This window comes from Excalfactoria chinensis, chromosome 1 (assembly GCF_039878825.1).
Source record: "Excalfactoria chinensis isolate bCotChi1 chromosome 1, bCotChi1.hap2, whole genome shotgun sequence".
In the NCBI taxonomy this organism is placed as follows: domain Eukaryota; kingdom Metazoa; phylum Chordata; class Aves; order Galliformes; family Phasianidae; genus Excalfactoria; species Excalfactoria chinensis.
Window position 1 is genome coordinate 169,020,225 of NC_092825.1, and position 203,333 is coordinate 169,223,557.

Here is a 203,333-nt window from a genome sequence, read left to right on the forward strand (position 1 = left end):
GTGGTTTCTTTTCTATGTTCTCAGGTTTGGACTCTATCTTCTTATGGCAGGTGATATTAACTGCCTACTACTAGCTAGATACGACTACCAGCTATAGGAATAATGTCTCACTGTGGTGCTGTTTCCTTTTTTTCCATTCCCTGTTCCCTTCCCTTCCTTTCTCTTCCATCACCCCTCTGAGACAAACACCCTGGTGTGCTTTCACAGCTCCCAGGATGCAGCCAGCAGGCCCTAGGCTCACAGCCTCCCTCACTGCCCGACCGTCCAGCCCTGTGCCAGGTACACAGAGTCATAGAATGGCCTAGGGTGGAGGCAACCTTAAGGATTCACCTTAAACCATAAAAGTTAAAAAAACCCAATGCCTTAAACCTTAAAGTTCCAACCCTCTGCTGCTTGATCAGGCAGCTCAGGGCATCATCCAACCTGGCCTTGAGCACCTCCAGGGATTGGGGCATCCACAGCTTCTCTGCAAATCAGCAGCAGAGAGATTTTGGCTACCAGCTCCTAAGCTTGTTTGCAGAGCCCCAAGCTGTGCAGGTCAGGAAGGGCTGACATTTGGGTGTCCTCAGGGTCATCCTTCTCACTCCCTGCACTACAGGCCTCCAACCTGCTTACTATAGGCAGCGCAACAAGGAAAACCTGCTGAGTTTTTCAGCCTAACCACCTTTCTGCCAAAACTTCTTATCAGTTTCCTCTCTGCTGGGCACAGGAAGCTCATCTGGCCCTCAAAGCCTGCATACAGAAAGCTATTCTCCTCTGCCTGTGCCCTGACCCTGCTCCACCACCTGTAAGCAGATACCAGTTAAAAAACCAAGATGGATCATATTTCTCATTTCTATGCATTCTCCTTCAACTACAGCTTCTACAGTCAGTCTCTCTCACGTATTTCTCTGCTACATTACAGACTGTTTTTCTCTGAACAAACGTGGGGCTGATTTTTTCTTTGCTCCCTTAGCACCTTGCGTTTGTGGGTGGAAGTCTGCCAGTTGAGACATACATTCTGGAGACTGCATCTGTTGCAGCAAGAAATGTTGTTGATGTGGCAAAGGCCAGAACAGCTCTGCCCTGAAGATGCTGCTGCCGCAGGGACCTGCAGCCCCAGGGTTCATCCTGCACCTGCCTTCCCCAGCTGCAGTGCTGCCTAGCAGCATGTTTTAAGCTTTAACACTAGGAATAGTGTGGCCGCAGTAATCTATATGGCTGAGACTTTGACTCTTGCTGCTGACATAAGATTTACAGAAGGTTAAGCCCCAAAGCCTCTCCATAGCTTCAGCCAGTCCTGGCTGGACAGGGGACTGCTGTGAGAGCAAGTTTCAGAGCACAGCCCTTAATCCCCTAGCAGCTTTCAGTTATCTTCTAGGAGAATTCATTACTGCAAGGTCTGGTGGTAAGCATCACAGGGCAAGTTGTTTTTAATGCTTTACTTTAAAGCCCCGTGAAAGACAAATGCTGTGTCCCAGAACACATATCTGTTCAGAACAAGCCAGATATAAAGTACAAACATTTTGGCTAAGCTTTCTGCATTATTTAACCTCTGATATTCAACCTCTTAAATGCTGTTCTCTGTCCTGAGTGCCCTTGAGATAACCGTGTACTGCTATTGCAAGTGAACCGATGTTTTCTTCACTCATGATCTGACATTTGAGAAAGTCTGAAGACACACAAATATTAAAGACAGAAACTGAGGTCTCCCTCTCTTTCCACCTTCTTGTTTGTGGTGTCTTTAAAGGAATCTGAGGTTGTCTTCTTTCCCCATTGCACTCTTCTCTGGGACAGAATCACTGACCCGGGCTACCTGTGCTACCCAGGGGGATTGTATTCTGAGTCACAGTACTGCAGTTTTTGCCCACTGGAAACACTGGATAAAAATAACCAAGGAGAATTTTTCGTCTCAGGACTGAATGTGAAAAGAAGCCTAGAAATAACAAAGCTAAAAATGAAAACGATAAGCCTAATAAAATATAATAACAAGTCTAAAAATAAATGAAATCTGGCAGAGAACAAGGATCTGGCAACAATTATAAATGTTTATGGGTCTTGGGGCAGTCTTCTATGATGCATTTTATTTTCCTTATTATCTTGGATTTTCTGCTCATATTCATCTCATGTAACTGTGGAGACACAACAGCTAAAAACTTTCCAGAGCACTGTAAGTGTCTATTTTATGCAAAATAAATTGCCCTCTAGAGTACTGTTTCTCCCCTCTGACTGTAGCGTGATATTTCAACTTAGAAGAGATGAATCCCACTCACCAGACACAAAAAATAGTGATACTTTCCTGTTGTGTTCCTGCTGAGGATAAGCCTTGCTAGCAAGTCAGCGTGAAGTGAAGCTCAATGTGAATGAATGAATGTGAAAGCATAGTGATGGAATCTGGAAATTTTATGAACATTTTCAGTGATTTTTAGTAGGACAGGAGTGGTGAGAAACAAACATTAGCAACATGGGGCAATTCTACTCTACATGTCCAACATATAAAAGGTGAAGATCCTCATAGTACTGCTATCTTATTCTGGAGATGCTGCTGCACTATGTACAAGACAGAGCCCCTGTGGCTTTGCCTTGTAGCTATGGCAATGTTTTGCACACCTGCCCTGAGGAAGAAGAGAATTAGATCCAGCTCTATTCCTCCCACCTGCACCTATCGCTTTAGCAAATGGCAGCCCAATTTGCTGTGCTTTGGGCAAATGGCACCAGTGACACCTGAGGAGTAGTTCAAAACCTCTAGATTAATGGAGAGGCTGAGGGAGGTGCAAGTGTAGGTGGGATCACTGGGCAGGGACACGATGTACAGTTGGCTTAGGAATATGTAAAGTTCTATTCTTCTCATTGAGGAAGGAGCTCAACATTGCCAATACATTTAGCTTTCAAATAGAAGACTAAAAGTCTTAATGCAAAGAGAAGGCTAAACCCACTTGTGCCTAAGCAAACCAAGTTCTCTCTGCAGCCCCAGCCACCTGGCTCACAAAGAATGAGCATTTCAGACTTGCTTTGGCAAGTCACTTACTGTGTGTACAAATAAAACATGCTGCTGCAAACGTAGCTTCATGCAGACTGAGGGATCAATGTTTTAAGTGGGTCTTCTAAGAACGTACAATTACATTAGAGAGTAAGTGATGATTTAAAAAATGAACTCATTAGTAGCAGATTAAAATATGTATCTACTCTAATTATGTAAGAATGGCTTCAAAAGATTATGTGCTGCTTGATTATTAGGTTAGAAAGAACTTGAGATAGTCACAGCAACTTTAAATATAGACTAGAGCCTGAAGTTGAGTATGTGAGGCATGAGGAGGCAGCTTTGGCATAGGGCATGTGAAAGCTGAGAACACCCAGATCTGTCAGAAAAAGAAAGAAAAATAAAAGTGTCAACAAGAAAAACATTCAGCATGGTATTTGGGGGTAGCATTTAAAGTAGATCTATTGAGTCCCTTCTCCTCTTTTCCTTCTTTCTGTTTTCGTCATCATTATATCCCCTACCTGAATAAATAGTCCTTTTGAGACACAGTCTTTAAAGCCTCTGGAGTCTTTGATCATAAACATTAGGCATATGATGTGGGAGATGGTTCAGAAATTTCTGCCTCTGTCAACTCTAATCCAGGGCATACTGGAGGCAGACATTCCAGGCAGCAGTTGTGTTGGCAGTCAATGTACAGGCATGGTCCAGAGCTCAGGTGTGTTTATTGGCAACTTCTGTTCAGTGATCTGACTTTGTGAAATACATATGCATGTATATGTGTATACACTATTAATATCTGCATGTAGAGGTATATATATGTATATATACATATATATATATGTATATAGGAATGTCCTGTTTGATGGTATCAAAAGTATGTGTAACATAGCAGTCTGGCTCTTCTAAAGTTACTTGGGACTAGCTTTCTTCATCAGAAAGTGTTTCTTAGCTAGGAAGAGCTCAATTCTAGCTGTTTTCATGATGCTGGTATGTTGAGGAAAGTTAATTTCTCTGCTATATAGAGTATTGCATCTTGCCATTTCTTTTTTGTACATTGAAAAGTATGTGGGATGTTGTGCAGAGAAGCCCAACTATGAACATTTTTTCTGGTCTGAGAAGATTTCCTGGTTAGCTATAACAGAGGCAGGAACTTTTGACCCTTGTGTTGAAGGGACATGCTGACACTGTGAGCAGTGAGAGGGCCTTAAGCACAACCCTATCTTTAGAGCCAGTCTGGTAGTCCCAGTAGGCTGTATCCCCAAAATGGGAAAATATTCCAGCAAAGACCACTTTACATTTGCTCTGTTTTTATCTGCTTTCTCCAGTTTTCACTACCAGGCATTTTGCTTGGTTAGATGAACCTTTGTTCTGGTCTGCTGATAAATTCCTGTGATCCTACATGATCCTCTGGGTTCTCCTGTGAGATTGCAGCCCATCAAATCTACATCCATAGAGAAAAAGAAAGGGTATGCAGGAGTCAGGGTGTTCACTGGCTGTGCTGGTTAATGATACTGGTGGGTTGGCTTCCTTCTTCCAAGAAGGGAAGGTTTTCTAGCTGTCATGGACAAGGTCCAAGAGGAAGGAGTTGTGCTGGGAGACCATGTGGGGAAGAGAAGGATTTGAGGGAGGATCAAGGCAGCTATATGTCTTGTTGCCCTCAGTCTGGGGGCAGAATTTTGAATCCGGATTTCACAAATCCTCTGTAAGTATGGGACTCCAGCAAAAGGGGGGCACCGGCTTTGCACAAGTTTTCCCTAAGAAGTCAGGCACTGATTAAGCCTTTACTCTCTCCTTGGTATCCTTCAGCAAAGGACACCACCCACCGATGTTGGCATTCATGACCCTGGAGGGCAGGAGAAAGACAGGCAGGCCAACAAAAGGGATGACTTCTATGATCCACCCCTTGCCCCCCGGTGATAACTAGGGATGCTATTTATGGAGCTCACCCAGCAAAGCCAGTCAGCCCCTGCCCGCCTCCCTGGTAACCTGCAGCTATTTGTTGTGGTTTGTTTTCCCTTGGGCTGGTTTCCACCAGCCGGTCTCCCACACTGTGCATGGCAGTGACATCTGAGAGTGCCAGAGGATGGATGAGCCTGGGGAGGGGGTGTCACAGCCTGCCCCAATACACCTGAGGATGAATGTATCAAAGGCATAAGAATCAGCCGATAACCTCCATCCTGTGTGCCAGGGGCAGCAGTGAGGGTGGGGGCCTGATCTGTGGCCAGCTTTGCACACTTAGGCATGACCAAGACCGTCCTGCTTGGCGGCATCACAAACTGGTCCCTCTATTGAGATACTTGAGCAAAAGCTCCAAGTACCCAGCCTAGGGGCAGCACAAAGTCAGCTCCAAGCTCAGCCTAAGTCACCCTGCTGAGACGTCAAATGGCCATTTCCTGCCATTTCCTTTCATTCACTTCTATAGCATGTTCTAGCTGTGCTGTGGGCAAAGTTAAGGTTAAGGGTTAAGCTACCTAGGCTGCAGAGCAGAGTGCTTTCTGGGAGGAGACACTGCAGGGCTGCAGAAACATTTCTGTACATGTGCTGCCATGGGAGCACTGACAGCAACACGGAAAATCACTGAGGGAAGAGCATGCAGGTAGTCTAGGGCTCTTCAACTCCAAACCTCCTCTCAGAGTTTTTTACCTGGAGGATGCTCCTGGATTTTGTTCGGCTCTGTTTAAACACAATAAATATTTTGTTCCTCTTAGCGTTCTTTTAAAAACATATGAACATGAAACCAGAAGGATGGCATAGAGATGCAAGCAGGAGACCAACAACCATGCTGTATTGAAGAAGTTAACTGTGCGGCAGCTGGAAATGATCTTCAGAGCTGCTGAAATCAGCACATGAGCTTCTGCACGTGGCTCTTCCTTGCCTTTTCTTTTCTCCACGCTGGCTGAGAAGACCCCAGGGGACATAAGGAATGCCCTGTAAGATCCCATTGCATCCCAGCACAGCATGCTGAGAGGAGGACTGATGTGAGTAAACTAGCTCATAGACTCTGCAGCTTAAGCAGCCTTAACCAAACCCTGCAGCCCAGCTTAGCCCTTTTAAAATATTTTGGGGCTGATGTCAGCACCTGAGCAGCCAACACACTTGTTGCTCTCCTCCCTCAGACTACTTCAGTTCCCACAGTGAGACGGGGCACCAGACTGAGTGGGAGATAGGCAGCAGCTGAGAGAGAAATTGTATCTGCATTGCCCCAGAGCCCCAGAGGCAGAACCACTGGGTCCCGTTCACCTTCATAAGGTAAAAAAAAAAAACTTGGCTTACTTATTAGGTCAGATTTTCTCTTGCCCAGGGATACGGGAGGCTGGCAGAACAGCTTGGGAATGGAGGAATTTATGAACTGCATGCAGTAGGCTTTTAATATTTAATCTGCAAACTCAAGCAGTTTCTATTTAAACCCTCTGCCTTCACTCTGGTATGGTCCCAATGCTTCTCCTTTTTGCACCATAGGTACAACAGCCCAATCTAGCTTCTCTTCTCTTTGAAGATTTTGGTTGCATGCTGAAATCCTTTGTTTGTCTAGAGCTTATGCCTCATTTGTCTAAAGGGTTTATTTTATTCACATGGCATGCAGATGGGATTGGTGCGTGACATTCCTGATAAAGCATCCTCATTTCTCTGTACGAACTTATGAACATGCAGAATTCAAAACTTGCAGTGATAAAGTAAATAAAACCAATAACCAACAGAATAGCTTTTGAATATAACTTGAATGGGATTGCTAGAGACCTGGAGAGGCTTGAAAGCACAGGGAAGTCAGAAGTTTCTTGTGAAAATCCCATTTCACCCACAGGATTAACTCACAATGTTTATGAAGTTCTTCAGAAAGGAAAATGCCTAACCTTAAGTTAGTTAATTTCTCCTTGCACTTGTATTGGTACCATCAATAATTCATTGCTTTCTCCTCTAACTTATATAGGAGAAGTTGAAATTCAATTTTTATTTATTTATTTATTTATTTTCCCAGCTGTAGTATTTCTGTGCAAAATTTTATTTGTAGAGAAGATTATTTAAGGAATGCTGGGTGAGTGTCTGGGATAAAGGTCTGAGAGATTTCTTAGCTTTATTAGCTTTAACAAATCCTAGGGATGTATTAGCTTTCCTTTATAGGAGAATGCTCTGCAACTCTCTTCTTTGAAATATGAAATATGCAAACAAACATCAGAGTCTAGAGAATGCTGAACAGAAGTATGTTTATGGTGTACATCAGCTCAAAGTCACACATGGGTTTGGGTTTTATTTATTTGAAATGCAAAATTCCAGGGGCTGCTCCTCCTTGGGAGAAATGTTTTGGGGTGATGCTGAGATCGTTTCTTGTCAAATGCTGGCAATCCAAGAAGGCGATAAGCTGCTTGAGATGGCCGCTGCTTTGTAGCACCCGTGGTGCTGACTAACTTCTAGGCACAAAACCCAACGTTTATTCATGCTGATATAGATAGCTCTGTCAGACTTGCCTTCCTGTATCTGTTCCTCATGTATTTTCCTTTTTCCTTACAAGAGCTTGTGACCTGAAGGCTGAGCTCAAGGACGCTCCCTGCTAAGCCCCCGCCGGCTTCCCCTTGCTCTGCCTGCTGACCTCTGCTCGCCCCGAACATCCCCCAAAATGGAGCGATCCACACAAGAACTTTTCCTCAACTTCATGATTGTCCTCATCACTGTGCTGCTCATGTGGCTCCTGGTGAAGTCCTATCAGGAGTAAAGGACGGTCAGAAACTCTTGGAGCTGGTCTGGGTCTCTGTGGGCAGACGCCAGTAACACCACCACACCTCTCTGTTATGAGCTTTTGGTCAATTCGGGATGCCATGATCTTTTTTACTCTCTAGTCTCTGTTGCCTGTGTTCATGTTTGTAATGGGTCTGTGATGGTGTAATTATTTTATTCTGCACTGATCCAGCTGTAAAATGTGAGATCCTTAGGAAATGTCCTATGTGGCTGTAAGTGCTGTGCTCCCCTGCCCATGCACCTGCTTCTTTGGTATCAGGGCAGGGTATAACCCCTGCAGCATGCAGTGGGTCTGTCTGTTAGCCAGCATAAAAGGTACAGACTTGCTTAGCAGAAAGAAATGTGAAACTCCTGCGTTCGCTTGATCTTGTTTCACCTCAATAAAGAACATGTAAAACCATTTTTTGTAGCCTTTCTGAGTGCTGTTCACTGTGAGACCCACTGATAGCTGCAGCATGGTGTGTCACACAGCTCCGGTGTTTTGGTTGCCTCTCTCACCCAGAGTTTTATTTGCACTTTATAAAGAATTCCTGCTGTGATCCTGCAGGTTAGGTGATGCTCAGACACACAGGATGAGCAGATTCCAGCAACTTTTATGTCCAGTGTGAGTTACGCCACCTGTGCTGTGGAGGTGGACTTCAAAGAGAGCCTCTATCTCACAGATAACTGCATTTTCTGAAGCTGGACTTTGAATGAGGATTCCCAGAGTCTATTTAGGACTGAGCTGGGCTTGTTGGATCTTTGCCTGTGGAGAGGAGCTGATGCTGTGCTGCAAGGGAGTGGAGAGCTGAACAATATTTAAGGTCCCTTCCAACTCAGGCCATTCTATGATTCTATGAACTTTGTAGGTCTCTTTCATCTGCATTACTCTACTCTACTCTACTCTACTCTACTCTACTCTACTCTACTCTATGCTGTTCTGTTCTAAAAACACAGCTTTCCACAAGGAGGCAGCTGTAGGTGTGCCGTGCTGCTGATACAGATCTCTTTGCTCTACAGGATCCTGTACAAGGTGGGAAAAACTGTGGGGCTGTTTAGAGCTACTGCAGTCTGCTCCCTGGGTTTTTTAGATAGAGCAGTAACTGCTGGAACAGCCTTAAGGAAAAAGACAAAATGATGTGTGATAGCACTGTTTGTTAGTTGTGCCTGGTGCTAAGAGACTGCTGGGGACTGCCCCCATTGTCCTGTGTTGTTTTGTCTATTGTGGTGTCTTCCCACCATTCCAAGAAACCTTGGTGCAATGAGAAAAGTCAACTCCAGGCTGACCTGGAGGCAGCCTCCTCTCAGGAAACACTGAGAAAGCTGAAACACGGAAATGAATTTGTAGTCTGTCTCTGCTGGAGACACCTCACACCAGTGCTGCTGTAATTTAACTAATTTACACAGTCTGTTTGTGTTTGTAGGCTGTGACACACAGGAGTGGCTGGCAAAGGGCACGGAAAGATCTATTTTTAAATATTGTGAATACTTGATAATTCAGCATGAAAGACTCTCATCTTTCATAAGCTGTGACTCCTTATCCCTGCTGAACACAGTCTCTAGCCAGCATCGTCAGACCTTCCTTGAAGATCAAAAATAGATCTTTGGGTTCTCCCACGCATCACAGCTTTCACCGGGGACATCGCTGCCACGTGGGAGGGCTGAGGCTTTTAAGCCAGTGCCAGAACATGAGAGCATTTCCCAAACAGAGAGATGTTACGAGCAAACAGTACACATTTGGTCTCGTCACAAGCTAGCAATGAAAGAATGGAGGTGTGGGTTTCCCAGCTGAGACAGCAGTGGTGGGAACAGCCACAATTCAGGGAGCTTTCAGATGGGAAGAAAGTCTTTGAGAGTTTGGGGCACCCATAGCTTTCAACCATCAGCCTTTTCTGGAGTATTCATGCATCTGTCTTCAGCAATGAGTAGGAGTAGACACCTTGAACTCAGTGTTAGAATGAGAATGCTGTCCAAGTTATTTTCTTTTCAGGCAGATTCCAAATAATAGGTTATTTGCCTACATTGAATTACACCATTGGCCTAAAACTGACAGAAAAAATTAATTCAGCCAACAGAACTAGATGTTCTGATGTGACATGACTGCATTGGTCTGTAGGCGCATGAGCAACAAAGGACATCATCTGAATCACAGAGTCATAGAATCATTAAGGTTGGAAAAGACCACTAAGATCATCTAATCTTAGTACTCCCCACCACCATGCCCTCTAAATCATGTCCCTAAAGACACTGTTCTTGAACACCCCCAGGGATGATGCCTCCACCACCTCCCTGGGCAACCTGTGCCAGTTCCTCACCAAAACTTCTCTTCTTCTTCTCTCTTTTGGAGAAGTTTTTCCTAAAATCCAACCTACATCTCCCCTAGCATTACTTAAGACCATTTCCTCTTGTCCTATAAATGCACACATGCAGGCAAATTCCATTGTTTGAGGGGCCCAAATGCAAATGTTTGATGTGACACTGGAGTCTCAAACCCTCTCTGGTACCTTTCTGTTTGCCAAAGACACCCTGGAGGAGGGATGGCTCTCTGCGTTTACTAGTTTTTGTCACCAGCACTTTGAAGTATAAGGGAGATTGAGAGCATCAGAGCAATTCTGCACTAAGGGTGATTTGCACTTTGTTTCTTGGAATAATTCTTTTAGGCAAAACATACATTTAAATTGTTCCTAAAAGCTGCACTCTGAGCAGTCTATTCCAGTACTCATCCACCCCGACCATTAAAAGGTGTTCTCCTATGCTCAGATGCAATAGCAGGGGGGCAGTCTGACAAAATGATGGCTGATGTAGAAATGTGTATGAAGCAAAGGTGTAACAATGAATTCCTCCATGCAGAAAAATTGGCACCCACTGACATTATCACACAATGTTAACAATGTTATTGTGCTCTTTGTAGCTGTTGTAGTTTCCATTGAAGTAAACAGGAGGCATCGCCTTTGGAGTAAACTACATAGATACTGATAGAATACTCCTCATAGGAGTAGATAGAATACTCCTCACTGATAGAATACTCCTCAAGCTTCCTCATTTCCAGATTGAGGTGTTGCAGGTCTCCCAGCCTCTTCTTCTACAGCAGCTACTCTAAGCCCTGATCACCTTCATCGTCCTTTCTGCTGCTCTCTCTCCAGTATGGAGTTCTTGTATTGGGAAACACAGCACTGGGAACAGCACTCTGGGTGCAAGGGCTCACTAATTGCTCATGGTCAGACTGGTGTCCATCAGCACACCCAGGGCCTTCTCTGCAGAGCTGCTTTCCAGCTGGGTTGCCCCAGCTTGTCCTCATACAGGGGGTTACCCCTCCATGGTACATGGCATTTTCCTGTAGTGAGCTTCAAGTGGCTCCTGCCAGCCCATTTCTCCACTTGGTCCAAATCTCTGTGAATGACAGCACACCCATCTGGTGTGTCAGCAACTCCTCTCAGTTTTGTATAATTACTTCATGTCTTTTTGTACATAAATTATTTACTTACATACATTCATATACTATAAATCATTTTAGTGAACCCGTAAGTATTTGAAGCTGAAGACTTCCTTCTCTTCTTTATGGCCTTTCACAATTTAGAATTACGCACCATGAAAAGTACTTATTATGCAAGTTCTCATTTACATCTGCAAGCTTTTGGGGTGTATATATAACATATATACATAGATATAAGGATTTGACCTGCTCTAAGATTTACATCATGCATAGGCATGAACTCAGGACTGTACCTCCTCGAGGAGAGCTCTGAGAAAGCATCACTGTACTCAACCTGTTTTCCCTCCTACCCCACCTTTGTTAGAAGGCACTTCAGGAACTACCAAATTCAAGCAAAGCTGTTCCTGCTTTTGAACCTGAACAAGGTACATTTTTTCTGGTATCTAAGTACAAATTAATTAAGCTTGTCCAGAACCAGTGTAGCGGCCATCCTATTCACTTTACTGGGCTTTGGACCAGACCTTAGCTATCTAATTTTAGATGTTCAGACTGCAGAAACTTGGCCAAGGGCCTGGTAATTCAGAATTGCTAAGCACTCAGCACTTCACACTGCAGAAATCAAAAAACACGGCATGTGCAATGGGAAAAATCAGACTGCTGGGGTGGGTGCCTGGATCACAACCTAAGAACCAAATATTAGGCACCAAGGTTTACAATTTTGCCAAGATATTTAAAGATTGTTCAATGGGATTTACGAAAATGCTTCTAGCAAAAAATGATTTCAGTCAAAACGGTTTTCTGTTTATTTTATTTTATTTTATTTTATTTTATTTTATTTTATTTTATTTTATTTTATTTTATTTTATTTTATTTTATTATTCCTCCCCCCCTTTTTAAGAACAGTGTTTTTGTCAAGGATAGTTAAAATTCCAGAAAAGAAAATATGGAAAGTTCGGCTGTTGTTCTCTGTCAGTGAAACCAGTTGGCATTTTTATGATTCTGAAACCACTCCATGACTCTGGAGTACATCACATTCTACTGCCTTTGCTGTACAAGTTGTAAAGAGGAATTTCATTGCCCAGATTCTCATTGTAAAGAATGCTAGTTTCAAGCAGTGCTGTGCTGTAAACCAGTGGTGTTCATTTTGCTTCTGGACTATGCCATGGCTGCTGTAGAGTGAGTGACTCATGCCCACTTTCCCCTCCGTCGCCCATTCGCCCATACTCCGAGTCAGGGAATGTCTATCGTGGGAGCGATAACCAGCAGCTCTCACAGAGCAGCCACCACCTCTGAGCCACAGGGCAGGAAGCTTTTCTGCAATGAGAGGAGAGAATGGGAAAAAATACCAGTTGACACTGAGGAACCACAGGTGCCTCATTTCTAAGTGGACTGACTGTAAACCACTGTTTTCTTCCTGATACTTTTAGTTTGCACATTCACTCAAAATTCAGTTATCTGTGGGAAAAAAAATCACACTGTGTGTGTGTGTGTAGTGTGGTCAGTAGATGACAGAAAACAAGGGATGGAGAAAGAAAGGCAAAAAGAAGATTCTCAGCTATGTCAAGATGCCATTCCTTTGTATACATGGAATTTTTCTCTGGACCAAACCAAGAAAATATTACGCATAAATAACTTCCTTGCTACACAGCAAGTCCAGCACTGCTCTATTTATACAACTGCATTTGGCAGTGTCCCAGAGGCAATAGGCGCCTTTGCAATTCAAGAAGAACTTTGCACAGCAATTATCTATATTTTACTGGTGCAGTGAGCTAGGAAGGATCAAGAAAACTGACAGCTGATCACACTTCGGGATTCCATCACCAGGGCTCCTAAATCATTCTTCACCTACACAGCTGAGCTAACCTCCCCCTTGTGCGTAGGGCTTACCTCTCATGGGGCAGAGCTGGAAAAGCCTTTGGCATCCTTCCCAGGGCTGTATACAGCTGCAGCTCAAGCCAATCAACTCTGACCTCTTAGCTTAACAGTTCAGCTGTCAGCTTCTAAAGAGAGATGACAGTATTTTCAAGCAGGCTCCATTGTGCTTATCAGCTAATGCTAATCTCTGCTTGCACTTGGCTGTTTGGTGAGGGAGTGTAAGGAAGCATACACTTAGGCAGAATGAACGGTGACAGTCAGTTTGTGTTGATGTGCTTTCTGTATTGCACCAATATTCTGCCAGCTCTTGCAATGGGTGGGTGAGGGTGATGATTAATAATAATTATTTGCTTTTGGCAGCCACTGTTAGCTAAATCACAGAATTGTAGAGTCACCAAGGTTGGAAAAGACCTTCAAGATCATCCAGTCCAACCATCCACCTATCAATCACCAGTCCCTCAGTACAACATCTAAACATTTCTTGAACACCTCCAGGGATGGTGACTCCACCATCTCCCTGGGCAGCCAGTTCCAGTGCCTGACCACTCTTCTGGAGAATAAATTTTTCCTAACATCCAACCTGAACCTCCTCTGGTACAACTTGAGGCCATTTCCTCCAACCCTATCTCTAGTTATGCATGTATGAATTTATGTCCCGTTGTCATGGTTTTGCCATGACACCCATTCCTTGTACCTCAGTGTCCTGAAGGTCCTAAAGGGCAGAGATGTGACTTTATAGAATCACAGACTCATTTTGGCTGAAAATGCCCCTAAGGTCATCAAGACCAGCCGTCACCTAACACTGCAAATCAACCACTAGGCTACGTCTCTTAGTGCCACATCCACATATCATTTAAATGTCTCCAGAGATAGTGACACCACCACCTCCCTGGGCATCCAGTTCTAATTCCTGGCCACGCTTTCCATGAAGAAATTCTTAATATCCATCCTAAATCTCTGCTAGTTCAACCTGAGACTGTTCATCCATTGGCTTTGTATGTGTGCCTCTTTGTGTCCCCAGGAGAGCAGACAAAGCTCTGTGTCTCTCCTCCAAATGACCATTTTATTCATCTCTAAAGTACTTCTCCCTGCCCAGAATCCAGGCAGTGGCTTTTATCTTTGGGCCTCATGGCAGTGGCACACAGTTTTGGTGCACTGCTGTGAATAGGTGAATGCTAAAAGGTATTTGATGGGAGCAACATAATTTTTTAGTCAGAACTATGGAACAAGCTGAGCAATAAATAATCTAGAATGGATTTTGCATGCACCTCTTTTCCCTGCAGTATTCTGCCATTTTGCTGTTCAGCTTCTTGCCCACAGAAATCTGCTTGTGTATCTGAAAGCAGAAGACATCATCTTAAAAGTATTTGCAGCATAGCTTTGCTGTTGGCTGCCATTTACAGCAAGACTAGTCCAAGTTTGTCAGGTAGGATAGGTAAGGCCAGCTCCCTCCTGCTGCTGGCCATTTTCCTGGTGGACTTTTGTGGATCTGAGTCTGCTTACATCAGATGTCCTTGGAGACATTCAAGATTAAGCTGGACCAGACTCTGGACAACCTGATTGAGCTGTAGTTGTCCCTGTTCACTGCAGGGGGATTGGACTAGATGGCCGTTGTCAGTCCCTTTCAACTCAAATGAGTCTGTGATTCTAACTTCAAATGTAGTCCAATATTTTTTTGAATGCGTTTCTGTTACTTAATGGTATAAAACAAAGTGAAATCAGAAGCTAACAAGCACTGAAAACTCTAAGCCTTAGGTTTTTCAGCCTAGGATTGTTCCCTCCTGAACTACCAATAAAAGACAACAGAAAGAGAAAAGCTGCCACAGAGACTGCAGGGTCTACAAAGAGTAGGTAAAGGAGTGCTCAGATAACACTGGTTTTCTCCAGGAATGGTATATTAATTATCTGCAGCAGTGCTCACTGTGGAGAGGCTTAGGAGGTTTTCCACGCTAGAACTTATCTGCAGATGATGAGTTGGAGAAGTGGTCTCAGCTGATGAATCAGAAGTCAATAGACTGAACTATCATATATCACAAGGAGCAGATGATGTTCAGTCAGTGATTTTTGAGGAACTCAGATATGAAATTGCCTGTCTAGTTTATGTGGAGTGTAATTTATTGCTTGTGTGAGACTGGTACCAGAGGAATAGAAGGTGACATACTCAAGATCAGTTTTTAAGAGGACTGCAAAGGAAAGCTGGAGACTTACAGTCCAGCAAGTTTCATTTCCATATTGGCCAACCAACCAACCAACCAACCAAAAAACAGACGGACAAAAAAACCTAAACCCTCATGCAGAGAATGTATAGAATTCATAGGTATATGAGTGAAAAAAAAGAGCAAGGCTTCACCAGAGGGAAACTGTACTTTCTGTGAACATGTCAGTGGAAGTGAACTGATCAATACACTTAAGAAAACCCAAACTTTCCTGACACAGAAGGAAAAGTTCTCCCTTTAACTGTCTGCAAGACAGAAAGGAAGTGGGAATGAACCATGAAATTGCCTAGCGGAGGGAGATCCAGATGAGACCGCATTGTTTAGCATATTTACATGAACAGGAGATAAATAGGAAGACTGCAATATTTGCTGGTGGCACAAATGTCGTATAAAAGAGTTACAGTGTTGTCTCAATGGCAAATGATAAGTAAGAAAATGGTGGATAGCATTCAAGATTGACAAAGGTGAAATAGGCCACATAAGGAGAAAATGCCTTCAACACACAAAGTAATGAGCATGGCAGATAGAGGTACAGAGGAAGGACACAGGTCTTAATTCAAAGAGCTCCCTGATCACAGCAACTCCATTCTCAGTGTTGGAAAAATTGCAGAAAGGAAAAATAGTAACAATGAAATACATTGTGACAACTTTTCTCTGAGAATAAATGAAGCAGATGAGGTCTTCTCAGCTAGGAAACAAAGATGACTGAAGGAAGGATAAGAATAGTAACGAATAAGGCCGTTTGGGCTGGCTATTCATGCTTTCTCTGTCCCTCAAATAAATATAAATAAAGAAAGGCATTCCAATGAGCAAAACTAAACTGTAAAATTCATAAGTACAAGATGTTCTGAAAGAAAACAGTACAGATATATTTTAAAATGTTTAGACAAATCTGTGGAAGAAAAAAATTCTATCAAGAGCTGTTAAATATGAGATAGGCTTGTTGGCTCCACGGGACTGTTAAGCAACAGACTGTAAGCACTGAAAAGGTATTCTGAAGATTTATTGCTTGTAGTTTACCTGTCATCAGAGCACTATGGAACTGGCTGAAGGAACTGGGCTTGTTCAGCCTGGAAAAGAGAAGGCTGCAGGAAGATGTCATTGCAGCCTTACAATATTTAAAGAGAGTTTATAAGCAGGAGGGAAACCAACATTTTTCAAGGTGAGATAGTGATAGGTCAATGGGGAATAGTTTTAAACTAAAGGAAGGGATATTTAGATTGGATGTTGGGAAGATTTTTACTGAGATAGTGGGTGAAGTGCTGGAATGGATTGCCCAGAGAAGCCAAGAATGCCCCATCCCTGGAGGCTTTTAAGGCTGGATTGGATGGGGCCCTGAGCAACTTGATCCAGTACTTGATCTAGCAGTTGACAACCCTGCAGGGAAATTGGAACTTGATGATCCTTGAGGTCCCTTCCTACCCAAGCCATTCTACAATTCTATGATTCTATGGAGGCTCCTTAACCCAGCAGGGCAGGGCTTGGAAGCTGGGGCTCTTCCCACCACCTGATCCAAGGAGCAGAGCATGTCAGGGACAGCCAATGGAAGCCTCAGCACAGGGCAGTGGAAACGTCAATGGGGATGGGACCAGGCCAAATGAAAGTAAATTATTAAAAGATATAACAGCCTTTAAATACACATAACATAGCAGCAAAGGAGAAAGCAATAAAATCTTCTCCATGCAAAACAAACAAACAAACAATGGGTTTGAACATTAGCAAAGAAATTTTCCATGTGGTTTTCTTGAAGCCTGACAGATACAGGATGGGATACAGTTGAAAACTATGTTATACTGTTGAGAGATGTGAAACTACCAATATCAAAATATGCTGTCAAAGTTTTGAAGAACTGGTTGGTCAAACCAGAGTAGAAACCCTAACCTAGAAAGAGATACCACCTCTCGTGCCACTACAGCAAGTAACAAAAGCTCCCCCTCATACAGTTCTTAGAAGGTTGCAGCCCCCAGACAGCTCAAAGAATAGGAATATATTTTAAAATGGAGAAGAATGCTGATAGAAAGTTGCTGCAGTTTGCCTCCATGAGATAACAATGTGGAGGTGAATAGGTCGGTCTGCATTTTTCTCAGTGGAATTCAGGAAGTGTTTCTGTGACTTGGAGCAGTGTTTGTCTGCATGGAAAATGTCTGTCTCAGGTAAGGCAGATGCTACGGAACTTTCATTCCCTCCAGGCTGATGCAACCTATTTGGACCTCCTGAGGCCTTGAAGCATGGGAGTCTTTCTCCACGGTGGGGAGAACATGAATGAATGAAAATCTCCCAATATCGTAACAAACACCTGAAGGGGCACAGCCTCGGTGTGATTGCCATAGTCTGTTTTTCACTAGAAACTCAAGCATAAATAGTGATTTGTATTGTCACAACAATCAGTTAGCAGGAAGAGTCTGAAACAAGAGCGTAGACAGGAGAAAGACGGGCTGCTGGCAGGGGAGGTGATTCCTTGCGCTGCTCGCCGGAGCCGACAGCGCTGAGCAGCAGCGCCGCCCTCCGCCGCGGCCGCTGGCGCTGTCCAGGGTGCTGAAACGACGCTCCTCTAGCCTACGCGGTAGTGCGGCCTTGGATGGATGGAGCAGGTAAGGACGTGGGTCAAAGAAACAAGTAAAAAGACAAAATTCTTTGAAGGCTTCTGCAAGATGGTTAGCTCATTGTCGTTAGAAAATGAGAAACGTACCAGATATTGAACAGAGGAAGCTGTGCCCTCTGCCTGGAGGGTCTAAATTCTTACTTCGATGCATTGTTTAATGTTCAGATTTCAAATATTGCAGAATGATGACATAACAGCATTAAGCGTCGCAAGGCAGTGTTTTCCATGTGTTATGTGTACTGAGTAACACAAACTTCAGCTATGACAGAGGTGTGGCTGTTAGAGTTGATAAATTAAGATCCTAGAAAATCCTTCCCAAAAGTTTTACTCACCAACTACAAAACACGGTACTTGGCTCTAAAAGAAGTCCCAGTTGCTTGTTGTTGTTTTGAAATGGATCTCTAAGGGCTGAAACAGAGAAGGAGAAACTGAGGATTCAGCGCTCTCCCACGTTCTAATGGAATAACACTCACTGCTTTTGTCATGATTTTGTAATTTTTGCTATTGGTATTCCACATCATAACATCATGTGGAGCACAAAGAAGAACTACACGTCCCAGAGGACCTCATGGTCAGAAAGAGAAACATGTCATGGAAGTGACGCTTGCTCTCTCACTCACTGCTTGGCAGAAGGTGTGGGTGTGCTTCCAAGCCATGGTGCCTTCAGTTTCAAGGTAGGCTTCTTGGTCTTCAGAAACCTCTTTCTCTCTCTATCTCTCTCTTATTTCACTTAATTTATTAGCCTCAATTTCAAATAGATTTTATTATACTGTGATGTAGAAGTCCCAATGCACATGCAGGTAACACATCACTCCTAGTTTCTGTGTGCCTATGGGTATTTCACATTCTCCTTTTTTTAGTTGAGAACATGATCTTGTAAAAAAAGAAATAAAGAAAGAAAGAAAGAAAAAAGTTACATTCTCATCAGTCTCTCTAAATTTTAGGCATTTGAGATTATTTTTATAGTGTTGTTTGAATTTTCAGTAGCATCACAGATGACCTAATTCAAATGATGTTTGCTGAACTGCCTCCTACAATTCTCTGACCAAAAGACAGTTCTTTTCTGTGAGGGAGGGGGTCTCTAACTCCCATCACTCAAACGTCTATGAGCTGTCGCTGCTATACTTGAAAAATAATGGAATAGTACTGTGGTGTAGAAGTTAATTATCATTATGCATGAGGCTCATAGACAGTGATTATACACATCTAAAATAAATATAAGAGTATCACAAAAGATACTGCTGATAGTCAGAGTTGTTTAATTTTCATGTGTAAGTGCAAATTAAGAATATAGAATAAAACACTGAAGTGCCAGTATTCATCTCTATCATTTGCTGTTCAGGCAGCTCCAAAATGATTTGAATTGCTGCGGGTTTCCAAATGACCTCACTGTCGCTTTTGGATCTTTACTGGAATTAGAAAAGAGTTTAGTACTCCAGAAGTGCTGGTATTTATTTCTACATGCTGACAGAGTCACTGCCTGGTTTTTCAAATAGTCTTCCAGGATACGAACACCTAGGGTAGTTTTTAACATAAGGGCACTCACATCACTGATCAAGGGAGACTTTCTGACCCACTCAGTAGGTAGTTGATGTTCACAGCTCCCTCAGACCTGCCTTTTCATCCAGCAGATGAAAGGAGAACACTAGGACTATAACTCTGCTGAGAGCCAGGGTGCCCTATTCTTTGCTTTTGCTGATTTTACTGTTTCTGGCCAAATCTGTAAATTTACATTGCACAGCAGGCAGGTACAACTTTAACTGAGGCTGACCTCAGTCATGAAACAAAATAATACAGATAAGATCCATTCCTTGAGTCAGGAGAGGCTGATTCTCCATGGAAAGAGCCTGTTGAGAGTCAGACTGTGCTTTAGGGGCAGAACATTCCTGTGTAGTAGAGCTACTAGTACTAGTAGCAGAGCTGGAGAAGGCCTGCTTTCCTAATACATCCATACACTCATGCCTCTTCTCTACAGCCTTTGTGTAAGAAGTGAAACAGTTGGAGGCAGCAGCCTTGAGATGGCCAAACTAAGAGCAACCTTCCTGTCCCCAGTGTCACAGCAGCACCCTGTGAGCTGGGGCAGGGCAGAATGCAAGGAGGAGGCTTTACTAAATGGGATGGTGCCTGTACAGACCTCTGCTCCCTAAGTTCTTTTCCTACTCCTTTTTGGCCCCAGAGGTAGAGGGAGGAACACTCGTATCTTCCACAAAATGGCTGTCTGCCAAAAGTATGCAACAGAGGGTGAAAGGAAGAGAAGTTGAAGGGTCAGTGGGCCAGACAGATGAAAACCAAAGAGAAGTGTATGTGCACTGGCTTAAATTAAAACTAATAAACCAATGTGAATGGTTAAATGAGAGAAAGTGAAGAGGCAAATGATGGATGGATGATCGCAACTGTCCAAAGAAACGTGTGAGACTATTCAGAACCAAATCAGCATCATAAAAATCCCTGACAGAGAGAGGCTGATAACTACATCCTTCTACTTGGCATTCTCCTCTGCCATGTCAAAGTAGGGGAAGCTCCACCCAGGAAAAGCAGACAAATTCCATGGGCTGCCTCAGGCTGAGAGGTCTGTGGCAGAAGGTGCAGAACACATGCCGTTCTCATTGGTTAGGTTAGGCTCACATCCTATTGACACAATAGGATGTGAAGTATAAAGAACTATCAGAATGTCCTCTCTGCTCTAAACTTTTAACCTTAATACAGTTCCAAGTTGCTCAGCTTCCTTACTCCACTCTCTACAAATTTTTACATTTGGCTGTGCCTACAGTTTGTTAATAGTTTGTGGCTGGTCTCTCTTAAGAAGCACAGCCTTTCCTATTCATCTCTAGCAGTAAAACTTGCCCCAAGTTATTCTCAATTTCTCAGCCCCTGAGAAAAATACAAGCAGTACTGTCATGTTCAGATCTATTCAGGACGCTGGCACATAGCCCTTACAGTGCTCTCTGTGTCAGCCTGACCATTCCTAGTTCACAGAATCATAGAATCATCAGAGAATGGCTTGGGCTGGAAGGGACCTCAAGGATCATCAAGCTCCAACCCCTGACAAACTCCACATTTAATACTAGACCAGGCTGCCCAGGGCCCCATCCAACCTGGCCTTGAACACTTCCAGGGACAGGGTGCTCACAGTCTCTCTGGGCAGCCCGTGTCAGCATCTCACCACTCTCATAGTAAAGAACTTCCCCAAACCAACATAAATCTTCCCTCCTTCAACTTAAAATCATTTCCCCTTGTCCTGTTATTACCTACCTTTTGAAAGAGTTGGCTCCACTCCTGTTTGTAGGTTCCCTTTGGTTACTGTAAGGCTGCAATGAGGTCAATCCACAGCCTTCTCCAGGCTGATCAAGCCGAGCTCCCTAGCTCCCTCACCCTGTCTTTGTAGGGGAGGTGCACCAGCCCTCTGATAATCTTCGTGGCCCTCCTCCAGACCCTCCCCAGGGGCCCCAGATCTGGACACAGGTGAGAAATATTAGAGACTTGGCTGTCAGTGAAGGCTGAGGTGAAGAACTCATTCAGTACTTCAGCTTTCTCCTCATCTACTGAAGCCAGCTCTCCTTTTACATTTACCAAAGGATGTACACTCACTTTGTCCTATCTCTTCTGGCCACTGTCCCTGTAGAATGCCTTCATATTGTTTTTAACTTCCTTTACAAAGTTCAGTTCTGCCTGTGCTGTGGCTTTCCTGATCCCACATCTGCAAGTCTGGACCCACTCCTTTATGAATTCTTCCTTCAACATATACATTGCATTTTCTTTCAAGGACCTTCCCAGATATGTTGTATCCACCAGGGATATATCTGTCCTAATTTATAGCATGTTACAAAACCGTGCTCTGTTGTCCATTGGTTTGGTATTTCACAGTCATCTCTATGTGCTGTCTTCATGTTTGCCTCTGCAATTGGGAAAAGGAGTCCATAAGCACACAGCTGTGTCCCATTCTCCAGCTCCTTTTGTTTCACTCTGGTCTGCAGAGTTGGCAGCTGTGCTCATAGGTGCTAACCCAATGCTCTCGTCTTGCTCACCTTTGTTTCACACCATAAGCGTTTTGGGGCACAGAACTCTTCTAGTTACATGGTTTTACAGTCCTTCGGTGCAATAGAGCACAGGTCTAAGAACACAACACCACAGAAAATAAATCCTCTGCCATTCCCCATAGTTCATTATGATCTAAGCTGCTGTACTCGGTTCTTGCTCAGAGGCTTTATAGCTAAATCTCCTTGTCTAATTATAGCTCTACATAGAGAACAGTTTCCTTTACTAGAATAAGTAATGACCTGATTTCTCTGTGTGCTGTTCACAGGGGAACGTGCAAAGCCAATTCTGCTATATTTCTACATGATCTTGTTGGAAGACTCCTGTCTAATCTTTGGCAAGTCTCATAGAAAACCTGCACTGCTGCAAACCAAGGAAAACAATGAATAATTCATTTTCTTATCTTTTTTCAGGATTGTTTTCTGCAAAACATCTATTTTAATAATTCATGTGATTTTTAGCTGCACCACGTTATCAGTGCAAATGTACAGAGAAGAGACATTTTGTTTTTCTCAGCGTGGCCTGGAAGATCCATTAGTGCAAAATTTTGGACAAAAATCCGGGTGAGGAGTGAAAGTCAAGCTGGTTGCAGGCTACAGAGAAAACAGGGCAGTTACCTGGAAATCAAAGATCATGAGAGCCATTCTCAGAGAACTACAGTGCTCAGATGGTCATATGTTGATCACATCAAGAGCCAACTGTAGGGCAGAGAGAAGTATACAGAGAGATCTCATATATCCCCAAAGCATCTGCCAAACAGGTGAAGTTAGCACTGATAAAACTGCATGGGATTACAGTTACAGCCTGTAACTGACTCCTACCTCAGTCAGTCTGTCCAGGTGGCAAAGCTGCAGGCTGAAGTTCCCTCTAGAGTTCACACAGGAGCAACTCCAATTGGCAATACCCTGCTCATGGAATAACTGCTTACCGCACATGTGCACAGATTGAAACCTCAGGTCAAATTATGACAGAAATGAACAGGTCAGCAAACAGGATGCTAAAAGCTAACCAGAGTCCATGAAGAGCTGAAATAAGAAGGAACTGATGATACAACTGTATAAAGGAGACCTTCACTATGCTCCCACCAATTGTTTGGCTCAATAGCAGCAGACCTCTTTCATTTACCCAAGCATCAGCACTATGTTCATGTATCTTCTGATCCAACTAGAAGCACTTATTTCAACTAGAACTGTGCCAACAATTCTCTACTTGCAGCAGTGAGCCTCAGCCAGCAGTGCCACGTAGAGCACACAGCACAGGCCATAAAGTGGGTACAGAAGTTTGTAAATATTACTATTCTATTAATGAAGACTAATTGCCTTTACACCACAGCAAAGTTTCCAGTCCATCGTCAGGAGACAGACAGGAGAAACATTTATCCAAGAATAATTGCATGAATGGACTTTCTTAGGTGCTATAAATAGCATATAGATACACACTGCCACCAGCACTTGAACAAATACCTTCCAAACGAGATGGTAAGAACCTGGGCAAAAATGGTTCTTCTTTCTACAGAGGAAAAAAAAGCTACAAGCCAAAAAGCCAAAGGAAGGCAGAACAGCACTTGCTCTCCTCCCCACTGTGACCATGAGTCCCATGAACAGCCCCTACCTGAGGTGACAGCCCAGCTCCAGGGGCTGGAGGAACTCAGAGCTTACCGACCACGAGTTGGTGCCCACCTACCTTATCCAAGGAGCTCTGGCAAGAAGGTAAACTCACATTTGGTAGAATAAGGCAATGGGATAAACCATACACAATGTGGTGTCACCGGTGATGCTATTTTCATATGGCCACCCAAAGCAAGGCATGTTCTGCATAATATTGGTACATTATCTCATCTTGTTATTAAGTGAATGAGCAGCTTAGACTTCCCATCATTTTAAGCCATTTTGCTTGGTGCAAACTTGATTGCAGTCTCATGGTGCATAGGCAGGCAGGTCAGACAGCTTTGGTCAGTGCTGATAATAATTACAATGTGGCTCTGCCTTTTTAATGCGCTCGTGCTGCATGACAAGGCCAATGTAAACAATTTGCCTGGTAAAACTGCCTGAGAAACTTGTTCAGATTACTCAGTGTAAATCTTTCCTGTTCTGAATTAAACCCTCCAATTCTGTTCCCTGCAGTAAGTGCAAATACTTTGTGCTTTCTTGAAACAACCTTTTACACCTTCGTTTCTTTACCATTTCTTCCAATATTCTCTCTCTAGCAAAAGCAGTAACCAGTTCCTCACAGGTCACAATTTGGAGATGTTCCAATGGTAGAATAAATGATAACTTCTAAAATAAACATTTATGTTTCCACTGTAGGTTTTAAGTTTCATCCTGGGGCACTGCCACATTGTCAGTCACCAGGGACACTTAACCCCAGGTCTGACGAGGGCATGGAGAGCCAGGATGTCACAGCTGACGTAAGAATAGGCAGTAAAATAAGCTCCATAGGCACAAGCATGCAGGGGCTCAACGGGAGAAGGAACTTCACACATAGCTTCATTAAACCCATCTCACTGCAAGACAGGGAAGAAATCACCCACAGCAGCTACATTATAGTGACACAATCTGACATGGGGCCAGATGACATTTGCTGATTTTATTTGAAGTTGACACTTTGGGACAACTTGGGACAGGGCACGGCAATTGAGAAGATCACAGCAGTGAGAAGATGGCAGGGACCTTCATGCCAGCTCCATTAACTCCCATGCAGAAGATTAAAAATAAACCAGTGCAGACTAATTAATGTATTGAAGAAGGAGAGTATGAGAGCCATGGAAGGAAAGAAGGTGAGAGGCTAAGATTTGAAAGAATGAAAACTGTTGCAAGAAAACATTAGAGGCTCCAAAAGCTATAAAAAAGTCATCAATATTTGATGCGTTGCTATCATAGATTATTTACAAGTTCAACACATTTTTTATTCATTGTATTTTCATTCAAAATATGCAATAGCTATAATTTCCAGCGCTGTATTTCTGAAGTCATCAGAGAACACTACTTATTGCAACACCTATACGATTCTGTTATGTCTGCAAAGAATGCAGCTTCTTAGCCCTGCAGAAAAGTCCTGATTCCCACCTCACATTTGAGCTAAGAAATGAGAGCTTAAGTCCAAAGCTTATTTATTTTGTGATGACACCATAACTTGAAATGCTAAAACAAACGGAATCCTTCACACCGTAACTAGAACTGCTGTAACAAACCTGATCCAGGTAAATTTACATCACTCTTCAGACTAAGAAAATACCACAGAGGTGTCATAACCCTTCTATCTATTACTCCATGTCTGCAAAATGAAACCCACAGTGCTTCCATTTAGAATGACATATGATTTATTCATATAACTCACAAGTAGTTGGACACTACTCCAAGTTTAATCTCCATATGCAAGTGATTTACACAAACATATAGTACTAAAATTGCTTGCTTAGAAGGTAAAAAATACCATGGGTATGAAATGCCATGGTAGATGCTGTTCAATATGCTACACATTCTTAGTGTCAGACACTTTCACTCATTTCTGATTTTAGAAAAAAATGCAGTTTGCCATTTCTTGTTTTTTAAGTAGTCTGGGAAACTCGGGTGGGTTTTCTCTAAACCTTCCAGTCAATTATTTTTCCCAGTCCTTATGAACTGAACTGACAACCAAAGCTACAGTTTGAGTAGTTCAAAAAAATATATTGATTTCTGCTCCTCTGAATTCACCAAGCGCAACGTAATCAAATCACATCGCCGCCTTCCAACATGCGACACAGAATACCAAACCCTGTACAGCCAAAGAAAGGTGCAGGAATTTAAACTGTGCTTCAGCATGGTGGTGTTGGTGCCGACAACCTGACAGTGCAATTTTTGGCCCCTACCAGTATTCAGTAGTTGTGAGTGACTGCACTTCCCTGGGAATATGTGAGCATCACCAGATCATTTGGTATTCATGCAGCTGTGGAGCCTGATTGTAATTCTGCATAAACTTCTTACTGAAACTTGTATCTAGTAAGCCTCATTATCTCTGCATTAAGCATATATGGCTGCATGGAGAAAATTGGACTTTAATGTGTTTGTCTACATCAGATTAAGTTACACATATTATCTCCTAGACGAGGTCCGAACATATATTTCGCTTGAAATGCCAGTAGTTATCTTTAAACATACCAAGAAGTTAAAAAGCTCTCACAATACAAGATCCAGCCACATATTCCACATATACAAAACACAGCTAGAGAAATACAATTCAATTTTTCGATGCTGAATTATGAGAAAAGTCTAAAAAAATAGAAAAACTCTGATACCCAGACATCAATTCAGAATGTAACACCGCATAATGCCGCAATATGAGCACCCATTTAAAATGAGAAATCCCCCAAGAGAAGCATAAGGGGATCTAGTACTTGTGACAAAAATAGATGAATACTGCACCAAAAACATGCATACAATTGCCATGGTCATTCAGTATGCTAGTGATGGTCTAAACAGTGATCTAACACAGGAGTGAAAGAGTGTTTCCAAATAAAATCACGTGAATAACTACATATTGATTAAGCTTTCTGATGCAGCAAAGTGAGGGCACAGAGCCATCTCGGGGTTCTGGAGCTGTTTCAAGATTCGCTTGTGAAATTTCTCTCTGACGCGATTGAACTCCATTATATCCAGTGGATCCTCTTCAATCCAGAATTTGTGGAATTCATGCATTAAGTAGCCTACAGAAGAACAATTAACAATCATTATAAGAGAAATGCAGCGTTTAAAATCATATGAAACCAAAAAAGAACTGGCAGTTCATAATTATGACGTGCACAAAGAATTCTGATCACCAAAGTCTGGCACCTCACAGAACTATGCAGGGATAAGTCTATGTCTACCTTTAAGACTGCTGCAGCATAAGGCATGTACATGACTTATGTCTTGTCAAACTAAAGGAACTGGCAGAGTTTGCTGCCATGGCATTGGCATTGCACATGCTGGATACTTAATGTGAATATTCCTCCTTAATTTCAAGAAGGGTTTTTAGAAAGCTGACTTAGAAGCAAGCTCAAGGTTCGATGAACATCAGCAGAACTTCCAGTAGTTAAAAGAACTCATTAAGCATCCTGACATATATATGGATGATGAGCTGTTAACTTCATTCAACTATGTTAAATCAACTAAAACATAAAACTAATGAGCAGGGAAGATGATACTGATTACATTCTTGGTTCTATGATTATATGAGCCATCGAGGATATGTAACCTCTCGTTGCAATACAGTGAAACATGCAGGTTATGTGTGTCCAGAAAGTGATGCTGTTTGTTGTACAAGAGGCTTAGCTGGTTTTACCCAGTTCCCTCTACTTCATTATAGTCAGCCACAAATACACATGCATATTTCTAACTTAAATTTCACTGTATGTTTGCAAAGTTTCTCATTATGAATTTGAGAAACTCCATTCAAAAGGCACCTTAAACACATAGAATCATAAAGCTGGAAAAAACCTCTAAGATCACCTAGACCAATTGACAACTCATTACCACCATGCCCACATCTTTGGATCTATATACTCCAGCAGCCAGAGGCTGTTTCATTCCAAGAGGTGGTTCTTTCAAAGAAAGCTCAGTTAAAAACCCTTAAAAATCACTAAATAAAATGTAAGACATTAGATCTTCATCTCCAAAACTCTCAGTTTCCAAAAGACTTTAGCTGACCATGCCACTGAATTATCATAAATAGGAAAATCAGCCCATCTTGTCTTCTTGATATTCGTTCCTTGATTGCACTTTGAAAACCATTAGAAATGTGGTGCTTGCTGTTGTACCCTTCTGGCAAAGATGCACATCAGGTCTGTGCTATAGAAGGAATGCTTGAATATAGCCGAGAGGGCTGGATAAAAACAAGTCTACTGAGGGATGCAGGGAAACATTTGTATTTAAATGAAGATATCTAAGATGGATTTATGGGAGAAGTATCTTTAGAGGCTCTTTAGAAGCTTAAGCTCTTTCTTTTTATTACTTAAAATCAATTTAAGCAGGTAGGAAGGTCAACAGTTCAAGCACTTTTGTTTTTTGTGCTTTGTTTCACTCCCTGGTTCGGTGGTATCAAGCGTTGCAACTAAGTACTGGGTCACAAATATAGGACAGCAAGACCAGCATGACAGTATCTGTACTGTGTCAGCAGATTTGCTATAATCTGCTATCTGCAAGGGTAGACAAAATAAGAGTAATAGGAACATGGATCAAGTCACCTTCCCATCTCCCCACTTACAGAAGGTCTGCTGAAAGTGAGTGAGCGTCGGTGCCTCTGGAGCAACGTTGTAGAAATGGGTCTTCAGAGCTCCGCTCACAAGCAGGTTATATGCAAGGTCTGTTATGTTAATGCCCACAATAGCAAATGAGTAGCTGTAAAAACAAGTAAGTATTTGTTGAGAGCTTGTTTTCTTTCCACAGGCTGTAAGAAACTCTGACACTGACTCTGCAGATGGTGCGATACTGAAGTGTATTAATTCTCTCCCTCAGCAGCTTCCAGAGGGGGTGAAAAACTGGAAAAACATTTATCCTATCTATTTTGTACCCTCTAATGGCAGTGCCTCCCTAGCAAAACATATAGACATGGTGAAAACAGGAGTTACATCACTGTGCCAGCATTTTCAGTGGAGCAGCACATGTTAATTCCTGTGGAACAAATAAATAACCCAGGAGTCCGTGATCTTGCTTCTCACATGAAATAAACACTCCACATGGTGGCTGTGCCTTCAAGGTGACCTGATATTCACTACTTTAACCTTTTGGCCCAACTGAAAACCCACAATTGGGAACATCAGGGTCAGACAATTATTTCCATAATGACGCTCATAAGGCTAAAAAGCCCATGAGAGAAACCCAGCTGAGTCATTTCCAGCTTCTTGTCAGCAGAGGACTAGATACACAGGCAAAAACCTAAATCAGAGCATGCTGGGAAGAGAATTAAAATATCTGACCTATGAAGCAAAATTCTGTCCTGCAAAGAGATCAACAAGGAAAATACATTTACAATTAGAAGTCTTTCCATTTGTAAACCTGCTGTCTAAAGAACTGAATATTTCTGGCAATGACCATTTCCCAAAATAAGAAAGCAAAGGAAACATATTTAGTTTTATATGTCCCAGGAGTAAAAAAAGTAAATCTGTAAATTAGCTGCAATGTAAGGCCTAATGGCAAATTCCACAAAGCAGTGAAATACAAGCATTAAAATAAGGTATTATAGATTCTCAGATACACTCGTAATTATACTTTCTTGAAAGCAGATTAAAACCTGTCTCTGACAGAGAGGAGACATGACCATTTATATACTAGGAAGAATTAAACAGTCAGTTATAACTGCACTATTCATAGCACACAGAAAAAGCTTTTTCTTTGCTGCAAGATTTTGCCCACTCCTAATTTGTACTTCAAAGTAAGTTTATCTGGTAATCTTTGATTAAAATCAAGATGTGGTTAAGACAACGCATATTAGCATGTGTGCTGGAAATTCCTTAAAGAAATAGCCTAGACCACTCCCTGTTTCCTTCAAATACACACCATAAGAGTTAAGTTTAAAGTTGCCACAGACACACAAGACTTTTAAACTTACCCAATTGCCTTATCAAACTTTTTCTTCTCCCATTCAACTTTGCTGAACTGGCTGGAAAAAAAATAAAATAAAACCCAGATATTACCAGGAAGTGCTAGAAGACAAATATTTCCTTTCCATTTATTTGCTACTGTAACATTAAACAAACACAGACTGTATTCTATTCCTATAGATACTGCTAATTTAACTCCATTTCTGACTGAATGGGTTGGTACAGGGACACACTGAAATGGGTAGCTTGCCTTGTGGTATCACTGATATCCTTTGTCATCATTACAAAGTATGTGACAGCATCACCTCTCTTAGTAAATTATTTTCTATGCTAACCACAAAGATGACCCACACCAACTAAGTCTGAGCTATGCAAGAATAATAAAAATATATATATATAAAGAAGAAAATGAGTTGATTTAGCTTTACATATGCTCAAAGGTGTACAAGATGATCATCGTGGGAGAAGTGATCTGCTTGGAGGCAAACAAAACCTTTCTATAAGAAGAATGTTTGTCATGTCCAATCAAGCCAGAAGCCACTCAACAGCCAAAAGCAAGGGACCATGTTTTTTGTTATTTAATTTAATAGTTAGGGAAGCCCCTTTTAATTAAATTTATTTCAAACAAAGCTATACAATGCAGCGACCAAGAGCTGACATTTAACTGACCAGGCTTTACCTGTATCTATATAGTAACTGAAACTTGTGCATTTATCACCAGCTACAAGCAGATGAGGGTCTGACCCTCACCAGCAGATTAAGATTTAGAGTCTGGGGGGAGTCTAGGCATAGTAAAGTAACACAGACCTTTCAGGCTTTAGACTGCACATCATAGATAACTATGTGAATGTGCCTTTCCTAGACTATACTTGAACTACAGTGAGTTTATATTACACTAAAAACAGTGCCCCGGACTTCACTCAAGTATAGCGTTTAAGAGATATTTCCTTTAAGTATTAAAGATTCAGAGAGGTTCACACCCATCCTAATCTGTTACCACGTTATGTAAGTGGGAACAAAACTTTGCATCCTAAGTGGCTTGGTGCGTAAGTACACACCAATGTATACTTATTCTCAACAAATGCAGTCATTTTGTAGGTTATGGCATAACATCAGTGAGAAACCCCAAGCAAACGTTTAACAAAGGCAGCACACTTAGGATGTGCACAAGCAATGTAGTTCAACAAAAATAGAAACTACATTGATCATTATCAGGTCAGAAATCAGCACTGCTGCTAAGCAACCACACCAGGAAAACACCACAGGCACCATGAGCAGCATCCATCTTGTAGTGAATGCTCTTTCAAGGGATAAAAATTGCACATGCTCACGCAGCACTGCAAGACTTGGTAATCACACATGGAAATGGAGAACACAGGATTCCCAGCCCAGCACTGAACACTCATCACTTGTGCAGCATTGTTCTATTTCCAATGTAAGTCCTGGGCTCAGTTAAACAAAAATTTGTCTATTTTTTTTTTTTAAGCTTCATGACAATCCCTGTTCATCGGCATACATTAACAAAGCATCCATGCACAGCACAATACATAAAGGGCAGACCAAATCTGGGGGGTGCTTATAGTGAGAGAGTGAATGCCAATATATAAAAAGAAGCCTCAGACAAATTGAATGTGAGGATTTAAATCAAAGCTCAGAGTCTATTGTGCTTCCATTCCGTCTGACCCTACAAGTGCTTTTTGTCACAGAATTACCATTAGGGACTTCACTACAAAATAATGAGATGAAAAGCTTTACAAGATTCACACGTGCACCTGCTATAGTGGTATCTAACACTACTGGTTACAGGTAGAAGGAAAAAAAATATTTTGAGACAACTGATTTCTGTTGCACTGGCTCAGAGGCATCCATTCCCCTAGTCCTTATTGAATAGATCTTACAGACTGTACAATTGTTTTGGCACCTGATATCTCAGAAGTCAGGACATTGAACTAGGCAGCTTAGACCAGTCACTACCTAAGGTAGTCAAAGTATGTGAATATAAGTAAAAGGAGAACATAGTGAGTTTTTTTCAGCTGTGCTACCCAGTGCTTGGCATAGGCTACTTTTGATTACCAGTTCAGTCACAGTTGGTATGAGCATATTTGGACTGCCTACTATTTCCTACCCCTACTTAAAATTCACCTAAAATCTGTTGATTAAATTTGGTACTCAGTATGTTTGAAACAGAGTTCTCCAGGTACAGCAAGCAAAGTTGGTTTCATTCTTTATATATTAGCATGCTCAGAGGGTCCCAGTGCAGGACAGTCATATAAATGAGTTAACACCATGGTGTTTGGAGAAAGGGAATGGGGTTCTCTTGGTTTTGTAAGAAAGGTTTTCAGTTTATAACACTCCACAGTGCAGTATGGTTTGATCTTATTTACATGTAGTCTCATAAAACTAAGAGAAAAGAAAAAAAAAATAATACCTTATTTCCTTCTTAGTGACTTCCCTTCATTATGAAAAGACAAAAAACAAACAAAAAATAAACAACACAAAGGTAAACAAAAGTATGAAATCACTTGAAATTATAAATTAAGTGAAAACATTTAACAGTAGGTTTCACTTTTTCGAAGATTTCAGTATATAAGTGTGCCTCTTGAATTTGATCAGCTTTCAGGATCAGCACTTGAAAACAGACAGAGCACATGCCAATACCCCACCAAGAGAACACGCAGCACCCTTCCCAGTCCAATAGCCAGCACAATATTCTCTCAAGTTACTCTTCGCTTGCCTCATGCATTACCTGTATTTAGGATGAAGAGAATCAGAAAGAACTTGTTGGGCTACCTCAGTGTCCCATTCAGCGAAATACCTGCAGATGTATATGTTTAGGGTAAAATGTTAACAAAAACAGCAAAAGAAATGTTAAGAATCTAGCTATCCACACACACCAGCCCCAGCCCTTTTAAGTGTCACTACATGCATTATACAGTATGAGTAGCATATAACATCTGGAATTCTTTAAACTCAGATCCACAAAAAGAAAGATAAAAGCAGGCTCAAATGACAAGTGCAATTCCATGAGCTGCTGTTGAGCATGGGTTAGCAGACTCCTCTTTATGCCTGCCCTACATAAGATCTGTTGCTTACTGCTAGCATACGTTGGCTGCTGAGCTCAAGATGGAGCAGATCAGACTTCTTGATCTGGTAGATTCATTAAGTGAGGTAAAAGTAATCACAGGAGACGGTGAAATTAAATATGTGGGCGGGATTCCTATCCAGTGGGAGTTCAAATCCAGGTTCAAGAGTTCATGTCCTTCACTGATCTTGGATACAGAATGACATAACAGTGATTTTTTTCTCTCTCACTGTGTAAGAGCAGAAAGTATTTTTCTTCCTTCTCATAGGGAGGGGGTTAAAACATCTGCTAAAATTGTTACGTAACTACCTTCAGTAGATACACTGGCTGAAGGAAATAGCAGAACCTGATTGATTCTTAAATTTCCAGCCCCAGATGTTAGCAAACATCTGGCCTGTACAAGGCAGAAGGGAATAGTTGTGTAAATTTGTTGCGTAATTTTGAGTACAGAAATAAATTTAAGAAGTATTTCAACTACAGAAGTCTGCCATCAGTGGCTGCATTTCAAGTGTTTAGCCTAAGAATTCAGCATGGAATTCCAAAACAAGAAAGATGAGCAGTAACATAACCCTCTTATCCACCCACTTCCAGGTCATTTTGCCTAAAGAGATGTAGATACTGTTGAAAACATACTTTACAGTTACTCTCTCGTGGGAAGAGAGTGTTAACTTACTGTTTCACAGATAAATTAAAAAGGGTTATATATACACACACATCTTGGCAAATGGTGTAACCCTGTTGAATGATGAATACTGTAAGAAGGAGAACCATTCAAGAAGAGAAACCCCTCTCCCTAAAAGCTGAGACAGAAGATATTCTTTCAAGTTTTTGGTATGGAATCCCTAATGCTTTTAGAAGTTATTTCTTCAGACTTGCTAGAAAGTCAGCACATAATGCTACTTGTCACAGCTTCTGACACACAAATATATCTATAAAGAAGCATACTTACACCAAGTTATATAAGCCCAGGAGACCCATCCCTCTAAAGTCTGTTTTAGGATCATCACCTTGGAAACCAATTTCACACCACTGCTTCGAAATCCGAGCTTTCAGTGGCGAATTGGGCTTCAAGCATTTCCATAACTAGAAAGATCACAGGTAGAATATAATTACACCTCCACACATAAGTATGACTTTTTCTACTCTTAAAAGCAAGGTAAGTTTTCACATTATTTTACTTCCATTCCAGCAACCAGAGCATAAGAACAAATGAAATTCCTGGGTGTGAGGAGAGCCAGGGGAAAAAAAAAAGATAAATAAAATATAAATAATAAAATAAAATAAATAAAATAAATAAAATCTCCAACAGCTCTCAAATACTGTATCTGTTTCAGTCCTACAAAGACCTTCCAACCTGAACATCTCAACACAAGGACGTGTTTTGTTCATGCTCTGTGCCTCAAACTAGAGCCTGCCTCCTAAGCACCGAGATGGGAATGAGCTGGAACTTGGCTGTAAATCAGAGGCAGTGAGGCAAGCAATCAGTCCTCAGGCCCCTGAGGCTCTGCAGCAATCTTATCCCCAGTGTCTTTTGCAAGTCTCCAGAAGGGTTATAAATCAAGAGTGCTGACTTGGCTACCACAGAGTTAAAGAGCAGATCAGAAAACATAAAAACAAAAATCCATATAAGAATAGCACATTCCACCTCTATATTTAACTGAGGGGTGAATCATTCATTGATATCACATAAAAATTAAATTAAAAAAAAAGCAAGAAAATGATTTAAGAAGTCAGATCCTCAGCTGGAATAAATCCACTTAGCTGCACTGGCCCAGCCACTTTATTGCTTAAATATCATGTTGCTAGGCACCTAAAAGCAGACTAAATAGACTTGCCTGACAAATGCATAACTTTCTGCACATCTTATGTGCTGTATCACAAATCCATGCTTTCTAAAGTGTATTGAGAATCAAGCATTCCCCATAAACCATAGCTGGTGAGTAGGGCCTCAAGACACAGTTACACGAAGCCTCCCCAAGGAAAAGAGCAGTATGCACATTTCCAAATAATCCACTCTGAATCTGTATTAATTTTAGCAATTCAAACCGAATTTTAAATTAAGTACCTTTAGGAGGTTAAAACTTCTAATGATTTTAGTTTGCAATGACTATATAAAGCATCACGTGTTGTTTAAATCATGTTTGGCGTCTTCCTTGTTCACTCCCTGACACTTCATTCACTGACACTAAATGCAGTATTATTTATTAGTTCAATCACATTAACTTAATTTTCCTCTCATTCATAAATTGCCCTCTTGGTAAGCATGAATAAATAATAGACATTAGGATCTCAAATTACCCACTGCAGAGATCACTCAGCAGAATACCTAGAAGCAATGAAAGCCAACTGACTTATTCTCCTCCAGTGTGAGCTGGAAGCTGAATTAAACCCTTGGACATGTTTTTGTTTGACAAGACAATTCACAAAAGCAAAAGCCTGCTGTAAACAAGTGCTATTGCAGAGGTACACCGGGGATGTGGAGTTACTGATACTTTTTTCAACACCTCCACCACCAACTACTCAGGTTCCACTATGGTTTTATTCTGTTTTTAATGCTTTGTGACTACATATCACAGCTGCCATTTTCATAAACATCTAAGAACCCCAAAGACCAGGTGACCTGGAATAACGAATGGGTTCCCAGTGCTCCTCACCTGTGATCCCCTCACATCCTACTTCTTACTCTCCAAGCAGTGTAGATGCACAACAAATTTAAGAATGCTTTCCTGGAGCCAAAGATGTTCACATTAGACCTGTAGCCAGGAACCTGGTATTATCAACGACCAAGATGGTAGGTTGGCACCAGGATCTCCAACCTCCCATACATGAACTTTCTCACTGATAAGTCTGTGTGGCCTTCCAGTCAAAGACCTCTCCACCTCCAGAAAATTACACTTTTGATTGCACAGCAGCAGAATTCTATCTGCCCTATTCTGACTTGTAGATAGAAGAGGTTCTAGATAGACTCTTTTCAGGCCAGGCTCCCACCTCCCAGCACAGAGCTAACCCTTAAAAATAGCTTTTCAGACACCTACAGGAATTCTATGACCATTTGAGTCATATGTAGGATGCCCAATGGGATTTTCTAAAAGTATATGGAAGTCCAATTCAGTACAGTGACATTTCCAGAAGTTTTCACTATAACTTGTATAAGCTACTGGGTGACAAACTGTAGTGTGGAAGACAACAGCATCATCACATGCTGCTAAAAACAAAATAAATCCAAAGTTGAGTGGGAGCAGAACCACGAGTAACTTGTCTCAAGTCTTCAGTATTTTTGTTTAAATAACAAACCCATGCTACCTTATGTCTTTTTTTCTTTTTTTCTTTTTTTAAACCTTTGAAAATTCTCTTCTCTGTTGCTTTGCAGTCAAAGAGGTCTATAGCTGTCTCACTGCTTACAGTTTCAAGATCACCTTCCTCAAAACGTATTTATTTTCATGCAGTGTTTTCTATAAATCCTCAAAACTCAGTTGAGATGGCTTTCATAATTGTTCATGTATTATTCTGAAGAATGGTCTATTTTCTACTTCTATTGATAAACAGAAATTTACCAATATATTTGGTTTCTCCAATATTCAAGTGTTACCTTCCAAAATTCAAGAAGCTGAGGAGAAGAAGCGTTTATTCTGGTTATGAGAGGTAAAAATACCCTTCTCCTCTTGAAGAAAGTTGTGTGTAAGTAGGGCATACTGCTGTGCTTCTAGATCTCGCAGCACAGAGCTATTATCTGCAGTAAGAGCTGCATATTCAGTACTTTGATATAGTCCAGTCAACTGACACCTGTTCCTCAACAAGGAACAAGCTGCTCACTTGGAAGGTGCTATACCCAGACTATGCTTTGTATCTATAGGTGTTACATGCAGAATGTGCTACACCCAGTATGCTTTGTAGACTAATCTTGAAGCAGGTACACAAGGGAGGGAGGTGATAAAACATCAAGAGGTATTAAGAGGCTTAAAGACCAGCCCTTAGTAGGTGGGATGAATAACGCATGCTCTATCAGCATCTCTTAACTACCTACCTTCAAAAGCATTTCCTCATGTTGCAGATTCTCTGAATCATAAGGCTCTCGGCGCAGCTTTTCAACTTCTACAATCAGATTTCTGTACCCAACAATCTGCAGCAGACAGGCCTGAAGAGATACTCCCAGCCTGAGGGTGGAAGGAGACACAATTCAATTCACTCATGTCACAGCACTACAGCATACATATCTGTTAAATACATGCGTAATATTACATAAAGAAATTAATACTCCAATGCTTTAATTAGTACGGGAGATTTTCAAGAGATGGATATTACATTAAAGTAGGTTTTATGAGATGCATAGTCTTATTTATCATACTGCTTTGATTAAAAAATAACAATTGGCTTTTAAACTGAAATGGTGAATTTTCACATACAAAAGCCCCATTATAACAATACACAGCAGCATCCAACATCTGTTATAAGCACATCACTGAATCTTTTCCCTCATTCAAATGGCAGCTTCCCAAACAATGCCCTGAGATCAGAGAAATGAATTTAAAAAGGACAGGGGGGAAACTCAGCAAAAAGCTAAAAATAAGCATTTTATTTCCATGTCACAAGAGCCCACAAAAAGAAGCTAAAAACGTGAAGTAACACAGTTGAAAGATCTGCCCGTAGGCAGATGCTTTTTTTTTCTTTTTGTCTCTTGTTAAAAGCCACAATAATGGCTCTTTTTATCTGTTTTTATAATGCTGATCAACTTGATGCATCATAAAAATTAAAAAAGAAAGAAGACAACACGACTCTTAGGGTTTTAAATTGCAGTTCATCTAGTTTTTGGTTAAGCTTACTGTAGAATACAAGTTATGTAGTTTACCACAGCTGTGGTTATAAGGATATTTGATGACGTACAGAAATAAGGCGTTAATTTTATTTTATTTTTTAGTGGAACTGGGTTGCACTGATGATAGATACATATTAAACTGTACAGGTTCCTCACTTGTCCTGTTTGGTGCACTGAAACATTCTGTTTATTCCTTAATACTGCTCAGATTTCTGAGCAGAAGGATTTTCACTGCTTATCTTTTAAGATTAATACACAGAATAAGGGATGTCATCATTAGGCCATTTCTCCTGCTGCAACTGCATGCTATTTGTGTCTGTAACCCTTTTGGAATAATCTAAGCGGCATTTCCACCCTTTGATGTTTGTTTTTCACATGCTTCACTTGCTATACCCTACCGTTTTGTAGAAAGGTTGCATTTCAAAGAAAGATAAAAAGCCTGACAGAATTGCCAGAGTGCATCACAGAGTGCACCACAGCCACCGCGTTGTTAACTACAAAATAACCCAACAGCACAGACTGACACCTGGTTACTCAGCTTACTTGTCCCCACCACTGAATATACACACTTATTTCAAAGGAACTGTTAAATGGGACCACCTCCTTTTCAGATCACAGACACTCATGGCCTTTAAGAGCAGCTCGGTCCAAATATTCCTGGGATGGTAGCTCTGCTCTGCAAAGATGCTATGTGAACAAAAATGTCTGCACACAGATTGTAGAAGCACACATAATATGTCACATGTCCCCTCGTCCTTACCCGGGGAGATGTTATGTCTCTGCCATGCAAAGGAAGGTCAGAGCTTCTGAACAAGACAGTTTGGATGCAGGTTCTGTGATGTTTGAGAACAGGCAAACCAATGCATTTGCCTTTATCCTGCCTAAAGACATACCTGACCTGCTTCTGCTGAAGCCTCTCCAAAAGCGTTTAATACAACCTAAGTGTGTCACACATGAAAGTTCACTCCAGATTATTAAAATTTAGCTAAACTTCAATTAATGAACATTAAGGAGCAATTTAGTGGCAGGGTTTGCTTCTGTGTATGTGGCACCACCTTACACATCCCAGACCCACATTCCTCACTGCTGGGAAAAGGTCTCAGCAAATTAAAGGAGGATGCCGGGGAAGGGGAGCTGGGTATGAAAGACAGCCCTATACAAGGCTGAGTGCACATTTTCTAGCCTAAAAGCAATTCAGCATTTGTTCTATGCTAAGCACATGAACAATACCTGGATTCAATTAGAAATATTAAGGTTTTCTTAATATTTCTTAATTTCCCCTTGTATGAGGACCAAATCATTCAAATGTAAACAGGGGCCTGAACAAGTACAAGCCACTTAAACCCTTCCTCTCCTTCTATTCTAGAAGACAACTACCCAGATGGTGTTACATGAAATACTATTTTAATTAACTCCATGTTTCTTCTTGGCATGATTCCACCCTATTACTCAAGGGTACAACAATGGAAAGTGAATACTTCAATTAGCCCAACTGCTAATGCTATGGTTAGTAAAGTCCACAGGTCAGGCTCTGAGCTGTGCATATTGGCATTTACACATAGGCTCTCCTTGTGTGTTACCATCATTAATTTTTCACTGTTGTTTTATTTTTGATTTTTCCTGAATTTCAGCTATCATCGGTGTTCTGTGCTGTGGCACCCACCTCGCTTTCCCACTTAAACATAGAGTATTTGTGACAATATCCCTACTTTGTAAGCCAAGCTCTGGAATTACCAGATGCACAAAATCCCAAAGGCTTGGACAGGTGGTGATCAACTCCCTAAAATACTGTGAAATAGAAGTGGAAGTTTCAGCAGCCAATCTGGGACAGCAACGGTTAGCAAGACATTAATAGTTCAAACCAACAGCATTAAAAAAAGCGCACTGTTAAAGATTGTATTTGCATAACTCAAAGCAGTTTTAAAAATACAGAAATGATATACTGGCTCACTGGTTATGACAGACCACTTTCTTCCCTACAGCCTTGCTAAGAAGCCATCACTGTCATTTCCACGACCTCCTGCCTTGGCAGTATGTTATCCCTGGGCAAGTAGACCCCATAAATCAAAATATACTGAGACAATATGATTCAGGAAGCAGATACTCAGGACTTTCCTATTACAGTCTCCATAAAAGAGTATTCATTTCTTCATTGTTTGTTTTTTTGACAGCAAAGCTTTACACCAAAAAACAAGATTTATCTTCAAGTTGTGTACCAAAATAGCTAAGAAGAACTAGTTCTCTATGGACCTGGGTACTGAAAAGAAATCAATAATTCCCATTTGTTTCATAATGAAGTCATGAACTTACTGTGGATTTATATCCGGATTAATCTTTTTCAGCTCCATGATGTCATCTATAGTTTTTTCAATAGCATCAGGGTGAACACTTACCGAAGTTTGCAGCCGCTAAAAAGAAGTTTTAAGGTTATATAGTGAACAATAGCTTCCACAGGAATCAATAAGTTAACAGTGATAAACCTGATACCCAACAACTTCTAGATTAACAGCCCAGAAGGGTCAATTCTACACACACACACACACACAGCTTCAGACTGCTGAGTTAATTTTATACACATACAGACGCTTTGTTTCAGATTAGTGAGAAGCACAACCACTGCTACAGTGGAAGGATAAAGTGAGAGTCTTTCCCATTAGTATATTTAAAAAGAAAGTTTTCTTGATTACCTTGGTCACTAGCCTTCAACTTCTCTTACTTCTGCTTTAAAGGCTAAGAAACTGAGGCATAAAGCATGTAAGTAACTGACTGCAGATTATATAAACTCTAGGACAGGATGAGCTTATAAGAAGGACCGATTTTTACATGGGACAGATAGTGATAAGACATAAGGAAATGACTTTAAACTAAAAGAGGGGAAATTTAGGTTAGATGTCAGGAAGAAACTCTTTACTCAGAGGGTGGTGAGGCACTGACACAGCTGTCCAGAGAGCTGTGGGTGCCCCATCCCTGGAGGCATTCAAGGCCAGGTTGGATGGGGGTCCTGGGGAGCCTCAGCTGGTGGGTGGCAACCCTGCCCAAGGCAGGGGGCTGGAACTGCAGGATCTTTAAGGTCCCTTCCAACCTGAGCCATTCTGTGATTTCTATGATTCTATGATGAGGAACCCATCTAAGAAACCCTCAATTATAGAACACCACCCTTGTCTCCACCAGTGCCACACTGTGACTGTCCTTACAGCATAGGACACAGTCCTGCTTTGTAAGGCCACCTGCTACGGTGGTCACAGCTCTCTCCTCAGTAGGAGATGCCTTTCGTGTGAGATTATATAAAAACCTATATAGTGATTCTTATATGGTGAGCAAACAGCCAACTGAACAAAACGTCACAGGACACAACAGGAAAGGTGAATTATTGGATCTTTCACTCACCTTACTTTTTGAACCTTTCAGTGATGCCTCTGTAAGAGAACAAGATTTGAAAGCATTGTGTCAGACAATTTAAAATGAATCCAGTATAAACATAGCTTACTATTATTTTTTAAACAAAGTCGTACTATTTTCAGCACATACAGGAAGGTACAAAAGCTTGGAGAATTAATGGATTCAGTTACCTATTTTCATAGTTCTGGCAGCTCCAGGCTTGGTATTATAACAGATCCTTTGCAATTCACATCGCCCTGTTAGTTTCCTGACCACAAACTTCAGGCAGCGCCACAAGCACTTGCAGTAGAAGTACAGGCATACCTGGATAAACATTCTGTCAGGGGAAAAAAAACAAATGTCTGAAAATAAGCCTAGAGCAGAGCCAGCACTGTTTAAATAAGGTCACCACAGAGATTGAATGGCTTTCTTCACCCCCAAAATGCCCATTGCCTAAGAGCAGCTTTAAACCAAAACCCTTATTGACACCATGAACATTTATCCTGATGACTGTTAAAGGACAAGAGATCTCCTGAGGCTCCTTATGGTCTGAATTAGCCTGTGATCCTATGAAAGTCAGGACATAAACAAATACATGAGAAACAATCTATTTTCAAGTTGTGTGTGTGTGTGTTATTTTTTTTTCAGCATTGCAGCTGCTATCATGCCCACAGGCTATTCCAGTTACATAATCCCATCCCAAAAACAGATTTTGTAGGCTACAACTGGTGGGCAAAATTTGGCTTTCTTATTTCTACAGCTATGAAAGTCTAGTCCCTGCCACGTTACCTAAGTGTCTAACCCCCCCGAAAGCACCATGACATGAGATGTGGCACAAATCACTCAGTACCCTTGAGGTCAAAAGCATATGTCAGAAAAGGCAAATTGCCAATACTTGACAATGGAAACACTGGCATCTGGACTGGCCTTGGACATCCCCCTCTAAGTAGCTCATGCTTGAACAAAGTGTTGGACAAGGTCTCCAGAGGTCCCTTCCAATTGCAATCATTCTGTAACTATATTCTGTGAAAGCATCCATACAACTTTAGTAAGCTAGCTTGCTGTTATATGATCAGAAATTATTTGATCCTTTATGTTGTAAGTCTGTGTGCATTCATCATGAGCCTATCATCTCTTCCACATACTTTTGACATTTTCAAAGGAAATTTGTTAAAAGACTCCTTACTATCCTTTACAGCGGAGTAGTTGGTTATCCTGAAAACACTAAATTCCAGATACTTAAATCAGCATAGCTTTAATAAAGCTGGAAGAGCTCCATCGTTTCACAACACATCCTGAAGGGCATGTTGCAGAAGGACATTCAGGAAAGGGGAGATAAGTTAACTCATGTTAAAGTCCACACAGGAGTTTAATCTGCTTTATGCTCACTTTAGCTTAATCTCCTTTGAAGAGGGATTAAACTAAAGGGAACTAAAGCTATTTTATGTCTAAATGGAAGGCATTCACACAAGTATTTAGCATGCTTTAAAAGCATCACTTTATCTTCACACTTTTAGTTAATTCACTTAACACTCCTAAACACCGGTGTATAGGAAAACCCCTTGTCTTTATGCAGCAGAGGCTTCCTGTTGCATAATGATAGGAAGTGAAACCCAAAGAAAGAAGAAAGACTCCCACACTGGAATCAAGTTCTTCCAGTAGATGTTTGGTATCAACCATCAAAGAGTTGACTTAACAGCCTATCCTCCTGCACCAAGAATCAAAACAGAACACGAATAGCCATCCCTCAGCCTTCTCAGCATGACCCAGCTCTGTGCTCAGGCTAAAGGTCCAGAAAAATGCATGCAATAATTAACATTGAACCAGAAGATGAAGAGTGTCAAATAAAGTCCTGGGTTTTCATCAAAAGTTTGTAGCAGAAGTTAAACCAATTCTCTTTTTGGTCTGCTTTGCTTTCAGTTCATTACCCAGAGAGCTCATTTATAGAAAGAAAGGAGGGAAGGTTTGCTTAGCTTCGTGTAGCAGCCCACATGAGATTTCCTTCTAATGAAGGAAATGAATCCTATTAGAAAAACAAATCTAAACTAAACAAAAACTTCTGGAAGAAAGTGCATGTCTTCACTTAATTACCTCTAGGGCTGAAACATCACAACCAACTTTATTGCTCAAAACTTTCTTATCATACTGTGTGATGTGGGTAAATTCCCAATAGAAAGAAAAATGGAATGTGTTAGGTGCATTTGAATTTCACTTTTGATTATATGTTGCTTCCTTTATATTCAATGGCAGATTAATAAATCAAAGGAAAAATTCTAAATGGGATGAGCTGTGATATTTCATGGTTGCAATCACATTTGTAACTGAAATATTGCTTTGGCTGTGGTCTGAACTAAAATTAGCTATGTAAAATTGTATCTACTATAGAAAGCCACTAAAACACACTAACACTACACGTGACTCACTAAAACATGCTTAGCAGCTATAGCAAATAAAGCAGACAAACACTAGTTTTGACTAGGTTACTTATAGAAAAAGTTTGCCTTTGAAGATATCTTCAATTCTCTATTATTCATCCATCTCAAGATTACAACAGCTGAAATCTTCTGTTTATAACATGAACAGCATAAAAAGTAACACAAACTTGTTTTCAAGGAGTCATTCTTTACAAAAACGACTCTAGCTGGCAGAAATCCTGTAATAAAGCACACTTGTGAGTAAGTCAGTTTTATTTTAGCTGCTTTGGTAAAGCAGAAGCACTGGTCGCTATAATAGAAGACACAGAATACTGTTAAGAACCCTCATAGAAGTCTTGCTTTAACCATGTGTCTGGCTACTGTGGTAGCATTAACTTGTTTTAGATAAACACCAAACCTTCACTTCACTGAATCTCAGTGTTTTTTGGCTTTCTTTCCTACTTGGTCTTGGAAGTTTTCTTGGCATTGCAATGCAGTGTGCTTTCCTACCAGTCTATGTAGTTATTCACACAGGTTGCACAGGAAAAGCAGCCAGGAGGGTTATGAGTATCTCCAGGGAAGGAGACTCCACAACCTCTCTGGGCAGGCTGTTCCAGTGCTCCGTCACCCTCACAGTAAAGTTCTTCCTCTCGTTCAGACTTCCATTCTCAGCTTGCTCCCCTTGTACCTTGTTCTGTCACTGGGCATAACACCAGACCCTGTTTTAGGTCCTATGGATAGGACCTTTGCAATTATTTTTCCTGGAAAACAGCTCAGTGAAGAAAGTGTTGCACAACAGGATGAAGTCTTGGGAAGGTGAAGACAAACTGTCTAGCTGTGCATGGACAAGATAACCAAATAAGTGATTAAGCAAGTGATACTACGCTGTGAGAATTTAATGAACTTGACCATCTTTGGCTTATTTGTGCAAACGAAACTGTGTACAGAAGCTCAACCAAGGAGTAATCACCAGTCATCGTTTCCGCCATGCACAAGAGTGCTATTAACTACAAGAAATTTTTGTTCTGTACTTTTTTAGATTTGACAACTGAAACTCATCTCTCCATTTAGAGATGAAAGCAAATCACCATAGGAACAAGAGAACATATAAACATAGTTTTTAACAGCAGCTTTCCACACTCTCTTCTCTTGCTTTCTACTGGCTTTATTTTCATTTCATCTGAAGCAACGCCAATAAGACAGAACTTGTGCTTTAAATTGCTGATGCTCACTGACTCTTTTGCCACCAGAAGCTTTTAGGATTTACTGACAGAAGCTAAAATGTCTGCCACAGGTGCTTCTCCAAGTTGAGAGTGTTACAGAATTTTAGTGTAAGTTTCAACCAAGGTGGAAGTGTCCAAGTGTCAGAGGGACTCCTCAAAACTCTCTACCCCCCCGCCCCCCAAAAAAAAAACAACAACAAAACAAACATGGAAGGATTAAACATTTAACTGAGGAAAAGTTCAATTATTTAATAAATAATATTTTAAACTCCAGGGATAATTCAGATAAAAGCAAACTGCAAAAGAAAAGAAATGTAGAACAGCTGCTTTCATTTAGACGTAGCCTTGGACTAGAGGTACAAACACTGTCAGTAAGATAAGAATCCTGCAGATTATTGATGAATGCCCCTGGGTTTAGAGTTATTCCAGTTACTGGAGTGTTGATGTAAAAAAAGTTTTCCCACTGGAAAGCAGCAGCTGTTGAAAAACAGTAAATGAAGAGGCAGAGAAACTGCAGGTACATTAAACACACTGATGTCTAAAAATGACAATCTTATAAAATACTCGTATAATATCCAGACGTCAAAGTAATTACCACTTGCATAAATAAGAACATCCCCTTCTTGGCTATGAAGATGTGCAATACAGTTCTGTGACAGGCAGGAACGTAGGAAGCATTTCAGATTGAGAAATTAGAACGCATAAGCAACAGAGTCAATTTATGACTCATTTTGAGTTTTTTGCATTTTAATTGTTCAAGCGCCTTAGGACTTCAGTTTAACAAAGACAGTCTTTTATAATGACTGGTCTTTTTACATGGCACCAGAGCACACATTTCCCTTACATCTTTTTTAATTAATGCCTCATTCAGTGTCTGAATTTGGAGTTCATGGATTATGAGCAATGTTTCTAAGATACTTTTGCACCATCATTTTACTTTTCAGTTTAAGCAGTGATGGTGACTGACAGAGAAGATAAGTAACTTCATATTCAAGCCATTTTGGACTAGGTAAAGGCTACCTTTGAGAGGATATCTTAAAAGAAAACAAAGAAAATCAAAATGCACAGAACACAACACAATCAATGATCCCCCCAAAAACAAAGCCCTAAACTATCCAACCCACATCTTGAGTAAATATGTGCATCAGAAGCAGTAAAACAATATGCCACACTTTTTAAAGTGGATGTTGTATATTTATCTGACATTCTAAATATCAGCAGGAAAAGATTTATTATCTTCATGTAAAACAGTTTACCTGTGTCAAAAGCATAAAGCAAACAATTTCTTACTGTCTTCCTTTAAATATGAGGTGTGTTATTTGTACATACTAAGCAACTGCAATCTTGGTAGTGTAGCCAACACTGTTTTACATTTTCCCTCTCCTTTCATGTGAGGCCCTTACGGCTTCATACACTTGTGGATCATACATAACGAAGGGATCCTTTTCTCTGCTCCGCCTTGATGAGACATCTGGAGGACTGTATTCACAGCTGTACTTGCCATACAAGAGACACAAATAAGTCCAAGTAGGTAAAATGAAGTTTCATAAACTGTAACTGCCATCAGCATCAACTAGTCCAGTTCTTGCTCTATGTTGTGCACCAGGAAATGTACTGTAACATTGAGCAGTCCTCACCAGCAGCACACTGCATTTGATCTTAATAAGCAGTTCAGGACAAATTGACCTGCAGTAGTAGCCAGGGAGCTTGCTAATAGACAAAAGCTAACAAATACCAAACAATATATTTTAACTTCTTTACTTCCCAGCTTTACTCATTATCACAGAAGCCTGCAAATGCAACAGCAATGTGTAACAGAACTTGCTGTTGCCAGTAAGCACTTTTCTTGGAGAATAACCATAGTTTATTGCTTAACGTCCTCGTATCTTTTTAATACGTAAGAATTTTGAGCAGTATAATACTCATATCAGTCTCACGTTAAAAGGATTAACCTCAAATATGAAAAATTCAGATTCTTGAAAGAACACAGAATAGTTTTCCCATTTCAATAGTGTTTTCTTGTTTGAGGTGCTGTGTTCTATCACATGCCACCCTCCCCCTTAACCTCACCTTCTTTTCGTAAACACTAGACTTTTCGTAATTAAGTCCTATAACAATTAAACAAGAAATTGCTTTTCATGGCCTATGCCATGGCTAATGAAGAGAAGATAACAACATAAAGACTTCTCAAAACTTCTAGAATTCACTTCAGAAATGCCATGTAAAAAAGGAGTTGGTTTCTTCAGAAGCATCAGAGGAACAAAAGTAATCAAAACAGCATGAGTTTTCCTATGTGGAAAAACCACTGTGAGGTCAGGAAAACCAAAAGAGAGAACAGACAGTTTAAAGGGAAATATAAGTGTTAACAGGAGTCAGGGAAGAACTGCCAGCTTGGAGGTAGTCAGCAGCTCGGCTTCTCCATAAGGCAGGAACAAAATTACATTATGCTCAAACAATACCAGGCCTTAGAGGGAGCAAGTTATAAATCTCTCAGTGACTTCATATTGGAGGCTTCCACTGCAGCCATAGGGTGGCAGAGAACTACTTATCAGTGATCATTGCCTAGATCACATATGGCACAGATGTGTAACCCTAGATTAAACTGTTTAAAAAATAATAATAATCAAAGCTGTAGAGAGAAAGAAAGGGAAAAGTTATAGAAGTACTGAGACGGCAATCACTGGCATGGTTCAAGAAGGAATGCCCCAGCATGGCTGTAAACCATCAGGTCACTGAATCGGCATTCAGGACTGAGGACCATCGATGATCTGCGCCATAGAGCTGCAGCAATCAACCCTCTCACCACCCTGATAAGGTCAAAAGGGAACACATTAATGCTCAACTTAATGGCTCATTAAATCTTAGCTGTCTTCTGTGGGTGTCAGCAAATAAATAACCACTTCACACTTTTAACCTGTACACATTCTGCTTAGATCTTTTTTTACAGCTGACTCAAAAAAACCTAAACAAACCAAACCAAATGTCCCACTGAAATGCCTGGGGCAAGGACAGCTTCACAACAGACATTACGGATGATCAGACTAGAGGTTATGATGCTGATATCCATAGCATGTGCATAAACAGCCCAAAAAGAAAGAAAAACAGTGACAGATGCTCTATACAGAAACATATGTTTCCGTCCTCTTGAGAAAGGTTTCTCCCACCCAGACAGAATATGATTGCTTTGGTTTATATACAAATTAAGCTCTTGATATGTATTAACTTCTAGGGATGTTCAATTCTTTCCATTGAGTGCAGAACAAAGACGGCTTGAGCTTTCTTTAGTAAAAGCTGGTGTTTGCAAGTCCCCTGTACTACTGTTAGTTTACAAAGAAACTGCAAGTCATACACTGGAGCAAATGGAGCAGAGCCACCTTCAGAAATATTTGCATACCTTCATCAAGCTCTCTTCTGCAACCTCTCTTCTGCAACTTCACAAATAGTTCTCCAGAATTCCAAGTTGCAAAAAACAGACACCCTGAGCACTAGAGGTACACTACTACTGTGGAGCAATCCAAACCCATATGACATTTCCCACATTGTTTCTATAAAGTACGGAAAAGTAAAATTAAAATTAAAACAGCTCTAATGAAATCTAGGTGAAGAGGAAATGAATCTCATCTGAACTAGTTCCCATTTTCCATACTGCTGATAACAACTAAAACATTTGACTCGCGGCAGCATGGAAGCAATTATTATCATCACTTAACACTTGAAAAAACATAAAGAACAGTTACCTCAGGAAGTGTTTCATGATGGTGGCTTGTGTTACAGCAGCTCTAATCAACCGATGATCACCAATAACCTCTTCTTTGCAGGTGACACCAGCGCTGTAGAAATAGAATTGTGATGTATTTACTAACCAAGAAAAAGTGGTACTTCAGTTTTCTATGTTGCTGTTTAAACAATATCTTTCCTATGTTTCCACTGATATATAAGAAACATCACATCAATAAAAGCAAAAATTATAATTTGCCTCTTCAGCCTGAACACATATTCTGACCAGCACACAACCCATGTTTATTTTGTGAAAAATCAAATCTTCGAATCAGAGCACAAAGTAAGAACATCCAGATTTTCCTTCAAGCTGTTTCAAACACCTTTGGGTTCACAGCAGCTCCCAAGCAGCAGTGTCAAGAGACATTTATCTGTCTTGGGTGTTAGAAACCCTTTGCTCTCCAGAATTTACAGCAGTACTTGGAGACGAAGAGTAAAAGCAGCTCGTAAGCTAAAAGATAGAGGGTCCAGATTTAATTTTTAGAATCCTAGAATCATCTAGGTTGAAAAAGATCAACTCCAATCATCAATCTGACCTATTGAGTCCCATCATCCAATGTGAGAGATGTCAGGTGATTACCTACTTCCCCAGGGTCAAATTTTATGCATAATACATAAAATAGATGTCTTAATAATAGTCATAAAATAGACACAGTTGACAATGTTGACCATTTGTTCTGAGCCCCGGTGTGCTAAAGGTAACTTTCACTGTAGTTACCAGTTTTTTCAAGTGGAGAAGAACAAGAAAAGTTCAAGTACAATAAATAAGTAAATAAATAATAACAACACAAAAAAAGCCAACCAACTTATAAATGTAACCTTGTCCATGCAGTACAGCCTCTCCCCAACCACCTCAATTACATTTAGGAAACTGGCAGTAAAGAATTGCTTAAATAATGCTCACATGTGAATAGATTCAGACTTCACAGTTTACTGTACTTTATTTATATCCTGTAAATGACAATTAAAATGCCAGAAAACAAAGGAGTACAGTTTCACAGTTGGGAAAAACTTTGTCTAAGATTTAAAGTTAACACATTTTCAAGATTTGTACTAATACGAAACACACGTACAGGCTTAGATGAAGGCTACTCTGATAAGAAGTTATTTAAGAGAATTCTTCCTTCATGCAGCCCCCAGAAGACAGTCTGAAGGCCTTCAAAATCTGGTCTCTTTTGTGACATAATGGAAAGCTCTATGTCTAAAGAAACATACATATATGTATACACAGACACAAACACAGTGTTTTTGTTTTTGTTTTGCAGAATCTATCAGCACTGATGGGATAAAAATCTTCTTAGCCTACCTTGTTATTACTTTCTTTCCATTTCACAAGTTTTACACTATGCTGTTGCCTGTTGACAGGAACAGAAGCAGTGTTTAAGTTCACAAAAATGCAGCTATCTTGTTGGATTACATCTCATAGCACTTACTAAAAATATACAATCCCTGAACTGTGAAACCTCCCTTCATTTATATTGTTTTTGACTGGCTGAATCATGTTGCTGTCCCCTGAATACAGCTGTAATTGGTGGTGGCTGCAGTGACACCTGCTTGCAAGGGTAGAGAGAAGCTGACATCAAGCTCTGGCTCTTCAGTGAAAGCAGTAGGCAGGCTCCTAGCACCTCCCGCTACAGCTTTTGATAGACCTTTGATGGCAGCAGGCGCAGGGAGCACAGGAGACAGGCAAAAACTGGAGGGGATGTAACTTGCTCCCCTCCTCCAGTCTAATAATTTGCCGTTTAAAGGATACCACTTGTGAAAGATTCTCACAGCTGAGTCTCAGCTTTTTAGCATCAAAGGGAGGGTGAACAAAGGAAGCTTCAGCACAGCATTCGACCCATGAGGGCAGCTGTGTAAGGAAGACGCCAGAAGTGCCAGGAGTTGTCAGATCAACGCTTCCTTGAAGGGTGTGTGAGCCTCAGCCTCCAAGGTCAGCTCCTTCCTCTTCCTGATCAAGGTCCATGCTGACAACAAAGTGAGAGTAAAGCAGCAAGATCAAGGGGAAAGGAAATCACTCGCCTGCACTCCAGGGCTGTCTCATTCAACTACATCATGGTGGGAGCTGCAAAGCACTCTTCCTTCTAGTACAGTTATCAGCTACAGCCTATTATAGGTTTGATTTGAATGCTTGCTAAAAATTAGACTGTTTCAAAAACTAGCTCTTAAGAAGTTAATACTGATGTTCATAAACCTCTGTCTTCACTCAGAGAACTAAACTAAAAGGAAGGATACTAGATGGAAAGAAAAAGCATAACTGACATGACAAGTATTAAAAGCATTTGTTCTAAACCTTTTTAAAAACTCGCCCCTAGATTTATTCAAAAGAATAATTCTCCATAAAAGGAAAAAAGTCACAAAAATGAATCATAGAATCATTAAGGTCGGAAAGACCACTAAGATAATCTGCCCAACTGTTAACTTATCCCCATCATGTCCACTAACCACATCCCTTAGTGCCACATCTCCACATTTCTTGAATACCACCACCTTCCTGGGCAGCCTGTGCCACTGCCTCATCACTCTGAGGAGAAACTTTTCCTAACATCCAACCTCAACCTCCCCTGGAGCAACTTAAAGCCATTACCTCATGTCCTACAGAAACACTAAAGTCCTAATGCCACAAAAGTCCACATCAAAGCTTTTCAGAGTGGAGAGTAACAGAAGTTCACCTCACCGAGTTCTACAGCCAGTCCCTGATAGCACGGACCCAGCCCTCAGCCAGGTTAACACAGCAGTAAGAACAGCTTTCTTCATTGAAAACATCAGCAAAGCCATCATGTTCCACCAGACCACCAAGTAAGCTTTCAAGACCTGGAGGCAAGACTTCCAGTGCAAACAAATTACACAGAGCCTACACTGATGCCTTATAACCACAGACTATCCCAAGTTGAAAGGGACCCTCAAGCACCACTGAATCCAACTTCTGACTCCACGCAGGACCATTCAAAGTTCAACTCCAGTTTCTTAGACATTGTCCAAATGCTCCTTGAACCATGGGAGGTAGAGTTTGGTATAGATTTTGTGTATGTGTATGAGTGAAGAAAACAGTGTTTAAACTCTTACGAAAACCACACATTTCCACAATTCACCGCTGAGTAACTTCAATTATTCATAAACCTTGAGAGCCACAACTCCTAGTTTCTATGAACATTTTTCTACTTAAAATGTAATAGATTCCTTTTACCTGAAAAAGAAAGAAAGAAAGAAAGAAAGAAAGAAAGAAAGAAAGAAAGAAAGAAAGAAAGAAAGAAAGAAAGAAAGAAAGAAAGAAAGAAAGAAAGAAAGAAAGAAAGAAAGAAAGAAGGAAAGAAAGAAAGAAAGAAAGAAGAAAGAAGGAAAGAAAAGAAAGAAAGAAAGAAAGAAAGAAAGAAAGAAAGAAAGAAAGAAAGAAAGAAAGAAAGAAAGAAAGAAAGAAAGAAAGAAAGAAAGAAGAAAGAAAGAAGAAAAGAAGGAAAGAAGAAAGAAGGAAAGAAAGAAAGAAAGAAGAAAAGGAGGAAAGGAGGAAAGGAGGAAAGGAAGGAAGGAAGGAAGGAAGGAAGGAAGGAAGGAAGGAAGGAAGGAAGGAAGGAAGGAAGGAAGGAAGGAAGGAAGGAAGGAAGGAAGGAAGGAAGGAAGGAAGGAAGGAAGGAAGGAAGGAAGGAAGGAAGGAAGGAGGGAGAGAGAGAGAGAGAAGAAAGAAAGAAAGAAAGAAAGAAAGAAAGAAAGAAAGAAAGAAAGAAAGAAAGAAAGAAAGAAAGAAAGAAAGAAAGAAAGAAAGAAAGAAAGAAAGAAAGAAAGAAAGAAAGAAAGAAAGAAAGAAAGAAAGAAAGAAAGAAAGAAAGAAAGAAAGAAAGGAAGGAAAGAAAGAAAGAAAGAAGAAAAACAATATATCAAATAAAATTAATGACTGGTCAATTTTACTTGTTAAAACATCTCAGTAAGAAAAACAGCTATAGCTTTGGACGATATTTACACTGCTTTAGAGAAGCTTTCCCACCAGATTTCAGGCAACTGCCACTTAGTGTGTGCTTAGATTTAACTCTGTTTCCTGTCCTTCTTAGAGAAAGGTATACTAGAAGAGTTTCCTCAGTAAGTTGGATATCTGAAGACAAGAAAGGCTTTTAAGTTCCACTCATAGTAAAGGAAACAGTCTGCAAGTGACAGTAACTGAATTAATTTGTGAGCTTGCAGAAAGAAGCAGAACAATTAGCCAAATTACCCTTCATTGAGAAGTTCACACAGGTTATTTGGGGAGTTTTGATCAGTTTCTCAAAACACAGATTCCTGCAGAAATACTTCTGTCATGAAGTCACATCTGAACATGGAGAGCCAGCAGGCACCCAGTGAGGACAGGCTGCTGGTCACTGCACCCACCCAGCTCTCCAGGGGCCACACCAGCACTTTCACCACAGCCTAAGAATAACATTCCTACTTTAAGCTATACAGACTCACATTTGCTCACTGAGAAACCTGGAAAACACTTCCCTTTCTTCTCTATTTGTAGATGGCCTTTAAGTTTTTGTTGGCGGTGTTTTGTTTTGATTTTTTCCTTTAAATTCCAGTCAGGCTAGGCTAAATCTAAACACAATCAGGCTTGATTTTGTAAGCTGTTTTACAAGATACAAGTACTCAATAAGCACTTTTACACCAACAGCACACGGATCCACCTCTGAAAACCTCTTGGCAGAATGTATTATGTTTGCACTTGAGGCACTTGCATTCTGAGGCTATAGGTGGGAGATGACACAGCAAGGATACAGATTTGGATCTCCGATGGGCTCAAGTTTCTCAGCTTGTACAATTTCATCCACACCACTTATAAGAAATTAAACTCCTCCCTCCCACAACATACACAGATACCTGTTCACTGTAAATGGTTTTTATTCAGCTTATCTTAAAAGAGACAGGAGTTCCCACTCCTAAAACGAGCAGCAAAACTTCTTGGCAGAGATGTAGTACTGTTACACAACACAGCAAAACTATTTCAAGTTCTTTGTCAAAATATTAAATCCTTTAAACAAGCATTAACTATTTGGACTCTTGTGGCTATTTACAACTGCTAAGCAGCACAGCAAAACAGGCATCTGTCTGAAAGGCTAACAGTGGCTGGAGGCTTAAGGAAGTCGAGAGAGACTTAAAAGTCACATCTTGCTCTGAAGCCGAGGGGTTGCTTTGTCTGTCCTTAGGACAGATGCAGTTTCAGTTGAGGGAAAAAATCACCATATATGCAGGATAAAATAGAATAATAAAAGTAATCTTCACAGCAATTTGTTTTCCAAGCCAATGACTCACCTGACATATTTTAGACATATTTGGAAGGTTTATATTCCAATTGCAAAGAAGGAATAGCTGAAGACACATATCATGAGCATGGTTAAGATGAGCAGGCTGAATACAGGACTTTGTTAATGTGGATCATTAGATTACCATTAGCTCAAGTTTCCTCCTCACACAAACAAAAAAAGAAAATACATGTTTGAAGTACGTGGTTCACATACTTCACAATGGTATGAAGAACAACATTCATACCATCTTGTTGTCAACTCAGGTTGCAGCTTTTGTTTCCAGCAGCATCTTGAATTGCTACCTACACATCACTGACCTCAAAAGGCTAGAAATATTTATTTGTGAGGGACAACAATTGTGAGTTTTAGGTCACCAATAGTGTGATAGATGATAGATAGATAGATAGATAGATAGATAGATAGATAGATAGATAGATAGATAGATAGATTCATTAACACTTCTCTACCCCAAGCACCAATGTGCAATGGCTAGAATTAGAAAGGGGACAAGTATCTATGTCATGATATGTCTCAGGAGGTCCTGGTGGCTAGCAAGCTGGCCAAGAGCCAGCAGTATGCAAAGTAAGCTAACAGTGCTCATGGTTGCAAGCACAGCCAGTAGATCAAGGAAAGGAACTGCCATCCCCTACTTAGTGGTCATTGGACCACATTTAGGGACTGTATCTAATTTTGGATGCCAACAAAACACAAAGGACACCAATTAACTGGAGCAGGTTCAGCAGGGTCCACAGATGTTGGAGGAGAGGACAAGGCCCTGAGAGCCTGGTCTGACCTCAGAACTGAGCCTGCTGCAAACAGGAGGTTGGGAAGAAGATCTCCTGGGATCTCTCCTAGCTTTTGATCCCCTGCTTACCCCAGCACTTCTTAAGGGGAGATCTCAGGTACCCTGAGTTATGTCTGCTTTATAGATTACTTGGACATGTTAGCATCAGGGTGCAGAAGTTTTTGCTGTCTTATTGGTTTGGGAGCTATCACCTTCTCACTAAAATCCTATATAAATTGCACTGTTCACCGTGAAAAGGACCTAACAGCACTTTCCAACTTGCACTGATACCTGAAGGTGGAATAAAAGTTGCTTAAAAAAATTATATATGTATGTATATATAATATATTAGTTTAATATATAATTATATACAAATATACAAAATATATAACATATATATTAATAACCCAATAAAAACAGGATCTTTGCTAGTCTTAATTGCAGTGTACTTGAACAATACTTGAAGGGAGCATATAAGCAGGAAGGGGAATGGCTGTTTACAAGGATGGATAGTGATAGGACAAGGGGGAATGGTTTTAAACTGAGACAGGGGAGGTTTAGGTTAGATACTAGGAGGAAGTTTTTCACTCAGAGGGTGGTAACGCACTGGAACAGGTTGCCCAAGGAGGCTGTGGATGCCCCATCCCTGGAGGCATTCAAGGCCAGGCTGGATGTGGCTCTGGGCAGACTGGTCTGGTGGTTGGTTACCCTGCACATAGTGGGGGGTTGAAACCCATAGTGGTCCTTTTTGACCCAGGCCATTCTATGCTTCTATGATTACTTACAGGTTCTTAAAAATTAGCACATAGACTTCACCATTTTACAATTCTGTATTTCACCAGGAGAATGAAAGAAAGGCTGGACATGAAGTAAAACCTTACTGAATTTTACTCATTTCTGAAAGGTCCTTCAAGCATAAGCACATCACAATGCTTATGCAATTCAAAGAAGGAGCATCAAGTAAAAGCTTCAAATCAGGACAAGCACAAAAAAGCCTTCCCCCAAAATGCTAAATAATACTTTTAAAGCCTACAATTCTGCAATCTCACCAGCACTTCACTCCAGGCCATTACTGCCTCTTTAAAGTGCTAAATAATCTCAAAGATTTGTGACAGAAACAAGGAAGCTGCAGGAGGGTTTTACAATGCCTGTAATAGTCACTGAGAGGTAAAACTGCACTTGGATTCAAGGAAACTCACTTACCAAACCTCCAACACCATCTACTTAGGTGTACCACATTGAAATTTGTCAGCAGATAAGGATCACCTGGCAGCTACTAAGTAGATAAGCCATATTTTGCCACAGATAACATCAAACCAAAGCTCAACATCATAGAAGCACCTCCAGTTCATTGTTGATATCTGCCCCTGAAAACCAAGTCTTTTGTTCCATATTTGGCTATCTACAAAGAATTATATTGTAGAAATTCAGCAAAGGAGGCACACATGCATACACATATATTTTGTATGTGGAATTATGGCAATAACTACTTTACTGATTTCTATTAGTTCTGCTCTATTACACTGTTGAAAGATGTTGAGGGAAAAATGAAAATTAAGTCCCTTCAGGTCAGTAGTGAAGATTTCAATGGGCACATTCTTTTTCTAATACAAAACGTGAAGTTAAAAAGCAGAAGCTTTCCATACCCCAGAATACTGCAGTCTTCCAGAAATGCAACCAGATGCTTAAATACATTAATTCTTTTAAGTGTTGTCTCTGTCTTCAATGTTTCCAATCTTAACAAGCTTACTTTATTATTTTTTTAAGAAAGTATATTTGATCCAGAAGAGGACTGAGTAGGTAATATGTCAGCTAAAAATGAAAAGTTAAATGAAAACGAAGTCTCATGCTTGAGAAGAGCTTTCAATGCACAACACATTGATTATTTATTTATTAATTCATGTCTTATAAAAAGGAATTTAGTCATTTCTCATGAACCTTCAACTTGGCCCCTGATGAGTTCACCCAGTAGAGCAGCAGCCACATCCAGGTGGCTCAGATCTGTCTACATGGCTTACAGTGCCACGGTTCTGGCCTACTTCCTCTGTTTCCATACATACTACAGAACAGCTTGTACTGTGAGGCAGCCTGTTCTAAATAAAATATCATACTTTGTAGCAACATTCCTTCAAGCTTAGAATAAATCATATGAGACTAGATGCATAAAATCCAGAAGAGGAAACCTGGTTAGTTCTCAGACTCATTACTGCACAAGCTCCATGAAAGAAAGGAAACAAAAAACCAAAAAAACCCAACACAATACCAAGCTCCCCTCTGTCCTCCAAAATGACAACTTTAAACTGGGAATAAGTTAGACCCCCTTGCCTCCCCCTCTTTGTTTCTACTTCACTACCTAGATTAGCTGAGGGTATAAGGTAAAGAGTAAAAATGAACTATGGGCTTGCTTTCAAAATTAACTGAAGCTTAGATTTGCCAGATTTTTACCAGTTCCCAGTAAGCAATAGCTATGGGGAAAAACATCCTATCAATGGCTCACTCTCTGTTCTTTCCCCAGCCTTTTCAATATGTGTTATTTTTACTTAGAAATGGTAGAATAAATGCATCCATTAGATTAATACAACTACCCATCAAATATCAGCCTGAAATTATGTATAACCATAGACTTTCATATTTAGGTGGCCAACTTACAAAAACAAACAAACAAAAAGACAGCAGGCATGTTAGGTTATAGGTCAGACAATGCTTTCCCCTGGAAAAGCATTTCACCCTGGAATTGAGCGAGAGTCATACAATTCATACTGGTCTATCAAAAAATTGCTCCATTTGATTCCCATTTTTTCTATCACTGCACTCGGATTCTTTTGACATACCAGTGACGACTTTTCTATGGAGCTCTCCAAGGTAGGCATGCAAGAGTAAAGCATGTACGAGTTTATGCATGTCCTTCTATGAATTTACAGGCACAGTTTTCCCTAAAAGAAGATCTGAGAGTAACCATGTCCTCTGAAGCAAGTCAGCAGACAATGTCAAAAAGTAACTGAAGTATTTAAGCATCCTATGACAAGTATTATGCTCCAACCGTTAGCTGCCCAAATTAGTGCAATCTGCAGAGGGACCACAATAAATGAGCAACATACTTTATCTGTAGTAAAGATGACTGGAAATCCCACTGTGTTTCTTTTTTTCTGCAAGCTTATTGGCCTACTATTTCATCCAAGAGAGCAAGAAACCAGGACAGTTCCAAGTACGTGACCTTGCTAGAAGCTCTGGGTCTTCTGGGCAGCAAGCACATAACTGGTTCAGGGTAGATGTCTCTGGTTTTACTGTCTGGGGCATGTAGAAGTTGAAGAAATAATCTATTTGACCATGGAAACTAGAAAGCTTTTTTAAGTTGTTGCTATGAACAGTGCAAACCCCATGATTTGGTTGGAGCCATCCTTAGGAAAAAAACTGAAATGATAACATGGTCAAAACTCAAGTTAGGGGCATCTTTCCAAATCTGTCATTCAAACAGGCTGATGTACTGGCAGTTACCAGTTGAATCTTCAGCTAAAAAGAGTCACAAGTATCTTACTAAGTTTTAGTTTCCATTAACAGGTGTTGCAAACACTGAAATGGGATACATTTAGACTCCTTTCATCCTTCTGTACCCTAAGCAAACTCTAAGCAGCACCAAAATCAAGCTCTGCTTCTATCAGTGGTGGAGAATGGAAGCTGTAATGGAGTTCAGTGACAGGGACATTTGCAGCAAAAGGGGAAATAGTAACACAAACACCCCACTATGATGACCAAGTAAAAGGAAAAGATGATGAAAACCTGCAAAACAAAGACAGAATACTCTGAAGATCAGTACAGCTATACTAGCTGGCAAGCAAAATATATGAAGCACTTTCATATAGGGCTTAAGAAACATCCTCACATCCTCTTGTGGTAATCGTGGAAGGTGTCCTTTCTCAAAGAGTATAAGGATGGTCAATAGCAAGGAAAGGGGGAGGTACATAGTTTCCTCCTTCCCTTTACCTCTTCCTGTTATGTCCTTTGCTTTCTTTTAGGTGCTCACTTTCAGACAAAACAGGATGCTGGCAAGGATTTAATGTCAGAAGAATGAAAAAGGGGGATAAGACAACATGGGAAGATGAGAGAGAAGAAACACAAAGAACAGAGGAAATGGTTCTTGCAATATTATTACTGAAGGGGAAGAACAAAGCAAAGACAGGAAGAATGCAAACTAGGGCAGGATGATTGACAGCATTGCTGTAATACACTCGTTCTTAATACAGTGCAACATTGAAAGTCTTCCTTCAACATCTCTTTTAACTTAGGGAATGTAGTTTTTATAGTCCTAACCTTTACCACAAAGACAAAGCAATAGTTAGAAATATTACTTGAAGAAAATAAGTAAAATAAGTTTCTAAGCATTTTTAGCAGACTTACCCATAATAAATCAGTAATATGAGCTGATATAGTACACGAGATGGTAACTTGTATGAAATAGCACAATGCACTGATGCAGATTTCCTCCAGGTTGTTTGTTTGTTTTGAAGACTGAGATGATGACCATGATTTTTTTTTTAAAATTTTTATTGATTTTTTTTTAATTTTCATGCTTCAAATCTTCTCCCAGATTGCTTGGTTTGCATGTGATGTTAACTGAATATTCAGGACGCAGAAGAACAAGAAAACTCCTTGCTCACGCTGTGCAACTCAAGTTTCCCCTTCAAGAAAATAAAGATCCCTCAGAATTTCAGACCATCCCAGTGGGAGGGAGGAAAGGGAATGAAAAGCTACAACAGTCTATAGTATCAAAATTTAATGCAGAAACATTTTCCCTCCCAAAAGAAAATCTCAATCTAGTAATTCTCAGGCTTCTCATTTGCATACAACAGCCTAAGTTCACAGCACTGATATTTGGAAAGACCATCTCTAACTCAAAACTCTTGTACTGTCAGTGGCCAGGGCAAGCACGGTTCACAGAACATGACTATCTAAGATCCTTGGATGTTCGAATCTGGTATCCCCACCAAATAGATGGGCATAAACTGTATGACCTCTTAATCTGTGCCCAGAGTATATCCCATTTCCCTTATCTTTCTTTGGAAGCACCCTCGCTCCTCTCCCTTCTGCAAGCGGTACAGCAAGAACTCCTCTTTTCCTCCTTCAACCCATCTGTTCTTGTTGGGCTGCCTTAACACTGACAGCATGAAGCCTAACAAGCCCAAATGTAACAAATCCCACATTGATCTTCATGCTTCCTAGAGGCACAGCCTGCTTGATAGTATGCATCCAAGCCAATGTTGATATGGATGTGGCTCTGTGAAGGTAAAGTGGGAAAGAGAGTAAAAGACTTGCTCTTATAACTGCCTATTAGAGATATGGAAAGGGATGACAGTCTCCATGAACACAGGTTTGGTTCATACTAAGGTGTCCACTTCTATCACCTGCCTGCCTACCAGACTGTGCAAGTATTACCAATACAGTAGATAAACTGTTGCTGTGTCACGGATAAATCTCAATATCTGAAGCATTCTGGAAAAAAACAGTAGAGTTTGGGAATTGTTGTTATTTTTGCTTTATATTTCTCATATGAAGAGTAGTAAAGTCCAGTGGCAAAATTTCTATTCATCATCAGTACAATCTGGTAATATGCTGACCCCAGAAGCATCACAGTTTTGGGGTCCAAGGAAACTTCACCATTCATTTTTGGCAAACAGGCACATAATGTATGGCAGAAAGAATACACTATGGTTTAAGTCTTGCCTGATCAGACTTGCTGATTTTCATAACGGTGTACTGTTTCAGTGGACAAGGGAAGAGCCACTGATGTCAGCTATCTTCATTTCAGTGAGGTCTTTGACACAGTCCCCCTAACATCCTTCTCTGCAAATTAATAAGATATGGATTTGACAGGTGGTCTGTTCAAAGGAAGAGGAACTGGTTATAACACTGCACCCAGAGAGTGATGGTCAATGGCTCAATGTCCAGATGGAGATCAGTGACAAGTGGTGTCCTTCAGAGGTCACTACTGGGATCGGTGCTCTTCAGCATCTTCATCAGTGATATCAGCAGTGGGATCAAATGCACCCTCAGCAAGTTTGCGGATGATACGAAGCTGCTGGATGCAGTCGAAACGCACGAGAAATAAGATGCTATCCAGAGGGACCTAAACACGCTTGAGGAGTGGGCCCAGGTGAACCTCATGAGTTTCAACAGATCCAAGTGCAAGGTCTTGAACAGGGGTCATGGCAATCCCTGCTATCAGTACAAGCTGTAAGGATGGAGCACAGCCCTGCCAAAAGGAGCTGGGGATACTGGTGGATGGGAAGCTGGACATGAGCCAGGACTGAGCCCTTGGCTGCATCAAAAGAAGCGTGGCCAGAAGAGCAAGAGAGGTGATCTGCTCTATGTTGGTGAGACCTCACCTGGAGTACAACATCCAGACATGGAGTCCTCAGTGCAGGAGAGACATGGACCTGTTGAAGTGTGTCCAGAGGACAGCCACAGAAATGATCCATGGGTTGGAACATCTTCCCTATGAGGACATGATGAGAGAGCTGGAGTTGTTCAGCCTGGAGAGGAGAAGGTTCTGATAGCAGCCATTTGTTTTCTAGAGGGTGGCCATAAGAAAAAAAGGGGACAGACTCTTTAGCCAGGTCTGCTGTGACAGGACAAGGGGAAATAGTTTCAAACTAAAGGAGGGAAGAATTAGGCTGGATATAAGGAAGAAGTTTTTTGCAATAAGTGTGGTGAGGCACTGGAACAGGTTACCCAGAGAGGTGGCGAATGCCCCATTCTTGGAGACATTCAAGGTCAGGCTGGGCCAGGCTCTGAGCAATCTAATTGAGCTGTAGGTGTCCCTGTTCATGCCCAGTGACTTGGACTGGATGACTTTTAAAGGTTCCTTCCAACTCAAACAGTTCTATGATTATATATGTCCTACGCTTGCAAAGTTGATAACCAGTTGTACACAGGCTGTTTGTGTAAAGAATGCCTGTTTAGGACCTTATGTACCTTCAAAAGATATCAGTTAACTGTGAATGAATTAGCAGCATGGTACAAAGAAATGAGGAGACAGGATCCTGCATGACTCATTTTCTTGGCCAGATATCTCTGTCTGAGCATCCATCTCTATGTAGCAAAATACATATCACATGAGCTACAGCTACATCAGCATTTAGCACAGACCAACAGAAATGGCTCAGCCAAGGAAAAAAAAACAACAATGCTAACCATTTGAAATTGAAACTACATAGCGGGGAGCAGGAGGAACAGACGTTTGTTTTTAAACAAAGCACCTGATACTGACACTAGACAAGCTCCAGCCTTGTCTCTGGGGCTGACTGACTGGTGGCAGGCAGGATGCAGTAAGACAGCTCCCAGAACACATCCTCCCACTTATTTTCAGGTGTTCCCAGACTAGCCCACAATACCAGCTGAAGAAGAAATGAAAAAAAAAAGCAGAGAGAGCTGGGATATTTGCTTCCAAAAGCAAACTGAACTGAACCATTAGTGTATGCATGCCTATTAAGATGAAAAAAATGCATGTGAAGTAATGCTGGATGGAGTAACTGATATCAGAAAGGAGATACTCGCAGGTACATGGTTTCCTATGGTGACAGTGCTGAAGACTACACCTCCCAAATCTTCTCTTACAATCTGCCATTTCAACTCTTCAATCTACAGTTGTTTTTTTTTATATCCCATCTTTTCACTCCTGTATTTCTCCTGTTCTCCATGCTCCTACATACATCTCTGACTGTAGCTGGCTGGAACATAACTGATCACTCAACCTAGGGACCTGCAGACAGATTAGCACACATTAAAAACACCAAGCCCATGTGCTTGGTTACAGTCAGGTATGATATTCAGTACAAGTGCTGGAAGCTATCTTATGAAGGGCCTCTCAGCTGCAGCAGAAAGCTGAGAAGTGCTTGCTCACATCTTGTTGGAAGCAAGGGACAGCTCACTTGAGAATGAACTGCCAGGAGTGTTTTAAGCTTACCAAGCTGGTGTGGGGCTCTTAATTGGTTTTATGTGTGGGTGGATGAGAACTGCTCACTTGATTACAGCTGAGTCTTGAAATCAACATCCTTTACAGGAGACTACATAATGGACAGGGAGTGCTCCTGGAGCGGGACTCCTCGCTTCATTTCTTTGGAGAGTTCAGTTATCTTGTAGTGAGATTGCTGAGACCTGAACCAGCATAGGGACACAGCAGAAGGTCTCCAGAGGATGTGTCAGATACTCAGGCTTGCTGCAAGCCAGTTTGCTAGTGTAAACATATCCATAGTTTGTTTCAAGGCAAAGTCAGACAGGTTAGCGTACCACCTTCAGTGCCTGACTTCACCCTGAAAAGGAACGCTCAGGCAGCCCCACGCATGATGTGAAGTGACTCAGGAGACTGCTCCTGCAGCCCCTGCTATCTCACTTCTCTTTCCATAGCATGGCAGGAGCAAGCAGCATTTCCAGCTCAAGCTCAGGCACTGCCACATTTCTTCCAGCTTGGTGTTGGCACACGGCACAGAGCACAGCTCAGTGCCTGCAGATACTGAGGATGCTAAGCCTGAATCACAGTCTCAGTGCTACGCTGCCATGGCCATGCCCTGCATCTCTTCACATAAGTTTTCGGGTTCTTTTCATTTTGTTTTTCCTCAATCTATTCCCCTTTCCTGACTGGAATTTCACCAGTTGACTTCCTCCCCAGTATTCAGTCAGACCTGCCTTCTTTAAAGATCAGAGTCTGCTATCAAAGCCTGCATTCAAGAAAAGCAAATTCTTCTATGCAGTCTTCTGGCCTACATTACAGAACCAAAGATTCCAAGGGAATGTCACAGAAAACAAGCTTTCCAATCAAGAGGAACAAGAAGATGTTCATTAAAAATAATAATAATAATAATAATAATAATAATAGCCTCATGAGCCAGAGGACATTAAGCCACACAAGATAAGATCTCCAGGCAGCCCTGGCTTGCTCTTGCAACTCACCGCTAACACTTCACATGGCCCCTTGGGAGAAATAAAGCTGCCCCGGCTCTGTTTACCACCCATGCCTGTCTGTACAACTGAACAGGTTTTGCTAACATCGGTTACATTGCGGGACTGTAATTCCAGGGCAAGAGTGACAGAAAAATCACTGAGCCAGAGGAGACCCTTGGGCTTACAAGAGCCCAAAGCAATTGCAGCCAATAATACAATGCTATCCCACAGCTGTCCCTGAAATGTGGGCATTTCAGTTATACGTTCGGCCCTAGCAGGTTACATAGCAAGAAGTATTGTATTATTCATCAGCAAACCAGCAGGAAAGTTAACCAAAGTGTTGTTAGCTCATTTCCTATTGTTTAGTGCTTTCCTGGAAGTATTTTCTACTGTTATTCTGTCAACAGCAGTACATACAGTATCTGGTGCTGTCACATGATTTTATTCCTGAGGATCCATAGGCTTCCTGTCTCCAAGCATTTATTAGCCCTGCTAAGCCTAGTGCTACAGGAATGTGGGTTTGCACTTGTTTCAGCCGAAATCCTGCTGAAAGCGATACATAAATTATGAGAACTGAACAAGTCAGGAGATCTTTCTAGATGCAGCTCCTCCTCTTCGGTTTGGAAACACAATGTTGCACGTAACCAAAAAGTCAGAGGAACACAACGGAAAAGTCAGAGGAAAGCAGGCTCTCCCATAAAGCAGTAGGTCTCTTCTGGATTTGGGTTCCTCTAAAAACGTCAAATAAACTGGGATACAAACAGGCTAACTGGTTTCAGGGAGAGGAGATATTCTCAGCACAAGCGCACCGCTGCCTCAGCTCTTGGAGGCTCTCCCAGCACAAAACGATGCCCTTTAGAAACGCAGAACTGTTTGAAGCGAGAGGCGAACTGCGCGTCAGCAGCGGTGCAGGGGGTGATGCAGGTTTCGGGAAGTGATGCCATTTCTCCTGTTTCACTCCGGGATACACTGGGCTGGCCGGGGGCGGGGACAGGGGAAGAGATGAATGAAAACTCGGGTTTACTAAAGCGTGCGAGCCTGAGAATTAATTTATTTCCAGCAGTTGCTAACATGGCTCCTTTGTTCCGAACGCCTTTGTCACAAACCCAGCTACCTGCTAAGCCGGGATGGGATAAAGCGGTGCCACCGCGTTCCCCTCCGACCACCTCAGCCGCTCCGCTGTAACCCTTCTCACGGAAAGGCAGGGAAAGCGGCAGCGGGGAGGACGGATCCGGCACAAAGACGGCGCGCATCGGTCCCGGAGTTGAACTCGGGATCGCGCGGAACTTCGCCGCGCCATCACCGCTCCGGGGGTGGGCGCAGCGCCAGCAGAACCCCGAGCCCCCCGCGCTCCGCAACCCCGGGCCGCGGCCACAGCTCGGCACGGCGGCGGGGACGCCCCGCAGAGCGGCCTGCGGCGGGCAGGGGGTCCTCCCGCATCCCAAGGGGCAAAACTTCGTTCCCAGCATCGGACCCGGACCCCGACCCGGGCCCGGCCGCCCCGCCCGCCGCCACCCCCGGAGCCGCCCGCGGGCCTCGGGCCGCGCCGCGCCGCCCACTCACCGCGCTGCTACAGCCCCATGGCGCGTCCCGGGCCACCGTCGCCGGGCGGTGCGGCGCCGCGATCCGGGTCGCTCTGCTCCGCTCCTGCGGCGCCCGGAGAAGGTGAGGAGAAGGAGGAGGCGGCGGAGGAAGGCGGGTGCCGGTGCCGCCTACCGGAGGGCGAGGGGGGGAGCGCTCGCCGCCCAGCCGCAGCCTGAGGGCCGCCCGCACCGCGGCTGCGGCGGGGACCCGAGCCCGCCCCGGGGAGGGGAAGGGGCCGGGAGGATGCTGCCGGTCCCCGGCAACCCGCCGAAGACTGTCCCTTCAAGGGCAGAGGCCGGCCCCCGGGGCGCGTTGCACAGATACATGCTGAGATGTAGATGGCATTGAGGCAGCCTGGCCTCCCGCGCGGCAGCGCGCACCTCTCTACCCTCCGGCCGCCCCCCGTCCGCACGGTACCTGTGTGCCCGCCGCTGTCCTACGGCAGGGCGGTGCCGTCCCGAGGCCGTGCGGAGGCAGCCGGCCCTGCCCCTGTATCCCAGCCCACAGATCCGCGTCCCTTCCCCTGCAGCAGCCTATCTTGAGGACCTCTGATCTTCAAAGTTGCAATCTGCTCCTCGGGATCGCAGGCTTGCCAGGCTGTAAGGCTCTCCCCTCCAAGAGAAAACTGATCGTCGTCTGAGGCATCCACAGACGTGTTTAAAGTTGCCCAGAGCCGTAACTACGGCCCGAGGCAGGCAGCCTGCCCACCCTCACTGCCACCAGATGCGTGCTGGGCTGGGGCAGGCTGGCAGGCCGCATTACCATCCCCACAGCGTCCAACAGAATCGTGTTTTTCCGATGTCCTTTGGAAATGCTAATTAACCTATTTTTCAAAGTATTTTCCATGTCTAACCTGAAAATAGCTCTCTGCATGACTGTTACAGGGGACATAGTTTAATTTCCTCCAAGACTCTTTCCCCCCCCCCCAGCCATTTCAGTCACATAATCAACAGTAACATTCAAGAAGCACGGTGACAACATGAAGGTCATAAAGTTACACATTTACTGATGACTAGGAAATGCTGTCCATGACGCTCTCCCTCTTTCACCTCGGTGCTGATGGCTGTTGCCATCTGCAGAGCAGCTGCAAGGCAGGTCAGGCACAGCAGCCTGCTACAGCCAAGCAGCCCCACCAAACACTGGGCATCAGCACTCCTGCCTCACCTCTCACTTTAGTTATGTTTTGCACATCCAAACATCCAAAGATTTCAAGCTTAATTCCATGCATGAATACAACTAGTAAACTGGTTCCTCTTCTTGTTTCCTGTGTCGTGATCACAGTTCTATTTACTGTATCTACATAAACTGTTCCCCACTACTGACCCAAGTCCCCCATTTCTGAACCTGTCAGGAACCGCTTTAGGTAAGAGAAGCCACGCTCAGGGGCTTCAGTAGCAGTTCAAATATGCTTCCCAAAGACTTCTAACTGAGCAGCACGAGGTACTCATAATTATGCAAGATGCATCATGAGCATCAAAAGCCAGATCCGTACTAACCTTCCTTCCCAGACATCATACTTCTGTCCACAGATGTAGATGCATTTTGAACATAAGCTGGGAAAGGTCCGTGTTTCAAGTCCCTTCCCATTGCAGCAAGGTAAGGGACTAGAACAATGGCCTGGAACTTCCCAGGGCCTCCTGCCTGTTAACTGATACCAGGTTGCAGTACCTGGCCATCCGGTGGTCATGCAATGCCATTTCAGCCCTAGATCCTGCAAATCCCTTGATACCTAGCTGTAGTTTGATGTAACATCTCGGGATATAATTTACATCTACTGTTCATGCTCATTACCAGGTCCTATGTGAAGTTAAAACTAAACAGCATTTTAAAGCTACCAGTGGCATGGATTTAAAAGCCCTCAGCTCTTCTGGTTACCAGCAGTTAGAGAAGCTTTTCCTACACTGTACTTTTATTTTAACAGCATAATAATTTTTTATTTGCCACAACTTGAATAAACTGCATTACAGCAGAAGCACAGCCTGTATTTAGAAGCAGTATATGAGTACATTCCATGTACAAACGCATTAGAATAAAAAAGATAGGGAACCCCACTAGTTGAGCAATGTCACACACTCAGCAATAGCCAATACAGCCTGCTGCGAGTAATAAAAACCAGCAAGGTCACCTGCATGATTAATTTAGTCTGTTAAAGGAGGTGACAGAAATGACCAAAAGAACCCAAACCAAAACAAAAAAAGAAACAGACAGCAACCTTGTCCAGATACTTGTGAAAAAAACAACAGTCCCTCGTTGTTTTGGAAGGAAGTTCTTGTGGTACAATTCACTGATAAGGAGGAGATCAATAAAGAAAACACACGCTGTGCCCTTGTGAAGGACCTGCCATGTTTTGACACCATGCAGCACTGTTCTCAGAAGCGCCACCCAAGCATTATTAAATGCACCACAAGGAGTTACTCTTCAACAAATGCTTTCGCGGTATTATTATGTTTTGCTTTCTTTCTGACAAGTAAGATTTTTCATTTTCTGGTAACACAGATGGCAGCTAAAACGCTTGTGCTTATTTTACATAAAACAGGTGAAAGGATGCATTTTACCTGACACCACAATAGCCATAAGGATAGTAAGGAAAGATAAGAAAGAGAAAAAAACCCAACCCTATCTGCACAAAGGACTTTTTAACCTCAGTTTCAGAAGCCCATAGCCTTATTAAGGATGAGACATGATCCTCTCAGCATAAAATAAAACTTTCTCAGACTCTGCTTTCAATCCTCCTCACTCGCCCTGGCCTTCAGGGGCCCTTTTGCCAGCTGGGCAGTGTTGGGATGTGATGAACCACACCTCTGCTGTTAGTCATGCTGATATCACTCTTCCTGGGAACTGTAGATCAGATGACAGTTTGTATCAGTTTGTATACATCTTTCTTAGTGGTTGATCTTCTTGCTTTGTTAGGCTGGGTGTAATTTAAGGGACCGCAGTACATTTGGCAATTGGTGACAGCCCTGTGTGTTTAGAAGAAAATTGCTATAATAGGAGCATACTGTTAAGTATAATGATGCTTGTGATACCAAAGGAACAATAATGTATTAAGTACCGCAGGACCAACTGTTGTGTTTCTTCATTACTTTGATTGAGCTGATCTAAGTTTTTGCTTGTGGGAAAAGCTGTGTAATACGTAGGCTTTACTTTCTCCTGGTACCTTTGCTTGCTGGAATATGTGAAGTCTGACTTTGGTTTAAATGGCTGTGATCTCACTCCATATGGAAATGCATTGTGCATCTTGTCATCTGAAAATCTGTGCTCTATATGAAACTGTGCTGAAGACCTCTATAAGAAATGGCCAAACACTAATATAAGCAGGGGAGGCTTTCCAGAGCTAGTAGCAGTTGACAACAGAATGCTGTAATTAGCAAGTCTGATGCTCATGCATTTGCCAAGATGTTCAGAAACCAACCAAGCTCAAGTTACCCAAGGTGTAGAAAGCCATCCAACAAACAACCAGTGGTACCTTCTGGGAGGCGTCACATGGTGAATGGGATGCTCAGGTAGAAGTGCAGACAGGAGGGCATTTGTCTGAGCCCAGCTTATCGCTGTTCTAAGCACGTGCATTTGGGGGTCTGAGTTCCCTGCTAGATAAAAAGTTCAGTGAGGGGTGGGGGGAATCTTAAGTCCAAGAAGCTGCTAGTGGGAGCAGGAATTCCAGGAGAGGCATGTTAGCTATTGAGCTCTGTAGGGAAAGGTGTCCATAGTAAATAATTTTCTGTGCTATGTATGCAGGACAGGTGCTTCCAGTCCAGTTATTGATCCTACATTATCATAGCCAGAAACTTCTAAATGGTTGCCTGAAGCTTTCTAGTTTACATTTAATAAATGAAAAGAAATATAAGAGATACGAAAACAGGCCCTCTTGGGGATCTATGCAAGTCTAGAAATGGTATGAAACATCTCCAAATTTGCTTATATCAAAAACTCATTGCATTTTTTAAGCCTTTCATCTAGGATGAAAGTTGACGCTAGTTGGGTTAGCATCTCTCTTTTAAGTCTGATAGTGTACAGTATATGTTTAAGCATTTTGGTTTTACTCTGTGTAATCATCCATGCTGAGATTTACTGTGTAGGACCTGCAGTTTGTAGTTCATTCATCCCCATTCCAAGCCCTGCCCAGGTAATGATCCTGAATTATGTGATGCAGTCAGAGATTCCCTTCTTTGGTCTACACATGCTGTCTCCATTCCTGGGACAGTGCCCTGCAGACATCCTGCCCCCAGACTGCATTCCTAAAAATGAGTTGCAGAACACTTTGGGAATATGTTATAAAGAACCATCCTGCTGAGGGGAAGAGAAGGATGGGATGGAGAATATATTTCCAAACTTCAGCTTCTATAATCTTGTTGCTTAGGAATTCTGTTTCTCCTTGATGAAATCTATTTTCTTTTAGTGTGTGAAATCATTGTGGTACTTGGTATTTGTATCAATATTCTGCTTCGAAATACTGAACAGCTGTGAATTATTTGTGTCTAGCTCAGGACAAGCACTAAACAGAAAAATCCTGAGATGTGTATTACGTGGCTCTCAAACATTGATATTATAGCAACTAAAGCAGTCTGCACATAACCTTCATGATTATTCCTAAAACCTCTCTTCTCGTTATTTTATTTATTTACAGTGCCACAATTGGTTTCTCTTGTATTCCTTTTACTGAAGATGCCAGAAAGCTTAACACAGGAGGCAGTAACAAAAGCAAGTAGATGACGATAACACGGGAGATGAACTGTCAGGCTTACTCATACAGCCTTCAGAGAGATGACAGCTAAGTGAAGCAGCCAGTATGCTCATTTAGCTTATCCATCTCTTGAATCAAAGAATTCAATCAGAAAGGACATCATATGAAGAAAAAGCATTTAATGTTAGAATGCTTAAATTTAGGCTTAAAATTACAGTCTGGATAGCTGAAGCCAATGGGATGAGGTTCAGCAAGACCAAATGCCGTGTCCTGCACTTTGGCCACAACAACCCCAGGCAGCACTGCAGGCTTGGGGCGGAGTGGCTGGAAGGCTGTGTAGAGGAGGTGGACCTGGGGGTACTGATTGATGCTTTTCTGAACATGAGCCAGCAGTGTGCCCCGGTGGCCAAGAAGGCCAATGGCATCCTGGCTTGCATCAGAAACAGTGTTGCCAGCAGGAACAGGACAGTGATTGTCCCCCTGTACTCAGCTCTGGTGAGGCTGCACCTTGAGTACTGTGTTCAGTTTTGGGCCCCTCACTGCAAGAAAGACACTGAGGCCCTGGAGCGTTTAGAGGAGGGCAACAAAGCTGGTGAGGGGTCTGGAGCACAGGCCTTATGAGGAGCAGCTGAAGCAGCTGGGATTGTTCAGTCTGGAGAAGAGGATGCTCAGGGGAGACCTCATTGCTCTCTGTAGGGAATGGTTTCAAGCTGCTCCAGGGGAGGTTCAGGCTGGACGTTAGGAAATATTACTCCTCTAATAGAGTGGTCAGGCAGTGGAATGCTGGAGTCACGCAGTGGAAGTGGTGGAGTCACCGACCTGGGAGGTGTTCAAGGAACATTTGGACATTGTGTTGAGGGACATGGTTTAGTGAGAACTATTGGTGATGGGTGGATGGTTGGACTGGGTGATCTTGTAGGTCTGTTCCAACCTTGGTGATTCTATTAAATAGAAGGGGGAAAACAGTGATGTAGATGAGTACTTTATTTTATTAAAATAAAAATACTTGCATTTTTATCTTAATAAAAATGAACAAACTTGAATATACTGATTTGCATCAGACTCTGTTGTAATCTTATTCACTAAGATGTGTACCAATCACATTATGCATGTGTGAAGAAGAAAGATTCATATTTATAATGAAGAATTTCTTTGAAACAAATTTTGATCAAGGGAAAAAGAACATTCTTCATTCTTCTTCTCCTGTATCCTTTGCAGATCAATAGCCTGACTGCATATGCTGCATTTCATTCAAGGATTACCAGGTGTTACACAAACAATGATTCATAAGGATTCACAAACCCTGACAAGTTATGTAAATATTTATCCAAACGTCATGCTGATGGGCAAATTGAGTCACAGAGAAGTGTTTGGAAAAAAACCAAAAAACACACAAAACCCCCTACTAAATTTAGATGCATCTTTTTTTCTTTTAGCCTATCCAGTTGAAAAACTTGCAGCTTCTGTGTTTGTCAGATGTGTTGAATATGTGTACGGATCCAGAGAAGTCAATGAAAAATGGATTAAAAGAGCAGCAAGTGGGGTGACCTGAATAAATGGTCATGTTTCAAGATTTCAGCTTAAGTTGCTTTATGCATGGTTGCACAGCTATTCCTCCAAATAACATGAATCTATTGCATGAGGAAAAGCTAATGAGAACTCCTAAGATAATGCCTAAAAGAACTGATGTATAGAGTCCCAGCCTATGGAACACATGTTGATATTTTCTTCAGTCCTACTGGAGAAATGCGGATCTGGTTTACAATGAAAATGCAAAAGACTGAGAAAACTTTCAATAGTAATTATTTATATGTAAACAACACTGTGCATTTAAAAATAAGCTTAGCAATATTGTTTCTGGACTGCAAGTGCAATATGCTTAAAAATGCATTGACTGATGAAGTAGAGAAATTCACTGCCTGATATTCCATAATTGCCCTTATCATCATAGTATCATAGTATTGTGCGAGTTGGAAGGGACCTTAGAGATCATCGAGTCCAACTCCCGGGATTCGAGCCCTCTGTGTAGCAGAGCGGCACTTCTACCCCCTGCTCCACAGGGGGGATTCGAACCCGGGCCCCCTGGTGTTGCAGACGGGAATTCTACCGCTGCGCCACCGGGGCACACCGGTGAATGATACATTCATACCCTGAAGGATAGTCGTGCAGATGATGATTTCCAAGGATAAGCAGGAGTGCAGACTGCCTGCCTAGTACAGATAGCAGGGAGGATCCCTGTGCAGGATTGCTTTCTGAACGCCTACCAAATCCTAACTGCTTGTGACAGAACTGGGTTTTGCCAGGTTAATGTAAGATTTTGACTGTAGGGCCAGGAGAGAATAATATAATTCAACAAGCAATTCCAAAAGATAATGCTTCCTGTCTCATTGAGGGAAACAGCTGTAAAAAGCAAGAACACTGTTTTCAAGGCTAAATGAAAATATATGCTCGGTAACTTGGAGGGATACCAACATTCTGTATCATTTGGTACTGTACAGTACTATTCTGTACAGTATTGTTCTGCACTTTCCAACACCTTAGAAATGGCACCGGACTAGCACAAGACCTAGACTGGCTGATGTGTGATTATAGAGCTGCATGGAGCCTGATGAGAAACCAATGGTGGTCTATTGCTTCAAACTGCATGAAGATCCCTGTTCTAGAGCAGCAGAAATACCATTACCATTCTTACATGAGAGGAGACGAGGCTTTGGAATGATTTAAAACCCTAAGTCTCTAGGACTGCTTATAGTCAAAGAAAATCCAGAACATTAAAACTGAGGGTAAAACAATTGCCTGCGGGGTGTGATTTGATTCGTATTGGTGCATGTGGGATCTTTGACAGGTTTTAAGTGAGCAGAAAAAAAGCTGTCAGCAGATAGCATTTAAGGAACTGCACTGGGAGATTTTAGTTGATCTTCATGTATATTATGTTTTCCAGTAGTTGTGCTTAGGGAATTTAAATCTCTTAGAGTCTTCCTTAATCAAATGAGGAAATTCTCTGTCAATATTTGTGTGTGCATGTCATGAGCCTCACGAGAGCTGGAGGTCTGTAGTGGCAGTACCAATAATAATGAAAGTTCTTCAGACCTGCAGCATGCACGTCAAAGATGCAGCTGTTTGTGTTTTGTGCCTGAAAGTTCTGAAGATATTCTGAGGACTTTCCAGGAAGGGGTCAAATGTTTTAGTTTACTACAGCCTTACAGGACTGTGCTCCCTGCTCTAGTGACATGTCACTGGTGACCCAGCAGTGCAGGAACACTGCTTCCAGCAGTGGAAGTTAAAACAATTCCTCCCTCCTGAGTTTAACAACTCACATGCTTATGTTCCATTAATACAATCTTACTGCATAGCAGAAGTGCTCGATTCAGTTAACCTCTACCTGAACATTTTCTGACCTTCTAAACTTTCTGGATGATGAGATCTGAACCTGTCCCAGTACAGAGCTGAAAATCTAAAGACTCAGAGGAAGATATAACTATCATTATGTCAAAGAAACTTGCTCCACAGGAGAACGGTCCTCATAGAGATTTTGCTGGTAGTGAATGTATGGATAGTCACGCATTCGTAACAAAAAAGTGTTGCCAAATTTTACAGTGTTCTTGTGAGATTTATGCAGTTGCATGTGTATCTTAACTTTCTGATACTAAATATTTCAGAAGAAGTTCAGCTTTTATTAAGGGAAAAAAATGTATTCCAAAGTCTCATGTTTCAGGGAAGAAAAACCTTGCAGTGACAGAGAGAGTGTAGCCCAAATCAGAAAACATAGTGATGTTATTTGAAGTTTTGAGTCTCCTGAGAATGAGTGATTGTTGTTTACTAGTATTTGAAAACAAGGATAAGCAATGCCTTTGTGGTACTAACTGGAACAGCTCCCACTGATTTCACTGGGCCTAGAATTCTCCTTGTTTCTGTTCTTGGTCTTATGTAATTGTTAAATAATTCCAAAAACTGGATTTTTGGTTTGTTTTTCAGTGTTTAGAAAGAAATATGAAATCTAGCATTGAACATTACAAATACAGAATCAAAATGACATGCAGCGCAGAGCCAGTCTTGCTATCTTCCTGAAAAATGCAAGCCTTTGGCATTGCAGAGGTTTGTTATGGAGAATTTTACTATTCTAAGTGGCAGCAGTGGCACATTTTGAATTTAGGTCAGCAGATACTTGTCAAAGTCCCTAACTATTTCATGAAAGCTATCCTAAAACAATCCATCTGTGTCTCATCACTGACTATCGTGCTCCTCTACAGTACTGCTCTTGGGTGATTTTGAGGACAGTTTTGTGCTAAGAGGTTTCTTATTTCTGTAACGAATTGTTATCCTGAAATATGTCCTATTTGTCATGATTCTTAAATTGCAGCATCTTAAATCAAGAGACTTAATGCATCAAATCCTACTATCTTGCTGTAATTTCCTTTTAATTGGGTTTGAAAGTGATGGAAATCCAGTGTGATCACATTATGCTGAAGCATGGCTTGGCATAAAAGGAAGTAAGATTTCTTTCCACATATGGATCAGTAACCTCTATTTTGTTGAAGGAAACAGAAGTGTTGCTATCTGTTAACTTACTGTCATTTGAAGTGGATAGGGAATAGGCAAATAACTAACAGCATAGGGACTACTTTTAATCAGTGACTGTAAGAACATAAATACAAATGTTTTTTGAATCCCTGTTTCTGTGAGCTTTCTGTGGGTTATTCAGTGACAACATCATTAACCATATGGAGATAGATATATTTTAACATGTGGTCAATAAGCACAGTAGTATCTGTAGAAGACTAGAAGTAGTAGAAGTATATCTGTAGAAGTAGTATCTGTATAGACTTGATCGATGGGCCAAGGTTAATGGAATGAGTTTCAACAGGGCCAAGTGTCGGGTCCTGCATTTTGGTCATAACAACCCCAGGCAACCCTACAGGCTTGGGGAGGTGTGGCTGGAAAGCTCCCAGACGGAAAGGGACCTTGGTGTGCTGATGGACAGTCGGCTAATATGAGCCAGCAGTGTGCCCAGGTGGCCAAGAAGGAACTTCTTTACAGAAAGGGTGGTTAGGTACTGGAATGGGCTCCCCAAGGAGGTGGTTGAATCGCCATCCCTGGATGTGTTTAAGAGCCGTTTGGATGTGGTACTCAGGGATATGATTTAGCAGAGGTTTGCTGTTGTAGTATTGTTTTTGTGGTTGTTTTTTTTTAAGAGATAGGCTACTGGTTAGGCTGTGGTTGGACTTGATGATCTTCAAGGTCTTTTCCAACCTGAGTAATTCTATGATTCTATGATTCTAAGATGTACCCACGGTAACCCTAGGATTAGAGTAGACTGCAAAACGCTTCAAGGGCTTAAACTGTAAAGGGAATAGAAGTTCTGATATGATCAAAATAAGCTTATATTAAAAACAAAACCAAAACAAAACACAGCCAGTCTTTAACTTTTTTCCTTTTAGTTGGTGGAATTTTCTTAGGTTTGAATGTTTTTTATGGAGGCAAAATCTTAATGTGTTTACAAGGGAAAAAATCATAGTATCATAGAATGGCCTGGGTTGAAAAGGACCACAATGATCATGTAGTTTCAACTCCCCTGCCATGAGCAGGGTCACCAACCACTAGATCAGGCTAGGTTATTCCAAGGTTATTCAAGGTTACTCCAATCTACATCCCAAATTCTTGACTCTACTAATCATAAAGAGATATTTCAAGAAAAGAAAATACACAGTAAGCCTGCTCTCCCCCAGAAAGCAATTTTGAATAGAATAAGGCTGAATAAACCCAAACGATGGTGGGAGAACACAGGATGAGGCAGCTGCCAAAATCCCTTGGTTTGTTCTCTGAAAAGTAACAACCCACTAAGCCTGTGTTATATTTCTTATCCACCATCAGTGCATGCATCCCAGGGGGATAAAACATACACAGACAGCCAAGTACAGGAACTGGGAGCCCACACAGTCAGGGCTTTGAATCAGAATGTGGGCATTCAACAGAAACAACCTTTGGGCAGGTATTTTCTACTTGTCAGAACAAACTGGTAATGAAGTACAAAGAGAACTAATTAAAATTAGGCTTTCAGTAGCTTTCAGGTTGCATGCTTTCCAGAGCTGTGAGCCTCAGAGTAAATTCTGATAGAGAAAGCAGCGGATGGCACTGTGCGGATTTCCTTTCCCCCATTCATTCTGGCTTACAAAGAGGCAAGATAATGCTAATATTTACAGTCTGTAAGAATTAACAGACTCCCTGCAATACTCTTGCTTGGTAAGCATTCAACATGTTGTTTAATTAGTTGCTTAATAAGTTGCACCAGAGGAGATTCAGGTTGGACATTGAGAGATGCTTCTTCTCTGAGAGAGTGGTCGGGCATTGCAACAGACTCCCTGGGGAGATGATGGAGTCACCATCCCTAGAGGTGAACAAGAAATGTTTAGATGTTGTGGTTTGGTGAGAAGTGTTGGTGGTGGGTGGATGGTTGGACTGGATGATCTTGGAGGTATTTTCCAACCTTGGTGATTCTGTGATTCTATGAATATTCATATTGTACTTGTGAGAAGTCTTAATCAGAAAAAATGTTTGGTGTGTCCAGCACGGGTCAAAGATGGGAAGTGATGGAGAGCCACTGACAGGTGGGAGGAAGGAAGTGGGATTCCCTTTCTGAACACAAACTATCTTCTCAGGCTGCAATACAAGACCTACCAGCCTCAGGTCCTTTCTGTGCTTGTACCTCCTGCACGTTGGATAGCTGTGTTCCCAGTACAGGTCATGGTAGGTGCCCCAAGGGAGATGGCTCTTCTTTCTGGGTAAGCAGAGCCTTGCCTAACTGCATGGGAAGACTAATCCAGGGTGTGGATCTGGGACAAAGTCACAAAGCTGCCTTCTGAATGCACGTCTACAAGGCTCATTGGCTGCCTCGCATACTACACACCTGGGAATCCCACATCTATTTTCTCTTGAAAAAGGTTAATTACCCACAAAGGAGGTTGAGAGAGAGAAAATAAATCAGCCTGGTAGTTAAATAGAAGGGAAGGAAGGGAAGGAAGTTTTTAGATAACAAGCTATGGTGAGAACAAGCCTGCTATGAGTAAAAGTTGGTAATGCTGAACTTCAGTTTTGTGGCAGGAAAAAATAAAGGGGGGTGGGGGGGGTGGGGGGCAGAGAGAGGGTTCTATTGGGGTGGTGGTGATGATGAGCCCGTGCACTTCAGTGGGGAAAAACAAACGTGAACCTGCCGGAGCAGCGGAGCAAGAAGGCAGCTGCCACCCCAACACAGGTCCCGGCTCCTCGGGTACTTTAATGCGGCGGTTGCCACAGCTCGGTTAAACCCGTCAGAGCGCACCGAGCCCATCACAACCGCTCGCTCTCCCCACTGTGCAGCCTCACGGCACCCTATCGGCAAAGGAGGGCTCCCCGCCTCACACCCAGCACAGATACACCCGCAGGGCGGGGCGCCGCCATGACGGCGGGCGGAGCGGCGTGTGCCCGCCCCAAGATGGCGGCCTGCAGGCAGGTAGCGTGCGGTGGCGGGGCGGGAGGGAGGGAGATGGGGCTGCTGTGTACAGGGGTGCTGACCCCAACCCCAACTTCAGAACCGGGCCCGGCGTTCCCCCGTTGACGGTTGCCGTTCTGCTGCTCGTTAAGGTGGTTCTGCAGAAGCAGATGTGAGATGCCGCCAGCTGCATTTATTTACTTGCCCATATACAAGTGGATGTGATTCCTGAAATGACAGCAGGCTGTTTTTGTGGCTGCAGAGCTGACTTTGGGTAACAGCACGACTAAGGAGGCACAGACCTCAGGCTCAGCTGGGACCAGGCTGGACAGGCCGGGCTGTGAGTGCCTTTGTTGAGGCTGTAGTCAAACCTGTCTGTCCCATGTGGTGGTTAGCTCAGAGGTACTGGAAGGATAGAAAGTAGTCTTTCAGCACTCATCTCCATCACTGCCAAAATACTGAGGCATGACCTCTTTGATTTTGCTTGGAGGATGTGGAAGTTTGTGGGGACCTTCTGCCTGAGGCCTATCTGAGCTGCTTTCCCTTAGGATCAGGTGGTGTCACCCTGTTGAGGAGGTGTGGGCTCTGTGCAAGGGGCCGAGCTGCTCACCTGTTCTTCCATCTGGCTCTGTTTCACAGAGACCGCTTGGTAGCGGTCTGACTTGTCTGGGAAATATAGGTAGAATCATAGAATGGCTAATGTTGGAATGGACCTTAAAGATGATTCTAACACTCTGCCTAAAGTTCTAACACTAAAGTTCTAACACTCTGCCGTGGGCAGGATTGCCAGCTGCTAGATCAGGCTGCCTGGGGCTCCACCCATCCTGGCCTCAAACACAGGTAACCTCCATACTACTTCTGAGCCAGATTTGCCTGGTTCCAAGGTGTATTTCTTATGCTTTTGTATGAAACAGTTTAACGCTGCTTATCCCTCCTCGTTAGAACCTGAACACAGTGGAGCTGTTGTCCTTCCTTCACCTGTCAGAAAAGGCTGGGCTGGTCAGACTGTGATCCAGTCTGTCTTTTGGCTGTTTATGGAAGCAAGATGAATGGACATTTTAACTTTGCCCTTTGTTTTTATCTGAAGATGACTTAAAAGGCAGTGACATCTGCCATGTCTCTATAACAGACTGAAGTATTACATTTTTCAGGCACTTACTAGGTGTTGTTACTTCTGCTTCCTAGATCACAGGCATGGAAACTGGCAAGAACGTTGAAGGTCATTTGAAAGTCCACAAAATGAAGAAGAAGATACTAAGGAAGCAGGTCAGAGCCCAGCATACGTTGATGAGACACGAAGGCATTGAATGTGTCTCCCATGCTACGCAGGTGATTGACAGTTCTGATTTTGGTGGTATGAGAAAATACCGCTTACCTGTGTTCTGCCCGCATGTATGTGTTGGCTAAAATGCAATTGTTTAAAAAGCTCTTACTGAGATTGAGGGTTTTCTGTGCTATTTGCTTTCAAAGCAGAACTGTACTTCATCAGTTTAATGCTGATGGAGAGACTGTGACAGCTTATGGGTGTATATGTATTTTAATCTTATGCAGTAGTTCCCTGGACTGGGGAGAACAGCACAGCATGAAAAATGTTACCTTTTTGAAGGAGATAGAGAAGCAGAAGAAAGGCCTATGTGGTATTTCTTTTTTTTCCCCCCTTTCACTTTGGCCCTTAGCTTTTGTATCTTTCTTCCCGATATACTTCTTTAACAAGTATAATTTGACTCAACTGTTAACTCCCTGTTAAAAAACTTGTATAGCTTAGAAGTCTTTCCACATTTTCTTCATCTTATTTGGTTTAGGCTGTGGTTGTGTAGAAACTGAACTGACTGACTGACTTGTAGCTGTTAAAAAGGGGAGAACTTTCTCTTCCCTCATGGAAAAAGGAACAAGAGAGAGGATGATTCTGCTTTTTTTTAAGACAGTCAGTAAACTTTATCATGTTACTTTATTCCCTAACCTACCGGAAAATTGCCCAGCTTTTTGATCTGTTAGTGTTCTGCTGCAGTAGAGTTGCAACAAGTCAGAAGCACCTAGCAAATACCAGTGTAGCAAAAACGTCCATGGCAAGCTGTTTCAGATAGAGGAGAAATTAAACTTCCCTCTGTGGTTTGTGGGGAGTTGTTAACTTCAAGCATACTGTAACACTGTATCATTTACTGTAGCTTTGTTCGTCTTGATCCCTCAAGTTCTTCCCATTCTGAAACATAAAGATCTGTTAAGCCTTTATGCTTCTTTATGCTTTGTAACAAAATTGGGCTTAGTTTCCACACAAATTTCACACCATATGGGCATATCCTATAATGACCCAACAATCTTGTAGATTTTGAAAGTTCTTTGGAGTAGGGCTGCATTCTTCTAGTTTGGCTTGGATATGAGTATGTGATCCCTTGTCACCGCCCCGGATACCAAATTGTCTGTCTAATGTATCCGATGAGTAGTTTTTGATTTCTATAAGCTCCTCATGTATGACAGAATGTTTTAATAAAAGACAGATGAAACAAAATAATAGTGCTAGTGATGAACTTGTTGAGTACGGAAATTGCTTTTAGTCTTTGTGTAAGAGTTTGACTATACTGAAATTGCTCAGTCATAAGAATGTGAACAGTTGCTGCATGTGCTGCTGTTGTGTAGTGAAGGTCTGTGTAGGCAGTGTGCCTTCAGCCAGTGAAAGCACTGCTTTCAGTCTTCTCATTTCCTCTGTACACCTGTGCCTTCCATTAGTAAGATTCTAGAAAATAATAATGAGGTGTGATCACCTGTGAGAAATGTGATCGGTGTGGACAGCATGATGTGGTTTTAGAAGTAAGCATTAACAGAGCCATCACAATAAGCATAATCACAGCAGTGTCTCATGTATGCGCACTTGTTTTAAAATATTTTTTAGTATTCCCTCTGTTCAGTTTTAAACCTAATTTTCAGTCTCTTAGGAAAGTGAAATGCTGTCATTTGAAACTTCTGAACGCTTTACCAGCTGCTTTCAGAAGTCAGAGAGCATTTATAGCATTTAAGGAAAGAGGTTGGAAGCTTTCTAGAAATGTATTACCTGTAGTCAGGCTGGGAATTGTTGGTAGTTTGGAGTCACCAGAGCTCTATCAAAACTTGTAGTCTGCATCCTCATTTAGTTTTAAAGGAACTTTAAGACTCCTCTAACTTCTGTGGTTAGATTGAATGTCTAGTTATAGTATATGGTTACCTAAAAGTCAATGGAACTTATAGTTTTGTTAAAGGGGTTGCAAAGGTTGTTTTCTTTTTTTCTTTTGCACAAGAGTCATTTGAAAAGTTCAATTTTTGTTTTGTTTCTGCATTCTCTGTAATTTTGTACATAAATCACTGTGAAAGCCCTGAGTACAGCAATTAGTCTTTATTGCTCAAATTAATCTGTATTAATAAGGATGGGGCATAAATCCCTTTTGTTTATAAAAGCAAGAGGGTGAATTCTCAGTTAAGTGTTGGAGCAGAACTCAATGCTCTGTTTATAGAAGCTGCTTTCTCTTTTTCTTTTTCTTTTTCCTTTTTCTTTTTCTTTTTCTTTTTCTTTTTCTTTTTCTTTTTCTTTTTCTTTTTCTTTTTCTTTTTCTTTTTCTTTTTCTTTTTCTTTTTCTTTTTCTTTTTCTTTTTCTTTTTCTTTTTCTTTTTCTTTTTCTTTTCTGATCTGCTATATGGTGAGGTGGGAAGGAGTATCTGTCACTTTATGCTTAAAAGGACTCTTTGGCAGCCTTTCTTAACAACAATAAAAAAGAATCACAGTATCTGAAGGTTGTTGTGTTTGATTTCGAACAGCAGCAGGGCTCTAGGAAAATTCCATTTTAGGAAACTCAGAAATGATGTCTGCCAATGTCACGTTTTTCATATGATGCACTTAACACAGGTTGAAGCTGAAGTGACGTAACAGATTTTGCAAGGACTTCTCCCAGAATTTGTGCTGGATAGACATTGCATAAGCCTCATATCAGGCTAACGAAGATGTAGAATATATGAGTAATCTTTTTCCATTATAATATGAATTACTCTCTTAGTAGTGTTAGTTATTGATTATTGATTGATCCAAAACAGTAATTATTTATTTATTTATCTCTCTTCAACTAGAGCCTAGTTATTGCCAATGCTGGTCTGGGTAATGGAATGAGTAGACATCAACTGCACAGGATAGTAGAAAACTATGGAATTGTGGAAACACTTCTAATGCCACCAAATAAACCATATTCATTTGTGAAATATGAGTCAACAGAAGAAGCCAAGAAAGCCTTTGATGCCCTGAATGGAAAAGAAGTAACACTGGAAGACAATGACCAAAACATTGTTTTGTATTGTAATTTTGTTGAAAAAGGTATCATTTTTCTACTTATCTGTAAACTTATTCCATAGCGCTTCTGCTTTTTTCTTCTTAGAATGTAAACGTAGCTAAAAGGGTGCTAGTCTAAGTAAGCAAAGAATGAAAACCAAACTTGAAGATTGAGCATAGAAAATTACCTTTTGTCCTTATGTTGCATGATAAGATAGGCAGCTACTGAAGTAGTTTCAAGACTGTTCAGTGCTGCACATGAAGGTTCTCTGATTTGAGGAATTAAGCTGGGACCCAGGTGATTTCTGGATTCATTGAGTTGGTTTGGACTTCATTGGGCTCTTTGTTGAAAGGAATAAGATTTCTGCTTGTTTCTTTTTTCCTTACACTTGGCAGACTGTATGCTAGGACAAGAACTATGTCTCTTTCCGTAATATTTTATAGTATTTAGTATAAGACTTCCTTGTGGTTTGTACATTCAATACAGCAGTATCCAATGAATAGCTCTAAAAATGCCCAACCAACTAGGACAGCAAACTGAAGACTCCTACACTGCTAGAATTTGTGTTCTTCCAGATATTGTGTTATGGTCCTCTGTGTTTGGTTACAAAGTGCTTTCCTGGGAGTCAAATACTTATTTTTAAAAAGCCTCCGGTGGCGCAGTGGTATAAATTGCTGCTTGCAACACCAGAGGCCCAGGGTTCGAATCCCCCCTGTGGCGTAAGTGGCAGAAATGCTGCTCTGCTACACAGAGGGCTCGAATCCCGGGAGTTGGACTCAATGATCTCTAAGGTCCCTTCCAACTCGCACGATACTGTGATACTGTGAAATAAATCATATTTTTCTGTGGTGGTTGGAATAACAGAATTCCATGGCTACTCTGCTTTTCATCTATAAGCAGGGGTTAAAGCACTGAAGTTTTAGAATCCTGAAATGACTGGAAACTTTTGCAGCTATTTTAACAGCAGGATCACAGGCAGTTTTACGTTTGGGTAGCGTGGAGTCTTACGAAATTTACACAGTAGCATCGAGCAAAATTTGGGCCTTAACTTTTCTTTTGTTGTCTTAGAAAGGGATTCACCAGGTTAGTCCTTAGTGAAAACTCCATTTATCATTAAATCAAATATTCCTACAGCCATAATATATTAATAAATATTCCTGTAGCGATCATGTGGCTTCACTAAGACAGTCTGTTCTTTTTCCATGCACTGCAGTTTTCTGGAAGAATTCTGTTCCTGCAAGCTTGCCTCCAGACCTCAAAGTCATTGAAAATATTATTTCTTCAGAGGAAGAAAGTAAGATGCTGGAAAGTATTGACTGGAGAGGAGATGAGAATACTCAAAATGGTGGGCAAAATCAAAGAAATTCTAACTATCTGTCTTTTTATCTTGCTGTTTCATGCAGTTTCGTGTTACAGGAATTCAGCATATTCACAAGTGTGTTGTTTGAAAACCTTCTGTATTGTTTCTCTATATTTTAGAAATGGATCTTATATTGCATGTGATAAATTAGTGGGGGCGAGTGCTATAAATCAATATGCAGATAGGTATTTATTTGAATAAGATTTGCCACATCCAGAAATGAGTACATTTTTTTTTTTAATAGCTTATGGAGTACTTAGAAGCAGTTTCTTCTTTTAAATAAAAATAAGTCAGCGAGACACATATTTGGATGCTTTAGTTCTTTCACTTGAGTTCTGGGGGAATAAAATAACTTAATAAATTGGATTTAGGATCCAGTTCAAGATTTCTGTTTAAGTTTTGTTCCTTGAAACAACACCAGTGGTTATGTTGACCTTTGCTGACTTGGTGCCTGGTCGAAGTGAAGGATCTTACTCTGTTCTTAGATTATCAATCTAGTGCTTGTCTGGAAGTTAACCCAAGAATAATGATGCATTAGGTATGGGTCAGTAAGTTTGTACTTCTTGCATATATAAAAGCACAGTCAGTTTGACTTTAAACAGCAGTGAATGCGATGTCGTGGTGAGTTTTCAGAAAGTAATAAAGCACAAGTGTGTGTCATGTAGAAAAGGGTCACATATGTTGTTTTAGCTGTTAGTGAAGGAGTGTTTAACAAAGATCAGGTGAGATAAGGACGCACAGCAATTTGTCTAAACTATTTATGTCACCTGATCTTACTTTGAATTTGTATCTTCTCACAGCCCAGAAGACTTTAAAGCATAGAAGAGTAAAACATTTCGGATATGAGTTTCGCTATGATAACAATGATGTTGATAAAGACAAGCCTTTACCTGGAGGTGAGAACTTCTCTATTAAATAATACTTACTTTGCTCTGACATTTGAGCCATTATGTAAAGCCTGTAAGCCTCAATCAGGTATGAGTGTGAGATTCTAATTAAAAGAGAGTTGAGATGCTAACAGAAAGAGAACCAATACTGTATCTTAAGCACATGCTGAAGAATGCTGTTGAGTGGGATTCATTCCTGATTGGTGTGAGTGCTTGAAACTTGTTTTCCAAGTCACTTGCAGCCAGGAGTTGCTGTCCTTTGCTGAGGTCAAAATGAATAAGGCTTTTGGGATTGTAAATGTCATTTATTTATTTATTTAAAGTTTTTGTTACATAAAACAAATTATAGTGTTTAAATTGAATGTTACCTTGGGGTTATGGTGTAAACTGCAACGTATATTTGTCTTGCTCTTAAAGCTTGCTGGAAACACACCAAAATTTTTCTTTGGATAGAAAGCAATTTTGACAAAGTTTGAATAATGCTTATTTGAAGTTTAGAGCTGTGTAGTCTGAGCAAACAAAGTGAGGTCTTATGTTTTAAAATAGTAAAACATAGGGCTAAACTTATAGAGAACATGAAAGTTTTTAGTGTGATGCGGGGTCCTGTGGTGGATGTAGCTTTCAGCAGCTGGATTCTGGTTACATTGTGGTTCTAGCAGTGCAACTGTATATTGTCATAAAAGCATTGATACCTGAACTTCTTTTAGTCATAAAGCTAGTAAGAGAAGAACATTAATGGAAACATTTTATTGGGAGAAAACAAGCATAAAGATAAGTAACTTGTGAAAGGACTGCGCTTATCATGCTTGTGAGTGTTACTCCACAGAATGTAAATTAAAACCTCGAGTGAAATAGTAAACTAAAGATTCATTCCTGTTTTCAAAACCAGCTTGACTTCAGCAGATTTATTTGGTGATATTTCATCTAATTCATTAGCAGATTTTTAGGGGATACATTTTTAGTGAGCTTTCTGCATATCTTCTGACTTTCTGCATAATAATTTTGCTTCTCATCTTGCAACTTAGTGGATGGTGGAAATTTTGTCTTTGATTTGATATTGTTTAGTTCATTGCAGTATGCCTTTGTAAGGACAAATATGTAAGTGGAAAGGATAAAAATGTGAAAAGTTGTTTTGCTTAACGCTTTGTTTCTATAAATAGGTCTTCCTGAAATTTGTATCCCGTTCCTAGAGAAGTGTTTGAAGCAGGGATATATCAAACATCAACCTGATCAACTGACTGTAAATCAGTATGAACCTGGACAAGGTAAATTTATTTATCTTTTAAAAAAACATCGGGCTCTTTAGCTTAATAGAACTACAGAAGAGAATAGCTTCTGTTGGGACGGTATTTTAGCCTTTGCTTAATGCTTTTTCTATGTGACCAGAAATATGTTTAATCAAAATTAACGTCTTCACACTGGTTTCGGAGCCCTATTTAGAAATATAGTTTTTGCTATCATTGATACAGAAGTTAATGGTGTTCAAAAGTGCAAGTTCATAATATGGGAACTCAGCATAAGAGGCTACAGGGATAAATAATAGTGTTTAGTTTTGTACTCAAGTGCACTTTTTCATTTGCTTCCAGAGCCTCCTCTTTCTCTCCGTACTGTGTATACAGTCTCCATGAAAACATCACCTGTTGTTAGTATATGTGATATGACATTAGTATGTGTGACATAGAGGCTCTTAAATATGCTGCAAGAAGAGTTCTCTTATCTTAGAAATAAGAAATTACTCCTATAATCTTTCCCACTCTGAAGATAAATTTGCTTCTAATGATGCCTCTAGGGAATAAATCGTATGCTGTGCTTTTTCCTAAGGTCAGTCATCAAGGCTAACTATCTAGCTTCCTTTCCAGAATGGCTATCTAATTTGTCCTTAGGAAAAAGGGACAGCAACTTTTCTTTCAGATTCAATGTCTGACAGCTAATTTGGTGTCTGCCAAACAGGGGCCTGAAAATCTGGTGCCATTTGTTTATGTATCTGACAGTCTGTTAAATTGTGTACTTCTGGTTGGGACTTGAGATTAGGTGAATTGATTTCTATCAGGAATAGAAGCAGTGTTTAAAAATCAAAACAAATGAGAAGAAAATACCCTTTCTTAAGTGCAAATTGCCAGGGTACAAGTGAACATAGAGTGCAGCGATATTCAGCCTGGAGAAGAGGAGGCTCAGGGGAGACCTTATTGCTCTCTATGACTTCCTGAAGGGAGGTTGTAGTGAACTGGGGATTGGCCTCTTCTCTTGTGTCATTAGTGATAGGACCAGAGGGAATGGCTTCAAGCTACGGCAGGGGAGATTCAAGCTGGACATTAGGAAGTACTACTTCTCAGAAAGGGTGGTCAGGCACTGGAATGAACTGCCCAGGGAAGTGGTGGAGTCACCGACCATGGGAGTGTTCAAGGAAAGACTGGATGTTGTGTTGAGGGACATGGTTTAGTGGGAGCTATTGGTAATAGGTGAACGGTTGGACTGGATGATCTTGTAGGTCTTTTCCAACCTTGGTGATTCTATGATTTGATTCTATGTTTCTATGATTCTACCTTCGCTATCTTTGTTATGAGCCACATTCTGTCACCGAGCATTAAAATTGAGATTTTAAAAAGCGACTGAGAACTTTAAGCAAAGCAGTAGGGACCACTTTTAAGACACCCTAAATGAATTCCTTTTTGAAGCCTCTTTCTTCAGGATCCTGACAGTGTTCAAAATTGTAGATTCATACTTAGATGTTACCATCCACTTTTGAATGCTTAGGTGACTGTCCTGCATTATGCTGCATAGGTGGTGTGGGACAGCAGGAAGATCTTTGTTGAATTGTTGTGGCGATGCTGAAATGAGCAGTCACGCTTCTCTTGTTGCACAGTGAATTGTGTTGATGTCTTTGCGCATCTGAAGACAGCTTCAATGCTTCACGCTGAAGTGAAGTTACAAGCCAACATCAAATGATAGCAATCAGACACAAAAATCAACGATGCATTTTTCTATCAGAGTAGAAATTGGCCTTATAAAACATTTGTATTGCTTTTACTGAAAATAATGCCATTCACCTCACATATCTGAAAGTAAAATGTGGCGTATTCATAAGGAAGGATGTTTTATAAAGCTGTCTGACTCTGTTAGGAAAAAATGTTTTCAGTCAAGATATTTGGTTGTGTCCAAAGTGAATGTCAGTAGAGGTTTTAATAAGTGAGCCTGTGTTTTCATAAACCAAATAGGAATTACTTGTTATCTGTTTGAAGAAAGAAGGTGTAGTTGCAGTTCTCCTAAGCTGTCTGCAGGCTTTGCTCCTCTGCTGGCTGCAGTTCCCCACCTTGCGGTGAGGCTTGCACAATGCTTTTTCAGCACTTTTGTGTTAAAACCTGGCTCAGGCTCCAAGGAATGCCAGTTTGTTTATTAGAAAAAGAGATTGCCGTCTGTTTGTAAATTCTCACATGTGCACAATTACTCATATATACTAATCCCTGGGTAGTACATCTATTGAGTTAACCTGAGCAATGGTGTGTAGATTTCTCCTGGGAACTGTGAAGCAGAGGGAGAGGGTTTGACTGTGACAGTATCTGTTTTTTGAAGTAGGTCCTAATTCTGAAGCTGAAACCTTTTTACAGTCATTCACTTAGTGATACAAGGAGAATTTGAGGTGATTCCTTCTGAGAGAAGAGTCTGAGGGAGAAATACACTGGATGATCTAAGGCCCAAAGACACCCAGTATAATGTAACTGTTAGTTTAAACTGAGAAGAGAACATGATGATTTCAGGTGTTTGCTGCAGCAGAGGAAGTATTAGGAGTCTTTAGAGGATGAGTGGGGCCTTTGTGTGCTCTGAACTGTCTTTGAGATATTTCTGCTGATTAGAGGAGAGACTTCAGCTAACTGTACATCTAATCTGGATGTGTAAATCAGATGGACTCATCCTGTCCTGAATTGTTTTGGAAGGCAAGTCCCACCTTTATGATAAGTTTTGTTTGTTCAGCTGTATATCCTATTCCATAAGGACATCTGTGTGGATACCTTTCTGTTAATATAATGATGCTTTTTCTGTGTGTGTGCAGGAATTCCTCCTCATATTGATACACATTCTGCTTTTGAGGATGAAATAATCTCTCTCAGCTTAGGATCTGAGGTAAGCTTAATATCTGCATGCACTTTGATGTTTTATTGGGAAGTAGAATTTTTGTATTGTTTAATACAATTTTAGTTTTCCATGCTTTCCGTTTCACACTCATCTGAGTTTGATCTCAGGCATGCAAGGTACTGTGATATGTTGATTAACTAAACTACCACGATGATGTATCAGCAATAACTCATATCCTGTTTTAAAATTTTAGCATCCATTTCTCCACTGACCTTCCTTCATTTTGTGAGTTGTGGGAAGTGTACAGAATCACAGACTTCTTAGAGTTGGGAGGGACCTCTGAAAGCCATCTAGTCCAACTCCCCTGCAATTAACAGGGATATAACTTCTGTTAGTCTCTACTTCTGGTTTTTCCTTCTTGTCATTCCCTGCTCCCTCGAGGTTGCAGTGTTGTACATACAGGTCCAGTAAGCTAATGTAGATGTATTACTTGTAGAGGATCCACTCAAAGCCTGAATCCTGCTGAGCTAGTCATAGTGCAGGCAGAGGTAGACCCCGATTTTGTGTGCTTTCAATGTATGTAGACAGAGCAGATAAAGAGTAGGAGGGGAAGTGGAAGAACAGTGATATACCATGAATCCATGGGATGTACCAAGAACAGGACTGGGAACCGACCATTGTAATTCTGCTGTAAATCTGCCAACCCTGCATGAGGATAATCTATCTGCTACTTCATTCTGGCAATGGCGTGGAGAGGACTTAGATGTGTATTTGTGTGTAGGGTTCTATCTGTGTAGCAACAGAAGCATTCTCATGTTGAAAAACAACTTTGGTTATTGCTCTTGCTTTGCCTCACTCTTTAGCCGGAGAGTCATGGCTGACTATTTTGAGCATTGACATTTTCTGAATCTCTAATCTGGGCTCTGATGTTGACTTCCTCTTTTCTTCTTGTGAGTTTTCTAGTGGACACGGAGCTCCTGGGACCAGGGATGAGTCTAAGGAATAATAGCCTTCCCAGTAACATGGGGCAGAGGCACCTCTGTGTTGCTGGTTGATTGAAAGGGGGATGTCAGCGATGTCAGTCCTCTCATTAATATCATGAATGTGTTTATTCATAAAAGCCACAGTTGCATCAAAAACATCCAGTTAGAGTAGGAATATCTGGAATTAGTTGTGATGATTTTATGAACAACATCAGTAGAGTTTTTTTTGACATCTGCCAATTTAGACATGCCTTTTCCGTGCTGCCTCTATGCTTAGCCTTGTTTCTGATCTGTTCAACTGCAGTATTATCTTTAACAGTGTCAGAACCTTTGTGTTAGGCAGCACACAGGAACATCCATTTCCTTCATGCTGTTTCTCTAGGGGAAAAACTGTAATTGAACTTCTGTGTGTTTTATCAATCCTTAATTTATTTTTTTTAATACATACTGAATATTCAGTGCACTACAGCAACAGCAGGTGGTCCCACCTTGCACAGTTCCTGTGCTGATCTTGTAATTAAAAATGTTTCTTCAGTTTTCTCTATTAAAACTACATTGATGGTGCAGTAATTCTTCAACCTTTTCTGACTCAGACTGCAGCCCCTGGCTTTTTCTAACCTTTTCAGTTTCAATTAAAAGGCTGGTTCTGGCTTGGATACTCTGTTACTTCATTGGTGAGACACCATGATTGTATTACAGCACACCTTTGTGATGGTCTTAAACACATGGCCAAAAGCAGAGTGATTTTAATCACCTGAGAAATGCAAACTTTTCTAGGACCAGGACTGCCTGAATGATTATGGTGCCAGTTCCATGGAAATTGAATGTATGTATTTCAGTCAGGAAAACAGCTTGACTTTGACCATTTATGGACATTTCAGACATTGGCATTGGACTCAGTCTGTTAGATAGTTCCCAACTTTCAGTGCCTTTTCATAGTGGGCTGTAAATGCTCGACTCAGATTTAGGCAATCAAAGCGTGAATTAAAACAAGCCAGTGGCACATATAAAAAGGCCTCATAATTTGATGCCTTTGCTTCCTGGTACTTTTATAACATTTGCAATTCCTTTAATGTATTTTTGTGCACTTAGCTACTTTTCATCTGATTTTAAAAAATACATAGATGCAATAATACATGCTTTAGTTATTTTAGGAATTTATTTATAGGCAAACCTCTATTCCCATTGCAGATGACAAGATTTTTTACACTGATAATAAATAATTAGAGTTGCACATATGGCAGCAAATTGTTGTACTTGCCTATTCTCGCTGTTCTCTCTGGTGTGACTTAATATTTTTTTTTTTTAGCTGAATAAATTGGGCTGCAACACAATGGAAAAAAAGCAGCATAGTGATATGTCTTGTCTTTTCTGTATTTCTCGAAAAGAAATACCCACATTTAAATTGGAAGAGGACCTTGTTGTCTGACTGGTTGTATAACCTATTTCTGGAGTTTGCTGATGTGACACCGAAAAGAAAAAAAATACAGAAAGCTTCATATGATTTATTCCTAAGTGAAGTCATGGAAGGAACTTTTCTTCCCTCTGTCTGCTTGTCCTGCCAGTATCTGACTTAGGCAGGTTCTAAACATAATATGTGAAGTAATTGCCTTGGTGTATGAAAAAGGAATCTGTGAACCAGTGAACACAGGTACCATCTTAGTCTAGTGCCTTAGCAATCAGTGCAGGTTTAGAGACTTCTTATGATATCTTCACAGAATCCCAGCATTAGGTTTAGGTTAGAAAGGATCTCTAGAGAGTGTCCAAGGCCTTTCTCAAAAGGGTCAGCAAAGCAAGCTGTCAAGTGTGTTGAGTTGTGTTTTGCATACCTTCTGCTGGGTGATCTGTTTCAGTGTTTGACCTTCAGTGCAGTAAAACAATTTACATGTGCTCACATGGAATTACATGGATTTAAATTGTGACCATTCTCTCATTTTCTATCAGTGGGTGCTATTAGGAAAGGTCTGGTCCCCTCTTCATTCCCTCCCATCAAGTATTTATTTATACATGTAGATCAGATCCCCCTGAGACTTCTCCAAGCTGAACAGTACTAGTTCTTTCAGCTTTTCCTCACCTGAAAGATACTTCCTAATCATCTTCATGGCCCTGCACTGGACTTGCTCCAGTAGTTCCTATCTGTCTTGTAGAGGGGAGCCTAATCCATGTCCTAGTACTCCACAATACTCCAGATGCATCTTCACCAGTGTTTAGTTAAAGGTTCACCTCTCATGAACTGCTGGTAGTTATGCAATGCAGGAGACTGTAGGCCTTTTTTGCCACAAGAGTGCGTTGCTGATTCACAGTCATGTTGGTTTCCTCCAGGACCACACAAGCTTGGGGAAGAGTGGCTGGAAAGCTGCCTGATGGAAAGGGACCTTGGTGTGCTGATGGACTGTCAGCTGAATATGAGCCAGCAGTGTGCCCAGGTGGTCAAGAAGGCCAATGGCATCCTGGCTTGTATCAGGAATGGTGTGGTGAGCAGGACTAAGGAAGTCATCCTGCCCCTGTACTCGGCATTGGTGAGGCCTCACCTTGAGTACTGTGTTCAGTTTTGGGCACCTTGGCACAGGAAAGACATGGAGGTACTGGAGCAGGTCCAGAGAAGGGCAATGAGGCTCATGAAGGGCTTGGAGAATCAGCCCTATGAGGAGAGGCTAAGGAAGCTGGGTCTGATTAGTCTGGGGAAAAGGAGGCTGAGGGGAGACCTTATCGCTCTCTTCCAGTACCTGAAAGGTTCTTACAGTGAGAGTGGGGCAGGTCTCTTCTCACTAGTGACAAGTGACAGGACGAGGGGAAATGGCCTCAAGTTGTGCCAGGGCAAGTTTAGGTTGGATGTTGGGAAACACTTCTTTACAGAAAGGGCTGTTTAGCACTGGAATAGGCTGCCCAGGGAGGTGGTTGAGTCATTGTCTCTGATGTATTTAAAAATTTGTTTGTATGTAGTGCTCAGGGATATGATTTAGCAGAGGGTTGTCAGAGTTAGGGTACTATGGTTAGGCTGCGGTTGGACTTGATGATCTTTAAGGTCTTTTCCAACCTGAGTGATTCTATGATTTGGGGTTACTGTCTACCCATCCTCTCCAGGTACTTCTGAATAACAGCCCTGATATATTGGTCAGTTTTATATTATCCTTAAACTTGCAGAGGTTTGCTTTTTTCCATTGTCCAGATAATTAATGGAGGTATTAAACAGTGATAAACACAGTGTCAAGCCTGGGTTACACCACTAGGAATGTCTTCTACTACCCTTTGTGCCGCTGCCATCTTCAGTGATACTTCCTTGTATAAAACATTGTAGAAATTCAGTCTTTTCCTGTGGAGTATGATTTTCTCCAGTAAGAAGACACTTAATACTATTCTGTTAGAGGGATCATTGCAAGCATAATTTCTTCCTGCAAAGTTAATTTGTGTTGAAGAAGGAATAGTTATTCATATGTAGAATATATACATCTTAAAATATGAGTAATCTTGAGTAAGGCACAATTGTTCTCAGCTTTGCTTTTTCTTCTTCACTTGCAACAGCTTTCTCTATCAAGTGGCTCAATTTTATTCTAGTTGGTGCAGTGTCTTTTTAGGGAGCTTACAAAATGGATTAAACTTGAATTGTAGGAAGAAGTCTGACTTTGGAATTCTTTCTAATTTTTACAAACTGCTAAACAGTCTGAACACAGAGCAGTGAGATGTGATGCATTTTGCCCTGTGGCATTCCAGGGAAGGTGACAATGTCAGGACAGGTTAATCACTTCTTGTTTTGTTGGTTTTTTTCCCCACCTATTTCTTTGACTTCTCTTTTCATGATACCAGTTTTTATATTATGATATTGAATACAGTTTTCTTCAATTCAGACATTGCCATAGTAGAAAAGAACGGCAATGGTGTAAAATCAGTTCAAAGTGATTTTGTAAAGTTTAACAGTAAAACGTGTCCTTTGGTTCAGGAGTTTGAACAGAGTGCTGCAAAGCAAGTGATAGTCCTTTCTGTTAATAATTTCCTGTGTTGATTTGATGTAGGTGTTATTTTCAGTGTCTCCATTTGGTGTCTCTAAAGGTACATAATTTTGCAATATTTCATCTTAGGAGCCTGGCCAATTTTGCAGCTGGAAAAATCCTAGTGAAAGCCTGTGTCAAATTTCCTTTCGCAAACTGGCAGGAAGTGTTTGATCAACATTGAGATTTGTTTTTCCACTTTTCCTAATTTGCCATGTAACGTACTGTCATGTAAGCATTGATTCATTAGATATTTGGAAATATGGAGGTAACGTTTCTATGATGAGCTAAGTGTTACTATGAGATATGCAACCCAGAAAGAAATTTTCCCTTCCTAACTGCAGATCTTAACCCCAAGAAGTATGATACGTCACAGTCTTTTTTGCCTGTCCGCTCTGTCTTGCTCCCTCAGAAACTACTGAGGGACACCCTCTGTCCCCATGCCATAAGGTGAAATGCAGTCATAATCTTATCCAAATATGTGTTATGTTGGTACCATGCTTTAATTTTGGTATCCTGTTCTGTTTTCCCAATACCTATCCCTGATGTGAAAGTCCCAGGCTTGTCTATTTTCCCTTAGTGAATGAAGAAAAGGAGAAACTGCCATACTCTGCTTCCATTCTGCGTGCCTCTCCTTGGCAAAGAGTTGGTACAAAGGCACAGAACTGCTCTGATGCCCTGCTGGGGACCCTGGCCTAACTTCTGTGAAAAGGAAACCTCAGTGTCTTGAGTTGGACTTGTGGCTCAGGTTTAAACAGTGAGGCTGAGTGTGTGGATCATCCTTGACTTCTCTTCATCTGAACGTGTATTCGTCATGCTGTACCTGCCCTTGATCTATGAAGAAAAGTTGTGGTTCTCTTAAGTCTTGAAAGCAGAGCAACATTACAAAGAAATACTCCACTAGACTTTTTGAAATGTCTGTAAGCAGTGGTAGTCATAGAACTGACAGAAGGAGGTACCCTGCTATTGCCTTTCTCTCAGACTGGGAAATTTACCTTTCATTTCCGCACTTTTGCCTTCTGATTTGCTAATCTGTTTATAATCTGTCTTGGTTAACAAACAGGAATCCATTCCTCTAGCAGCTAATAAGCTGCTTGAGAGATTTTATCAGAACCCTTTAGAAAATGTAGATTATATCCAGCTACTGACAATTAGCAACCATTTCACTTCTTGCATGAGCTCTAACCAGGTAGGCAGTACTGGATGTTACTCTGTTAACTCAATACTCCCAGTTACATATTGCTTATTTTGCTTCGTTGCTGATTCGTTTACTTTAGATTTTCTTCAGTTTTATTTTAAAGGAAGACATTAAGCATCTTGCTTATTTAAGGAATTGCTCTGGTGGCAATCGTAAGACAAAATTTTTCCTTTGTACATGCTAGCTGCATAATTGTAGTAGATGAAATCAACAGTAGCTATCAATGCTTAAAATCAGATTGGATTGGCAGAACCAAAATGTCTCTTAACCTGAATGGAAGACACTACAATTACTCAGTAAAATGTAAAGCTCAGGTGGTTGTGGTGGGATTCCTGAAGCTCAATAGTGTGGTGTTGTTTTTTCATATCCATAAGATGGTTTTCTTGATCTATCATCTTATTATAGTCATGGATTTCATTTCCTTCTGAAGAAGAGCTGTCCTAGAAGTTCCTGTACCATTTAGTTGGCAACTCAGAGACTATTTTTATAATTACATATCCAAGTCAGTTGTTTTTGACACTTAAAGTGAATACATCCATCTTCATGGATGTGTTGCTGTTGCCTGTGTTTATATAAATAAGTCTTGCATTTCTCTTGCTGTCTGTGCTGTACCACAGCGTACTGTTAATTGAACTTGAGTCAGATATGAGAGCCATCAAAAGAAGTGGAGAGCCTGCAGCCCTTCTTGGGAATTTTTATAATGCTCTTACTGTATTTTCAGGGATATGTGAATATTCAGTAAATATTCTGAATTTTCTGTTCTGGGTGTCGCCTCACCCTTTTCATTAAGTTTCTGTTCACAGATATCTACACATCATGCTGATGTTTCCACCTGCTCAGTTACTATAAGCAATGCTCTTGAAATCCCAATTTTCATGTACTTTTCTCAGAGGAAGCCTGTGCTTAGCCCCTGTACTCTCCTGTGACATTGATGGGGCTTCTTATTTTGGCTGAGGTAGCAACAACAAATCATCCAGTGTGCAGCTAATGCAGACAAGCATTTATTTCTTGAGTATTTAGGAATCTGCTAGACTTGGATTACACTGAGGTGGTACAGGAAGAACGTTCAGACAGAATTACTGCAAGAACAATGATGGTCTCATTATTTCTCTAAAAGCTGTATGATAGTCATTTGTAGAAACAAGAGAACAGCGTGGAGATGACTTTGGCCACATCAGAAGAACAAAACTGAAAGTAAGCTGTGAGAGAATCTTGCTTTTCTGTAGAGCTGTTTCTCACTATGCAATTAAGTTTCTCACTTAGAAATTAATTAAAATCCTGTGTCGGGCTGGAGGAGGAGCAGCCTCTCATCTGGTCCATTATTTTGGTTGCTGATAGAGGAAGGCAGAGCTTCAGCTCCTCCTGGTTGCTACCACTCCGCTTTCTTACCCACATGGTTGCTCTTTCTAGTATACTGCATTTTCTCTGAGTCATTGCTTTCGAGATGGGAATGTGGGAAGAACACTCTTGTCCTGCTGTCCTCTGAGTAACTGCATCAGCGTTGTATCCAACATGAGTGTGAGAGAGGGAGAAACAAATGAAGCTGCAGTTCAAATGGATTTCATTTTCAGATTATTTCATTCTGTGTTGCATGGAAAAATGCATAGCTGTGCTATGAGAAACAACAAAATCCTACTGTAATTGAAACATCTAGGAATGCTTCAAGTGTGCAACAGGGCTTGTGATTTTTGTCTGCAGTCCTAGTTGTCAATTAATGAAGGAAAACTTCTGTGTAGTTACTTCATCAACAGGTGTTTTAACTCCTGTTGTCTCCCAGCTACTTCCTTTTTGTGGTGTGCTCATTTTGAATGCGGAGGCAGCATCGTTTCATTCCCCATTCTCAGACATCTGACTGTTATGGTTTTACTGTGACGCGCAGTTAGAGAGTGAATTTTTCAATTGATTAAAATGGTGCTGCTAAAAAAAAACAACTGTCTTGCGATTCCACTGATTTTTTAGAGACTTCTCATTGATTTACATACCTTATAAAGCATGAAGATAGCTAGAAATCTTGGGGGGGAAAAAAGGATTTGATTGCAACTCCTGATATTCTTTACAAACTAAAATCTGTTTTTGTTTTTGCTTCACTTCTCCCACGTACCCTTTGCTACGATACAGGAACTAATCTGCAACGGTGGGACAGATTAGCTATTTAAATATGAAATCACTACTAATTCCTGTGAAAAAATGTAATCATTTTAATAGAATAAAAGTAATACACCGGTTACATTTACATTCCAATTAGTATTTTTGCAGCTGAATTTATTTTTGTGTCAAGTTTTAGGTTGTCATTCTTGGAATCCTGTTCTGCTAGATTTGCCTTCAAAAGCCCTTTTATTGTTTTGACTAGAATGACTTCTTCTTTTGTGTGTGTCCTGATTTCAGCTGGGACAGAGCTGGTTTTCTTCACAGTGCCTGGTAGAATCTGCCTTTTTGGCTTTAGGAGAAAAACAGTTTCGATAGCACAGTGATGTTGTTTCTAAGCAGTGCTCTACAGAGCCAAAGGCGTTTCAGCTTCTTGTACTGCCCTGCCAGTGAGCAGGCTCAAGGGCCACAAGGAGCTGGAAGGGAACAAAAGCAGGGCAGCTGATCTAAGCTGGCCAAAGGGATATTCCATTCCACATAGTGTCATGGGGGGAAAAACTATAAAACTGAGGGGAGTTGACTCGGGGGGTGTTGCTGCTTGGGAACTGTCTGGGCATTGGTCAGCAGGTGGTACAGTTGCCTTGTACATCACTTATTTTGTAACTATATATACACATATTCTCATTCTTTTCTGTTTTAGTAAATAGCTGTATGGGAGATTGGTAATCACAGCCTGAACCTCTGATTAATCAGCTGAGGCAAGTATGGGGTCAGCTGTGGGAGCACAGGTGAGAGTGATGTAGCTGTGCTCCCGGAAGGGGTGGAGCTTGACTCCATCCCCTCTGAGACCTCATTTAAGGGCTGACTCCCACTGGAGCAGTATCTCTTGGAGATCGCTCACCAGGGAGGACTGCCTCAGCTGCTTCAGTCAAGGCACCACCGTTGGTGAGTTTTCCCTTTACTCATTCACTTATATACCTTCTGTACATTTTGTTTCCATCTGTACATTTAAAACCAATACAATAGCTTTATCTCAATCTCAGCCTATGAGTTTTACCTTCGTTTTTTTCCCCCGGTTCTTTTCTCTGTCCCACTGGGGGGGGGGTGGGGGGGGGGGTGATGTTCAGCTGTCTGTTGAGTTAAATCACATTTTTGTATTAAGATTTTTAGTATCTTCAAGAGATTTATCAGTGGAAGTGATTCCTATACCTCATGTTATTTTTAGAAAATCAGTGTTTGGAAATGGAATCCTGGTGTCTGCCACAAATTAACAATGAACATACTGAACTCTAGGGCATTAAAAAGTCATTATCTTTAGCTGTTGCGTTCAGCAGTACTTCAGCACTGGAACTCAATAAAGAGAACTAATTTCATTAGCCAGTGATGTCATCGCTATTGTTGCAGGAGCCTATTTAAAGACTGTGCCAAGTTTCATGTAGAAATGGCAAGTAGTAATATCAATCACAAGTACTGCATAACCAAGGAAACAGACTTAACGTGTTAAGCTCCTGCTGTGGTGTATTTATTGTCTCACTTGGACATTGATGATATCATAAAGTGTAGCAAATGGTGTCTGTAATCTGTCTGCCCTTATGCTATCTTTACAAAGCTGAGCATCTTGTATAGCTGTGTTTAGCATCTCTTCAGCTATGTTTAGTATTTTGGGAGCGGTTTCTCCACAGGTCTTCTATTTTGGTGGTACTGACTCTGGGAAATTTCACTGAGGAACTAGCAATTTAGGACGTTTGAAGGTGTGCTGCAATCAGAGCTACCAAACTTGATGATAACATACTTGACAGAAAGATTCTGAATTAAGGCAGGGAGAGCTATGCTTTTAGGCAGAAAGTGGGTGGTGCAGAGGGGATGCAGGAAAGCACTGTCTATTTGCTGGGGCTGCAGGACAGTGTAGGAGTAAAGCAAGGTTGGTGATGCAGCTGAAGGCAGGGACAACTGGATGTTTCACAGTTCCTTGTGCCTTGTGGTGCTGTTGCTCCTCCTCCTTTGTAGCCTACATCTCTGTAGCACGTGCCCATGTAAGCTGTTGTAGTAGATGCATGGCCAGATGCTGATGCCCTGGTAGAGCCCTTGTGTATAACTTTCAGCTGCATTATGCGAACACGATTGTTGTTTTTTTTTGTTTTTTTTTTGTTTTTTTTTTGGTTTTTTTTTTTTTTTTGACCTGGGTTGGAAGGGACCTCGAGGATCATGTAGTTCCAACCCCCCTGCCTAGCAGGGCCACCAAACATACGCCTTTACTAGATCAGGTTGCCCAGAGCCCCGTTCAACCTGGTCTTGAACACCTCCAAGGACGGGGCATCCACAACCTCCCTGGGCAGCCTGTTCCAGGACCTAACCACTCTCCTAGTAAAGAACTTCCCCCTAACATCCAACCTAAATCTTCCCTCTTTTAACTGAAAACCATTTCCCCTAGTCCTGCTATTATCAGCCCTTTCGAAGAGTTTGCTCCCCTCCTGGGAGTAAGTTCCCTTCAGGTATTGAAAGGCTGCAATGAGGTCACACCGCAACCTTCTCTTCTCCAGGCTGAACAAACCCAACTCCCTCAGCCTGTCCTCATAGGGGAGGTGCTCCAGCCCCCTGATCATCTTCGTGGCCCTCCTCTGGACCCTTTCCAAAATCTCCATATCTTTTTTGTACTGAGGGCTCCACACCTGGACACAGTACTCCAGATGGGGCCTCACAAGAGCAGAGTAGAGAGGGACAATCACCTCCCTATCCCTGCTGACCACCCCTCTCCTGATGGAGCCCAGGATCCCATTTGCCTTCCGGGCTGCCAGAGCGCACTGCTGGCTCATGTTAAGTTTCTCATCTATTAGGACCCCTAGGTCTTTCTCTGCCGAGCTGCTCTCAAGGACAACTCCTCCCAGTCTGTACAAGTGCCTGGGGTTCTTCCGGCCCAAGTGCAAAACCTTGCACTTTGCCGTGTTGAACCTCATTAGGTTCACCCGAGCCCAGCTTTCCAGCCTGTCAAGGTCCCTCTGAATGGCATCCGTTCCCTCCACCGTATCGACTGCACCACTCAGCTTGGTGTCATCAGCAAACTTGCTGAGGGTGCACTCCATTCCCTCATCGATGTCATTAATAAAGATGTTAAAGAGCACCGGTCCCAAGACAGACCCTTGAGGGACACCGCTCGTTACCGGCCTCCACCTGGACATAGAGCCATTGACCACCAGATTGTTGAGCAGATGGAGAGTGTAAGAGACAAAAAGTTACTTGTGGTGAAAATTAGCAGTGCTGTAACACCACCTATCTGAAATGCGCATTTCTTCTGATTATTTTACCTACTTTAAAGTTGTGTGTATGTTTCAAATGTGTGATGCTTTTATATCAGAATCACATGATGGCTTGGGGTTGAAAGGGTCCTCAAATATGATCTAGTTTCGACTCCCCTGCCATAAGCAGAGTTGTCACCTGCTAAATTGGGCACTGGATCAGGCTGACTAGGGCCCCTCCAACCTGGCCTTGAGCACCTCCAGGGAAGGGGTACCCACAGCTTATTGGGCAGCTGTGCCAGTGTCTCAGCTGCCCTCTCAGAAGGAATTTCTTCCTTAAAGCTGTTCTAAATCTACTGTCTTCTAGTCTAAACACCCTGGTAAAATAATGTTCTGCTGTCTTTCTTGTTGGCAGTTTTTGTTTTGTTTTTTGTTTTAACTCAGACAAAGATTGATAATTATTTATGTTATTTGGAGACACTGTTCACAATCCCTCACTCTGCTTCTGCTCCAGAAAGCTTGCAGTTCAAGCTTATAGTGGCTGATGACAGCATGTTAATTATACAGGTGGGGTTGCATGGAAGCAAGATTAGGTGTGAAGAGTTCTGCTACATGTACTTGTAATCTCAGTAACATGGAAATGGCTGATTACAATGTGTTTCCATAGGATTATAAATGATCTTTTTTTTTTTTTTTTTTTTTTTTTTTTTTTAATTGATATTCTTTTTGAGCCCTTTAATTCTTTCTTTTCTACTGAGATAATGATAATGTCTACTGAGATCTTTCAGGTTTTTGTATGCATGGAAAATATTACAGGTGTACCAAGGCAGTGTGTATGCAGATGTATACATTAGAGTCCTGTGTCATCATGCTTGGATATGAACTCATTACACAGCAGCCGTCTGTGTTGAAAGGACTTGTTCAGTGGTTCCTTGGCAGATGTTTGGTACAGCATTAAACATGTAGATAAGGAGTATTTGCTTTCAGGGCATGGCATAATGCACTAAGAACAGGTCTGGGGAGATCTAGTTGAAGATACAAAACTGCTTTCTTGTGTCATCTGGGCACTGTATCTTGAACAGACTGAGCCCTCTGAAACCACTAAGACTGGGGTTTGCCTTTTTAGTATGAGTGCTCTTGTTCTCTCTCATTGAACTATGCTCCACTACAGAGCAAGCAATAGGCATCTTACAATTTCAAGAGAAGAAAATTAGAGATTTTTTACATTTGGGATGTGCTCTGCCCTAGTGTAGGTGGGCAATCCCTCTGTGTCTGTGCACTGTCAATATAGATATGAGGATGTGAGGGAAAGCATATGACTAAAAGAATGGAAAGTATTTCAGAGAAGTCAATGAAAGAAAAGAAATGAAGGTTAACAGTATTAGCCTTTTGCTTTTTGTGGCCCAAAAGAATTCGAGCTAAGGAGGCAGTTTATTAAAGACTGAGAACTTGACCAAGTTCTTGTCTCAGGATTCACAAAAGGTCATCGTATGTTGGGTTGGATGGCGTTTTCCAGAAAGAATGATTTTATACTGGTGGTGGGAGAGAAACAGGGATAATGTGACTGATGAGTTTTACTGTTGGAACTGGAAGTTTCTTACATAGAATCATAAAATTGAGCATTGAATTTTAACGCAGGTAGTCATCTGGAAGTGTGTGAGCACCATAGGTAATATCCTAACATTATTAAAAAAAAAAACAACCCAGCCCCCCCAAACTTTTAGAGTTAGTGAGAAATAGCATATTTGATGGGTAGTTTTTAATGAATTAGGATTAGCGTTTTCATCTTTTAGTCTGGTTGTTTAATAAGCAAGGTTAAGCAATAATCATGGATTTATGAAGGTGCTTTCCATAGAATCGTAGAATCACCAAGGCTGGAAAAGACCTTCAAGATTATCCAGTCCAACTGTTTGCTTACCACCAATATTTCTCCCCTACGCCGTGTCCTTTAGTACAACATCTAAACGTTTCTTGAACACTTCCAAGGATGGTGACTCAGCCACCTCCCTGGGCAACCCATTCACTCGCTCTTTTGGAGAAGAAATTTTTCCTAGTATCCAGCCTGAATCTCCCTTGGCACAACTTGAGGCCATTCCCTCTAGTCCTATCACTGGTTACACAGGAGAAGAGGCTTAATCCCTTTTGTTGTTTTGGAATAGAGAAAAGGAGTCAGTCTGAGAAGATGTATGAGGGAAGCGTAAAATGTTTTAACAGCAGAAAGGGACCTTTCAGTAAGAACAGCAGCAGATGTGACATAGCCAGGAGTACCACCAGCATTACAGCCTCTGTCAAGGCCTGGCAAAGCAGCCGCCACATTGTACATCTTGGGGGACTGGCATCCAGCTGGTAGGGGGCAGAACAGGGTGCCACAGTGGGACCCACACCTGGTTTGCCTGTATGTGATCTTGGTGGGATTTTTGTCACTGGTGTGTGTGTGGGGATAGCCCCGTGGGCAAAAGAGCGATAAGGTCTGGGAGCCCATGTGGCCTCAGGGGAGATGGTGTGCACCTAAGTGAACACAGTGGGAGAGCAGAACTTTGGGGGATTAGTTATGAAGGCTCTTTTGAAATGTTTGTATTTATTAACATGTTGTACATCTCTAGTGGTGGTGTTTGACTGTTATTTTGGCACTACTGTTGACCAAAGTGGCTTCCTGGTTGCTTCATATTTACGTGTTAATAAATCAGTAAGTTAGTTTGATTCTGATTTAACTTAAACTTCCAGATTTGAACGGTTTTTCCTGCTACTGTCATACTCAAATGATTGTGACATCTTCATGCCAGCTATTTTGTGCCATTTTGGAAATACACCTGAATTCTTCCAATATGCTTCCAGAAGGTGGGGCAAATGTATTATACTTATGTTACACATTAAGGAAACAGATCCTCGAAGGATCAGGTATTTTGGCCAAGGGTAGAAGGAGCATGCTTAGCCATGTATGAGGGGTGTCACATGAATCCAAGCATTGAGCTACTGATCGTCCACCATACTTCATTGCTGGTTTGCTCCCTGCTCACTCTTTGATCAACTAAGTCTTTCCAAGACCTTGTCGAAGTATGTTTTTGGTATTAGCTCATGTGAGGACAGTCCATAAAAGGCAGAGTGGATAAAACTACGTTTGATCCCTGTCAGCTGGTGCACTTCACACCCTACTTTCTCTCACTTGTCCCTTCCCTTTTCTGTGCTATAAAATTCCAACCTGGTGAGTTGAAATACAGTTCTCTTAATGCTTCAAACACTAAGCAATAAATAATGGTTATATGTCAAGGCATAACTCTAAGCAGTGTGGATGTGAGATGGTGTGGATCATTTAGTCTCCATTCTGGGAACTGTCTCTTACTATCTTTTATTTAGAAATATAGGTGTGCACAAAATGTCTGAAGTTCAGCTCAGCAGGCATTCTCCAGTGGCAATGTCTGGTGATGGGATAAAGCACAGAAGTTAATAGCATATTTCAGCTCTTCTAATCTGTGTCATAGTGGGTGAAAAACTTCTAATAACTTGTAGTTAGTGAACCTCAAGAGATCCATCCCTGTGTACAAAAGGAGAGTGGTATATATTCCAGCTAGCTGTGACAAGGCCTGCAGAGCAGTGGAATAGCCTGTATCCAACAGGAATTAGCATGGAAATTGCAAGTTGTAATCCACTGCTTGGATCTGTAATCAGAATACTGGCATCAGGAGAGCTTTGATCATGTAGTTAGTGGCATAAAATCATGAAACAGTTTGGATTGGAAAGGGCCGTTAAAGATCATGTAGTTCAACCCTCCTGAGGTGCGTTTCTCACTAGACCAGGTTTCCATCCATCCCAACATCAAGTACTTCTAGGGAGTGGACATAGATAATAGCTAGGAGTGGTACTGGTATCCTGCTCAGTGGATACAATATTAGGGAAGTTAATAGCAAGATAAGACCTCAGAGAGAAAATGAGCGAAGTACTCTCAGTTTTTTGAAGTAATGGAGGTCTAGGATATGTATAAATTTAAAATTAAGAGGAAGAAATAATATAGAACACAGAATGGCTCGAATTGGAAGGGACCTTAAAGTCCACCCTGTTCCAGTCACCTGCCAGGGGCTGGTTGCCACCCAACAGATCAGACTGACCTGGGCTCAATCCAGCCTGGCCTTGAACACCTCCAGAAATGGGGATTCTACAGCTCTCTGGGCAGCTGTGCCAAGGCCTTGTTGCCCTCTGTGTAAAGAATTTTCTCATAGTATCTTATCTAATTTAAAGAATTTTCTCATAGTATCTTATCTAATTTTTCTCTGTTCTAGTTTAAAACCTTCCCCCTTGTCCTATTGCTATCAGACCATGTAGAAAGCTGGTCTCCTTCCTGATTATAATTTTAAGTACTTTGAAGATACTAAACACAGAATATACAGCAAGATAGTAACGCATTACATGGATAGAAAATTGAATATGATTTTTTAAGAAAAAAATAATATATTAAATGTCTAAAGAGTAGTGCCTAAAGAGATAATAAGCTTAATGCCAGATGTTACGCTTTGGCTTAGATCTGATGGATGAGGCCTGGTGCATGTTTTGGAGACTTTTGAGGTAAACAGTACGGAGGTCTTTCATCATAGTCATTATTGTTGTACTCATTTTCTAGAATATGACTGGAGACCATGATATAGGATATAAATATCAGGTTATGTAAGATAAATACCCTAAGATATGGACTGTTTGGTAAAGTTAATCCACTCTCTTCCCCTAAATGTTCAGAATATTCCTAAGTTCCAAATTTTAGATATGTTAAATGTTAGTATAGTTTTTGCAATGAAAGGCACTCTGAAGGATAATATTGAATGTCTCAGTTCCATGACAGCCAGCAGCCCCTCATCCTCACATGGAGCCCCACTGCTGTTCAAACTGTGTGTGTGGACTTAAAGCCACACAGCTGCTCTGCGGTAGGTATTCTCAGCTGTTTTACATGTGGGGTAACTGCTATGTAGGCTGATGATGTGACTTTTCTCTCTGAAAAATGAGGAAATAATGTCAGAAACCTGAAATACATTCCAGATTGTACTTTTTTCAAGTCTATTTTTTTGAGTTTTAGAGTTAGAAACACCGCTTGCAACACTGGAGGGCCCGGGTTCGAATCCCCCCTGTGGCGCAAAGTGGTACAAGTGCTGCTCTGCTACACTAGAGGGCTCGAATCCCGGGAGTTGGACTCGATGATCTCTAAGGTCCCTTCCAACTCGCATGATACTATGATACTATGATACTATGATGATATGATATCTTTCTTCTAAGGCAGTCTTTTATCATCAAATATAAACTGCATTAGTGACGAAGCTTAGAAAAACAGTACTGTAGTAGTGAAATCCTTACTGACATCATCCTTATAGCCGCATTACATTATTTCTGTTGTGCTTTTGGATCATTACTTATTTGATAGATCAGTCATTCACATCCCTCCTGCACTTCCTTGATCTGTGGTACTTCTGCAATGAAAGGCAGTGCAGACTAGTGCAGACTTCTCATTCCCACTGGAGTTAAGAAAAACGTACTTTCTTCTCTTACGTTTTTATGCTGAATTTTATTCCATTTTTTTACACTTGGCTATACTTTGTGCCAGGGGAGCAATGTTTATGATGCAGGTGTCACTTTGCTTTGTTGTTCAGCCCCTCTTGAAAGCTGTTTACTGTGTCATGTGCTCCCTTGTCAGGAGGCCTCATGACAAGATATTTAAATCTATGAGTAGGTATTGTTTGCTGTTTGTATTTCTTTCAAGTGTTTGGTGTATATATATATATAGAGAGAGAGAGAGAGAGAGATTCTTCATCAGTACAAAGGAAAAAGGTAAAAGTTGTGTGAGATCAAAGCATCAGCTATTTTTGTTTTTGAATCCTGGGTGATGCACTGTGAGCTAGCTGGAAATTTGATCTTTATTGACTCTGCCACCTAAGAGAAAAGAGACAATAAGTTTTTAAGGGGAAAAAAAAAAAGTAATTGGAAATAAGTGCTGTGGAGCAGAGCTGTCATGAAGCAGATTGATTCAGCAGTGGCAGTTGCTTTATTGATTGTGAATCCTTAGTAAATTAAAAAGCGGACTGAATGCGTTAATCTTTTATGTGTGTGTGACAGTGACAATTTAGAATGTTCTGCCCGGATAAAGATATAGGAGTAGGGGAATATTATCTACTTCAGTCAGTAACGGGCTCTTCAGAGATAAGAACAGTTCCTCACATACCCGTCTGGGTTAAATGTTCTCTACTGTACCACGGACAAAAAAAAATGAAGAAGTACTTTTGCTCAGTTTTAAGCCTTTGGGTGCAGGTATTTTAGATAAAGAAATGAAACATTAATGTAGAAATCACGCTAATTTTATTCAAATGTTCATTATAAGTTCCTTAAATTTGATTATTTGTCTGAATTGCAGCATCTAATTTGTTGTTAATAGGAAGCTATGAATTTTAATATTGTACCGTTACGGATCTCTGTCTGCTTCATAAGCAAAAGTCAGTTTTGAATTTGGATTTTTGATTCTTCCCATTCCCGCTAATTACTTAATGTCATTGCTCATTTGCAAGTAAATTAATCCTTTATTTATATTTTGTCCCCAAGTCATTGCTGCTGGTTATAAGGGTGTCATTTGTTTAGAAGGGGAGCAGCCACATAGTGTAAGATAAGAACACAAACTTCTCTTTTACAGAAAAGGAGCAGGGACAGAGCTGGACTCTCTGCTGATGAGAACTAGGCTTGCCAGATACTATGTACAGTATGTAACTTCCTGTTCTTCAGCCTGAAATTCTTCACCAATGGAAATTCATTTCACCTATTTCTTGTTGGCTTATCATAGCCAATATTGACCCAAGAGCACGCACTATTTTCTTTTACTATCTGTTTTTCTGCCACTTCTACCTGAAAATTCAGTTGTGAGGGACTATTTTTTTGCCTGTCATTTCCAACATGTTCTCTGTTATAGGACACACTGAACCTCTGCTGGTTTGGATGCACTGTAGGCTGCAGAGGCACTGTGGGAGCTTTACAGCTGGTAGGGAAGAGAAATTGGATGAAATGAGCAGCACAGAGTTGGAAGAAATATTTTCTGCTTCTTTAAGCAGAGTCTCCAACTTGGCATGTGGAGATATGAAGGAGGAGGGCAAGGTTTCCTCCCATAACCTGGAGAGACATTAGAAATGGAAGTGTAGGAGACCTCACAGAACTGGGAATCAGCTCCTAGAGAAAGTAGAATTTCTGAATGTTACCTGCAAGAAACGGGCTTGATCGCTTCTGCTGACCTAGAAGGAGGAACAAAGGGCCCCCAGGAAGGAATTTGGACTGTCTCATCTTTCTTTCTTCTGCTTTACTTGCTATCCTCGTTTAGTCATCCTCTGGTTTCTTTACCTTGCCAGACAGCTGCTGCTTCTTACAGAGGCTCGTGTTTAGCCATGCTTTGTGTCATGGGTTCCTCATCAGATCTGTGTAGCCACTGTTTTTTCTCCTTCCTCATCTTATGCTTTTTTGAGAATGCCTGGAAGAAATTACAACGTGCAAAGAAAGGAGTATATTAGGAAGTGGCTGCCTTTTATTTATTTATGTAGCCATTTCAGTTTTTCATAATTGTTAATTGGATGGAGCTCATAGGTAGGCTGCATTCCTGTTCTTCCCTATAACTCTCCCATTTTATGTCCCACTGTTTGTCACGTTCATTTCCTTCCTTAAATTTAGGCAGATCAACAAGAGTAAAAGCTCTTGCTATAAGGCAGGTGGTACGACAGCATTGTTTGTTTTTGTGCCGAATGAATGATCATTGCACCATTGTTTTCTGTGTTAAATGCATCTCTATGCAGAAGCAGAACTACTTAATTTGTTTCGATCCGGTAAGGGTAGTAAGTCTGCTTTTAAATTATGTACTTAGCAAATAGGTTGCAGTCAGGTGCTGCCTCTTCCTCGGTGCTTGTTTTCCAGTGTAGTTGGAACCACCACAGCTTAAATGATTTTTGACCACTTCCTTCCTTCCTTCCTTCCTTCCTTCCTTCCTTCCTTCCTTCCTTCCTTCCTTCCTTCCTTCCTTCCTTCCTTCCTTCCTCTTCCTTCCTTCCTTCCTTCCTTCCTTCCTTCCTTCCTTCCTTCCTTCCTTCCTTCCTTCCTTCCTTCCTTCCTTCCTTCCTTCCTTCCTTCCTTCCTTCCTTCCTTCCTTCCTTCCTTCCTTCCTTCCTTCCTTCCTTCCTTCCTTCCTTCCTTCCTTCCTTCCTTCCTTCCTTCCTTCCTTCCTTCCTTCCTTCCTTCCTTCCTTCCTTCCTTCCTTCCTTCCTTCCTTCCTTCCTTCCTTCCTTCCTTCCTCCTTCCTTCCCTCCTTCCTTCCCTCCTTCCTTCCCTCCTTCCTTCCCTCCTTCCTTCCCTCCTTCCTTCCCTCCTTCCTTCCCTCCTTCCTTCCTCCTTCCTTCCCTCCTTCTTCCCTCCTTCCTTCCTTCCTTCCTTCCTTCCTTCCCTCCTTCCTTCCCTCCTTCCTTCCCTCCTTCCTTCCCTCCTTCCTTCCCTCCTTCCTTCCCTCCTTCCTTCCCTCCTTCCTTCCTCCTTCCTTCCCTCCTTCCTTCCCTCCTTCCTTCCCTCCTTCCTTCCTCCTTCCTTCCCTCCTTCCTTCCCTCCTTCCTTCCCTCCTTCCTTCCCTCCTTCCTTCCCCTCCTTCCTTCCCTCCTTCCTTCCCTCCTTCCTTCCCTCCTTCCTTCCCTCCTTCCTTCCCTCCTTCCTTCCCTCCTTCCTTCCCTCCTTCCTTCCCTCCTTCCTTCCTCCTTCCTTCCCCCTTCCTTCCCTCCTTCCTTCCCTCCTTCCTTCCCTCCTTCCTTCCCTCCTTCCTTCCCTCCTTCCTTCCCTCCTTCCTTCCCTCCTTCCTTCCTCCTTCCTTCCCTCCTTCCTTCCCTCCTTCCTTCCCTCCTTCCTTCCCTCCTTCCTTCCCTCCTTCCTTCCTCCTTCCTTCCCTCCTTCCTTCCCTCCTTCCTTCCTCCTTCCTTCCCTCCTTCCTTCCCTCCTTCCTTCCCTCCTTCCTTCCCTCCTTCCTTCCCTCCTTCCTTCCCTCCTTCCTTCCTCCTTCCTTCCCTCCTTCCTTCCCTCCTTCCTTCCCTCCTTCCTTCCCTCCTTCCTTCCCTCCTTCCTTCCCTCCTTCCTTCCCTCCTTCCTTCCCTCCTTCCTTCCCTCCTTCCTTCCCTCCTTCCTTCCCTCCTTCCTTCCCTCCTTCCTTCCCTCCTTCCTTCCCTCCTTCCTTCCCTCCTTCCTTCCCTCCTTCCTTCCCTCCTTCCTTCCCTCCTTCCTTCCCTCCTTCCTTCCCTCCTTCCTTCCCTCCTTCTTCCCTCCTTCCTTCCCTCCTTCCTTCCCTCCTTCCTTCCCTCCTTCCTTCCCTCCTTCCTTCCCTCCTTCCTTCCTCCTTCCTTCCCTCCTTCCTTCCCTCCTTCCTTCCCTCCTTCCTTCCCTCCTTCCTTCCCTCCTTCCTTCCTCCTTCCTTCCCTCCTTCCTTCCCTCCTTCCTTCCCTCCTTCCTTCCCTCCTTCCTTCCCTCCTTCCTTCCCTCCTTCCTTCCTCCTTCCTTCCCTCCTTCCTTCCCTCCTTCCTTCCCTCCTTCCTTCCTCCTTCCTTCCCTCCTTCCTTCCCTCCTTCCTTCCCTCCTTCCTTCCCTCCTTCCTTCCCTCCTTCCTTCCCTCCTTCCTTCCCTCCTTCCTTCCCTCCTTCCTTCCCTCCTTCCTTCCCTCCTTCTTCCCTCCTTCCTTCCCTCCTTCCTTCCCTCCTTCCTTCCCTCCTTCCTTCCCTCCTTCCTTCCCTCCTTCCTTCCCTCCTTCCTTCCCTCCTTCCTTCCCTCCTTCCTTCCCTCCTTCCTTCCCTCCTTCCTTCCCTCCTTCCTTCCCTCCTTCCTTCCCTCCTTCCTTCCCTCCTTCCTCCTCCTTCCTTCCCTCCTTCCTTCCCTCCTTCCTTCCCTCCTTCCTTCCCTCCTTCCTTCCCTCCTTCCTTCCCTCCTTCCTTCCCTCCTTCCTTCCCTCCTTCCTTCCCTCCTTCCTTCCCTCCTTCCTTCCTCCTTCCTTCCCTCCTTCCTTCCCTCCTTCCTTCCCTCCTTCCTTCCCTCCTTCCTTCCCTCCTTCCTTCCCTCCTTCCTTCCCTCCTTCCCTCCCTCCTTCCTTCCCTCCTTCCTTCCCTCCTTCCTTCCCTCCTTCCTTCCCTCCTTCCTTCCCTCCTTCCTTCCCTCCTTCCTTCCCTCCTTCCTTCCCTCCTTCCTTCCCTCCTTCCTTCCCTCCTTCCTTCCTCCTTCCTTCCCTCCTTCCTTCCCTCCTTCCTTCCCTCCTTCCTTCCCTCCTTCCTTCCCTCCTTCCTTCCCTCCTTCCTTCCTCCTTCCTTCCCTCCTTCCTTCCCTCCTTCCTTCCCTCCTTCCTTCCCTCCTTCCTTCCCTCCTTCCTTCCCTCCTTCCTTCCCTCCTTCCTTCCTCCTTCCTTCCCTCCTTCCTTCCCTCCTTCCTTCCCTCCTTCCTTCCCTCCTTCCTTCCCTCCTTCCTTCCCTCCTTCCTTCCCTCCTTCCTTCCTCCTTCCTTCCCTCCTTCCTTCCCTCCTTCCTTCCCTCCTTCCTTCCCTCCTTCCTTCCTCCTTCCTTCCCTCCTTCCTTCCCTCCTTCCTTCCCTCCTTCCTTCCCTCCTTCCTCCCTCCTTCCTTCCCTCCTTCCTTCCCTCCTTCCTTCCCTCCTTCCTTCCCTCCTTCCTTCCCTCCTTCCTTCCCTCCTTCCTTCCCTCCTTCCTTCCCTCCTTCCTTCCCTCCTTCCTTCCCTCCTTCCTTCCCTCCTTCCTTCCCTCCTTCCTTCCCTCCTTCCTTCCCTCCTTCCTTCCCTCCTTCCTTCCCTCCTTCCTTCCCTCCTTCCTTCCCTCCTTCCTTCCCTCCTTCCTTCCCTCCTTCCTTCCCTCCTTCCTTCCCTCCTTCCTTCCCTCCTTCCTTCCCTCCTTCCTTCCCTCCTTCCTTCCCTCCTTCCTTCCCTCCTTCCTTCCCTCCTTCCTTCCCTCCTTCCTTCCCTCCTTCCTTCCCTCCTTCCTTCCCTCCTTCCTTCCCTCCTTCCTTCCCTCCTTCCTTCCCTCCTTCCTTCCCTCCTTCCTTCCCTCCTTCCTTCCCTCCTTCCTTCCCTCCTTCCTTCCCTCCTTCCTTCCCTCCTTCCTTCCCTCCTTCCTTCCCTCCTTCCTTCCCTCCTTCCTTCCCTCCTTCCTTCCCTCCTTCCTTCCCTCCTTCCTTCCCTCCTTCCTTCCCTCCTTCCTTCCCTCCTTCCTTCCCTCCTTCCTTCCCTCCTTCCTTCCCTCCTTCCTTCCCTCCTTCCTTCCCTCCTTCCTTCCCTCCTTCCTTCCCTCCTTCCTTCCCTCCTTCCTTCCCTCCTTCCTTCCCTCCTTCCTTCCCTCCTTCCTTCCCTCCTTCCTTCCCTCCTTCCTTCCCTCCTTCCTTCCCTCCTTCCTTCCCTCCTTCCTTCCCTCCTTCCTTCCCTCCTTCCTTCCCTCCTTCCTTCCCTCCTTCCTTCCCTCCTTCCTTCCCTCCTTCCTTCCCTCCTTCCTTCCCTCCTTCCTTCCCTCCTTCCTTCCCTCCTTCCTTCCCTCCTTCCTTCCCTCCTTCCTTCCCTCCTTCCTTCCCTCCTTCCTTCCCTCCTTCCTTCCCTCCTTCCTTCCCTCCTTCCTTCCCTCCTTCCTTCCCTCCTTCCTTCCCTCCTTCCTTCCCTCCTTCCTTCCCTCCTTCCTTCCCTCCTTCCTTCCCTCCTTCCTTCCCTCCTTCCTTCCCTCCTTCCTTCCCTCCTTCCTTCCCTCCTTCCTTCCCTCCTTCCTTCCCTCCTTCCTTCCCTCCTTCCTTCCCTCCTTCCTTCCTCTCTTTCTTGCTATGTCTTCCTTCCTCTCTTTCTTGCTATGTCTTCCTTCCTCTCTTTCTTGCTATGTCTTCCTTCCTCTCTTTCTTGCTATGTCTTCCTTCAGCCATTTGGTTTGCTTAAAGAGTCTGATCCTTATTTTCAACAGAAAGAATTTTTCTTGTTTGGGAGATGTAAAAGGATAACATTAGTACCCCAAGCAGAAGCAAAATATAGCACTGCCATCTGGGCTGTTAAATTGAATTGAAGCTGAAAGCATTACCTCAGTGTATTGCTGCAGTTAGAGGCCAGGTGGCAAATGAGAAAAGGCTGCTCTGGCAGTTGGCATGTTAGTCAGGATCTTGGGAGGCTCCTTGTGCTGCAAACCTCTAAGAATCTGGGCAGGTTAGAAATGATTTCTCTCTCCTAGTACTGGTTATTGAAATGTTATGCATCTTCTCTGAGTTAACTGTCTCAGCTCACTCTGCTGTGAATGGATAGGCATTTCATCCCACATCACTTAACTGTGTCACAGACTAGGATGAATCACCCTGTGGAGATGCTTGTCTCTCTGTGTAAACCCCACACAAAGGCAGTAGTGGAGTGCCTAAGCCCAAATGTCTAACTAGGAGATGCCTGAGTTATAACAAATCAGCCCTCTTTATGTAGTTACATTTAGTTGAGAGATTATCATTCCTTCCTATATCACAGGTACACGGATTTAACAGTGCTCCCATGTTCTTTTGAAGGAAACTATTACTGCAAAAATAAAATGAACTATTAGAATTTTAATTATTTATAATATTAAAAATGTGTGTATATATATTAATGTGTTTACATATACAGGTTTTGTGGTTGTCTCAGATTTTTGAACGCTGCTGAAAGGAAGAGATCTTAAGAATGCAGGACAGAGACATAAAGGCTTTTGCTTCCGTAGGAAATACACAGCTGTTTTGTGGCAATATCTTGATTAACACACAGAGGTAGGACGTGAGAATGCCTAGCTAGTATGTGATGCTCTGTAAGTCATGCTCATTGCTGGTTGGTATTTTTTTTCTTTTTAGATTGTGATGGATTTCAAACACCCTGATGGCCACACAGCGGCAGTTATGCTGCCTCGACGCAGTTTATTGGTGATGACTGGTGAATCCAGATACTTGTGGACACATGGGTATGTGTAAGAGCCCCTGTCTACTAATAATGAATGAGAATGTATGTTACTTATTTGCTTTGTCAACAGTATTCTGTGTTGAAAATTACTCTGGAAGAAATCAATGAGGTTTTGGGATAATTAGACAAATTCCTTCCTTGTCCAGATGCTGCTCAGATTACATTGGAAAACTGGGGACTTTAGGAAGCTGGTAGTCAGTCCCTGAGCTGCAGCTCTTACAAGTTGTTTCACTCAGAAGTCCCTTTCACTTTTCAGTTTGAAAGTCCTCTAAGGTGGCAAGGAGTTGATTGTAGTGGAATTAGCTTCATTTCTTTTTCCTCCTTTCAGCCCAGTTTTTCCCACTGTATCACATATGCCGAAGCCTTTGAAGAAGGGTTGGTTTAGGAGGGTGACTGCTGTATAGAAGGCTTTAGTGTCACAAAAGGGAGTGAGTTTTCCTGGGCTTCTTCCTGTTGCCTTAGGACCATGTCAACTACTGATAAGGCTGCTTTGTAGTGAAACAGGTTTGGGATCCTGGAAAAGAGATTTCTTGAAATGTGTCTTGAGGCTTTGCTTATTGTACAGTCTAAATAAGATTCTTGACTCGTGCATCACAGGGAAGTACTTACAATAGGAGTGCTAGAGTCAAAAAGGCTAAGAACTTGGCAAGGTCTGAGTGACAGTAGTTTACTTCAGAAGAATATATAAACCCTCCTATTGCACAGAAATGCCCATGGTAAATGTTTCTTCCTTTGCTCAATCCAAGGAGGGTCACTGGTTACAGCAGGAAATGGGAGAGACTAATTACATCTTATAAATTAAAGGCCAGATCCTTTTATTGGCAAATCTCCTGCCTTCTAGTTTTACTGGTTATTTTGTATAGTGAAGAAGAGTGAATGTGAACTCCCCAATGGCCTGTATGTTGTTCATTTTTGTAGAGCGCTTACACCACCTGTGTAGTTGCTCATTAAATCATTGTAAAAAGCAGCTGGGTACTCCTGATGTGTATCATTCCAGGCAATGGAGTCCTTTGTTTTTTAGTATACAAGACTAGAGGTGGATCACAGCATTATAAGCTTCTTACTCAATTCTGTCAAATACTGTCTGCCATTTCTGGTGGGGTGTTCAGTTTTTTTGTAAGTGATCTTGCTGGCTTGGAGTGGTGCAGGGGAACAATCAGGTTGACTCCAGCTGTGACCTGTCCCATTAGCCCAGGCCATGGTGTGGGGCAGGCTGAGGCCACATGGGGACATCAGCCAGGGGTCCAGGCCTGGATCAGCAGGACTATGGCCAAGCATAGACAGCTGTGACGCATCTGGGCTGTGGCTTGGGCATGGTGCAGCAGGACAGCCTCTACTTAAAAGCAGCTTCTGAGGGAAGAGGGATTGCCCTGGTTGAGGCCTCTGGTTTGCTTCACAAGAGCTTTCTCCAGGACCACTAGCTCTGCTCTTCCCAAGTTGGCCATGCACCCCAACAGCCTAACGTGTGGGAGGGGGACAGATAATGCACACGTTCCACTTGCAGTAACTGCCAGCCTATGCAGTTTGGGGTGGTATAGCTGCCTATTAAGAACTAGACTGAGATCAGTACTTAATTCACTTTTACCTTCAATGACAATTGTGTTTTGGAAACCAAGGATGCAAGCTATGTTTCTAATGAAGATCTCAAGTCTTCCTACCCCTGTATTCCCATCCCCTCTGCTTGTTTGCTCTTCCTAAAAATAGCTTTTCTGTATGGTAAATGTTTTTAGAAGCAGTAGTTGGTCAATGTACTCAACTAGGGTAAATTAGTATTGGAATCTCAATATTTCAGAGTAGGAAATACTTATTTGTCTTCCTTTTATCTTTTTTTCCAATTATATTTTGCCAGTAAAGAGCAAGCTTTTATTTATGTTAGTGAAACATGCTATTGCAATAAGTAAGATTGATCAACCAGCAAGGAAGTATAGTTAATTGACTTACATCAGAATGGTTTTAAGATCATTTGTGATGTCTTTTTTTCTATTCCTCAGATGTCAAATTAAAGAGCAAAAGGTTCATTTTTGGAGTAATTCTGGAAATGCTTTAATTGTGTATATTTGGATGTCAAAAGGATTAGGGACTTCATTTTATCCCTGTTAAGAAAGTATGAAAAGCATTTTCATTCTATCCTCTCTGATAGCGTGTATCTGAAGGAAACATAAGGTTAAGAAATCATCAGGTCGACCAAAGGATATGTGCTTTTTACGCCTCGTAGGTGAAAATAAAACTATGATTTCACAGTCAGTGAATTTTATTTTTGTATGGAAAAACATTGTTCCCGATACTGTAACAATAAGACCAAGATGATGGGCAGCATTTTGTTTTTGACGTTGAGATACACTAGAACACTAGATAAAAGGCTGAGCTTTCATGTAGCTGTCATAGGTTAACCTAAAATCTACCGGCACCCATGACAGGGGTATAGACGGCCTGCAGGGCCGCTATCCCAAAAGGAAAAGAAAACAGAGAAAGAGAAAATAAATACAGCGGCAACGATCTAAGGAGGCACACTATTTTACTAAATAATATATCGGAATACAGAATAACACAATATAATGCAATATAATTGGAATTAAGGCTAACAAATCAAGTAAAATAAGAGAGTGAGTCCCGAAACCGAGAGGCCTACTGTAACTCTAGGCGAAACGGCTGGAACGCTCCCACACGGCTCTCCCTCTGGCTGGCAGGATCCAAGAGAGCGAGTCCAGCACTGAAGTGAGATTATATAGTCCTGGTCATATGACTGACCGTGGTGCTCCCTGGGACATGTAGTCTTCTTTCTATGAGCAACAGATTCGTCAAAATTATCTATGCTTAACATGATGTTATGATGTGGAATATTGATAGCAAAATTACAAAATTGCAAAACCATGACAGTAGCATGGACAAAAGGAGAATCATGTGGATTGAAAGTGTGGAACCTGGAAATAGGCTGTGTCTGAAAACATTAGTGCCTAGCATGCACAACTTATTGCTGCAAGTACAAATATGCTTTACATAAACAGTGAAGCCAATAAAAAAATCTGCAGACTTTGGGCTTGAAGTTCAGATGTCAACGGAATTTTGACCATCCTTAACTGATTATTTAATCACTGTTTCATTAGCTGGATAGGGCAGTTCTTTATTAGACCCCCATAGCTGCCTTTAGGCAATTTTTATACCTGAGGCTGCGTTGTCTTCTTTGTACAAGAACGACACAGACAACGAATGTGCTGCTTTATGACCTTCAAACAGGAGGGACCCACAGTCTTTCTCTATGATTGGATTGAAGACCAACTTCTCTGACAAAAGGGATGAAAAATAACAAGTACTGGCATGGCTGCCTTCTCATCATTCAGATCATTCTTTTGCTTGGTTAAGTACAAGCACTGATCTGCAGTTTTGTGTAACCTGCAGAAAAGTTCCAGTACGACTAAGGATTGTGTCTGATGGCTCTGCTTTATTAAAAGATGTAAGATACTTTTTTTTCCCTCTCCCTTTTACCTCAACCTATGAGGGTTAGAATCATAGAATCTTTTTTTACAGGTTAAGCTCAGCTAACTAATATAGAAGTCACTTTTATACTGAGAGTTTGTCCTGCTGGGAATCAAGTACTTTGAAGTCAGCAGCTCTGAAGAGGCTTCACTGGGCCGACTCTTCCTTAGAGATGGCTTTTTTTTTTTTTTTTTTCTTTTCCTTGAGGAAATTTCTGCATTAGTCTCGTTGAGAACTGAGCTCAGGAAGTGTTTTAGTGTGACAGTAACAGCTTTGAAGAGCTAAACTATTTCCCTGAAGAGTTTCTATTTTGTTCCAAGAGTATCTACTTAGTCCCATGTGCAAGTGGTAGGAAACCACATGTGGTTTTATTTTCACATTTTGCTCTTGTCAACTTTGTGAGAGATCCACAGAATCACCAAATCATCAAGGTTGGAGAAAAGGCCCACAAGATCACCCAGTCCAACCATCCATCCATCACCAATAGTTCTCACTAAGCCATGTCCCTCAACACAGTGTCCAAATGTTGCTTGAACACCTCCAGGGTTGGTGACTCCACCACCTCCCTGGGCAGCCCATTCCACTGCCTGACCACTCTTTCAAAGGAGTAGCATTCCCTAACATCCAGCCTGAACCTCCCCTGGCACAGCTTGAAGCCATTTCTCTAGTCCTATTACCAGTTACACGAGAGAAGAGGCTGACCCCCAGCTCACAGCAATCTCCCTTCAGGTAGTTATAGAGAGCAATAAGGTCTCCCCTGAGCCTCCTCTTCTCCAGGTTGAACAGTTCCAGCTCTTTCAGCCTCTCCTCATAAGGCCTGTGCTCCATCCCCCACCAGCTTTGTTGCCCTTCTTTGAGCATGCAACAGGGCCTCAGTGTCTTTCTTGCAGTGAGGGGCCCTAACCTGGACACAGTACTCGAGGTGCGGCCTCACCAGTGCTGAGTACAGGGGGACAATCACTTCCCTGTTCCTGCTGGCAACACTGTTTCTGATGCAAGCCGGGATGCCGTTGGCCTTCTTGGCCACCTGGGCACACTGCTGGCTCATGTTCAGCCGAGCATCAATCAATAACCCCAGGTCCGTTTCCTCTACACACTCTTCCAGCCACTCCGCCCCAAGCCTGCAGTGCTGCCTGGGGTTGTTGTGGCCAAAGTGCAGGACCCGGCATTTGGACCTCATCCCATTGGCTTCAGCCCAGCTATTCAGCCTATCCAGGTCCCTCTGAAGGGCCTCCCTACCCCCAGGCAGACTGACGCTTCCAGCCAACTTGGTGTCATCTACAAACTTACTGAGGGTGCACTCAATGCCCTCATCCAGGTCATCAATAAAGATACTGAAGAGCATTTTTGCAGATCTGTGATGTGCTCCAGTCTTTATATATTCTCCAGTCAATTAACAGAAAAGCAATTGTGTTGTAAAGCAGAGTTAATTGAAGAGATTTGCTTGTAAGAAAAAACTTCAATCTGCAAGTTTAGAGCTGGTCAATACTCTTGTTTTAAATCCATAGCCACCATTTTTAGTAGCGTATTTTATCTTTAAGAAGTATATTTCAGATAAAGTCCTAACAAAATAATCACGCTTACCGAGGGAAAGAAAGGAAGAGAGAGAAAATGTAATTCATTTCAATTAAATAACACGTTAATTAACTTCATTAGTTTATGTGTCAGTACCTCTTTTCTTTAAAACATAATCTGGAAACAGAAGCAGTAGTACATTAAATAGTGTGCTGTAGTCACGCTTGTCAGTGTTTAAGAATTGCCTTCTTATGAAGATGAATGGTTGTTTTTTTTTTTTTCTGATGCAAATTAAATCAATCTTTGATTTTATGTTATTTTGTTTTAGGATTACACCCAGAAAATACGATGTCATTCAAGCATCTGAACTTGGACAGAAGGTTGGAACAATCACTGCTGATGTTAGAGATTTGACACTAAAACGAAGGGAAACAAGGACGTCATTTACATTTAGGAAAGTGAGGAGAAGTTCTTGCAACTGCAGTAAGTGTCTTGAGGTGCATTTCTGGTCAAAATGGTTATTTCTGATATGCAAGAATTTTTTGAGGAAAGTATTTTGCCCCTTTAGTTAGTTTTGGCAGTCCTAGTAGCTATTTGTAAACAGTTCATGGTTCACTGTACTGTATGCTTTGAACTGATAGCATCCACATGGCTGCTGGAGTTTCTAAGGGTAGCAAGACATTTGTGTAACACCTGAGTCAGGCAATTAATCTGAAATCTTGGATTTTACTGGCACCTCAAGTGCTGGAATAATCAACTATAATGGAAGTAGAACTATTCTTTGGGTTCTCATCAATTCTGGTGATTTTTCACTAGAAGAGAACTGCAGTTTTGTGAAGATGAGTGTGTGAGGGAAGGAAAAGCAATCAGATCTGCAGTAATAGAGCCATGCTTATCTGCAGTGATAGAACCTTAGGACAGGTGATAGTTGATAGATGGCTCAATAGTTATGTGGAAATGAAATCCATTTGTGTCCTGAGAACAGACCTGTCCTGATCACTTACAGACAGCCTCCACTACACGAGGTCAGATTGATTGTTATAAAATCATCGAATACATCTGCAGTTTGATCCACGTTTCAGTTTTTGAAAGGTGAAGAAGGGAATAAAGCATTTGTTGCGTTTCAGTATTTTACTTTTTGCTTTCTTTTGCTTAGAATATTTATTCAGAATAGAATGACTTTGCTAACAATTTTTTCTTGCTTTTCTGTTGCTGCATCTAGTTTACCCATCTGTCTGTGACAGCCAGAAAGGACAGCAAAGACGAGCAGAACCATCATTTCCTCACAGTGAGATGGAGGCCTCGGAGCTGGAGCAGGAATATGTACACAAGGTGTATGAAGAGATTGCCACGCACTTCAGCAGTACCAGGCACAGCCCATGGCCTCGAGTTGTAGAGTTTCTCAAGTCGCTGCCTGAAGGGTCAATAGTTGCTGATGTTGGTTGTGGTAATGGGAAATATCTAGGCATCAACAGGGATCTGTACATGGTAAGTAGTAGCTACTGTCATTTGTTTTCAGCAGTACCAGTTTCTATTGTGTCTCACAGTTGTGAGATGCTGGAGCTTCAGCTGTGGGAAAAGTGCTAAGAGCAGGAAGCTGTTGCCTGATCGAAGGTGAATTACCAGTTATGTTAGGCTTCCACATTGATCTGCTGTGTGTGGCAACCTTTTTCTCAAACCCATTTTTACTTTGCAAGTCAGATTATATTAATAGAAGAAGTAGTAATGGGTGCAGTGGGTAGAATAATTGTAAGGGATCCTTTTGGCTTTTTTGCCGGTGTTGTAGAGTAAGGTTCTTAAAAGGGAAAAGAGTAGGGCAGTTTGAGTTTTTCCAGCAAGTGTGTAATTTGGCTGGTGGGTGGGAAATGTATGAGTTGCTGAAATCACCACAAGCAGTGCTTCTTTCTACACATTCTCTTCAGTTCCATTTGGCCCGGTGGCATGGCTTATTTGTGAACAGTAGTGTCTGGCTTCTCCACTTGGATCTGTGCATAGGCCACATAAATATGCCAACGAAATTCCTCTGGAATCTCTACTTCAGCTCAGATTTCAAACTTTTCTCGCTCCTTTTCCTTGCTTTTCCAGAGTCCTGATGTCATTCTTCATGTGTTGTCATCACCTTTCCTGTCTCACGGTCTGTGACTTAGCCCACTTTTACTTACCTCTCTTCCAATAATGGGGACATGAAGGACATACAAATACAAAGCAATATATATATATTTATAATACATTAGTATATATTAATATATATCTAATTTAATATATATATATATTTAATTGCAAATATTTAAGAGCCTTTTTTGCAACATCAAAGTTTTTCTTTTTGCCCCAAATAAATATTGGAGAGGTGTGTGTTGTGCTCTCGCCTGTTCCAGAATTGTGATTCTTTTGTGTTTGTACTATGAAGCACTTAGAATTTTTCAAGCCTGATGGATCTCTTGTAAGTCAAAGCATTCATTATTAATAATAAAAGTCAGACTTGTTTGTCTGTTACAACAGAGAAACAGAAGTTTCTATCTTGCTATTTTTATACAGCTATAAAACATAAGTTGTTATTTACAGCCCTGTCTGTGTTTGTAGTACATTAATTTCCATTACTCCCTTATAAGCTAGGAAAAAAATCAGCTGATTTATAAGTAGACGTGTTTGTGCCTGGCTGCTGTGGGCTGAAAATAATTGTTTATGTTTCATACATTTCAGTCTTTCACTCCTGACTGCAAGAAAAATCATTAAACTTAAGTAGAGAAGGAAAAACTTTTCCAGGGCTTCATATAGGTCATTTAGTCCTAGAATTAATTTGGTGAATTGCTGTTTTGTAGCCTGTGGTGGGCTTTTGTTGTGAAATCTCTTCGAGATGCTGTATTCAGAAATTCCCAGCACCTGTGTGTTCTCTGTGGCCCGCAGTTAATCAAGGGTAAGGTGCATATCCTGGCAGTTAAGGGAATGCCAGCCCTTCCCTTTAGTTACTGCAGGAGTTACTAGTTCCATGTGTACCTGCAGAAATCTAAAGTGTGAAAAGTGAAAGAGAGGAGGCTTTTAAAGGTGACTTTGAAACAGTTGAAAATCAGAATCTGGAAACTTTCATTCTGTTGGCCCTTTGCTGTGGGCTGGGTGTGAATTCGAGGGAGAGGAGATACAGAGTATACTTTATGTATTAGATGCATTACTGAGATAAGGCCTTTATGTACAGGGAGTCAGTTTCCCCCCACATTTTCTCCTCTTGACTTGGGGCATAAAAGTCAGGCAGAAGCTTACTGAATTGCTTCAGCCTTCGCAGCACTGCTGTGGCTTGCTAAGTTTTGGTGCTCAGTGCATGGGAGCTGTTAGTCTAAGCCCTGTTAGCAAAGAGGCAGAAAGCAATGGTGTGAAATAAGAGTTGTGAAATAAGTGTTTGGGGAGAGCACTGTTAGCACAGCCATGTAGCTTGCTGTGTTTTGACTCAGAAATACTGAAAACTAGGTAGAGGGACCCAAGAGCAAGTAATGTGCTACACAGGTTAGTTTGTGTTTATAGACAGCATTCAAGGTGTAGCTGTAATGGTGGGTCAAAGTTAAGGTACCTCCTTATATTACATTATAAGGAGGTACTCTCTCTGAAAATATCTTCACTGTGCCCCATACTGTCATATCTACTTCAGGTTCTTTAGATGAGATGTGAAGAATTACAGTTACGTTCAGTGAAAATGACAGTTTTGTAATGGCTGCATTATTGAGACACAGTCAAGGGACGGCAATTTCATGACAAACAGAAAGTGAGATTAAGAATGTCCAGGAGTGATAGAATCCATGTCTGATGTAGTTAGGGAAAGACCGGAGAAAGAATCTGAGTCCAGTTGTCTCAGATTACTTTTCTTCTCTGTCACTCCCAGCTTTTTTAACTGTTGAAAAGAGTACCAAAGAGAAATGTCTGCAGGGTTATGTGGTTGGTTGGATGGGTTTTTTATGCAGTCCCCTCCCCATCCAACTTCATTATGGATTTTTTGAACACTTTGACTGTTTGTATTTCAGTGTTATTAAGCTCAACATCCATATCTATAAACAGGGCTTTTATTCTATAGAATGCAGTATTTCAGCCTTTCCCACACATAAGCACCACAAGGGTTTCATTACAGAGCCTATTGATATAATTGCAGCATATCTTATCCATTTTTATGGGCTGTAGCTCTGTCTTTATGGTTTCCCGTGTCTGTGCAGGTGTGATGGTGTGCAGATCCCAATAGGGGCATCCCTGTGTGGGACTAAGGTGTGACTGAAGCCTTTCAGTTTTCTGGTTTACACTTCTAATTGAATGGATACACTGGTAGGAAATGTAGTAGCAACTGAAAAAAGCATTGGGTAGATATTTGTACTGAGAGAAGTGACTCTACTCACCAGAGTAGTTATGCTAGGAAGAAAAATGATGGCAGTACAGGAGCCCTACTGGATTGTTTTAATATAGACATTCATATCTTTTTATTGTTATTTTTTCCCTTCTTCTCTGCTTTACTGTCCTAAACTGTATTTTGCCAGGGTTTGGGGAGGAGGAATGGTGAAGATCTGCATTAATGTTGAATAAAATGGCTATATTGGATCCATGCTGCTTGAGGGCAGGTTCCTATCCAAAGGACTTAGCAGTAAATAAAACCTGGAGGGGGCAAAACCAACTGGCAGTGGTATACTTGGAGCCAGATCACAGGATATTTTAGCAATTGAAGGGTGAAGCAGAGGAACCTTTCCTGCCCTTTTTTCTCAGTGAATAGGAATTGTTAGAATGGTGGGAGATCTGGGTCTGAAGAGAGCTCAGAAGGCACCCTGACTGCATGGAATGGAGAAACAAAACACTACGTGACAAGAATACTAAAGGGCAGGCAGACCAACTGGAGCAGAGAGATTTGTCTTGCAGTGTTTGTGCTGGTGTCTTTTTTTCTTCGTGTGTGTGTTGGAATGTAATTGGGTTCCTTGAGGCTCTGACGCCATTAATTATAGCTGCAGCAATTCTCTAGGGAACCATATCATTCCATTTGGTGGTTGGATTTCAGAATTAGATGTACTTTCCTTTATTACTTTCTAATGTGCTGCACCAGTCAGGTTTACAGATACTCAAATGAGCTCATTCAGCCAGATGGAGTTTAGTAATGATGAGATAACATAGAAAGAAAATACATAATGGTGGGCGATGCTGACCTGTCTTTACCTATCTTTATTTAAGCCTGCAGGATTTGCAGTACCATTACAAAGCAAGCTATTTGTCTAGTGCTCTTTTCCCCTAATGATCAATTCCATGCCACTGCATTAAGTAGATTTATAAAATTTAGTTTTAACTACTCCTGGATGAAATGGTGTAGATGAAGTCAGCTGGGTAGATGAAGTCCGGGATGGGATCTTTGCTTGTGTTATCTCATTCCAAGGAGCCCAATACAGAGCTCCTGGAAATTCATAGAAGTCACAGGTGTCACTTCTCTTTTTCTCTTTCCTGCTCCTTTTCATCTTAGTCTTTTTTTACTTCTTTCATTTATCCAAGGCTTTGCTGATAACACATTTCCTGGCTTAAAAACAAGAGTTGGATGCAGGTAGTGTTTATCCAGATATAATGAAAATTAGTGCCCAAAATCCCGTCTTCTGAGGAGATGCTAAAAGATTCAAAGCAACTTGCTGAGAGGTGGACTGGCTAAAAGGTGGATTCAGCTGAACAGTCAGCTGTGCTGTGTGAGATAAATAAGAAACTGGGTGTCTGAAGCAATGAGTTGGATTTGGAAAACTCAGGAAATAGGTGTATGTAAAGATAGAGAGGACTCGAGAGGTAAGAAGAAATATGAAACCTTAAAAATGTTTAAAGCTCAACTCACCAAGGAGTGTTCTAGGTTAAGATCCTCCTCATTTTGGACACTGAGCTAATTCCTCTACCTTTCTATGCTATTCTAGATGAGAACTCAGACTGTACCCTACGGTAAGCATCAACATCAGCAATATGAACCGGTGAAAATTAAAGCATTATTGTTACATTTCGAGATTTTTATGTAATGGTTTGATTGCGTGTTTGATTGGAGAGAGAAGAAGTAAAACTACGTAAAAGCATTTCTTTGAACTGTTTTCTGTGAACGCAGCATCATCACAGCAAAGCTTCACTCATGCTTCGGAATTAGAAATCAGAATTGGGAAGAGCTGAGTTTGAGGTTTCTATCTCCTGCTGAAGATGTGTTCTGAGGAGACATGCCTCTTGTTCTGAAATATGCTTTATATGTTCATAAAAATCATAGATAGTCTTGGTTTCCCCCTGTAAGCTGGCACCGCACCACTGAAATTAGCTGCTTGTTGCCAGCTTCTTGTTTTCTAAGAGGCTGAAACCAGTACGTAACTGGTTTTGAATGAATGTGTGTTTCTTGTAAGCTACCAAATATGGAAATGCCTTGATTATCATTCTCTTAAAATATCATGCAAGGGTAATTCCAGTAAGGATGCTAAATTTGCTTAACTCCAGCACCAGGTGGATTTGGGATGACTCCACACGTTCAGAGTTTATGTATACGCATGCAGCACCTATTACAATGTTTATATCAAAGCCAACGTAAAGGTATGCTGAATGCACCTATCTCAGAGCAGCTGTGCATTCACACCGGTCCATTTCAAGGTCTCAATTTCCATTGCAAAATGGAATCTTTTTGCTTTGGATGTAGATTCACTTCAACAAGTATGACATTACAAGTAAGCCCGACTTCGTAATTATTTGATATAATTTAGATGCAAATGAGGAATTCACATTCTAGCAGTTGTGTCTTTGTTCTTGTTTGCAGTTCATTGAGTTTCATTAACATACACTGTAGTCCCTTTCAAGGTCATTTTTGGAGGGGAAGATTAAATTTCACTGTCCAACCTGTTCTTACTACACAAGCGTGGGGCCCAAGCAATTATTTCTGGGAAAGCTTTTGAAAGTTGCAGGTACTCTTCTTCCTCCTCTTTCAGCCAGCATCAAATTGGGTCCTTTGACTTTTAATAAATACTGCATTCTAATGTCTCAATTGCAGAAGTGGTGAAGGGTGCTGGTAATGAGGTGTGGAATCTCCAGCATGCAGGTTGTCAGCTAAATTCATTCCATGATGAGAGTAATTTAAAGACACTTCAGTTGGTATCCAGTGTGAAATGATGGGATTTATGTTTACTTCCAAGTAAACAAGATTTCCCTCTTTTGTTCACTCTGTGCTTCAGTAAACCCTGAGAAGAGGCCAAGAAATAAATGGGAAGAAGGTGCTACTGGGATTGATCTTCTTAGTTCTGTTTAGAGCTAATTGTCAGAACAATATGTACATACACATAGTGCTGGTTTGGGGGAAAGTTATCCTGGGTTCTCAGCTTGGTATTTTCACAACAGTTTCATTTACTTTGGACCCAAAGTTATGCTCACAGAATCACAGAATGACCCAGGTTGGAAGGGATCGTGAAGCTCCAACCCCCCTGACTGGCAGAGCCACCAAATTCCATGTTTACTCGATCAGGTTGCCCAGGGCCCCATCCAACTTGGCCTTGAACACTTCCAGGGATGGGGCATCCACAATGTCCCTGGGCAGCCTGTTCCAGGACCTCACCACTCTCCTAGTAAAGAACTTCCCCCAAAGGGTTCAAAGTCTCTGGAAGCTCACTTGGAAGCTTTCAGGAAATCTGGCTGGAACAGAATCCTGGTTTTCTTCAAAGCTGTGATGGTAGATGGAAAGCTAAAAGAATTTTAACTAACACAATTAATTGGGAGATGTAATGGAAAATGTGTTTATTTTTATCAATTGCTCCAAAAGAGATTTTTAATTTTGGCAATCCTGTCGTCTCTGCTGAGCTGATGAATTGGAGCAATCTGCTGTACTTCTGGCATCAGGGATGGTTTAGTATTCTTCCTGCGTGAAATAAGATAAACACTGTCAGCAGTAATTACTTAGGAACCTGACTCTGCTCTTGGTTATCTGTTTGCTGCTGATCATTGAAAACAAAAATAAATTTCATGTTCTCATGCAAGCTGAGTTTGATATATGACTTTGTAACAGGTTTTTGGTTTGAATATCATGTGTGCTTGGCAGACGTAAAAATGAGGGTGGTGTATGCATCACTCCATTTATCCCTATAGAAGGGTCTTAATCCGTTTGGATTTATTGTTTCTTTGCAAGAGTGTAAGAAAAGGTTCTTTTCCTAGATGCTTTTTCTTACTGTCTTTGACACTGGGTAAAGGGGAAAAAAAGCATTTCATGCCGTGTTTCAGAATGGCTTGTGGAGATCATAGAATCATAGAATCACAAGGTTGGAAAGGACCTATAAGATCATCTAGTCCAACCATCCTCCCTTTACCATACCTACAGATAACCCCTAAACCATATCTCCTAGCTCCCTATCCAGATGCTAGAGATCATTTGGACTGTACAGGAACTTGGAAAATTGCATTGTGCTGAAGATGAGAACTTAGCCTTCTGTGTGTTTTGGTGCTGAGGTAGAAAGGGAATGTACCTCAGCACTTCCTTACCTAGACTGAAATGACAGAACGTGAGGTTGTGCGACATACTTCAGAGTCTCCACTTTGGCATTTATACTTGTAGATTCAGCATTTTTTAGTTCAGTATTTGTCTGCTTAAGTTGTCCTTGTGTTAAGGGTGGCAGCTGAAAGGAACTGAAAATACCAGGGCAGGATTTGGTCACCTCTTTGCTGTTTTCTGGTCTCAAGATACCATCGGAGCCCGTTCTGAAAAATGTTATGCTGAGAGCTGTTCTGTCCTATCTTGGTTCCAACCTGAGGAGCTGTGATGAGCGAGCAGCCGATCTGCTTCTTTCGCTTTTAAGTGAACATTTTTGTCTTTTTTTTGTCAGTATCCAGGATTCATAAAGTTCTCTTAATGAAGGCTATTTTTTGTGCTTGCTCTTGGTTTTCTTTTGAACTAGAATGTGTTACCTTGGTAGGAGACTGTGATGACTCTATTACTGGAAGCATCAAGTGAAAATCATTTTTCAGTCTTGTAATTATCCTTCTTATGAAAAGCTTAATGGAACACTTTGTGTTACAGATCGGCTGTGATCGCAGCAAAAACCTTGTGGATATTTGTGGAGAAAAACATTCCCAGGCTTTTGTCTGTGATGCCCTGTCAGTGCCGATCCGGAGCGGTTCTTGTGATGCCTGCATCTCTATTGCTGTCATCCACCACTTTTCAACAGCAGTAAGTCGCCCTTCTCTGTGCACCACTGTGCTCTTGCGTTGCTCTGCAGAGCTACTAATATTATTTAAAACTGAACAAAAGAAAAAAGCAGCAAAACAACTCAATAGGTTGGGATCATGGGAACAAAACAGAACAGCAATGTGAAGTGAAAATCAAAGGGGTGTGTTTGGTATTAAGCAGTTGTCAGAGCAGAACTAAACTGTTGGACTGCTCTACCTCTGAGACACTCTCTTTGCATTCTCCTTCTCCCCATTGGGTACACTTGCACTTCCTGGCACTTTAATCTTCTAGGTGTTTGTGTTTCCTTTTGTTCTGCTTACAATTAATGACTCTGGAGAAAGTGGGCTTTGCTTTGAGATTCAGGAAATGCATCATTTCCAGGCTCAGATATTGAACAGATCTCATGGTTTTAGTTCTGTGGATTAATCCTGAAGAGAAAGGGGACACTGCTCATTTGGTCCCTGTATCTCTGTGCTGTCTGAGCTTCAGGCAGGAGCCGTGCAGCTGTAACAAGCTGCTAGACCATGGAACTGTGATACCCTAGAGTCACCTTACAGAAATGAAGTGAATGTTTCCAAATGCAGTATGAAAAATAGGAAGCAGACTTATTTTGGAGAAGGCTGACACATCTTCATTGGGGTGATTGTAGGATCTGTGTTGAAGCTGTGAATTTAACTTCTTCGACTGCAAACTATATTTTAATCTAGAATTTTAGATCATCACAGAATCATAGAATGGCTTGGGTTGGAAAGGACCTCAAGGATCATCAAGCTCTAGCCCCTGGCAGGGCTGCCGACCTTTACATTTAATACTAGACCAGGCTGCCCAGGGCCCCATCCAACCTGGCCTTGAACACCTCCAGGAATGGGGCATCCACAGCCTCTCTGGGCAGCCTGTTCCAGCATATCACCACTCTCATAGTAAAGAACTTCCCCATGACATCTAACCTAAATCTTCCCTCCTTCAACTTAAAACCATTTCCCCTTGTCCTGCTTTTATCTACCCTTTCAAAGACTAGAAGATCTCAATCGACTTCATTGATAGACCATCATTTCCAACTGGGCTGAAATGTCCAGGAAATCCTGGTCAGCACAGCACTGTTTTCAAAAGGCAAGAGAACTGTGTTCAGGAAAATGGTTTCCTTTGTGTATCGTGGCCTACATTATGAATTATTTCCCACTGCTTGGTCATTAGAGGAGTATAGCACTGTGTGCTCATACATGCCAGGCAAAAAGTAGAGCCCAGTAGAAAAAATTTCACTGACCTTTATTATACATCGGGGATGGTCCTGCCAGGTCCACTCTCCCGTCTTTTCTGTTTATCTGTATGCCAGCTTCCCACTTCTGCTTTTTCTTTATAGGAAAGAAGGCTGGCAGCTATCCGTGAACTAGCCCGGCTTCTAAAGCCTGGTGGAACGGCACTCATTTATGTCTGGGCAATGGAGCAAGAATACAAAAACCAGAAGTCTAAATATCTTAAGGAGAAGCATAGCAGCAAGGACAAGGAGGAGGAAAGCAATACTGACACTCCCCAGAGACTGCTTGATGATCAAAAGCCTGATAGCAGCATCCAAGGCTCAGCATGTTCTGACCAACTCCTTGATGACTCAGAGGACAAATGCCATGCTGCAAAGCCAGTAGCAGACTCCAGGCTTCCTGTTCACACCAACCGGACCTCCTTTCACTCCCAGGATATGCTGGTTCCCTGGCACCTGAAAGGTGGCAACAAAAAGAAAGGGGCGAGTGTTGACAAAGTGTCATTTCCAACTGGCTGTAAGGAATCGCAGGAACTCAGCCCTGTTTTCCACCGCTACTACCACGTGTTCCGTGAAGGAGAACTGGAAGCAGCGTGCAGATCCTTGGACTGTGTGAGGATTCTGAAGAATTACTATGATCAGGGAAATTGGTGCGTGGTTCTAGAAAAGCTGTAGACCGCGGTACTTCCTCCATTGCCCTTCTTTTCTGTGGAAGTATTTTTAATGCAGACTGTAGCTATTACTTCTTTTCAAATATCAGAATAAAAGACCGTTTATTAATGGTAATGAACACTGCGTGCCTGTGCTAGCAAAATAATGACTAAACTCTTGGTTTAATTTTTTATTGAGGCACTGCATGGGCTTGTCCCTTACACTGCTGAGTGTAACTTGACTTTGGAGCAGAGCTGGGCTGGGTGACTCCCGGACTGAGGGACAGACACAGTGTCTGTGCACTGACTGACTGAACTGGGCTGACTGTCATTTCAGGTCACCATGGATTCTGTTCATTCAAGAAGAGGTAGGAAGATGTCAAGAAATGTGGAGATGTAGCATTGAGAAACGTAGTGGGCATGGTGGGGTTGGATTAATGGTTGGACCAGATGGTCTGAGTAGTCTCTTCCAACCTTAATGATTCTAGGATTCTGTCATGGGGATCACTGGCTTGGGAAGCTCCGGTGAGTAAAGCTTGCTGTGTGTAATTCCTTACTGCAGGTGGAGGTTCCTGCCCTGTGCCAGCAAACCTCAGATGTTGTGACCAGAGGAGGCAGTCTGTGCTGGAGGTCCGGTCTTCACTGAGCAGTAGCAGCAGAAGTCTCAGATGTGTTACTTTGCCTGCCTCCCTTTCCTTCTTTTTCAGAAAGCAGGGATTCCCCCAGCTGAGGGCTCTTCCATGGACCCCCACAGACCTGTCCTGAGGCCATCTGGTCCAACTCCCTTGCCATGAGCAGAGACACCTACAGCTCTATCAGGTGCTCAGAGCCCTGTCTAGGTCACTCTTTAATCCTGCAGACATCAGTCTGCTCTCTGCAGACAAAGCAGTTAATCTGTACAAGAGATGCAGGTATTTAGGTCAAGGTCTTTTCTCTCAATTTATATTCTCAGAATGCTTTGAGAGGTACAGAAACAGAATGTCTGGAGCTGAGAGCAGTTCGTTTTGTCTCAGGTGTTTCAGACTTGTTCAAAAGGGGCAGTGTTTCAGTGAGGGTTTGACAGACACAGTGGCAGCCCAATGCTGATGCAGACAGTAGCAGCTCATGTTGAAAATAAAGGTCCTCCTGAGCAGATCTGGGCTATTTATCCTGCATGTGTGTATGTGACAGAGTTACCTAGATCAGTCTATGTCCGTGATGGGGGCAGTAGGACTGTGGGCCCCCCGGCCCCAAAAATGGGAAGGGAAAAAAGGAAAAGGGGTAGGGATATGGGAGCTGGGCTCAAGGAAATAAACAGAGAAGTGGCAACGATCTAAGGAGGAAAACTTATTTTATTAACCATGATATTGGAATGCAGGATAACACAATATAATACAATCTAATTGAAATTGAAGCTAGTGAATAGAAAAATAAGAGAGAGAGGTTTCTGAAGACTGAGAATCCTACTTTGAAATTGGAGGCGCCCCGGCTTGGAAGCACACCCACACCCACTGCCTGGCAGTGAGAGAGAGCCAGCATCACTTCCATGATGTGTTTCCCTCTCTGACCGTGAGATCCTCTGGGACGTGTAGTTCTTCTCTGTGCTCCACATGATGTTATGATGTGGAATACCAATAGCAAAAATTACAAAACCATGACAACATAGAATCACAGGATGGCCTGGGTTGAAAAGGACCGCAATGATCATCTGGTTTCAACCCCCCTGCCATGTGCAGGTTTGCCAACCACCAGACCAGTCTGCCCAGAGCCACATCCAGCCTGGCCTTTAATGCCTGCAGGGATGGAGCATCCACAACCTCCTTGGGCAACCTGTTCCAGTGTGTCACCACCCTCTGTGTGAAAAACTCCCTCCTAACATCTAACCTAAACCTCCCCTCAGTTTAAGACCATTCCCCCTTGTCCTATCACTGTCCACCCTTGTAAGCAGCCATTCCCCCTCCTGTTTATACGCTCCTTTCAAATACTGGAAGGCTGCAATGAGGTCCCCCCAGAGCCTTCTCTTCTCCAAACTAAACAAGCCCAGTTCCCTCAACCTTTCTTCACAGGAGAGGTGCTCCAGCCCTCTGATCATCTTAGCACTCCTCCTCTGGACCCGTTCTCAGACTCTGCATCTTTCTTGTGCTGGGAGCCCCAGGCCTGGATGCATTACTGCAGATGGGGCCTCACAGGAGCTGAGTAGAGGGGGACAATCGCCTCCCTCTCCCTGCTGGCCACCCCAAATGCATGATGGGTCCAGATGAGTGTCTCTAGGCTGAGTAGGGCCAGTTCTCTTCCCCATTTCCCTGTTGCAAGGAATGTAGATGTGACACGTCCTTGCTAACAGAACAACCTGCTATGGGTTATGTGTCCTTGGACCAGCTCTATTTTTCAGTCTGTCAGAGGTAGCCAAGTGAAAGGCCCCAGAAAGCACTTTTGGACTCTGGAGCAGCAGTGAAATAAAGAATCTAAGAGAAAGAGCTCATCGTATTTCAAAACTAGCAGAAGGAAAGGGCATGTGCATGAGGGGTCTGTGGTGGTGCCTCAGTGTGATGTTTAAGTAATGAGAATGGTGGAAGACCTGAAGGAAATTGCATGGGGAGCTGTGCTTCTCTGAGCTCAGCGGGGTCAGTGCAGTGCCCCGTGGTCAAGACTGCAGTGCTGGTGTGTGTGCAGACTGATATACAGAAACACGGTGATTATTTGTGTGATGCTCCTGTCTCTGCTCTGTCTGTTGGCTGAGAGGGATGTCTGCTCACTTTCCAGCTGTGCAGGGATAAAATAAACAGAAAGGGCAGGTGTGGGGGTATTCCCTGGAGATGAAGCAGCTCATAGAAAGGGCTGTTAGCTCAGTGGCCTGAGACTGAGAGGGAAGGACTTGCTGGCAGGATTGTGTGCTCATTTTTACTGCCGTATTTCAAAGGTTGAGCTCCTAGCCTAGCTGCCCAAGAGATGGCCAGAGAGCCAGTGGGATGCTATCACTGGGAGTCATTTTGTGTTCTGGGGAGGAGAGAATGTGCCAACTTGGTATGGAAGAATAAATTAATTGGAAAGGCAATGCATGCTGCTGGTAGGGTGCCTGACTTAAGAGGTTGAGTTTCTTTGTACCCTTGTGTTAAGGGGAAAATGGGCCCAATAAGAACTTTTCCAGTTTAGCAAACACAAATGCAAAGTCTGGTCCCTGGTCCAGAGCAGCCCTTTGTGTTGCTGCAGGTGAGGGACTGAGTGGCTGTGTGGCACTTCTGCAGCAAAGAAGCTGGGTTTCTGGTAGGCAACAAGCTGGGTGTGCATCAACCCTGAGCACGGCCCATGCCATTGCTCATGCCATCTTCTGTGGAGATTTTCAAAACTAACCTGGGCAGAGGCCTGAGCCCCTTGTTTTGACTTTGAAATGTGCTTTGCCATGAGCAGGAATTTGGATTATGTGAGATCCCAAGGTCCCATCCAACCCAGCTCCTTCTGTGACCACAGCAGATCACCAGCATTCCCTTGTTTTCTCCATTCACTGGTTGGGGAATGGCTCCTTGGGCAGTTCCTCACTGCCTCTCTGCAACGCTGTTTCCCTTGCTTCAGAATTAGGGAAGATCCAGATCCTTGGCCTTTACTCAACTCTTGCAAGGCACTTGGAGTGCTGGGTCCAGTGCTGGACTCCAGAGTTACAAGAGAGACATGGATATGCTCTTACTCTGCATTCCTGATCTGGATTGTGTTTGTAAATTCTCCAGCTAAGACTTGATGCATTGTGCTTTTTCTGAAGAAATTCGAGCACTGTTGTCCCACCACATGGAAACTGCAGTGAGAGCACTTCATTTCATCCCACCTGCCTGAGTCTGCTCTGTGTGCTCACTGCTGGCCGCTGGTTGCTGCCTTCTCTAATGACAAGTAGAGGTGATGTTTCACGTGAAACCACCAGGACAGTGACAATACTTGAACATACAAGCAGTTTACAGAGAAGGATGGTGTAATGGTCTTTATCTTCATGCTTGAAAAGTCAGGGATTGAAAAGGATCAAGGTTTTGGTCAGTGTGAGCAGCAATGCTGAACATGTGTTAGCAGGCTCTTCTTGCCCAGTACAGTGTGACAAAGGGGGGAGAGAGAATGAAAAGGAGATGGGGGTGGGAGCTCTGAGACAGGAATCAAACCTTCGCATCTGGGAAGGCAGAAGGTAAAAATAGCAGAGCAATGCCAATGGCTGATGGAGGGTGGTATGAGGTGCCTAAAGGTCAGTCATTGGATCATATAAAGAATTCATTTGGAAGGGACCTCTGCAGCCATGCAGTCGAATTTCCTGTTCAAACCAAGCTCAATTCCCAAGTTAGAGCAAGCTGCTCTCAGGGCTTTGTCCAACCAATGCCAAAAACTTTTCCAAGATGGAAGTTCCACAACTTTTATGGGCGTTTGACCTGAATGCAGAACAAAGATGCTGTTTTGACAGTGCTGATTACCATTAAGAAACTTCTTCCATGGGAGGTCCTGCATTACCAGTTCCTGAAGTAATCCGTGCAGCTCAAAGGAAACACGTTACTTTTTATCCTAGAAGGTGGCTAGTTTGGGCATTGTGAAAAATACCAGCAGGGAGGAGCCACATTTGATGCACTTTCTTATTCTGTCCTCTTGGTGTGTGGCTCCCTTAAACAGCCACGGAACACTTGAGTTCCGAGTTTTCCTTTTGAAGGAGGAGCCAGGCTGGGTTTTATGCTCCAAGTCTGATTTGGGACTTGCTTTTGTCCTTGTTGAAGCAATCTCCCTTCCTCTACTCACTTTGCTGATTTTCCTGACTTTCAGTGTTTGTTCTTTTGAGATATTGCCTTTCTTCATGCCTTGGGACACAGTGATGTCCTGTCCTTACGCCAGGATTACTCACCTCGTCCTCTTGGCAGAACTAAGAATACAAAACTTTCCAATGTGCTGAACCGTGTAGTCCATATAAATACAAATACAAGCATGTGCTTCGTGCATACAAATGAGACTCAGATGTATGTCTCACTGCTGGCTTTTGACTGGGAGGGTTGACTTCTGTCACATCTCTGTTTGATCGTGGATATAAAATAGTGAACTCACAGTCTTTAAAGAAATAAGGCAGTGGAGGAAGTCAGGAAGTTGCTTTATTGTTTTAAGAGACTGAAGAGGAATTATGAGAATGGGTTACAGAGAAGAGCTTGTAGAATAGAAACTGTAACGTAATACGGCATGACAGCAGAGAGCTGCAACTGAGAGCGATCGCTTAAATGGTGCGATCCCAATGGGAACAATTAAAGTAAATGTCATCAGATATTAAATATAGGTTAGAAAAACAGCAATCAGTCTGAGTGACAGCAGGCTGCTGGTGTGCAGACAGAGTGAACTCCCAGAAAACAAAACAAAGGCAGCCGTGTAGGTGAGTCTTTTCTGAGCTCAGGTGTGTTCCTCGTGAAGTAGAAGGCACTGAGCACATCTGGGGAACCACGTGCCAGAAATGAGTCTCATGCAGCTGTCGCTGCACATGGCAAACATCCTGAATTCTGCAAAGTGTGCCCAGGAGCAAGTATGGGAAACACTGTGTGGATGGGCAGCCATTCCAAGCCATTCTCACATGGTGAGAGGTTTAGAGGAATAGCACTCTCCATACACTGGAAAATTTGGGGATTTACCTGAATACGGATGAAATTTAGTCTCAGAATTTCAGTTCTGTTCACAGGAACAGATTTTATTCGTGAAGGGTAAAGATCTGTATGGAAATACTGAAGAAGATGAATAGTTACTGTCTTCAATGTGCTTTGTTTTGTGTATTCTTCTTGCGGCTACAATTAAGGACCTCTTGTCATCATCACTTTCTGTGCGTCGCTATGTTTTTCTATAACTTACTGGGGAGAAAAGAAGGAAAGACATTTAATCCATCATTGCAAATCTCTTTTATCCGTGCTAATGCACTTTATATGAAGTGATTACACTGACGACAGCAGCATTTGGACCTTAATTTATTATGCAAATAACTTGCCTGGCAATAACTAATATGTGTCCTCCTGGGGCGGAATCAAAATTGCATTGCTTTGTTAAAGCTGCTCCGAAAGGCCATACCTGACATCTCAAGTATCCCAAAATGAATCGTTTTCCTTTTCTTGCCTGCTTCCTTATGAGCCATTTGCTACAGAGGTACTTGTTGGATGCACACATCCTCTGCCTGATGTGCTCTTGTCCACAAGCTGGATACAGCTTTCCAGGCTGAGCTTCCTCACCTTACTAGAGAAGACATTAGCGTTCGTGCCTACATCTCAGGGCAACGTCTAGACTCCCTGAATAATTATCAGAGACAAACAGGGACTTTATGGTTTTATTTACCTGACTGACTTTATTTTGCACATTATATTCAATGTCACAGCTGTCATCGATGAGTTACACAACGAAGACCTTCTCTCAGCCAAGTCTGTGAGGCAGTGTTGCAGTTTCCTCTTTGCTGACATTCATTTTACCTTTGAGAATTGCCACTTCTGTTCTTTTGGGAACTTCTCCTCCCCTTGCTCCTGTGGTACTTTTCCTTCCTGAGTCTCCTGCATATCCGATCACTTTCTGCATGTCCTTGAGTGAGGTTTTCTTCCTTCCTTTAGGTAGACTTCATAAAGCTCTGCCCTTGTTCATCTCTTTTTCTTACCGCGACGTTGTCTCATCCACAGATACCAATTTAATTATCACTGGTGTGCAGGCAGCATAGAAATCAAACTCTTCATTCCATTAATGTTTCTTTATGACGTTAAAATCATGGCCTCCCCTTTGGATAACTAGCAGACATAACTAACTGTGGCTAAAATAGTTAATTAGCCTCTCTCAACCTGCAGCTTTTCATGGCTGGTTTGCTGTGACATTTTTGTTTGGCCTCAGCAATGCAATGTTTCTGCATTTTATCTGGTTAGATTCCTATAGCCACTGTGCTCTTACACAGGTTATCAGCTCAGCTTCACGCTTTGTCTTCTCACACTATGTTCCTTCGTTGACCCTTATATCTCATTTCTTAACAGCTTTCAAGGCCTTTTGGATGTACCATGAATCACAGCGTTGAGTGAAAGATAAAGGAGGTCTTAAGTCCTGGAAGTGAAGAAATACACTGCGTGTGATGCAAGAGGCCAGCGACAGCAGCTTTCTGCAGCTGAGACTCACAGGAGCACTCCTGTTTTTGCCCAGAGCAGTGGGCCTGGGTGTGTGCGTTACTCCTGTAAATGCATTTCTGATATGCAGGACTTGTTGTTGATATACAAAGTAAGTTTGCAGATCACACTAGACTGGGTGTCACTGCTGATTCCTCTGAGGCTAGGATTGCCTTAAGGGAGGTCTCAAAAAACTGGAGGGCTGAGCAATCACCAGCCCCATGAAGTTGAAAAACAATAAGTGCCAGATCCCAAACATGGGGCAGGGCAGCTCTGCATCTATGCGGAGAGTGGGGAATGAAAGGCTGGACAGCTGCTCTATAGAAAGGGATCTGGGGGTTCTGGTCATCAGCAAGCTGAATGTGAGTCAGCAGTGTGCCCTGGGGCACAGAGAGCCAACCAAGCCATGGGATGCCCCAGGCCCAGCACTGCCACCAGATTGGGCTGTCCCATCTGTGCTGTGTGGCCTCGTCTCCAGCACTGGGTGTGGGTTTGGGGCCTCAATATAAGATGAGCATAAAGTAATTAGGGAGGGTCCAAAGAAGGGCTATGAATGTGATGAAGGGTCTGGAGGACAAAGGGTGTGAGGAGCAGCTGAGGTGCTTAAGTGTGCTCAGCCCAGAGCTGAGCAGGCTGTTTAAATTTAATCTAACCTGTGCTTTTGTCCTAGTATTATTGTCTTAAGGTTTTTGCTTTTGTTTTTTTCCTGTCAAACCGCAGCTTTGGCTTTGAGGAACTGAGGGTAACACAGGGAGGAAGCTAGAGACAAGATGGATGGGTGTCTTGTTTTGTCTGCCTCCTCTTCCCCTTCACTTCCAATAAATAAAATGCTCAATGCCTTTTATTTTAGGTCTTAATCAAGGGACCCTGTGAACAGGCTTAGTATTGCCACCCTCAGTTCAGTGAGCTCTGGGTCAGGCTCTGAGGAAGGTGCTGCAGCCAGCAGGGCTGCGCGTGCTGCTCTGACATAACATCAAAAGAGTGGAGGTGTCTGGCAGCCCGAGTGCATCAAGAACTCATCATAGGCAGCTCCTCCCTATCAACTGCTCTACAGAAATACAGCTGAGAAATAACGACTGGATCAGGCGTGTATGGTTGGTTATCTGGTATGAAACTTGTTTACCCCTCCTTGGCTGTGTCTGTGCTTTACCATTACAAACCAGCAACCCCAGTGACAGCAGTCATTCTTCTTATGGTTTTGCAGAAACAAAGGCAAAAAATATATCACATAATAATTAAATTCATGAGCAAATAGGATAGAGAGATGTGTCACAGCAATAATAGTAAATAAATACCTCCTTCAAATGCAGAAATACTCTATTGTCAATCTGACAGTTGACAAGCTAATCTTTACTGTAAAACTATTACTTTATATCTAAAGAAAGAGAAGAGAATATCAGTATTCTGTCACAGCAATCAGCAATATCACACCACGTATTCATTCTTCACTCTGTCTTTACATTGAAAGAAAAGCTACTGGACAAAAGTGTAAGGCAGAATAAATTAGAGCAAAATGCATCTTTTTATAAATAGAATCATAGGATCATAGAATTACCCAGGTTGGAAAAGACCTCAAAGATCATCAAGTCCAACCACAGCCTAACCATAGTACCCTAACAACCCTCTGCTAAATCATATCTCTGAGCTGGGCTTCCTCATGGGATGTCTTGCTTAGAACCTCCATCAAAAATGAAACAGAAACTCCAAGTCCTAGCCAGGATTTAGAAATTAATGCTGGAAATACCCAGCTGTGGAGCAATTCTGTCTCCTCTGCTTGCTCCTCTTTGATGCCTTCTGCAAAGCAGGAGATGGAGAAGTATCTCATCACACTCCACTGCTCCAACACACATCACTCCTTAATGTCAGGCTTCTCATACCCTTGGATGAGTTCAAAACATAAACTTTCAACTAAAGAACTGCTAAAGCATTCATCTCAGGGAGACAGTCCTTTCCAGTATGCCGCTGCTCTCTCCAGCAATCATTCAGGCTGCAGTCTGACAATCTCTCAGGGTAATTACAGCAGCTCCTGTACGACTGCATTGAAAGGCAAATCCCGTCCCCAGGTTTCCATTTTCAAAACTCCCCAGCTTTTCACACTGCTGTGTTCTTTTACTTAAACAAGGCAAGGGTGAGAACACTTTGTTCATTCCTTTTCCCCCTTTGTCTCTTGTTCAGTTGCTGAAAGTGATTTTCATGGTACATAGACTTGATACATTCTTTTGTTCTCTCTAAATCTAGCAACACAACTCTGCTGTTTTCCTGTTTTCCCTTTCCTTTCCAAATCAATCTTGTGTGCACAACATCCTTGTCTGAAGAGAAGGTGTTTGTGTGCACTGTCCATCTTTTCACCTTGATTAATGCTTGTGCTTCTTCTCTCTGGCCTCTAAACTCTTGCCTGCATCAGATTTCCTAATATACCAGAGCAAAAACAATCCTTTGACTCATGAAGCAAGTAATGCCATGTCTCAGTCCCTTGAAAACTCAAGTATTTTCCATTCAAACACTCTTCTCAGATTATTTACTCTTCACTGTAGGACTCAAAGCAACCTTTTCTATATATGTATCTATTTTCACTTCTAACCACCTAATTTTATGACTCTGTTTTAATCAAGCAGTGGCTTTTGAAAGGATATTGGCCATCCCTTTTAGGAATCTCAGGTTGTGTAGTTTTGACACAAAGCCCTTTAGTAAATATTCTGTCTGATAACAGCCTGATGCTGTTTTTAACAACCAGATGATAGCAGTTTGTAGCCTGGTCCTTTTCTTGAAGGTTGATGCCCTTCAATAAGCGTGGTTTCTCTAAGGGATGCCTCCTATCTTCTTTTTATTATTATTACTGTTACTCTAATGATTTCTGCTGTTTACTCGCTTCAGATCTCACCTCACACTACAGCCGACATTCTAAGGAAGCATAAGCAGAGGATCTTTTATTTAGAGTTCATCATCATCTCTCACCAGGCCACCGGAATGAGAGGATGTATTTCATCTGGCCCTATGATTTGGTCCTCCTTATCATGTCCTGTCAAGTTAAATTACTGTGAAGACACTGGAAACCAGCATCCACATTCAGAGCTCTAAGAATTATTTTTGAGCCCTCCAAGCAGTCTAACACCTTCTTTAACTGAAACAAAATGAGTAAAGCTGTCCCCCAGTAACAAAGCTCTGTACTCCAATCTCTGTGTTACTGGGATTTGAAACCAGCACTGTAGAGGATACATGAAAAGACATCTGGTTCTGGAAGGTAGTTTGGTTCAAGAGTTTCAATGGCACTTGGTGAGAGGGGGTTGGCACCTGCAAGTTCTACCACTATAGGCCTAAAGGTGGTGTCTATTACAAACCTCTACAGCGGAGGCCAGAGAAAGCACCGTGGATCACCATGGGAGGTTTCTAGCAGAAAGCAAATGGTCACTATTTTCTGGCTAAGTGCAGCCAGCACTTCTGGTGGTACCTACAGTCTGATGGGAGTGCAGGAGCCCTACCCTGGAATCTTCTTGGTTTCACAGCTATGCAGACCGGTGGATAGCTACTGCAGCATCTTTCCCTCTGTTTCTCATCTGTTTCCTCACAAAGTAACACAGTCTCCTTCTCATCTAGATTAACTTCAGCCTGCAACAAAGAAACAACATTTCTAAGGGAACCAGAGCATCTCATTGCCCACATTCAATGAAAATTAAATGAACAGAGATGAGCTGCATACCAAGATATCTATAGCTCAGATCACCTTATTGTGCATTGCAAACATATTCAGCAAAAGCAGTGATTTACCACAGCGCTCATTAAAGCAGAGCCTTTCCTTCCATGAGCAGTTCTTTTGTCCATGTATTGGAGGCGCATACTAGAACATAGGATTGAAATTGCTTCTTGTTTTCACTATTAAATTTCTTTAACCTATCTTTATGAAGCAATGCTGTGAAGAAGATAGCAAATAAGCATGCTTGTTTATTTTGCACTTGGGTTCAGGATGAAAACACATTCACACTTATTCCTTGTAATGAAGCAATGCTGATAAAGATTTGGCTTATCCGTGTACTTTGAGTTGGAAGGAATTAGTCTTTACAGGTATTTCTGGGACAAAGGCTGAGATGAGGGTTAGATATGAAACTATCCTTCCCTCTCAGCTCAACACTGTAAAATAAAGAAAAACGAAAATCGATTTCATGAACCGTGGGGTGAAAATTGGAGAGAAGCAAATTGTTCAAGCTGCTGCCAAAAGAGACAGTCGTGGACACTCTGTGGCAGTCAGATTCTCTTTACAGGTAACCTTACAGCACTGCAGTGCTTGGAGCCCTTCCCATGGAGCAAGACCTCAGTGGTGTCAGCACTTTTTGTCATTGAGTGTTCACCACCTCATTAGACAAGGACAAGCTCCTACCCCCACACACTGTTTGATTCTCCATTGCAATGGAAGAACACCCTCCTATGATACTCCACTATCTGAGTCCAGCTGGGAACGACGCAGTGACTTCCTTCACATTGCTGGTTGCTGCCCATATAAGTGTGCATTGAAATGAGCAGGAGAGGAGGACAGGCAGCCTTCAGGTCTCTAGGGGATGGCTGCTGATGGAAAACAGCATAATGCACTGTCTGTGGTACCAGGTTAGGGTATCCCTGCTCTTCTAACTGTGGGGCTGACACAGCTGCCCATGGAACTAGGCTACAGACTGATTTATGTAACTGGCCCGGCCTCAGAAAGCAGATATATTTTAATCTTACTTTAAAAATTGAACATACCAACCCAATGTGTTGCACTGAAGCTTTGCACATGACTGTGTTACTGTTGCATTGGTCTGATGCATTTGGACTGATACCCCAAAGCTCTGGTGTGTTCATTTCTGCACCAACCAGGTGATCTGAGTCAGTATATCTGTCTGTCTTGCTCTGGAAGCAGCTGGCTTGGATCTCCCTGTTGTGTGCACCACTGGATCTCTCCAACATGAGCAGGCTTAGAAAAGATCTTTCCATTTCCCCCAGAGAAATGATTTTTGAAAAGATCAGTTATCAGACTCAATAAAGAAAGGCCAGGACAGGTGCTATCACTGCTTTGTGCTTGCCGACTGATAAAAGCCTTTGTTTTCAAAGTCTCAAAAGATAAAAACGGTGTGTAAAATTCCCACAAGAAATGAACTGAACAAGTTATCTTTGCACCTGTGGTAACAGAACCATTTGAGCTTCTATAGCTTCCTCACGAAACATTCATTAGTCGCTGTCACTGGAGAATTTACCACTTGAACCATTCTCATTATTACGGTCATAGAGCTGGAGTGGGGAAAAACAGGTGTAACCTCACATCCTTGGTCTGCTAAACTGCAGTTGAAAAGATCACTTGTTTCCAACATAGCCAAGCAAATTAACAGAATAATTTAGGGCCAGATCCCATAGCATTCGCTATTGAAAACAGAACAATGGGTGAATCATTCTCCAGACCATCACAGATTCCTTGTTCATTTTCATGGTGAGCTGAACTCTGATTCCCGAGGCAGGCTGGCATGATTCTCGCCGTCACAGGGCTCTTTTGCTGCTGCCAGGAATAGTCTTTCTGATGGACAGAAGAAAGCTGTCAAGTCAGGCCCTGACTGCACAATTCAGAGAGCTAACGACCCAGGCAATGCTACTGCACTGATTTCTGGGTGAGGTGTTCTATCACTTTATGGCACCTAGGTTAGACATGGTTCCTTCAGTTTTCTGCTGGGGAAACATTCTGAAATTCATGTAAAAGAAATACTCGTTTCCTCACAATTATGTCTTTCTTTTTTTCTTTTATTCTTTTTCTTTTTTTTCTGTACTTTCTCAATGGTTCCTATTTTGATTTTTTAGACCAGCCAATGCAATTTCCCATCCTGGTCTGTTACCCTTAAGAATCAAATCCAAATGACGGCTCAGAAGACTAATGGCGACCAGATGGTTTCATTTTGACTTGAGTGTACCCTCTCTATTGGATCTATTGGATGTTGTGCTTCTTCAGTATGAACACTTTAGCATGTATTGCTAAAACTGAAGTGAGAAACTGTCTCCTGTGGCAAGCTGTATTTACCCACATGCTTACAGCTTCTTTACTGCTGCAGAAAAAAATAGTTCCATGTTTTCAAAGTAAAGAACCCCTTTTCCCCAGTGAAGCACTGTCTTTCACTTAAAGAAAACTGTAGAGGATTTTTTTCCCAGCCTTTTTCTTGTAAAAATAAAATATCAGAGAGCTGAAGGCAAGTGGTGAAGGTTGCAGTGTGAAGGTTTATAACACTGGTCAGCTGGAGAGTCATCAGCTTCTTTGAGGGAAAGCATAAAATGTGCCATTAAATGGGAAATAATAATTTACTCTGCAAGGTCAGTGCCTCCCTGCAGGAGTTCAGCAAGGATCAGTATCTCTGAAGCATTATTGTTTTACTAGTGTGGTTAATTTTGGCAGTGGGAATGAGATGACTGAGCAGAGATGCCCTGCCAACCATTACAAGTGGTATATCGGGGTTCTCAAGGTTCACTGAAGATTTCTGAGCGCATTAAAGTACTCAGACAGAGCAATATCTTGAACAAAATGAGACTAAGGTTTCATTTTTTGCTTGCTTCCTCTGAAAAAATCCTTTTCCTAGACAAGGAGATGAAATAAGATTAAAGTACGTCAACCTTTTCCTAATGTCTGACCTCAGAATTAAAGTCAGCTCGCAAAAATCCAACAGCAGAATGGTCACACTTATGAGAATGGTCACATTTATGAAATACTTTTCTAGCTTTAATAGTTCCTTCAGCTTTTGAGATTCCAGAGTGCATTTGTGTCAGCTTGTCTCTTCTAAAACAGAACAACTTGAAACTTGGATTTAAGTGAAAGTTTACAGTACTGCCTTATTAATCAGGTGGACAATTGCAGATACCAATAACAGAACCAAATACTGCAAAAGGTCAGACACTGCTTGAAGTTCTCTTTGTACCTTCCTGCTGTAGAAAACACGGTCCTTGTTCTCATTATTGCTGCTGAAGGAAAATAATTGTCCACAGCTGTTGCAAACCGGCTTCTGTCAGCTCCCAGGCTTTCATTGCAGGTATCTCTTCCAAGTACCTCCTGAACTGATTCAGTCAAAAGCAGTCAGATCAACTCACAGACTATCAATTCACCATCTAGTTCAATATAAATCTATTAAACAAATATGCCTGACTGCCTGGAGTGAACTAGGGGGTACCCACCTGACCTGACCTTCTGGCTGCTTGGAGCCAAGATAAACGTGAACCAGTTTGTCAGTAAAAAGAGCACATCAAGATCAGAGAAGAGGCTTTGCTTACTGAGCCAAACAGGTGCTTTCCTATCTCCTCTTTCAACTGGCGTGCTTCACTGCAGACAGCTATGGACTGAGCATGCACAGCGGTTTTCAGCCCTGCTGGAACATCTTTTGTATCCATCTGTTTCCTCTGTAAGTGGCTCCCCAAAGGGGGGTCTCGTACTGCTTTGCCAAACAGCTTATGAAGCAATATCAGTTATCATTCCCTACCTAGTGGTGATCTATGACAGTTTTTTTTCTTGAGATGTTGGCTGTCATAAAATAAATCAAATGCAGCAAAAAGATGCAAATGTGATTTCCACATTTAATACCACCATGGAGATGATGATTAAATTACTGTTATCACTTCGGAAACATATTGTCCAATGCAAATAGCTAACAAATTACCAGAACACTTTGCTCAGACCTTCATCTAAATAATGTCATTACTTGGCAACTCTGAACGTGTCTGGTGTCACGCACATTAATAATGCTCTGATCTCATCCCAAAGAAATGATGTTTTGGATGAATATTTGCTTCACCTGAGATAGAGCAGTCCTGTCAAATACTGTTGGTCAACACCAATTTGTGCATGCCTTTTAAGTAGATATTTTTAATTTTTAATATATGTATATTAATTTCCTTTCAGGTACGCCATAGCAGCTGCCAACCTGCCAGTTATAGAAGCCAGTGGGACTGGCAAATCAGAGCTGGGCTTCGGAAGGACTGAGGACCCAAACGTTCTGCCGAACCCGGGCCCTTGGGAGGGGAACTGGCCAGGTGTAGACTTGAGCGGGCCAGCGGGGCCATGGGCGTGTGGGAGGCAGTGCGCACAAGGGGCAGCCACCACAGCCCGTCCCCGTCTGGCTGCGGAACGTGAACACCGCGTGCCCCGGACTGCGGCCGCCCTTCAGCGGAGCCGTCTCCTCACTGGGCTGCGGGGAGCCGCGTGAAACTCGGCCTAGGCGCCTCACTCGGCGCTGCCGGGCGGATCCAGCCCAGGCCGCCCCGCCCGCCGTTGCCCGGGACGCCGTTCGCGACAGCCGCTGCCTCACGGTACGGCAGCGCTGCCGTGCGGCCGCCGTGTTCCGCCTCGGTTAGCGATGGCGTCCGGATGGGAGAGTGAGCGGAGCCTGGAGGCGCGCAGGGAGCAGCGGCGGCGGGAGCGGGAAGCGCTGCTGGCGCAGGTGGGCGGCCCGGCGCGGCTCGGCCTTCCCGGGCCGAGGGCTTCCTGCCCTGCCTTCCCCTGCCCTGCCCACCCGAGCTGGGGCGACCGCGGAGTGCGCTCCGAGCGCGGCCCTGCCCGAGGCCTCTACCCGCTCGGTGTGGGCGCTGGGACAGCCCGAGGGGAGTGCCGCAACACGCGGCGGCACACGGCGGGGATCTCTGTCTGCGATTTCGCTTATTATGGGCGTCTGGTTTTCAGTCAGCTGAAAAGAGATCATTTGTGTCCTTAAACTTCATGTATTCGTGCACACAACCGCCAAGCCGCCTCAGCTCTAGGCCGAGCAGTTTCGGAGCAACAGAATCTGGGGGTGTTAGCTGACAGCCGGCTGAACATGAGCCAGCAGTGTGCACAGCTGGCCAAGAAGGCTGATGGCGTCCTGGCTTGTATCAGCGATAGTGTAGCCAGCAGGAGCAGGGAGGGGATCGTCCCTCTGTACTCGGCTCTGGTGAGGCCGCACCTTGAGTGCTGTGTTCAGTTTTGGGCCCCTCACTACAGGAAAGACATCGAGGCCCTGAGTGTGTCCCGAGAAGGGCAGCAGTGCTGTGGAGGGTCTGGAGCACAAGGCTTATGGGGAGTGGCTGAAGGAAGAGGGATTGCTCAGTGTGGAGAAGAGAAGGGTCAGGGGAAACCTTATTGCTGACTACAACTGCCTGAAAGAAGGGTGTGGGGAGGTGGGGGTTGTCAGCCTCTTCCATGTAGCAGTGATAGGTTAGAGAGAATGGCCTTAAATTGCATCAGGGGAGGTTCTGGTTGCATATTAGGAAAAATTTCTTCTTGGAAAGAGTGGTGAGGCAGTGGCACAGGCTGCCCAGGCAGGTGGTGGAGTCAGTGTCCCTGGAGGTGTTCAGGAAGTGGCACTGAGGGATGTGGTTTAGTGGGCATGGTTGTGATGGGTTGATGGTTGGGCTGGATGATCTTAGCGGTCTTATCTAACCTTAATGATTCTATTTCATAATTCTATTCTATTCAGCCCTTCCTTTCACAGGACAACTCCTCTCTTTGCGTTCCTGGTCTGTCTTTCCTGAGGAGCCCATGTTGCACCACTGTAGCACTTTCATCATGGTGCGAGTGACATCTCAGACAGAAGTGAGGCAGCTTGACTTGTAGAGCTCACATGCTGGGTGCTGTGTTAGCCCCTGCTCTTGTGTGAGCTGAGACACAGCAGCTACTCTTTTGCAGCTTCCATGGTGTTGCTGTGACCCAGAAAGTTGTCCTTATCCTGACATACTCAGAGCCTGTCTGTGTGCAGTGATCGGTGCATGTGCAGGAAGCTGCTCGTTGTTAACTCAAAGCTAGAGTGAGTGGTGGCATTAGGAATCATATGCTGGTTAGGTAACGTGGCTTGGTATGAAGGAGTGACTTCATGAATGTGTAGGAAGGGGGGAGAAGATATAGAAATAATAGATTGTGATGGTGGGCTTGCGAGAGAAGGAAGACAGCCAAGATATTTCTAGAACAAAGGTAATGGGAAAAAGGCCTGAATGTGTCCTCCTGCTTACACAGCAGTGATGTCTTTTCTCACTTTTCAAAGTGAGAAGATAGCAGAATTTAGGTAATGTTTTACGTGGGTTCCTTTGCATAGCTAGGAACTGTTCCTAGGCAACAGGATTTCCGTGCAGTGACATCAGAATGTGAAACAATTCTACCCTGTGTGTTCCCTTCTTCTTACAAGCAGTTGAAGGGAATATCCTTAGCTAAGTAATAAGCCTGCAGAAGTGCTTCTTTTTTCCTTTCTTTTTCTTTTCTTTTCCTTAGAGTTATTAATATACATATATATATATATATTTGCACTTTCTGCTCGATTTGAATCCCTGTTAGGAGTGCTCAATTCAAACTGATGGATGCTGAAAAAAACGTTCCTAGCTGGAAGAAAGTAAGACTTCTATAGGACACCATCATCCTGTTTTACCACTTCTCACTCGTACAGTAAGAGAGTTGAGAGTTCACAGTCCTATTTGTCGAAACGTGGTACAGTGTCAGGCATGTTTGTGTTGCTTATCAAATAATGATTTTTCTCTTTGCTTTCTTTGCTTCTGCTAGCGTCAGTGGTGTAACATGGAATAGAAGTATTCTGGGAGGATGTTGCTTAAAAATTTTGGCATAACTTGCTCTTCAGAGGACTTTCTACTTCTTTTGTTTGTATCTTTAAAGTAGCATTAAACACTTCTGTGGCATCTCTGTAGTTACTAGACTGTGGTATTAAATATACTGGAAAAGCCAATTAGTTTGTATTTAACTTGTCATCATGTTTAGGTAAGTCTCATTTGAGGGAGACATGGTGAAGCTGGGAGAAGCAGTTTGGTTGCAGTACTGTTACAGTATGACAGTACTACTAGTAAGCTACTCCCATTTTGAAAAGGCTGAAGCTGTGATGAAGGTGGTTTTTCATACAGAAAATGTAGAGAGAAGGACACAAAGGTGGTTTTGACAGAACCTGAGCACGCAATATTTACTAAATTTGATTTTTCCTTCAGTTTGAATGAGAACTGATTAAGAGGGTGGATAGTGATTCGACAATGGAAGTGGTTTTAAACTAAGACAGGGGAGGTCTTAGGAACCTTAGGAACCTTTACTGGATTTTCCTGAAGTAATTCTTCCAAAATAACTGAGCTTACAAGAAAAAAAACGGGTTTCACTCACCCTTTTCTTTTTGCAAATTCTACTTCCTCAAAAACCAAGATCATAATATGAGTTTTGAAACAACTGTAGAAATAGGATTGTATTCTTTACCTTTTACTTTAAAATGAGCTGACTAGAAGTTCTGTCTTGCTGGCTTTTCTTTTAATTCCTCCTATACTTTTGCTGGTTATGACATTACTGTACTTCTTTGGAAGAATCCAAATACTTCCAAGCTCACTGATGGGGATTTTGCTTTCAAATTTTGGATACGTATCTTCTGTTTGTGTAATTTGCCCTCCCAACTACGTTGATAAAATCCTAGCAGCTGGTAACGCTTATGGATAATGATCAGTAATCAAATAATTAAGTGTTGACATGCAAATTGGTATCAAGCTCCAGAAATAGCATCTTGTTTTGATGACTGTGATAGTTCATGACACGAGTGTTTCATTTTGCAAGTTTAGAAAGAGAAAATAAATTGATGGGTGTTTTGGTAAGCGCAGGGGTGTGCACTTTTCTTAGATGTGAACACTTGGTTTCTTTCTTTGGTAAAAACTGGCAATAATTGACTCTGGAGTTAACCCCTGGATCTGCGCATGCTGTGACAGCTTTTAATTATATTGCTACCCTTCTGTGACTTGTTTTTTTTATGGACATTGATAAGTTGGACATGGATGGTTTAGTGGGAGCTATTGGTAATAGGTGAGTGGTTGGACTGGATGATCTTACAGGTCTTTTCCAACCTTGATGATTCTATGATTCTATGATCTATGAGTTTCGCTCGGTCTCTAAGGCTGATGTGATTTGCTTATTGCTTATGTAGGAACTGTTGGGGATGACTGATAGATTGCAAGATTCTCTTGCTAACAGCACGTTGTTTAAAAATATATATATTTGCAAGTAAATGAGAGCACACTCAGTGGTTCGAGTGAATAAGATCTGTTCTGAAACAATGTGAATAAAATGATGGTGCTTTGAAACAGGGTAATGACACGAACAAAAATTTGTTCCTAGTTTGTAACGTTAGCTTCATTTAACTCAATGTCTATTTGTAAATTTTCCATCATGAGGCAAATAATGATTTCATTTAAAATATACCTTCTATTACAGAGAAGAGGTTAAATCACACACATACAACAGAGCATAGAAAAAAACCTGCAACGGAGCAAATGTGAAGAAGTAATGGAGTATAAGTGAATTTGTGAAGCAGTGATAAGTTCTTTGGGGGGTAGGAAGGGGAGGAAGCAAATACAGGAGAAGAGTGAGTGTTGCTCAGGAATGAAGCTGATAGAGGAGACAAAAGGGATGGGGGGTAATTTTTGACTTCTGTAATGTGAGAAAGGAGGCAGCTGGTTCCAAATATGTAATACTGTCACTCTTTGTATGCAGTCACTTGGTTTCTGATTGAGAACACTTTGTAGTAAAACTGATTCAGGATGGAAACCAAATTCTGCCTTTGGTTTTTGCTTCACCTCTAGTAGAACGTGCACGGTTTATCTCACACAGCTGAAAACGTCGCAGGAGTGGAGTTGTAGTAATGGAAAAAAGATTTCCTGCTTCATCAGATGTGATGGTTGCATTTGGGATAAAGAGTTTTCATAATGATAAATTCAGTTTGAGGGAAGTGAAAGCCACGCTTCTGATGAATGGATCACAGGAAACTTCACTGTCTGGGAAGGTCGACATTTTATTGACATAGTTTACAGAAATCCTTTTCAGGAGTTGAAACTGCAGTGATTGTTAACTATTCAGAAATAGGACTAAAAATATTTCTAGTTTTCTCTCCATAACCAGAAAAGGAAGAGCCTTTTGCTGCTCCAAATTTTGCACCTGGCTCAGCTATTTCTGAAGTTGAGAAGGCTTGCTTACAGCTTACCTGTAAAATTAATATGTACTGAGCTGTGCTTGGCAATGGAGTAATTGCCCAGGGAATGTTAGAGATAGAAAAATCAGAAGTCCCCTGTATCATGTAATGTGCTGTTTGTGAAGGCTGTAAGAAAGAAGACTGCACAGAGTGAAGGAAGGAAAGTGAATGTTTTTGCCTCGTTTACTGAGGCTGATAGGATGGAATTGGTGAGAGGAGCTTCAGAACTGTAGCCTGAGGTAGTAGGGTGCGTAATCTTTTTTTAGCTGGCTTTCCATTTAACGTGTAATAATCCTAAAGTACTTTTATTGCTGTCCTCTAAAAAGAAAAGCTCTCAAGTACTGTTAGTAAAATTGCGTATGATGTGTCAATGTGACTTACTAAAGCATCTGTAACTAATGGCACTGAGCTGCGTTTAGTTATTTCTCTTCTCTATTTGTCCTAGGCCAAAATTGATTATGAGAAGGAAGAGAGGCGCAAGCTGCAAAAGCGTCTGCGAGGCGAAGACACGTGGATGCTTCCTGATGTGAACGAGCGTGTGGAGCAACTGGAGGAGGTGACACACCTGGAAATCACTGAGCTTTGCTCTTAGTTTTATAACGTGTCCAGTTCCTGATCTTTTTATGCTTCAAAATTAGCTTAGTTTAAGTGGAAATAATCTTTTACTCAGGAAGGGGAAAACAACTTTTGTCATTCAATTCCAGCTTTAATTTTTATCGTATGCAGGGGAGCAAGTACTCCCAGACAAGAATAGTGCTACGAGAGGAATTCTAGAGGCTCCTGGGCTTTGTAGTAAGCCCATTTGTTCTAATTCAAGGGAAAAGTTGTAATGGAGCATCCAAATATCACATCCCTAAGTGTTATTTTAGAAACGTGTGTGATATATCAACAAATGAGATGTGCGTTGATTCAGTGTTGCCTGAGGAAACAGATTTGACTGAAACAGGGGTAGCGCAGATGATCTGTATCTGATCTGATCTGCGGTTGGACTTGATGGTCTTCAAGGTCTTTTCCAACCTGGGTAATTCTATGATTCTATGATGCAGTGCCTTAGTTCCAGTGAAGAGGATACTGTGGATAGGGGTGGGGATTGGCTATGGATGTGAGGCTTAGCATGCTCTTCCCTATCCCCAAGTTGAAGAGAGAAAGTAGTAGAAATAAAATGTGTCTGTGTCCAGCTGTGTGTGTTTTACCTTTTTCAGTGTTGTTTGATATGTAGGTTATGATTGTTTTTCTTGTATGTGGCCAATTGGGTTTACTGAATCTCATTTACAAACATTTTCCTGTAGGAACACTCTGGGAAGAAAAAAAAGAAAAAGGATAAACATTCAAAAAAATCTAAGAAAGAAAAGAAGAAAAATAAGAAACAGAAATCTGAAAGAAAGGATGACACTGATGATAGTTCTTCAGTAAGTAAGAGACTTAAAAGAGCTTCAAGTGACATTGTAAAAACCTGCAACGTTCTGTGGGTACCTGAGTACACATAGTTAAGTAATACTGAGGATCGCTCTTTCTGTTGGGAAAAGCTGTGGCACTGTTTGTCTCTTTAATGTACCAAGTCTCTTTCATATAGCAAATGTTCAGTCAGTTTAGAATATGCTGTAGTCTGAGTCTGTCTGAATTGTATAGCATTCAATTAGGAAATAAGGATTTGCAGTTTTTTAGCAAAAAATTTGATATTGGGACTTCTGGGATGGAGTGGAAAAAATTGTAGATTCTCTGTTGTTACTGGTATAAAGTAGAATGATGTGTCTAAAATTGAAAATGTTCGACTTAGATTTCAAACATGAGTTACTGTTGCCTTTTCCCATGGATATTCAACTAGGAGCTGTGCTCTAGTCCAGAGGAAGGCTCAGACCAGTGCACTTGATTCTCTTGACAGATGCCCTCTCATTCAGAGGCACTCTGGCAAAACAGCACAGAAACAGTATTAACCTGCTGCTTTCTGGCCATGATGTGCAAAACATCTTGGTGTTTCGGTGCAAGTCAGGTAGCAGTGTAAGCTTTCTTTTGAGAGAATCTTTTCCCAAGTGAATAAACACGCAGTATGATGAGGTTTATTTTCTAGTGACAGATGGAGGTGAACTATGCTTTAAGTGTAGGAAATAACCACAAATTTCCCACATATTCTGTGGGATCCATCAAAACTAATATCACATCAGTGAGACTCACAATAAAGCACAAGTCTTTTATTGCCACGACAGGTTCAGATATATAGCAAAGAAATTCTATTAAATAAAATACAGTTTTGTTCAAGTGTGAAATTACAGTGTATAGTTTGCAGATGTAGGAAGTTGGATATGAAAATGAGAGTACATAGCATGTAAAGTGCTTTAGAATGTACTGTTGATGGTACTGTTGTTGGTTTAGTTTTCCAGTGTAGAACATAGTAATGAACGTAAACTTTTTAAATGTTTTGTTTATTTAATGTAATGAGAACATTTGTTTTTGTTTTTATTTGACTGTTTTAATGTTAGCGGTGTTATGCTGTGAGTCAGCAGCCATTGGGAACTGGTGTTACTGCAATGTGCTCATGAACTCTAGCAGTACATTTTGGTTGTGAAGGAACAGTTTCCTTTTGGATCTATTGAAACTACATTTTTATAATCAAACATTTCATTAGCAGTACTTAGCAACCAGCATCAAGTTTGACTAACAGTATACTTGGTAAGTGGTATAAGTTTTATCAGCGTATGTTGATGTGTTGTAATTCTTTGCATTAAAATTCATACTTAGGATTCTTCAGTTGAATGGGTTGAGTCAAATGCATCACAGTCAGATAACACAGAAAAGGCCTGGAAGGTCAGCAAGCAATCAGATGCTGTGAAAGAACCATCTGTGCAGGTAAGAGGTCAGAGAACTACTCCAGAAATAAATTCAGCATGACCAAATGTGGAATGTGTTTGGATTTCTTGACAGTTCTTTTGCAGTGTGTTGAATAAACACTTTTTCACAGGGAAAAAACACTTTCATGGGGACAGGACTAGGGGTAATGGGCTGAAACTTCAGCGTAGGAAGTTCTGCATGAATGTGCAGAAGAACTTCTTTATGGTGAGGGTGACGGAGCACTGGAACAGGCTGCCCAGGGAGGCGGTGGAGTCTCCTTCTCTGGAGATATTCAAGACCCACCTGGACGCCTACCTGTGTGCTGTGGTGTAGGGAACCTGCTTTGGCAGGGGGGTTGGACTTGATGATCTGTAGAGGTCCCTTCCAACCCCTACAATTCTGTGATTCTGTGAAAAGTCTGTGTTTATCGAGGTAAATGTTGCATTTCATTAATTCATGACTTTTCTACCTTAAAGTTACATAGGATTTAACAAGGTACAACATTGGAAGTTGCCTTCAAGCACCAATTTCTTTTATCTGCTTTGAGGCTCTAGCAACTTAGCCTGATTTTCTTGAAGAGGTCAGTTCAAAACTATTGACTAGAGATGTTATTTTTCTACATAATTCAGGTGTTTTATTCTACAGTTGAATTAATTTCTGCTTCTGCAGTTATTGAACAGTTATAAGGAAGGGATGTGCAGAACTTCTCAGCAACAGTATTTATAGGCTCAGGGCCTCTCCCAAGGTGAATTCTGTGCACAGTAAGCAGATTTACTATCAGAGTGGCATAAATGAAGGTACATGTCATGATGTTTTCAGTTGCACATGAAAGTGATCAGTATTTCATTCCTGCTTCACACTCTGAAGTTGTGCATGTTATTAAGAGAAATAAATAGCATCTCTGAATTGTACACATATATTTTGGAAAAATATGTCGCAACAGAATATAATCACGGAATCATTTGAATTGGAAGAGACTCAGAAAAGTTTTCTAGTGCAGCTCCTCTGCAATGAGCAGGCACACCTACAGCTCCATCAGGTGCTCAGAGCCCCATCCAGCCTGACCTGGAGTGTCTTCAGGGATGGCATCTGTGCCAGTGCCTCACTGCCCTTATTTTTAAGTAAACTTCTGCCTTGTATCAAATCTGTATCTCCATTCTCTTAGTTTGAACCCACCTCCCCTTGTCATATCACAACAGACCCTACTAGGGAATCTGTCCTTTCTTAAAGCTCCCCTTTAGATGCTGAAAGGCTGCCCTCAGGTCTTCCCAGAGCCTTCTCCAGTCTGAACAGCCCCAACTCTCTTAGCCTGTCCTAGTAGAAAAGGCGTTCCATCCATTGGATCATTTTTGTGACCCACAGTTCTTTATGGATATCATCATAATTTGTATTGCAAAACCACTGTTCTTGCCAGACATTTGTCATGTAAAGTCACTTACTCTGCACACTCTGGATGTCTTACTTTGAATGAAGAGTGAATTTCCAGGTCATTCCTATCTTTTGTATTTTTGCTGTCATTATGAAGCAGTCTTGGAGCACATAAACCTGTTTCATATATTCAGAAGACAGAGCCAGGCTCTTTTGAGTAGTGCCCAGTGCCAGAACTGTAGCAGCAAAGGTTGCTCAGAGCAGTTGTGAAATCTCCTTGGAGATCTTCAGAAGACATCTGAATATTGACCTGGGAACCCTTTTCTGTGTGGAATCAGGGAGCTTGGGCCAGGTGTCCTCCAGATGCTTACAGGTCTTCTGTTGACACGTATTGCTTGGTTATGTGAGTGCAATTACTACTGAATGACTTGAAAGCAGATTATTTTTCAGTTCTTTCTTGGAGGAGATCTGAGAAGTGCAATGTTGTTTATCACCTCCAAAACATTCTGTTCTGTTGCCTATTATCATTTTTGAGCAGTGGAGAACTAGTTAACATGCAGCATCTGTTAAGATTGACGACTCAAACTTGGACCTTAGCAAAGACATTTGAAGACTCTTCTGCAAGGACATGTTTCGAAATAGGTGTAGCTGTGTCATTTTGATTGCTGTACTATATATAGAAGTGTTCCAAATGTTTTTGCAGAGTAGTTGCTTATAATGCGTGTGACACTGCCTTCTTTTGGTGCTTCAGGTTTTATATGTATAAAGGAGAAGTGTTTCAGATTTGAGTAGGTTGTCCATATGCTGCTGTTCTTTAGAAAGTAGTCCTAGTTTTTGACTGTCCTCAATCTGGCTTTGGTTCTGTGCATGCAGTTTTCTACCTGCTACTGTGGAGTACAGATCACAAAATTTAGATGTGCAGTTCTTTAATTTGAGGATGCTGTTAGATGCTGAGATATCCCAGGTATGAACTATGCTCAGTGATATTTCTTTGGCAGATTTTGTATATGCTAGAAGATATATAGCAGTTCATGAAGCCAAAAGCAGCAAAATGAAGTTCTGTAATGATGGAAAAGAAATTGGTTTATCATAGTATCATAGTATCATAGTATCGTGCGAGTTGGAAGGGACCTTAGAGATCATCGAGTCCAACTCCCGGGTTTCGAGCCCTCTGTGTAGCGAAGTGGCACTTCTACCCCTGCGCCACAGGGGGGATTCGAACCCGGGCCCTCCAGTGCCGCAGGCAGCAGCTTAAACCACTGCGCCACTGGGGGCACACAAGATGTACAGTGTTCACTTAAGCAAAAATTAGAAAAGCTGCTTATACATTTTGCATATTTACTAGTGTCTTAAATACACCGGGTGGAGGAAACAGGGCAATGGGCACAAACTGGAACAAAGGAAGTTCCATCTGGACATGACAAAACTTCTTTACTGTGAGGTTGACAGAGCGCCAGAACAGGCTGCTCATACAGCTTGTCGAGTCTCCTCTGGGGATATTCAAAACCTGCCTGGATGTGCCCACCTGTGTGACTTACTCCAGGAACCTGCTTTAGCAGGAGGGTTGGATGAAGTCATCTCCAGAGGTCCTTCCCCACCCCTACAATTCTGTGACTTCTTAATGGAAAGAAATAAAATCTGCTTGCATACACAAATGCTAAAGACTGAAGTTCTTAAAATCACTTCTGCTTTTCGCTGAAATCTTTCATATGTATTAGTAAAATGTATGCTGTTTATTGTAAATAGCTTTTACCAGTAGTTGCATTGTTTTGTTTTGTTTTGTTTTGTTTTTATTTTGAAGAGAGAAGAATGGATGAATTTAGACTTCATGTCTCTGAAAACCACATCGCTGGCATCTGTCAAAGGTGAAAGACAGAAAGACAAAATACTGGAACGACAGAAGGCTCGAGAAGTTGAGCAGGTAGGAGGAATTAATGCACCAACTTTATTCTGCATTTTACTTACGTTTTACATAACAAACTGGATCAAAGACCTAAGTCTCAGTCTGCTCTTAAATTGTTTAGGTTAATGCCTGATGTGTATGATAAGGGTTCTAATTAAATGGATCAGATATTTGTTCTCTTTGGGTTAGGAAGAGTTCTTATAGCAGGCTTATCCTGTAGAGAAAAGTTTTAGTTACCTTTCTAGTAAGAAAAAAGCCAGCTTAGAAAGTACTAAGTTCTGTAACAATTGAACTTCTTCTGAGACGTTTTGTTTAGTTACATAATCTTGGTCCTGCCTTTTTTCCATCATATGTGTGAAAGGAGCCCTGATGTTTTGTGTGGTAAAAGCTCACTCAGATTTCTGTGTTAAAGCATAATATGCTAAGGCTGTTTTTCATGAAGAAAGAACTCAGAGCAGTTGCAGTGCCTTTCATGTGGTAGTTGTGTATTAACACTTGGGAGGATCAGAGTCCAATTGGGGAAGAGATTGGTGTCATAAAATTAGTTTTGTGTATGCACAGTTGTTGTTGGCTTCATTTGTTCATTCAGCTCTTTAAATGCAATAGGATCTGATTTGAAAATGTAGTTGATGATCACAGCCTGGGTACCCCAAACCATCAAACAACAGATGTGCATAGCACGATGAGTTGAAAATACTATGGAAACAAACATAGACTTTTGTCGCTGCAGGAATTTCCTATTAAAAATTTTCTCCAATGAACTTTCTTGCTTCCAGAGAAGTAAGTTGACAGAGTCATGATAAGCAATCTATTCTGAGGTTTCTTGAGGTAAAACCAAAAGCTTTCACTAGCCCTCCTTCAGACACAAGTGCATGTTACTGCTATGCTGATAACAAATACAAAACATATGCTATGCATGCATAAAAATTATCTCTGTATTAGGCCGTGCTTTCAGAGAGAGAACTCAATCCCTATTGGAAAGATGGTGGTACGGGATTACCACCAGAAGAGGATGAATCAGCTTCAGTTAAGAAAGGTAAACAGCATAAATAATCTTAAATGTCTATCTCCACTCCCTGGTCTCTGGGTTACTAGCAAGTTACTACAAATGTGTTAATGAAACTTGCTTATGGATAAGGTAGAATTCAGATGAAAATTTGGTAGTGAATATTGGGTTAATATCATAGTATGTTGTTCTGAAGAATTTCTCTTCACTGGCTGTTAGTCTTGAGTAGTTTAACCTTCAGTATCTTCATAGAAATTCCCCATGTGGAACTAATTAAAATAAAGCATGATTTAACCAAGACAAGATAAATTGTTGTCATCTCATTTGGTTCCTTTCATTCCATTACAGAAATTGTAGTTTAAGAATACGCAACTACAGTAGTCTGAGTCACATTAAAATGAAGTGCATTACAGATGCAATTTGTGAAAAATATTATTTCTGTAACCTTTTTGTTTCTTTCCTTACACCAGGGTTCTCTTGTTTGTTTCTAGCAAAACCAGCTAGAAAAGTGTTTTTCATAATGTCATGAAACATGTATCATGTGGTAAAAAGGGCCCTTGTATTGTGTCAGTGGGGAACATGAGGGTCCCTTACATTTTTGTTTGGGAACCTTTCCCTGTGGACAGTCTGTCCTAGAAACCATCAGCCTCATGGTTTGTATGAGGCTGGTAGGAGTAGCAGAGATCAGTGCTTTTTGAAGGGTGACAGGAATTGGTGGATATGTGTCCTGAGTGTTAAGACCTCATGCTAACTTCTTAAAGGAGAAGCAAGGGATTCCTCTTCAATTTTCTGAGAAGGAAAATGCACTTGTTTGTATTGAATAGATGTGCCAAAGAACAGACATAGGAGGTAAAAACACTAAGAAGGTTCTTTAAGTTCATTTATAAAAATCCCACAGCTTTTTGTGTGCTGCTTCTGTCTTGGAAGATTTATGTGGTGTTCTGTGACAAAATAGAGGAACTTAAATTTAATCAATAGTATGACTGAGGTACACTCGTCTGAACTTATAAAAATCTGTAATTGCATTATTATATTCCTTCTGTTCTTCTTTTGCATCCCACCAGTTATTACATTAACTTCAGGTGAAGGTTTAATGTCACATAAAGAGCAAGATTTAAATAGAAGTAACTACTGAAATACAAAATTATGACTTCTCGTTACGTTCCATTTTAGTTACAGTGGTAGAAGATGCTGGTTTAAGTTGGTTACGAAAATCATATCAAAGAATGAAGGAGCAAGCTGAGAGAGAGAAACGAAATATTGAGGAAATTGTAGCTGAAAGATATGGGGTAAGGATCTTCAATTAATTTTTTTATACTATTAGATGCTTGGAAAAGGTTACTTTCATGTGAAAGCACAAATACTTAATGTGTGGTGTCAGAAAGAAGCAGTAGGAAAGAAGCAGGAAAAGACAGCCTCTTAAGAAGTGATGAAGAGTTTAATGTTATCCAAATTCATTTAATCTTTTTTGTTTAATGTTATAAATACTATAAAATTATATTATAAACATTATAAATATTATTTAGATTTTAGATCCCATGTATTGATATAATTTCAGTTACAAAGGACCTGAGTGCATTAAAAATTGTGATAGTTATTAGAAAATATAATTTTTTTTCTGCTCATACAGCTTGTGGATAATAATAATTTCAAGGTAATTTGGAGAATCAAAGAATCATGGAATCACCAAGGTTGAAAAAGATCATCCATTCCAACCGTTCACCTATTACCAATAGCTCCCACTAAACCATGTCCCTCAGCACAACATCCAGTCTTTCCTTGAACTACCAGATCTGAATCTTCTGGTCACTTGTCCCTGTGTATTGAGAGAGCTCTATGCTTCTGAAGAGTTTAAAAACTCCTTTATTAAGTCTGCCATAGCAATATTAGAATCATAGAATTATAGTATCATTTGAGTTGGAAGGCACCTTTAGAAGTCTTCTAGTCCAACTCCCCTGAAATGAACAGGAACATCTACAGCTAGATCAGGTTGCTCTTTAAGGCCTATTCAAATGTGTGGGCTGTTAGTATTTCATCTTGGCTGTAGTTTTATTTTTGAGTTCTGTGTTTGTGGTGTGTGTGGTTTTGCATTGGGTTTGGTTGTGAAAATCCAGTTGTCTTGTCACTCCTGAATGATGAAACCAGCAACATCAGTACTGGTGGAAATTGGTTGGTGCCAGTGATTTTAAAGAATATTATTTTTAAGAGTCTCTTTCAAGAAACTAGGATTTAAGCACATGAACACTCTAGCTGCTGTGGTACAGGGTAGTGATTGAAAGAGATCTTAACCAGGTATGCCTCAGTATGTGCTGTTTTTAGATGGATCTTTAAGATCCCTTTCAACCCAAGCCATTCTATGAAAAACATGTATTTAGTGGCATTTAACTCTGCTCAAAAGAAAGAAGAGGAACAGTTCACATTTTGTATGTTTGGCTAATGGATAGGTTTTTGATTTTGAGATTTCTCTCCCTTGTTTTTAAGAGTACAACTGGATGATAAAATAGTTTAGTGGGAGCATCTGTTGGTTCTGTAAAAACTGAACATCCAGTAAGCATAAATGTAAAGTTCATGAGCAGGTAAGAAGAAACCTTTCTTCCCAGCTCAAGCCTCTTATCACTGAGTTATCTGGACGAAACAGTTCTGAAGCTGTGCTTCCTGTTCCCAGGAGTGTTCAGCACTTTACAGTAGAGCCACTGGATGAAAGTTAGAAACAGTCCAAGATAAGGAATCAGAATGCCTTCCCTGTGGAGCGCTTTAGACCGTAAACTATTAATCCTTTTTTGTTGTTGTTGTTTGATCTTCCTTTCCACTCCATGGCTCATGGTTCTGCACAGTGATACATTTTCACAGAATGGTGCCTTTTTTGTAATATTTCTTAGGGAGCTTTACAATACTCCACAAGCTTAAAAGCAGCATGACCGTTTTTGTTCTTTCTTCTAGTCAATGGAGGCATTTCAGTCACGGTTAGAAGAAGCTGAAAAAGTTGCACCCAAGAAGGAAAATGATTATAGAAGTGGTAGATGGAGAAAACCTGACTACTCAGGAAATGAGAAGAAAGAACATCGTATGAAAGATGAGACACGACATGAAGATGGTAGAAACATGTCTGGGGGACAGACAAGGGAGAAGTATGGCAAAGGATGGGCACAAGAAAACAGAGGTTACAAAAGAGATGGATCAAGTTTGGACCAAGAACGTGGACACAGCAGTAGAGACTCAGAATTGAGAGGCTATAGCTCCAAAGTAGAAAAACACTTGGATGAAAAGCGAAGTAAAGAAAAGAATGTGTCTCTAAGTGACATAAAACACAAATTTCTGAAACCCTCTGATGATGACCCATCATCCTACAGTGCATCTGGGGACTACAGGTCACACGGGTCTTCTTCAGAACTACCTCTTCGTAGCTCTTTAAGCAACCGTTTCCAAAAACCTAGTGAGGATACTCCGTTGTGGAACAAAACACACACGCAAGATAACCATGAAAGATCGATGTCTGATCAGAAGCCATTAGATACTGCAGCAAAAAATGATGGTGAAAGAACTCAAAGTTTTGACAAAGAGAAATCACGAGAGGAATACCCAACCAGTATCCCTGAGAAGAAACAAACGTTGTCTGACAATGTAACATCATGTTCAAGGTATTTTACAAACACCTTTTCTTGCCTTTGGTTTGTCTGTGCTGTTCGTGGCAAAGCATACCTAAAACTTTGTCTTTATTATCATAGTATCCAATCTGTCCATGTCTGATCTCTTTGATTAGGTGGACACTTGTCCACTTGTCTCCCAGCTAGGCACAGCCAAAATGGACCTGTGTGGAATTAATGAATACCTCTGTTTCTCCTTGGCATATTTAAGAATTGCCAGTTACAGATTATTTTGCTGCTTCTTTGTTAGTTCACTGTACAGTAAAATTGTCCTATTACCACGCCCCCCTCTACCAAGAAAGTTTCGATTAATTTAGTAAAGATGAAATTTAAATGTCAAAAATGCAAACTGAAAACTGAAGTAATTATTAGAACAAGGGATAGGTTTGCCTCCTGTAAGATTCACTCACAAGCTAAAGTAATAGTGTGTGAAAATTAGTGGAAGATACTGATTAGAAAGGACAATACCTTATAATTCTTTATTTAACATACAACTGTTCCTACACGTAGTACTTGCAGAAACCCTGCAGTGTATTTGCAAAGGTAAATTGTGCATTAAGGCAATACTGTGTGACTAACTAAAGACAAGTGGCTAAGTCTACACAGTTCTTTGTGTTGCACAGGTTGTGTGGTTCTTCCAGATTTTACGTACTACAAGTTCTGCTTTGACTGGAGCTAAAGAAACATACTTTTCCTTTCATAGCAGGGGTAAAAATGATGTTGACTATTTTTTTTTAAAGTATGGTTTTGAATACAACTTGTGGCAGGAGTAATTTGCTGTTCTGTCATAAGCAGTTTGTGTGCTCTAGCACTGGGCATGAAAATCATTTCCTGATTGTTATCTTAGAACAAACAGCTACTGCTTTACAACTGTATTTTTTGTTGGTTTTTTTTTTGTATGACGAGTTCAAAAGCTGTATCTTTTACTTTGTGGTTTTAGCACAGGTAGCAAGCACAAGGCTGACTGTAATTGGGCAGAACCACAAATTTGGGAAAACCAGATTGTGTGCAGAAGTGGTTTCCTTGTTCCAGTACATCAAATTAAATTGTAATAGTAGAACAGATAACTTGATGTAATTCGTTTCTTTCCCTCACAGAACAGAATTAAGCACAGAAGCTATTTAGCTGATACTTTCTTTTGCATGTTTTCTGTTTTAGTACTCTGAAACCCAATTGTGCAGCTTCTTTTATATTATAATTCTATTTCTTAACCAATTTGATTACTGAGCTGATTTATCAGTAGAATGAAGATTATATGGTTTTCCAGGCCTAAGTAGACTTTGCTTATGGGTTTGTTTCCAAGCTTTTTTAAACTGACTCTCAACTCCCTGTGTGGGTCTCACTGCTGTGTTTGCGACAGAACATGACATGTCTTCCTGTTCTCTTCAGTGATAACATCTTTATTCTGACTCTTGCAACTTTTTGGGGTTGGGTGTTTGAGGTAGTTAATTTGGGGAATGATTTATATATAGCTACTGCTTTCTTTTCTTCCTGAAGTTCTGAGGCTTGTGTTACGTGTATGCTTTCAGTGTTGTTCAGTCAGTAAAAGTACACCTTGACTGAAATGAAGCCTTGAATTAATAGGTGTTGCTAGCTTAGTTCCTCTTCTCCCACACTGACAATGGACCTTTTAGATTTTATCATTTCTAAAACATGGGGAGAGCTTCAGTCTATAAATTGAAGTGTTTTGAACGTTTATGACACAGGTTCATTAAAAGTGCTGATTAGATGTCCGGGGGTTCTCTCCAAAGGAGAAGTCCATCCAGTGAGTGTTTGCAGGACATCGCACTTAATTATGTGACTGCTTCAGAGTTTAACTTGAGACAAAAAAACAAACAAACAGCAAAACAGTGCCTCTTGTCTCAAAGTTTTAAGGGGCCGATTCACAGAGTCACAAAATTGTTGGGGTTGGAAGGGACCTCTGGAGATCATTGAGTCCAACCCCCTGCAATGCAGGCCCCCTACAGCAGGCAGATACTAACTCTGCTCAAAAAGCTGTGCATGAATTGGTAACCATCTCTTACTCACTTTCCTCAAGTGCTTTGCCTTGTTTCGAAAATGGAGGAAAAAAAGTGAAACTCGTTTGATGGCTTTTTACAGTTATTCTTTGAGATGTTCCTTATTGTCCCAAGAAGCTAGTACCAGAAGCTTCCCTAGGAGCATTTTGTTTGTTACACATTAGACAAATTTAGACATAAGGAAAAACTTTTTCTCTCAGAGAGTGGCCAGGCACTGGAATGGCTGCCCAGGGAGGTGGTAGTAATCTTCAAGAGATGGAAGGCCACAGGAGAGCTGGGAAGTGGATGCGTGGCCAAAGCCAGAAAGGATGGCTACAAAGTGGGTTTAAGTTACTCTTTTCACTGCTATTTTCTTTGCTTTTTGTTGTCTTTTACCTAGTAATGGCTCTTGACTGATGTTTATGCTGGGAAGGCGTTCACTGGGTAGCACTTTTCATTTTAATGAACTCAGAAGTAAAAGGAAATATATCTCATGAAATTCTTTAAGCTTTTTGGTATCAGAGGCAATAATAGCGGTAGTGTTCTTTGTAAAAGAGAATCATTATAACAGTGACAACTTCTGACTGCAAGTATGTTTCCATAGAATGTTGTTATTATTTTTGACAGTAAGAGTATATGTGCCAATGCAGTAGGTATATAATAATTACACAGGTGAATACAGTATTGTTTTTGTGTAGGTTTAGTGTTGATGATATTTTACAGGCATCCATCAGAGGATGAGCAGCCTCGGGTCCTTAGTGAAGATGAAATGAACAAACTGGGAGCCAGGATTGTGAAAGCTGAGCTCATGGGAAACATGGTAATGTTTTTGAAAAATTATGGCAATTTACTGCAATTTTGCACGCAGTGCTTTAGTCTTAAAGAACCGTATGAACAATGGAAGTATATTTTCTGAGCAAATGAGAAGTTCACTGAAATCTAATCACGTAAGATTTGATGGTGCTACTTTTAAGTATAACTCAAATAGGGTATTTAATTTAAATAGAATATTTTTGTAACAGAAATACACAAATTAAAGAAAGCGCTTCTGAATTAATGTAGCTATGTTATAGGGTTGTGAGGGATGAGTATCAGTGACTCAGATGTTTTATAGGAGGTCCTCCAGTAGTTTTGTTCAAATGAAAGTTTGGACACAAGCGTGGCTTACTTCCCTTTAGCCTGACAGCAACAGATTAAAGCATATTTTGAATAAGCATATGAGTGATGTGCGGGAAATGAATGATTCTTTAATTCTGATACCTTTCTTTTGGCAAAATCATGTAGCAGAAGATGACATTGCAGTTTTTTGTCACTTTAGATATGCATTTTTTTTTCTACAAACTCACTCTGAATTAGTTTTTAAACAAGAACAAAAAAGCATCCTAATTTTCGGGTGTTTTTATTACAATATGTATTTCTGTACTGTAGGTACATCTTGTCTGGACAAATATTTGTATTTTCTTTCCAGTAAAGAATTGTTTGAATTATATTGACATTTTCTCTACTATTTTTGTGTCATTAGAGTTTTTAAAAAATATAACCAAACTAAACGAAATGAATAGTTACTTTGCACAGGTTTCTGAAAGTTCAGAATGGTTAAACTAATTCAGTGCTCCCACTCTGTTTGAAGGAATTGGCTTCAAAACTTCAAGCAGAACTTGATAATGCGCGCAAATTAAAGGAGACTCAGAAGCAGATCCCAGGGAAGCCTCGCAGAGAGGTAAGGGGAAAATATTCTTTTTATTTTTTTCATGCTAATGTAATATGATGCAAGTAGCAGTTATATCAGAGAGAACATGAAATACACATAGGAAAATTAGTAAGTGTAGCTTGCAAGAAGGGTCAGTTACTGGTATTCTGCTTGGTACGAGATGGAGAACTGAAATGGAAGTTAATGTGTGGCCTTTATGTCATAACAGTCATATTAAAGTAATAAATCTCAGGCCTTGAATTTACAAGAATTAAGAATTCAAAAGCTCTCTGTAGGTGAACTTGGAAATTCTCATGAACAATTTTGAGCACCCCTAAGTATTAACCTTAGTCTGTTTTTTGTCTTAATTTTTAATTAGAGGATTTTATAACTAAGAACATTTTGTCATTGCAGAAATACAAAATGTTAGTACTAAGTGAATTTTCTGAAGGGAAAAATCATTTAAAAAAAATAAGTGAAAACATATTTAGCAATTGATCTCATAGACTTAACTTTTACCAAGCGATAGACTGCTCTGGAATGTGGAGAATCCTCCCTATATTTAAAAGCACAAAGTTCAGGAACATGAGAGTTGGGAATTCAAAAAGATAAACTATGAACAGAAAGATAAACTAAGGAAAAAGAACAGGTTTGCATCATTCTGACCTGGGTGCTAGTAAGTCTTGGTTTGGCATTTGAAACATAAATGAGTAGTCCAATAGGAATCTTATTAAGAAGGATGTATTATAGACTTTGCTAGGCTAGAAAAGCTAGCTTCTTGAAGCCTTTCAGGCTTGCTTCCTGAAAACCTTGAAGCTATTGACTTAGTTGTTTCTGTTCATGAATATTGCTTTAAGATAGTTATGATTTGGACTCAATGATCTTCCAACTATTCAGTTCTATATGATTTTTCTTATATTTTTGTGTGACTGTCTTCAGTTTTGCACTCTTGTAATGTATACTTCAGTTGTGTCTGGGTACTTACAAGGCATTTACTCATTGTCTTGTATTCTCTTTAAACATGAGGGGGAAAAAACAAAACACTTGGCCTCCTATCTCCCCTGTTCCACTCTCAAAACCTCTGGGAGCACCACCATAGTGTTGTGATTGCTACAAGCTTCCATGGAAGACTGAAGGGATTTAGTAACAGGACTCTTTCCTCTCTGAAGCATCTTAGATGCAAACTGTTTACCCTCGTGCTCTCCATGTTGGCTTTCTCTGAAGCCCAGGATCAGCATCTTAAATAATTTCAGCATGTACATGTTTGGTTTTTAGGTCTCTTCACCTCACAGTGATGTTTTTGTTAGCCCATGTATCTTGCAGAAATTATCTTTACTTTGTGAGAGTCAGGACTGCTGACAGTCCTACTGTTGTAGTCTTTCCAGGGTTTGCCAGAGGGATTGGTCCCTTACAGATGCATCAGGGCTGGTGTCTGTAATCCTGCTAATGGTTAGCTCTTGAAATGTACCTTACTTGAAGAGGGCCAGCCACATTACAACCTGCTGTAATGTTGCTCAGCTTCTTAGGCTTGTTGTTGATTGGCAGATTCTTCCAGCCTCTGTGAAAATGGTGCTGTTTACATGAAGTCATTTTGGATTTAATTATTGCCAGGGCTTGCTTTCCAGAGAGCGAGTGTTTTCTGTTACATTTTGAAGCCTTGCTATGTTGTCTTTATGAATATGCCATGGTAGTGCTTGTTTCTTGGCTATTGCTAGCTTATATTAGATGTTTTTTGAGTGTGAGTGGTTTTGCAAAGCTGATAGTTGCTGAGTCTTAAGTCCTATCCATGTGATAGTTGCCAAGGTAATCTTACCAGTTGCATAGCTCATATTGATTTTGAAGTTTTGGGACATAAGCAGAGTGTATTGCGACTGCAATATCGTAAGTGTATAAACAACTTATAGGTTCAGAAACTATCTTGTAGCAAGAAGCTGAAAATATATCAATAGTATCAGTTTTCCTGTAGCACTGACCATGGTACTGGTTCTTTACTGACCACTTTGAAGTGATCAAGAAATTACAGTTCACTACAAGAAAGGCATTGAGGCCCTGGAGCGTGTCCAGAGAAGGGCAGTGAAGCTGTGATGGTTTTGGAGCACAGTTCTTATGGGGAGCAGCTGAGAGAACTGGGATTGTCTAGTTTGGAGAAGAAGAAATTCAGGGAGACTTTATCTTGGGTTGGCATATTCTACCACCTAGCAGTGATAAGATGAGAGGGAATGGCTTTAAGTTGTACCACGGGAAGTTCATATCTAAATACGTGTCTACATCCATATCAGAAGCCTAATCTGAGCGTGGATTATTTTCAATACCCTCTGAACTAGTATACTGTCAAAATGTTTTTGCAGTTAGTGGTGTCATGAGGGCTAAATATTGTTCTTGTCAGGCTTGATAGCTGAAAATGCCATAAAAATGATGCAAATTTTCAGTGCTACAGCAAGCAGGAAGATTCTGAGAGATCACCACTGTCTATCAGGCCGGTGTCAGTTAGTGAAGAACCTCAGAAACAGGGCTGTGGAACAGAACACCAGGCTAGACAGGAAAACAATTAGTACTAAAAGGTGGATTTATTAGCGTGTGTTCTCCTCACACCTCTGAATATGTCAGTGTCTGGTATCCTTAACTGCTCCTCAAATTGTTTTCTGTATTAGAGCATTAAGTAAACATTATGATGCTATTTTTTTCTAGATTGAAATAGAAAATTAGACCAGAATAGCAGCCCAAGGTTAAGCACTCTAAACACTGAACAAGCCTGACTTTTGGTGAATAGGATTAACTTCCTGTGGAAGAAGGGGCAGGCAACTCAGGGAGAATACAAATAAGGTGCAAGGATATACAGGGAGAAAATTAGAAAGGCAAAAGCCAAGCTTGAATTCCACCTGGCCACTGAGGTAAAAAAAGAGAAAATACCAAACTGGTTTTCAAATAACAGTAAGAGGAGGGCTAAGGAGAATCTCCAGCCTTTACTGGATGCAGCTGGGAGCCTGACCATTGAGGATAAGCAAAAAGCTGAGGTTCTCAATGCCTCCTGTACATCTGTCATTAGACATCAGGCCAGTTATCCTTGGGGTACACTACCCTGTGACCTAAAAGTCTTGGACTGGGAGCAGAATAAACCCCCTATGATTCAGGTGGAAACAGTTAGAGACCTGCTACTCCAACTGGACTGCCACGAGTCCATGGGTCCACATGGAATCCACCCAAGTGTGCTGAGGGGGCTGGTGGATATGACTGCCAAGATGCTTTCCATCATCTGTCAGAGTTCTGGTTCAACCACAGAGGTCTCAGAACTGGAGTCTTGTCAGTGTGACTTCCGTCTACAAGAAGGGTCATAAGAAGGATCCGGGGTACAGCCCTGTCATCTTTATTGATGACCTGGATTAGTGCACTGAGTGCACCTTCAGTAAATTTGCAGATGATACCAAATTGGCAGGAAGTATTGATCTGCCTGGGGGTAGGAAGGCCCTACGGAGGGATCTGGACAGGCTGGAACACTGGGCTGAGGCCAATGGGATGAAATTCATCAAAACCAAGTGCCAGGTCCACAACAACCCCGGCAACACTACAGGCTTGGGGCAGGGTGGCAGGAAGGCTGTGCAGAAGAAATGGAACTGAGGGTGGTGTCGGTTGACACTTGGCTGAACATGAGCCAGCAGTGTGCCCAGGTGGTCAAGAAGGCCAATGGCATCCTGGCTTGCATCAGAAATAGTGCTGCCAGCAGGAGCAGGGAAGTGACCGTCAGCTTCTGGTGAGGTCGTACCTTGAGAACTGTGCTCAGTTTTGGGTCCCTCCCTACAAGAAAGACGTAGAGGCCATGTAGTGTTTCCAGAGAAGGGCAACGGAGCTGGTGTGGGGTCTAGAGCGCAAGTCTTAATGGGGAGTGGCTGAGTCACTGTCCTTTGGAGGTGTTCGACAGATGTTTAGATGTTGTACTGAAAGGCATGATTTAGTGGGGAAATATTTGTGGTAGGTGAACGATTGGATTAGATGGTCTTGAGAGGTCTTTTCCTACCTTGGTGATTCTATGGTTCTGTAGTTCTCCTGGGGTAGAGACTGCATGTGACAGAAGTGGCAAGACTGTGACTACATGCACTAATTGCAAAATGCATAGCTGGCTTTGTGTGGTCAGCTTTAGTGAGTGAGAGATGTTGACAACTCTTGGACAGCATGTGTACAGTAACAGTGAATGCATATGCAAAGGCATTCTTTAAAAGGTGAATTAAAAATGTGGCTTGTTTTGTCTTTACATGTCAGCAGAAGGCAACCTTCAGAGTCAGTGGAAATTAAAAAACAAACAGAGAAACCAGCAACAAACTGAATATACCTAAGCAGCATTTGAACTAACCTTCATTTTAATTTTAGATGGAATTAAATGGGGCTTATGTTCAAATTCCCGTGTCTAATTTTCTATAGCCATCTAAACCCTACTGAAACTGCATAAGAAGACTGCTGTGTCATAGTGAATCTGTTTTAGGATAGATGAGGACAATGAGTGCTTATTGAATGTAAAGACAGCAGAAAAATTCTGAAAGCTTCAGTATTTAAAAAGTAACTTGTATTTTTTCACACTTGCTTTAGTATTGTTCTTGCATAAAATTTAGTCAGATCTGCTCAATGAAAAATATTCTGCTTTTGTATTGCTAAAAATGTGCTCAACTGTATTTGTGTTTGTTAATCAGAAAATACGTTGACACAGTACAAATGTAGGTAAATCTAGGACTCTTTTCGTGGTGCTGGATGGAGGAAGTGTGTTTGCATCTTATAAATATCTTCTATACATCTTGTGCTTGGAATTGAAAACAGCTATGCCTTTTAAGGAAATTTCAAATGAACAAAAAGACCCCTTCTGAGCCCTAAGCCTGCTATTGGGTTCCATAGCACTTAATCAGTATGCAGGAAACAGAAAGTAATCTCTGCTGGGTGATTGCGAGAGACAGTTTTTAATAATGATGAATTGTGTTTATAATACAAAAAGGAATACAAAATGGAGTGAAAAGTAAAAGGTGGTTCTTCAAGCAAAATAGCATGGTAGAATACATACTATCAGAGAGTATTTAAAAGATGAAAGTGAGGTTCTGAAAAGCAGAAAAGCAAATACTGACTTTTCCATTACGTACTTGAGATATTGTAAGGAAAATGTGAATGACTACAGCATAGTCAGTCTTCATTTGAATAACAGTTTTCTGTGAAAATGCAGCTGCCTTCATTCTGATATGATTCATTCAATGACTATATTTAAGCTATAAGGAATAAAACAGCATTTTATTTATATTTTCTACAATATACAGCAAAAAACCCCTCAAAATCTGCTATATATGTATATTTTCTAATGAAACGTGTGGTGCTTCTGTGAAGACTGTTGGGCCAGGTATCCCCAGAGCAATCATCTGCAGTTTTGATAGGCATTGTGTTTCACTGTGCTGTGTGTGTCTGACTAACACTGTGCTGCTTTAAGGGAGAGGTTTTTTTTTCTAGGCTACCTGTTGCCTCCAGGCTGTGATAACACTCTCCAGCCCATTACGCATCTCACAGATGGAAGGAATGTTGCAAGGGAAGAAAAAGATGCTTCTTAATTTAGCTCCTTTTATCTTAGAGTGAAAATCTTTATAGTATCAAGAACATAGTACTCAGTTGTGGTTTTATGAGTATAAAACTTTAGCTGTAGTTAATAAGTGTGAACAAGACATGAAGGAAAGGTGAAATATAGTCAGGACTTCTGATGTGCTGTTTAGAAAAACGAAACAACAATGCCCCAGGCCCTTAAAATTAGCATCCAAAATTGCAGGTGTGCCATTGTGTTCAATTTCTTGTTTGAGAATAGAGGATATAAAAGCAATTTATTTTTCTGCAGTAAAAATATTTGCTTATCAAAGCATACCTGTAAAATATTTTAATTTTATGGAGTCGAGTGGACTTTCATTATGCCATGTCCAGTGTAGGAGTTAAATTCACTTGTAGTAAATCTCTTCAACTTACGTAGATTTAGGATAATTAGAAATTACTTAAAACTCTTGGAAGGATACAGCTGAAACACATGTGAAAGTTAGGATGTTGGGGTCTAATGAGCCTCGCTAAACGTACAGTAAAAAGCTGTGATTTCATTTGGAGATTCAGATAATGTGGGGATACAGTAACAGATTTTGGCCAGCTGCATCTCAAATGTTTTCAGTGCATTTTAATTTCTAATCGCTGCTGTTCCATCACACATGAATCTCCTGTGCAGGATGGCTGTGCCATAGTGTCTGCAGCAAAGGCTTTTCTCCATGCAGTGCCAATTAGCTACAACTACATCAAGGAATAATGAAGTAGGCATACGTTCATAGAAGAACTTTAACAGCATTAGAGTGCTCTTTTTAAAAAGAATGAGTATATGCAGCTTCTGGTGAGAGTATTTCCTGAACACTCTTGTTCATGTCAGCTGCTGAAGGTTAAACAATTCTTTATACGACAAAAACATATTAAGACAAACTTTCTTAACTTCCTAAATGTAATTTTCAGGAAATTGAGTTTTGTATTTAAAAAGTACTGGAGAAATTGTATTAGTAACTAAACGAAATAAAATATCATACCAGTTTCAGTACATTATCGCATTTTGAGTCTTATATTACATTTCTGTCTTTGATAAGATGAAACAGAAATTTGCGGCCTTAAGAATCAATATGCTGCACGACCTTTCTTTTTTATGGTCTGAGTGTTTATGTTTTGTATCTGGTGTTCTTGCTATAGAAACAATATACCTAGTCATTATTATTTTCATTTCCTTTTTCTACATCCCATGCCTACAGTGGTGCTTTTGCTCTGTTTACAAGACTCTTTCAAAATATAGCCAGCAATTTGAAATATCAAAAAGCATCTTCAAACCTTTTACTAGAGCTATATTTGCAAGGTTATGTGGCTTGTTGACACCTGATGTTCTTCCTAGGCTTAATCTCTTCAGTTTTCCCTGTTAGGCTCTTATTACAGAATGTAGTGCAAACTGCTGCCAGGTACATGTTTCTAAGTCCTAATCTTAATTCCAGAAGCTGCTAATAGAAAGCCTTCTGATTTCGATTTTAGGTTGTATGCTTGTTTATTCTATTCATGAGATGTTATTCTGATCATCTTATCTCAAAGATGCTCTAAGTACTGAGAGCAAATAGAACAGCTGTTGATTGGAGGCGTTCAGTATCAAGAGGAAATGAATAAGGCTGTCAGGTTCGTTATTCTGAGCAATGAGCAGTTTAAATGAAATTCCATTTTTCAGAATACAAAATCAAAGAATTGAATTTAAAGGGCAAACAGTTTTATAAATATAAGACAAAATTGCATTTTTACATAACATGTTATTACCTGATGTCACTAACTGGATTAAAAAAGAGATAAATTAGTAGTTATGTGTCTGATCCTTTTGTAATAATGAATGTTTTCAATTATGAATTAGGAGCTAAAATATATATATATATATTCATCTCATGTTGTATATATAAACCTTGCAGAACCTAATGAAGGTATTCTTCTGTAGGATGCTTTGGTCCGGTGTTACAGCCTGCATTAGATTTTCTGCTTTTTCTCCTTTGTTAAATGCAATGTGTTGATTATTCTTCTAAAACAAACAAACAAAACTTTTAGAAGTCTTTCTGTGTTTATCTGATACTTTTGGAAGTTGATATCAGTGTTGCTGATCTGTGACCATTTTAACTTCTTGCTGTGAGATCCAAATCTGGGTCTTGTTAGGAGAATGCTGTATCTATCGGTTTATTAGGTGTTACCTTTGAAGTGAGTGGTTCTGGTATTCACAACAAATGGCAGACCCTGAGGAGTAGCCTAGGTGCTTTGAAACTTAATAGACACTCAAGGTAGTGAATACACTGGTGAGCTCTGCTCGTAAAGATGGTAACAAATAGAGGCAACCTTGAGCCTGAACAGGGCTGCCTCATCCTTCTGGAAACTCAAGTGATCGTGTGTAACCACAGTCTGAGGAGTCAGAAAAAGATCAGCTGAAAATGGAGAAAGCAATTGAAAATAATAGGAGGCAGAGGATGGAAGAAACAGCTAGCTGTAGTCCAGCATGCTGAGAAGTCCTTAGACCAATTAGAGATGATGGATTCAAGGCATTTCCACTGGCCATGAACTGTAAGAGAAGTAAGCAGGTTATACAATAAATTAGTTCAGCGCCTGATTTATCTGCGAGCAAAGAGCTGGTGTGTGATGGTTGTGGTTTGTTAAACTCTTCTTGTTTTTGAAGACATGGGCAAGCTTTGTTTTTCCCTTGTTACATGGCGTAGGTACCACTCCAGTGTAGCCCTTCGTAAGGATGTGCAGACAACTTGTTTCATGCAGTCTACAGCTTTTTGTTTGCTCAGTAATTAAAAAGAAAAAAAAAAAGAACCAACAAAAAAACAAGTTTGTTTTCCAGCTCTCCATCCTGCCTCTTAAAATGTATTTTATTCTCTTCGACTGCTAATACTGAAACCCAGTTCCAATTAAGCAGATACTGTCTCGGATGATTGCCCTGCTTACTCTCTTTGTTTAGGCACTCGAATGTCTGTTCCTGCATATACGGAGGCAGAGCTTTTTCCATTTCCTCCTGCTAGATTACAGAACAAGCAGCATCTCTGGAGAGTTCAAAAATGCTTAATGGAACTGCATTTTATTTACTTATTTAATTTTAAGCATTTATCATTTTCATTGTTCTGTTCACTCGGGTGTTAATTACTCTGCAACATCTTGTGTATTTTTGAGAACTGCTTTGTAATTTACATGTTTAATTGGCTTGAACTAGAAATTCAGGTCCCTTCATTAATGGCAACAAAGAATTCCAGTCTAGTTCAGTAAATTCACCCAACCATAGCTTGCTAGCGATGTAAGTTATATTGTCTGTGTACTAATCATCACCTGGCTCAGGAATGGTGACCTAGCCTCTTCTGCAGTTGCAATTTTAACATATAATATTATATGTAGTATTTAATATACTTCAATATGTACTTTAAAAGTTTGTATTGTACTTTTTTTCGTATTGTAGCAGGACTAGGGGAAATAGTTTTAAGTTGAAAGAGGGAAGATGTAGGTTGGATGTCAGGGGGAAGTTCTTTGCTAGGAGAGTGGTTAGGTCCTGGAATGGGATGCCTAAGGAGGTTGTGAATGCCCTGTCCTTGGAGGTGTTCAAGGCCAGGTTGGATGGGGCCCTGGGCAACCTGATCTAGTAAAGGTGTATGTTTGGTGGCCCTGCCAGGCAGGGGGGTTGGAACTACATGATCCTTGAGATCCCTTCCAACCCAGGTCATTCTGTGATTCTGTGTGATTTAATGTAAGATGCTATTTATCTGACAATAATTATTCAGGAAAAGTTAATGCATTGATATAGCAATCTATTTTGTACTTATAGTATAGCAGAACATATTTGAAGTTATTTGGAAAGCTGAGAGATTTAAAGTAAGCTTTGTAACAGCATGTAATGCCATGCCACTTTATGATGGGATAAATATACTTTCTAGATACTAAAAGCAAGTTAAAACAAGCCAAATCCATTCTCAAAGTGAGTCTCTCTATATAAAGCACAAGAAGATGATAATTAATGCCTCTTTTCTGAAAGATGGTGCAGTCCCTGGGAATATTTGTGAGGTCTTCTGGATGGCTTCATGGACCGTTAGAAGGAAATAAAGTCATTATTCTTGTGCAGTGATAAACAGGCCTTCGTACGTACTGTGTCATATGTGTCATATTCCTGTGTCACAGGAAAGCAAAAAATTAAAGATCAATGGAAAATATGAGAGCAGGGGGTAAGGAATGCTCATTGCTGTTACATTTGAGGTTTCATGGTGTGTTCCAGAGTTAATGAGATAACTGATGATAGTTAAACAGATTAAAGTTCTAAGCGTGCTCTTTCAGTTAGGTAACCGTGTGCCTTTAAGCCCCTCAGAAAAGACTGGTTCTGCCAAGAGTCATTACTTCACCTTACAAAGGCTCCTTTCTCATTTACCACACCTGCCAAGTGTCTTTAACATACAAACTTAATAGAACAAGGGTTTCTCTGAAAGAGATGCCTCCTATTTTATGATGTTGGCCCACAACACCAGAGGCAGATAGATGCTGGTGGTATGGCAGTAGAGTTAGAACCTTCCCACCAATATTCTGTTATGTTGTTGCTTTTTGACAGAGGTAGAATTCAAATAACTCATTTGTTTTCTTTTCATACTGCAGCCACCTGATCATTTCTTATTTTTCTGTCAGAAAACTTTCTGCTTCTGAAGTTTATAAATAGTCTATTATTAATAAGAGCCCCTTCCAAATTGACTTTTGCCTTGCCTATTTTCTGTTAGATACAATTTATATTTAAAAATTTTCAAAGTTACATTTAGACAGGAGTCTGACTTCTGAAGGATGTCTTTACCTCTAATAACTGCTTTAATCTGCAGAATAATCATGCCTGTTGGATTCATCCTCGTTCATAATATGCTCCTTTGAATTTCTCTTGGATGGAGCACTTCAACATTTTTATTATTTTTAAAAAACTTCCGAGGTTAAAGATTACTGTCTTTTGTGCCTTCTCCTGTTGCCTGGAATGTTAGATCTAAAGATGTCATGGTCAGTCTCTGTGTCCTGTGTCAGGACTCTTCTAACAAAAAAAGCCAAACAGACAAACCCTGTAGGTGCTGAATTCAGCATGTGTTACACCTTAATGTTTATCCTCAGCGTTATCTCATGTTGTGTAAATGGGAGTCAGATGAAATCTACACAGCCCTGATGGCTTCATCTGACTTCTTTGTACTGGTTACCTGCTTGTCGTATAGAGAATACTGCTTTTGCATCTGCCATCCGTTTAAGTTGGAAGCACATGCTGCTTTATTCCCCTCATTCTATAGTCTTTCTTCATCTTACTGTCCTTCTCCTTTTTCATCCAGAGATGCACAGCCCTTTTCCCCTGTTGCAGTTAATCACCTCTTTTCCCCTGATCCTTCCCAGGAGAGAAAACACCTGTTCTGAAAAAGTGGTGTATGCAAAGTGCTCCTCCTCTCCATCCTTATTTGAGCTAGGGCATCGTTGGACATCTTGATTTGCACTGCAAAAGTGAGGTCTGCCTTTGATGGTACAGAAATGGGAAGTTTAGTATATCTACACATTTTTTTCTCCATAGCTTCTACCTTTGTGTGCCCATTCCCATAAAATATAAGCTGTTTGAGCCAGCATACTTTAGTATCTCCAGAACATTCTGATTTGATAGGGGTTTCTGGGACAGGCTTTCATTAGGGAGGAATGGCACATGCAAAATAGACACATCAGTTGGTTAGTGGAAAATAGCTTCAAATTGAGATTAATAAGGTTGTTTATACGACTTGACAAAGGCTGTCCTAATATCACCAGATTTAGTGATGTCCCCCTTTTTGCTCTAATTTCATCACCTGACTTGCCTGAACATCTTTGTTGTCTAGTGTGTAATCAAGAAGCTCTCACATATTTAGTTTTCTGGTGAACAATTTCTGCCTTTCCTCTACTTATTTTAATGTATAAATGTATCTCTCTGTCTCTCTATGTCTTTACTTGACTCCCTGTGCTGTGGGAAAGTACCGTTGTCCCAGTTTTGGAAAGCGCTGGGCTAAGCTGGCTCCTGACATGATATTCATCATGCAGCTCAGCTGTCAGAGTGGCAACTTCCATCCCAAATCAGTCTCACCAAATGAATCCTTCCTATCTTCTTTTTACTCCTATACAAATATTGCCGATCTCATCTTCCTCCTTCCCTCCTTGTTTGGTGGGCAGAGAAGTCCTAGGAGGTGGATTTATAATCTTCTTGAGCTGCACTGAAGTTAAATCTTCCACATAAGTGAGTTATTTTCTTCCAGAACGTGTTCATGAAAGGATGTGGGTTTTTTTCTGAATGAAATCTATATCTTTCGGAGTGTTGATGAGCAGCTGTCATGAAATACAACAACTGGGGATAAAAGTTCAGGATAAAGGTGCTTTGTCTGGACTTGGCTGTGGAAAAGATATTAAGCTACCCATCTCTGGTGAAATAGGGTCAGTTTGGGATGTACTCAGAAACATAACACAATGTGTCTCTAGAACTTTACTGATAGACCTTGGAGTCTGTTACAGTCTCAGGTGCTGAAGGTCTGGAGTCCAGGGAATTAACTTTTCTGTCTGAACTAAGATGACCTCATTTGTAAATAGGTTCTTGGTGCAGGTGTGTTGCCCTATTATCCCATGGTTCAACCACACCCTGGTACTGGCTTTATAGTTCCGAAAATGGCCAATACAACAAGGAATTACATTATCTGGCATTGTGTTTCTACAAGAATACAAGGGAGTCTCCTCGGTGTTCATATGAATGATAGAGATTTCGCTGTTATCCTATTGCTGTCTGACAGATTGAGCTGAAACCAGTGGTTGGTCTGATAAAGTCACATCAGCACTACTAGTAGTTTTGGTTTTAACATTCTGTACCTATGTCTGATGGTAAGGACCGCTCTGTAAACTTCTTTCCAGTGAGGTGCTGGAACAGGCTGCTGAGAGAGGCTGTGGATGCCCCTTCCCTAGAGGTGTTCAAGGCCAGGTTGGATGGGGCCCTGGGCAGCCTGGTTGAGTGTTAGATATGGAGGTTGGTAGCCCTGCATGCAGCAGGGGGATGGAGCTTAGTGATCCTTGAGGTCCCTTCCAACCCAAGACAGTCTGTGATTCTATGATTGTTTGAAATAAATGTCTGATCTCATGGGATATATTCAGAACTAATAGTTAATGTTTTGGCTAGATTGCTTGCCAAATTTTGGAGAAACAAACTAAAGAAAAACAAAACCAAACCAACCCCTCAAAAAAAACTCAAACCAACCAACAATTCAACAAATAAATACCCAAGAAAAAACAAACAACACCCACCCCCCTCACGAAACAAAAACAATACAAAAGCCCAAACCAAAATCACCCATAAAAAACACATTAGAAGAGGTAAATTGCAAAAGCTTTTCAGATGTTTTTCAGGAGTACGCCATTGGGTTGGTTGTGTAAATTAATTCAGTATTCTCTGGTGAAGTATTCAGAAGCATTGTGTTCCTCCTGGGGATGAGGTTTTATGAGAAAGAATCAAGAATACAAGGTTAATTCTTTTTACAAAAACATGTTTACTCTGGACTTGACTAGTTGGATTCATTTTCAATATCCTGTTCATTTTCACTGTGTGTTTAATATAATAGTTCCTTCTTATAATACAAACATGCAACAAGAAAGTAATTTGTTCTTTAATCTTTAGGGTTTAAATTGTTTATTCAATGTGGGATTAGGTGTTTCTTTTGTCTTTGTCTGTTTTAAAGTGTATCTTAAAACTTGTTACAGGCCTCAAGCCATCAAGAAGATGAGCAAGTGATCCTTGTCAGAACAGATCAGAGTGGAAGGGCATGGCCTGTGACTGCATCAGCTGAACCAAAGGAGCCTAGAGGAGGACGGAGAAAGAGGCAGATGGTAAGTTTAAAAAAAAAAAGTGAGTATTAAGGAGTGTAATGCAAAAATGATTTTGTAGATGTACTTGCATGGCGCAGTAATCAATGTGAGTGTCTTATCAGAATGTCAGTAGGTAGCTAAAAGTTCCCTTCAGATGATGGTTGTAATTAAGTGATAGAGTACATATTTATTAAGCATATATTAAGTTTATTTTCAGACTTACATTTCCCTAGAGAATTTAAGTGTACTATCAAGTGTCTTTTTTTTTTTCCTCCCCAGATTCTCTCAGTCTCTTAGCTAAGCAGTTTATATTACATAATGTTTGTAAATAGTAAAGTTTAGCAGAGCTGAATACTTCCAAGATATTCTCCATGACTAATTTCCCTTTCTTCCTGATAACAAATGCTGATGATGGTAATAAAAATTATGACCTAACCGTAACAGAAAAGTGTTTGGGGGGGCAGTGTGAATCTTGGAACCTGGAGCAGCATTTTATAATTTGGATATTTGCCTGCCAACAGTAAACTATTACTTTGATCTTGGGGCTGGGGGAGCATTCAGTACCTCTATATTTTTAGTGTGTATGGTGTATGTTTTTGTTTTGGGAAAATGCCACCTTTGCCATATGGTTAATGACCATATCCTACTATGTCCTTCTTCAATATTTAGCTTAGACCTGCTTTAAAGGGCAAACTGTTTCGCTGTGCACTCTGAGGTGGCAGAGATATCACATTAATACACATTTTCAGTAGTGTTTGTAATTGCTTGATTTTTTTAAAACTACGGTAGATAATGGAAATTACTGTTTAGAATGTTTGTTCCATCTTTGTGAACTGATCAGCTGTTTTAGTGAATTACTCTGCATCTTTCCAGAGCTGGTAAGCTCTGTCAGCCTGAGGATGTAGAGTTGTAGGCAATATTTTTACTTAGGCATACTGAAACAACTGAAGAAAATGGAAAACTCTCCAAAGTTCAAATGAAACAGCAAGCCCAGTTGTTTCAGATGTGTTTAGCTTGATCCCTCATTCTTTAAACTTGTTGAAATTATTAGGGTCTGAATTTCATTCTTGATCTTTCTCACTAGGTTAATATTTATTTTCATTGTTTCTAGGTCACAACTCACGTAGATAAAGAAAGAGTAAGATATTTTCAGGATGATGATAGTATGAGCCTGAAGGATTTAGTCAAAAACGAGAAAATGAGAACAGCGGAGGATCAAAATGCATTGTTCATGCGTATGGCATCAAAGGTAAGATATGGGTTTTTGAGCATTTTACTATCAGAAGTATTGAGAAGACAGTAGAGTCTCACTGTGCTAGGTTTGTTGCTTTGACATTCTCAAAGTCATGGAAACCTGTGTGTATGCAGGAAATACGATGGTTCGGTTCCTTCACGAGCTGATTGTTCTGCCTGTTTTTTTCCTGTTTTTTTAAACTTTTGAGGTAAATTCTTTTAGTGTGCTGCATGTTTTTTTTTAATGCCCAACAATGTCTGTTTTCCCCAAATTGATGATGAATAAGAGCAACAAATTCTTAGTGTTTAGAGTCCCAGAAAGTACCATAAATGTGGTTTTGTATTTGTGTGGTGTCATTTTTATATTCTCATTCTCATGGTGTTACTTGAAAGAGTCAGAAAATGTCCAGTAGGAAATATTTAATCTGTTGTGATAAACCTTCTGGCAGCAAGTTCTTCTGGAGAGGTTATCAGAGCTTTAGATAGTAATGTGGTTTATGCATCTAATGCAGCTGCTTCTGGTACCTCTCATTCTCTCCCACTGGCATACTGGGGTGAGGGGGAAAATGCCCTTGAAATCTGGTTTTAAATAGGTGTGTTGTTGCCAAAAATGACTTGTTTTGTTTCCTTCTTTACTCTCCCTGCCCAAAAGAACCCAAACACCTAATGTATAAAACTTTTCTTGAAAACCATTCTAATAGTGCAGGATTTTACTTATAATTACCTATATGTCATCACATTACAACATGGAAATGTAAATGAAAATATTAAGGATATAGTAGAACTTCATTCTGTTTTCATATGCTAATAAGAATAGCAAAGAGAAATAGTCAGTGTTTAACTGTAAAAACTTATTCTTTGTATTGTCTTCTCTCCTTGAATTATTTTGTTTAGATAGGTATCTTTTATGAGAAACAGTGGTGCTTTGTGTGTTTATGAAATATATATGTACGTGTGTAGCTGGATTTTAAAACAAATTATTCAAATCTGAGTATTGAAGGTAAATTCCTAAATCATTATTTAATCATTATTCATTATTTATTATTATTATTATTAATCATTATTTATCTTGTTAGCGGTGATTGCTCCCCAAACCAGAAACATTCATTTGTTTGGATTCTTCTAAACTCACCTGAAAGACCATTTGGACTTCTCTGAGAAATGTGTATATCTGTGCAGTAATATTCTTAGCTTACTTCTGAAATTTCTAAAACAAGTAGAAAGTATTTTTGTGTATGTATTTATTGATCCCAAGTTATTTTGCTTCAAACTGGAAAGAACACTTGCATTTTCAGTTACCATTTTTGTACTGTTGTTGCTGTACTAGGTAATTATTAATGTAAGGATTAGGTTCTATGCAGGGAAGAATGAAAAGCGTGGAGGGAGGGAGGGAGATCAAAGGCTTCTGTATTATTTAGTTTTCTAAGTCTCCAAAGGGAAAATTCTGATAGTTTTTCTTTTAATGCGTTATTTTTGCATGTTAATTTTTTTTGTTCTTTTTTTCTTTTCAATCTTGAAATGTTGCAAATCCTCTTAGTTCTTGAGGACTGAATGCTCCTTATAAGAATAGCCATACTGGGGATTCACTTGGCCCATTAATCAGTTTTCAACTGTGAGGACATACAGTGTAAGAACAGGTCACATTTCTAGTGATGCATCATCTATGTATTTTTCTGGCTTTTAGCAATATCAAAAAAACTCCACAATACCAGCTGTAGCTGGTACTTCTCTCTGCTTTTTGTCTATAGACTTTTAGGATAACTGGGGACTAGACTGAGCATCTCCTCTTATTTCAGCAACTCCTTTTTTCCTATTCTATTATCCATCCCTACTGCTGTAGTGTATTAGGCGAAAGGCGGGGACTCGGGTTGTTACTGCTAAAAGGTATGAAGTAGAATTATTCAATTTGAACAAAAAAACAAAAAACCCTGAATCCTGTGTGCATAACATTTTTGTTAAGCAATCTTGTGTCTACAGTCCATTCCTTAAAGATTTAAGTTATTTGAGTTTTAAGGTTTTCTGGGATGCTGTTGGAATTTTATCCAGGTAGGAATGGCACAGAAATGGCTGGGAATTGGCTTGTAGATATTTTAAAAATAGAAATTCCTTACAAATGATCATAAACCTTGGCAACTAAACTTCTGCATATATATGGTAGAGGAAAATATATCTTTATTTATCTTCTAAATAGTTTTTTTGTTTGTTTGTTTTTAATTAAAAAATAGTATTATGTGGCAAAAGATGATGGTGCCTTCTATTAGGATACAAGCACCACAGCAATAACAGGTAAAAAAGAAGGAAAATTGGCTCACCCCTCCTAATGACCAGTGGCAGCCCAAGAGGAGTACAGTCTCTATCCAGAGAGATGCTGCTTCCTCATTTGCTAACCCATAAATAAAGGTGAGGAGGGCTGGATCCAGGCTCCAGCCTTTCCAGTCACTCACGTGCATTGCTTGCACCAGAGCTCCTTGGGTTAGCCACACCTTCTCACCTAGTGCTCAACTGCTCAGGCTGTGACCTTGCAGTTCTGCTGCAGAGAAGATGCTTGCAGGCTGTTAAGAAATTCTAGCACTAAATGTTAAATACATGCCACTGACAAAACAGTTTAAGGGAGAGAATGCTTTCCCAAAATGGGATAAAACTTTTGTTATAAATAAGGCCAAGGATGGCTGAACAGAAAAGTAAAGTGCTTGCTGCATCTGGGTAAGAGCAATGGAAAAGAGCCTGAGCCTAGCAAGCTATAGAAGTAAGCTTTGATAAGAAAGACTGAAAAAGGTTCTTGAGGGAATTATATTGAGTCAATATTTTGAGTTCACTGAAACCAAAAAAACAGGGATTGAACTCTCTGTATGTTGCCCGCAGAAATGTGTTAAAAATAATCCATCGAGGTGTAAATAGAGCATTTAGGAAAGGTAAGTGCTTGATAGAAGAACTAGTGAACCACTTGCATTTGAAGAGCAATTCAGGGAACAGGGACTATTTAGCTTGAAGAAGAAGTAGCTCCTGCAGCTACCTGAAAAGAAGTTGCAGTGAGAAAGGTGTTGGTATCTTTTCTCAGTCATTTTCTTGGGTGACAAATGATAGGATATGAGGAAACAGCCTCAGGTTGTACGAGGAGAGGTTTAGGCTGGATATTAGGGAGAATTTCTTCATGGTTAGCAAGGTCAGGACAGGGCTGCCCACGGAAGTGGTAGAGTTGTGATTCCTGGATGTATTTTAAGAGATGTGTGGATGTGGAATTTAGGAACATGCTGTAGTGGTGGACTTGATCTTGAAGGCCTTTTCGTACCTAGATGTCTCTGTTTCTAGTATTAACTAGAAATGGTTACAACTATAAAGTGATTCCTTTGCATGAGGGATTATTTATGGGGAATAAATGATTAACTGTCTCATTATTATCACTGAGATGGAATTTAGTTCAATTATTTAAAAATCCATCATTTTAAACTCAAACTTGAACTTGTGAAGAATAATGACAAATGACTAAAGCCAAGTGGTCCTCACTCAAGTGCTCTGAAAACAGTGAAAAGTGACATGGCTGAATGAGGAACTGAGTGCAGCCTTTATTCATCCGTGGTGCTGAGGACCAAAGGATGGCAATGGCAGTAGCATTCTTTAAGTAGAAAATAAAGGCAGGAATAAATGTTTAATTTTTTATTATAAAAGGAGGTTGCTACTGCACTCCATAATCATCTCTTCTGTTGGACATGTACAGAAACCATCTGGAAGGAGGGATCCTTCTGACATATTGTTACATAGTCTGTTAAAACTCGAGCTCACTATAAAGAACCGAGGAATTCAAAACAAAAAGCGTTATGAAACTTATATCTGAACTGATTCTTGAGATTCACTTCAGCAAGTCACTGGAGAGAAGTATGTATTTGAGTGGTGTGAGTCATCTGTCCTATTTTGAGTGCCTGCTGAATGATTTTATGGGTATAAAAGGAATTAAGAAAATTAGCTCAGGCACACAAGATTGTGCTGTAGTCCTCTAAAATACAGAGAAAGAGATCTCGTCATAGGTATCTGGACAGTAAATTCAGATGAAGGTCAGGACTGATGCATATGGAGTAGTGATAATCATAGACTCATTAAGGTTGGAAAAGACCACTAAGATCATCTGGTCCAACTGCCAACTCATCACCACCATGTGCTCTAAACCCTCCTGCCACATTTACCCTTTCTGTGACTGCCTACTACAGCTTAGGCCATTACCTCTCATCCTAAATGAATGATAATGATGAAGCTGGGTGAAACTCAACTGTGCATGTAACACCACAGGCTGTTACTATTTCATTTGAGAGTCGTTGTGAGCCTGCAAACATCATCTCAGCACCAGTGTGATTGAAAAGATAAGCACAACTTATTGGATTTTGAAAGAAGGGAATTAATGGTGAACTTAAAGCATGTAATGCTAGTATAGTGTACCAGCGATGCTTCCATACTTGAAGGATACCCTGTGGTTAAAGTCACAGAGTGGTGGACATTTGAAGAATACCTAACATTTTTTTCAGCTTGGGTGAGGAAAAGGCAACTGGTAGAATAGAAGTCACAATTAGAATGAAAATTGTTGTAGAAAGCAACTGTTTCTTTCTCAAAAGGAATGTACAGTGGTCATGGACCAGAGTTTAACACGATGGAGGTTTTCATTCAAGCAGTAAATGAAGGAAGCTGTAGAACTTGTATTGTAGAGCACAAGATAATTTGGAGGCAGTGAGCAGGAGAAGAGAGGATGTGGCGATTGTAAGCTACACTTTCACTGGTAATTATTGAAAATGGAAATACGAATACAGTTGTGTCTCAGGATTTCCACATGTTGAGAGAGTTCTCCTCCACATGAGAATTGCTGAGAGCTGCAGATGTGTAGGAGTTTCTCCCTGGTTGTTTTAGCTGTTGCTGGAGCTTGATTTTTGCAATGTAAAGTAGTCAGAATGCAGTACGATGTACAGCTGAGCTCAGTGTTCTCCATTCCATTTTTTTGTTCGTTTATTCGTTTTAGGATAATATTTCTTAGTAACATTAGAAGAATGTTTCCTGGTTTATGTATCTGCTTTCTTTAGTTTATGATGGCTCTGAAGTTTGCAGTGACTTTGGATCAAGTTGTACTGTGGTTCTCTTTTCATAAGAGACAAAGAGGAGCTACATCACATGATTTTGTTAGAATGAGCTTCACGACCAGCTCTTGGCTAAATCTTGGAAGAGAAAATTGAGATCTGTTGAGTAATTTCATTCATCTTACTGGCTAAATGAGCTAGAGCAGGTGCTTAAAGTACATCTTTGTGTCAGTTACTGCTCAAGGTGAGCTTATGCTTTCTGCTCTGTAAGTGTATAATTGCACTGTGTTTTTAGTTGTCCAAATCATAATTCATAGTGCCAAAGACCTGCAGTACAATGCAATCTCACATTTAAGTTTCAAGGTTTTTTCTTTTTTTGCTTGGTTTTCATAAAAAGGAGCATTTTACATGCTAGTTTCTCTCCTTTGTTAAGGTCTGGAATGCTTTAATCATTCCTGTATAGTTTATCACCACAAAATGTGATGATTTTCTTCCAGTGGTGATTGTGTCTTCGTCTTAAATTAAGTAACTGACTGTAGGCATGCTCAGTTTTCCATATATATCTCTAGGTAGAATGTGTTCTTCTTGGCAGCATAATAAGGTCAGCATTACGTTGAAGTGTTGGTTTCTGTATTTATAAGCCCGTACTGCGCTGCACATCTGTGTTGTTATCTGGGAGCTCAGTGAGACAGTCTTCAAAAAATCTTGCATCTCTCCTGTGTCGATTAAGTAAGGAAGTTCAGCAGGAACTCCAGCAACCAAACATCTTATGTCAGTTTTAGTATGATAGCATGGCACACTACTTTGACACATACAAATTATTTTCTTCTTGTGGGCAGCAAACATACCAGCAAAGATGAATCTGCCATCCTTCAGAAGAACAATGGCAGGAAACTGCTGAAGGTCTGCAAAAGATATCCTGTGTAGGATGGGAGAAGGGAGATCCTATCTGTTAAAAATCTGCTGAGTAATTTCATTCATCTTACCTGTCTGAACTGCTTTTGTTGAGTTATTGTTGTGATTTCTTAGGTGTGGCTACTCAGATAGAGGGAGATAGCACTACAGTCAAGACAGCTGCTTGTAAAGAAATACAGGGTGTATTTTTACTACAATCCCATTGGAAAATGAAGGTAGATATGAAATTATTTCATGCCACACTCCCATTCAACTTCGCAGACTTAACATGCTCAGGCCATAGTTGCCCTAACAAATCCTTTATCCACCCATAAAGTCTTCCTTTCTCAGTAGCTCCCCAAGATTAGACAAAAGAGGTTTTTTTAGTCTGTTGAGCCTAGGTTTAGGATGAAAAGCAAATTCCAGCGTTATCAGTTTGCTTTTGCTCATTATTCATGTTCTAGATCGAGATTTAATACAACTCAGTTGTTCTTAGCATTTTCTTGCACTGCTTCTTTTTGGCTTTTGTTTGCAGCAGGTTGGCACGGACTTCAGTTATCTCAGCTTGTGAGTACAGCCTCTGCCACAGCTGTCTTATGCATGCTAATATGTTAAACTTAGAAACGTAATGAAAAATCCCCATATCTTTTACTTTCAGTGGTGGAGAAGTTGTTTTCTTTTTTGTTTTTGTTATTTTATAAGTAACAGGAACAAAATACCCAACACTGATCTTTTCGATAGCTGGATATAAGCAGGCTTTAAAATCTGATTCTTTTAAATTTGACTGCAGTGCCCAAAGAAAATCAGAAGTTTGAAGTTGAGGTATTTCTGCTTTTTACTTTCTAATGCAAGGAAAACAGATTTCTGTCTTCTTCCTTCTTACTGACCAAAGGATACAAAAAAAGCTAATAAATAAATATATATATACATATATATATATTTACTGACAGTTTGATAATACAAAGTATATGTGAAGTATTCAGTTTTTACTACTGTTAGCTTTAAGCAACTTCTCAGTAGTTCCTTCTGCCCTTGACTGTTACAAGTAGTTCAGTTTTCCCAAATTCATGCTGTTAAAACGTACTTAATCCTTTCATTTCATCAATAGATGCTTGTGGGTGTATGGAGACTGATTTCTGGAGCAGTGCCTCAGTAGAAATTGCCTTTTACTTGGATGCAGAAATTCTACTCGGGATTATTATTATTATTATTTTTTTTGCTTTTTGATTAAGTTTCACAAAAAGCAAGTGAGAAAGATTAATTTGTGTTGCTCATCAGACCAGTTCAATCTTGACCATGAACTAATTTTTCTGCAGTCATGAATTTAAATGCTTAAGACATTTATTTAAAGTACAAAATGGCATTAGTAATGCTGGCCTTTATTTACAGATTTACTGAAGAGATGTGCTGGTATTATGGATTTCCAAAAAGGGAATTTGTGTGTTGCCTTTCTTTGGTTTGAATCTGTAAAACGGCAAATTGCTTTCAGCCTTACCATTTTCTCTTGCTGTGCGAACCTGTCTGTTGTACCTATTTGCATTTCCATCATCATAAATCAAAGTAAATGTCTGCAAGCACCTTATAAGCTAAACTGAAAGAATGCAGGATGCTGCTCCTGCTGTTAGGTACTAAAACTTTTTTTTCTTTCTTCACCTGGTGAAGCCCTTCAAGGGCAGCGCTTAATAGACGTGATAGTATTCTTACAAGGCCCTGTGCATTGTTGCATTTTACATTCACTTGAAGATGTAAGCATGCACGTTGTGTACTGTAGAAACCTGAGAGAAAAAATTCCATTTGTTGTATTCTGTGTTCCACTAGGCTTCGGTTGAATGCAGTAAACAGCTTTCTGTGTGTATTGCGAGGATACTGAGCAAAAACTGTTCACTGGAACCAAATCCGAGTCGTGAGAGATAGGTTAGAAAAGAAAACCCGGGAAAATGAGGAACTCTATGGATGCAGCACATGTTAAACATCAGTGTAAATGTTTTGTGTTCTTTATGAATTATGTGAAGGTTACCAGATAAAGTACAAAGAGACCTCATTATGGTCTTCCGCTATTTGAAAGGGGCACGTAAACAGGAGGGGGAATGGCTGTTTACGTGGGTGGATACAGTTAGGACAAGGGGAAGTGGATTTAAATCGAGACAGAGGAGGTTTAGATTAGATATCAGGAGGAAGTTTTTCACACAGAGGGTGGTGATGAACTGGAACAGGTTGCCCAGTGAGGCTGTGGATGCCCCATCCCTGGAGGCATTCAAGGCCAGGCTGGATGTGGCTCTGGGCAGCCTGGTCTGGTGGTTGGCGACCCTGCACATAGCAGGGGGGATTGAAACCAGATGATCATTGTGGTCCTTTTCAACCCAGACCGTTCTGTGCTTCTATGATTCTATGGAGACTTGTGCAGGACGGCCTGTTTTGTGCCTTAAAATTGAGGACATGGATAACCGTAGAGTTTACCGTGTTATTTTACTAGGAAAAGAAGTTTGGGAAATGCCTTTATGTGGCATTATTCGTTGAATTAAACCTACAAACCCAGTTTCTGTGGTTATAGGGAGGTTGGAGTTACAGTAACAAAATTAACATGATAAAGTTTTATCTTAATGAAGCTTGAGCAAATACATTTTGAGATGAGAGACTTATTTCTATGGTGGTTTTGTTGTAAACAGTTTGTTTAATTTTAACCGTGGCGACATGTTCTTTTATCACTCAGGTTTACATTCTAAAATAATAGTTTATTCTTTTTTGCAGCTTCCCGAAATATATGATGAGTACAGCGTCCCACAAATATTAGCACTGTCATTTAAAGTTGAAGACGTCAGGGTTGCCATGGCAATTTAAAATCAAACCGATACATTTTACACAATCTATAGAGCCTTCTTTGCAGATCTTCCAAGCAGATGCACCTTTTTTTAGCTTATATGGAAGTAACTTTAAATGCGATTGTGTTAAAGAAAACAACAGGAGTAGAAGTTCAGTGATTAAATATGAAATAGAATGAGAAAATAAGCTGAAGGTAAATCTGAAAAAATATATATATCTGAAAAATGCAGGTATATTTTGCTACCACTCTAATTGTGTTTAATGGAATTAGAGAAAATTTCAGAGGAAATCTGAAGAGGAAAAGGTGCAATCAGTGTATTATGTAGGAGTAATCCCTGTTGATTAGGTGTTCTGTGACTTGAGGTTTACTTTCAAATGGTATTAAATTCTTTAGTAGGGCTTTCTTTCCATAGGGTGCACTGACGAGCAAGTATTACCAGCAGAGGGAGAGATAGGAGGCACAGCGCGCTTCAGATTGAATATGGAGGCTGCCAGCAGTGTGTAAGACTCCAGGGGTTTTACTGTAGCAATAAGAAAAACAGAATCAATATAAAATTAAACTGACATACAGTTCCAGTTTTCTGAACATGTGTTGGCAGAAAAATGAGGCTGAACCCGGAGTGAGCTGAGTACAGGTCTGTGAGAGTTACTTTCATAAGCAGCCCCATGCCAAGATGCCTGCTGGCTTCAGTAATGTAAAAGGGGGAAAAAAATAATCAAATGTTGCATGAAATGAATATTATATAATGAAATTACTTATGTAATATAGTAATTAGCATGATTAGTAAGAATATATTAAAGATTTCGTTAGCAAATACAGCACAATGTTGTAGCTTTTCCATCTCAAATCATTCTCATTTATGCATTGTCAGATGCTAATATGTTCTTGAGTTCCTGTACCGAGTGGTCAGATCTCTCTCTCTCATTTATTTTCCTGGGAGTCTGCCATGTTTACACTGTAGTTGAGCTGTCTAAATGAAAACCCAGAGGATGATTTTTGTAATCTCCTGGATGAAATTTGGGTGTCTTCTCTGACTATTCCTGAACATTTGTATAATGCAGACCTTTCATTGGCCAGGGCAAGCAAAATAATGATGCTATCACTGTTAAATAAGCTCAGATTGCTCCTGGCTTTGGTAAACAGATCCTCTGTGAGATGGATGGGAGAAATTTTGCAATTACATGCCATGAATTGTAGGAGACTGGTGGTAGGAGGTGAAAATGCATTCCCTGGGTAATTGTTGCTTGCCAAATGAGAAGAGCAAGTTGGGAAGTAGAGCTGACATATAAGTGAAGAACGTGGCCCATGGGAAACAAAAGATGAGGGATTGAGGAGGCGCTCTCTCTTATGATGGTGTCAGATTAGCTCTACTTTTTTGGCCATTGTCTGGTAGAAACAACAGTGTGAGGTGTGTTGTCTTCATGAGTGTCTATTTCTAATATTAACTTTGAGCTAGTCAGTGATATTCCTAGGACATCCAAACCTGAAATCACAGAATCACAGAATCACAGAATTACAGGGGTTGGAAGGGACCTCTAGAGATCATCGAGTCCAACCCCCCTGCCAAAGCAGGCTCCCTACACCACGTCGCACAGGTAGGCGTCCAGGCGGGTCTTGAATATCTCCAGAGAAGGAGACTCCACCACATCCCTGGGCAGCCTGTTCCAGTGCTCCGTCACCCTCACCGTAAAGAAGTTCTTGCGCACATTCGTGCGGAACTTCCTATGCTGGAGTTTCAGCCCATTGCCCCTAGTCCTGTCCCCACGCACTACTGAAAAGAGACCAGCCTCGCCACTATAGCTCCCACACCTCAGGTATTTATAAACCTGGATCAAGTCCCCTCTCAGCCTTCTTTTCTCAAGGCTAAACAGACCCAGTTCCCTAAGTCTCTCCTCATAGGGGAGATGGTCCAGGCCCTTCACCATCTTTGTGGCCCTCCGCTGGACTCTTTCCAAGAGATCCCTGTCTTTTTTGTACTGGGGAGCCCAGAACTGGACACAGTATTCCAGATGAGGCCTCACCAGGGCAGAGTAGAGGGGGAGGATTACCTCCCTTGACCTGCTGGCTAAGCTCTTTTTAATGCACCCCAGAATGCCATTGGCCTTTTTGGCTACAAGGGCACACTGCTGGCTCACGGCCAACCTGTCGTCCACCAGGACGCCCAGGTCCCTCTCAGCAGAGCTCCTCTCCAGCAGGTCTTCCCCCAACCTGTACTGGTGTATGCAATTATTTCTACCTAGATGCAAGACTCTACACTTGCTTATGTTAAACCTCATCCGGTTTCTTACTGCCCAGCTCTCCAGCCTGTCCAGGTCTCTCTGAATGGCCGCACAGCCTTCAGGCGTGTCAGCCAATCCTCCCAGCTTCGTGTCATCAGCAAACTTGCTGAGGGTGGCCACTATCCCCTCATCAAGGTCGTTGATGAAGATGTTGAACAAGACTGGACCCAGTACAGACCCCTGGGGGACACCACTAGTCACAGGCCTCCAGCCAGTCACCGCACCGCCAACGACAACCCTCTGCACTCTGCCAGTCAGCCAATTCTCGATCCACTTCACCGTCCACTCATCTATCCCATACTTCCTCAGCTTGGTTATAAGGATGTCATGGGGGACCGTATCAAAAGCCTTACTGAAATCAAGGTAGACTACATCTACCGCTCTCCCCCCGTCCACCCAGCTAGTGACATCTTCATAAAAGGTGTTGAAATGCTACACAAGTGATTGCCTCTTTCTCTGTGCAGCACAAAATACAACGTGCCTGCATAGGTAGCTTCAGGCGTGGCAAGGGGACTAAATGCACAGCTTCCAGAATGCACTGACTCCCACATTTAACAGGTACAAAACTTCACTTGTTGCAGTACAGGGGCTTTCCAGCAACACCTTGGCATGGTTTCTCCTTCGACTTTGTACTTAGCTGTGTGTTTTGTACAGAAGTACATACTCATGAAATAAATGAGTTTTTAAATGATTACTTGCTTTCCTTCTGGCATTTAGGAGAACACTGTCTTCTTGTTCTTTCAATTCCCCAGTAACTTGCTCAGGGAGTTTTGTTATAGCCAAGTAATGCAATTGAGAAAGCATACCAGGCACCTTATTATAGAATTATTATTATACCTTCCATTTGCTTCCTGAATAACTATATATATATACATAACATATATATATACATAACTATATACATATATTTAAGCTAATATTTAGAATAGTAATTGAAGAATTACTACCTGTTCTGCTGTGGTAGCAGCTGCATTTTATTGTATTTCAGTGCTGTGTGACATATTGTAGGGAACCTGCTCTGGCTTGGTCTCGATGATCTCTTGAGGTCCCTTCCAGCCCCTGAGATTCTGTGATCCTTGTGTCCCTTCCAACTGTGATTCTGTGATTCATTATCTTGTTTGTTGCTGGTAAAGACTCTGTAGTAGAGGTAATCTGAACCTGATCTGTACATGCTCTCACTAAATGCCCCTTTGCTATGGCTTCTCTCACCAAAATACTTCTTTGGAACCTATGTTTTCTTGTTCCTGTTTGAAAAACAGTTTTGTGTTTATTTTATTGAGTTTCTGACTTGCTTAGCCCAGTCTTGTTGAGCAAAATGTGTCACCTCTTAAAACAAATTGAGTTTTCTAGATTAAGTTTTCTATTTTTTATTATTCAGTTTTGTTAAAATATCTGTAAGGGAATAATATTTTATGATTTTGTGATAATATTTTATGGTTAGCCTCTCTAAATTTGCTTGCTGTAAAACGAACCATTAGGATGTAGCCTGGCAAATTTTTGTCTTGTAAATGCCATTCAATATTGTTATTCCTCACTGACCTTCATGGTTTCTTCTGGTATAAACTCTTCTGCACACCTTTCTGTTTCCTGGAAATATCAAAAACTTTGAGGCATTCTACTGTCTCATATGCAGACAGACACCAAGTGGAACCCGGGCTGTCCTAGAAACTCACACTGACACTTTGTATGTGTTCATTACAGAAAGTCCTAATGTTTTGAATGAGTGAGGTATGCACGTGATTCCACTTCTTTATAAAGCTTGCATGATACTGTTAGAATAGAAGACATTATTGAATTTTTTTCTGCCCTTTCCCTTCACTTTGAAGACTTCTAATATTGAATTCTGAACAGCTACAGATAGATTTTCAGAAGGCACTGAGAGATCTCTCTGGTGCAGCTGGGGAATATTTCCCACCTGTTCTTCTGGTCTCCAGCTTTTACCAGAGATTTTGTTATGTTTTGTTTGTCTTTCCTTCCCCCCCCTCCCTTCTTTTGTTGCATTTATAGCTTACTATTATTATTATTAAATTTCCTGAATTGCTTTTATTTTATTGATATCACTCCAGGTTATGTATGTATTTGACTTCATGTTATTTCAGACCTACTCTTAAGTTCGTGTCACTGAATTTTGAATGAAGAAAAGTACAGTTGCTAAAGGACATCATCATCATTTCTTTTTGGTCTTACTGAGTTACAGTTTGAAATGTAGTGTTGTTCATTACTATGCCAGGAGAAAACCAAATCTGGTCTTTAGACAGTATTTTAATAATGGTTACAGCTTTTAAGATGAGCCTTCTGTTTTGGGCTCCATGTGTCTTGTATTCAGCACTTTATCCACTGTTGAAGAAAGACGTTAACCAGCCTGTTTAACAAGGTGAATATTAATTTCATCAGTAGATAGAATTCTTGACTTGTGTTCCTGTTGCGTAAGGAAGGGACTTGCTTACTGGGATCCATAGAGTATTTTTAAGTGTTTGTGGAGAGTGCTGTTACATTAAAGAGATCATGCTTAGCAAAACAGATATTTCTGTGACTTTTCAGGTATTTTCTTCTAAGTGAGAGGAAAACAAAGTAGCGATGGCTGTCTGTTCTGTGTATAATATTTCTGATATCAAAGGTTTTGTTTTCCATTCTGTCTTCATAGTCTGCCAGCTGTCTTTTTTCATGTCTATTTGCATTCTCATGGCAGATTGATTAAAAGAGGGGAGGAAAACAAGTAATAACGGAGTGCTGCCATTCTACATTTGTGTTTCCTTTAATGAAGCCCTAGTTCTACTTTTCTTATTCTTGTGTGACAGTAGAACAGAGGCTGGGTTTTTTGACAGCTAAACCACTAAATATTTTTTGTGCAGCTCAAGTATCTCCTGTTTATTTTAAATACAGAAGTACAGAATTTTAGTAAGACAACAAAAACAGAACTCTGCTGTTGAACTGTTGATTTTAATATACAGTGGCTTCCAGTAGGAAACACGCAACAGCAGCTGAATGCATTATAGCTACATAAAATAGTGTTAAGGAAGCTGGTATGTAGTTGCTTTGTACTGAAAAAACTGAGCTTTCTTCAGAAGAAACTGTTGGGCTGTTTCAGGGATTTGCAGTATTCAGGAAGAGTAGGAGCTGATTTCTGTGTTTTGTGTAGGATTATCTAATTATCTACCCTACAAAAATGGTCTTTTTATTTTTCCTTCCTTAGCAAGATATCTAAAGTAACTACTTATGAGGTATATGGGAGATGTGCTTTTATTTGGAGAATATGTTTCAATTATGATAATTGTTTTAATGTTGTTGTTATCTTAAATTGTGGCTGCATATGAACGTTGAAGGTGAAAGGGAGGCCTTTCCAAACATAGAATGTGATTTGAATCTGTAAGAAAAAAGAACGAGGCTACCATATTATGTGCAATAAGTCACATATGTACATCAGCAGTCCACTGTGACTGGATTCTTTGTAGGCCTCATTACAGTGGAGACAGTTGCAAGGGCTCTGTCTGAAGGTTCAGTATAATTTAGTTGTGTATTCTAGATGTCAAACATTTGAAGTGTAGAGTTCTTAATGTTCTGAGGTTGGATTTAACATCTGTTTTAGTAATGAGGTAAAATGCCTGTATATATATCAAATACCAAAATATCTGAGAGGCTATTTTTGAAGAGAAGCCTCTTAAATCAGGCTTCAGCAAATCATAATTCTCTGTTGACATCCTTGACCCTAAATCTGTTTGAATCTTTTGAATGTTTACCGTAGTTATCTTTACGTTCAGGAACCCTCTGTACTCAGAGGAAGAGGCATTTAGCAAATTGACTGCAGAGGAAATTTGTTTTTCTGCTCAGATATTAATATTTTATTTCAAACTATTAAGTTAAACATGTCTCAGATGCAAACCAGGTCTTCTTGGAAAAAAGTGCAGCTTTCTTGCTGTGTTCAGCTCTGTTAGCATAATGTAGCTTCAGCTAAAATTTCTACTGAGTAACATCATTGATTTTGGTGTTATTGTACATGAGAGAGCAGGACTCCAAGTCTTGAGGACCGGTATATGCATTTTCCTTTCTTTTTTAGTTCTTCCTTGGGCAGTTGTTTCTGAGTGCTTTAAAGAGAATTTTCAAGAGGTTTTCTTTATCTTGACAAGGGCACTTCATTTACACAATCACAGAAAATTATATACCTGTTAAATACCTTTAGTTAGCACTAGTCCTTTGCTAGAGATAACCCAATCAGTGTTTTAATGTCTACTAGGATTTGTTGCAAATACACTTTAATCATTTCCCTAGCAATTCTTGAAGCAGAACTACTCATACGTAAATCTGATAATGCTCTGCAGTATCAAGAGATCTATACAATGTGTTGGGTTTTTGTTTTTTCCTTGTCATTTTGATGAGGAAATTACTGAAACCATTCAAAGTAAAATGACAGTCAGGTATAGCATGAGGTATTACAGCACTGGGGCGTCGTTTAGAGAGGAAAAACTTTAAAATAAATAAATATTTTGAAAGCTTTTTACTTTTGCTTTATTTGTGTGTGTTGAATGTGTAGGGTATTACTGGCACATAATATTAAAACTATATATGGTAGCTGAAACAGTTAAGTGTGTAAATACTTTCCTAAGTCCTTTTCAGTCAGTCTTTGTAATTAAGGCTTGCTAAATCTTCATTTCTGCAAGACAACAGGGGATTTCTTTGTCATCAGCAAGGACTGATTAAGACTGCTACTATACATGCTCCCACACATGTATGTTGCATGGTGAAGCTTTGTAAAGTCTTTTGTCATTTGATTTTTGTTCCATGACGCACATACATTTCTTCCTTTCCTTTTCTTTCTGTTCACTGTCTCTTGTTGCCCTTGCCCTGTAACGTCTGCATCACCTCCAGTTCCTATGCACAGACACCATTCCTTCTAAGTAGTGTCCAGGTGTGATATATCCATTCTGTGTGGGTTTCTACATTATTAAGGTCCGGTAAGACACCATTAACCATCAAATACATCTTCATAATAAATACTAAGTATTTTCTGAGCTTTTTTTTTTTTTTTTTTTTTTTTTTTTTTTAAATAAACGGCACCTACCTGAAATGTAACAAACATCAAACAAACAAACAAACAAAAAAGGGAATTATTCAGCCTTTTTTCTGGTACAGTTAGTTGTGTTGGTTATCCCTATCCAGGAACAGATTCATTCAAGAAAGACAACGTATTGAAAACAAAGATGACTTCTTCACAGAATGGCTTAGAGTTGTTCACCTGAGAAGAGTGTTGGCATGTTTTCACAGAGCATGAAGATGAGGAATAGATTCATAGTCTAGCTATTTTACAGTGCATGATTTAGTGGGCAGTGGTAGTTGTAGTAGGAAAGGAAGAGGAGGGGAAAGACTGAAATAGAATGTATGATAGTACATGATTAAATGAAGACAGTGCATCTATTTTAAGTTGGAGTTTTGTCAAGGTACTTGTGACTGGCTGTTAACTTGTGATGGAATATAGTGATATACTCCTCTTCCTGTTGTTAAACATCTGTACTTTAATACCTGAGCTGTCTGAAACATGGCATGACTGCTCTCAGGAGATGTGTCTGATAATAGTATGGTTTGCAGATGCCGTATGGAAAGGAGCAGTGCTGCTTCTGCTACACACTTTATCCTTTTTGTAGTAAAGGATATTACAAAGAGCAAAGTATGCTTTTTTCCTAACTTATTTATATTTAAATGCATTTTTTTTTTGTTTGTCTTTTCAGCTTATGGAGAAAACTGACAGAGACTACTACACTCTGGATGATATGTTTGTTTCCAAAGCAGCAAAAAAAGCGCGCAGTGGAGAAGAGGAAGAAATACAAAGACAAAAAGCAATACGTGAGCACCAACAGCTTGCTGCACGCATGGAAAAGTGTCCTTACTGTTTTGATAGCGGTGAACTTTCTAAACATCTTATTATTGCAATTGGTACCAAGGTAAGAAAATAGCAATTTAGCACAAAATTAAATGTAAAAAAGAAAGAATGGTAGAGTGACTGAGTTAAAGAACACAGATGCTTCTTTATTTGATTATTCTGCATCTTATTCTCCATGCCCTTCCAGTTGAGTTCAGTAATTCCTCAAGGATTAGGGAGAAAAAGATATGAATCTGTTGTGAACTACAAAGCTAGTCTTTGATATCAGAACTTCTGATTTGTGGAAAACAGAAAGCAATAATGAAAGATCTAAGTAAAGACTAAGTAAAGACTGTAGGTGGATTTGTGGAAGGCTAAATCAAACTACACTGGAGGAAATTTGAACTGATTAAGATCTGTATCTCAGTGATTTCAAAGAAACGCAAGTGGAGAATTTCAATCTTAAGCTTAAAATCCTTTGAAATAAACAAAATCAAACCTTCCTCATTTTGTTAATTCTTTTAAAATGTGTATAAATATTTGGATTTATAGCAGCCCTTGCTGTAAATACTTTGCTGTAAGTAGAAGATAATGGCTTCTATTGGTTTGAACTGTAGCAGATGATGTATTTCTTCAACTTAGCGGTGAGAATATTTTAAACACTAGAATAGTAGGCACTTCAGTTTTTGTTCACTCTTCATAGGTATACTTGTCTCTGCCAAGCAACCAGTCCTTAATTGAAGGTCACTGTCTGATAGCTCCTTTACAACACCACACTGCAGCCACTCTTTTGGATGAAGAAATCTGGGAAGAAATCCAGGTCAGCTAAGAAACTGTCTCATTTCCAACAGCTTTGTAAAATACTATTGTTTTGAATGACATGGTACACACTTGAAAAGTAGGTACATGAGAATCTAATGAGGTTTAACAAGGCAAAGTGTAAGGTGTTGCACATGGGTCAATGCAATCCCAGATATGAGTTCAGACTGTGAGAAGAACTTATTGAGAGCAGCCCTTCCAAGAAGAACTCGGATGTCCTGAAAGCCAAAGTTTGGCCATCAGTGTGCACTTGCAGCCCAGAAGGCCAACAGCATCCTGGGGTGCATCAAAGAGGAGTGGCAACAGGGAGAGAGAGGGGATTGTCACTCACTACTCTGCCCTTGTGAGGCCCCATATAGAGTACTGTGTCCAGGCCTGGGGCCCCCAGTACAGGAGGGATGTGTAACTACTGGAGCAGTTCCAGAAGAGGGCCATGGGAATGACCAATGGGCTGGAGCACCTTCCCTATAAAGACAGACTGAGGGAGCTGGGCTTGTTCAGTCTGGAGAAGGGGAAGGCTCCAGGGAGACTTCATTGCAGCCTTCCAGCACTTGAAGTGAGACCTCAAGCAGGAGGAGTATCAACTTTTTGCACAATCTGATAGTGATAGGACAAGGAGGAATGGCTTTAAATTAGAAAGAAGGGAGATTTAGGTTAGATCTCAGGAATAAATTTTTCACTGACATGGTGGTGAGCTGCTGGAACAGGTTGCCTGGAGAGGTTGTGGTTACCCCATCCCTGAATGCGTTCATTGCCAAGATGGATGAGACCCTGGGCAGTATGATCTAGTGGATGGCAACTCTGCTTGGAACTAGATGATCTTTAAGGTCCCCTCCAACCTAAGCCATTCTATGATATGACTGTATGATACTTGTCACCTCTATTTTAATGATTTCCAACCTGTCAGCTCATTTTGATCCCACTAAGGGATAGAACACATTTGCATTGTAAATGGAAATTAATGGTCAAAAATTGGTAAAGGAAGATGCAGGGTAAACACTGAAGAAAATTTTCAGTTTATAAGCCCTAGGAAAAAAATGCCAAGAATGTTGCAGAACTTCTTGGAGATGCTGGAGATCAAGTGAGAGGGATGTGTCAAGAATGACATAGGTACAGCTGATCCCATGTAGAAAGTCTAATAACTGTTCAGGTTTCAGGTTGCACTATTAAGAAAATGATTGTCAGAGAGGAAATGAAATGTAATTTCATTTCACTTGTAATAAAGCACCAGCTAAAGATGTATTTTTACATTAGTTTTTTTTTATTTTGTTTTATATTGTTAAATATAATTGTATAATCTAGATTTCTAGTCTTCATATGTTTACACTGTAAGAAATATAGTTTGTATTGGATTGTTGATTAAAGCATAATTTTCCAGCAAGATCACTGCTTTGTTTTATTTTATTATGATTTTCTAAGGAATTTTATATCTATTAGTGAAATAATATAAAATATTTTATCTGGAAGCTTTGAAAAGCTAATTCACATTATACATTCTTCTTCTTTTAACAGATGTTTAGAGCGGCGCTGGTGAAAATGTTTGAGGCTAAAGGCTTGGACTGTGTCTTTATAGAAACAAACATGAGTATGAAGAAACGATATCACATGGTATACGAATGCATTCCTCTTCCAAAAGAAGTAGGAGATATGGCTCCAATCTACTTTAAGGTATATGAAAAAGCTTTTTCTTTAGGTCATTTAATGTATTTATCTTATATTATTTCTGGAAAAGTTTTCTTGTATTGAAGTACCAGTTTTGAAAAGGTAATTTTTTTTCTGATGAAGAAATGTTTATTGATCTCTAAGCAAATGTATTGATTTAATATCTGGAAAAGAAGCTTTTGTAAGGGTAAATTTGACTGAGTGCACAACATCAGTATTTATGAGTAAATTATTTTATTTGTTCTTTGAAAATATTGTCTGGAAATAAATAATATAGTTGTTTTAATGAAGTGGATGTCAGTGTGATGAATAGCAATGCGTTAACTTTTATGGCATGTTTGTAACTCTCCTCATGGTTGATTTCATTGGCTGTGTTTTAAGTGCATTAAGTGTTTTCTTTGAAAACGAGCAGAAAGATGAAACACAGTGTCATTTCTGTTCCAAAAGTTTCCACCATTAAAATACACAGTGAATGAAAATTAAGAAGGTACCTACACTTCCATACTATGATAGATGCAGAGTCAGCTTTAGAGGTCTTTGAGTGCAATCAGGCGTCTAATTTGGATTTTCCTTTTGGAGTTCAAAAATGAAAAAGGGAAAGAAAGATAAAAGAAAAAAAAAAGACTAATATGGCATAATGAAATCAGAACAGGTTTATTTTGAGCTCAGTAAAAAGAAATTGAGACCTTTTAGTCCCTAATAATTTGAAAGTTTCTTGTTAGGGATAACTTGTCAGGCAAAAGATAGATTTCAGGGGGAAAAAAAAAGGAATAGAATTAAGTGAGTTTCAAGATATTAAATGGTTCCTCCATAAAGTATGTAAGTTTTTGAAATCAGAAAGATTACCAAAAATAAAATTACTTTGTTAAGAAATAGCTCATGCTTGCAGTGCAAAGTTTGCTTTACTCCATTGGAAAGTGAGTTCTTTGCTGTAGGAAGGCCTATCTTCTCATTTAGATAAATGATTTTACAGAAAGCTATAATGGAGTCTGATGAAGAGTGGTCCATGAACAAGAAGATAATTGATCTCTCTTCAAAAGATGTTCGGAAATCTGTAAGTAATGAAATGTATTGAACACTGAAATTTTCAGCAAATTGCTTTCATCTATTTAAGTTATTAACTGTTTCAAAGAGAGAAGAAAAAGAGCGCAATTAAATTAGTGGATCGGGAGATGGCATAGACACGATGAGCATTGGAGTCTGACTGAACTCCTAATTGATGTTAGAAAAGATTCCCATTTATTTCAACAACAGATGAACTGAGCTGCAAACATTGCTTGAGAACAAAGCTGGCATTTTGAGTACATGTACCAGCATAATTTTCTTGATTAACTTTAAGAATTAAGATAGATCAAAGATCTGCAAATTGCTGTCTGGGAAAAGATATGGTGTATCTTTTGCATTGATCTTGAGCAGCTTTTGGTGTTGCTAAGTTTATGAAGTGAAGATGTAAATAGTGTTATAAATCTTTATTTTTAAAACAAAGGAAAATTTTTCACATATAAATCTTGAAGGAATAATGCTCTGCTTCTTGGCCTATCATAATAGGTCCTGACCTGAGGGAAATAGAGGATTGTACTATAAAATGTTGGTATGTGGAATGAGAAGCAGACATGACTGTGACATTTAACGGTCTGATTGTGTGCAGAAATTGGGACCAGTTTTCTAGGGGCAGAATCCTAGCACATGAGCCAGTGCTCTTGAATGATATCAAAGCCTTTCTGTTTCTTACTCTTCACCCTCCAGTAAACAAATTCAGGGGCGAGCAGTGGGCTGGGAGGGGGCACAGCTGGGACAGCTGACTGAGCAGCAAGCACTCTTCAGCAATAAATAAACACTGGTGTACTATCAACACTGGCCTAGTTACCAGTCCAAAACGTTGCTTCGTGTGGGCTGCTCTGAAGAATATCCATCCACAAGCAATATAAGGAACACACAATGAAAATTTTCAGTTATTTGAACTGTAGCAGAGAAGATATGTATGAGTTTGAGGCTTTGTAAACCTTAATGTACGGGAACAAATTATAAGCAAATTATGAAATTATCCACTTTGGCAGCTAATCATAATTCTGTTCATCTAGTTGGGTTTTCCAATAATGTATTCTCTGTAGAGGTGTTTCCCTTTCCCCTCCTTCATAACGAGTATCAGTGTCTCCTCTGAGTAACCACTTCCTCTTACAGTGCGTCACCTTATTTTTAATAAATGTGCTTAAAATTTGTACTCAACCCATATAATTCAAAGCTGTGGACTCAGAAAGGCGTTTGCTCATTGTGCATTCTGTGGTCCAGCTCTCCTCTTGTTTCTGTCCCTCCCAGTCTCTTACCTGATTCGTAGTGGTGTCCTCCATGTTCTGCCATCTGGCAGTCCTTTTGTTCCTGTTTATGGTGTCTAGTTGTCATGTGTTGTTTTCTTTTTCCCTTTACCTATTGGTTTTGCTGTTATTCTGTAGCAGTTTTATACTGCACAAAGTGGTTTGAGAAGTGATTTAAAATAAAATGTGATGTTACTAACTATAAAGCCACTTTGTTAAAGAAGTTGTGGGGAGGTTATTAAATACTTTCAGTCTGTTAAATATCTAAAAATGCATATTTTTTGTATATAGGTTCCTAAAGGATTACCATACTTTTCAGTGGACTTTGGCCTTCAGGGAGGGTTTGCTCATATCATTGAAGATCAACACAAGTTCCCTCACTACTTCGGGAAGGTATTGTTGTGTGCAAAACCAATTTACCAATTGTACTCTGTTGTGTAAATTTTAAGTAATTAAACCAGTTGCTGCTACAGCAGTCACTTTGAGGTACCTTGTCACAGTTCATTAGTTTACTTTTCATGGTAAGTCATTATAACTTAGCTTGTGAAAATAGGAATAGTTGATTGCTTTACTGTTTGATACATTATAGATTATAGATCAGATTTTCTTTTGAATGAATAGGAGTTCTAGATATTTGACATATAGTCTGATAGACAGAAAATAACTGCAACTATTTAAGATATTAAAAAAAGAGTTTTCTCGATGGTGATATCTTCATATGCTCTGGCTGCCACTTGTGTAAAACAGAGGTCATACACACATGGGCTCACAGACAACTCCTATTGTAATATATACTTGGTTAAATTACTCCATTATGGCATAGAGAGTACGCATAGAATGTACTGCAATAAAATCTTCTTTTCCTTACTACATCACAGTCATCAGCTCTTGAAAGAGTCAGTATTATAGAAGTTTGAAGAGGGATTAGGGAGTGATATAACTTGAAAAAGTTGAGAGCAAAGTGAGTAGTTTTCTTTTTCTTCAGCTTCCCATTTTTTGACACTAATATGGAAATGCATCAACAATCTTGTAGTGTTAGGGTATTTGTGCTGTTTTGTACTTAGAAGAATTCTAGCGGGGCAACCATTTTGCAACTACAGTTGTAGTTTTTGACTTGGTATGTTTTTAGAATTTTCAGTTTTTATAGCTAGCACAAATCATCTTATAATTGGAAAATTAGTGTTTTTACATTTTATGCTAAAATAGCATTAAGTGATACTATATTTTAGTATTTATCATTATCTGTCTCTGTTCTACCTGCAAAGGAAATCATTGGTGGCATGCTGGACTTGGAACCACGGCTATGGAGAAAAGGAGTCAGGCAGAACTTTGAGGAACAAAGGAAGAAAGTGTTGCAGTTTGCACAGTGGTGGAAGCCGTATGACTTCACCAAAAAGAAAGAATAAGTACATCTTTGCAGCTAAGAACTATATAAGCTATAAGTTATATAAAGGATATTTCATTTGTGAAATGTAATACCAGCATATTAATGCCAGTACATTATGTATTACTATTATGTTTTAAACCCAGGAGTGTTATTTAATTGATTATCTCTTTCTGGTTTAGATACTGTGTGCATCACGTGAACTTGCAAGCCTGATTAAACCAGAAGTTTACAGTGATTCTGGTTTTTAATTTTTTAGCTGAGCCAAAACCAAAATATCCATGTGACAATTGGAAGTCCTAAAAATACAGCATTTCCTTTTGAGTTTTATAATACTTGAAACACTTTTTTATCTTGCAGCATCGAACCAGTGCTTAATTACTGCAGTATCTTTTTTTTTGTAGAAAATGGTGTAAATTTTATGAACATGTTGATTAAAACAAACACATTGTTGCACTGCCTTTGAGTCTTCGTTTTCTTTTAGTTGAGATCATTGCAGTAATGAAAGTAGTGTTCAGTTATGATGTGACAAAACCTTGTTAATCATGTGCACAAAAGTGATTCTATGATTCTGTGATAAGTGATCATACTGGCTCCCTTAGTGATCATTTGCAACTATTCTGAAGAAATAGGAGCTTTTTTTTCTTATTTTTGACACAAGCACATAGCTTCTTTTCTCCCTCCATTTTGCCTAGTAAACCTGTTAGAGGTAGAAAGCTACTGCTATGTTGTGAATTTTCTGTAGGAGTTTTTGTGAACTTCGTGTACTTTGTGAACTTCTCTGATTCTATGTGAACTTCTGTTACTACAGAGAAATAACTTCAAAAATAAGCTGTCAGGATCATTTTGACGATTGGATGCCTGATTTCTTTTGTTTTATCTAGCAAGCCATGGATGAAAGAACCATTTCTACTGTTCTCCAGTCAATTTTGATCTTCTTTAGGCTACTGGGGAGATTACAGAACAAATAGGGTACGAAACAGTAGCTGGGAGCTGTTGTTTATGATGTGGTGAAGCTGAAGGAAGCAGGTAAAATGAAGTCCTTGGTGGTATAAAACTTAAAGGTTATTCTCTTGGAAAGTGCACATTGCCACTGTTTTCATCTCTTGCTTTGCAGGATAGCCATGAAGTGGCAGAAGTGATTCTCTTAAGGCTGTAGGAAAGTCATTTAGCAAATGCAGTGTTAGAGATGCAATTCTTAAAAATAATTTAAATTCTGCTCACAGTCTCCCTTCATCAAGAAGAGGTTTGTGGTTCACATAGGATACGTAGCTCATAGATAGAAACATCGCCTGTGCGTACTTTTATTACTTTGGTGTCAGCAATACTTCTAATCTTCAGACTGGAAAGGACTTGGAAATACGTAAGGGCAACATCTCAAGCTACAAAGGCAGGGAAATGTCTTATTCTGTCAGAAATTCATAGAATCATCAAGGTTGGAAAAGACCACTAAGATCATCTACTCCAACCATCTACCCAACCCCACCATGCCCTCTAACCATGTCCCTCAGTGCCATATCCACATAAGTCTTGAAAACCTCCAGGCATGGTGACTCCACCACCTCTCTGGGCAGCCTGTTCAAACACCTTGCCGTTCTTTCTGTGAATAAATCATTTTCTTAATACCCAACCCGAACCTCCTGATGCTACTTACAAAGCACCTGGCTTTGACACTGGCTACAAAATGGAGCTCAAGAGATACTGAGGTATCCTTATCTTTCTACATAACCACAGTGGTTGATAGCAAGGTGATTGCCTGAAGTAATCTACTGAAGACAGACTTAAACTCAGCTAACAGGGAGAGCAAGGCTTTCTACTAATCACTGGTGTTCTTCCAGATAGGTGGTTCTCACGCACCTCCATGTTCCACTTGCTTTTCTTCTTTCCTCTTGGATTCTCTTTTGGAGTAAGTCTGTGAGATGCTGCAATCCGTACAGTTTTGTTGCTTTGTAATTATTAAAATTCCTGAAGGAATACAGTGTGGATTTTTATTGCTTTTAAAGAAAGTTAATATAGCAACGTGCAAGGTCTGTTTGGACTGAGTTATTTATTTATTCAGTTTGTTCAGAATGAATTAGTCCCAGATTCATAACGAAATGTGACTTACTGGGATTTTATGTACTGAGTTCTTCTACCAACTTCTTTTAAACTTTGTATAGAGTTCTGACTGGAATATATCATTGTAAAATAAGAAGTAGTTCGCATGGCAGGAGATCACATATCTCTTGTAATCTGAAGAATGAAAGAAGAAGTGATTGATGTGTCCCTAAATGATTCTGTCTGACTGAAATTTCTTCAGTGTTTTTTGTCTCCTGCATCTCTATTTTTATCATTCAAGCATGTTCTCTTTTTATAATTCAAGCTGCACAAGATGATGTGTAAACACATAAAATGATATATGCTTTTGGAAGCAAGATCCTTCAACACTGACTCTTTTGCATTGGAAGAGATTCTTAAAGGTCATCTAGCTCAACCCCCCTGCAATGAATGGGAACACCTACACCTCCATCAGGTTGCTTAGAGCCCTGTCCAGCCTGACCTGGAGCGTCTCCAGGGATGGGGCACGCAGCACCTCTCTGGGCAACCTCATCCACTGCCTCACACCCCACTTTTAGTTTGAAACCATTTTCCCTTGTCCTTTCACAACTCACCCTGCTAAAAGAGTCTGTCCCCACTTTAGCTGCTGTACAGCCATGTTCAGGTCTCCTGTCCTTCTGGTTGAACAGATCCAGCTCCCTCAGCCTGCGTCCTGCCGCAATGTGGGTTATTTCATGCATCTTTGACTTTCATTCCTTTTCCTAGATTTTATTTCTGCTATGCTGAAACCGTTTTGAATTCTGTTCCTGCTCCTAAAAGATTTTTTTCACAATCCTTTGAGTCATCTGCAAAACTAAGCTGCATGCTGTACTGCAGGAACTAGAAATTCCTGCTGCATCCATGTGTGCCCCTTTGCTGCAAAGCAGTACTTCTGTTTTCCTCTGTTTCTGTTTGGGAAGAAATCTTTTTTTTACATGCCGCAGGTGGGCTCCCGATTAAAACACGGTTCTGTGTCCATCTGTGAGCTGCACGTCTAAGGCCATAAAGTCAGCACTGTCCTTCTCAGGAGCAGAAGTTTTGGCCGACTGGTCTGCGGTGCTGTGAGTCCTTGCAGTGATTCCCAGGCAGTCGGTTGAATCTGTACGTTTATGTGCTGCTGTCCAGCCTAGAGAATGCCTAGAAAATGTTATCTGTAATTACAGCGTAG

General features: G+C 41.1%; 4 protein-coding genes across 11 annotated transcripts; 3 read left to right on the forward strand and 1 right to left on the reverse strand.

Moving 5' to 3' along the window:
- Positions 1-6,079: 6,079 nt before the first annotated feature.
- Positions 6,080-7,804, forward strand: SLN (sarcolipin). Its single transcript, XM_072358598.1, has 2 exons — positions 6,080-6,208; positions 7,467-7,804. Exon 2 carries the CDS (start codon positions 7,572-7,574, stop codon positions 7,665-7,667), a length of 96 nt encoding a protein of 31 aa, XP_072214699.1. The 5' UTR covers positions 6,080-6,208; positions 7,467-7,571; the 3' UTR covers positions 7,668-7,804.
- A 16,592-nt stretch (positions 7,805-24,396) lies between these two features.
- On the reverse strand, positions 24,397-65,437 carry ELMOD1 (ELMO domain containing 1). Of its 6 annotated transcripts, XM_072326640.1 has the most exons (13): positions 64,621-64,718; positions 49,379-49,427; positions 48,033-48,125; positions 40,850-40,995; positions 40,668-40,696; positions 39,591-39,688; positions 36,492-36,621; positions 33,417-33,550; positions 32,132-32,200; positions 31,814-31,837; positions 29,394-29,444; positions 28,050-28,183; positions 24,397-26,511 (listed from the first exon to the last, which is right to left on the reverse strand). In XM_072326640.1, the coding sequence occupies exons 3-13, from the start codon at positions 48,047-48,049 to the stop codon at positions 26,339-26,341; spliced, it is 1,005 nt and encodes a 334-aa protein (XP_072182741.1). In that variant the 5' UTR covers positions 48,050-48,125; positions 49,379-49,427; positions 64,621-64,718; the 3' UTR covers positions 24,397-26,338. The 6 variants fall into 6 exon arrangements, with proteins under 6 accessions (XP_072182741.1, XP_072182740.1, XP_072182745.1 ...); XM_072326639.1 differs by lacking the exons at positions 49,379-49,427; positions 64,621-64,718 and adding an exon at positions 65,059-65,214; XM_072326644.1 differs by lacking the exon at positions 49,379-49,427 and having other exon boundaries at positions 64,621-64,762.
- An 11,206-nt stretch (positions 65,438-76,643) lies between these two features.
- On the forward strand, positions 76,644-135,094 carry ALKBH8 (alkB homolog 8, tRNA methyltransferase). Of its 3 annotated transcripts, none has more exons than XM_072343740.1 (13): positions 76,644-76,808; positions 77,973-78,116; positions 80,877-81,117; positions 82,287-82,418; positions 83,234-83,329; positions 84,481-84,585; positions 87,369-87,439; positions 111,733-111,839; positions 117,156-117,310; positions 118,050-118,315; positions 125,838-125,987; positions 127,348-128,711; positions 134,861-135,094. In XM_072343740.1, the coding sequence occupies exons 1-12, from the start codon at positions 76,755-76,757 to the stop codon at positions 127,915-127,917; spliced, it is 2,091 nt and encodes a 696-aa protein (XP_072199841.1). In that variant the 5' UTR covers positions 76,644-76,754; the 3' UTR covers positions 127,918-128,711; positions 134,861-135,094. The 3 variants fall into 3 exon arrangements, with proteins under 3 accessions (XP_072199841.1, XP_072199857.1, XP_072199850.1); XM_072343756.1 differs by having other exon boundaries at positions 77,973-78,053; XM_072343749.1 differs by lacking the exon at positions 76,644-76,808 and adding an exon at positions 77,549-77,627.
- Positions 135,095-143,194: 8,100 nt separating this feature from the next.
- On the forward strand, positions 143,195-200,551 carry CWF19L2 (CWF19 like cell cycle control factor 2). Its single transcript, XM_072338350.1, has 18 exons — positions 143,195-143,415; positions 148,385-148,495; positions 149,229-149,348; positions 150,676-150,783; positions 153,935-154,054; positions 154,979-155,072; positions 156,216-156,331; positions 157,983-158,680; positions 161,407-161,503; positions 162,314-162,403; positions 175,676-175,801; positions 176,892-177,029; positions 193,782-193,994; positions 194,616-194,732; positions 196,244-196,399; positions 197,367-197,447; positions 198,997-199,098; positions 199,971-200,551. Exons 1-18 carry the CDS (start codon positions 143,332-143,334, stop codon positions 200,109-200,111), a joined length of 2,712 nt encoding a protein of 903 aa, XP_072194451.1. The 5' UTR covers positions 143,195-143,331; the 3' UTR covers positions 200,112-200,551.
- The last annotated feature ends 2,782 nt before the right edge of the window (positions 200,552-203,333 follow it).

What these genes read in the sequence shown, in the direction of transcription:
- SLN (XM_072358598.1), top strand. Translation starts at nt 7,572, where the DNA reads ATGGAGCGATCCACACAAGAACTTTTCCTCAACTTCATGATTGTCCTC.
- ELMOD1 (XM_072326639.1), bottom strand. An exon ending in ATGAGGAAATGCTTTTGAAG is followed by an intron (nt 33,551 to 36,491) that starts GTAGGTAGTTAA and finishes TGATCTTTCTAG; the next exon opens with TTATGGAAATGCTTGAAGCC. An exon ending in CTGGGCTTATATAACTTGGT is followed by an intron (nt 32,201 to 33,416) that starts GTAAGTATGCTT and finishes ATACATCTGCAG; the next exon opens with GTATTTCGCTGAATGGGACA.
- ALKBH8 (XM_072343740.1), top strand. Translation starts at nt 76,755, where the DNA reads ATGACGGCGGGCGGAGCGGCGTGTGCCCGCCCCAAGATGGCGGCCTGC. An exon ending in GTGTCTCCCATGCTACGCAG is followed by an intron (nt 78,117 to 80,876) that starts GTGATTGACAGT and finishes CTCTTCAACTAG; the next exon opens with AGCCTAGTTATTGCCAATGC. An exon ending in GAGAAGTTCTTGCAACTGCA is followed by an intron (nt 117,311 to 118,049) that starts GTAAGTGTCTTG and finishes TGCTGCATCTAG; the next exon opens with TTTACCCATCTGTCTGTGAC.
- CWF19L2 (XM_072338350.1), top strand. Translation starts at nt 143,332, where the DNA reads ATGGCGTCCGGATGGGAGAGTGAGCGGAGCCTGGAGGCGCGCAGGGAG. An exon ending in ACACTGATGATAGTTCTTCA is followed by an intron (nt 149,349 to 150,675) that starts GTAAGTAAGAGA and finishes ATTCATACTTAG; the next exon opens with GATTCTTCAGTTGAATGGGT. An exon ending in TTATTGCAATTGGTACCAAG is followed by an intron (nt 193,995 to 194,615) that starts GTAAGAAAATAG and finishes CACTCTTCATAG; the next exon opens with GTATACTTGTCTCTGCCAAG.